The following is a 254,678-nucleotide window of genomic DNA, read 5'->3' as shown; positions in this document are numbered from 1 at the left end:
ATTTTTAATAGTGGAATGCAAGGTGTTATTAGTATCAAATTTCCTCAAGTCTCAGATCACACAAACCTCAAAATGATTAAAAATTAGGAAACATCAATAAAGTGCCATAGATTTGGCTGTCAAGCCAGGAATAAGAAGCCCAAGAAGGTTATGCAATTATTGTCAAAAGACCATTGTGTAAAGATGAAAAGAAGAATAATAAATATGCAACTCTGCCAAGCTACACACATAACAGCACTCTAGGAAAGTAAGATTGGGTGTCAGGGTGGTTGTGACATCCTTTCTGAAGCTCAGATGATGATTTCAAAGGTTTCTTTATCTCAGACACTTTATATCACAAAATGCCCTGTAACACAATGCAGCATAAACTCTCCACATTTAATTAACTCAAACTTGATCAGAAAAGGGGATTTGTAGAATGTCACTGAAGCAGGAGGAAATAGCTCATTGAGATTCACTGACCGCACAGAAGAGAGTGTTGGGTAAGTTTAAGGAGAAAAGCCAGCTCGCAGAAAGAAGGTGTCTTCCCCCTTTCTGGCCACCACTGTCCAGACGCTGGGCATGTCTAGATGCCGGATGTCGTCCACCAGCTTGCCAGGTGGGAGGCGAGCAAACGTGCTCAGAGGGGAAGCTTGTCCTCAGAAACCCCTCACCTCCCTTTTCTCTGCCCTACTCAGCCACCTCTGCACCCAGACACACGGGCCCTCAGTGGGCATAAAACAAGTAATCCCAGACACGATGATCTTGGCACTGGAGGAAGGCGGGAAGCAAGACTCCTGCTGTTTTGCCTTCTTCTTGCTGGAGAAAGAATCAGTTTGATTAACTAACATACCAAAGTGTGTCTGAGGACCCATTACTCCTTAGAGGACTCATTTTAAAGGAGGGTTACAAAGGTTGTGAAAGCTTAACCCACAGAAACATATCTACTTTGAAGTGTAGGTGAGAGCAATTCAAAAGGAAGGCCTTCCCAGCCCTGACTGATGGTCTAAAGGGACAGAAAGGCAGAGCAGAAAAGGGTGACTTCCTTCACTGAGCAGCTCAGGGTTTTGGGGAAACAAAGCCACCAGGCCCAGGTGTATTTCAGTCCTCTGAAGCCCTGGAGTCACTGAGTTTGCTTTCCCTACTCTCCTAACCCACCCCCACTCCTACTCCAGGCCCCTGTGGCTCTGAGGGGATTTCAGGGTATTGTTTCCTCTGGAGGAAAAGCTGTCCGTGGGGCAGAAAGAGCAGACAACGAGGGTGTGTGAGCCAGAGTGAGCAAGGAGAGAGGGGGCAGAGCCGGGCGTCTCCAGTGCGCCCCAGCTGGGGGCTCTGGGCAGCCCCAGTCCCCTGACCCTCGCTGGGATCAAAGTCCCTGGCAGGGTGATGAGGTTCTACCTGAATCAGCGATAGGAGAGGCAGGTAGGCAGCATGGATGGGAATTAGGCGTCTAATCCGGGCTCTGATGCAAGCTTCTGGTGTGAGTCTGGGCAACCCACTTACTCTTAGGGCCTCTCTCTCCTCAACTGAAAAATGAGGAGCTAAGTTTCAAGAGCTCGTAAGACCCAGCCTTTGCACTTTCAAAAGTCTTGTGATTCTGTGAACAGGGACAAGACGCCCATCCACCGGAGTGCCTGGCATAGTCCTAGAGCTAAACTCTTCTCAGGTCTAGATAAGTGAAATGGAGACCAAGAAGGACTTGCCTTCTAGATTTGGGGCTCTTTTATTTCTGGTCCCTCCACTGAGGCAGAGGGGATGTGCTAGGAAAGGGTGCCAAGCACAGAGTGTAAATCCAGATGTAGGTCATGGGGGGACGATGCTTGGTGGGACCTTTCGGTCATGAGCAGGGACAACATCTTTCTCTCTGGCAGCCGGCAGTGGTCTCTGTAGGACCAGAGAGAGAAAGCTGGCCACTGCACAACTCCAGAGGGCACTCTTCCCTGAACCTCCCAGGCAGAAAGACGAAATAATAGCCCTGAATAACAATACCAGCATCGGGAGCTAAGGTTTATTGAGTACTTGAATCAAGTCAGTACTGGGCCAAATGCTTCACATGCCTTATTTTACTTCGTCCTCCGCAACACCTCTTTGAGCTAAATACTATTTCCCTGTTTAACAGATGAGCCTTTTGAGGTAAAATGACCTGCTCAAGGTCACCTAACAGTAAATGCTGGAGGTAAGCCTTTCATTCCGGAACCTGTAATTTACTCATTATGTGAGTCCAAACTCTAAAGCCAGGTTCAAATCCTGGCTGCATTTGGGCCTCAGGTTACGTAAATGGATGAGCGTAATCCCGGAATGAACTCCTACATCCATCACTCTTTATACCTCGAGCACTTCTGACATGGGGCTGCAAAACTGCTTCAGATTGTTATCTAAATATTGGGGAGCTGGTCTGTGTTTTTGCTCAGATAACTAATGTCATGAGGGTTTAAAAAAAGTGCTCCATCCTATAACAAACAAATTTAGTGAGTCCAGATCTAATATACCAATACTGACCTGCCTTGGGGGAAAACTTTCAGGACATGCCACCTAGATAATCCAGGATGATCTCTTCATTTCAATAAATCCTTAAGTTTGCCACATCTGCAAAGTCCCTTTTGCCATGTAAGGTAACTTTCCCAGGTTCCAGGGACTAGAAAGATATCTGGGTATCTTCGCACCCCGTAATTCAGCCTATGACAGTGCCTCTCAGTGTCCCCCCTTGAACAAAAAGACGCTGCTTTCTCAAGGGATGGCCTAGGAGCACCAAGCTCGGCTCAAAGGTTTCTTCTGCCCTTTCTGCCAGCAGCACTAATGTATGCTTCCAGAAACTCTCTTGCCCCTTGACCTCATGCGTACTGTGCCACGGTTTCCAAGTTATTTTGAGCTTTCCTAGCAAACTATATTTCAGCAGTGAAATAATACTCAAGGAAATAGAGGAAGCGCCCCCTTGATTAGAAAAAATGTAATAAAGTAAAATTAAAAAGCTTGTACTTTGGAGCCAAATTGATCTAGATTTGAGTTCTGGTTTTATCACCTATCATCTGTGGATTCTTTGGGGGTTTTTTTTGGCTGTGTTGGGTCTTCGCTGCTGCGCACAGGCTTTCTCTAGTTGCGGCGAGTCGAGGCTACTCTTCGTTGCAGTGCACGGGCTTCTCATTGCAGTGGCTTCTCTTGTTGTGGAGCACGGGCTCTAGGTCCGTGGGCTTCAGTAGTTGCAGCATGCAGGCTCAGAAGTTGCGGCACGCAGGCCCTAGAGCACGCAGGCTTCAGTAGTTGTGGTGCGCGGGCTCAGCAGTTGTGGCTTGTGGGCTTAGTTGCTCTGCGGCATGTGGGATCTTCCGGGCCCAGGGATTGAACCCATGTCCCCTGCATTGGCAGGCGGATTCTTAATCACTGCACCACCAGGGAAGTCCACATCTGTGGATTCTTGGTTAAGTTTCTTAATGGTCCTAAGCCTCTTGGTTTTTTGGTTTTTTTTTTTTGGGTTTGTTGTTTTCTTTTGTCTGTTTGTTTTGTTGTGTTTGTTTTGTTCGTTTTTTGAACAGTGGTAGCAACCCATTAAGGGCTGTACACTTTAAATGAGATAATTCATGTAAAGCCCATAGCATAGTGCTTGTTAGATATTATTTTTAGCAAAACCAACTGTTTCATTTCTCTATTCTAGCATTTTCTTCTTATTAATAGTTTCAGTTTTTAAAATGTGAGATCCACAAGCTTATGAAATTATTTTACTGATCTTGAGAAGAACTTTTTCCAGCTTTATGGAGATGTAATTGACATATAACACTGTGTAAGTGTAAGGGGTACATGTAATAATTTGATATATGCATATATTGTGAAACGTTTACCACAATAAGGTGAGTTAACACATCCATCACCTCACATAGTTACAACTTTGTGTACGTGTGTGTGGTGAGAATATTTAAAATTTACTCTTCCAGCAACTTTCAAGTACGCAACACAGTATTGTTAACTCTAGTCACCAAGCTGTATATTAAGTCCCCAGAACTTATTCATCTTATAATTGGAAGTTTGCACCTTTTGACCACCTTCACTCATTTACAGCCCTGCCCATGACAATCACTAATCTGTTCTCTGTTTCTATGAGTCTGGTTTTGTTAGATTCCACATATGAGTGAGATCATATGTGATCATATGTGGTATTTGTCTTTCTCTGATCTATTTCACTATGAGCATAATATCCTCACCGTCCATCCACGTTGTTGCAAATGGCAGGATTTCCTTCTTTTTTTTCTGAATAATATTCCATTTGTTGACCTGAAACAAATAGACTGCCAGATATTTCTCCAGCAAAGATGGGTTTATTTGGGATCAGCAAAGCATTGCAGTTTGGGGTCTCCAGCCATGGCAAGCCACTGGGCAAAGGAAGGAACAGGCTTTAAGAGAGGGAAACAGAAGCAGGGAGGGCTACAGTAAACAAAGAGTCCATGGCTTTTCATTGGCTGAGTCCTTGCCAGGAATGAGGAGGAGTCATTATTCCTGCGGGGCTCTGCTATAGGTGCAGGAGGTGAGAGCCCCCCCTCTGGTCTCCCAGCTGTATTTGATTGAGGTTTCTGTGTATTAATTTTACACACACACAAAATATATATACATATATATATATATATATATATATATATATATATATATATATGCGCCACATTTTTATCCATTCATCTGTTAATGGACACTTTTATGTTTTGGCTATTGGAAACAATGCTGCAATGAACATGAGAGTGCAGAAACCACCATCTCTGAGATTTCATTTTGAGAAAGTTTTATTTTTTTAAGAGTCAAGAGTAAATCATTAAAAAAATTACTTGGACTTTGCTACACAGACCAAAGAGGGTTTGAATAAGCATTTTATATATTTAATTTCTTGACAAAAATTAAAGTAAAGCACATAGAGCAAAATCCATCTTTTCAAGTGTACAGTACTATGAATTTTGACAGAAACACGCTGTCATGTAACCACCACCACAATCAAGATAGAAGATATTTCCATCACTCAGAAAAGTTTCCGGGTGCCCCTTTGCAGTCAATCCTCTTCCCCCAGCCCTGGCCCCTGGCAACCACTGATCTACTTTCAGTCTTTTGTATTTTGTTGACTTGAGACATGGAAACAAAGTAAGTTGCTGGGTATCTTCTGGAGAGTTCCACTTCGGTTCTGCCACTTAGTAAAACTCTTCCTATGCCCTGCTGTTGATGCTGTCAAGGTCTAAAGCTGAAAAGATTCAGAGGCGGACCTTACTAGGATTTACCTCAACTTTTCCAGGAATCCTGGGAGGTCCTGAGCGTGACCACAGTTGGGGCTGAAGCAGGGACAGCAGGTGCCGTTCTGGAGCCCTCATGACACTGTTTACAGTTATGTAGACAGGACAGTGTCGAGACTGATGCCCCAGATGTTGGAGGCATCAGTGTAAAAGGAAGACCATAAGATAGAGAGAGACAGTAGTCAAGGTGCTGCCCCTTTTACCTGCACTTGTCCCACCGGGGCCCACACCCTCTGAATTAGAACCTTTCTGTCTCTGCACTGTCTGTGCCATCTCATTTTATACTTCATTTCTCTAATGTAACTGGAAGGGACTAGATTTGTATATCTTCCTTCTTTATTAAAACTTTTGTTCATCTTAAACAAATACGTCTTGGGAGAAACTTACTGTTCTGCTTGCTGTGAGAGGTCTTTAGTATTAGACAAGGCAAGCACAGTGAAAATGTGATTTCAGGTCAAGGATAATACCAACTACCCGTCTGTTGTGTAACTGTACTTAAGGGCACTAATCTGTGAGCTTCTGGAAAATGAAAACTGCATGGTATTTATTTTTGTATTCAAAAACCTATCACAGACCATGGTGACGTCTAAGAAGAGTTCACTGTGTACCTGATGTACTTCATTTCTAATCCTCAGAACAAATCTGTGGGGTAGGTCTTATCCTCTCAAACATCAGCAGAAGCTTCAGGAAGTGCCTTTCTCATTGGGATTGGAAGCAATATGACTCTTTGCTGTATTATATTTTCACATTGCAAGGATGTGGAGAAATTGAAACCCTCATACATTGCTGGTAGGAATGAAATGTACAGTTACAGTGGGAAGTGGTTTGGCAGTGCCTCAAAAGTTAAATAGAGTTACCCAATGACCCAGAAATTCTACTCCTAGGTATATACCCAAAAACTTGTACATGAATGTTTATAGTAGCATTATTCTTAATAGTCAGAAAGGAGAAATAACTCAAAAAAACCTCATTTGATAAATGGGTAAACAAAGTGTGATATATCTAGTACTGTGGTTGGTTCTCAGGAAGTACTCTAAACATGGATGCTTATTTTCATTCCAAATCTAGGAAAAGGTTACGAAGAATTGCTTTGTGCACTTGGCTAACATCTCTAATGGCAACTCATGAGCTAGAGAAATGGAAATTATGTTGTATGGTGAAATCTCCATCGAAAACAGCAATAATGTAAGTTCCAACCCAAGGAAAGTAATAAGAACCCAGTGAAGTTGAAATTTACACAATGCACAATAACAAAGTCTATATTTAAGGTAAGTAAAAACTAAATCTAAAAGCCAAATTAGATAAGGAATTTCTATGCTCCTTGAAATCAGAGCTCAGCAGATGAGAGAAGTATAAATATTCAAGTGAAATTTGATACTGTAGTGAAATTGAGAAAAGTGTTTTTAATATTGTTTGTTACTATAATGTTTTAATAGAAATCACTTCTCTGTATGTCTTTTATTTATACTAGCTCAACGTATGTTACGAAGTCCATAGCTTGTAGCCACATCTTTCTTGGTCTGGGGCTCTATGGAAGTCCACCATTTTGGCCTTTTTATAATAAAATAAAGACGTCTGTGCCAAGATGCCACTCTGCCTTTGTTTAGTGAATCTACTTTTCATTGAGATACAGCCATAAGTTGCCCTGTAATCAAGAAAACAGGAGAATGATTACTGTAAGAAATATGCTCTTAAAGAAAGCTCTACTAATATACAAAATGCATAACACTCAGTGGAGGGGAGCTCGAAAAAAAGGTCATTTTTCTTTGAAAATGAGTCTGTAATAATCACAATTAAAATTTACTTCAACCTCTTATTTCTTTCTTTAGTTTAATCCTTACAGTAACCCTCAAGCCTGGATGTTAGCCCATTTTTCAGATGACACAACAAGGCTTACTGAGATCAAGTGATTTATTCAGTTATAAAACTCCTAAAGTAGCAGAGCCAGGAGTCAAACTGTTATGTGTCTGACTTCAGAGTCCATGCTTTCCCACCACACTCTATTATTTCTCCTTAGTAAAGCTTACATATCCCTTTTTTGGAGGATCTTAAGCTTCCTTGGGCTTTAGCCTCCCTCCAGCACGTGGGAAAATCCACTCCAATTGACATCTCAGTATCGTTACTTGAAATCACTCTGTAAATTCTTTTCAAGGCACTTCATGATCAGTAAACCATATGTGCCCTAGATTAGCATACGGCAACTTAGTCTTGTCATGTTCTAGCACTGGTTTCTAAATTTTATTAACTCTCAAAACCCTTTGTTCAAATGAAATCTTATAGGAAAGCCCAAGACATAAACAGAGTTGCTGCTGGAAGAGAGCAGGGTGAGCAGTGCATTGATAACCTGACCATCATCAACTGTAGCCACATTGATCGTTTACCGAGCACTCACCTGACACTATTTTAACTCACTAATCCTCATTAACTCTCATTTAATCCCCCCAACCACTGCTGTTATTCCCAGCTTAAGAACCCGCCCATGAGCTAGGCGTGTCTTGCTCCGCGGGGGACGGAGAAGCCTACCCCCCTTGCTGCATGGAACCGGGAAGCTGAGGGAGCCAGGCCAAGGCTGTGCAGTTGCTCAGAGACATCAGGCTTCTTTTATCCTTTCCCCAAACCCTTAAAATGAGGCTTCTCTCCCTCTGGATGTGGAGGATGCACATTTGCTACAATGGAAGAACTAAGTGGTCTAAAAATTACCAGGTTCTAGGAGACCTGTGAAGACTTTTCTCCAGATTCAGTCACTGTGGTAATTTCCTCAGGCCCCAAGCACAGCACGATCCTGTTTCCTGGGTCTTGGAGCTCCCTTCAACTCATCACAAGCGGGCTGCTACTGCTTTCTTCCCCCCCTTTTCTTGCTCCCCTTTTGACTTTGAGCTGCCGGTTCACTTCCACGATGATCCCAGGGGAAGCGGCTGCATTCAGAAGCACCTGGGAAGCACATCTTCACGACCTTTGGAAACCACGGATCATTTCGGACTTTTCACGTACAAGATCTGATTTAATTCAAGCTTCAGAGATGTTCTCTGTTTAACATTCAGACAATGACAATAATAGCAAAGATGTAGTCCTTACAATGAGCCAGGCACTGCTCCAAGAGCTTTACATACCTTAATTTAATCTTCCAACAGCCCTGTTATCCCCATTTACAGATGAAGAACTTAAGTACAGAGCGATTAAGGGACTTGCTGCAGATTGCACGATAGGAAGGAGCGGGACAGGCAATGTGGCGCCATTGTTTTCATCCACGATGTTGCCTCTAATAAATTTAAAAATATTTTACAGGTTATGATAACATGTTGAAATAAACTTAGCTGAAAAATAACTAATTGTTAACATTCATCAAATGCCTAAACATGCTTATCTAAATTTGCATCAATGCTATGATTTCTCATTCGAATATGCTAAAGCAAATTGTTACACTACTGTATTTCTAATCAACTAAGATATGCACAATTCATGTACGTGACGTGACAGAGGAGCTAATTTGATAACCTTTTGGCAAATGAGCTTCTTACTGGGACTGTAGCACTGTTTTTCTGCTTAAAATATGAATTCTGGCAACTTGGTGTTTCTTACGTATCAGGCACTGTCCTGGGGTCGATTACAGACGTCACAAATTCTTTGTTACATCTGCTATGGAGAGTGGAGTCTCTCTTTCTATGGAACCTGGGTTGGCCTTAGCGATTCGTTTGACCAACAGAATGTGGCGTAAGTGACATTTTGGGCCTTCGGAGACTAGCTCATAAGAAGTTTCTGCAGAGATGTCTATCAATTTTTAAACAAGGGCCCACTTGAGTAAAATGAGTCCGATCAAGTTGCTGTCATCTTCTGCCTGGAATTCAGCAGGGTGAGAGGGAATGGCCAAGCAGCTTGAATGGAGAGCAGCAGCAGGCAGGTCACCGCTGTCAGCATTACTGGGTCTGTGGTAGGGACTCGACAAACACCTTGTGGAGTCAATCTGCTCGTTCTTCCTTTATTCTTTTAACCTGTCGTATGCATTTATTTCCAGCTTAACGGTGGATGCCGGTGGTAAGCAGTAGTAGCAGCCAAACCCCCAACAGCTTGTTGGAAGACTGCCCTCATCAAGTGCTTATATTCTCAGTCCTAGTAAGTGACATGACCTGAGGCGGGGATCTTGCCCCGGGAGCTCGTCTGACACAGCCCCTTGGTTCCCCCTCTCTTCCTTTATACCAACACTGGAGCTCTGACAGACAGATGGATAAGACAAGACAAAGTACAGGAGGGAAGATCTAACTGATACATGATAAACCTGAGTAATATCTATTAAAATCTATATCCTGTAAACCGAGAATATACTTTTTTAAAGTGATCCTGGAATATTTTAAAATTAAGAAAAGACAATAAACTCTCCACAGTAAATATAATACCCATAACATTCTCTGATCCTGATGCCAAAACATGACAACTAATAAAAGAGTCAGAAAACAAAACCACTACCCACACCAAACTGCCATTATCTGGGGGAAAAAAACAGCAAAGAAAAAGGGAAAAAGCCTTCTTTTATACAACTTGTCGGTTAAGGAGGAAATAAAAACTGAAACTTCAGAACACCTAGAATATAATAGTAATGACAACACTAGTTCACCTAAGTGATTCAGCTTAAGCAGTACTCAAGTCCACACCTTAAATCTCATATTAATAATTAAGAAAAAATAAAAATGATTAAACTGAATGCTAACTCAAGGAGTTAGAAAAAAAACAACAAAATAAACTAAGGAAAGCAAAAAGTAGGACATTTAAGGAAATCAATTAATTGGAAAACAGAAAAATAACAGAAGAGACGTTCAAAGCATACCACTTGGGGGAAACAAGCAAACAAAAACAACAACAAAATAGGTCAACCATTAGCCATCTTAATTAAGAAAACAAGGGAGCAAGCATAATACATAGTAAGGGGGAAAGAGCCATATGCAGAAAAGAGGAGGGAAACTTTGCTCACCTCTAGGCAAATGAACTTGAAAACATGGACAAAATGGATGGTTGATGATCCTAGCTAAGACATAAAAACTACACAGACCAATTACTGTAACAGATACTAAAAGAGCTGTCAAAGAGCTATTGCCGAACATCCACCAGCACCAGATAAATTCACTGAAATTTTAAGGAAGAGAAAATTCCAATGCTGTGCAAACTGTTCCAGAACTCAGGAAAAGGAAAAACATTTCCAATTTACCAGCATAAAATTAATAACAAAACTTATTAAAGATAGCGTGCAACACACACACACACACACACACACACACACACACACACAGGACTAACTGCACTGATGAATACAGATGCAAATATATTCAATAAAATATGAAACATAATCTGGAAATATATTAAAAGAATAATACATATGGTCAAGTAGTTTATTTCAGGAACGCAAGGATGGTTCAAAATGACAAAATATATTAAAAGGTCAAAGGAGAAAAATCGTACGATCATCTCCATAGAAAATGAAAAGGCATGTGATAAAATTCAACATGCATTCTTGACTAATTTAGTTTAAAACAGGGATCAATGGATACTCCTTAACATGATTAAATGTATATATCTCAACCCAGTTCATTATAGCCAATATATTTTAACATTATTCTAGAAGTACTAGACAATGCAATCAAGACATAAAGAGGTAGGCAAACTGGAAGACATGACTGTATAACTGGAAAACACAAAAGAATTAACTGAAGTACTATTACAAACCATAAGAAAATGAGAGTCTGGTAGCTGGGCAGAAAATTAACATAAATAAGTCATTAGCTTTCATATATACTAAAATCAGACTAAATTATAAACAGAAAGGACTTCCTTAATAATGGTAACAAAAATAATAAAATTTCTAAGAACTCTTGAAAAACATGTACAAGATCTCTGTAAAGTAAAATGCGAAGCATCTGTGGAGGAAACACCAAAAAACTTGAACAAATTGGGAACCATTTTTGGATAGGGCACCATGGTTTAGATAGAAGCTTTAACATGATAATGATGTCAAATTTCCCCAAGTTGACCTATAAAAGTAAAACTGTCCAAAAAAATAAATGTACAATGGATTTGTTTTGTGGAACACAAAGGGTTGATTCTAAAGTTCAAATGGAGAAATAAGCAAGAATATTTGAACATTTAAAAATTACTGTTATTAAAACAGTGTAGGACTGGTACAAAAAAAAAAGGCAAGTCAATTGAAGAGAATGGAATTAGAGTCTAGAAATACATCCACATAATATGAGAATCTGCAATATGATAAAAGGGCCATTTCCAACAGCAAGGAAAGGACAGATTTAATAAACAGCCTTGCAGTAACTAGGTAGTTACCTAGGAAGAAAAACTGGAGCCTTAAATTCAGGATAGATCAAATTTTTAAATGTGAAAAGTCAAATAACAGAAATACCCAACTGTACTTTTAACATTCAACCAGTAGCAGATACACTTTTTCCCTTGAAAAAAGGTGCAGAAAAAGAATGCATAGTATGTTACAATTTGTATTCCATCATATAGCATTTATACATATAGATACATTTATGTATCTATATGGTATTTCTGGAGGGTATACAAGAATTTGGTCTTGGTACCTATTTCTTTGAAAGGGAACTAGAAGATGCCTGTCAGGGATAGGAGAGAGACTTAATTTTTTTACTGTTTGAATCAAGAAGATGTATTAGTTAATTAAACAAAGAAATTAAAATATATGTCAGAAAACAAAAACAAAAAACCTATACATAATAGTATATAATTAGTAGGACCTAAACAAGGTTAATTTGGTAACCCAAATTCTGCCAGTAAAATATTGTATAGGGGTCTAAAATGTATCTGAAAATAATATAAAAAGAGAACTGATATAGTTACTGACTCTTATAAGACACATCAATTAAAGGCAAAATAATGTCCAGGTCCTTAGGGATTTTTTTACCCTTGAGAACTGGTGTAAGCTACTACTTTACTATAAGGGAGTTAAGAAAGACATCCCCTCTTTAATTTTTCTTCTAGACACACTGCATATTTCATGGCCTGAAATTGTATATGCACCAAATGAACAAAAATAAATAGAAACTTTGATTTAAAAAGTACCTCAAGGCAATACAAAAAAAAGAAGTCATTTTAATTTTTGATACATATTAAAACATTTCAGTCAGTTCTTCCTGACAGCATAACACGACAAATACACAAGACCTCAAACATGCTTTAAAATGACATTCAGCAAAGTATTTAAAATTTAATAAATAGCAATAATCATACACAAATACATTTTTCATACTCAAACATTAAGCTACTAAAACAGACAGCTAAAGAATAAATAAATGGGAATTGACAATAAAAAAATATGCGGGGTTTTGCAATTCATTTTACTTAAAAAAGGGAGGTGATCTGAATGATTTCTTAATTTGCTTTTCAACATGTAGCATGATCCTCCCCTTATGAATCAAATATATTGAAAAAATCACTGTCTTACTATAAAGCAGTTTTTAAATACAACAAATAAATATGAAACTAGCAAAGCAACCTCAAGTTGTAATAAAAATGCCCCCTCACGCCCCCCCCCCCATAAGCTATGGAAATATATAGTCATTATGATAGCAAATAATAGTATTTAAAGTCATAGTGCTTCTGCACGAAACTCATCTGAGACCTTGATATGATTTTAGTGCAAATCCCTAGGGTCCAATACAAGCATAACCCTGTATCAGGGAAAGACATTACCAGTTGGAACTTATCTTGTACAATTTTTGTACATATTTTATAAAGTTCAAGATTTAATGCATAGTAGAATATCTTCATCCGCTTAATTCTGTCCTTAAATAGAGATAAAAAAAGAAATGATTTGGGCTTTTTACCATTTGGTTTGTACCATATTAGAGTATTAAAGTCAACATTAGAAAATTTATAAAAGAGTTTTGTTTTTGCCATTAATTTATCTAACTCTATCTAAATTTCACATCACTGCATGTTAAACATGAGAAAAAATTTTAGACAGTTTTTTTCCCTTTGACAAGCTCATATTATGAAATCTAATAATGTTTAGACAGATGTTATACAAATAAAAACAGGTGAGAATAAGGACTTTTTCTCTTTTTATATTAACAACCTTAACATCTAGTATATTAAGTTACAAGATGTATTGGCAAAAGCATAAAGGGTTCAATTAAAAGAAGGTATTATTTTGAACAAAGAAACGTTTTAACATAGGATAGATAGAAACTGACAGTCAAATGAGTTTCTGCAGCCATATCTCTACTGCGAACTATAGTACCAGGATGAAAACAATTAGAAACAAATGGAAGAACATTATTGAACAATCTGAATACATAATGCATTTTTAGCTGCTAAAATAGTAAACTCTAAAGTTTATAGAGTTACAGGTGTTTAATTTAAGCATGCAGGCTAACATATGATAGTAAGAAATCACCCTGCATCTTTTTTCTTTTTAAATTAAAACTAGTTTAATTGTAAAGTTCCAAAACAATGAATGGATATTGCTCCAACTTGTATCCAATCTCCCTGACGGGATTCTTGTACCTAACAAAGTAACAAAGCTTCATCATCACCCGTTTCATTTTTCAGCATTGCTTCTAAGCAAGAGTCTGGTATCTGGGCAGTGTGGACAATACCGCAGCGCTCACAGGGGCCATCGCGATTACTTGGTCTTACTCCAGGGTCTGCTGCACTATATGGTTGTCTGAACCTTTGCCCTTGATCGGAGGCAAGATCAAGAAGAGGTCTGGAACAGTCATTCGCGTCAAAGTCTGAAGCTCCTTCAGAAACTGGAATCAGCATTTCGACATCATCATCTTCTTCTCTTCCATTTACCCCATTATCAAGTTGTCTCAAAGGGCTCTGGTTCTGACTTACGGAGCGTGATTGCCCTAATGTAAAACGTACCCAACGTAGCCCCTGAGTCATACGACTTAGCGCACTTGTGAGCTGGTGACGCGCCGGACTCACACTTGGGGGTTCCGCACTTGTCACATCCCGTCCGGTTTCTGTGTGACCACCTCGGGTATTCTGAGTGGAGGAACTTCCACTTGCTCCCACTGTTGCTTCTACCGCTGTTGTGGCAGGGATTTTTTGAGGCAAAGGAGCTGCAACCCCGCCAGATGCTCCTACCGTATCTCTTCTCTCATTTTCTGTGTCTGTGTCGTCAGATTCCACAGAAAACAAACTTCTGTGAGTATGATTTCTTTCAGGTTCTCTGTTGGTACTCTGACTAGGGGCAACCTCATCCCCATCTGCTGAGACCAGAGCCAATGACCCTGAATGGCGTGATCTTGCGAAATTAAAAATACGATTCCAGATGTTGCTCGATCTGCCTGCCATAGGAAGTCTGATTGAAGTAAATCCAGGCTGAGACCGTACAGCTAGCCTCAGGTTTTCCAAAACAGAAGCCTGCGGAAAAAAACAAAGAAAGAAAGAAAGAAAAGATCTTAAAACAGCTAACAACGAGGTATTAAGATGGAAAACACCCTTCTATTCAGCATGTGTTGTGGATGAAAGTTCTATTACTCATTTTACGGTCTATGGAGGATGAATTAAATTCTCTCATCGATACAGGTTCACCTCACTCCAGAATCTAACCTATAACTTGAACCACTGTTCACTGTGTTTAAGATTTTCTCGATACTTCATTTTATATATGAACTTTAAAATGATGTTTAATGCCAATTACAACAGCAATTTTATTTCAAAACTTCACATAGTAATCCAATCCTAGAAATGCACCAAAGATGGAAAATAAAAGTATTTGATACTTCTTTAGCTACGAAGATAGAAGAATCTCTACAATAATTCTCTAAATGACCTAAAGGAGTGTGAAAACTAGGCTGTTTGTTTTTTTTGTTTTAACACAGCACAAGTTAGACTTGATTTACAAGGATGAAACCTTCCAAAACCTGTAAAAATTATATCTCACAGTTGGTTCTCAAGGATTTGTTGAATGAGTGGATATTGAGGATATCCATAAATTGAGGATATCCATAAATAAATATCCATAAATATTTATTATAAATAAATACAAATTTATTTATATTGTCATAAACAAAGGAATTACTGTATTTGTAATGCAGCACAGGAAACAAAAAGCCAAAGAAATTAACTTGTTTATAGCCCTATTCAATGGTATCTGAGACATTTGGGTTCCTTCTCAATCTTAAAGATTTAAGTCTTGGGCTTCCCTGGTGGCGCAGTGGTTGAGAATCTGCCTGCTAATGCAGGGGACACGGGCTCGAGCCCTGGTCTGGGAAGATCCCACATGCCAAGGAGCAACTGGGCCCGTGAGCCACAACTACTGAGCCTGCGCATCTGGAGCTTGTGCTCCGCAACAAGAGAGGCCGCGATAGTGAGAGGCCCGCGCACCGCGATGAAGAGTGGCCCCCGCTTGCCGCAGCTAGAGAAAGCCCTTGCACAGAAACGAAGACCGAACACAGCCAAAAATGAATAAATAAATAAATAAATAATAAAAATAAAGGAATTCCTTTAAAAAAAAGTCTTTAAAAAAAAAAGATTTATGTCTTATTTTCTACAGCTTCATGTTAAACATAAATTATAACCTTATTCTTTGAAAATTGGTGATTTTTAATTAGTGCATATGGGAGGTGACCATATTGCCCAACTGAAAGAAAAATCATCTAGATTTTCTTTTTTCTAGATGAATGAATATCGGAATTAAAAAAAAAAAAAAACTACAGTATTTACAAAAACAGTCTTTAAGCTCCAGCTAGTGGTTACAAAAAGGAGTAATCAAACTTGGAACAAACACAGCTTTCATCAATCTGGCATTTAGTATTTAAAATACAGTATTTCCAAGAAACAATGGTGAATTGATATACTCCCTTTCAAAAGGTGATACAGTTTCCCTCCGCCAAAATGAATGGCTCTTGCCTATCCCCCCACAGAAAAAAGGAAGGGAAGAGAATAAGAAGATGTGATAACATATGTTTTCCATCTCTGTTTGTGACTGGTATTGAAGTAAATCCAAGCTGATACCGTACAGCTAGCCTCAGGTTTTCCATATAGATTTGTGATTTCCATATACACCCTTTGAACATAATCCCTGGAATATAATTCACAGAAAGCTAAGAAGCTACTATCACAGGAATATTTCATAGTCTAGCCTTAGTAAATAACAGATTGCCAATAAGAAATCTGAATATCAGCACATAAAATTTACTATATAAATAAGTAAGAGTTTTCACCAATTGGGAATGTAACTATAAACTAACTGAAACAAAAAAAAAAAGTGGCTCACATCCCTATGAACTCCATAGAGTTGGTCCTCCTCATTTGGCATTCACATTCTAAGGCTTTGTGTGAGCACTGTCATTAAATCCAGCAATGAATACAAGGCTCTTCAGATATCCTCCACTTTTATGCAGCTGCCACCCACAATGCCTTCAGCACACTTCAAAGCCAACTTTAACAGTATAATCTGTCAGTGAGATGAAGCTCTCTACTGGCTTCAAAGTCTGTTTAATTAAATGATTGCCAATTTAACATTAGATTCTACAAGGGGATCTCATGATTGTTTTAGGAATAATTTTATATACTTCTTCCATTTATGAAGCAGAAGAAAAGGATTCTTCAGAAAGGATCGCTATTTTGAATGAGTTGGTAATCAGAAGATTATTTTTCTTTTTAAAAACAAATAAGGAAATTTGATAATTTATTACCAAAAGTTTCAAACATAAGAGTGTAATCTCATTAACTGAATAAAATCTAGTTTACCATTTGCAAACATATTTTATTTTAAAACTTTGTTGAAGCAGAATTCCCTCACAAGGGTAAATTATAACCCTACAAAAATGCTGTAGTAGGTAGTAAAGAATTGAAACCTTACCCAAAGTGAGGTCTGACCTTTGCCCTTTACTTCTGGGATGAGACCTCAGACCTTGGAGTGTCAGCTTTGACAGGAGTGTCATTGCATGGAGACTTGGGCCAGCCAGAGAGTAGCACCGCGTTTTCGGTGGAGGCTCTGAGCCACACCAATGTGATGTAGCGTGGGAGAGTTGAGTCAGCAGAATCAGTCAACCTCTGGAGAGGCTAGAGACTGGGATCAGCCACGTGTGCAATTAATCATGCCTATGTGATGGAGCTCCAGTAAAAACCCTGGACACCGAGTTTGGGTGAGCTCCCCTAGTTGGCAATGTTTCGTGCATACTGTCACACACCTGTGTCGAGAGAATAACACTGTCCTGACTTTATGGGGAAAAGACAATTGGAAGGGTCGTGTTTGGTACCCTCCTGAACCCTGTCCTACGTGTCTCTTCCTTTGGCTGATTTAATCTGGATCCTTTCCCAGCAATAATAGTTACACCAGCTTATACTATTAAGTAAAACAGCTTTCAATGAGTTCTCAGTCCTTCTAGTGAATTATCAAACCTGAGGATGGTTTGGGAGCCCCGGAACTTAAAATTGGTTTTAGAAGTAAGGGCTGTCTTGTGTGGACTGTGCCCCCTCTAACTTCACAGTTGACTAACCTCTTGAAGGTAGCCTCAGGATATAGGGGTGCGGTGATACATGGTGGAGTGGGTGGATGGAATTAACCATCCTCTGAATTCCTACCTAAAAAGAACCCTTCCCCATGGCAGGGACAACAATATATAAAAGCCACAATGTAGGTTTTTCCTATGTTGCACACAAAATTCCAACCAGTGGAAGTTCTGAATTTCTTACTTAGCAAATTACATCAAATTCTCACAAAGATTTCCTAAAAGACTCAAATAAGATGACCCACTGTAATTGGAAACCTATTTAACAAAAAGGAAACGGTCTTTCATTTTGAACAGAATTAAATTACTGGGAAAACAATGTTCATCAATTTTTCTTAATTCTGATACTGGGAACAACTTTTAGAAATGATTCTGGATGAATTTACATTTTAAATGTAGAAACCTTAATGCCCTTAAGAACCCTGGGCACAATTGTAAGCATTGAAAAAGAAATTAAAAAAGAAATTGCAGGGAACTATATTTGATATCTTATAATAATCTATTATGGAAAAGAATCTGAAAAAGAATATATATATATATATGTATAACTGGATCACTTTAATGTACACCCGAAGTAAAAAATCACTCACAAAAATTTAAAGAATTCAGAAACATTAATAAAGAATGAGTTACTATTTAAAGAAAATGATATGAATTTTTAAGCACTGTAAAATCCAGCTGTGAAGAAGTTTTCTCTCAAGTCAGGTAGAAATGTTAACTTAATTTCAACAACTTTTATTTTAATCTAGCATGTTACTAATCTATTACTAAGCATATCAACTTTAGTATTTCTTTGTAAATCTTTGAAATAGTTCAAGTAGAAAATAAGCTGTCAAACTTTACTTTTGAATTTTAACCCACTAAATTATCCTAAACAGTAAAATGCTTAAGAATCACCTAACCAAATCAGAAGTAAAGAATGAAAAGTAGACTTCTGAATGTGTTAAAATACAATGAAACAATTAGAGTTGACCCTTGAACAACATGGGCTTGAAAAGCACGGGTCCACTTATATGTGGATTTTTTTCAATAGCAAATACTATAGTACTACATGATACATGGTTGGTTGAATTTATGGATGTTGAGCCCCAGACACAGAGGTCTGACTAGAAAGTTACATGTGAATTTTCACCTGCACGGAGGGTGGGTGTCCCTAGCCCCCTCGTTGTTCAGGGGTCAACTGTATAATTTCAAATCCTCCATATATTTAATTCTTTTTTTTTTTTTTTCTTTTTTTTTTTTTTTTTTTAAAGATTTATTTTTTTATTGATTAATTGATTGATTGATTGATTGCTATGTTGGGTCTTCGTTTCTGTGCTAGGGCCTTCTCTAGTTGTGGCAAGCGGGGGCCACTCCTCATCACGGTGCGCGGGCCTCTCACCATCGCGGCCCCTCCTGCTGCGGAGCACAGCTCCAGACGCGCAGGCTCAGTAATTGTGGCCCACGGGCCCAGCCGCTCCGCGGCACGTGGGATCCTCCCAGACCAGGGCTCGAACCCGCGTCCCCCGCATTAGCAGGCAGACTCCCAACCACTGCGCCACCAGGGAAGCCCCATATATTTAATTCTTAACTTGACTGCAAAAATTCTGACACAGTCAAGGATACTTTACCATTATATACAAGTATAGATTTCATTTTAAGAGGTACAGAAAGAGAAATAATAAGTTGCAACATACCTGATTAGGTGGACAAACAGGAAAATCTTCAACTGGTGGAATTAAACCCTGAGCAATCAATTGTCCATAAGAGGGAGGAGCTTCTCTTCTTAACAATTCTGCTTCCACTCTGGACAACTGTGTTTCAAATGATCTTTGAGAGAAACAGGGGGATGAAAAGGATTTTAAAAAAAGGCAAGCCAAAACAGTAATTTTTAAATTATCAACAATTAAAACAATCTGAATTTTAATATACTTGTTCATTTGTAAAGCTTACTTAGCCAACATTTGATGAGTATCTATACTACCCTACACTGAGAACACAAAGATGAAGCAGACAGTTTAGTCTCATGCGGTTTTACACTAGGGGTCTGGATCACTAAGTTTTAATAAATTAGATATCCCTGTAAAAGATAAAAGTACTAGATCTTTAAACCCCTAAGAACATAGGGGCTTGAGACTTGAGGTGAAAGTATTTGAAAATTCTTAGAAGACACTTTATTCATCAAGTCCAACACATTTACTTTTCAGATAAGGAAAAGAGTGAAATGAGTCACCAAAACCCTTTCTGGAATAACTTGTTCTTAAACTCAAGACCTCTGGTCTTCATTGTACTCTTATGTTGCAATGTAGTAAAACATTTTCTGGCCATTTATACTGAACCAAAGATAAGATGCACTTGGTTATTGTGATACTGTGCATCTATTCTTAGCTGTCTGGTATGTGACTTCTTTGTTGTATCTATCATTTGTAATTCTCCTGGGACTGACGGTCATGGTCTCCACAGGAGCTTTCTAGAAGGCCCCTCTGCCATCAGCTTCTCCCAGGTCCAGTCTCTCCTCTACCACACAAAAGACAGCTCTCCCTGAAGGCCACCCTTTAACGCTGAACCACTTCTTAACTGAGATCTTCGACTTTTATACCACTTTATTTTATAGCTCTTACAACATTTATATTTTTTGTCATCTAATTCTACCCAACAGTTCCTTCCTTCTAACTGTAAACTGCCCATGAGATTACTCCTACGCATTTCTCTATTCACCTGTATAATGCTTTCAACACAGAAGGTTCTCAAATATCTGGAATTGTTGAATTAATATTTATAAAAACCGAGGTTAAAGAGCAACCACCGAGAATTACAGCTTGCAAAATTCCTGTAAGACAGATTAACCTGAAAACAGGAACTGATAAATACTGATTGGCTTTTCTCACCTCATAACTCTTAGTATTTATTTGTTTTTTAATGTTCTTATTAGGTTTTTGAGTCATAGGCTTTTCATAGTCATTTTATAAATCATAAGAAGTATTTATTTCTCAACAATATAACAAAAATATATTGCTAATCTCATTTAAAAAAATGTGTTGTAAATATTTGGGCCACGCTTTTACTGTAGAGAGCATAAGCACTATAGTTTTGTCTTGATACTGACCTTCGTTCAAACATTCTCAGAGAATAAAGCTTACAAGTACATCCCAAGGCAATGACCAGTAACAGGCCACAGATAAGGCTGCCTATGACGGCTGCAGTTATGACTCGGGTAGGCACGATTACCGGGCAATTCTCCTCGTCGCTGCCATCGCCACAGTCGTCCTGAGAGTCACACACCCAGCTTTCAAACACGCAACGATTGTTTTTACAATGAAAATTTCCTGGCTGGCAAAAAAAGCAGTTTTTTTCATCGGAGCCATTTGGGCAATGATTCTGGTAGTTGCAGCGATCAGAACGAGGGTAACAGACGCCGTTCCGGGAACATGGGAACTCTTCCTTTTGGCACATGGTACAATTGATTTCATCCCTTCCGTTTGGGCAATGCCAATACCCATCACAGCGCTGCTGCCCCGTATAACACCCCCAGTTCCCTCCGCAGGGTATTTCCCATGGCAAACAGAAGCCGTCTACTTGGTAAGTAGCATTAAATCCCCTGGCAGCGTTGACTTTATCGGCACAGAAATGTACCCTTATCTGTCCAGAAGAAGACACGACAGTGAGAGGCGCATGAGAATCAAAAGCAGTTAACACACGCAAAAGCTTGTGTGGATTCTCCTCTAATCCATCGTATATTTTGACATCATCACCATAACCAGTACCATCCAGTTTAAAGTCAGTGAAGCGTAAGATGACTTTGCGATGATCACCAGTGTCTATTAACCAGGTGCAATTGCTTCCAGGAGGATAAAAGTCTGGATAATTGGGAGAATTAAAAGTACCATAAAAATATTTTAACCACTGCCCACAAGTTGGCACATCACAGTCTATCTCGTCTCCAAGGTCAAGGCAGTCAATGTTCCCATCACATTGTAAAGATTCGGGGAGGCAAGTGTAAACTTTGGTAAACCGAGATAGACACTGGAACTGGTTGTAAGCACAGGGTTGGAAAGCGGCCGATGTTGGAGGATTCACTTCTTTGGCACAGATCTCTTCATCAGAACTATCTCCACATTCGTCCATGTTATTGCATTTCCAGGCTGCTGGTATACACTTTCCATTACCACAACGAAACTGGTCACAAGCACAGTTTGGTTCCTCAGATTTCCCTGGGAGGACATTGGGAGGAGGGAGATGGAGAGATAAGGAGGAAAAAACATACTCTTTAAGGGGTATGTAACAGCAAGTGGCATTTTTATCATAAATGTTGATTAGCCCAAATGATAGTTGGGCTTGATCAAAAAGAGGTTAAACTCTAATGACAAATTAATATTGGCTTACTGATTACTCAACAATTTATTAAACACTTATGATTTGTTCCATGAAGATCTCTACAGCTGATCTAAAGAGAAAAGACCAATCCTGTTTTTGCAGAAGCTATTTTACTGCAGAACATTTAGTAAAGTGATGTAAGATATATAAGTTAGTAGGATGTATTGCCTAAGAATTTCAAATACTCTATTGTATAAACATTTTGCAATGAAGAAAAACTCCTCTATAATAATCACCTTTTCAAATCCAGTTTTAATATTCTTTTTGAGTTGTTCATATATATATTATATATATATATATATATATATACACACACACATACACACAATATTTTGCTTTGTGTATCATAGCATATTTTGCAAGCCCATTATTTAGACTCAAATTTTTGCTAAGATTATCATAAGTTAACTTTATTCTATTTCTAACATTTCATGTAACCACAACATGGTACTTCCATTTTATAATTTCTATTGTTTTAATACAACTGCAAAATATTTTATGAATCTGAGCTAAAGGTATAAATTTACTCAACAAAACAGTAGGGGGAAGAAGAGAGAAAAGAATTGAAATGTTTATAGAATTCTGATTATCTTAGTGGACTACCTTAAATATATAACAATAATGAGGTAGGGAAGGAAAACCAAACATTAGATTCCTACAGTCCACACTGATGATGTCGGCCAATGCTTACCTCTCCATTAACAACTTTTATTTACTGGCAAATAGGTGACAGAAAATGTGCTTCAGCACCTAAGTAAATATTACAAAGACTGTGCTTTTAATAAAAAAGAGAAAAAGCAGCATATGTTGCTAAAGGAGACCATGTAATTTCAGAAAATGTAAAATGATTTTCAGCAAAAATTTACATAACTCTAATGCTCTGAGTTCTTCATATTTATATGATCTGCTCACTCTGTTTGGATAAAGTTTAAGAATTAGCATAAGAAGACTTCTGATACTACAAACTACGAAAGTGAAATTGATTGTCTTTTCTTTGAAGGTGTAAAGACAAGGGTAATGCACACACAAAAATACATTCTGAAGTAACTTGCAGGATACTGGTAAACACTTGAGGGGAAAAAGTTCCTTTTAAAATAAACGTATTCAAAATATTTAAAAAGAAAACTGGGGCTTCCCTGGTGGTGCAGTGGTTGAGGGTCCGCCTGTCAATGCAGGGGACACGGGTTCGAGCCCTGGTCTGGGAAGATCCCACATGCCACGGAGCAACTGGGCCCGTGAGCCACAATTGCTGAGCCTGCGCATCTGGAGCCTGTGCTCCGCAACAAGAGAGGCCACGATGGTGAGAGACCTGCGCACCGCGATGAAGAGTGGCCCCCGCTCGCCGCGACTAGGGAGAGCCCTCGCACAGAAATGAAGACCCAACACAGCCAAAAATAAATAAATAAATAAATAAATTTATTAAAAAATTAAAAAAAAAAAAAGAAAGAAAACTGACCTTAATTTGTAAAATTAATCATTTTATTAGGATTATACAAAATGCCTTTTGGAGACCCGGATCTATGGCACCTGAACCTTTAGCTTCTAATTCCTCAATCTCAGCTGCCTTGAGGATTGAGTCACAATTAAATGGACATTGTTTAGAAGGCGAGTCCCAAAGTGACTGAGCAGTAAATACTATAGAATTCTGTTCCATATCTTTCTTCTTATTTAAAAACACACCTGAAAAGTATGCCAGTCTGAAACCCTTCCTAGAGATACTGTCATCGGAATGGAACCTGATCCAGACGTGGTCTTGTGAAGAAATATATGGTGGTGGGATTGTAGAACCACAGGCTCTGTAACTTTCAATATTCTTGTATGTTTCTATCGTCAACCAGTCCAAACTGCATCTTCTGGACCCTTGAATATCAAAATCCTGAAAACTACAAATAAAAAGTCAGAAAAGGCTACTGAAAAGGAAATTTTGGAAAAAAAATTTCATTAATAATACAAAGTAACTGAGGACTTTATTATAAGCCTCCATATATACACTGATTATCCTAGCTCTTCTAGGCCCACGACTATATCATCAGCAAATAATAATACTGCTTCTGTGTTCCTAACATTTACATCTCTTTCCCAGATTCCAGAACAATACCTCTTCATAAGTAACACGAAATTCCAAAAAAACGCTAAAAAACAGGAGACAGTTGGCACGATGTTTCTTTTTCTTCTCCCTGTGTGTGTTTAGGAAGGACCACTTCTAATTCTTAGCACCCTAAATTGTTCTCTGTTTGAACCACTCCATAATTCGATGAACTCAAAGACATAGAGGAAGTCTGCCTTCTCTAGATTAGACTGGTTCATCTGCTTGCTTAATGAGTTTACAGCTTACATTTTCAGGAGAGCAAATAGCAAACCTGATCCAAGTAAAAAAGTTAAAAATGAACAAACAAAAAACTTCTTCAGTGAAAAGTCCCTGAGTTTGGGAATACTTTTCTACATAAATGATTTATAACCAAACGTTATCTTGTAGTTCATAAAATATGGGCATGAATAAACGGCAGAAAAGTCAAATAAGAAGCACATACAAAATTAGCCAGTGCTATGAGAAAAGAAAAAACAAAATAGCATTTTCTACTAACATGTCTCACCGAAAAGTGAGATTCCTGCCTTAAGCCAAGTGATGATAAAGTTAATTATCCAAGGATTATTGTACCAGGATATTTCCTCTTTAAATATTCTGGGGGCTTCCCTGGTGGTGCAGTGGTTGAGAATCTGCCTGCCAATGCAGGGGACACGGGTTCGAGCCCTGGTCTGGGAGGATCCCACATGCTGCGGAGCAACTAGGCCCGTGAGCCACAATTACTGAGCCTGCGCGTCTGGAGCCTGTGCTCCGCAACAAGAGAGGCCACGATAGTGAGAGGCCCACGCACCGTGATGAAGAGTGGCCCCCGCTTGCCACAACTAGAGAAAGCCCTCGCGCAGAAATGAAGACCCAACACAGTCATAAATAAATAAATAAACAAATACTTTAAATATTCTGAGTAACTATAACAATTTGACTGCTTCCAGTTTTTCACTATTATGAACAATGCTGGAATCCTTATACATGTTCTCTCCACACACACATAAGCAAGTATTTCTCTAGGACAAATTTTTCTAGAAGTAGAATTGCTAGGTCAAAAGACACAATTCCACTTTAAATTTGATAGCAACACTGAGAAAAATGTTTATACCAACTCACAATTCCACCAAGTGCTATGAAAAAGCACCTTATACCCCACAACTCTGGCAAAATGCAACATTTTATTTCTAAAGATTTGTTGCCAGTTAGGTGGATAAAAGAGATTTATCATTGTTCTAGTTTGCATTTCCTTATTTACTGAAATTGAAACACTTTTTCCTATGTTTATTAGCTATTTCTATTTCTTTTTCTGTGAATCACCTTGTTATATCCTTCGTACCTTACAATTTGTTCTTATTTAAGAGCTCTTTATATAGTATAAACGTGTATCTATTTGGGGCATGTATGTTATGCTAGATATATGTAGATCCACTCAAACCCTCATTCTCTCCAATAGTTGGTGCTGTCAGTCTTTCTTAATGGTATCTTTTACTGAGAAGTTTTTTTTTTTTTTTTTTAAGTATAGTTGACTTACAATAGTATATTAGTTTCAGGTGTACAACACACTGATTCGATGTTTTTACAGCTTATACACCATATAAAGTTATTATTGCATATTGGCTATATTCCCCTGTGCTGCATATTACATCCTTGTAACTTATTTATTTATTTTATACATAGTAGTCTGTACCTCTTAATACCCCTCACCTATCTTGTCCCTCTCCTTGATCTCTGTATCTGTGAGTCTGTTTCTGTTTTGTTATATTCGTTAATGTGTTTTATTTTTCAGATTCCATATAAACTGAAAACATACAGTATTTGTCTTTCTCTGTCTTACTTATTTCACGAAGCGTAATACCCTGTAGGGCCATCCATGTTGTTGCAAATGGCAAAATTTCACTCTTTTTTTATAGCTGAGAAATATTCCATTATATCACATCTTCTTTATCCACTTATCTGTTGATGGATACTTAGGTTGCTTCCATGTCTTGGCTACTATAAGTAATGCTGCTATGAACACTGGGATGCATATACCTTTTCAAATTTCTTTTTTCATTTTCTTTGGATATGAAGAGTGGAACTGCTGGATCGTCTGGTAATTCTATTTTTAATTTTTTGAGGAACCTGCGTACTGCTTTCCATAGTGGCTGTGCTGAATGGGAGAAGATATTTACAAATGTTATGTCCAATAAGGGGTTAATAATCCAAAGTATACAAAGAACTCATACAACTCAATATCAAAAAAAACAAACATCCCAATTAAAATATGCACAGAGGATCTGAACACACATTTTTCCAAAGAAGACACACAGATGCCAATAGGCACATGAAAAGATGCTCAACATTGCTAATCATCAGGGAAATACAACTCAAAACCACAATGAGATATCACCTCACATCTGTCAGAATGGTTACTATCAAAGCCATGTTGGCAAGGATGTGGAGAAAAGGGAACCTTTGTGCACTGTTGGTGGAGACGTAAACTGGTGTAGCCACTATGGAAAACACTACGGAGATTCCTCAAAAAATGAAAAATAGAACTACCATATGATCCAGCAATTCCACTCCTAGGTATTTACTGGAAGAAAAAAACACTAATTAGAAAACATATATGCACCCCAATTTTCATTGCAGCATTATTTACAACAGACAAAATATGGAAGTAATCAAAGTGTCCTTTAATATACTTTTTTTTCACACACACACACTGTATTTTATTTTTACAAGAGATAAATAGACTGACACCAAGCATTGTACATGGATGACCACAACAAAAGCAACAATGATTGCAATTACCAAACATGAAACACACTCATACTATGTCATAATATTGACATTCAGTCCAGTAATCCTCCACTGTAACAGCTCCTTTGCTTTGCAGTGAAAATTGATTTGTATATTCTTTGCCTCTGAGTCCTTGTGGGATTTTTTTTTTTTTTTAATTCAGACAGAAAGTCACAAAAATTATACTCATCCTCATCAGTTCACTCAGTCCCATGTAATTAATTTTTTTTTCATCTTGATCTTTTGTTAGCACTTTTATGAGTTCATCAGTTTTTCATTAGAGTTCTGAAAATGCTTATTCATTCAGTTCAGCAGTACAGTCAGTTACCAGAAACCTGTACTTGTCAGAGTCTTTTCCATGAATTTCTTGAAGATGAAACCCTTTTATAGGAACATATTTGCAAAATCATCAGAGTACACCCAGAACTGTCTGTAAATGACAAAAGACTTAAAAATGACCACGGTTAAAGATTTGATGAAAGTTCATAATAATGCAGTTGACAAGAAAATTAGTTATTTCTGAGATATACATTTTAAAGTAATAACTAGGATTATTACTTATAACATTATACCAGAACATATAAGATTTTTAGAAATTTCATGTAATGTCTGAAACATTTATATTAACATATTTCCATACATATTTCCATACAAATACAAATATAAGATTTTTAGAAATTTCATGTAATGTCTGAAACATTTATATTAACATATTTCCATACAAATAACCCAATGAAAGTTTAGTATTAGTTGTTTTGTTTTTTTTTTTATACTGCACGTTCTTATTAGGCATCAATTTTATACACATCAGTGTATACATGTCAATCCCAATCGCCCAATTCAGCACACCACCATCCCTACCTCACCGCAGTTTCCCCCCCTTGGTGTCCATATGTCCATTCTCTACATCTGTGTCTCAACTTCTGCCCTGCAAACTGGCTCATCTGTACCATTTTTCTAGGTTCCACATACATGCATTAATATACGATATTTGTTTTTCTCTTTCTGACTTACTTCACTCTGTATGACAGTCTCTAGATCCATCCACGTCTCAACAAATGACTCAATTTCGTTCCTTTTTATGGCTGAGTAATATTCCATTGTATATATGTACCACATCTTCTTTATCCATTCGTCTCTTGATGGGCATTTAGGTTGCTTCCATGACCTGGCTATTGTAAATAGTGCTGCAATGAACATTCAGGTGCATGTGTCTTTTTGAATTACGGTTTTCTCTGGGTATATGCCCAGTAGTGGGATTGCTGGGTCATATGGTAATTCTATTTTTAGCTTTTTAAGGAACCTCCATATTGTTCTCCATAGTGGCTGTATCAATTTACATTCCCACCAACAGTGCGAGAGGGTTCCCTTTTCTCCACACCCTCTCCAGCATTTGTTGTTTGTAGATTTTCTGATGATGCCCATTCTAACAGGGGTGAGGTGATACCTCATTGTAGTTTTGATTTGCATTTCTCTAATAATTAGTGATGTTGAGCATCTTTTCATGTGCTTCGTGGCCGTCTGTACGTCTTCTTTGGAGAAATGTCTATTTAGGTCTTCTGCCCATTTTTGGATTGGGGTGTTTGTTTCTTTGATATTGAGCTGAATGAGCTGTTTATATATTTTGGAGATTAATCCTTTGTCCGTTGATTCGTTTGCAAATATTTTCTCCCATTCTGAGGGTTGTCTTTTCGTCTTGTTTATGGTTTCCTTTGCTGTGCAAAAGCTTTGAAGTTTCATTAGGTCCCACTTGTTTATTTTTGTTTTTATTTCCAATACTCTAGGAGGTGGATCAAAAAAGATCTTGCTGTGATTTATGTCAAAGAGTGTTCTTCCTATGTTTTCCTCTAAGAGTTTTATAGTGTCCAGTCTTATATTTAGGTCTCTAATCCATTTTGAGTTTATTTTTGTGTATGGTGTTAGGGAGTATTCTAATTTCATTCTTTTACATGTAGCTGTCCAGTTTTCCCAGCACCACTTATTGAAGAGACTGTCTTTTCTCCATTGTCTATCTTTGCCTCCTTTGTCATAGATTAGTTGACCATAGGTGCGTGGGTTAATCTCTGGGCTTTCTATCTTGTTCCATTAATCTATGTTTCTGTTTTTGTGCCAGTACCATATTGTCTTGATTACTGTAGCTTTGTAGTATAGTCTGAAGTCAGGGAGTCTGATTCCTCCAGCTCCATTTTTTTGCCTCAAGACTGCTTTGGCTATTCGGGGTCTTTTGTGTCTCCATACAAATTTTAAGATGATTTGTTCTAGCTCCGTAAAAACCGCCATTGGTAATTTGATAGGGATTGCATTGAATCTGTAGATTGCTTTGGGTAGTATACTCATTTTCACAATGTTGATTCTTCCAATCCAAGAACATGGTATATCTCTCCATCTGTTGGTATCATCTTTAATTTCTTTCATCAGTATCTTATAGTTTTCTGCATACAGGTCTTTTGTCTCCCTAGGTAGGTTTATTCCTAGGTATTTTATTCTTTTTGTTGCAATGGTAAATGGGAGTGTTTCCATAACTTCTCTTTCAGATTTTTCATCATTAGTGTATAGGAATGCAAGAGATTTCTGTGCATTAATTTTGTATCCTGCAACTTTACCATATTCATTAATTAGCTCTAGCAGTTTTCTGGTGGCAGTTTTAGGATTCTCTATGTATAGTATCATGTCATCCGCAAACAGTGACAGTTTTACTTCTTCTTTTCCAATTTGTATTCCTTTTATTTCTTTTTCTTCTCTGATTGCCGTGACTAGGACTTCCAGAACTATGTTGAATAATAGTGGTGAGAGTGGACATCCTTGTCTTGTTCCTGATCTTAGAGGAAATGCTTTCAGTTTTTCACCATTGAGAATGATGTTTGCTGTGGGTTTGTCATATATGGCCTTTATTATGTTGAGGTAGGTTCTCTCTATGCCCACTTTCGGGAGAGTTTTTATCAGAAATAGGTGTTGAATTTTGTCAAAAGCTTTTTCTGCATCTGTTGAGATGATCATATGGTTTTTATTCTTCAATTTGTTAATATGGTGTATCACATTGATTGATTTGCATATATTGAAGAATCCTTGCATCCCTGGGATAAATCCCACTTGATCGTGGTGTATGATCCTTTTAATGTGTTGTTGGATTCTGTTTGCTAGTATTTTGTTGAGGATTTTTGCATCTATATTCATCAGTGATATTGGTCTGTAATTTTCTTTTTTTGTAGTGTCTTTGTCTGGTTTTGGTATCAGGGCGATGGTGGCCTCATAGAACGAGTTTGGGAGTGTTCCTTCCTCTGCAATTTTTTGGAAGAGTTTGAGAAGGATGGGTGTTAGCTCTTCTCTAAATGTTTGATAGAATTCACCTGTGAAGCCATCTGGTCCTGGACTTTTGTTTGTTGGAAGATTTTTAATCACAGTTTCAATTTCATTACTTGTGATTGGTCTGTTCATATTTTCTGTTTCTTCCTGGTTCAGTCTTGGAAGGTTATACCTTTCTAAAAATGTGTCCATTTCTTCCAGGTTGTCCATTTTATTGGCATAAAGTTGCTTGTAGTAGTCTCTTAGGATGCTTTGTATTTCTGCGGTGTCTGATGTAACCTCTCCTTTTTCATTTCTGATTTTATTGATTTGAGTCCTCTCCCTCTTTTTCTTGATGAGTCTGGCTAATGGCTTATCAATTTTGTTTATCTTCTCAAAGAACCAACTTTTAGTTTTATTGATCTTTGCTATTGTTTTCTTTGTTTCTATTTCATTTATTTCTGCTCTGATCTTTATGATTTCTTTCCTTCTGCTAACTTTGGGTTTTGTTTGTTCTTCTTTCTCTAGTTTCTTTAGGTGTAAGGTTAGATTGCTTACTTGAGATTTTCCTTCTTTCTTTAGGTAGGCTTGTATAGCTATAAACTTCCCTCTTAGAGCTGCTTTTGCTGCATCCCATAGGTTTTGGGTCGTCGTGTTTTCATTGTCATTTGTCTCTAGGTATTTTTTTATTTCCTCTCTGATTTCTTCAGTAATCTCTTGGTTATTTAGTAACGTATTGTTTAGCCTCCATGGGTTTGTCTGTTTTACGTTTTTTTCCCTGTAATTCATTTCTAATCTCATAGCGTTGTGATCCGAAAAGATGCTTGATATGATTTCAATTTTCTTAAATTTACTGAGGCTTGATTTGTGACCCAAGATGTGATCTATCCTGGAGAATGTTCCGTGCGCACTTGAGAAGAACGTGTAATCTGCTGTTTTTGGATGGAATGTCCTATATATATCAATTAAATCTAACTGGTCTATTGTGTCATTTAAAGCTTCTGTTTCCTTATTCATTTTCATTTTGGATGATCTGTCCATTGGTGTAAGTGAGGTGTTAAAGTCCCCCACTATTATTGTGTTACTGTCGATTTCCTCTTTTATAGCTGTTAGCAGTTGCCTTATGTATTGAGGTGTTCCTATGTTGGGTGCATATATATTTATAATTTTTATATCTTCTTCTTGGATTGATCCCTGGATCATTATGTAGTGTCCTTCCTTGTCTCTTGTAACATTCTTTATTTTAAAGTCTATTTTATCTGATATGAGTATAGCTACTCCAGCTTTCTTTTGATTTCCATTTGCATGGAATATCTTTTTCCATCCCCTCACTTTCAGTCTGTATGTGTCCCTAAGTCTAAAGTGGGTCTCTTGTAGACAGCATATATATGGGTCTTGTTTTTGTATCCATTCAGCCAGTCTATGTCTTTTGGTTGGGGCATTTAATCCATTCAGGTTTAAGGTAATTATCGATATGTATGTTCCTATGACCATTTTCTTAATTGTTTTGGGTTTGTGTTTGTAGGTCCTTTTCTTCTCTTGTGTTTCCCACTTAGAGAAGTTCCTTTAGCATTTGTTGTAGAGCTGGTTTGGTGGGGCTGAATTCTCGTACCTTTTGCTTGTCTGTAAAGCTTTTGATTTCTCCATCAAATCTAAGTGAGACCCTTGCCGGGTAGAGTAATCTTGGTTGTAGGTTCTTCCCTTTCATCACTTTAAGTATATTATGCCACTCCCTTCTGGCTTGTAGAGTTTCTGCTGAGAAATCAGCTGTTAACCTTATGGGAGTTCCCTTGTATGTTATTTGTCGTTTTTCCCTTGCTGCTTTCAATAATTTTTCTTTGTCTTTAATTTTTGCCACTTTGATTACTATGTGTCTCGGTGTGTTTCTCCTTGGGTTTATCCTGTATGGGACTCTCTGCGCTTCCTGAACTTGGGTGGCTATTTCCTTTCCCATGTTAGGGAAGTTTTCGACTATAATCTCTTCAAATATTTTCTCTGGTCCTTTCTCTCTCTCTTCTCCTTCTGGGACCCCTATAATGCGAATGTTGTTGCGTTTAATGTTGTCCCAGAGGACTCTTAGGCTGTCTTCATTTCTTTTCATTCTTTTTTCTTTATTCTGTTCCGCAGCACTGAATTCCACCATTCTGTCTTCCAGGTCACTTATCCGTTCTTCTGCCTCAGTTATTCTGCTATTGATTCCTTCTAGTGTAGTTTTCATTTCAGTTATTGTATTGGTCATCTCTGTTTGTTTGTTCTTTAATTCTCCTAGGTCTTTGTTAATCATTTCTTGCATCTTCTCAATCTTTGCCTCCATTCTTATTCCGAGGTCCTGGACCATCTTCACTATCATTATTCTGAATTCTTTTTCTGGAAGGTTGCCTATCTCCACTTCATTTAGTTGTTTTTCTGGGGTTTTTTCTTGTTCCTTCATCTGGTACATAGCCCTCTGCCTTTTCATTTTGTCTATCTTTCTGTAACTGTGGTTTTTGGTCTACAGGCTGCAGGATTGTAGTTTTTCTTGCTTCTGCTGTCTGCCCTCTGGTGGTTGAGCCCCAATTCCTCTCTCTTTAAACATAAAGTGATTGGACTTAAAGCAGTGCTTAAAGTTTACTGGTACTATACTCCTTGTTCAAAATTGCTCTGTGGCATAAGCCACAATGCAGTGAATTGTTGACACCTCCAAATCCCAGGTAGGCCCCAGAGTGCTCTCTCAGGAGGAAATTGAGGTCAGGTGTATCTGATGGCCTGTGTGCTTTCTGTGCTCCTGGTGATATGTGGGGGCTTTCAGGTGAGTGCAGTGGGTAGACTCATGGACTCTTAGTCTTGGCTGGGGGAGACAGCACTGTCGGGTTTATGTTTCCACATTTGCCTCCTTTTGTGTTGCCTTTCTCCCAGTTGCATTTAGCCTGATGAGAGGGAAGGAGGAGATGTCGGTAGCTGGGCAGGTGGTTCTCCAGGAGCAAATGTCAGGGACGGTTGTGTGGGCAAGATCCCTAGGCCCCATCCTGGCAATCTTGCTGTGCACTGAGCAGTCCAGATGAATCGGGTCCTTGACCAGAAGTCCATGAAACTTTTGGCAATCTAGGCAAAATTTGGGATCTGAGGATGGGCTCAGAAATTTCAGCAAGGATTTGGTGGTATCTTACCCTCGGGCTGTTTAAGAGCCCCTGGTTTTGAATGGCATGAAGCACCAGAGAGCCTTTGATCACATTCTATACAGCTGTCCTGTGTGTGGCCCTCCAGCAGCAAACCTTCTCTGCTGTGACCTCAGGGCAGGCCCCATTCCCCCCCCGCCCCGAGGCTCCTGCCCTGTGAAACACGAGGGTGTAACGCAGGCTGCTTGTCAGTGCTTGGCTCCTGGCTTGCCTGACGCAAAGTGTGGAGCATCTGCTCACCTTGTGCTGGTGCCCTTCCCAGAATCAATGGGCTCACAGCCCAGACATTTATGCTGAGTCTGGGGGCAGCTGTGCCCTGAGAAGCCATGTCTTGTCACTTGGCCCAGGGAGCACCTCCTCAACGGACCACACTTATCATATGGGCCTCCTGCTCTTGTGCCCTCTTGTTTTGTTCTGAGGCAGGTGGTTGTGATGGCCAGTACTGTGGGGTCTTGTGATCTCAGAGCAGACACTGGAGGCTGACTGACCCCACAGAGGTGGACAAGGACGTGGGCTCAGGCGATGGGTCCTTTCTTGGGTTTCTGCCTCTCCTCCCTGACTCCTGACCCTTGCTCTCAAAAGCTCACCTTTCTGTTGTAGTTGCCTCACCAGGGGGCAGTGACGGGCTTTGCCCCGCTGAACTATACCCTCGGGGTAGGTGGCCACAGCCTGGCTTGTCACACACTGGGGAAATCCTACACTGGGGAAGTCAGGATTGTGCCTTGCTGGGCTTGGAACCCAGGTAGAAAGGTAGATGGTGTGGGGCTGAGGGACTGATGCCCCAGCCCCAGGGCAGGTGACTTCTCCTGGGAGAGGCTGCCCATGGCCCCCTTTGGCCCCTCGACCCTGCAGAGGTGCTGATACACGCCCCCTGCAGGCCACAGCCTCTGTGCAGAGGATCTGCCCCAGTATCACATGAGAAGCCGGGCCCAGGAGCCTCGCTCTCTCTGAGAGCAGCTGGTCATCCCACACTGAGGGGCGTCTTCTCGGACACAGGGCACATAGCTGACCTGCAACTGACATATGGACTCTTCCCTGGGCTTTACCCCTGAATTTACCTCCATTCTTGTCTCCTGTCTCATGGCCCCTGCCTTTTCCCCCAGACACCGGAGATCTCCAGGCTTGGGTGGAGTATGGCATGTTGTCAAGCTCAGTGGTGTCCACCTCACCAGCCCACTGGAATCAAGCCCCAGGGAGCCTTTGAGAGAGCAAGACCAAGGACTTTAAGAAGACTACGGTTAATGTTAAGGAGCAGAGATTGTAAGATGAGGAACTTCACTAGTGTTTTTCAATCCGTAAGAAGAAGGAAATAGAAATTGCAGAATTGAAACTTGCACAGACATCAATAAATAATAGTTTACAGGCCTCAAGAAATAATAGTTTAACAAATGCCCCAGTCACCGAATCAAGGAAATGAGCACCATCCACAGGGTGTGCAAAGGAGGTGCCTGATCCCAGGAGCAGCATGGCCACGGCTCGGCTGAGAGCGAGGCATGTGCTGGGTAAGCTTTTGTATGTAATGTTCACCAAAGGGAACCTTGGCCAGTGATACCAGGGAAAGGCTATCATGGTGAAGGCCCACTCATGTCCACCACCCTCAACTTGAATCAAAGTATTGGCTGAAGAAACAGACTTGACAGAGACTTTGGCCACCTGGCCTGGGTTCTCCCTACAAAATGTCATGTTCCTCCAGGAACAGGGCAAGGAGTCACAGTTGTCCGAATCACAGACGGCATATCTTAACGGTACAGCTATTACAAATCTGCACCTTTGTTTGAAGGGAATTGTTAAGTGGTGGGTAGGGAGTGATGTGTTCCAGGGAGGATTTGGGCCCTCTGGCTTGCAGGTGACCCTCTTATCAGACAGGGCAATTCTGCCAATAACTCATCACTGCCTTCATTCCTCAGGTGGTAGGGATACAAAGGGATTAAAAGGGGTGCGGGCAGAGGACAGCCCTCACTGACAGCACAGAGCCATCACCTACTGTCTCCGCAACTCCTCTGCCCATATAGCCACGGAGGGTGCCAGCTGCTTGCTTTCACAGCAGCTGTTGATAGCACACCATCATCCAAGGAGTTCTTGAGCACCAACTTTGCACTACTCAGCAGCATAATGGAGAAATCAAGGATGGTCCATGGAAATAGCTAAGGGTCTTGTTTTAGGGCAAACGAGCTTATTCTGCAATATGTGCTTCTTAGTTAATTGGGGTTCGAATGTCCTTTCTTGTATGAAATGATGTTGATAATGTTTGAAAAATAAAAGGTTGGCCACCCCATGAGAAACTATGCTTTTATCTGAGTGGGGTTGGGGAGCAAGAGGGAGTAATGAAAATTTTGGTTGTTGAAGTAGTGACAGGGCAGGGCTAACTTGTTCAAGACTGCCTCCCTGCAGGAGGAAGGCCGGCCTTCCTCAAGACTTCATGGACACTACCCATAGCCAGGGCTTACGGCTGTCATAGCTGGTGACTCAGCCATGGGCCTACTGAGCAATATAGCTGCAACCGCAGCGTGGCTCAGCCCTGACCAGCAGGAGAGAGGCTGGGCCTCCCTCAGCCTGACTGCTCGTTCCATGGAGAGGGACTGGACCTGGGTCCTGTGTGTCCCAGTGCTGGTCCTAGTTCCTGCCCACACGGGACCTGGGCTTCCCTGATTCTGCAATATAAACACCAGAGCCCAAAGTTTGGGTCCCTCTCCTGGACCCTGGATCCCTCCCTACTGGATTCCTGTGTGCTGGCCCAGAACAAAGTGTGCAGTGGGGACCCACAAACTCCCCACTATTCCTGTGACTGTGAACTGCCCCTGATAAACATGGCTCCAGCAGCCAGGGTTACATATTTTTAGGGAACTCTCTTATGGTTACAAGTGCAAAAGACTGAGAACTACTATGTAAAACTAATATTTGAAAACTTCACTCCAGTGATATTTGAAGAACCTCTATAAAATAACTAAACAAACATAATCGCATTTTATTCCACTGTGTCCAAAGTCTAAGCTTTAAATTGTATAAAAATGAGAACGAGAAGTAGAATGCCTCCAAACATTTGGAAATTAAGATGCACACTTCTAAATAATCCATGGTTAAAGAGGAATTTCAAGGAAAATTTTTAAGATAAATAGAACTGAGTGAAAATGAAAATACAACACATAAAATGTGGAAGGATCCAGATAAAACATTATTAAGAGGGAAACGAATGGCACTAAATGCTTATAATAGAAAAGAGGGAAGGTCTCAGATCAATAATCTAAGCTTTCACACACGGAAACGGGAAAAAAATTGCACAATAAAATCAACACATGAAGAAGGAAGCAAATAACAATACACTCTGATCAACTGGAGTCTATTCTCGGAACACAAGTTTGGTTTACTATTCAAAAATCATCAGCGTAATTTGCCATATTAATAGATTGAAGAAGAAAATCTACATGGCCACCTCAATTAATGAAGAAAAAGCATTTGATGAACTTCAACACACATTCATGTCAGAAACTCTCAGGAATAGAAGGGCTCTACTTCAACCCAGTAAAGAATATCTACAAAAAACCGACAGTGAACATCATACTTAATGGTGAGAGAATGAATGTTTTCCTCCTAAATTCAAAAGAAGGCCAGAATGTCCTCTTTCATCTCTCCTTTTCAACTTAGTACTGTAGGTACTAGCCAGTGCAACATGGCAAGAAAAAGAAAGAAAGACACACAGATTAGAAAGGAAGAAATATTACTGTCCATACTCATGGATAGCATGACTGTCTGCATAGAAAATCCCAAGAAATCTCTAAGAAGCAATTAATAAGTGGCAATTACTTTAACAAAGTCTCAGGATACAAGATCAACACAAAAACATTAGTCATATTTCCAAATATTAACAATGAACAACTGGAAACCAAAACTAAAAACACAATGCCGGGGCTTCCCTGGTGGCGCAGTGGTTGAGAATCTGCCTGCCAATGCAGGGGACACAGGTTTGAGCCCTGGTCTGGGAAGATCCCACATGCCGTGGAGCGACTAGGCCCGTGAGCCACAACTACTGAGCCTGTGCGTCTGGAGCCTGTGCTCTGCAACAAGAGAGGCCGCGGCAGTGAGAGGCACGCGCACCGCGATGAAGAGTGGCCCCCACTCGCCACAACTAGAGAAAGCCCTCGCACAGAAACGAAGACCCAACAGAGACAAAATTAAAAAAGAAAAATTAAAAAAAAAAACAACACAATGCCATACACAATGCTTCCAAAACATAAAATATTTGATTATAAATATTTTAATAGGGGCTCTGTATGATACAACCAAACAAGACCTAAATCAATGGAGAGACATATCGCATTCATGGATTGGAAGACTCAACATAATAAAAGGTCAACTTCCAACAGAATTTTTTTGTCAACATGGACAAGCTTATTCTAAAATGTATGAACAAAAGGTAAAGGCAAAGGAACCAGAATAAGTAAAACAATTTTGAGAAAGCAGAATATAGTTAGAGGATATTAAGACCTACTGTAAAGCTATAAGTAAGACAGTGTGGTATTGGTGGAAGGATAGATACATGGTTCAATGAATAGGATAGAGAATACAGAAATAGACACATGCCAATACAACAAACTGTTTTTATTTTACATAAGTTAAAAAGCGATATAAAAAGCAAAATCTCTAGTCCTTATAATAACCCGAAAAGGAACACAAATCTCTTAAATGACTAAGCAAGACCATACAGTTAGTGGCAGCACCAGAATCAGAACACAGGTCTACCTACTCTTGCTATGACTGAGCCTCTTCCTCTACATCTCCTAAATGTCACTCTGAGTTGAAGAGGGGAAAGAAATGGGAGACCACCGTGATGCCACATCCCTGTGCTTTAACCAGTATGTTTCCTTTATATACTGGACCATCTAGTTCAGATTTTATTTGAAGCAAGTTTTGGCTTGCTTCAGTATGTATTTCATTTTCTATTTATTACCCTCTTTCATTCATGGCAGACAGGCTCTAGAGGTCCTGAGAATGTCTGAAACAAAGAATGCTAGAAAACACCTTAGTAACTCTCGAAAATGCTAAGTGGACCCTGAATCAAAACTTCAAGTTTCAGAGAACTTACAGCCACTAACGATCTGCAAAACAAACAAATAAACAAACAAACAACCCCACACCCTAGCAACTCTCAACCTTGGATCAAACTACAATATGTTGGAAGAGGTATTACTGAAAAGAGCTTGAAAGGGCAGCCTAAAAGGCAGAGGGTACAGAACATGGGCCATGGCCCTGTAAAGGGGACATGGTTCATAATATTGTGGATCAAGGGGCTGGTTCACAATACTGGTTATGATGTTCAAAACTGTCAGTCAAAGAGAGGTGCGTTATTATATATTTGCTTGTTGCTATTGCTTTTCTGATTAGAAGATACAGAGTCACTTTAGGTAACTTCCACTTAATTTAATATTTATTTTCATTTTATATCCAGGTCACATTTTCTACATTAAAATATAATCATGCTGACTCCCCCCACCCCCTGTACCCTCAGAGAAAAAAAGTGAAGAACTTTAAACAACTTGAAAGAAAGATGGAATGCACAGAGAAGTTGCTACTGCACCCAAGTAACAAAGAACACAGAGAGACCAAACAGTAGACATGTCAGAACTGCACAGAAGACAGCTCAGGGCTCGCAGCAGGAAGGAGGAGGAATTAAAAGACTAAAGCTTTTAAATGCTATCACTTGTGCCACAAGATTACCCTGAAAAGGCAGATAGGTCAGAAAGCAGGACCAATTAGGGGATTTTCCAAAGGCTGCTATCTAACAGAGTTTAAAATATCCATAGATTATATATATATATAAAAGATTCCATACACAGAAGAGCTTTCTCTTCCCCACCTTGCCTTTAGCATCCGGTCAACACTTTAGAAACTTAAAACCACTGTTAGCATGTCCGAATGTAGAACCGATATAGGTTTTTTCTTTCTTCAAAAATTGTATCCCAACTCTTTCCAACCAACAATTCTATTAATTATTTTCATTATGATTCCTCTGCATGGAAACCCAGTAAGGGATCATCAAGACAGGGCATCTCACTACTATCAGATCAATGCCAGTTGGGCAAAAGCTGCATGATTCTGTGTTACTCAGAGGGAGGGAGAACAGTAAGACACAGGAGTTGAAACTGATCCGCACCAAAGAGGAAAAGGAAACTCCTTTTCTAACCTATTCATTCAATAGGAAACAGCAGGTGGACAGGAAAAGCCATCTGCTTAGAGCAGACCCAGAGGCACACCAAAGTCTAAAAACAAGCGCTCAGGAAAGCGTCTCGGCTCGGAGAGGAAGCGTCTTTCAGACCCTATCTTGTCCCTAGTTTGGAGATCAAAGCATTGTAACTTCAGATAGTGATACTCTGGAGGGGGTGGACAGGGAAGGTCTGAGAGACCCAAATAATGAGGACACTAGGCAGCTAACTACACCACTACGTACAAATACACACATCAGTAAGAAAACCTCACCTCCAACCCTCAGCTACTTTAAACAAAGCACTGCAGTTCCAGGTTTTCGGAACAGGGGATATTTTAAAGTCTGTTAGCAGTTTAAAACATTGCAACACTGGCACAATATGTTACCTATTCTTTGTTTTTAATTACAGGGTAACACAGTAAACTCCAACACAAAGGTGGGGATGGGGGACTGCAAAAGGAATAAAGAAAACAGAACCAGTATTTCACAAGAGCATCGAGCCAGCGATGAAGTAGCAGCTAATGCTTTGCAGAGTCTCGAGGGTAGAATTCGCTCAAGGTGCTCTGAGGGATTCTCTTCAGCATTTCTTTGGGGAAGATTCGGAGCAGTTGCCAGCCAATGTTCAAAGTCTCATAGACAGTGCGGTTTTCGTAAGGACCTTACAAAAAATTGAGATTAGATGAATAAAGGCCAAGTACTTCCAACTTATCAGCGTTATTCAAAATTTATTGTTATGGGTCTAGCACTGTGAGCATGAAGTATAAAAAAGAAACACAAAGCAGTTAGGTCTCCCAGGACTGGATGTGACCAAATGTGGAAATGAGGGTCTAGACAGTAAGTACCCCTGGGAATCAGAGAAAAGCGAGAAAGCCCGCAGGCGAGACGTTGGGCGCGTGCGTGCGTGCGTGCGTGTGTTTAACAACGGGTGGGATCTAAAAACACTCCACGGAATAATGGAAACTAGACCCAGAGTTTTGTCCAGAGAGTAGTGAGAAAAGCAGTTTCCCAGCAACACAGGCTGACCTGAAGGAGGCTAGTACAGATACTTAGAAGGCCTTAAATGCCAATGAAGCACCTGAATAGGTCCACGTGAAAGTTTTCAAACTTGTTATTGCTATTATTATTTTTAATAGCATCATCATTCTTATCCTGCAAATAAATCTCATTTTTTAACTAAGGAGTTAGAGTGGCTAGAGTTCTGCATTCTTTTCTCTACCAGAATAATTTTTATCTTTTTAAGATATTAAGGTTCTGCATAAATTTTTTTTTTTTTTTTTTTTACAAAACCCAACAATCATATGTTCTGGGGATTTTAATGTTACTTAAAAAATGTATCACACAAATAGAAAAGTGCACAAATCCTAAGTGTGCAGCTGATGCATTATTCCAAAATAAACACATCGTTTGTAAGTATCACTGAGGTCAAAAATAGAGTTTACCAGCATTAGCAGGGGTGGCAGGGAAGAGACCAAACAAAACAGCTTGAAAGCCCTACACATGCTATGTAATAAAAACCATTATAGACTTTTTAACAGAAGGACAATCAATAAAATTAATACTAAATTTACCCCGGCAATGGCACATTAGAGAGTCAGGGAGACTGGTGAAGATGCTGGCACTAACGGCCAAGGATGATGGGACAAAGGCCTGGACTAGGTCTTGGGACACAAAGAGTGGTCAGAGATCAGCAGCTTCAACATCGCCCAGGAACTTGTCAAAATACAGGCTCTCTGGCCCCACCCACACCTACCGAATCACAATCTGCACTTCAACAAGATCCCTGGTAGATTCAAAAGCATATTCAACTTTGAGAAACACTGGCCGAAGTTTTTTTAATAGGAATGAAAAGAGAACAGGATAAGATGTTTCAAAGGAGAACAATGCAAATTAGCAAATATTTGATGACTGGAGAATAAATGAAGAGGCTTAAGAATGCCCAATTCCTGAGCTTGGGCTAACTAGGGTAATGGTCATGCCAGAGGTGGACAGAAATTGAAAAGGGAATTGCTAGGCAGGTGGTCAGTTGGGAAAAGACTTTGGTTCTCACCACGCTGAGCCAGAGAGGATGGCGCATAAACACAGGCTTCCTAGCTGGAGATGTGGGATTAGAGCTTCAGAAAGAGGGTAAAGGCTCATACATAGCAAGCTAGTCATCAGCATAGGGGGAAAAAAGCACAGAAAGAACAGGTAATTAAGCCTTTGGGAACATTAACAATTAAGAAGCAGGAAGATAAGAAATCAGGAGGATGAAAACAGAGGGACTGGGAAAGTCCAAAACCCCCAAAGCCAGAGGAGAGCATTGCAGAGAGGTTAAGAGCGAGGAGAAGTGGCAATGGAGGTAGGAGAGCAGAAGGCCGGTTGTAAGGAAGATATAAAATAAGACAGGAGCTAAATAAATGGATAAAGAAATTGAAGGTAGAGGGGAAGGAACCAGAGGGCTAAGAACAAAGACATGGCAGGCGGCTGGAAGAACCTCTTCTCTAATCAGAAGGAAAATTGTATGGAGACCAATGTAAATTCTCTCAGACTAGGAAAGAAGTCCTCAAAACTACATATGATGCTGTTTCTATTCATAGGAAAATAGTAATCTTACCCTGAGCAGTGAAGTTCCTCTCAAACTTCTGCAGAAATTCCAAGTAAAGCACATCATCTGAGGTAAGGGCTTCTTCTCCAACTACGGCTTTCATGGCCTGCACATCCTTACCAATAGCATAGCATGCATACTAAAGAGAAAAAAAGGTTTACATGAACCTTTATAAATGGTAACTGTACTCTGGGCATTATAAGTGTATTGCTGTAGCTATCTTCACAGTATTTCACATTATTTCCAAACATAATTCACATATGCAAGTATTGGAAAGACTTTATTATACGGCAGTCTCACTAAGGAAGGAGTCTTCAGGCATGCAATACATAGACATTACTAACACTCTACAAAAAATACACTCCCTCAATATATCAATGAGCTTCCATTTTGCAGAGCATTTAAAAATCACAACTTACACAATAGGAGAAATCCATCTCTAAATTCTATTCAAAAAAAAATATCTGGGTTATCAGTAGGTTTATTTATCATTTCTACTTTAAGGTCAAATGTATTTTTCTTTAATTATGCTTGGTATACAATCTCAGGACTATAGAAACCAAGGATTTCATAGAATATACACAGCTGTATCCCTTAGCGTTCTGGTGATTGCCTAATATGTTAAACAAAAAATTAGTTGGAATAGTCTTTCAGAAATACTCTATAATAAAGGTTACTAATAAAAACTTAATCGTCTTATGCCTTTTTTATTTAAAAACTACCTCATACAGCATTAGAGGTGGGTTTCAAGCATGTGATCTTTAATCTTTGTCATGAGCAGTTATCCTTATGAAAAAGACTCTTTGGCTCTAATCAATGTTTCTGTATTCCAGTATTCTGTATTATATATTCTATATTAAAATTCTACTTTGATGGGGGGAGAAGAAAAGTGATATGGAAGAAAGACAAGAGGTATAAGACAGCAGCATGAACTGAGAAAGTATGCATTTCTTTAAACACAATCCTGGAGAAAACATACGTACCAGCTGGTTAGATACATCGGCGTGATTCTTTCTGGTCATACCTTCTCCAGTAGCAGACTTCATTCACCGAGACAACGAGGGCAGCACATTAATAGGCGGGTAAATCTTGGGTAAAAGGGGAAGGGGGAAAATATTATATTTAAGTACAAAACTCAAGCTTCACTGGTAGTAAAGGAGGATTTTGAAACTCATTTTTATTGCTTAAATTGCATAAAACTGCTACATTTGTTTCCTAGATGATTCCTAATATCTCTTCTGGTAAGAAAAGGAAGTAAGAAACATTTTACAGGTTAAGATTTCTTTTTGAGAATCAAATCCAAAAAGTAAAATCTACAAAACAGTACAAGATTCTATTAAAAAACTGAATTTTCAACATCTGCCTACAACATCAAATCCAAATGGTCTTCTGAACTCTGACTCATAAAATCACACATAAAAAGATTAACAATAATTTCACCTAAAAGCTGATATCAGAAGCTGGCATCTACTAAAGAACCAATAAAAAATCTGTTTTTGATTATGCAGTCATAAAAAAGAATGAAATCTTGCTGTTTGCAACATCATGGATGGACCTTTAGGGCACTATGCTAAGTGAAATAAGCCAGACAGAAAAAGATAAATACCATATCATCTCACATATATGGGACCTTAAAAAACAAACAAAAAAATGTCAAGCTCACAGATAGAGAACAGACTGGTGGCTGCCTGAGGCAGGGGATGAGTGAGCCAAATGGGTGAGGGAGGTTAAAAGGTACAAACTTCCAGTTATAAAATGAGTAAGTCATGGGGATGGAACTTTCACAGCATGGTGACTATGTACGTTAATAATACTGTATTGCATATTTAAAGGTAGCTAGAAGAGTGGCTCTTCAAAATTCTCATCACAAGAAAAAAAGTGTTGTAACTATGTGAGGTGGTGGATGTTAAGTGGACTTACTGTGGTGATCACTCTGCAACATATACAAACATCAAATCCTGACATTGTACACCTGCGACCAATGTAATGTTACGTCAATTATACCTCAATTAAAAAAATGTTAACAATAAAAGACAAAGAAAAAACTCTGAAAAATCTGTTCTTGTATTAATAACAAAAGTGTGTGTGTTTAACAACGGGTGGGATCTAAAAACACTCCACGGAATAATGGAAACTAGACCCAGAGTTTTGTCCAGAGAGTAGTGAGAAAAGCAGTTTCCCAGCAACACAGGCTGACCTGAAGGAGGCTAGTACAGATGCTTAGAAGGCCTTAAATGCCAATGAAGCACCTGAATAGGTCCACGTGAAAGTTTTCAAACTTGCTATTGCTATTATTATTTTTAATAGCAGCATCATTCTTATCCTGCAAATAAATCTCATTTTTTAACTAAGGAGTTAGAGTGGCTAGAGTTCTGCATTCTTTTCTCTACCAGAATAATTTTTATTATTATATATATTATTATTATATGTGACCTGGAGGGAGTCACTCACTCTTTCAGACCTTGTTACAGGGAAGAACCAAATCTGACTACACGGTGGATCTGTTTCTTTGACTTTAACCTTTGCCTTCCGCTGCTTTTGTTCACTAAAAGGATACTGTCTGTACATAATGACATGCCTCGGGGGAACCCTGTTCCTCTGCCTGAATGTTAAACCAAAGTGCCTTTGTTCAGGGAAACATACGGACTCTGTCCACCTGTGGATGGCTGCAATTAAAAAGAAATTAACACATCCCCTCCCTGAGGCTGGCCATTCCAGGGGATATTCGCAAAACTAATGGCCCTTTTACTTTATCTCCTCATCTCCTCCCCATCTCTGTGCTATAAAAGAAACTGGCATCCAAACCCCGATAAGATGGTTATTTTGAGACTTTAGTCTGCCATCTTCTCAGTCTGCTGGCTTTCCGAATAAAGTCGTATTCTTCCCTCAATGCGTCATGTCTGATTTATTGGCCTGTCGTGCGGCAAGCACAGCAAGCTTGGACTCGGTAACAACCTTAGTTTATCCGGATGCGGGTGCTTTGTACCAGGTGAACTCTAAAGTTTTCCCTTCTCTAGGTAAGTTTACCTCAACACGTTCCAGAAGGTAAAAGAATAATCTCTCCTTATGCTTGATTAAAGTAAGCAAACATCTACCTAAAGTGCACTTAAAATATTGGCTTTCCAGACATTTATGTAATATATTCCGCCATGAAAATCTCAAGTTGTGGTCAATGTGTTGGAAAAAGTATGCACTTAATCAGTATTTCCAGTTTGGGTTTATGGCCTCTTGGTGGAAGCAAGTCAGGAGAGTCAAAAGCAGAAAGAGATAACCATCTCCGTGTGTCCCACCACCTTCTCCTACAGCAAGAGGGAACCCACCTGCCCCATGGCTGAGCACAACTACACCACACAGGAACTCACAGCGCCTGGCCCTGAAATAATCCGAAACCCAGGGCCAATGCAGATCTGTGAAACTGGGTCCTAAATGCTGCTTTTAATTGACATGCTTTTGTTATCTGTATTGTTTAGACAGCTGCAACGTAAGCATGATAGAAACATTATTGAAATCAAGTATTTTTCAAACACATTGCTAAAGTTATAGGCTTTTACTTTTTTTTTTCCCTCCTGCTTGAAATATTAATCTAGGATGGAACACAGCTCACCCTTCCTGTGCAGCAAAGGTACAGCTCAAGTTTCTCAATACTCTTTCTTTCCCAATCTTTCTAAATGATCAGGAAGAAAACATTTTAGAAGACATCTGGGAACGTATCTTTTGCTGGCAAAGATGTTGAAAACAGAGAAAAAGTCAGAAAAAAATTACTTCTGATAACATCAAGACCATATTTTGAAATTGTTACCGACCAGGGTTCTTGGCGTCCTTAAACAATAAAAATTGATCAAAGGCCAGACAAGAAATTCAGGCAGGCTTTATTGGGGCCCCTGCTGCAGCACGGGGGAGCGAGAACAAACAACAGGCTCCTTTGCTTGCGTGCTCCCTAAGCAGGGGCGAGCTTGCTGCTTATATGGCAGTGGTCCCCAAACCTTTTTGGCACCAGGGACCGGTTTCATGGAAGACCATTTTTCCACGGACCGGCAGGGGGTGGGGGTGGGGGGATGTTTCAGGCAGTAATGTGAGTGATGGGGAGCAGGAGATGAAGCTTTACTCGCTCCCCTGCCACTCACCTCTTGCTGTGCAGCCTGATTCCTACCAGGCTGTGGCCTGGGGGTTGGGGACCCCTGTTATATGGCGTGAGGGCAGGGGTGTGTCCAGGGGTCGGGCCAGAAGGGTGGCTTAGGTGGTTTGCCCACCGCTTAGGTGGTGTTGTGTGCAGGGGGCACGTGCAGTACCCTTCTTTTGCTCTGGGATCTTCAAAAGTGGCAGTTGGGTTTTTTGGTCTCTTTGTATCTTTTGTCCAGAATTTGCCCCAACTGGGCGTGCACGTCGTTATTTTTAGTCCCATACAGTTTCTTTGTTATTTTGTTGCTCGAGGAGAGGTGTGTCGAGGTGCAAGCACTGCAACACTGCAGCAAAGGGCCCCAGGTCCCAGCCTGTCTCAAAATCAATATATGGCTGTTGAAAACAATACTAGAACACTGCAAATAAAAGTATGTTATTTGATACATGGCACAAATTTAGTTCTGACAAATGAATTGGCTTCTAAACTTCAAGAGTAACACAAAAGAAGAAAATGAAGTATGGTTAGTGTTATTAAGGAATGCCTCAAAGGAGTGCTGGGTAGTGGGCATATTCTATTAGCAGCTTCAAGGAATTAAATAAAGTAATGAAATTAAAGGAATTAAAGTATTTAACTGTGAGTCTAGACTGTTTTAGGACTACTGGGAGAATAGCACTAACCCAGTGGCCTCCTGTCTATGTTGAAAATAGTAATATGCAAAATTGGGTCATTTGTACAAAATTTAGGAAGATTTCTCATTAAGAAGTTCCATTGACTTAAAGTGATACCAGTATGTGTTTAGTTCAACATTAAACTACTTCAAATGGTAGGGAATTCCTTTAACCTACTGTTATGTTGAAGCCCTAACCCCCAGTACCTCAGAATGTGACTGTATTTGGAGAAAGGGTCTTTAAAGAGGTGATTAAGGTAAAAGGAGGCCATTAGGGTGGGTCCTAATCCAATCTGACTGGTGTCCTTACTAGAAGAGGACATCTGGACACAGAGAAGCACCAGGGAAGTGTGCACACGGAGGAAAGACCATGTGAGGACACAGCAAGAAGACAGTCATTTGTCAGCCAGGGAGAGAGGCCTCAGAAGAAACCAACCCTGCCAACACCTCGATCTGGGACTTCTAGCTACCAGAACTGTGAGAAAATAAATTTCTGTTGTTTAACCGTCTGAATGTGGCATTTTGTTACTGCAGCCCGAGGAAAATAATACTCTTAGCTTCTGGATTGGCCTGTGGTGGCCTTGCTGAGTGACTTGGATCGGTGAGTCCCTTACGGCTCAGCCACAAGCCGTTATACTCATGACCCTCAGGGTCTCACAAGGTTTTTATGCTGGGTGGGTGCCGTGTTCGCTACCACTCTCTAAGTCTGCCTTATTTCCAAAGTAGTTGAAGTTTCTCCTCAGACCATCACTGACCAGTCTAGTTCTGGCAAGCAGAAGGCACTCGGTGGCATTGTTGAAATTCAGGAAGTTTTCACGTTTAATTGTGTCTGCCAGTTGAATTCCCGGAAGAGTATGTGTCTGAGAAGGACCACGATGGTACCTCCTGGCTAACTCAGACCATCCTTAACCACATTCCACACCGTCCGTGCCTAACAGACACTTGTTCACTGACTCAGTTTTCAGGGCCAATTGGTCATTTCTAGGCCTTTCCATTCTTTCTAGTGCAGGCTCCTTGTTTTCTCCTATAGAGAGGGCCAGTTCAGAGGCGTCCTCTATGAGTCATCGCTCTTAAGGACTCAGGGAAATTACCCTGAGTCCTTATTTTTGAAATGTGGCATCACTTATTTTTGAAATGTGACAGATTAAGCGCCTTACTAGGGAATGACCATTTCTTAGGTAATGAATGAAGGGCCTTGGTCGTGTCCTCCTCGGGAGCAGAGCCTCCAGAGCTTCAGAAGGACTTGGTGTGTTCTGTCCAACTTAGCGCAGGACCATGCTGGTATTTTCATGTAAGAAACTAAGGGTGTTAAATCAGATCATCTTATTAAAATAATAGAATATAAGATGGAAGGTAAGAAAGACTGAAGGAAAGGAAGAAAAAAAATCAGAACCAAAAGAGAGAACAGTGATAACATCGCAGGCCTGAGTCACCATCCTGAGAAAGGCTTGCTGGTGTCTAGGCACCTGAATTTTGGGAGGGCTTTCACCACTCCCAGAACTGAGAAGAGTGGCTCACTGCTGCCTAAGATGTTTATGCAAACAATGTGGTTGGTGCTGAACACTTGCTTTCCTTCTGGAATCTGGGATTTTGATATGTACCAGGGAGAGGGTGCCTACATGACCATCCCCCATAAAAGCCTGGGCTCCTAGGCTGAGGCTAAGCTCCCCTGGTTGGCAACATTTCACACATGTTGTCCTCATGGCTGGAGGACTTACGCGTGTCCTGTGTGGTTCCACTGGCAGAGGACTCGAGGGAGCTTGCCTCTGGTTCCCTCCAGACTTTGGTCCACTTGCCTTTTCCTTTGTTGACTGTACTTTGTGTCCTGCTGCTGTAAGAAATCACAGCTGTGAATATAACCCTAGGCTGATTCCTATGAGTCCTTCCAGTGAATCATGGAGCCTGGGAGTGGCGTGGGGGACCCCAATACAGGAGTGATCACGGAGAACTGCCAGAGGCAAAGAACCCAGAGTGGAATGCAGCCTGGAGACATTCCCCATAGGACACAAGTCACCTCCATGAGAACTGCACAGAACAAGCTCTTAACATAGCGTCCTCCTTTCCACCTGTCACAGATGGGCCTTTCATAATAACAGCAGATCTGTTCTGCATTTCCACACTTTCAAGTAACAATCACAGGTCACAGGAAGACGCGTGACACAACATACTTATCTAGTCCAAGCGCTTTATCTAGTAACAGGGCAACTCTACGAGGCTTTCTCAAGATTTGGCTCTTTCGGTGATTTCATTGCTTCTGAGAATGAGATTATTATCTTGTGCTCAATAAAACATACAAACAGATAAATGTGTTAATGTCTTTACTAACTGTTAGATTTGGGTAGACTAGTATAGGCTATGTGTGGTAGGATTAATTCTTAGATTTGCCAAAGTCCAAAAGAAGAGAACCAGGTAAGCATCAAACTTCACACTTGTCATCACAAGAAGAAGAATGTGTAACAATGTGAAGTGATGTTTGTTAACTAAACTTATTGTGGTAATCCTTTCACAATATATACATACATCAGATCATTATGTTGTACACTTTAAACTTACACAATGTCACGTGTCAATTACGTCTCAATAAAACTGGAAAATAAATTTCACGCTAATGGTAGAATCTTGAACAAAAATTCCATTTTTAAATAATTTGTGAGGAAGAGTGAAAGCCACTGAACAACTAAACCCTTCTGAGACATTCCGTATGGATTTTTAACCTCTTTCAAGAGGCTAACTGTCCATTTTAATATTAGGGAAAAGTAGACAATCCTACAACAGTGGAATGAAAAATTCCTCCATTCAAAATTTTCTTCTCAAATCAGAATATTTAGATTTATCCTACACTATGTTTGTAAGGGAAACATACTTACTACCACAAGATTTTGCTCTCATTTATGCAAAAAATAGTAGCTCTCTTACAGTGTTTGTCACAATTCCGATTTCAGAGGAAGTGTTAACTTAAATAGGATTTAGCCAAATATGTTTAAAAATATGTCAAGATCGGGACTTCCCCGGTGGTCCAGTGATTAAGAGTTTGCCTTCCAATGAAGGGGGTGCAGGTTCAATCCCTGGTCAGGGAGCTAAGATCCCATATGCCTCAGGGACAGAAAAGCAAAACATAAAACAGAAGCAATATTGTAACAAGTTCAATAAAGACTTTAAAAATGGTCCACATCAAAAAGCTCTTTAAAAAAAATATGTCAAGATCAAAGAGCTGTTTTTAAACTAATTGTGTATTTAAAGCTGTTTTGGTAGTTTTAGTGACAAAATAGAGATGCTTTTTTCTCAGCATTTTAAATTTGAGTTAGCGATACTGTTAAACCAAAATGATTAGGGTCATACGGTTCACACTGTAATTTCAAAATTAACTCTTACACAAGAGAAGTTAATCTTAGAATAGGACAAAGAAATATATACTTGAAAACTAAGTTTAAGTAAATGTGAAATAAGTCCTTTGCAACATATAATTGCCATTTCCTAAGAAAAGTAAAAGGCTGTGTGTTAGAGCAGAGGTAAGACAATTCTCCATGGGTTTCTCACATTTCTGCACAACTTACAAACAGAAGCACCGACAGCCCTTTATTCTCAGCTATCTTGCCAAGGATGTTTAGATAGAAAACAGCCTTGTAAGATAATGTCTTCTTCCAGAGGTAAGGGCAAGCATGCTTACCTCCCAAAAGATTCTGGTTCCCTGAACTCTTGTCTTATAACCCACTGTGCGTGCAGGCATCCATCTGTGCCTATCCACACAGCCCCTGTGTGACTCAGGGTCAAGGAGAACCAAGGCAAATATTCGGATGCCCATGCTGGCTGCAGTGGTTTATGAGTAACCAAGTAAGTAATAGAGTCCTTTGTTTCTGACCCATAAGTCTTCTGTCTTCTACCTGCATCCATGGAAAACGGCAGCTTAACTTGTTGCAAATAGGGCAAAATCTCAGATACTCCAAAGTTCTGCATGGAAAGATTAAAGTTCATCTCTCAGAAGACTTACTATAGAATGCATATGAAAAGGTCTATGACTAAATAATCTATTTATTTCAGGTCACTATGCAAACATTTATATATTTTAACATATTGATCTGCTCAATATGTTAAAATATATATGTATGTTTGTGCTCTTTTGTTTTTTACTGATGCATGATTAGAAATTCTTCTTTGTTTCCTTTTTAAAAATGGTATGTATTGCATTGTTTTTTGATAGAAAATAACAATGAAAAAAAATGTAGTCTGTGGTCTCACTAGTCAGAAAATCCCTGGTGACATAAAAAATAAATAATAGACATAGGCACACTTGGCTAGAAAATTCAAATAGTACAGAAAACTTTAAAGAACACAGAAGCCACTCTTTCCCCCAGCACCAACTTAACCATTTTTATGGTTTATTAAAATTGTCTGGGCTTCCCTGGTGGCGCAGTGGTTGAGAGTCTGCCTGCCGATGTAGGGGACACGGGTTCCAGCCCTGGTCTGGGAAGATCCCACATGCCGCGGAGAAACTAGGCCCGTGAGCCACAACTACTGAGCCTGAGCGTCTGGAGCCTGTGCTCCGCAACAAGGGAGGCCGCGATAGTGAGAGGCCCACGCACCGCGATGAAGAGTGGCCCCGGCTCGCCGCAACTGGAGAAAGCCCTCGCACAGAAACGAAGACCCAACACAGCCAAAAATAAATAAATAATTAATTAATTAAAAATGAATATCTGCTTAAAAAAAAATTGTCTTTTACTTCTGCATTTACTGCTTCCCATAAATCCTTTCTTTTCAGATTTTCTGGTAGGAAACTCCACAATCTAAGACAGGGAAGGCATCAGGTTCCTGGTTTAGGCACGGCGGCCACCATCCCTCTGCCATGAGATCCTTCTCATCATTAACAATGTTCTAGGGAAGCTGCAGCTTAGGTTCCAGGCACTGGGGGAAATGTAAGCAAATACTTCCTCCTTCCTCTTCCCAACAGGGAAGTGTGCTGGGCCCACAAGACTCCAGTCCCTGTCACCTGGGGACACCCTCCCCTTTTCTCTTCCAAAAGGGAAAGAGAAAAAGATCTACCATGGCCATAGTTCATCTTCTGAAGAGCAGATCAGGAGCTTATTTTTGCTTTAACCATTTTAGAAGCAGGATCAACTGAAGTCACTATTGTGAACTGATTACCATTCATTTTTAATTAAAATGTGACATAATAAAAAGCATGCATCTCGTTAACTATATGTCACATTTGCTCAGCTCTAAATTTTGCTACACCATATTCTATTCATGTAATTTCAGTCTTTGAGTTTGTTTCTGCAGTAAAATTTCCACCTACATAAAATTTTACAGAATTGAAGAAACATGTTATGTGTACAGCCAGATCTTTATCATTTCAAAATGTTTATATCCATACTTCAGTATGCTTTGATGATCTCATTTTTAACCTCAGAGTACAGGTTGGACTCTTTAGATATGCAGATTAATCTATGATCTTGTGATTTCAGAGTCACAGGCAATGATGGTATCATTCACCAACCAATTGCTAGTGTCAGGAAGCAGACTTTTCTTCTGCCCTATTAGGTTTAGTAATTAGGGGCCTGCAAATTAAAATGACAAAAGATAGTTTAACAGGAGAAGAAGTTTATTCATATATATGGGAGCTAACAAGAGAAGTAACTATCTCACTAAATGTTTAAAGTTAGAGGTTTATATATCTAACTTAGCAGAGAAAAGGAAAGTGGAAGAAAGGACTTCGATTCTTTTAGAAGAATAAATGAAAGATAAGTAATTTTGTGATTATTTTGTGTCTGCACGTTCAAGGGGTCTTTCCTTCTTCTATGCGAATCTCCCCAGAGAGGGGATTTGTGGTAGGTTTACTCTTGATTTCTCTCCTGGGAGTAGACCTGTCTTGAAGAGGGAATCATAGAAGTCTCATTTCTCAGAAATGTCTGCTTTTAGTCAAATAAGGAAAGCTCTTTCTGCATCTGTTGATTCCCAAATGTTTTGAGATTAAAATAATCTCCATACCAACTCTGAGGGTCCAACTGGGTCTCTAGGCATTCCTCCCTATATGTCCTCACTTGTAATGCTGTGAGGCAGTGCCTACTCTACCTTTTACAGATAAGGAAACTGGCTCAGAAGGACTCAGTTACCTGCCCCCGGTGAACAACTAGCCAGTTTCAGAGCTGGATTATAACAAGGGACATCTGAATCCATAGCCCAGCCTCTTAGCCCTTTGAGACATGATCACTCAAGAGATCTTAGAGGGCTTCCCTGGTGGTGCAGTGGTTAAGAATCCACCTGTCAAGGCAGGGGACACGGGTTCGAGCCCTGGTCCGGGAAGATCCCACATGCCGCAGAGCAACTAAGCCCGTGGGCCACAGCTACTGAGCCTGTGGGCCACAACTACTGAAGCCCACATGCCTAGAGCCCGTGCTCCGCAACAAGAGAAGCCACTGCAATGAGAAGCCCGTGCATTGCAACGAGGAGTAGTCCCCGCTGGGTGCAACTAAAGAAAGCCCATGAGTGGCAACAAAGACCCAACACAGCCAAAAATAAAATAGAACAACAACAACAAACGTTTAAAAAAAATAAGAGAGATCTTAGAGCTCATGTGATCCAACCCTCTTTATGCTATTGAAGAAATTTGTTTACCTCACCGTCAATCACTAAATGGGGGGTCTTGGACAATTTTCTCAGCCCATTTGTGTCCCGGTTTTTCCATCTGTAAAATGATTACAGTATTCACTTCAGAAGCATGCTTTGAGGAACAGTGCCAGGCACATAGTAAGTGCTAAGTATCTGCTCTTATTATTATTTACTTTATAGACATCAACACATTCTTATAAAATATTCCAAGACTAAGTGTACAGAGTAAAACATGTAAATCATCTCTTACCCACCTGCCCACCGTCTTCCCAGGGGTCACCATCAGTGGATGTGTTTCTAGTCCTTTACCATCATAGTCATACATATTTTAAATCTGTGCACTCATGAGCTGTCTTCATGCATTTTAACAGAAATGGAATCATATTTTGCAAATTATTCTCCAACCTCCTGTTTCCATTTAAACCACTCAAGTCTTATAGATCTTTCCATGTCAGAACATCTCAGTGTTGCTCATTCTTTTTTAACAGCTGCATGGTGTTATACTGAATGGACTTAAAATGATGTACCCTTCTGATACTGATAAGCTTCTAGGCAGTTGTGGGGCTTTTGGTTTTGTTATTCTCATGTAGCTAGACAAGCTCTTAGTGATTAGACATGTGGAAAAGCTAAAGAGAGCATGTTGTTCCAGAAAAGTTCACATTAATATACAGCAGAGACTCTTCTCTCATGATCGGCTTCGTGTCTCTCCAGCTCTGATAGATAGTATCATCTAAACAAACATTTGGGTTTTTTTTTTTACCCATTTCTAGTGGGGCTGCACTTTTGGTTCCCTAACAACTTGCAGCTTCTGATCTGGGCAGAGTGAAGAACAAAAATAAAGGTGATGGTGGAGCTTGTGCCTAGGATGACACCCACTGGACTGAGATAATGAAACAGCCACTGAATGAGGCACGTTTGACCCTGGGGATGTCAGAGGTTTCTAAGGGAGCTTTTAATGGGCTAGTATCACAGGGTCACTTTTTAAAAACAGGTTCTACTTAAGTTGGACTGCATCTTTCTGCATATTTCTTTCTACCATCCTAGTTTCCTTCCAAACCAACGGGATGACAAACCATGCTACAGTAACATGAACATGTCGGTTTACATGAGGGAGTAGGGAGTTGACCCTTATCTGGGGAATTCTGAAATAGAGACTCCTGGAGGCACTATTTCTACCTGAATGTTTTGCACACTGCTAACTAATCACTTCTTAACTGCATGAGAGAGGAGTTTTTCTATGTACCATTTCAAATCAGAATCCGATGGTATTTTACCATTAGGCAACAAAAGATCATCAGTTTCCAAAATTTAGTGAAATTTACAATAATTGGAAAAAAAATTTTGTGCTAGCAAAAGTATCCAAGAGAGAAGAATCCAAGCCAGGAGCAAATATATTATCAAATTATTCATGAAATAATAATGATAATGATGTTGTGTGTTTGTGGAGAGCTTCCCATAAATGACGCCCTGAGCCAAGCACTTGGCTTAGATCACCTCACTTAATTGTCTCGACAGCGTAATCACTTTCACCTAAATATGAATTCAATCAGTCTGACTGGTTGAAATGCAAGGAAGAGTTCACTGATGTTCCCTGGTGTATAAAGAAAACTGCTTGTTATTACTTCTCTTCTGGATTATTTCACAGACATTAGATCGAAGTTTTAGAAGAAAATTCCCCATTTTAGTTTAGCAGATCTTCCCATGTTTTTATCATGTCTTAGCTATAAAAATTTCAGAAATGCAAATATATAATATAATATAATATACTCTTTATAAATAAGTAAAAGCAAAGATTTATCTCATTCACAAAAATGCTAAAAAAGCAAGATAGCAGAATTAATGCTTTAAACTTAACACCTGACTACTACAGGCTAGTACAGATGAATAAAGGTCTATAGAAGACAAACTATAGGGACTTCCCTGGTGGGGCAGTGGTTAGGAGTCCGCCTGCCAATGCAGGGGACACGGGTTTGAGCCCTGATCCACGAAGATCCCATGTGCTGCAGAGCAACTAAGCCCGTGCGCCACAACTACTGAGCCTGTGCTCTAGAGCCCGCGAGCTCTGCAACATGAGAAAGCCACCGCAATGAGAAGCCCGCGCACTGCAACGAAGAGCAGCCCCCGCTCGCCTCACTATAAAGAAGGACTATATGATGAACAGCATCAAATTTATAATCACTGGGCAAACCATGAGGTACGATTTGAAATACACTAGAAATGGTCAGTGTCTTTCAAAATATCCCTTCTAGTCTTCCCCATAGTGTCTAAGGGACCACCATGGCATTGAAATATTGATTTACTGTGAATCTCAAAGACTTTTCAATCTTAAGAAGGGTCTTTCTGAAATGGAACTACCCTTTGTGGCATTCTTTTTTAAAAAAAATTAATTAGTTAATTACTTTTTAAAATAGATCTTTATTGGAGTATAATTGCTTCACAATACTGTGTTAGTTTCTGTTGTACAACAAAGTGACTCTTCTAAGTCAGGGTCTCTCATCCGTTTATTCATCCAACAATATTACTTGAACCACAATTGCCAGCAGGCGCCCTGTAAGGCTCTGAAGAGGATGGGAGACAGAGGCAGAGCTTTCCTAGGAAAGCTCACATTTTCACCTCCTTTATTCTCACCTGAGAGCAGCTGACACAGAAAGAGCAGGAGAAAATGTTGATGTCTGAGTAGGTAAGAGAGAAAGGACAGAACACTCTCTTTGACCGCCTTACTATGAGCTGCCATGGGCTGGCTCTGTGGACAGAACATAAAACATGTGGCAAGATTGTGCTGGGGTAAGTGGTTTCTACATGGACTATTTCTAAGACACTGTTATGCTCTTACAATTTCTCACTTTCATTGTATAACTGTCTCTGCTCTGAGTACATTTCAGAGAAAAATCTTAGGTGAGCATTCAAGTAAAGCAATGAAAATGTACTACAGTGTGATCAAGCGGGTATTTTAGCGATTTATAATTATGCCTCTAACATATAAAATGCTCTACACTTCACAAGTTGGACTTGTTAGGAGGCAGATAAATTCATGAATGTGTGCAGTCTCTATTATATTTCTATCCTGGACTATTTTTCTTAAAGAATTTTATAGCTGCATAGGAGGTGATTTTAAGAAAAATACTTTGACTACTTTTTTCATGTTAAATACTCACTACAAATATTGTAGGAATATTCAAAGATAGAATTCTCCTGTTCACCTCCTGTCTTGAAGAAGCTTTTACTTTGTGTTTTTGAGTGACATAAAGTCTCTTTGACTTTGTGTTTGAAAGTGACATAAGTGTGGTAGGTGTCCTGATACAAGGATGGCATTTTCGGTTCCGTGCCTGTCTCTCAAAGGTTCAATGAAGCACAGAGGAGCAGGTGACTTCCTTACTGTTTCTGTGTGGGCTCTGCCTGTCCCATCACTGAGTCTGCCTGTCGTCCTCGTGCAGATGGGCAGGCAGTTTACAGGCCCCATGGGGTCTGTGTCCTGGCTTCAATGTTGGACCCATTAGGAGAGCCCTGGGGGACCACATGAGTTGCCCGCAGGGTCCTACCTGAGCTCAGGGCAGCAAAGGGGGAGATTGAGGGCAGTGAGAGCTCTCAGCACCGCTGCCCCTGGGCTCCCTCCCTGGAGGTAGTGATGAATGCCCAGACCTAAGAGCCTTCTGTCCATGTTTGCTGCACATATAAACTTAGTGAGGCAGTGATGAATTTGTGGAGAAAACAATATTTTTTTAAGTCCAAAGAACTAAATGAGAGTTCCTGACCTGTTGTGATTCCAACTTTGTATACATCTCTTAATCTCCATGAACCTCCATTTTTCTGCGCAAAAGAGAGGTAACAGTGATTGCCCTGACTACCTCCACGATGAAACATGTATTGGTGTTTTACGTACAATGAAAAACTATACAGGAGTTCCATGGCCGATGGTTTGTAGAATGAGGCAAGGTAAAATAAAAACAGTGACAGAAGGAACAAAAACAGAAAGACGGGGTGTTCTTTTCTTTTAAACAATAATGAATTCACTGAGGAGTCTGAAAAGTTCCAGGAGCTGGGTGCTGCAGAGCCCAGCGGACACCATGGAAACCTCAGCAGGATGTCCAGTGTTTCAATGTTGCATCACCGTTAACTAATAGGAAGCCAGTTTCCTCTCCTTAACTTTCGGAGAACTAAGGATTGTATATTTTGGAAAATAAGGTTGAAAATGAGAATAAAGAGTGAAGATGATTGGATTGTAAATGTTTTTTAAAATTTCCTATTTTCCTGCTGTCTCAACACCCAGGGGACCAGGTGCGTGGGTGTGCCCAGGCTGGTTCCTGCCGCAAGATTCCCTTTTTTTTTTTTTTTTTGGCTGTGTTGGGTCTTCGTTTCTGTGCAAGGGCTTTCTCTAGTTGCGGCGAGCGGGGGCCACTCTTCATCGCGGTGCGCGGGCCTCTCACTATCGTGGCCTCTCCCGTTGCGGAGCACAAGCTCCAGGCGCACAGGCTCAGTAGTTGTGACACACAGGCCCAGCCACTCCGCGGCATGTGGGATCTTCCCGGACCGGGGCACTAACCCGTGTCCCCTGCATTGGCAGGCGGATTCCTAACCACTGCGCCACCAGGGAAGCCCAAGATTCCCTTTTTGCCCTCCCCGACTGTGACTTAGACATTCCAAGAAACAATGAAATCTCCTCAAGCCTTGTTTCTGCTCCACCCAGACTTGCCCAAGGTCCTCACTCTCTCTCGACTCCCCACCTGCTAGGTGGCTGCTGAATGGTGAGGTGCGCCCTGTCTTCTCCTCTAGGACCTGTGAGTATAATAAACCCTGTAAGTTCTTCTGCAGAAATATTGCAGTGGCCCTTAAAGACCCTACAAGGGGGACTTACTCCCCCATTTACAATGATACTGGCAGCAAATGGAATTTTAATTCCAAATGTATGTAGTTTGGGAAAGCTAGATGATTTCCTATACAGACTATTTAGAAGGTTCTGTTGGCTCCTAGACACCCAATAAGCTATTAGAGAGTCTGCTTCCTGGACCTTGGCTCACAATAGCTCAGTTTCTCAGGCCCCATCTTTATTTTCATTCTCCCCATTTACACTGGCGCTTATGACTGTCAGCCATGGTTTATGACTAATAAAACCCTATTGTGTAAAATGCACTAGAGTGAGGACCTTGCACAACACGTGATTTAGGCATAAGAAGCTATCCTTCTGCTATATTCTTTTAAAATACTGAATCATTTTTTAAAACATGAATTACAAGCTGTCAGGGATGTCAGTCATGTACACGCAGATATGCAACTAAAACTGTGCAGGTGTATCCCTCAGATTGTTTAGTGCTTACAATTTATTTTTGAAAGACATTTTGTGCTAAGTGAATGTAATCTAACATATAATTTTGGTATGTTTTACGAAAGGGACAATCATACTTCTCATTATTATCATTTAATTAATACGAAAAGAGTTAGTTTGGCTTTTGCTCAATTTTGAATGTGATTTTTAAATTTCATTTTATTAATTTAGATGAACTATAGAACTATGGGGGCTTCCCTGGTGGCGCAGTGGTTGAGAATCTGCCTGCCAATGCAGGGGACACGGGTTCAAGCCCTGGTCCGGGAAGATCCCACATGCGGCGGAGCAACTGGGCCCGTGAGCCACAACTACTGAGCCTGCGCGTCTGGAGCCTGTGCTCCGCAACAAGAGAGGCCGTGATAGTGAAGGCCCACGCACCGTGATGAAGAGTGGCCCCCGCTTGCCGCAACTAGAGAAAGCCCTTGCACAGAAATGAAGACCCAACACAGCCATAAATAAATAAATAAATAAATAAATAATAAATAAATTAAAAAAAAAAAAGAACTATGGTATATCATAGTATCAGCAATTCAGAAATCCTCAATGCAGTTTAACTTTCAACCTGTTCCAAGAGGATTTAAGGGCATCATAATGTCCCAGGGCTGTAAAAATTTGCTTGTGGATGTAGTAACCATACGCTTATCTCACATACAACTTTTCAGTCTTAGAATTAATGGTTTTTGTGAATTAAAAATTATTCTGCAAAAATTAGTGTAACTGTCCTTGCCTTTAAGCATCACTCTGGTGAGCTGGTATTAGGAATAATGAGAAGAAACTTGTATCAACCCTGCCCCCCACCACTGGTTAAACTACAATATGCTCTATACACCGTGAATCACTTCTTTTAAGAAAGTTATCTTATGAGATGGCAGCTGCTTATACCTGGAAATGTAGAAAATACTTCACTCACAACGTTTACGGAGACTAACTGATGAGGAAACACCCAAGGCAGAGACAAATGAGACGGAGCTGTGCGCTCAGGGATGCACGGGCTGGCATGCAGGAACCGAAAGTAGCACCAAGTGGCCCCTGACCTGACGTGATTCTGCAGGGAATTGCAGCAGATACGTTTGCTGGGAAATCAGGCAATGCTCAAGGAGGAGGAGGCTGCAGATTTGTAATTTAATAACAAGGAATTTAAACTGTTGCCACAAGAGGAGGGCCATTTCTGGTAGAGCAAACCTCCATGCAGAGGCCTGGACTTGGAAGAAGGCGGTACACTCTCCGGACAAGCAGGATGCTGGGCGGAACTTGGCTGAAGTTTAGGAAACAGGATGGTGAGAAGAGTCTGGGGAGTCAGGTCAGGGCCACTCTGTGAGGGGCCCTGAGTGTGAGAGTAAGGAAGGGAGACCTCAGTCCCCAGGCAAGGGGGTGCCCAGGGAGGCACGGGGGAGAGGGGGGAATATGCCCACCTTCTCTGGGGGAAGATGCCTCCCCCTCCCCAGGCCCCACAGGGGTGGGAGGCGAGGCTGGGGGATTTGCTTCAGAACACAGACAGGAATCTATTGTTATAGACTGTATCTGAAATGAAGATAATTAGGAATCAGTAATGAGTTAAAATAGAGATCATTTCATTTGGAATTAGACAAATCCTTAAAAGGTGCTACATACACATGGAAGTTCATTTATCTTCTGGTGCAGAGTCAGGTTTTGGTTTTAGTTTTGTTTGTTTTCCCTTTTTTCTAACCAGCCACAATGAAATCAGGGCTGGGGTAGAGTTCTCAGTAGCAGTGACTGCATTCCGGAGGGAGGGGCAGTGAGCAGGGTCTCACCTCCTCGCCTGGATGCAGCTCACCAAGCTCTCAGGGAGGAGGGCGAGCTCCCTGCCGTCTTCCGCGGTCCCGAGCCCTCGTCCTTCTCCAGCCCGAGGTCAGAGAGGTGAGCGGTCCCTCCTTCCTTAAGGGCACAGCCCTGCCTTCCCCTCCTCAGGAGTGTCTCCTGGGATAAGCCCTGGGTGTGGGGCCCTGAGAGGCTGCCCCCCGCATCTCCCTGCAGTACTAAGGGCTCCTCCCAGCGTTTGCCAGCAGCTTCCGTGCTGGTGCTTGTTAGGGCCGCTGGGCTGGGAGGACGTGACCCACAGAAATGTGTCATTTAGTGAATCCACAAAGTGGCATCACTCAGCCCGGGTTCTTAGGATCACATCCAGATGGCCCTCAGGAAACATCTGATAGAAATTGGTTAAGTGTAGGTCACCTGAAATGCACCTAGAGAGAGGAGATCCTGGGGGCAGGGAAGGGCTTAGGGGACCGGCAGAGCCAATGATAGCCAGACACAGGATAAGATAAGGCCTGGGTGGGTCAACAGGGAGACATTAGATGAAGTCATTAAGGGAGCTCAGGGTCAGGTCTGGTTTCTAACTGTGATACTAATTTTTTATCAAATCAAATCCTGGCCATGTACTTCCTATGTGGAGTGAAGGCTGCCTTAGAAACTGGCATGTTTTTATATCTACAGTACTTCTCTCACTTCCTGAACAAGTATTGGCCTGGGAGCACGTCAGTACCCTTTATTTTTGTGGGGTGTCCAGGCATGCAGTGTTCCATTTCCAGCAGCATCGGGAGAGACTGACACCACCCTCAGCAGAGGGAGCAGAGCTGTGTTTGAGGGGAAGCATCTCCAGTTATACAAGGTCAATTGGTTCTCTGTAAAAAGTGACAGTGTCCACGTGCAGTCCTAAGGGCCCTTTTATCCATCACACGTGACAGGCTGGCAGAGTAAAGACTCTTTTCTTCCAGCAGTGACGAGAATATGTTCCTGTTTTGATTTAAGTACATAACCAGAAACAGACTAAAAAGGCATTATAGAAACTAGAGAAATGAGTCAAAGATCTACAACAATCAAGCAAACGCACCATCAAAAAATGTCACATTTAAAAGGGTAGGAAACCTGTGGCATTTTTTAGTCACTTTTTAGTGCAGCTTGAGGAAAGTGGCAGCCAGATCCCCAGCCCCCTTTTGCAAACCTGAGAGAGAGCAGACTGATCTGCAATGTTCTAACCTGTCTGTGGGCTGCCTAAGGATTGGTCTTTTGACACCTAACTCAGAGTTCAGACAAACAAAAATGGCTCAGATCTCAGAATAAGGGAGCCATGGGAAGCAGTGGGTATGATTTGTAAAAACGGTTGCAAAGGTAACTATAGACCCACAGACATCAAGGACAAGAGATTACTGATTGAGGAGTACAATAGGACAGCTAAGGCCCCAAGAGTAAGCAAGAGTGAGACTCTTAGAAAAGCAAGACATTTAAAAGCAGATGTATAAATAGGAGAACCGGGGAAAAAAAACACACGCACTGGTCCAGAGACAACACAGGTCTGAAAAGACCCTAAGACATCACATTAGGCTGATTACAAAGGTCTTCCCCTGTGTAGAGCAAGTATAAGAAGACTGGGAGAGGTGGCTGTTTTTTAAAATGCCCAGTTTTCAACAAAAGATCACCAGGCATACAAAGAAACAGTAAAACTAGGCTCATTCAAAGGAACAAAATAAATATCCAGACACCATACCTCAAGAAACAGGTTTTGGACTTACTGGAAAAAGATTTTAGAACAACTATCTCATGTATGCTCAAAACGTTAAAGGAATACACCAACAAAGAACTAAAGGAAATCAAGAAAACAATGAAATGAAAATGAAAATCAAAGCACAACTTACCAAAACTCATGGGATGCAGGGAAAGCAGTACTTAGAGGAAAATGTAATGTAAAAGCTTGCATTGAAAAAGAAGAAACATATCACAATTAGCCACCTACCCTTACACCTTAAGGGACTAGAAAAAGAAGAACAAATTAAATTGAAAGCTCAAAGAAGGAAGGAAACAATAAAGATTAGAGCAGAGATAAACAAAGAGAGACTAGAAAAACAATAGAAAAAATCCATGAAACCAAGAGTCGGTTCTCTGAAAATCAACAAAATTGACAAATCTTTAGCTAGATTGACTAAGGAAAATAAAAAAAAAGAAGACCGAAATAATTGAAATCAGAAATAAAGACAAAGACATGGCTACATATTTAACAGAAATAAAAGGATTATAAGAGATTACTATGAACTGTACACTAAAAAACTGGATAATCCAGGTGAAATGGATGAATTCCTAGAAACACATAATTTACCAAAACTAAATCAAAAAGAAACAGAAAATTTGAATAGACCTAGTAAGGAGGTTTAATTGGTAACCAAAAGTTTCCTGGCAAAGAAAAGCCTTGGACCAGATGACTTCATGGATGAATTCTACCAAATATTTCGAAGAACTAAGAAGAACCAACACCAATCCTCTCAAACTCTTACAAAACTTAAAGGAGAAGGAACACTCTCTAACTCATTCTGAGGCCAGCATTTCTCTGATACCAAAGCCACATAGACACTACAAGAAAAGACAACTGTAGACCAACATGCCTTATAAACAATGATGCAAAAATCCTCAACAAAATACTGGTAAATCAAATTTAGCAGCATATTAAAAGGATTATGCACCATGACCAAGTGGGATTTATTTCTGGAATGCAAGGGTGGTTCAATATATAGAAAACCAGCAATGTCATATACAGTATTCATGAAATGAAGAGGAAAAGCACAGGATCATCTCAACTGATACAGAAAGAGCACTTGACAAAAGTCAGCACACTTACATGATAAAAGCACTCAAGAGACTAAGAATAGAAGAAACTACCTCCACATAATAAAAAGCCATATATGAAAAACCCATGCTGAACATGATAATTTTTGGTGAAGGTTGAAAGCTTTTCCTCTAAGATCAGGAACAAGACAAGGATGCTAGATTTTGTCACTTCTGTTCAACATAATACTGGAAGTCCTAGCCAGAGAAATTAGGCATGAAAGACATCCAAATTGTAAAGTAAGAAGTAAAATTATCTCTGCAGACAACATGATTTTATATGTAGAAAACCCTAAAGATCCACCCCCCCCCAAAATTGTTAGAACTAATCAGGGAACAATGTTTCGGGATACAAAATCAATACACAAAAATCAGTTGCAATTCAATACACTAGTAAGGAACAATCCAAAAATAAAATTAAGAAAGCAATTCCATTTACAACATTATCAAAAAGAATAAAATACTTTGGAATAAGCTTAGGCAAGGAGGCAAAAGACTTGTACTCTGAAAACTACAAAACATTGCTAAAAGAAATTAAGGACACAAATAAATGGAAAACCATTCTGTGTTCATGGATTAGAAAACTTAATATTTTTAAGATGTCTATGTTTCACAAAGTGATCTACAAATCATTTTCAACAAGGGTACCATGTATTCAGAAAGGACAGTCTTTTCAACAATTGGTGCTGGGAAAATTGGATATTCACATGTAAAGGAATAAAATTGGACCCTTACCTTACACCATATACAAAAATGAACTCAAAATGGATCAAAGTCCTAAACGTAAGACCTAAAACTATAAAACACTTAGAAGAAAACATAGTATAAAAATTTCATCACGAGGGCTTCCCTGGTGGCGCTAGTGGTTGAGAATCCGCCTGCCAATGCAGCAGACACGGGTTCGAGCCCTGGTCTGGGAAGATCCCACATGCTGCGGAGCAACTGGGCCCGTGAGCCACAACTACTGAGCCTGCGCGTCTGGAGCCTGTGCTCCGCAACAAGAGAGGCCGCGATAGTGAGAGGCCCGCGCACCGCGATGGGGAGTGGCCCCCGCTTGCCACAACTGGAGAAAGCCCTCGCACAGAAACGAAAGCCCTCGCACAGAAACGAAGACCCAACACAGCCAAAAATAAATAAATAAAAGATTAAGCTAAATTGTTACATTAAAAAAAAAAAAATTTCATCACATTGGATTTGGCAATGATTTCTTGGATATGAAACCAAAAGTACAGACAACATAAGCCAAAATAGATAACAACATAACATATAGCTATAAATGCTTACATTGAAAAAGAAGAAATATCAAAACATAACAACAGAATTTAAAACTTGGATACATCAAAGAACATTATCAACAGAGTGAAAAAGGCAACCAATGGAACAACAGAAAATATTTGCAAATCATATATATGATAAGGGGTTCATATCCAGAATATATAAAGAACTTTGTACATCTCAACAACAAAAAAATCAATCTGATTTTAAAATGCACAAAGTACTGCAATAAACATTTATCTAAAGAAGATACACAAATGCCCAATAAGCACAGAAAAAGATGTTTGTTAGGGAAATACAAATCAAAACCATAGTAAGATACTACTTCACTCCCTTTAGATTGGCTATTTTTTTTTTTAATGGAAAATAAGATGTGTCGGCAAGGATATATAGGAAACTTCGTGCACTGCTGGTAGGAATGTAAAACAGTGCAGCCACTTGCAAGACCATTATGGCAGTTCTTCAAAAAATTAAAAATAGAATTACCATATGATCCAGCAATTTCACTTCTGGGTATATATCCAAAAAAGTTGAAAGAAGGGTCTCAAGGAGATATCTGTACACTCATGTTCACAGCAACATTATCCACCATAGCCAAAAGGTGGAAACAATCCAAATATCTACCAACAGATGAATGGATTAAAAAAATCTGGGCTATACATACAGTGGAATATTATTCAGCCTTAAAATGAAGGAAATTCTGACACATGCCACAGAATGGATGACCCTTGAAAACATTAAGTGAAATAAGCTAGTTACAAAAGAACAAAAATTATATGATTCCACTTATATGAGGTATCTATTCAAATTTATAAAGCCAGTAAAATGGTGATTGCCAGCACCTGGAGAAAGAAAGGAAATGGGGAGTTAGTTTTTAATGGGTAGCAAGTTTCAGTTTGGGACGATGAAAGAAGTTCTGATGGATGCACTTGGAGGGCATTGTGCTGAATGAAAGAAGTCAGACAGAGAAAGACAAACACTGTATGATATTACTTACACGTGGAATCGAAAACCTATAACAAACTAGTGAATATAACAAAAAAGAAGCAGACTCACAGATATAGAGAACAAACTAGTGGTTACCGGGGGGAGGGGGGCAAAAAAAGGGTGGGGAGTGGGAGGTACAAGCTACTGGGTGTAAGAGAGGTTGCAAGGACGCATTGTACGACACGAAGAATATAGCCAATATTTTGTAATCACTGAAAATGGAGTGTAACCTTTAAAAATTGTATAAAAAATATACACAGTAAATATTAGTTGTTTTACCTCTCAAAAAAATTCTGAAGATGAATAGTGGGGTGATAGTGACACAACAATGTGAGTGTACTTAATGCCACTTAAAATACTTCAAAGGGTAAATTATATGTTATGTATATTTTACCACAAGAAAAATTTAAACAAAGTAAAAGTGCATTTTCATTTAGGTGAAATGTTAGCAATGAGACCCAGACTGATACAATGAGAAACAGAAAGTTTCCTGCCTATGAACTCCCTGTGGTAATGGGAAACTCTACTCGTCCCAGCCACTGCTGCAGATTTCCTGGGCACTCTGGGTGGGTGCCACCACGCCCACCCTCAATTTCATGTCAGTGACACAAAGCCCATTGCGACTGTACCTTGTTTGGTGTCACGCGGTGGCAGGACAGCACAGAATTTCTCAGTTCTTACCAGGGAATATAGTCATCATCAACTTCACACAGTGAGAGTCTCAAATTGCCCACAATCTAATCTAGCTCTTGCCAGCAGGAACACCTTTTTTATCTTAAGGTAATGAACTCTGAATCATTAATACAAATCCAGAGCTGAACGACGGAAAGTTACACACCCATGATTCAATCAAGATAAACGCCGAGAGGCCACGTGCTCCCACCCCCTGTGATTTGGATGCTTATATTACCCAGCTATGATGAGCGAGCCAGTTCTGACTGAAACTGCTTCCCACTGAAAACGGGTAGCGGAAAGTCTCCCAGGAGATTGTCTGTTAGGCAGCTTCCCCACTGTTTCTTGGGGAACACAGTGCGGTAAACAGATCATCTCAGGGGGCTGTCAAATAGACAAAACAGGAGTGAAGGTAACAAAATCAGCCCTTAGCAAACAACGTAAACTGGCATTAAGAAGAAGAAAATGGTGATTGAAAGAAAAGTGTTACTTGAAAGTAATAAAGCCAAAATCAGGAGAAAAAAGCAGAAAGCAAAACCAAAGTAAGTGAAAATGAGAAAATAAATTAAAATGAAATTTGAAAATGACCTAACAACTTTCTAATAGAGAGAAGTGAATCCAGTCAAGCTCTTCAGGCTCCAATCTGGAGGCAGGTAAAGTGAGGTGTGAACAATCAAGGCCACTTGCTTCTGTTCTGCAGGTGACAGCTGAGCTAGGACCCTTACCTGTGCACCTCTCCCCTGCATCCTCCTTTCATCCTTCCTCCCCTTCCCTGGTTGATTCTTGGCCTAAGGTAGTTCTTGAGGACCAAGCATTGGGTTCAGATTGATTTAGGGAATAATATACATCTTGATGCATCTTGAGGGCTTCCTATGACTGAGGAAAGGACCAGTAAAGGACAAAGACTCAGGAAAAACTGATGCTCAGAGAGGTTGTGTCCAGATAAGAGGGCAGAAAAGCAAAGCCTGGCCTGGAACTGCTCTGTCTCTCATTTCCCTGAACCAAGACGCCCCAGGTCCTGAGCTGAGCAAGTCCACACCCCTTTATGAAGCAGGGAATGCGTTTTGTCCAACGCTGAACTCCTCATCGCTGGCTTCCAAACCTGGCAGGAACATCTGTGTCTATTCTACATCTCACTCCCAGTAGGGAGACAGAATTCACAAAGGCACCAAACAATCCAGCATCTTTGTTTCTATGTGGAACCTTGAGCAAAGATGGCAGATCCCTAAGAACAGAGCCACAGCCTGGGCTGGGACAACAGCAAAACCACAGCACATAGGTGTCCATTCAGGATCCTGAGGTCAGCAGTTCTCCAGGTCTTTTCTGACCACTGCCCTTGGGTGCACCCTCACCTCCTAAACCCAGCCCTAAGGTGACCCAGACTTGCCTCTGCCCCACCAAGAACACGACTGCGTTGTAAAGTCTTCCTCCCTCTCATCCTCTCTTTCTTCTGTGTGCTCTGGGAATCTATCTCACTGCACGTAATTAATCATAATAATAAACAGGAAAATAAAGGGCTACTTCAATCATACCTTAGAATATTCCAGAGTAACACAGAAATTGACCATTGTGTAACTCTGAGCCTCAGTTTCTTCGTCTGTAAAATGAAGACACTCATGGAGAAAGATTAAATGATATGATGCACCTGAAATGCTTAAAGCCATGCCTGGCTCACAATAAACACTCAGTAAATGTCAGACACCAACCACGGTTCTTCACCTTGACACAAACTCCAGCCTCCCTTTCTAGATGCCACTCCTTGTAGTACTCAGGGGTGTTGTTTGCTCATTTTCTCACATTCCATTTGCCATGGTGTCCAGAGCATTTCTTATCAATTTCTCATCAATTCCAGATTAATCTTCTTCTTCCCTTACAAAAAGTGGGCACAACAAACAAAATGAGAAAGTGCCTCTTTTCCTTTACGATAAGCATCGTTTGACTATAGCCACCTCTGTCCTTCCAGGCCACTGTCATGTTCACGTTGAGATATATTGGAGTTCTTACTCCGGAACCTGTGAATGTGAACTTATTTGGAAATCTGGTCTTTGCAGAAGTCATCAAGTTAAGATGAGGTCATGACAGTGGACCCTAATCCAATATGACCTGGGTCCTTACAAGAAGAGAAGAGACATGCACAGAGGGAAGATGAAATAAAGACACAGAGGGAGAACACCCCATGACAGTGGAGGCAGAGATTGGAGTGATGATCTACAAGCCAAAGAACTCCAAGAATTACTGACAACATCATAAACTAAGAGAATGACCTGGAAGAGATTCTCCCGAGACCCTTGCCCTGCCCATGCCCTGCCAAGACACTGATTTTGGACTTTCAGCCTCCAGAATTATGAGAGAATAAATTTCTGTTGTTTTAAGCCCCTCAATTTCCAGTACTTTGTTACAGCAGCCCTAGGAAACTAATACAGGGAGAGATTTAATTCCTTTCAGTTTAAAGGTGCCCTGTACTGTTTGACAGGGGAGGGTTTTCAAAAGACCCTAGATATCACAGTCAGGTTCCTGTAATAAGTGACTCATGTATTTATTATTTATTTCATCTAAGGATAGAAAACTTATTGGCGATGTAATTCACTGACCATTTCACTTATTATTACTTGGGTATATATGGATGAAAAAGTGTTGCCACAGTCATTTTGCATTCCATTCTGACGATATTTTTTGGTAACTCTCAAATTTTCTTCCAATATGTAGGAGCTTTTCCTATGTCTGAATTTTCCATCAGTGGGAACTTTAGCTAATAAAGCATTTGCTGCAGCATACACAAGAGCTCCCCAGGGATCTCTTTCCACTGCTCAAGTGATTTTTCTCTTCTCTCTCTTCTAAAAAAGGATACTGAATCATTAAAATATTCAAAGCTCTGAGAGGAAGATAAGCCATTCAGGTTGAATGATTAAGAACATTAAAAAACACAAAAGAGAAGGCAGGAGTTCAAATCCAAATAAACTTCATTTGTCTAATGCACATCAAACATTATTTATTTTGAACTTCTCTCCCTTGGCCATAGCTGTAGTGTGAGGCTAAGTTCTGGTATTTCCACCACCTGCCCTTCTTCTTTCTTATGCACAGCTCCCTCCCTCTAGAAAAATGCCCTGACCTTTGACTCTTCTTCAAAACTGCTCTTCCTTAGCTCTTAACTGATCCCTCCTCAAGGACAAAGTGAAAGGTAGAGTATGCCAATAAAATAAGCAGAGGTTTTCAAGCATACCACAGGGTAATTGGGAAAATGACTGGAAGATGAGTCATGTGCTTCAGGTCCGGAGCTCACCCTATAGGTATTTAGGGTGCATGGCAGACAGATGCACTCCTGTCCATGCATCCAAACCAATGTAATATAATCTCAGAGACAGCTTATCCTTTTATTTTATTTTATTTTATTTTTTTTAAATTGAACTGATTGATTTTATCCTTTTTTTAAAAAAATAAATTTATTTATTTATTTTTGGCTGTGTTGGGTCTTTGTTTCTGTGCGAGGGCTCTCTCCAGTTGCGGTGAGCTGGGGCCACTCTTCATCGCGGTGCGTGGGCCTCTCACCATCGCGGAGCACAGGCTCCAGACGCACAGGCTCAGTAGTTGTGGCTCACGGGCCCAGTTGCTCCGCAGCATGTGGGATCCTCCGAGACCAGGGCTCGAACCCGTGTCCCCTGCATTGGCAGGCAGATTCTCAACCACTGCACCACCAGGGAAGCCCTAGCTTACCCTTATATATGCCAGAAGAAAGCCACCTCACCATAAAACTCTTAGAAGAGAACATAGGCAAAACAATCTCTGACGTAAATAGTACCAATGTTTTCTTAGGTCAGTGTCCCAAGGCAATAGAAATAAAAGCAAAAATAAACAAATGGGACCTAATCAAACATACAAGCTTTTGTACAGTAAAGGAAACTATAAACAAAATGAAGACAACATACGGACTGGGAGAAAATATTTGCAAATGATGCAACCAACAAGGGCTTGATTTCCCAAATATACAAACAGCTCATACAACTCAATAACAACAACAACAACAAAACCCACTTGAAAAATGGGCAGAAAACCTAAATAGACATTTCTCCAAAGAAGACAAACAAATGGCCAACATGCACATGAAAAGATGTTCAACACTGCTAATTGTTAGAGAAATGCAAATCAAAACTACAATGAGGTACCACCTCACACCAGTCAGAATGGCCATCATTAAAAAGTCGACAAATAACAAATTCTGGGGAGGGTATGGAGAAAAGGGAACCCTCCTACACTGTTGCTGGGAATGTAAACTGGTGCAGCCACTCTGGAAAACAGTATGGAGGTTCCTCAAAAAACTAAAAATAGAGTTGCCATATGATCCTGCAATCCCCCTCCTGGGCATATATCAAGAGAAAACTATAATTAGAAAAGATACATGCACCCCAATGTTCATTACAGCACTATTTACAATAGTCAAGACATGGAAACAACCTAAATGTCTATCGACAGATGAATGGATAAAGAAGATGTGGTACACATATGCAATGGAATACTACTCAGCCATAAAAAGCATGAAATAATGCCATTTGCAGCAACACAGATGGACCTAGAGATTATCATATTAAGTGAAGTAAGTCAGATAGAGAAAAAGAAATATCAGATGCTATCACTTCTATGTGGAATCTAAAATACAACACAAATGAATTTATCTAGGAAACAGAAACAGACTCACAGACATAGAGAACAGACTTGAAGTTGCCAAGAGTGAGGAGGGCTGGGGGAGAGATGGATTGGGAGTTTGGGATTAGCAGATGCAAACTGTTATATATAGAATGGATAGACAACAAGGTCCTACTGTATAACACAGGGAACTATATTCAATATCCTGTGATAAAACATAATGGAAAAGAATATGAAAAAGAATGTGTATATATACATAACTGAATCACTTTGCTGCATGGCAGAAATGAACACAACATTGTAAATCAACTCGATTTCAATAAAAGTAATTTTTAAAAAAGAAGAAAGTCACCCAAAAAGGTTTTTCTTAAGTTGAAATAGTACTTACTCTTATCTATATCATCTAAAAGCCTGTATTAGGAATATATTCACTGTGGAAATGACTTAGAATCTACTTACATGAAGGAAACTTAAGTCTAAATCCCAATGTGAGCTGAAAATCTCAAGTAAGTAATGAGCATATTTTTATATTTTTTATGTTTCATAAAAAGGCCATATAAATGGTTGGACTTCTAACAGTTAGTACACAGATCTTATATTTGAAATAATTTAGGTCGAGTGTATAATCTGGGAAACAAGATCAGCACAAAAGCACCATGAAAGAGAAAAGACGATAACTGAAAGCATTCCAAACACCAGCAGAGACTGAGCGTCGTAGAGTTCATGGTCATCTAGAAAGACATCTGAGAAATGGCACCATTTTGGAAGCTGTTCACGTGGCAGAGACACGGCTTAGTGAACACTGCCTCGGTTTCCCATGAACCTCCCTATGCGCTACAGGTAATGCAAAGGGTCCAGGACGGATGATGCTGCAGGCAGTGGGCTGCCTTAGAGGATCAAGCACCACGCTCGGGGGATTCACTGCTCTTGTAATGAGAAGATGCAGACCTGCTCCTTGCCTGGGGGAGGCTGGCCTCTCATCTCTCAGGACTGCTGTTTCTCTAGCACACTCTGAGAATGGCCTGGATAAAATGCAGCTAGAGCCTTCACTCTTAGCCTATCTAGAAAGAGCACACAAGCACTCAGGGTCCATGTGGATTGCACCTCCCCACATATCTTGAGGCTATTTCAGTGGGTAAGGGAACCAAATAAAAACACTATTTAGGGGAGGATGCAGAGAAATTGGAACCCTTGTGGAAATGCAAAATGGTGCAGCCACTATAAAAAACAATATGAAGGTTCCTCAAAAAAAGTAAAAATAGAATTAGCATAATAAGCTCCAGCAATTCCTCTGCCGGGTATATGTCCAAAACAACTGAAATCTGGATCTTGAAGGGATATTTGTATACCCATGTTTATCACAGCATTATTCGCAATAGCCAACAGGTGCAAACAACCCAATTGCCCGTAGATGGATGAATAGATCTCTTAGTCCATTCAAGTTGATATAAAAAAATACCACAGACTGGGTGGTTTACAAACAATAGAAATTTATTGCTCACAGTTCTAGAGGCTGACAGTCTGAGGTCAGGGTGCCAGTAAGTTTGGGTGAGGGCCCTCTTCTGGGTCTCAGACTTTTTTTTTTTTTTTTTTAATTAATTAATTTATTTATGGCTGTGTTGGGTCTTCGTTTCTGTGCGAGGGCTTTCTCTAGCTGCGGCAATTGGGGCCACTCTTCATCACGGTGCGCGGGCCTCTCACTATCGCGGCCTCTCTTGTTGCGGAGCACAGGCTCCAGACGCCCAGGCTCAGCAATTGTGGCTTACGGGCCTAGTCGCTCCGCGGCATGTGGGATCTTCCCAGAAGGGCTCGAACCCGTGTCTCCTGCATTGCCAGGCAGACTCTCATCCACTGCGCCACCAGGGGAGCCCTGGGTCTCAGACTTTTGTTGCATTCTCTCATGTTGGAATCAGGTAGGGATCTCTCTGGAGCCTCTTTATGAGTCACTAAGCCCTTTCTTAGTGGAAGACTTAGTCACTTCCCAAAACCCCCTACCTACTAATACTATCACCTTAAGGGGTTAGGATTTCAACGTATGAATTCTGGTGGGATACAAACATTCAGACCATAGCAACTGATAAACAAAATCTGGGATATACATACAATAGAATATTATGCAGCCCTAAAAAGAAGGAAATTCTGTCATGTGCTATAATATGGATACTCAAGGACATTATGCTACTTGAAATAAACCATCACGAAAGGACAAATACTGTATGATTTCACTAATATGAAGTATCTAATGTAGTCAAAATCATTGAAACAGATAGTAGAGAGATGCTTGCCAAGGGCTGAGGGGATGGGGAGGGAAATTTGTGTTTACTGGGTTTAAGTTTGCTTTACAAGATGAGAAAGATCTAGAGATCTATTCCACAACAATGTGAATATACTTAACACCACTGAACCGTACACTTAAAAATGGTAAGGATGGTAAATTTAATGTTATGTTTTTTTTTTTACCACAATTAAAAAACTATTTTGTATTTCCTTTGCTTTTTTTCCTCTAATCCTTTCAAAACCTGGTATTGAATTGAACAGCAATATACGCATGTAGTTTAAAAATACCATTCATCGCGTACTCATGGCATATCTTTACCCAGAATGAGAAATGCTATTAATAATTTATCCTGTATGCTTCCAGAAATAGTCTAATTATATTTACATGCACATATACGTATATGTTCATGTTGGAAATTTCTAATGGAAGCACAATAAATACATCCCTTTTCCTAGCTGTAAAAAAAAAATGTTTCTTAAATCTCATTATGAATAAATGCATTTGATAATCTTGTACACATGAAACTTACTCTTCTCATTAGTTTTCTATGCCTCAACCACAACAATTAGGGGAAATTTCAAGAAATACACTGTACAAAACTCATTTTTTTTCATTTTGATATAAAAACAAGCATGTATAGAATACCTACTTTATGAAAAATACTTATAATATTTCCAAAATTAGCCAAAATTGAATGCCTGACAGTTGTATACTCTAATTTTTTTTTCTTTTTAGAGATCTGTAGCTTTTTACTTTCTGTCTTCAAAGAGATATTCAGAGATAAAATTCTATGTAATGTCTTCAGTAGAGCAAGGTTATTAATTGACAATACTATTCCATATTTATGAAATCACTTTGAATTTTCCAACAAATCTTTAAAATTGGTATGGAATACAGACGGAAGTGTGCTCATACAGCCTCTCTGAAAACAGCAAGGACAACAATAACCACAAAAGTACCCAGATTTGTAGCATGCATCACTTTCCATGTTGTACAAATTCCCACCAAGGTCGATCAAGCTACCATAAACATCAAGTCACCAAGTGTGGAGCTGGAGGAGATGCTCACAATCAGCTCTGTCTTAAGAGCAGGCTGCATCACACCATGGCGGTAGAGACGGGAAGATCGGAGAGCCTAAGTGACTTGTGCAAAGTCACACAACTAGTGACAGGTCAGGATTCAAACCCATGTTTTCTTGATTCAAGTTCAGGAACCCTAGCAAATTGACCTCAGGTGTCTTAATTCTTCCACTGTCATACAAGTGCATAGAGTAAGATTTTAAAATGAAGGTACATATTTCCCTAAGCTATCAGATAGCGATGCTCTGCCCAGCTAAGTCTATCTAATCTCAACATCAACTTTCTACCTTTTTTTCTAAACCAAGATTATAATTTTCTTTAAAAGTTGAAACTTTAGCATGGTTTCAAAGATAATTTTAGAATACCTTGGAAAATAAAAAATGACTAAGATATACTTTGAGACACATGCCTCACTTATTATTAACAACTTTCTGTTATCCAATTCCGAATCCTGCTCACTTATTCTCACACTTCAGGATTCTGATTGTCAAATTGTCTTAGTCTGCTCATTTCTTACTGATTAGCTGCTTTCTCTCTCAGGGGGGTTTATTTCTTCTTAATAAGAATTATCGGAACTAATCTCAGATTAGTCATGGTTAGCCTTTGGAAAATCTTACTGTTGCCCGAGATCCTCCTTTCCCTAAACTTCAGCAAAGACAAGGAAATGGTAAAAGAGAAAGAAAAAAAGAAGAAGAAGAAAGAAAGGAAAAAAATCAGACAAAGTCAATCTTATAGAAGCATAAATAAAATGTTCATTCTATGAGAGGTATTCAAACACTTGAAGAAATCTTTCATATTCTGAAAAAAGATACTAATGAGCAAAAATATGCCTTATAAAATGGTGAAATATAAAGGTACATGAATTAAAAGATTGTGGCACTGGCTTATACATAGATCAATAAAAAGAACAGATCAAGTTTTCCAAATTATGTGCAACTGAAGTGCTTCTCAAAAAGTTTTCATTGGACAAATATTCATCAACAATGCGACCTTCTTTATTCACCTCTTAGAGATTTACAATGAATTTCAGCATATTAAAGAATCTGAGGAGTATTGTTCTATAGAAACCTATTTAAATTTACATAACCTAAATTTGCCAAATTTACATGATCATGAAATCATTCTAAAGAGAATTCCTAAAATTATCTTCCAAAGAACATTATTTGGAATATGCTGGAATAAGGAATATACTAATAGACCCAAGTAGGCATGGGAATATAGAATGTGAAAAAAAATGAGTGAAAAATTTATCAGTAAAAGACGGTGGGAAGAAAACTGATACTGGAAAAACTGACTTTGTTTTTAATTTTTTAAAATAAAAGAAGCCAATTCTCTACTTTACTTTTTATACCAAAATAAATTTCAGGCAAATAAAAATTTTAAACATAAAAACTATACCTTTAAAATAAATAAAACAAAATTTTTGTTGCTATGTTTAAAGCATTGGGAAAAGCTTTCTAAACCAAACACTAAGGCAAAAAATTAAATAAAACTTTGTAAATATCATTACATAAAAATTAAAACTTCTATATAGCACAAAAGCAACATTAATAAGGGTAAAATCAAAATTAAAAGCAGTTAAAACTTTAAATTTGCAATACATATAAGGGCTCTTACACAGCAATAGTAAAAAGAAACATAGAAAAACAGGTATCATAATATGACAGGAAATTCATAACAGTAGAAAAGTTAATGGCATTTAAATTCTAAAATGATGTTCAATTTAACTACTAATGAAATAAATGCAAATTTATACAATACTAAAATGCCATTTTTTACCTTTCAGATTAGCACAAATTGGAAAAAAAAATTAACAGTACCAAAGGTTGATGAGAGAACAGAGCGATGGAAAGACTCGCCCACTGTTGGTAAGCACTCATAAAAATTTCTGAGGAACAATCCTTAAATACCTACCAAAACTTAAAATACGGTTACCTTTTGCTTCAATTCCACATCTAAAAGTATATTTGCAAGAAAATACGCAGAGATGTGTACAGTTCACAATAGGGCATATTGACTAAATGACTGGATTTTAGAATGTGATGACATAAATTTTTTCTGTTTGGATGTGTGTGTCTGTTAAAATATTCATTAAGTACATATGGCTGCAGATATAACCAAGATGAGAGGCTCATGACTCATGGAAGCTCTATTACACTGAGCAAAAAAACAAAAAAAAAGCAAATGCATAAGAAAAATTATCAGGAAATGTAGTCATTTGCAAGTAACAGTCTTACTACTTTTATCCTGAATGGTCAGGAACAGTATTCCCGAGTGTCATTTAAGCTAAGATCTGAATGATAACAAGAGTAATTCAGACCAGAAGGTCATGAATACGAATTTTTATTTTATCATAATGGTAATGAAAATTCACTGCAGAGATGTTTAATAATGTAATTTCCGTACTAGAATCATCACTGTAACTGATTAATTGAAAATAATAGATATATTAGGGGGCAGTAGTAGAATCAGGAGACCTATGTGAGGACTCTTGCTCTAGGCCGGGTGAAACACAATGAAATCTTGGACTAAAGTGGCAATACCAAATCTGGAGAAAGTAAGGGGATTTGGAATATATTGGAATAAAATTGATAGTGCTGGCTGATTTATTAAATATGGGGATGAGAAAAAGACAGGGATAAAAAAATTACCAATCATTTTGATCTGAGCAAGTGGAAGGAAGACTGTGACTTAGATGGGAAAGACAGAAGTTCTTTGTGGGATATAGGGAACTAGTAAAAAATACTTCTGCTTTGACTAGTTATGTGTAGCTGCCTAATCCATATCCAAGTAAGTTATCAACCAGGCAAGTGCATGTATGATGTTAGAACTCCAGGAGAAGATAGCTCTGGCAAAAACGTATTTTGGAATAACATAATTAATTTTAGACCAAGAACCAGAATGTGATTACCAAGGAAGCAAGGAGAGGAGGACAGAGTGAATGTTAGGCCAACATTAAGCATTGACCAGGTGAGGAGAAGAAGAGTCTGAATCCTACTTCTGCAATCTTCCAAGCTTTAAAATTTTATCCACATTATCCACTCTGCTCCTCAGTTTCATCATCTGTAAAATGGGGATAATCATAATAAAAATTCCCAAGGTCTCTTGGAGGATTAATGGAGATAACTGTAAGAGAAGTGCATAGCATCATCTCCAACACACAGTAAGTGCTCAATAATTGCTTATTCTTTGTTTCAAGGCAAAGATGCCCATAGATTTAACAGCAAAGGAGTAGAAGCAACCTAAATTATTTATAAGAAATAAATTTTTTTAATAATCAGTGAAAACAAAGTTATATGCAAATTGAGAAAAAGAAAAAAAATAGAAATAATTCTAAGTTGGTATGAAATTACTACTTAGCAACTGAAAGCTACTAGAAGAAATAAAATCATATTGGTTTGGTTCCAACTAAAGAATTAAAGAAAATTGTAAGGGAGAAAATCCAAAAGCAGTTCAGTGGAAAAGGACCTCAGAATGTAACTAGATGGTATCTTAAAGGCTTGGACAACAGAGAAGTTAGGCTCTCTGCCCCAGAGCAGCACTCTACATTAATTATTATACCTCCATGTAGCACTTAGCCCATGATATATGCTTGCCATGTAGCTCTAAAATTCAGATATGAGGCTTATTTTACAATTTCCATTGTACTTTCTTAATAAAGCATCCCTTCACTACATCTCAATTTTTAAAACTGTGCGGACTGCAAGAAATAAAGCACTGACTACCTTAAATAAAAGAAAAAAATTCTTACTACATTTTCATTTTTTTTCACTAGGTCACTGGAGGGAAAAATAACCACTTACAACTGAATATTTCCTTCAAAATGTACATGGCTTAAGGCAATTAAAAAATCAAGACTTGGAATATTCTAAGTGGTGTTAATGAGACAGGTATAGTTAATCGCATTCTGAATAAACATTTCAACAAAATGAAGTCAAGAAGGAGTTCAATTCTCTTGCTCCTTTGATTTATCTAAATCTCTTTCACAGAACATCGTTCTTCCTCCGTCCATTCTGGGGTAAGATAATATCACGCACTACCCAGAGTCACATAAGAAAAGACAAAAAAACTCCATATCTGTGTAGTCACTTATGTGCAGCTGCTGAACTCTCCAACAGCTGGGCAATTATGACTATCACCCTTGTATTCTAGAACAGGCTGAAAATCATTTGTATTTAAGTTAAAGCTTCAATGCTTCTGCTATGTGTTAATTCTCTCTTCTCTTTATCATGCCCCTTCCCACTTTGCATTCTGCCCACCCACTTCCCTGCTTTCTCATTTCTCAATACACAATTATATCAAACCCACTAAGCATCATTTTCCCTCAGAGGAAACAATGCTAAACTTTAGTGCCTGTACAGTTATTTTGGCAACTTAACTTCCAGCTTGGATTTTTCTGTCAAAAATGAATTTTGAAGCTAATTAATACAAGTCTTAATGTGTATCTAGAAATACTGGGGACTTAATCTCACTCTTAATTTCCAAACTTCTTCCATACATATTTCTTATAAAAATTAATGTGAATGAACATAGGATTCTGAATTGTGTATAACCAGAGAAATTGTAAACTTCAAGAATTATTTGAAAACTATATATGACTGTCTATGAATTTATTCATATGAATTTTATACTCCTCACTTGAAATACATTTTTAGCCTGTGCCACCATGTTCTTTGATCTTGAAGTTATGCCCTTACAAATTAAATGAGACAGAACTCCTCTTTCTGTACACCTCTACAATCATTACACTTCGTCAAAGAAAGAAAACCATAAAGCTCCTGACTCCAGTCAAGGCATGGAAATTTTTGTGACTGGGGCCCATCAAGTGTAGACAATTGACTCTCATAGTGTAATGGTATTCTCACTGCCCTCCCGGCATCCCCCAACTCATTTCATTTATACATATACCCAAGCACCTTTCTATTTCTACTTCCCAACAACAGATGAAATAGAGAGAGAGAGAGAGAGAAGGAAAGAAGGGAGGGAGGGAAAAGAAAGAAAGGAAAAGGGAAAGAAAGGAAAAATGAGGAGAGGAGAGAAGAAAAAAAGACAAGAAAAACTTAGGTTGCACACCTTTTTGTAGAATGAACAAGGAGATGGAAGAAGTAAACTACAGACATCGTAATGGAATTAGAATACTATGTATCCTTTAATCCTTATACCAACCCTCTGGCCTTTCTTATTTACTTGTTACAGTTGAGGAATTTAGGAAATTGATTACCATAGTGTTTGTGCAATATGCCAGAGGTCACATCCCTAGAAAGTAGGAAGTGGAAGGACCAAGGCTGAGGGTCAGATCTGATAGATTCCAAGCCCCAAACATTTTCAGTCTATCTTCCTTGGGATGTTTCCATTTGCAAATGAAAGTGTGAAGAATTCTGTCTAATTTGCAGAACCACATAGGCACGTCTCTGCAAGTTTGTGTGACATTGCTATCAAGCAGAGGAGCAGCCAGCACTATTATTTGGGGGTAACACTGATCAAGAAACACCAAAGAAGTTATCTGCTAGTGTCTCCTCAACACCTTCCCTTCCAACCCCACGAAGAGTCTTGTCTACCAGGCAAGGGAATCCCAGTAGCCAAAAACTTTCAACAGTCAGCTATTGGTAGGAGCTGAAAGGGAAGGAAGGAAGTTGAAATGCAGTTAGAGAAACTGTGCAGTGGGAAAATCTGCAGACATAGTCAGAACGGTGAATGAGTACCCAGTGAGGAAGCGAGTGTGTGAATTACTGTCACAATGAAGGCATTGATGGCGGTCAACCAGTTTTAGCCAGAGAAAGAGCATGAGAAGACTATTTCAAAGCCAAGCTAAGTAAAATGACTTGTGTTCTTTGCCCTAGTCCTTTCTCCTTGCTCCCAGACTAGATTAGTGGAAATGTAGAACATTCCCCATCATTGGCAAGCCTGAACTTGGGCGGAAAAAGTAGACTGAAGTTTTCAACTGAACTATATGGACATTTCAATAGCTAAAAATAACCACAGAGGAGTTAAAACTGCCTCATATATTGAAAAGAAATAAAGAAAGATTCAGCCTAGCATAGCTGGGAATAGAGAATGGGGAAAAATTAAACCTTATATTTGTACTCAGAAAACCTGCTTCTACAGGACCCTTTATAATTATTGAATCCTCAGAAAAAAAGTGAAGTGGGTACAGTGTTTTTGCCACTTTTCAGGCTGGATAGGTGGCATTCAGAGATGTAGAAGAACTTGGCAAATTAACAATAAGTGACAGAACCTAGATTCAAACTTGGGACTTTCTAACTACACGCTCTGCTGCAAACCATTATGCTATACTGTTTGGCAGGTTAACACCACACACCTCAAACTGTTTTCCATTTTAGCTGTGTTCACAGTATTTGAGCTCAATTATGCACTACTTTGCAAACACCAGAGAATATTTACAAAGAATTTTTTATCTGATTTGAAAATATATATGTTGCAAAAAAGAAAAGAAATATATACCATAATATCAAGCATTAAAAAAACACACAATTGAAGGAACTACACCATTATGTCCAAATGTTTGACAATGGGAAGTGGAGTAGGAAATGAGTTATGGTTCAGTTTTTTCTGCTTGTTTACATTATATGTTTTACAAATTCCCTGAAATGATCTTGTCTTTATAATTACAAAAAAAATCTCAGAGATTTGGGGGGGAAAAGTTCTGCTATTCTACTATACATTTTATACAAATTGTATAGGAATTTTACTGATTTAGCTGATTTTGAAATTACTAAAAATAGCCCAAAAGTTTTAAAAGTTAGATGTTTATAAAACAAGAAACTTAATCTAATAAGGAAGATTTTAAAGGGCAGCTGAGTGATTTTCAATTGTTTGAGAGTTTATAACTTCCATTCCACCTCTTAAAACTTGATGCCATTTTAAAATATTGCCATGATGCCAAACTGTGGTTACAGATGTTTATTTCAGTTAGTAATAAAGAATGTTCAGTAAATAACCTTACGGTACAGAGTTCTGTAAGAATGCAAACTCTCCCAAAAGGCGTAAACTCTATTAGCAGTTTTTTCTAAAGTTACAAAACATGAAGCCAAACTTACAAAATCACCGATATTATACGAGAAGTGTAGCTTTCCATGGGCACAGAGCAAACACAAATTTCATGCACAGAACGACATGAAATCCATTCACACACGTCGCAGCCACACAGTAAAGCTACTGGGGCCTCTTGCAGCTGTCTGGAAGCCACAGAAAAGCGATTACAAGTCAGAAAGCAGTGAGAGTCACTGAAAGTCCTTTTGTTTTAATGCCACATTCCTTTCCAGTGCCTCTCGGTTTCATTCAACCTCACACAGTATTTTTGGTAAAGATTCCTCTGTGTATAATACCCCTCTGAGGTCAGAAAAGCAATATTGTAATGACCATTTGGGCAATTGTCTTATTACAAATTCCCCCTGTAATTTTGCCGACAGACCAGAACGTCTGGCAAAATCATTTGAATTAGAATGAATCTAACCTGCAAAGCATACCTCAGGAAAGCAACAGGGCTTGAGGCACATGCGTGTTCAGACACTGCCAGGAAGGGGAGCCCTCATCTCACTGGCTTCCCCTTTCAGCTCCTTTTCATCTTATTGTGCCTTGATTTCCCTATTTGTAAAATGAGAAAATTAAGAGAAACATCCCCTTCTGGGAATGTGTATGGATCTGCACTGTATTTTCCTGAGCATTCTTGAAAGACTTGATATCACAGGATTAATAGATACAGAAGATACTGAAATTTTTGATTCTGTAAAATGGAGATAATAGCATTATTGTTATTATTACTATTATTATTATTATTATGTGCTGCAGCCTTCTCAATACTGGCTCTTGTACGAAATCGTAAGTAGAGGTAAACTTTAAGCATGTGCCCAGAAGTGGTTTTATTCAAACAGCAGTTGTCTGAAATATGATCCTTTGGGGAATTTTCTCTCCATGACCCACGCTCCATTTCCCTTGACCTCTATATAGTCTTTGCTCCTTGCAGTTTTATGGTTTCACTGATGACAGTATTTAGGTTTTTCTCCCTTCCTCTAAAGAATTTGTAATTTAATTATTCTACTTTTTATATAACCTGTGTATTTAAAGACAGGAAATATAAATGCTAGCTACAGAAATTTGTTGGGCTATGTTTAAGATGATCCAATATAATTTAGATTTGGTGGACTCAGTTTACTAATGGATAACACATCATATATTTGCTCCTCTCTTTAATATAGCTTTTGTTGAATTTCTGGTTTAAAAAAGTGGTAATGAAAAGCAAAAGTTAGAGAATAGTGCTTATTTAAAGGAAGATTAAAAAAATAAAAGATTTTGGGAAGAGGAAAGAAAGGTAGCCCACAGTTTGTAAATGGAGAAAATAAGAGCATCATGGCATCTTTGTTCTACAGAGTATGATAGCAAATGCTAGTTCATCCTAAGGGTGAGAAAAAAAAACGGATTAATATTTTGTATCTTGGAATTTACAGGAAAAAATGTGAAGCGGCCCACAAAAGGAAAAGTTGGTAGTAAAATTGTTGCAACGGGATATGTTAAAGCTATATGACTATACTTTTTAGACACTCAACTCGAGTATTGCTCACCAAATAATAAAAATAAATACTCATGCATCTTACACTCTTCAACAGGTCAGTAGTCAGTCATAAGAAAGACAAAGGAAAGTTGGTTGACCACGATGATGTCAACTTTTTCTACATGATTAAAGAAACAAATATCCACTCAACAGGAAGCATTTCTCAGAACAGCTGGGTAACTTTATAGCCCTCTGTAATTCACATCTTTTAACACCAACACTTAGTGTCTGAAGACTTACAAAAAACGATAAGCAGGCAAAATATACAATAGTGAATATGGCCTCATCTCGCAGCAGATCAGACCATTCATCCATAAAACACTTTATGATCCATGTAAACAGTTTAGGCTCATCCAGGCTCTTAGATACTAGCTGAAAGCAACTAGCTGAAAGCTCTAAAATACTCCAATATTCTGGCCTTGAAGCTTCAAAGATTCAGTTAAGGTCCATGTAGTATTTAAACCTCAAAATAAATCTTAAATTGTTACTACCTGTTGAATAATTTCATCCTCCAAATACTGTTTAGTTCCTTGAAATTCTTTGTTTTCTAGCCATCTTTTCACCAATGAAGTAAACGCCACTAAAGACTTTGCTTTTCATTCTTTCCCTTTGAAGATAATTCTGACTGGGTCATAGTACATTTCCTGATGGACGATTTCTGAAGTTTGTGTGCTCCTCCCTGCTCTATTTTAGAGCCATCTGCTTTGCTCACAAATATTTTCTTTCCTCTGTAGGACAGACTGTTTGGCATGAGATTCTGCATAATAAAGGGAGCACTCCAGAGCTTATAATAAAGAAATTAAATCAGGTCAGCTAACAGCCCAATGTTTATCTACGAATCTTAGAATTACCAACACTGAAACGCCCAGAGAAAAAAGGAGACGACATCTGGCATGAAAGCTCCAAGGTAGAAACATCAATGGCAGAAGATGGCTTAGCATTTAGTTTACAAAGGATTAGCTAATTCTTCCATAAAAGGATATTTTTAATGTACACCTGAAAAATAAGATACTGAGGAAAGAGGAAGGTGAGTGATGACAGAGTTACTGCCTGAACACTGGAAAGTATGGGGATGGGAATTTAACTCCCAAATACCCCTGGACCTCCCACCACCCACTCCATCCACCAAGAATAAAGCACCCTCTGAGGGTGACACAAAGCCCATGGACGATTAGGAGCTAAGAAGAGATTTCTGTTGCAGTGACCCAGACTTGAACTTAGAGGAGATAAAAAGAGAGCTGTGATAGATACTTTCAATCCATTCAATAACAATTCAAGCGAACATAGTTAAAAGAAAGCATCCTCAAGGTCAGGTTTCCTGAATAGTTTTTATAACCATATCCCTATGAACACAGACTGATCTTCAGAATGAATGGTGGTCTCTAGCTGATTAGCTGGTTAGTGCCATATGCTTAAGTAAACTGAAAGAGAAGACAAAATTGATGAAGGAACACATGGAAAGAGTGCCTAGGTGAGGAAGAAAAGGAAAGTATGAAGCAAGAGGGGAAGTATAAGAAATAGTAAAGAAAAAAGAACGAAGAGAGAAATAAGGATGAAAGATGGAGTATAATACAGTCCAAATTTAGTTTCAAAGAGAAACTAAAAATATGAGAAAATTTAAAACTTTTTCTTAAAATAAAGCAAGTTAAAAAGAAATGTCATCTTTAGTCAATTGTAACATTAATCTAATTTAGTCTAATCTCAAATATTTAATGAAAAGAAATGTCTAAAACCACTTCTCCTATTCTCACCTGATCCCATTACTATTTCATAGTCTTCTCCTGGGTTGGGGAATTACTCAATTTTTATCTATACTGCTTTAGAGCTTAAGGAAAAGCACAATGGAAATCCAAGCTTCATTTACACATAGGTTTTTTTTAAAAATAAATTTATTTATTTATAATTTTTGGCTGCGTTGGGTCTTCATTGGCGCGTGCGGGCTTTCTCTAGTTGCGGTGAGCGGGGGCTAATATTCTTGTGGTGCGCGAGCTTCTCATTGCAGTGGCTTCTCTTGTTGTGGAGCATGGGCTCTAGGCACGTAAGCTTCAGTGGTTGTAGCACGTGGGCTCAGTAGTTGTGGCTCGCAGGCTCTAGAGTGCAGGCTCTATAGTTACAGTGCACAGGCTTAGTTGATCCGCGGCATGCGGGATCTTCCCAGACCAGGGCTCAAACCCATGTCCCCTGCATTGGCAGGTGGATTCTTAACCACTGTGCCACCAGGAAAGTCCCTACACATAGGTATTTTTAAAAAGAAAAAGTGAGTATTTCCTAGTGCAACCAAAAAGTCCATACATTTTTTAAAGTAATTGTTTCAGAGTCTGTTGGTTTTCTTACTCAGACAAAAACAAAGAATGAGGTGCTAAACATGCTGGTGTCACTTTCCTTAAGCTTTGTAGTTACAGGATGGTTTTTAACTCTGTCATCATCCCCAAAAGCAATGTGAGCAGGGCTGAGCTCAGGAGATCAGTGGTATGTTTTCTGATCTGAAAAAGTGACTAACTTTCATCAGCTATCCACCTTCCGGACCTCCTTGCCTGCCAATTGAAGATACGGCTCAAACTTGTCCAACCAAAGGAATCCCTGGGCTTCTTGTTAAAAGTTCAGATTCTTAGTGCTGTTCAAGAATTAATCATTTTGAATCTAGGGTGAAGGGAAATTTGACTTTTTACTAAAGGTCCCAGATGATTCTAAATTCAGTTATGTTTAAGAACCAGTGCAATAAGGAGCAATCCTTACAGAATAAATCATGTGTGATTTTGTTTTCCCATTTTGAGTGATATATGACAAAGAAATATTGTGCCATGGGATCTATTGCAATACACATGTAAAACGTTCACTAAGAGATTTTTTAAATTGTGTATCAAACTGTCGTTTGATCACCTTTAAGAAATCTGTATAGAAGCCAGATAGTATCCTATGGGAACAAGTAGACTTAAGAAAAAAACTGCACCCCTGATTGCTTATAAATGTAACCAAGAGCCAAATGTTCGCTCCAGCCACCTGTGAACAATCCATGTTTGACATGTGACATGGAGAGTGGTCATTTGTTTTAGACTCTGTGGCCAGCACCTCTGTAGATTTATGGTGATAGAGATAGAAATTCATTTCCTTACCTTTTAGTCCAATAGAAGTTAAATTCTCAATTTATTACTATTTGACCTTTGCCACAAAAACCAGTTGAACACTATAAACAGAAAATTATTTCTTTGGTCGTATAATATGCAGCCACAGAAGATGAAGGACTTAAAGAAACCAGAAGTGACCAGCGTGGTGTCTCATGTGGCATAAGGAAATTAAAAAAAAAAAAACAAAAAAAAAAACTTGGATAATCTAAGAATTGATTACAGTGTTTTCTAAATTCTTCCAGAGCTGTCAGCTACTCTCTTAAGCTTTTTAGACTGGCACCTTAAAAACTAACTGGCTTAATTCTTTTTAAAGTTCATCACCTATAATTAATGAACTAAAAGACAGGGAGCATGAAGATTTTCAGGTCTGCAGTTTATAATCCCTCGGATTTTAAATTTACTTCACCTCTAGCCTCTCCTTCCCTTTAAACATCACATTCCGGCAAAAAATGGAAGAGAACTTGCTACTCATTGTACTGATTAGCTCTGAATCCTAGTAAATAGTTGAAATGTGGTATCCTTAGATATTTTTAGCCTCTTTGTCCCAGGTTTTGTTAATTCCTCCCTAGCACTAGCATCATTCTCTTCAACAAAACATTAATTCTCATCTTTATTTTGCTCTGACCCCCACCCCTGACAGCAAAGATTGACTAAAGCCCTCCATCTTAATATCCTCATAAAAATTATTTGCTACATCCAACACTGAAGTAGACACTGTAAGACAGTCTTAGGTTAAAAGATTTCTCCTTAGCTTTACAATATAAATAATCTGATGTTATACATTTAAATTATAATAGAAAATAAAATCTGAGCCTAAGTAGTAATTCTTAGAACACCGTGATAATCCTAACAAATATTATGTAAAATACATTATATGAATATTAATATCTGGCTACAATAATATTTATGTAAACTAGTTTGAGATTACTCTTTTAAGAGTAAATAAAACATCAAATTAAAATAATGAATTTAATATAAAAATAAGATTGTTTATTGAGCACATGTGGTGTACCAAACACTATTCTAGAACTTTATATACATAATCTCATTTTACACTCATTTTACTGATGGAACACTTGTTTTGAGAGGTTCAGTAGTTTGCCCAAGGTTGTCATGCTGCTTGATAATGAAATTTAAACTTAGGTCTGTCTGATCACAAAGGTCTCTCATCTTCTTAAATATTACATAAACTCCTCTCTCCCATCCTTACATTTGAATAATTTTTTTAAACATGTCTTACTGGATTAGAATGAACTTTCTCAAGAATTAAGAAATGCTAGCTTGTCTCTATCTGTGGTAAAACAAAAAGATGCTGTTTTTAAAGTTAGAAGGCCTACTTTGTTGGACACTGCCATTTACTCGTTTCTTATGATCTGAAAAGTCACTTGAGGTCTCTCAGCTCAGGTTTCTTCTTTCATAAGGTAATGAGGGTGGGCAGGAGATGGTACTGTCTCACCTGAACTGCCTGGTCCATCCAGACAAATGTCCATCCAAAGGCAAACTCAGTAGTTATAACCACCACTACCCCACATGAAGTACACGGCAGAACAAGTTTAACTGCTGACTTCATATTTTATAGAAAAGGAGATGCATCTGAGTGTACTATCCCCCAGAATGTGAGCTGTTGTCATGGTGTAGAATGATTTCTGATACCACGGAAACTAGCACACAATGAATTTTCACAGTGAGAAGAAACCAGTCTCAACATTTCTGAAATTTAAGAAATTTTGTATTACTCAGCCTTAGAATACAAACCATAAATATGAACACAACTTTTGGTCATCATTAGGAATAAAACTTAAGCAATTCTTAAAGTGTTTGGCAAAATTTTGCCTGTGTCGGCACAGATCCACTCAATCACATTTGTCTGTTGGTCCCATGCAATTGAGGTGTTATGGGTCTATTTTGAAATAGTGGTATTATAGTTATATTAAATTTAGCTTGGGCTACCATTTTGAACTTAAAACATATTCTCAGTATACAACATACATGCACACCCTAATCTGACACATGAAACCTTAAAATCTGGCCAGCTGAATTTGCTATCAAGATGTCTCCAAAGTGAGAGATTGCTATTATTCTGAAAGGCAGTATGACTTAGTAGGGACAGAAATTTGAATAAAATAATAATAAAGTAATGTCAATATAATAACAATTATCTACCAAAAGAGGAATTTGGCAAACAGTAAATGCTCTAAGTCTTTTGTGATTTTGTTTTCTTGTCTTGCTTTGGTTTGGTGTTATGTGACTATGACAGGACACCCAGAACAAATGTTAATAAATACAAGGGTAGCACAGATATTGTCATTAAAGTCAAAAGCAAATAAAAAGAAAAAGATGTTTTTTTTCTTAAACTAGTTAGGCACCAGTACGAGAGACCTTTTCCATCTATATGTTAAGAGGCTAGACATAAGATAAAAAGGGTTTGGCCCATTGCTTGGGGTAAATGAGTTAAAGGCTAATAGTAAGCAGATTACTTTTTTCCAGGTAGGCTATCAAAGAGGATAATCTTTGCCCTGGAAAGGGTAAAACAGATGGGGGTAAAATAAAATTGGAGCCCACAATAAGGAAAATGATAGTAGGTAAACACCCAACTGTTTAATGAATCTGAGTCTCTAGCCCCATACAAATTACTTCTAAGCATATGGAGAAAATTTTGAAGTTGTAATCGGCTGTTCTACTCTTGATTATCTTTGAGGAATCAAGTGAGTGAGTGTCCATGGGTGAGTGTTCCACAGTTCAAAGGACAGATTTCAGACTTACAAACAGACTTGATACAGATACTTGCAAAGTTCCAAAATTATTCTTGAGCATTTAGAAAAGGGTGTAGTAAGCACTAAAGGACTGCACAGGTATGCTATGAATAAGGAATGAGACTTTAAAAATAAAAATAATATACTGACATAGCAAGGCAAAGCTGCAGACACAGTGAATTATAATTCAAAACAGAAATCTGATAATATCTCCAACAATATTCTTGTTCACAGGATGAGGAGACATTGCTGAGATGAAAGCAGGGTCAGTTGTACCCTCAGTCTTACTCAAGGAGTCACTGTAAAGCAGAACGCCAGGGACGTGCCATGGAATTCTGCTACTGACCATCTCTTGCTCAACATTTCTGTTAAATGGCATAAAAGGAACCTTGGAAAGTCAGCTCATTGAGTTAATACATGACAGAACTCTTGGTGGGATGCCCAGTTTATTCAATTATAGAAGACTCATTTCAATAAGATAATCAGGCTGGAATAATGAGACTATATTTTTAAATGGAAACACATATATATGTATATATAGGTGTATATTTATACAAACATACACATATATATACAAATATTTATAAAATTATTTGCTTAATAGACGAAAGGGAAAAAGCTAGGGTAACTTGGTTTGAGAGCAGTTAGGATAAAAAATAACTAGAGGACTTAGTTAACTATTAGCTTACCATCTAGACAAGTGAAGGAAGTACTAGGAAGCCCATTTAGGGTCAGCACCATCTGTGCTCTCTAGTTCAGCTTCGTCAGCAGTAAAGCTGATATTTTTGTTCCTGGTTTATACCTGCATCAATTTCTCAATTGCATCAAAAATCACGGGGGAGAGAGGTATTTTCAAACTCAAATGAGTGGTTTATATACCTGATTACCTTTTTCCCCTCTCATTCTCATTTTACAGATGAGAACACTGAGGCTTAGAAAACGTGCCTACTTACCTCAAGTCAGCCCCTAAGTAAAAGAAGGACTTGAGCCTGGATCTGATCTACTCCAAAGCCCTTACCATTAACCACATTTCTCCAGCCTTCCAGGAGGAGGGAGATTAGGGTCCTTCCCACACTTGATAGAACTCTTTTTAAGAGAAACATGGACCAGCTGAAGTGTAGCCAAAGAAGGAAGTGGGGAGAGGTGGGGCGAGGGTGTTGGGGATTTGAGAACTATGCAATATGAGCACCAGCAAAAGGAGGTAAAAAAGGTTTACTCTGAAAGGAGGAGACACAGAAAGGACAAGGACACTTTACCCATCATTTCAGGGGATGGAAAGCCAAAGGAGATTCAACGTTTTCATGCTGTAAACAGAAAGTGTATTCTCCCACTGGGAGAATAAATGGAAACTATGGGAGGCTGATTTTCATTAATATTTAAACAAACATCGTAATTTAAACTATTCAAACATATTCCTGGCTTCTTTGAATTCCATCTCAAACAGTGGCTGGATTGTCAACTTTTGGGAATCTGTAGAAGAAATATGTGTCATGGATTAATTTGTTTCTTTAAGAGAGATGAACTGAGCATCTACTATGACCCAGGCACTCTTCTAAATGCTGAGGATGCAATGTTGAACAAGAGATATGGAATTATAAAATTAAAAACACAGTGTTGAACAAGAGGCAGGACCCTTCTCTCATAAAGTTCCATTCTGGAGAGAGGGTGAAAAAATAAACAATTAAGCAAATAATGAATAACTTAATTTATGATACTGATAAATGCCATGAGACAACCCTACAAATGGTGATTTGACAGAGTATGACCAAGGGTAGGGAACTACCTTAGACAGTTGTTCAAGAAAGTCTTCTCTGAATGACACTTGACAACCAAACTGAGTGTTTCATGACAAAACAGAGCTCACAAAATCTAGAGGAAGAGAATTTCAGTTGAGTTAATAGCAGGGACAAAGGTCCTTAGGCTTGAGTGAGCTTGTTGTACAGCAGGAAATTCACTATGAATAATGAGTCACAAGCTTAACTAAGAGGGTAAGTTTACATCTTGTTCTAATATTCTTGACTTGAAAATATGTCCTTGTCCAGTCTAAATTTCTAGATCATAGATGCAGCAGAATTCACTGGTATAAATGTGAAAAATTCATGACATCAGCTGTCAGTGGGAGAGTAATATATTTTGTGACAAGTTTTTAAGCTCTACTGATCAACACTTTGTCACTTGTAAACCTCTGGAGAGTATTAAACTCATTGTCCATTGACTTTGACACTGAAATCTTTGTCCAAAGTGTATTTTCAAAATAGATTAGAATGGTATATTCTATGACCACTCCCAGCCTAGGCTCATGTGCTGAACATCACACAGAGAGTTGGGAGGTCCCAGCTCTTGTCTTCATGCTGTCACTGACTAAGTGTATGATCTTAAATCAGGTCCTAATGTCTCAGAGCCCCAAGTTTCTCTACTTATGAAGAGATAGGATTACAACATCCGCCTAACAAATTGATGTAACTGAGGATGATAATTTAGACAATGTTGTAAAGATGATTTGAACATTTTAAATTATTAAACAAGACAAAGATCTTAATAGAAACTTCAGCATTATTTTTCCTTGAAAGGAAGATAAATCCTTGTACTTTTTCTATGATTTGCAGAGAACTGGAAGCCCAAAGCATGCTTCTAATAAAGAAGACATAGGAAAAGAAGCAAATTGAAACGTAAGGGAAACACTGAAAGAAAAGAGACAACTGAATGACAGTTATCCAGAGGAGTAGGGAAGAGAGAGATGTGTCGCTTAGAGAAAACATCGTGGCATAGAAATTGTGATTTAGAACTTCGTAAAATGAAGAAGAGGAAAACTGGGGTAAAACTGCGGTAAAATATGAGAGAGGAATGTACCACAGCAGTAGATCCCTTAAAATTTTCTCTCTTTTTATTAAAAGGCAAAAACTATCTTGACACCTATACTTTGCGTACGACTCTGCCACAGTTCGGTTTTATCTGTAGAAACAGAAAATATATGATTTTTTTATAGGTTTCACCATATTTATTCCCTGTATTCTCTGCTAGAATGGTATTATTATTAAACTTCTTTTCCCTAAAGAAGTTAGTATTGTTAATGTTGCAAATATGGACTTGGAACCCTCACTGCCTCACTAAAATAAATCAATAGTTTTATTTCACAGAGAACATGATGGCTATCCAGTTTACGCAGGTAGTTTATCACTTTTCAGGTTCTCTATGTACAGAAAAAAATGAAAATGATAAATTGAAGACTGCCAGGAGACAGACAAATGCATAAACCAATAAAAGATCAATACTTTAGAGGGTAACAGAGGATTAAGAAGGTTGAATGCAAACAAGACTTTAAAATGCAACAAGTTTCCAAAGGCTGGTTAGGGAAAATTTATGACCAACTTTACGTAACTCACGTTTATCTGATATTCCTAGTATTCATACACTTCATGACCCCTAAACATGTCTCCCAAAGCCTAGGCAGAAAATGAGATCAGAAAAGATGTCTCTACACCAGATTTTCTACCCTTCCCTCATTCTCATCACCTCCATCCCTGAAACTGTCTGAATTTCTATCATTTAAGAGTCCTTTTGTTACAGACTTTGTAGACTTTTAAGAATGTACTATCACAGGACAAATACCATGTTCTGAAAAGTCTAACTCCTAAAATACTTTATCAACTCAGTTTCTTGCAAAATGAATAAGAATGAGGTACAGGGCAGTTTTCTGGGCGGGGGAGGTGGGGGACAGTATTAGAAGACAAAGACAAAGATTGGTTTGGCAGAGTCAAGGTTCCAGGAAAAGCAAGTCTGAGTAAATCGGCATTTAGACTTCATGAGTTTCATGAAGATCTAAATGAGAGTGAGCAAGCAAAAAGAAAGGATGCTGAGGGGGGTACAAGTGTCAAAGCATGACTTATTCAATGTCACATTTATCCTCCAGGAAAGGTTATCGTAGCCTCATACCATAAAGAATAATCATTAAACTCTCATCATACAGTATTGACAATAGATATGAAATGGATGCTTGAATTTGAATGAAGAGAGTCAGATAAGAAAAATGTATGATAAATCATGTGTCTTTAAAGGTCAGAGGTGGAGTCAAGATGGCAGCCTAGGAAGACATGGAGTTCGAGTCTCCCCACAACTAGGGCACCTGCTGGATGCTGGTGGGGGAACTTGAAGACCAGGGAGATGGGAGGAACCCCCAAATGACAGGGTAGGACATGGCGGGGGGGAGTGAGGGGGGAGGAGAAGTGGAGGCTAGACAGGACTGGCACACCTGAGGGGTGGCTGGGAGAGGGGTGGGGTTCCCACACCTGGAGGGACCCTGGGGGCTCAGAGGATCAGAGGGGAGTGCACCCAGTATTTCCCCAGCCCACTTGGGCCCCAGGAAGGCTGCTGGGCTCCTGGGCCTGGTCTTCCATTCTCTGGGGCCCCCTCTGGCCTCGTGCATCCTAGGGGCATGGGAGGGAGGAGGAGAGGTGGATGGCGGAGACCCTCCGGGACCAGGGAATCAGGGGAAGCACTCTGGGCATTTCCCCCATGCACTCGGCTCCAGGAAGCCTGTTGGGCTTCCAGGTCTGGTCCCATGCCCTCCGGGGCCCCCTCTGGCCACATGAGTCCTAGGGCCATAGGAGGGATTTGGGGAGAAGAAAAAGAGAGGCCAATGGGAAGGGACCCTCCAGGAATGGATGATTGGAGGGAAACCTGCCTAGCGTTTCCCCCACCCACTCAGACCCAGGGAGCCTGACTGGGCACCGGACCTGATCCTCCACCCTCCAAGGCCAGAGGCACTCCTGGGCCCCACCTGCTGCATTGAGCCTAAGCCCCACCCCCCACTCCCCCAGGGCCTTTTCCAGCCCTGTGGGTCCTAAGCATAGTCCCCACCCAAGGCCTAAACCCAGCCCCTGCCTAAGACCCGGCCCCCACAGCCAAGGCCTTTTCTGGCCTTTTTTTTTTTTTTCCTCTTTTTTTGCTATTATAGCTCTGTTTTACCCTCTGATTGTTTCATCTATATTATTATTTTTTTAATTTTTTCTAATATATCTGTTAGTTTTCTAATCTTATTTATTTTTTACTCTTTGCTATTGTTCTGCTAATTTTGTTCTTTCTTGCCGCCCTATGCAGGATCTTGGTTCATGAGTCAGGGGTCAGGCCTGAGCTCCTGTGGTGGGAGCTCCAAGTCCAAACCACTGGACTAACAGAGAACCTCAGAACCCAGGGAATATTCATAGGAGTGGGGTCTCCCAGAGGTCCTCATCTCAGCAACAAGACCCAGCTCTACCCAACAACCTACAAACTCCAGTGCTGGAGGCCTCAGGCCAAACAACCAGTAAGACAGGAACAGAATCCCACCGATGAAAAAAAAAAATGAGATGACAAAAAATTATGTCACAGATGAAGAAGCAAGGTAAAAACCTACAAGACCAAATAAATGAAGAGGAAATAGGCAACCTACCTGAAAAAGAATTCAGAGTAAGGATAGTAAAGATGATCCACAATTGCGAGAATAGAATGGAAGCATGGATGGAGAAAATACAACAAATGTTCAACATAGACCTAGAAGAACTAAGGAACAAACAAACAGAGACGAACAACACAATAAATGAAATGAAAAATACACTAGAAGGAATCAATAATAGAATAACTGAGGCAGAAGAATGAACAAATGTGTTGAAAGACAGAATGGTGGGAATAGCTGCCAAGGAGCAGAATGAAGAACAAAGAATGAAAAGAATTGAAGACAATCTCAGAGACCACTGGGACAACACTAAAAGCACCAACATTCAAATTATAGGGGTCCCAGAAGAGAAAAAGAAAGGGTCTGAGAAAATATTTGAAGAGATTATAGTGGAAAACTTCCCTAACATGGGAAAGGAAATAGTCACCCAAGTCCAGGAAGCACAGAGAGTCCCATATAGGATAAATCCTAGGAGAAACACAACAAGACTCATACTAATCAAACTAACAAAAATTAAATTCAAGGAAAAAATATTAAAAGCAGCAAGGGAAAAGCAAACTAAAACATACAAAGGAATCCCCATAAGGTTATCAGCTGATTTTTCAGCAGAAACTCTGCATGCCAGAAGGGAATGGCAGGATATACTTAAAGTGATGAAAGAGCAAAACCCACAACCAAGATTACTCTACCCATCAAGGATCTCATTCAGATTCGATGGAGAAATCAAAAGCTTTACAGACAAGCAAAAGTTAAGACAATTCAGCAGCACCAAACCAGCTTTACAACAAATGCTAAAGGAACTTCTCTAAGTGGAAACACAAGAGAAGAAAAACACCTACAAAAACAAACCCAAAACAATTAAGAAAATGGTAACAGGAACATACATATCAATAATAACCTTGAATGTAAATGAATTAAATGCTCCAACCTAAAGACACAGCCTCACTGAATGGATACAAAAACAAGACCCATATATATGCTGTCTACAAGAGACCCACTTCAGACCTAGGGACACATACAGACTAAAAGTGAAGGGATAGAAAAAGATATTCCATGCAAATGGAAAGCAAAAGAAAGCTGGAGTAGCAATACTTGTATCAGATAAAATAGACTTTAAAATAAAGACTGTTACAAGACACAAAGAAGCACACTACATAATGATCAACGGATCAATCCAAGAAGAAGATATAACAACTATAAATATATATGCACCCAACATAGGAGCACCTCAATATATAAGGCAAATGCTAACAACCATAAAAGGGGAAAGTGACAGTAACACAACAATAGTAGGGGACTGTAACACCCCACCTACACGAATGGACAGATCAGCCAAACAGAAAATAAACAAGGAAACACAAGCTTTAAATGACACAACAGACCAGATAAATTTAATTGATATTTACAAGACATTCCACCAGAAAGTGGCAGAATACACTGTCTTCTCAACTGCACATGGAACATTCTCCAGGATAGATCACATCTTGGGTCACAAATCAAGGCTCAGAAAATTTAAGAAAACTGAAATCATATCAAGCATCTTTTCTGACCACAACACTATGAGATTGGAAATCAATTACATGAAAAAAACTGTAAAAAACCCAAATATATGGAGGCTAAACAGTTCACTACTAAATAACCAGGAGATCACTGGAGAAATTAAAGAAGAAATAAAAAAATACATAGAAACAATGACAACAAAAACACGACAACCCAAAACCTATGGGACACAGCAAAAGCAGTTCTTAGAGGGAAGTTTATAGCAATTCAATCTCACCTCAAGAAACAAGAAAGATCACAAATAAAAAATCTAACGTTACACCTAAAGCAACTAGAGAAAGAAGAACAAAGAAAACCCAAAGTCAATAGAAGGAAAGAAATTATAAAGATCAGAGCAGAAATAAATGAAATAAAAATGAAGAAAACAATCGCAAAGATCAATAAAGCTAAAAGTTGGTTCTTTAAGATGATAAACAAAATCGATAAACCTTTAGCCAGACGCATCAAGACAAAAAAGGGGGAGGACGTAAATCAATAAAATTAGAAATGAAAAAGGAGAAATCACAACTGAGGCCGCAGAAATACAAAAGATTATAAGAGATTACCAACAACAACTATATGCCAATCAAATGGACAACTATCAACAAATGGACAAATTCTTAGAACGGTACAATTTTCCAAGACTGAACCAGGAAGAATTAGAAAATATAAACAGACCTATCACAAGTAATGAAATTGAAACTGAATTAAAAATCTTCCAACAAACAAAAGGCCCGGACCAGATGGCTTCACAGGTGAATTTTATCAAACATTTAGAGACGAGCTAACACCCGTCCTCTCAAACTCTTCCAAAATTGCAGAGGGAGGAACACTCCCAAATTTGTTCTATGAGGCCACCATCACCCTGATACCAAAACCAGACAAAGATATCACGGAAAAAGAAAATTACAGACCAATATCGCTAATGAACACAGATGCAAAAATCCTCAACAAAATACTAGCAAACAGAATTCAACAACACATTAAAAGGATCATACACCATGATCAACTGGGATTCATACCAGGAATGCAAGGATTCTTCAATATATGCAAATCAATCAATGTGATACACTATATTAACAAATTAAGGAATAAAAACCATATAATCATCTCAATAGATGCAGAAAAAGCTTTTGACAAAATTCAACACCGATTTATGATAAAAACTCTCCAGAAAATGGGCACAGAGGGAACCTACCTCAGCATAATAAAGCCATATATGACAAACCCACAGCAACCATCAATCTCAATGGTGACAAACTGAAAGCATTTCCACTATGATCAGGAACAAGACAAGGATGTCCACTCTCACCACTCTTATTCAACATAGTTTTGGAAGTCCTAGCCATGGCAATCAGAGAAGAAAAAGAAATAACAGGAATACAAATTGGAGAAGAAGAAGTAAAACTGTCACTGTTTGCAGATGACACAATACTATTCAGAGATAATCCTAAAGATGGCACCAGAAAACTACTAGAACTAATCAAGGAATTTGGTAAGGTTGCGGGATACAAAATTAATGCACAGAAATCTCCTGCATTCCTATACACTAACAATAAAAAATCAAAAAGAGAAATTAAGGAAACAATCCCATTTACCACTGCAACAAAAAGAATAAAATACCTAGGAATAAACCTACTGAAGGAGGCAAAATACTTGTACTCAGAAAACTATAAGACACTGATGAAAGAAATCAAAGATGACACAAACAGATGTAGAGATATACCCTGTTCTTCGATTGGAAGAATCAATATTGTCAAAATGACTCTACTACCCAAAGCAATCTACAGATTCAATGCAATCCCTGTCAAACTACCAATGTCATTCTTCACAGAATTAGAACAAAAAATTTTACAATTTGTATGGAAACACAAAAGACCTCGAATAGCCAAAGCAACCTTGAGAAAGAAAAACAGAGCTGGAGGAATCAGGCTCCCTGACTTCAAACTATACTACAAAGCTGTAGTAATCAAGACAATATGGTACTGGTACAAAAACAGAAATAAAGATCAATGATATAGGATAGAAAACCCAAAGATAAACCCACACACATATCGTCACCTACTTTATGACAAAGGAGGCAGGAACATACAATGGAGAAAAGACAGCCTCTTCAATAAGTGGTGCTGGGAAAACTGGACAGCTACATGTAAAAGAATGAAATTAAAACACTCCCTAACACCATACACAAAAACAAACTTGAAATGGATTAAAGACCTAAATGAAACTCTTAGAGGAAAACATAGGGAAAACACTCTTTGACATAAACCACAGCAAGATCTTTTTTGACCCACCTCCTAAAGTAATGAAAATAAAAACAAAAAGAAACAAATGGCATGAAACAAATGAAACTTAAAAGCTTTTGCACAGCAATGGAAACCATAAACAAGACGAAATGACAACCCTCAGAATGGGAGAAAATATTTGCAAATGAAGCAACTGACAAAGGATTAATCTCCAAAATATTCAAACAGCTCATGCGGCTCAATATCAAAAAAACAAACAACCCAATTTCAAAATGGGCAGAAGACCTAAATAGACATTTCACCAAAGAAGACATGCAGATGGCCAAGAGGCACATGAAAAGATGCTCAACATCACTAATTATTAGAGAAATGCAAATCAAAACTACAATGAGTTATCATCTCACACCAGTCAGAATGGCCATCATCAAAAAATCGGCAAACAATAAATGCTGGAGAGGGTGTGTAGAAAAGGGAACCCTTTTGCACTGTTGGTGGCAATGTAAATTGATACAGCCACTATGGAGAACAGTATGGAGGTTCCTTAAAAAACTAAAAACAGAACAACCATATGACCCAGCAATCCCACTACTGGGGGATATAGTCTGAGAAAACCATAATTCAAAAGGACACATATACCCCAATGTTCATTTCAGCACTATTTACAACAGCCAGAACATGAAAACAACCTAAGTGTCCAATGATAGATGAATGGATAAAGAAGATGTGGTACATGTATACAATGGAATATTACTCAGCCATAAAAAGGAATAAATTGGGTCATTTGTAGAGATGTGGATGGACCTAGAGTCTGTCTTACAGAGTGATGTAAGCCAGAAAGAGAAAAACAAATATCGTATATTAACACATATATGTGGAATCTAGAAAAATGGTACAAATGAACCTATTTGTAGGGCAGGAATAGAGACACAGATGTAGAGAATGGACATGTGGACACAGGGCAGGAAGGGGAGGGTGGGACGAGTTGGGAGATTAGGTTTGACATAAATATACTACCATGTGTAAAATAGATAACTAGTGGGAACCTGCTGTATAGCACAGGGAGCTCAGCTCGTTGCTCTGTGACGACCTAGATGGGTGGGATGGCAGGGGGGAGGGATGTCCAAGAGGGAGGCATATAGGTATACATATAGCTGATTCACTTCATTGTATAGCAGAAACTAACGCAACATTGTAAAGCAATTATACTCCAATAAAAATAAATAAATGAATAAAGGTCAGAAAAAGATGTTCCTATATGCTACCTCATTAACTTACAAGTCATGATTTAGGGGTGGTATGGGGGAGAGAGTATTAATGCAGTTATTTCTTTAGTCTCGAGTCAATTTTCTTTTTTTTTAATTATTACTTTTAAGATGTAAGAGGGGAAAGAAAAAGAAAGAACAAACAGAATGCCAAGTTGAAGGGGATGGGTTGAGAGGGGAGGCACCAGGAAGAGGGAGACTAAATATAATGTCAGAAGCAGCAGAGTCTCAGATTATACATAAGTTGCCAAGGGTGGCTTAATGATTCTGGCAACTTCCATTGTAGCATTTGAAACTCCTCTCTGAATATCTGTGCTTTCCCCCACCTCCACCTTCATTAACCTGATTTCACATTTTTTTCCCTAAGCAAAAGAATATGGGTTCTGAACAGTGATGGAATGAGAAAGAATAAACACAGGCCAAATTTTTAAAAATTAGATAGCAAAGTAATTAACCTTGAAAAATCTATGTAGGATGAGGGTGAGATTTGCGAGTAGAGCCTCAGTTTCTCCGTAGGGCTGTTGACATTCATAATGTAGGAAGCCTGAGAGCATTATTACCTTTGTACAGGGGATTCAATTCCCAATTCTCGATTTCTGTGAAAAATTTGATAAGCGTATTTTTAAACGGTTTTCCTGCTTTCTCAGCCTACTTTCTTTAAAAATGATTACCATATTCTTAATTTGAATGTGCAAGTTCATTTTCTGCAAATCTTAGAAAGAAACATGTGTGTATGAAAATGCCTTTTCATCCCCAGATATTCAAGTGTTGAAATAACTTTCCAGGCCCAAGATGAAGCCGCTCCTGCCTGGGGGGCCACTTCAGCAAACCCAGACTCAGATAACCCTCAGGTCTCTGTAAATGCTCTGCTTGACCGGAAGCAGCATATCCAGTCAGCCAATCCCCAAGCCAAACGACCTGTGGGCCTTCTCACCTCAAACAAGGCTGACTACGTGGCCCCAGCCAATCCGTTTCTATTTTTCTCTTCCTTGTTCTTTATTCTTCATCCTGTAAGACCTTCCTGCCTACTGCCCCACTGTACAGTGCTCCAAAATGAGATTGTCCACTTCATGAAGTGTTAAATCAAGTTTGTTTGTATCACCTAAATTGTCTTATTTAATCGTGTTTTAAACAAAAGTTTGGAACACTAGTTGCTGCATTTTTTTTATATAATCCTTATCACATTACTATATTTTAAAAATTGAAAGTAGTATTAAATAATGATGCTTCTATTACTTTGCACATTCTAAGTACGGCATTTTATGTTCCTAGCCTCATTTTCTTAGCCCATGCTAACAAATACTTAAAAAAATAAATCATGTTAGCTTCTTACTTTGGTTTATAAAATAACATTCCCTTTACTCAATTCAAATAGGGAAATGAACTTCTAACGGCATCCATTTACACTGCTGCTAATGACAACTCCCAAACTTTTAAGGATATACAGTATTATTGTATATTTAGACAAACTTAATATGCTCCAGAGAATTCCTAATGTTTAGAGATCTCCATTACTTCCACACCACATATTTATTTATTTATTTATTTATTTATTTTTTTTTTAAATATTTTATTTATTTATTTATTTATGGCTGTGTTGGGTCTTCGTTTCTGTGTGAGGGCTTTCTCCAGTTGCGGTGAGCGGGGGCCACTCTTCATCGCGGTGCGCAGGCCTCTCACTATCGCGGCCTCTCTTGTTGCGGAGCACAGGCTCCAGATGCGCAGGCTCAGTAGTTGTGGCTCACGGGCCCAGTCACTCCGCGGCATGTGGGATCTTCCCAGACAAGGGCTGGAACCCGTGTCCCTTGCATTGGCAGGCAGACTCTCAACCACTGCGCCACCAGGGAAGCCCCACACCACATATTTATGATTTCTCTTTTTATTTCTTTCCTCTCTCTCAAGTTGTTTTCCCACAGCATTTTTTTTGTCAGAACATCTCTGTTAGCTATAAACTTTTAGAACTCTATTTTTAACCCTTGCATTTGTACCCCAGTTCATTTATAGAACAGAAATCTGTCTTATATAAAAAAGCCCCTCTTTTAACTTCTATACTGTCGTTTCAGACTGACCAGTTGGACAGACACTTCATTCAGTCACAGACAGTTTATTCTGGCCCCAAGAGTGCAGCTGGGGGATTAGAACATTTTCTGTCATTGAGTAATTTTTATTTGAGAAAGGTTTGCAGTCTTCAAAAGTGGGCTAATTTATTCCATATATCCTTAAAATGCCATAAGCAATCTAAGGATTGCCCAATCAGTACTTTGTTCCTGCTATGTAGAAAAAAAGTTAGTGGGAAGAACAAAGTGTAAGGAAAAGAAAAGAAAAGAAAAAAAAAAAGCCTTGGGGAAAAATATCCACAGTGGTTTATGTTTACCATATTTTTTTGAAGACACTTTCAAAACTTTTACTCTGGGACAACTGCTTTAAGACAAGTCAAATATGCTTTATTTGGCTAGAATTCACATAACTTCAGCAATGATTTATACTGGAACTAATCGATACAAATAGAAAAAGATAATGTTTCCATTCTCAATATTCTCGTGAGAAAACCGGTGACAACAGATAATTCTAACTGTAGTTTCCACTGTGTGCTACAGAGGCACAGAAAAGGACTTATTCCAATCTGGGCTATGTGCAGTGAGAGGGCAGGTCAGTGAACTCTCTTCTGAAATAACTCCTGACCTGAGCACTAAAGAATGAATAGATTTTATCAAGGTAAAGAAAACTCTTCCTTTTATCAAGGAAAGAGTATCCCAGAGAAAAATAATTGGCACAAAACTCTGAAACAGCATAATATTTATAGAAAACTCTATGCTGGTCAGCATTTCTGGAATTCAGAGTTGTGGGGTATAAATTTCAGGCAGGCAATGGAACTGAAGACATGAGCAAGGTCTGGTAGCAAAGGTCCAAGGACATCATGCTAAGGAATTGGAACCTTAAGCTGTAGATGAAGGGAAGTCATCGTATAAACAAATATGCAGGGACTTCCCTGGTGATCCAATGGTAAAGAATCCACCTTAAAATGCAGGGGACACGGGTTCAATCCCTGGTCAAGGAACTAAGATCCCACATGCCACGAGGCAACTAAGCCCGCACGCCACAACTACTGAGCTCGTGCGCCTCAACTAGAGAGCCAGCTTGTGGCAAACTACAGAGCCCATGTGCCACAGCTACAGAGCCCATCTGCCCTGGAGCCTGTGTGCCACCACTAGAGAAGAGAAAACCCACATGCCACAACTAGAGAGAAGCCTGCGTGCCGCAACGAAAGATCCCGCGTACCTCAGCGAAGATCCTGCATGCCACAACTAAGAACCGATGCAGCCAAAAATAAATAAAAATAAATAAATCTTTTAAAAAAATATGCATTTTGGATAGATCATATCAGTGACAAAGACAAATTTTGGGGGGTAAGATCTAAGGCAAAGATATGTAGGGGAGAAAAATTATATTTTTCTCTACTCCTCTTAGTTTTATTGGCTGGGGCCTTGCAAATTAGATTGACAAAAGACAGATTAACAAAAGGGAAACAGAAGTTTATTAATTGCATTGTTCCTATATGTGGGAGTATTCAGTGATGGGTAACTCAAAGGGGTGGTTGGAACTTGGGTTTATACAGCATCTTAGCAAAGAAAAAAAGATTTATAGGGAAGTGACAAGACAACTGAGAGGACTTTGAGCCTTCAAGAGTGTAAACTGGAAGAGGCAAATATATGGGGGAAAATAATGGTAAATAAGGGCTGGTTGCAAGGTTTTGTTGAAGCAGACTCTTTCCTGGTGCCATCTGTGGGCTGAGAAGGCTCTGGAGTTGTCCCTGTGATTAACTGCTGCCCTTCCTGGTAGAGAGAGGAGGAGGGCCGCCTTTACAAATTTATATTCTGCTTTTAGACAAATAGGAGAAGCGTAGACAACTTTTCTTGTATCTCCTTCTTCTCAATTGCCTTCAGCTCAAAAGAATCCTTATACCAAAGAGACATATTTTAGAGTTGCATATTCTGCTACGCTTCAGGTGCTAGTGTGAAGGAGATGGTAAATAACATGTCAAACAGGATAGGGTTCTAAAGAAGGTATGAACAGAGGAGGACACAGTCAATGTAAATTTAGAAGACAAAAAAAATATATCAGTACTGACTACTTCTAGAGCAAAGAGAGTGTGTAAGATTGTATGCATGGCAGTCCTATCAACTAAGGGGAATATTAAAAAAATACTACATAGCCTTGAAGAAGATGACTCCATCTTTATATTAGAGATGCCCAGGAGGAAGTTGGATTTCTCAATACAAATCTCACGGAATGAAGCAAGTCTAAATTAGGAGTCTGTTATGAAAGATAGTTAAAATGAAAAGTGTGACTGAGATCAAAGAGGGGGTGCTGAGTAGAAGTGAAACCAGAAATGGTCACAGAAAAGAGACTTACAGGGTAGCAAGGCTAAAAAATACCACGGAAGACTGTCAATGATGAGGAGGGACACTAGAAAGGAGAGAGTTATTGGAGCCAAAGGAAAGTGGGAGTTTCAAGAACAGAGTAGGCAAAATTGTTACTGGAGTGGCTGTCTCCTGTGAAATAAAAACTGGAACTTTTTCCTTTACTGATTTAGAGGTGCATGGGGATCTTTGGGGGTGGATGGAGGAGGCACTTTTGTTGCACTGTAATGTGTAAGTACAAGTAGAGACAAACAGAGACTCATTACTCATTTTTAAAATATATATGATATCTAAAATATATATTCCACAGTCAGACTATATAATCAAAAAATTCCACTCCCACCTACCCTTCCCATGAAGGGACACACGTTTTTTGTTTTGTTATGTTTTTGAATGGGAGGAATGGAGTATGTTCACAAGGTGAGGAGAAAAAGCCTGTAGAGAAATCACATTGATGATACAGAGGAACAAGGATAATTAAGAAGGAGCGGCAACCAATTCAAGAGCCCATGTAGAGGAATTTTGCCTTACACAGGAGGAAGGCCACCCAGCCTTAAAACTGCAGGAAAGGAAAGATGGATACGTGCTTAGGTGGATGCATTCATTGGATTAACCTATTCAGATTTAGTTTGCAACTGTTGCTAGGCACGGTCAAATGAATCAAAGCTACAAATCTTTATTTTACCATTTTGCAGGCTGCTCTCAAGAGCTTAAGCACAGATAAGTGAAATGCCAAGGTCAAAGTGTGCTAACAAAGCAGAACTGGAAAGAGAAAGCTAAAACTTCACACTTAGACACAGCATTAAGAGAAAGCAGCCTAGTAATAAATACTAAGTACCTACTATGTCCAAGGCACTGTGATAAGCATTTTGCAGGCATAAAGTATCCTCATTTATTATTCACAATAATCAAATTAATTAGTCCTATTATTGTTCCCATATCACAGATGAGGCAACTGAGTCTTACAGAAATTAAGTGACTTGCCCACCCAATGTTTCACAACCAATAAAAGCATAAAATGACAATTATTGTTTAGGTCTGTCTGACTCCAAACATATTTTCTTAACCACTCTATCATATCCCCACATCAAAGGCTCAACTCAACTTTCATTCCCGTCCCTCTCAACACGCAATCTCTCGGCAATGGACCTAATGTTGTGTCCCCTCAAAATGCATATGTTAAATTCCTAACCTCAGATGTGATGATATTAGGAGGTGGGGCCTTTGGGAGCTAATTAGGTCATGAGGGTGGAGACCTCACGAATAGGATTAATGCCTTTATAAAAGGAACCCAGAGAGCTCTCTAACCCTCCCTCTGCCCAGTGAGGATACAATGAGAAGACGGCCGTCTGCAGCCCAGAAGAGGGCTCTTTCCAGAACCCAACCATCCTCATCCTTGGACTTCTAGCCTCCAGAACTGTGAGAAGTAATCTTCTGTTTATAAGCTACCCAAGTCCATAGTACTTTGTTATGACAGCCTTAACTGACTAAGGCACTCTCCTTGTGGATATCAGGTGCAAATACCTTAAACGTGCCGACTTTCCTTCCTTTGGATGTTATTCTCTCCTTCAATCCAAAGTTGGCCTCTCATCTACTCCCTGCCACAGTGACGTGAGGAGTAAGGGAAGTCAACTTGATCTAATGGTCATCACAGCTTTCAATGACTTACTAGCTACCAATAATGAGAAAAGACTTAGACACAACTGAATCGAATAAAGAGCTATGAAGCCTATACAAATTAAAATCTAAGGAGCTCAAATAAAAAGAGGAAAATGTGTGTTAAAAGTATTCATATATTAGAAAAGAGAAAGTGGTGCCTTCTGTCCAGTGCATCTGCATATTGCCCAGGTATACAGAAAAATAAAAGAAAAAATAATCAATTTAGTACCTAAAACCAAAATTACATTTTACACTCCTTAATTTAGTTTCAAAGTAGTAAATTAATACATAATCTAGTTTTTAAATCCCCATGTTATAGAGCTGCCATTGAATTAAATATTCTTTTAAGAATCAGAGGATTTTATTCCATAAAACTTCAAGACGCATTTGTTGTTTTAATTCTGAAAAACAGAGCAGTTAATTCATTGATTTTTAAAAATTCCTCAAAGTATTTTTTTCTCTACATTTACTGGTTCTATGAGCTGCTTCTGTGTTGGTCTAATTACAGAGAGGTCATTTCATCATTTAGATTTATGTACACACACACACAATTTCTTCATATAGAACCATAATGTAATAACGTGTATAGATTCACGTCATGGAAAAAATATAGGATTGAAACCTAATTATTAGCTGAGAATGGTAACAGAGAGGGATAAAACGATGTTTACAACTGGTCCTTCAAGCCATGCTGCCTAGAAAGAGCTTCACAGAGAAGATACCTGATAGAGAAAGAAGGAAAGGGGACCTGTGCATAAGGAAACACTTTTCTGTTTCAGAACCTGCGGGCCTGGACTTAAAAAGAAAAATCTTCACCAGTACATTTCTTTTTTATTCACTATTACTGCTGGAATTTTTTTTTTTAATTTTCTTCATCTACATGGTTAACTTGACACTGCTAAATTTCTAGCAAGTCGAATTTGAGAGGCCTCTTTCAAAACCTCTCTCCTTCCATATCCTGAGTAAGTAAGAGTTTTCTGTCTTCAACAGTATGAGGTGTTAGATGCTTCAGTTGGTTCTGAAGGGCTCTGTGACATCTCCTTCTCAGCTTTAATTTGAAAGGACAGATTCTTTTCCTGGTTTAACTTGAATCTTCCCTGATGAGAAAGAATTAGAAAAAAATGAGCTCTCAAGATCTTTTGATTTTTATAAATGTAAGTAGTCATTCAAGTTGAAGAGTTTGTTATTCTCAACATCTTGAAAATAATTTTCCAGTGAGCATCATGTCTCTGCCACTTTCAGCTTGTTAATAAACTCTACCCTGTCTTTAATTACAGCCTTTTTATTAACTCTCTAAATTAAGGAAAGGGGAACAACTACATCTTTTCAAGTTGTTGAAACTTCCTCCCTCTTCCATTTTCACCATTAGTTTTTAAATCACAACTCCACCGAACCACTTTTGAGAGTAAGTATTAACGGTTTAATAGGTAACTTTTGGAAGTTACCTTTAATCCAAATACCTACACATTTTGTTCATCACTGGGAGGGGTGTGGTTCTGACAAAGTGAAGGATTGCAATCTCTTATCTGATGAACTCAATTTGAAACTTGCCCAGTGCTGGAATTTTGTTAAGTTAAACTATGTAATTCCAATAAAAATCTTGATCACACGTTTGAAGAGACGGCAAACATTTATCAAATTTTAAATCACCATGTCAACTACATACACTTATTTATATACCAGGAAAGGGTCATTGTACCTATGATATATCCATGGGTAATAATTCTCCTTGGAATTGGATGCTAAATGAGCCCTATTTTATTCATTTTCAGACACAATCACAATTAGAGTCATGTGTACTCTTTCGCAGTGCATGGACATTAAAAAATAATGAAAGTAAATTTATTGGTTCTTATTACAGTTATGTGAGGCAATACTGTGGTTTATGAAGGGATTTCTAGGACAGCTGCACCTTTGGTTATATTTATTTTCTTGATAATTGTCCTACATAGACTGATATTTGCTATCTATTCACTTATTTCTTTCCTTTCATGCTTTTAATAAAACAAATTTCAAAAACTTGCCTCAATCCTAAAAGATAATACTACAGGAAAAGGAAGAAAAGAAACTAATAAAAGTCAGAAATTATTCATTTAAGATATCTGATTAAAAGAATTAAACTTCTCCCACCTGACTACATAAGTAAGCTACTCTCTGCATTCAAAGTGAAATAAAGGATTGAGGCAAATTTATTTGCATAATAAAAGCCCAAAATGTCACTTTTACCTAAAATATTCAGATTATTAATGGTAAAATGTTTCTATATCGAATTATGCAAACAATTACTCAAAGTCTGTCATTTATAACAAATCTCTAAATTGTCTTCCAGCTCCACACCTCCATGACATTATTTGAAAACTGACATTGAGGCTGTTTTTGCGAGGGTAAACATGGTAGCCCCTAGTTGTCTAAATATGAACATAAAAGTTAGTTTGTAAGATAAGATGTTGCAACATTATAAATAATGTTAGCTAATAAAAACTTTAGTAAATTGGTTTCTAAGGGACGAGGTAAGAGCCAAGTAAGATAATCCACCCATCTTTACTATGAATGAAATAGAAACGATGCTGATTACTAGAATTATAATTAATGATCTTTTTCTCAGGCTCTGAGACAAATGGACTTGAGGGTACCTCCTATCCTGAAAAGAGGCCCTAAAGGTCCTTAGCCTGGGCTGGTACAAGCCATGGTCTTCTTTCTTCTGTTACCTTGCTTCTCTACACCTAATTCTTCCACTCCTGCTGCCCTCCTGGATCCAAAATTGTCACTGTATCTTGGACTATTAAGATTATTCATGCCTTACAGGAAAGAGCTCTATCTTCAACCTCTTGGTCTCCTCCACCTTGATTACCTAACTCAATAGATAGGGGCCACTGTGTGTTATTTGTCAAGTGTTTATTATCTTTGAGCAATAGCTCCAAAGGACTAACAACAGAACTTTATGTGCTGACTATCACCTAGATACATCTTCGTAGTAGTTACAACAGGGCTTGCCAATAGCTTCATTTGGCATATTTTCTTTTCCCAGTTGTCAATGAAAACAGCATTGTTTTAAATACTTATACCTGACTTCAATAAGCTATCTTTGAGAGGTTTTCATACTCATTGAAAAACTTGGTGTCCTGTGCCCAAAACTGTTCAAATATATTTATCAGAATTCATGAACCAGCATTTGCATGACTTTGAGGTGTTAGATGCTCAGGCCAGAGAATGCTTATTTAATGATGCTTAACAACTAAAATTGTAACTAATGGGAGTTTAAATAGGTGGCATAGTGATTGTACACCTCATCGCGCTAGTAATACTTATTGATCTCACCACGTACAAAAGCTTGGGTTTGAATCCGTGAGCTTCTAGAAAGGTCAAGAGAAAAAGAAAACCATTCAAGATTCCAAACACTCATGTGAATAAGCAAAACAGGAGAAAATATTGATCGTCTCCCCCTCTCATAGAATATGGAACCAATACCAAAACAAAACAGAGGTAGAAAAAAGACTATAGAAAGTTTTAGAGATTTGAACATGTTCCATTAGTAGTTCTTCATATCACATCGTAAACAGTCTGTCCTGATTCCTGCCAGTGGCAGAGGGACTTTGCAGAGGGCCATGATGCTTGTATAGGAATTGAGAGATGTTACCTTAACTAGGTCCCACACTTAGAGCCAGAAGATAATCTAACTCTGAAGCATTATTTCTTAAAAAAAAAAAAAATTTTTTTGAAGGAGAATCACTTTCCTAATGAAGGAATCCTGATAAATGGTATGAATGTTTTTCTTAGAGTTTTTAGACCATGAAAACATAAGAAAATCACACAACAAGCAGGTTAACGCTATCGGCTTTTTCAGTCTTGAAACACAATCAATGGTTTCCCTACGAACAATGTCCATTTTTGAAGCTTTCTTTTGTTTTATAATGTGTTTCCTAGATAACGAGGAAACACCATTATCACATATATAACTGACTTAATTCAATATACTATATAATACATATTAAAAGTGAACATATAGGGCTTCCCTGGTGGCGCAGTGGTTGAGAATCTGCCTGCCAATGCAGGGGACACGGGTTCGAGCCCCGGTCTGGGAAGATCCCACATGCCACGGAGCAACTAAGCCCGTGAGCCACAACTACTGAGCCTGCGCGTCTGGAGCCTGTGCTCCGCAACAAGAGAGGCTGCGACAGTGAGAGGCCCGCGCACCGCGATGAAGAGTGGCCCGCACTCGCCACAACTAGAGAAAGCCCTTGCACAGAAACGAAGACCCAACACAGCCAAAAATAAATAAATAAAGTTATTTTAAAAAAAAGTGAACATATAGAAGGATTTGATTACATATAAATGTATGTGTGTGTATATATATAAACTTTTAATTAACTTTATGTTTTACTATCTCATCAACTTTAGTACCAACATCCACATCTGTAGCATTATGCATAATGAGAGGCTTACAGCACTTCTATGAAATGAGCAGGGGGACTTAATGGGACAAGCTTGTTGTAGCCTGAGTAGCCACTCTATTCTGACATTTTCCACGGCTCCAGTTACTCCAGTCATTAAACCCTTCCAATTCTACGTGTGAGTGCCCTATCGAGCTGGCCACTTGCAGACCAGATGAAAAGGTACAGGGAGGAGTCACTTTGTATGACCTTTGTATAGTCTATTATGTACCATACTCCTGCCTCTGTCCCCGCCAACACCCAGCATCATTCCTGCATAGCACAGACTGGGGTTGAGGTGAACCATTCTAAGGACCACATCCTCAAATGGAAAGGAGCAGATGTAGCAGCATTTCTCAAGTGGCTGCATTCCACAATGAACATCTTCTAATCCAACCAGAATCTGTGTAGGCAGTTTCACATATGTATTTATAAGCTATATGAATGAATGATCTAGTCCAAACGGCTTGTTCTTTTAAGTATTTCTCTTTCTCCCTGAGCAGGAAGGGTTGTTTGGGACTAAGAGTTGACCAGATGGACCACACAATGGTGTGCTGATACCATGTGTGCTGTGAATGGAAGAGATGATTTCAGAGCTCACCCTATTCTCAAAGGATCCAGGCCTCCATCTGTTGGGAATGGCCAAATTCAATCCTAATAGCCCAGTTGAGATACTAAATTCAGTCAGTTATTTAGAGAACTCCCTCATCAGTGCCAGTTTCTCACTAGCTTCCAGTTTTAGGTCACAATTTAGAGCCCATATTTGCAAGGCAGTTAAGGTCACAAGAGGAAACATAGGACACAAGTGTCCAAGTAAGGACAACATGTTTGCCCTCTTAGAGAAGAAAAGGAAAAGAGGCACACAGTGGAAAAAACAAAAGCTTCTGTGATAAATCAAGGGCAGAGCCGGGAAGAGGACACAAGCTTTCTAGTTCTCACCTATGACAATGCCAAGCAGTCACACAAAAGAAAAGTTTTATGGCTTATGACAGCAGCCAAGTAAAATAAGAGACCAAGAACCAGCGGCTTATGTTTTTACCATTACCAAGACCCTTCCCACCATTGTTTTGAACAATAACATTTGGTGTTAATCAACTCCTTAAAGGCACCCATCATTTTTAGTAGAGGTGACTGTCTATTATTCTCTGCAAAAAAGTCCCCGCACAGTCTGTCTAGGTTGGAATTAAGGAGGAGCAGTCGATCTTGCCAAAATCTCAATTGTGCAAGTTGTCATTGAGAAAAGCCAGCAGTGGATTCAGGGCCCTGCCAGCTCATTCGAAAGAGAATCTTTGTGTTGGCTGGTGCACTCATAAGGAAATGAGGCTGAGGATGGAAAAAAGACCAGCTGGGATACACACTCACAGGAAGGTTAGAATCCAGAGTAAAAGAGGTTGACTCCCTGACAGCCGGGATTTACCCACTTCAGTAACTAGGGTGGGGTACTTAGCGTTGCTTCCTCACTTCTCAAATTTACAGGAGCATGCTGGAAAGGCAGGAAATTAGCCTTCGAGGGGGGCTGCTCTGTGTTTCTGCTAAACACAGAACCTTTTTTGAAACGGAATCAGGTGGAGAGTAATTCTCCTAGCTGGAGTTAATACCACCATGATTCATAATCTTAATGAGAATGAAGCCAGCATGGCAGGGTAGAGGTGACCTATACACAGAGAGCGACAGAGAAAGGAGTACTTCCTCTGAGTCTACCTGAGCTGCAGGGAACTTACTTTTATGCCCCTCCAAACAAAGATATATAGACTTTCTTATTTAATAGTTCCAGTTGACTACTAACTAGGGCAACTCATCTATTGATTTAGTGCCCCTCAGTCAAATGGAACTATGTGTCTCCAGGACAGAATATATATGACATCGTCTAGAGCACAGATTCTAGAGCCAGGCTGCCTGGTCTACCACTTCAAGTTCTATAACCTTGGCACATTACTCCATCCCTCTGTATCAACCACCACATAGGACTCTCCTGAGGCATAAATGAGTTAATATGTACAAAGAGCTAATAGCTGTGACTTTGTGCCTCTCTCCCCCATTCCCCTATTACCGGCAGTAAAATGTTTGGTGTAAAAGAGGCCTTCAACATACTTTTCATACAACTCTATTCACATTTATTGAGAACTTACTGAATTCAAAATTCTAGAAATTAGGATGATAGCGTGGCTTTGGAGTCTGACAGTCCGGATTCAAATCCTGACTTGGCCACTTGCTATACATAATTTTTGCAAGTTTCAATCCTTATACATGTAAAATAGGGAAAATAATGCCTAACTCTTTATTGTTTGTGTTAAATGAAATATCAGCTATTGCATATTCTCCCTAACCCTCAGGAACTAAGTAAGATGACCTCAATAGCCCATTTCCATACCCTCAGAGTTGAAAACAATTTCCAAGATGACAGGAAACTGATAAGAAAATTTTCTTTCTCGTGGTCTCTTCTACCTCTTGAACAACCGTTTCTAAATATGAGTGGTTACAGTTGCATTAAAAATGAGCAGAACTCTGTGCAGTGTTTGAATCTTAGAATTTGCAAAAAGCTGCTGGTTTTCAGATGGGGCCTACGAGGCATACCTCGAAGCAAGCAAATTCAAATTCCACATCATACACCCTTGTCCTCTCAATTCCTTGTTTGTTTGGGTTTTGGCTTGTTGGTTTCTTGGTTGGTTGGTTTTCACTCCCATTGGTCCTCTCCTGACACTTCTTGCCCCAACCAGATTTCAGTCTCACAGTGCACAGTTGATGACTCTTTCCTTCCAGATTACCCTCCAAACACCAAATTCAGCAGAAACTTAGCACTGTGACTCCCAAACTCACATAACCTAATTTATCATATACTAAACATATAAATGTTTTCCCATGCAACGAGAGCCTTCTTCTTCAGAAAACAAACATCATTACAAGGAGCATTTTCAGATAATTTTTAGTAAAATGTTTGTCACACATTGAACACATACTTTATGGTAGCTATATAGAAAATGGTAAGGTTGGATATCGAAAGCTGAATAGTCTACTGCCCACAAACAGGTCCCAGCTAGTGAGGCACAGTATGTTAGCTCCATATTCAAGAGTTTATGAAATTGTGCACCCATGTAGATAAACAGGTTGTCATGTGTGACAAGTAATCCTCTTTAATTCTATTGATGCCATATGCTATTACTTCTTCGCAGAGAGTGAGGACGTAAAAGAAAATGTTCTACATTTTTTAGTGCACACTTTTCATCCTTAACTGAGGTGGACTGTATTCCAAAAATGCAATAAAAAGCACATCAGGCTTTAACTTAACTTTTCATAATATATGCAGTATTAATTGATGCTACTATTCCATTCTTAATCAGCTTCATGAAAGGGATGCAATAGGTTTACAAACAATCCCCTGTCCTTCATCAAGTTATTGCTGGTATATGCATATTCACAAATTGAACCTAAAATAAAGTTGGCAAAAGCTGTTCACAAATGCATTTACTCAAACATTTAGATGAGAATTGGCTCTCTTTGGTTTAATCCTCCAGCAAACATTTATCCAGATGCACTTACTCCACCCTGTCGCAGGAAGGAACTAGGAATTGTTTCTGTGTACTGATATGCTCTTAATATGAAGGCTTTGGGGATGTGGGTAAAAAGCTGCTTGGTGTATTTTATTAAAATTAGTAGAAAATTTAAAACCAAGCAAGCATTGTCAGTAGTACTTAGTATTTAATGCAAAGAAACCCAGGTGTTTAGAAATGTACACCAGAAGAAAGAAGAGACTTGCTATATTCAGAAAGAAACAACATGCTCTCAGTTTTCAAATTTCTTAAGAAGAACTATAGAATCTTGAATTTTGAGTGAATAGAACTATAATTTTGTAAATCAACAGACTAATCAACCAAGCTGGAATCATTTGAGTAACTACTATGGGCTTAATCCTGAGATTCAGTGTTTAATCTTGAAAGTAAGGAGAAATTGAAGAAATACAAGAAGTTATTTCTTACTGGGAGATGATACTAAAGAATAAAAAATAGTTAAGTGAAAGTAAAAGTATTAAAACTAGTGCTATAATGTGCTACTAACTTCAAAGTACAATAAGAATTCAGAAGGGACAAGAAACTTAGGAGCAGAGTCATCAAGAAAAAGTTTCATCAATCAGCACACGGCAAGGCTTCAAGAATGGGAGCCAAGATGAAGGGGCCCCAGGGACCAAATCTTGGACACTTTGAGCAAAAATAATAATGATGATAATAATGGATTTTAACCCCTAGAACAAAATGGGAATCCATGAGTTCATGATAATATAAATAATGTTTAAAAACTGTGTAAGAGAGCAAGGACAAATTTTTTATGGCAGAATTTTTTTTTTTTTTTTATAGCTACTTTATTTATTTATTTATTTATTTATTTTTGGCTGTGTGAGTCTTTGGTTCGTGCGAGGGCTTTCTCTAGTTGCGGCAAGTGGGGGCCACTCTTCATCGCGGTGTGGGGACCGCTCTTCATCGCGGTGCGCGGGCCTTTCACTATCGCGGCCCCTCCCGTTGCGGGGCACAGGCTCCAGATGCACAGGCTCAGTAGTTGTGGCTCACGGGCCCAGCTGCTCCGTGGCATGTGGGATCTTCCCAGACCAGGGCTCGAACCCGTGTCCCCTGCATTAGCAGGCAGATTCTCAACCACTGCGCCACCAGGGAAGCCACAGACTTTTTTTTATATAAATTTATTTTATTTATTTATTTTTGGCTGCATTGGATCTTCACTGCTGCGCGGGAGCTTTCTCTAGTTGTGGCGAGCGAGGGCTACACTTACGTTGCGGTGCGCGGGCTTCTCATTGCAGTGGTTTCTCTTGTTGCGGAGCATAGGCTCTAGGCGTGCGGGCTTCGGTAGCTATGGCACGTGGGCTCCAGTAGTTGTGGTGCACGGGCTCAGTAGTTACGGCGCACGGGCTTAGTTGCTCCGCGGCATGTAGGATCTTCCTGGACCAGGGATCGAAACCATGTCCCCTCCATTGGCAGGCAGATTCTTAACCACTGCACTACCAGGGAAGTCCTTTATGGCAGACTTCCAATTGACAAATGCAGGAGAAATGGTGGAAATTGAATCTCATCATTTTGCTGCCCCACAGGAGTAATTGTGGCAGGTGAGAATCATTTTCGGATCCTAAAATTAGTGGGCAAAAGTGTAAGGAGAAACAAGATATTTTGCGTAATCTCAAAGTAACTCCCCCGAAAGTAGCAAAGATACAAAAAGAAAAATAGTAACTCCATTGAACTGGATAGTATCCCTCCCCAAAATCTATGTCCTTCCTGACCTCAGAAGGCAGCCTGATTTAGGGTCAGTGTAGATCCAGTTAGTGAAATCACAATGAGGTTACCCTAGAGTAGGATGGGCCCTTAATCCAATTTGACTGGTATTTTAGAAGAAGAGAAAGACACAGAGACAGACACAAGGATGCCACATGTCCATGGAGGCAGAGATTGGACTTATACTGCCAAAAGCCAAAAAATGCCTGTGGCTACCAGAATCTAGAAGAGGCAAGGAAGGATCCTCCCCAAGAGGCTTCCATGGGGCATGTCCCTAAGCAAAACTTGGTTTCAGATATCTAGCCTCTAGAACTGTGAGAGAATAAATATTTGCTGTTTTAAGGCACCCAGCCTATGGCACTTTGTTATGGCAGCCCTAGGAAAACAATAGTAACTTTAGAGTAGAAAGACCTGGCAGACACCACCTTAAGTGATTGAAAGGAACATCACTAGTAAAAAGACATGTCAACAGCATGTACCTCCTGACACAATGTACTGAGAAGGGCACAATTACACTTTTGCAGTACTCTTGACAAAAATATATAACATCAATCTAGTAAGAAGAAAATCAGACAAATTGAAGTTGAGAAGCATTCTATGAAATAACTGGCCAGTACCTTTTGAAGTGTCAAGGTTGTCAAAGACAAAAAATGACTAAAATGAGGGAACTGTCCCAGATTTGAGGAGACTAAAAAGATGTGACAACTGAATAGAATGTGGTATCCTGGACTCTGAACTGGCGGGAAAAGACATCAGTAAGGACGATTTGCAAAATTTAAAGGATGTCTTTAGATTAGTTTATGCCCTGGTTTGGATGGTTGTACTATAGCTACATAAGATGTTATCATTAGGGGAAGCTGGGGAAGGGTATTCAGGGATTCAGTGTACTATTTTTCCAATTTTTCAAGTCTAAAAGTATTTCAAAATAAAATAATTGTGAATAAAATTCAAGGGCAAAAATGGTCGGGTCAGACAAGATGGATAAGGAAAGGGTTTCCTTGCCACATAAAGGACAGGTGTGAACAAAGGCGAGATGGAGGGAGCAGAACCCAGCTGACAGGTCTGTGCTGCAAGTAGCAGGAGGGCACACAGGAGCATATATACGTGCTGCTGGAATAGGGAAGCCAGCCAGGAATCTCACGCTGATACAGAACAGAACCTGCATAGGGTTTTGAGCTGAAGAGTGATGTTATGAAAGCACTGTTGAATGACCATTTGTCTGGCAGGAAAATGCAGGATTGAATCCACTTATATAGACTCTTCCTGTCAAATGAATCTAATCCCCTTTAGGACAGTAGCCGACTGAGGAATTTGAAGGCAGCCCTTGTCAATATTTCTGTTGCTACTTCTGGGATGCTTTCTCTCTGGGGTCCTCCTTCCTCCTTCCTTAGAGGCAGAGTGGAGGTTTGTAATGAGGGGTGATATAGACATCAGAAATATTGTCAGAAAAGCACTAACAGGAGAATACAAGTGACAAAACAGTACTTAGGAAACAAAAATTAAAAATCCAAATACAAAAAATATTTAGGAAATATTGTAATATTTAGTGTTTAGGAAACAACAAAAATAATCCAGATACAAAAATAATAGAAATTGTGTGGGTTAAACCAAAGGAAGAACTTAAGACAAGAGCAATCACACTGTAGGTAGCATAATGATCCATATTCTTGGAGAATTAGTGGAATAAGAAGAAGAAACTCAAACCACCCTCTTCCTGTGTTTAGGACTGGTGTGATTTTTTCTAGATTACATTTCAAGATCTAGGCCACAGAGTAAAGACAGATATAAAGAACCAAAAAAGGCTTGAAAGAGGCAAGTGACCAAGAATTTAGAGGTTTCAGAAATAACTGTAAGTAACAAAAGGTCCTAAAATAATGAAGTTTGAAAAGATTAGGGAGAAAAGGGATTAAAAATGGACTCTATCATCATAAAAGCTCATTAATTTCAGCTCAAGTAGTGGAATTGGCGATCATTTACCATAGATTAGGTTGAAGTTTACCTTTACACTAACTCAAAGAAATATTTTGTTAAGCAGATTCATATAAACTAAATAAAGAACTATTTAAAAAGCTTTTTTGGAGACTAAGTATGACCCAAAAGGGAAGGTAATAATGTTACAGAGTAAGACTCAAACTTTGCTGCTGACCTATTAAAAGCTAAGCTTTCATTTATTTTTAAAGGTGTTTAAATCTCACTGATGAAGTTTAAATCTCACTGTTTAAAATCTCAGTTTTTTCTTTTATTGTCCCTATTGCCAGTCCTTAGAGAGCTCAAAGTCACAAAGCAATAAAATCTTTGTGAACCAACTGGAACTTCTTTCTCTTGCCCATCTGCCTCTAAGGAGTCTACCTGCCCCAGGTTAAGCGTAGGCAACTCAACATGCAAATATCCATGGGGATTTGTGGGATGGTGGGAGGGTAGCCAACAGTGTGGGGATCTGTATGAGGAAAAGCTGGGCCCCGTCCTTTCTAAATAATAGGAGAAAATGTTTCTCATACACAAGTAATAACCGAGGTCTGAGGGAAGTTTTCTAGAAATGAGAGAGGGACACTGAAAAAAGAAAACCTTGAACAGTAAAGACAAATGGCCTCCATCCAAGATTTTACACCAAACTAGAAAAGAAGTATCCCACTGGAAAAAAAATTTCAAAGTTACCAAAGGGTTGTTTTGTCCTTTTTCCCCTCCAGTTTCCTAATTTAGCAAAACCATTCCCTCCTCTCTCCAAAAATGAGCCCTTGCCCACAGCCAGCTCTTTTAGGTGTCCAGACTCCCCTGAGCCTTCCCACTTCATATACTTCCTTGGGGGAGAGAGTAAGTCGTTCCAGCTGGGCCCGGCCTTATGTTCCTGTGGCCCAGTTCCCTGGCAGTCCCCTAACAAGGACTTGCAACTGTGGAGCTTGCACTGATGCGTGAGAGTCCCCGCAAATCCCAACAGCCCACCCCCTACACTATGCTCCCAAGGCTTCAGAACCACAGGCAAGTACAACACACAAAATCAAGATGCCTTAAAATAATTCCATTGTATGGGCTTCCCTGGTGGCGCAGTGGTTGAGAGTCTGCCTGCTGATGCAGGGGACGCGGGTTCGAGCCCTGGCCTGGGGGGATCCCACATGCCGCGGAGCGGCTGGGCCCGTGAGCCACAGCTGCTGGGCCTGCGCGTCTGGAGCCTGTGCTCCGCAACGAGAGGGGCCCGCGCATCGCGATGAGGAGTGGCCCCCGCTTGCCACAACTGGAGAAAGCCCTCGCACAGAAACGAAGACCCAACACAGCCAAAATCAATCAATCAATCAATCAATCAAACATACGCATCTGATTCAAGATCCTCATTAAAAAAAAAAAAAAAAAAGATTTAAAATAATTCCATTGTAGCCTCTAAGCCTGCAGTTTGTCTCATTTTCCCAGTGATCCCTTATAGGAATAACTCTGGAGCTTGTTCAAAAATATGCTCACGCTCTGTGTGAGTTCTGACTCAGTTCCTTTCTTTCTGTTCCCTCAGGTATACACGTTTGGAGTTCTTGGTGATAATGAAGGCTCAAGAGAAGGCTTAGGTTATTCTTGGCTTTCGCTGTTATAGGGCAACAGACTTGTTGACAAAGGGTCTTTGTAATTGGGTGTCCCTAGGAATTCCCTAAGTACCTAGTTTTATGAAGTGCATGCTTTCCCTGCCTGAGTATGAATCTGAGGGGTTCTGCCTGGAAGAACTAGATACTATCAAAAAAAATACACACACACGTAATCATTGGCCTCTAAATACTGGTGAAGCTAACATCACATCCTACTCTTCTCAAATTCCTAATTCAACAATCTCTAAAGCTCTCAGGAAAACTAGTAACTGATAGTTTTAAGAGGTCAAAGGCAGCTAGATCCACTTGTAACCAATTTTATTGCCTAATGCCTAAGTTGTATGAGACATATGACTTAGTTTTGGAAAATTAATATTAATGCATGTATTTCCCAGAAACTTTTTAGTTGCAAATGATAGAAGTTCAACCCAAACTGGATGAGTTGCAAGAGAAGAAGAGCCATGTGGAGAGGAGTGGGCTGGAAATGGGGAGAAATGTATGACCTCATGTAAATGATAGACCCACACTTTTGCTGTTATTAGACATTGCCCTGTCATATCAAATGGTGTTATCTAGAATCTTCTCTATCTCTTAGGTCCACCTTGTTCTTGGTTGACTTTATTCTCACACAGATATTTCCTCAAATAATAGGAAAATGTCCTCTCAAATTTCCAGATTTACATCCTCTTACCTGAGCAATCATGAAAGCAAAAGAGCATCTCTTCTCACATAGTTCCAACAAAAATACCCAAGTTTAGATCTCAGGGGTGAACACACATGTGCCTGCACACACACACACAGACACACACGGGTAAACCACAAAGCACCACCACCAACAATAACAACAGTCACCGTCCACATATGACGGTGACAGTCATATGCCTGTCACTGTGCCAAGGGTGGCATGCTCTAATTGGCTTATCTGGTTCATGTGCCAACATCTAGTACTTGAAGTAGAAGAGAGAGAAGGCCACTTGTACCACATGACCATAGAATGGGGGTGGAGTCACTTCCCAAAGGAAAATCAAGGTGCAATTACCTGAAGAAAGGAGAATGGATATTGGGGATGCAAAAACTAAGATCTCTCGCAACTCAGATTTCAAGCTTCTGATCATCACAGCATACTTCAGGGATGTTCCCCCCTAATACCATTATAAAATCCTATCTATAATGAAACACCTTACTCCATTTTTAAAAGTTTCTTCTGTAAGATGTTTGTATGAACCACTATGATAAAATAACACCAATTTTTACAACCAGAAGTTGTAATAACATATCTGGAGATGAATAAATGAATAGCCATTCAGGTCTAATAACCATTTACTGGGGACTCTTTTATATCAATTTGGGTTTGCATGACTCTGAGGTTTTATAAAATTATAGAATTCCAGTTCCCCAGATGTAACAGAGAACATAAACTGAAAACTCATCTGCTAAAAACATCCTGATGTACTAGATTAAGAAGACGTATTGATGTGCTTCTGTAATGGCAGGGGGAGGAGATCTGCAGACCTATTCCTCAGAAACAATTGTAATTAAAATTATTAGTGTAAAAATTACTAAAAGTATAAAACCATCCGAAGTCGCTGGAAGCTGTCCTAAGAGCATACAGCATGTGGTAGGCTGGATAATGGCTACCAAAAGAGATCAGGTCCTAAATCCTGGAACCTGTAACTATTACCTCATAAGGAAAAAGTGTCCTTCCAGATGTGACTGTGTTAAAATGGGGAGTTTAACTGGATTATCCAGGTGGGAATATTTAATATTTAAATACTTAATATTTAATATCCAGAAGGATATTTCCAGAGGATATATCCAGAAGGATATAAATATTTAATATTTAATATCCAGAAGGATATTTAATAATGACAAAGGCAGAGAAGATAATATGACCATTGGCACAGAGATTAAAGTGACGTGGCCACAAACCAAGGAAAGCTGGTAACCACCTGAAGCTGGAAAATCCAATGAATGGATTCTTCCCTAGAGAACTCAGAAACACCAAAACTGCCGATGCCTTGATTTCAGCCCAATGACACTAGTTTAAGACTTTTGGCCTCCATAACTGTAACAAAATTAATTTCTGTTGCTTTAAGCCACCGGGTTTGTGGTAATTTGTTACATCTGCAACGGGAAACAAATATACAGCAAATAAGAAAATTTAGTTAATCTTAGAACAGGCAGCATCTGTGATACTTGAGCCAAGATCCAGTGTTATTTTGATATTCAAACCAGACAAAGTCAGCACAAGGAAAGAAAGTTTTAGAAAGGTTAATTTAGTGTCTGAACTGACAGCTTTTTGTGAAGAAACTGAATTTTGTGGGAAGATGTGGGTCAGAGAGGGTGGTCATAAAAAATAAAAAAAAAAGAATGTGCTGTGTAATAAAAGTAGATCAAAAAAGAACAATGATTTTTATCCAAGCAAGAAGGAAATGAATCCAGGAAAAAAGAAAAAGGAAGAGAGAGAAAGCAACAGCAGCAGGCTGGAGTAGGAGTTTTCTTAAAGCAATGCTAGGTGCAGTTCACAAATGACCAACACTTGCTTAGAGTCTGGCGTCTGCAAGAGAACAAAGTTTTCATCTGATATCACAAGGTTACACCTGGAAGACAGAGAGAAAAGGATAGGGTTCCACAGAGATGGAAGATAACACAGATGATGAATGTAGGGAACCAGACTGATATGTAAGATTTATCAAATCAGAGTCAATGGAAAATTTCTGAACTTATACATTATCTACCTGGACATATTTCAACACCCATTCTTCCTACATTTAAAAACAGTGCTTTTGCTCCCTAAGTGGGTAACTAGGAGTGAAATGTGTTCAGGATCCGTGACAAAGAAGGCAAACACTCTTAGAAAGGGGAAAAGACTTCAATGTTATATCTAAATTCTGATTGAAAAATGAAAGAAGAGGAAAAATCTGCCATACCACTGCTATGAATTTCAAAATGCTTATATTTGTACATCACCCTGCAGTATAAAAATTTCATTAACAGGATGAGCCTCACAAAATCTCTTGAATAGAGAGGGCGAATACCCACAGATTTTTATCTGTTTGTTTGCTTTCAACAAAGGAAGAAGGCACATGAGTTGACTAATGACTGTGTTATTGAGGACTCCAGACTAGATTATCTGACACTAAATAAGGAAATCAAGTTCCTGATCACATGTGTCATGGCTACCGAAACATACTGGAGATAAACCCTTAAACCCTCCTGTTTGTTGCTCTTACCATCTTAATATTTATGACAGCTACTCTACTGAACATTGACAATCTGAAAATTACTATAACAAGACCTTCATTTACCCTCACATAATTCAATGAGTCAACTATCAGTGTTCTCCCTTTACTTAAGAGAAAACTCACAGAGTGTCTTGTTCAAGTTCTCACTACTAATAAGCATCAAATCTAAAATTTGAATCTAGGTAGCTTTGGTTTCAAAGCTGGTATCCTTAACTACTATGTTATACTGTGGTTAACCAGTTCATTTCACTTTCAACCCAATATGGCTCGTACCCTGTACTGTCATTCATGACAATATAGGTCATTGTACTTTACAACTGAAGAGGTTTTACTATCGTACTATGACTGTTAAAATTGTGATATTTTGATCAATCTCCAAGTTATACTCAACTAAGACCAAAAAGAGCACAGTCATAAAGCCACAGCATAACACAGAGTCAATCCAGAAAAAATACTGAGACAATGCTCCGCCCATATCACCTGTGCATTCATCATTATTCATTATTTTCACTGCAATCACTTGGTACTCCTTGTGCCGAGTCAAAAGGCAGGCCAGAAGAACTCCCAGGGTGGTTCATGCCCCTCGGAGCAGCCCTTAGCAAATGAGACAGGACTTCGTGTCTAAATACCCAGCTTCCTCATCGCTGGTGCAAGAGAATTCTGGGGCATATTCTAAGCTGTGCCCCCAGGGTCCCAGTGGGAACAAGCTCCAGCTGCCCACAGCAGAACCTGCCCATCAATGCTCCTTGAATTGGTTGCTTCCTCTTCTTCACTTCCTTACTAGCATTTCTGGGGCTCACCTTTCTCCCAAAAAATACTTAGGTTTAGCTGCTCCACAAGATGAAGTCATCTATTTGGGAATCAGACATAGTTTTACACATCAAAAAGAGGCAGCAACTGCATTTTCATATTCCACAAAAATATATTCTTTGCCTCTCCTCCCTTAGAGTAAATATATCCCCCAAAGATAATGAAGTAAACTAGACTGTTACTTATTATTGTAAGCCAACATTATGGGCTGAATTGTGTCCCCCCTGCTTCCCTCCCCACACCAAAATTCCTATGTTGAAGTCCTAAGCCCCAGTACCTCTGAATGTGACCATATTTGAAGACAGGATCTTTAAAGAGGTCATTAAGTTGAAATGAAGTCATTAGGGTGGGTCCTAACACTATATGACTGATGTCCTTCTAAGAAGAAAGTTGGATACAAACGTGTGGAGGCAAGGTCATATGAAGGTCTCCTCCTTCAAGGTCATATGAAGGAGAGGATGGCCATTCACAAGCCAAGGAGCAGAAGTCCTGAGCCAACACCTTGATCTCGAATTTCTAGCCTCCAGAATTGTGAGAAAGTAAGCGTCTGTTTAAAACACTAAGTCTGTGATACTTTGTTATGGCAGCCCTAAGCAAACTAATATAGTCAGAAACTGATTATATTCAGATATTATCATTGTATTAGAAGCACCAGTTAAATATACACAATAATAATAACAATAAAGAAACTATCATATATAAAGTAACTATTGTGTGTCAGCAGTGAGGCTGGGCAAGTTACATGTATTATTTATAGTCATGGTAGCAAATTTATATTTCAGAGAGGTGTGACTGTCCCCATTTTACTAATGAGAAAACAAGAACTTTAGGAGGACAGATAACTTGCCAGAGTCCCACTGCTTCTATAAAAGAGCAAGGCAATGAGATTGCAACTTAGACTGCAATCCTTATACTATTACTGATGTACAATCAAAGGTTAATAGCTTCATTTCTCCATGATGTAGTCTCTTCTTTTGTAAAAATAAAAAACTCATATCTATCAGGACAGGAATAAACCATAGGAATAAAAGAGGGTAAATTTCAGAACACATTTAAAAGACACTTGGATGAAACTGAAAAAAAAAAATTAGGTGAACTGAAAAAACTATTATTATTCAAGCCACTGTTATAATTTCACAGCAATGACAAAGCAGCCTTTCCATGTTCAGTTGTGTCAGTGTTCTCGGCATTACATTCTCCTCTTTCACTCTGAGCAATAAGTCATCTGCGTTCAATCTCTTCACGCAAAGTCAGCCTAATCAGCCCACAACAGGGAGTTCACAAGTGTACAGGGGCTCATTATTCATCACTTCTGAGGAGCAGCTACTGTAGTCCTAGTTCGTGATTAAATATTTCGTGTCAGTAATATAGGCAGCAGAGAAAAGAAAATACTGCACTTCTTAAATGCCTTGGAAAGCATTTTGAAGGCAGCCAGTCAATCACATGAGTGACAGACTGACTACCTCATTAAAAGTGCTAAAACACAAAATACGCTCCAGATCCCTCCCACTTGCTCTCTCCCCATTAGGCACTATTTGGGACACTCTTGTTTGGATTTTATAACTAGTGTGAAGTGAAACTCACCACCAAGGACAAAGTAGAGGTATTATAAGTGATTTTCTTTGCCACCAACTCTAGGTGAACTTGATATATTGCCTGAGGTATCACAATGCTGGGGAAACTGAGAGCCGTCCCCCTTTCAGAGCAAAAGACAGCAGACTCAAGGCAAGACAAAGTAGAATAACCTGCCTCCACTCCACTGCCCTCCTCCCAAAATAACCTAACATATTAATGCGCTGGCCTCTAGCTGTCTCTAAACTAGACACATGCATAACTGCAACAAGATATAGGGGAAATATTTGCGTCTTTATTCCTTGAAGCCAGTGCAGGCCATGTCCAGCTTGGGGATGAAATCATGGGTTCACATATCCAAATTAGACCTCTTCAGATTCCAGAAAGGGCAGAAATGATCCAGACACCCAGAAACTCAGGACATGTTGGATCTGTAGATTTTAAATCAGGCGCATGTGCTCAAGTTGGGTTACTAGACATCGGTCAGGTCCTTCATATTTGGGGTTTAGGCCCCATTAGGTGGGCTTACTTTGTAGTTGTGAGGGTCCACTGATTGTGCCACAGGCTAGAACTCTCTTCTATGTGTACTCAGGCTATACAAGGAATTTAGCTTTAACTGCTGTGTCCATCTGCTACGCTGTCTCAAACCTTCGTATTTGAACTCTGGGCCATTTCCCTCTGCTTCACTAGGGAAGCAGTGGTCTGTGCTCCTCTCTTGGCTATCACAGTTATTCTTTGCCTTGTACTGCCTGTCCCTACAAGTCTCAGGCATCCTGGTCCAACAAGGAGACCCCACAGAAGAGCATGATCACATGAGCATGTGACTTGAGGTCAAGGACCCACCGCTGACTATTCCTGGAACACATTCCCCTTGAGCAGCCATGCTCAGTCAGGGCCCATTACCAGCACTGGCTTATACTCAACTATCCCATTTGCCACACCTTTCTGTTCACAGGGCTTAATGTTTCCTCCGGATTTCATTTATTATCTACTCCCGCCGAAGGGATTCTTTCTTTTTCCCTGACCTCAACAATCATTCCCATATTTTTAGAGGCAAAGGAACAGCTTTAGGTCACCTAAGACGATTGTACTCTTAAAAATTAATGGATGCTCCTTCTACAACCTTTCCCAAGACTTTGAACCACTGTTCCATCATTTCCCTGAAGGTCACATTGGGAGTGGTCCTGAGTTCACACACTGTCCTCTGGGTCTGAAGGTCTTTGTTCCTGCTACACAAAGTCCCAGTGGAGGAGGCAGCGATTTGAAATATGGTTCCACTAACTACGTAGTCACATGTTTTTATCACATATACAGTTCATTCTGAAACAAAAATTCTAGCCCTGCACATTGACCGTGATAAACAATCAGCATCAGGCAAAGAGTTTTATAATTTTTGTGTACATGAAAAGAACAGTTGAATGAATCAGTTTATGGCCACATCATTAAATGTGCCTTTGTTAAATACTGCCTAGAAATCCACCTTTTAAAAAAAAATGAAGACTGCAGGGAAAGATGCTTTTTTACTGAAGGATCACTAACACATTTACATTTTAAAATTACATCCCTGAGGGAGCTGAAGAAACTAGTTATTTTTTATTTTGAGTGCCATTTGGTATTCCCTTTATTGTTATCCCTTTGTAGGTCAGGACACCATAAAGAACTTGAGATGCAAACCACCTGATGACAAAGATATAAAAGTCAAAAAGTTCCAGGAAGGACAGAGATATTTAACTTGGGTGAGAAGTAAATTACCCACAAGCAAGCTTCAGATTCTCTTTTCTGTGCTGTGAAACAAAGGTGTTTAAGTATAAATAATACACTATACTCAAAAGGAAAATCCCTCACCCCTTCAAGGAAGAAGTTTCTCTAATGGTTTTTTTTAATTGCGCTGAGTTGCTTTTGCAAATGGAGTCTGCTTTGTCCCACTGAAACAGAAGCCCTGTTTCAGAAACAGACAGTTAAAAAAAAAAAAAAAAAAAAAGTATTTAATATGACCACAGCTTGGGTTGACTTGCTTTAGCCCCAGGGTCCAACTCTGGACTTGAATAGAGTCTGTGTGGTTGGTTTCCATGGTCTGCTGCATCATCATATAGCAAAACTGAATTGTTTTGACGAGAGTTGGTGAATAGGCTATGTTTGGACAGACTGGGTCTGTTTTTAGCCATTAAAAAGGGCTATTAAAACTGCTGAGCTGTCATTAGAGCACATTGTGAGGTGCCCAAGACAAAGCAGCAAGAAGTAAATTGGCTTCCTGCATCCAGAGGCCCTAAGTCTGGGAGGACATTGCACTGTCAGGCGACTTCTACTTAATGCAGAGCAGAAACCAACACTTACACCAGGTGTGAGTGAAAGGAGCTCAGCTTGAATTCTCTCTGGAAAAGTGCTTTGGGTTAAAATAAAGAAAGAAAAAGAAAAAAAACAGCTTAAAGTTTCAAGTCCTGGTCAGCAAATTGGGCAATGTTCTCTGGGTTCACTCTCTGCATTACAGCAAAACCTCATTCATTTGGAATAATTGGGAGAAGGAAAGTACTAGGCTCTCCAAGTTAAAATAAGGAATTATATAATATTTTTGGACCACTGCCATTGTATTACTTGATAGAGTCAGGCTAACAATTGTTACTAACCAAAGAGCCTATTTAATATCCATAGTCCAAAAGAGCAAGTTGTAATTAGCACATCACTGCTAGTATTCAAATAGAATGCTTTTCTTTTATCTTTTAAGACTTCTTCAGTGGGATAAACATCCCTCTCTAATTCTCTTTACACTATTGATTTCATTGGGAAAACCAATTAAAATATAATAATAAGACCTGTCAAAGATAAACTTTAACTCTGTCCCTATTTGAATAATCCCAAATTCTGATGAAGTCTAATTATAAATTAGTAAATCCAAATAAGCAAAATCTTATTGCATATTGAAACAGATGAGACTTTTGACTCTGCTGAAAAATCAGAAAAGCAATATATCCCTCTTCCTGGGTCCTGAGCATATAGCATTGTTTTCCTGGCTTTTTCTTATCCATATTTGAACATATTTTAGTCTTTCCTACCTTAATGTTTAAATCTCCGTAAACTCCATGCCCATCTCAAGGCAGGCCCTTCTTTCTTCATCAAAGCCAGATTTCTTGAAAGAGTCATCTACACTCTTGACTTTCCACTCTGACACTCCACACCCTTAGGCCACTGAAATTTCACTTCCTTCCCCATCATTCTGCTGAAACCACCCCATCTCACAGGAATTCCTGACATTTACTCCTTATCTCATTTGACTTTTCTTCCTGTGCTAGAGAGGACCTATAAGACAATGTTGAATAGGAATTGGAAGAGCAGGCATTCTTAGAGTGTTTCCAACTGAAAAGAGAATACTTCTATTTTTTTTTTTTTTTTTACCATTCAAATGATGTTAACTAGACATTGTTGGTAGATATCTTACCTCAGGCTAAAGAAGTTCTATTCTGTTTTTACTTACTCAAGACTCTTTTTGAATAATGGATAAAGAGGAGGAGATGAAGATGCTGAACTAGGAGGATGCTGGGCTCACCTCCCCTTGTGAACACATCAAACCACAGCTACATATAGAGTAACTCTCACTCAAATTGACTGGGAACTAGCAGAACAACTCCTCTACAACCAAGGCTGTAAAAATGATCCACATGGAGTCTGGTAGGAAGGGATGGAAAGCAATCTGGTTGGAACCCACATCCTTAGCAGGGGACACAGAAGAGGAGGGGGCTAGCACAGGCTCAGAGATCCTCCCTGAGGAGTGAGGGGTTCAAGCTACATATTAGTTACCCCAGCCCTGGGGTCTGACACCAGGAAGATGAGCCCCTTTAGCTGGTTTGAAAACAAGTGGAGTTTACCTGAGGGCCATAAGAAACTGAGACTCTGCTTTCAAAGAGCAAGCACCCAGAATTGCTTACTCCTGGTCACAGCAGAGACATCAGATTTAAAAGTGCCTGAGGCTCTGGGCGACTTGCCAGGACCACCATAGCACAGCCCCCAGCCCACACCATGTTTCTGCTCCAACCCCTCTTGCTCTGTCACTGCTCCCCACAAAGGCAGAGTCTGTCATTGCCAATAAGAGTGTGCACACACAGAGGGAGTGGAGCAGGCTCAGACCCCAGCCTCTGGCCAGTGTGTAGGCACACACTTAGAAGGGAGTGAGGCTAGATCCAGGGTGGAGATGACCACTGCCTGAGCATGCATCCTGGTGCACACTTGGGGGGGAATGAGGCCAGCTCAGTGATATGTCACCAACACTTCAGCCCTGAAGCAACCTTTAATCAAGGTACACACATCGGGGGAAAAGTGAAATCACCATAGAAATGTAGTCCCAAGCCCTCAGGACCTGGCCATGTCCCAAACCAGTCTCCAAGGTGGAGACCGCCATCACACCCAGGAAAACCCAATTCCCTCAGGGCTTCTGCTCTAGCCCTTTGGCCCCCCACCACTTGCAGTTGGGCAGTGATGGACATTAAACATAGGAGAAACCCTATGCACCTAGTTCTGGTTCTAGTCCCTCCAACTCTAGCCCTACTTCCCACCAAGGCAGTTAATGCCAGCACTCCCTGGAGGAAGAAACAGCCCATGCTCACTTCAGATCCAGCTCTCCTACCAAAGGCACTGGGCACACACAGACTGCACAGGGATGCTCCCACACAAGGACATGCCTTCAAGACAAAGATAGGTAACTTTTTCACCTAATTTCATAGAGAGAAAGAAGGATAAAATAAGAAGACAGAGATATGTCAGGGGGATGGAATAAAAAATGTAGAGCTTTAAGACTGAGTCAGAAGTAAAATGAATACAGTTTAAAATAAGTAGATATAGTTAAATCAACATGTATGAACTCAATGGTAACCACAAATCAAAAACCTACAATAGATATACAAAAACTAGAGAGTAAGGAACACAAACATAACACCAAGGAAAATCATCAAACTACACAGGAAAAAACTAAAACATGAAGAACAGAGACAAACTACAAAACAACCAGAAAACCAACAATAAAATGGCAATACCTATCAATAATCACTTCAAATGCCAATGGAATAATGTTCCGATCAAAATACATAGGTAGCTGATTGGATAAGAAAAGAAGACCCATCTGTATGTTGCCTGCAAGATATTCACTTCAGAGCTAAATATACAGACAGACTGAAAGTAAAGGGATGGCAAAAGATATTCCACACAAAAGGAAATGAAAAGAAAGCAGGGGTAGAAATACTCATATCAGACACAGTGGGCTTTAAAACAGAGTATATAATAAAAGACAAAGAAGGACATCATATAATGATAAAGGGATCAATAGAAGAAGAGGATATAACATTTGTAAACATATATGCACCTAATATATGATTGCCTAAATATATAAAGCAAATACTAACAGACATAAAGGGAACAATTGACAGAATTACAATAATAGTACAGGATAGTAGTACAATAATAATAGTACATCCCACTTACATCAACAGACAGATCATCTAGACAGAAAATCAGTACGGAAACAGTAATCTTAAATGACACATTAGATCAGTTGGACTTATTAGATATCTACAGGACTTTCCATCCCAAAAGAGTAGAATGAACAATCTTTTCAAGTGCACATGGAACATTCTCCAGTATAGATCACGTGCTAGGACACAAAACAAGTCTCAGCATATTCAAGAGGACAGGAATTATATCAAGAATTTTTTCTGACCAGGACAGTACAAAACTAGACATCAATTACAGGAAGAAAAATGGGAAAAACCCAAACAAGGGGAGATTAAACAACATGCTACTAAAAAACCAATGGGTCAACAAAGAAATCAAAGAAGAAATCAGAAAATAACTCAAGACAAATGAAAATAAAAACACACCTTTCCAAAATGTATGGGATGAAGCAAAAGCAGTTCTAAGAGGGACGTTAATAGCAATACAGGCCTACCTCAAGAAATAAGAAAAATCTCAAACAGCCTAACTTACATCTATAGGAAGTAGAAAAAGAAGAAAAAAAGAAGTCCAGGGCTTCCCTGGTGGCGCAGTGGTTGAGAATCTGCCTGCTAATGCAGGGGACACGGGTTCGAGCCCTGGTCTGGGAAGATCCCACATGCCACGGAGCAGCTGGGCCCGTGAGCCACAATTGCTGAGCCTGCGCATCTGGAGCCTGTGCCCCGCGACGGGAGGGGCCGCGATAGAGAAAGGCCCGCGCACCGCGATGAAGAGCGGTCCCCGCACCGCGATGAAGAGTGGCCCCCGCTTGCCGCAACTGGAGAAAGCCCTCGCACGAACCGAAGACCCAACACAGCCAAAAATAAATAAATAAATAAATAAATAAATAAATAAATAAGAAAATCCTTAAAAAAAAAAAAAAAAAAAAAAAAAAAAAAAAAAAAAGAAGTCCAAAATCAGGAAAAGGAAGGCAAAAATAAAGATCAGAGAGGAAAAAATAAAACAGAGTCAAAAAAAAAAAAAAACAACTATAGAAAAGATCAACAAAACCAAGAGCTGGTTTTTTGAAAAGATACACAAAATTTCTAAGCCTTTAGCCAACCTCGTCAAGAAAACAAGAGACAGGACCCAAATAAACCAACTAAGAAATGAAAAAGGAAAATTACAATCAATATCACAAAAGTACAAACAATGATAAGAGAATACTATGAACAGTTATATGAAAACAAATTGGACAAGCTAGAAAAAAATGGATAAATTCCTAGAAAGATACCATCTTCCAAAATGGAATCGGGAAGAAATAAATTGAACAGACTGATTATTACTATTGAAATTGAATCAGTAATCAAGGAACTTCCAATAAACCAAAGTTCAGTACCAGATGGCTTCATGGGGGAATTCTACCAAATATATAAAGAAGAGTTAATACCTATGCTTCTCAAACTATTCCAAAAAATTTAAGAGGAGGGAACATTGCCATATTCATGGTATGAGGTCACCATTAGTCTGATAACAAAACCAGACAAAGACACTACAGAAAAAAACAAATCTAATGAATACAGACACAAAGTCCTGATAAAATATTATCAAACTGAATTCAATAATACATCTAAAGGATCAGACACCATGATAAAGTGGGATTTATTCCAGGGTGCAAAGATGGTTCAGTATATGCAAATCAATCAATGTGATATACCATATTAATAAAATGAAGGATAAAAATCACATGATCATTTCAATAGACACAAGAAAAAGCATTTGACAAAATTCAACACCCATTCATGTTAATAACTCTCAACAATGTGGTATAGCACAACATAACAAAGGCCATTTATGACAAACCAACAGCCAACATAATATTCAGTGGTGAAAAACTTAGTTTGTCCTCTAAAATCAAGAACAAGACAAGGAGGCACTCTCGTCATTTCTATTTAACATAGTATTCAAAGTCCTAGCCACAGCAATCTGACAAGAAATAGAAATAAAAGACATCCAAATTAGAAGGGAAGAAGTAAAACTGTCACTGTTTGCAGGTGATATATTCTATATAGTAAACCCCACAGTCTCCATAAAAAAATTATTAGAATAACTTAATTCAGTAAAGTTGCAGTGAACAAGAATAATATATAGAAATCTGTTGCTTTTCTATATATTAATAATGAACTATCACAAAGGGAAAGAAAAAAATCCCATTTACAATCATATCAGAAAGTATAAAATATCTAGGAATAAGCTTAACCAAGGAAGTAAAAGACCTATACTCTGAAAACTATAGACATTGATGAAGGAAACTGAAAATAATACAAAGAAATGGAAAGATATCTCATGTTCATGAATTGGAAGAATTAATACTGTTAAAATGGCCATACTTCCCAAAGCAATGTACAGATTTAATGGAAGCCCTATCAACTACCCATGACATTTTCCAGGAACTAGAACAAGTAATCCTAAAATCTGTATGAACCAAAAAAGATTCTGAATAGCCAAAGAAATACTAAGAAAAAAAGAAGAAAGCTGGAGGCATTATGCTCCCTGACATCAGACTATACTACAGTCATCAAAACACTAGCGTACTGGCACAAAAATAGACACATAGATCAACAGAACAGAATGGAGAACCCAGAAATAAACCTAGGCACAAATGGTCAAGTAATCTAAGATAACAGGGCAAAAAAATACAATGGGGAAAAGACAGTCTCCTCAATAAGTAGTGGTGGGAAAAGTGGACAGCTACATGTAAGGGAATGAAATTAGAACATTTTTTACACCATATTTTAAAAAAACTCAAATTGGATTACAGACTTACATATAAGACCTGAAACCACAAAATTTCTAGATGAAAACATAAGCAGTACACTCTTTGACTTAAATCTTAGCAATATATTTTTTTTATCTATCTCCTCAGGCAATGAAAACAAAAGGAAAAATAAACAAATGGGACTTAATTAAACTTAAAAGCTTTTACACAGCAACGGAAAACACAGACAAAACGAAAAGTCAACCTACTGAATGGAAGAAGACATTTGAAAATGATAAAGCATTAATATCCAAAATATATACAGAGCTGATACAAGTCAATATAGAAAAAAACCAACAACATGATTAAAAAATGGAGAAAAAATCTGAATAGACGTTTTTCCAAAGAAGACATACAGATGACCAACAGGCCTAAGAAAAATGCTATCCATCACTAATCATCAGGGAAATGCAAATCAAAACTGCAATGAGATAGCCATTCTGACAGGTGTAAGGTGCTATCATCAAAAGACAACAAATAATAAATGGTGGCCAGGATGTGGAGAAATGAAAATCCTAGTATACTGTTCTTATGAATACAAATTTTTATACCCTACTATGGAAAACAATATGGAGGTTTCTCAAAAAAGTTAAAATAAAACTACCATATGATCCAGCAAGTCTACTACTGGGTACATATCTAAAAAAAATGAAAACAGTAATTTGAAAAGATATATGCATTCCAATGTGCATAGCAGCATTATTTACAATAGTCAAGGTATGGAAGCAACCTAAGTCCCCGTGAATAGATGAATGAATAAAGAAGCTGTGGTAAGATGGCAAAAGAGTAAGACGTGGAGATCACCTTCCTCCCCACAAATACATCAGAAATACATCTACATGTGGAACAACCCCTACAGAACACCTACTGAATGCTAGCAGAAGAACTCAGACCGCCCAAAAGGCAAGAAACTCCCCACATACCTGAGTAGGGCAAAAGAAAATAGAAAAAACAGAGACAAAAGAATAGGGACAGGACCTGCACCACTGGGAGGGAGCTGTGAAGGAGGAAAGGTTTCCACACATTAGGAAGGCCCTTCGTGGGCGGAGACTGCGGGTGGCGGAGGGGGGAAGCTTCAGAGCCACAGAGGAGAGCGCAGCAACAGGGGTGCAGAGGGCAAAGCGGAGAGATTCCCACATGGAGGATCGGTGCCGAACAGCACTCACCAGCCTGAGAGGCTTGTCTGCTCACCCGCCAGGGCAGGTGGGGGCTTGGAGCTGAGGCTTGGGCTTCAGAGGTCAGAACCCAGGGAGAGGACTGGGGTTGGCTGTGTGAGCACAGCCTGAAGGGGGCTAGTGCGCCACAGCTAGCCGCGAGGGAGTCCGGGAAAAGGTCTGGGGCTGCCGAAGAGGGAAGAGACTTTTCCTTGCCTCTTTGTTTCACGGTACGTGAGGAGAGGGGATTTAGAGCGCTGCCTAAATGAGCTCCAGAGATGGGCATGAGCTGTGGCTATCAGCGCGGACCCCAGAGATGGGCATGAGATGCTAAGGCTGCTGCTGCCGCCACCAAGAAGCCTGTGTGCAACCACAGGTCACTAGCCACACCTCCCCTCCTGGGAGCCTGTGCAGCCCACCACTGCCAGGGTCCCCTGATCCAGGGACAACTTCCCCAGGAGAACACAGCGCACCTCAGGCTGGTGCAACGTCACGCCAGCCTCTACAGGCTCACCCCTCATTCTGTACCCCTCCCTCTCCATAGCCTGAGTGAGCCAGAGCCCCTGAATCAGCTGCTACTTTAACCCCGTCCTGTCTGGGTGAAGAATAGATGCCCTCAGGCAACCTACATGCAGAGGTGGGGCCAAATCCAAAGCTGAACCCCAGGAGCTGTGCAAACAAAGAAGAGAAGGGGAAATCTCTCCCAGCAGCCTCAGGAGCAGCAGATTAAATCTCCACAATCAACTTGATGTACCCTGCATCTGTGGAATACCTGAATAGACAATGAATCATCCCAAACTGAGGCAGTGGACTTTGGGAGCAACAATATATATATATTTTTCTCCTTTTTCTCTTTTTGTGAGTGTGTATGTATATGCTTCTGTGTGTGATTTTGTCTGTATAGCTTTGCTTTTACCATTTGTCCTAGGGTCCTCTCCGTCTGGTTTTGTTTTGTTTTCTTTTGTTTTTAGTATAGTTTTTGGTTCTTGTTATCATTGGTGGATTTGTTTTTTGGTTTGGTTGCTCTCTTCTTTCTTTCTTTCGTTGTTTTTTTTTAATACTTTTTAAATTTTTAAAATTTTAATAGTTATTTTTTATTTTTTATTTTAATAACTTGATTCTATTTCATTTTTTTCTTTCTTTTTCTCTCCCTTTCATTCTGAGCCATGTGGATGAAAGGGTCTTGGTGCTCCACCCAGGTGTCAGGCCTGTACCTCTGAGGTGGGAGAGCCAAGTTCAGGACATTGGTCCACCAGAGACCTCCCAGGTCCACATAATATCAAATGGTGAAAATCTCCCAGAGATCTCCATCCCAATACCAAGACCCAGCTCCACTCAACTACCAGCAAGCTACAGTGCTGGACACCCTATGCCAAACAACTAGCAAGACAGGAACACAACCCCACCCATTAGCAGAGAGGCTGCCTAAAATCATAATAAGGTCACAGACACCCCAAAACACACCACTGGACATGGTCCTGCCCAACAGAAAGACAAGATCCAGCTTAATCCACCAGAACACAGGCACTAGTCCCCACCACCAGGAAGCCTACACAACCCACTGAGCCAACCTTAGCCACTGGGGGAAGTCACCAAAAACAATGGGAAGTACAAACCTGCAGCCTGTGGAAAGGAGACCTCAAACACAGTAAGTTAAGCAAAATAAGAGGACAGAGAAACACACAGCAGATGAAGGAGCAAAGTAAAAACCCACCAGACCAAAGAAATGAAGAGGAAACAGGAAGTCGACCTGAAAAAGAATTCAGAATAATGTTAGTAAAGATGATCCAAAATCTTGGCGACAGAATGGAGAAAACACAAGAAACGTCTAACAAGGACCTAGAAGAACTAAAGAGCAAACAAACAATGATGAACAACACAATAAATGAAATTAAAAATTCTCTACAAGGAATCAATAGCAGGATAACTGAGGCAGAAGAACGGATAAGTGACCCAGAAGATAAAAGAGTGGAAATAAATACCATAGAGCAGAATAAAGGAAAAAGAATTTAAAGAATTGAGGACAGTCTCAGAGACCTCTGGGACAACATTAAACACACCAACACTTGAAATATATGGGTCCCCGAAGAAGAAGAGAAAAAGAAAGGGACTGAGAAAATATTTGAAGAGATTATAGTTGAAAACTTCCCTAATATGGGAAAGGATATAGATAATCAAGTCCAGGAAGTGCAGCGAGTCCCATACAGGATAAATCAAAGGAGAAACATGCCAAGACACATATTAATCAAAATATCAAAAATTAAATACAAACAAAATATATTAAAAGCAGCAAGAGAAAAACAACAAAAAATATACAAGGGAATCCCCATAAGGTTAACAGCTGATCTTTCAGCAGAAACTCTGCAAGCCAGAAGGGAGGGACATGACATATTTAAAGTGAAGAAAGGGAAACACCTACAACCAACATTACTTTACCCAGCAAGGATCTCATTCAGATTTGACAGAGAAATTAAAAGTTTTACAGACAAGCAAAAGCTAAGAGAATTCAGCACCACCAAACCAGCTTTACAACAAATGCTAAAGGAATTTCTCTAGGCAGGAAACACAAGAGAAGGAAAAGACCTACAATAACAAACCAAAAACAATTAAGAAAATGGTCATAGGAACATACATATCAATAATTACCTTAAATGTAAATGGATTCAATGCTTCAACCAAAAGACATAGACTGGCTGAATGGATACAAAAACAAGACCTGTATATATGCTGTCTACAAGACACCCACTTCAGACCTAGGGACACAAACAGACTGAAAGTGAGGGGATGGAAAAGATATTCCATGCAAATGGAAATCAAAAGAAAGCTGGAGCAATTCTCCATAACAGACAAAACAGACTTTAAAACAAAGACTATTACAAGAGACAAAGAAGGACACTACATAATGATCACGGGATCAATCCAAGAAAAAGATATAACAACTGTAAATATTTATGCACCCAACATAGGAGCACCTCACTACATAAGGCAAATATTAACAGCCATCAAAGGGGAAATCGACAGTAACACAATCATTGTAGGGGACTTTAACACCCCACTTTCACCAATGGACAGGTCATCCAGAATGAAAATAAGTAAGGAAACAGAAGCTTTAAATGATACATTAAACCAGATGGATTTAATTGATATTTATAGGACATGCCATCCAAAAACAACAGAATATACTTTCTTCTCAAGTGCTCATGGAACATTCTCCAGCATTGATCATATCTTGGGCCACAAATCAAGCCTTGGTAAATTTAAGAAAACTGAAATCATATCGAGCATCTCTTCCGACCACAATGCTATGAGACTAGATATCAATTACAGGAAAAACTCTGTAAAAAATACAAACACATGGAGGCTAAACAATACACTACTTAATAACCAAGAGATCACTGAAGAAATCAAAGAGGAAATGAAAAAATACCTAGAAACAAATGACAATGAAAACATGACACCCCAAAACCTATGGGATGCAGCAAAAGCAGTTCTAAGAGGGAAGTTTATAGCAATACAATCCTACCTCATGAAACAAGAAACATCTCAAATAAACAATGTAACCTTACACTTAAAGCAATTAGAGAAAGAAGAACAAAAAACCCCCAAAGTTAGCAAAAGGAAAGAAATCATAAAGATCAGATCAGAAATAAATGAAAAAGAAACGAAGGAAATGATAGCAAAGATCAATAAAACTAAAAGCTGGTTCTTTGAGAAGAGAAACAAAATTGATAAACCATTAGCCAGACTCATCAAGAAAAAAAGAGAAGACTCAAATCAACAGAATTAGAAATGAAAAAGAAGTAACAACTGACACTGCAGAAATACAAAGGATCATGAGACATTATTACAAGCAACTCTATGCCAATAAAATGGACAACCTGGAAGAAATGGACAAATTAATAGAAAAGCACAACCTTCCGAGACTGAACCAGGAAGAAATAGAAAATATAAACAGAACAATCACAAGCAGTGAAATTGACACTGATTAAAAATCTTCCAACAAACAAAAGCCCAGGACCAGATGGCTTCTCAGCCGAATTCTATCAAACATTTAGAGAAGAGTTAACACGTATCCTTTTCAAACTCTTCCAAAATATAGCAGAGGGAGGAAGACTCCCAAATTCATTTTACGAGGCCACCATCACCCTGATACCAAAACCAGACAAAGATGTCACAAAGAAAGAAAACTACAGGCAATATCACTGATGAACATAGGCGCAAAAATCCTCAACAAAATACTAGCAAACAGAATCCAAAAGCACATTAAAAGGATCATACACCACGGTTAAGTGGGGTTTATCCCAGGAACGCAGGGATTCTTCAATATACGCAAATCAATCAATGTGATACACCATAATAACAAACTGAAGCATAAAAACCGTATGATCATCTCAACAGATGCAGAAAATCTTTCGACAAAATTCAACAACCATTTATGATAAATACCCTCCAGAAAGTAGGCATAGAGGGAACTTATCTCAACATAACAAAGGCCATATGACAAACCCACAGCCAGCATCACCCTCAATTGTGAAACACTGAAACCATTCCCACTAAGATCAGGAACAAGACAAGGTTGCCCATTCTCACAATTATTATTCAACATAGTTTTGGAAGTTTTAGCCCCAGCAATCAGAGAAGAAAAAGAAATAAAAGGAATCCTAATTGGAAAAGAAGAAGTAAAGCTGTCACTGTTTGCAGATGACACGATACTATACATAGATAATCCTAAAGATGCTACCAGAAAACTATGAGAGCTAATCAGTGGATTTGGTAAAGTAGCAAGATACAAAATTAATGCACAGAAATCTCTTGCATTCCTATACACTAATGATGAAAAATCTGAAAAAGAAATTAAGGAAACACTCCCATTTACCACAGCAACAAAAAGAATATAATACCTAGGAATAAACCTACCTAAGGAGACAAAAGACCTGTATGCAGAAAACTATAAGACACTGATGAAAGAAATTAAAGATGATATATATAGATGGAGAGATATACCATGTTCTTGGATTGGAAGAATCAACACTGTGAAAATGACTCTACTACCCAAAGCAATCTACAGATTCAATGCAATCCCTATCAAACTACCACAGGCATTTTTCACAGAACTAGAAAAAAAAACTTCACAATTTGTACGGAAACACAAAAGACCCCAAATAGCCAAAGCAATCTTGAGAAAGAAAAACGGAGGTGGAGGAATCAGGCTCCCTGACTTCAGATTATACTACAAAGCTACAGTAAACAAGAAAGTATGGTAGTGGCACAAAAACAGAAATATAGATCAATGGAACAGGAATCAAAGCCCAGAGATAAACCCACGCACATATGGTCACCTTATTTTTGATAAAGGAAGCAAGAATATACAGTGGAGAAAAGGCAGCCTCTTCAATAAGTGGTGCTGGGAAAACTGGACAGCTACATGTAAAAGAATGAAATTAGAATACTCCCTAACACCATACACAAAAATAAACCCAAAATGGATTAAAGACCTAAATGTAAGGCCAGACACTATCAAACTCTAAGAGGAAAACATATGCAGAACCCTCTATGACATAAATCACAGCAAGATCCTTTTTGACCCACCTCCTAGAGTAACGGAAATAAAAACAAAAATAAATAGGACCTAATGAAACTTAAAAGCTTTTGCACAGCAAAGGAAACCATAAAGAAGATGAAAAGACGACTCTCAGAATGGGAGAAAATATTTGCAAATGAAGCAGCTGACAAAGGATTAATCTCCAAAATTTACAAGGAGCTCATGCAGCTCAATATTAAAAAAACAAACCCAATCCAAAAATGGGCAGAAGACCTAAATAGACATTTTTCCAAAGAAGGTATACAGATTGCCAATAAACACAAGAAGGATGCTCAACATCATTAATCATTAGAGAAATGCAAATCAAAACTACAATGAAGGGCTTCCCTGGTGGCGCAGTGGTTGAGAATCTGCCTGCTAATGCAGGGGACGCGGGTTCGAGCCCTGGTCTGGGAAGATCCCACATGCCACGGAGCAGCTGGGCCCGTGAGCCACAATTGCTGAGCCTGCGCGTCTGGAGCCTGTGCCCCGCGACGGGAGGGGCCGCGATAGAGAAAGGCCCGTGCACCGCGATGAAGAGCGGTCCCCGCAACGCGATGAAGAGTGGCCCCCGCTTGCCACAACTGGAGAAAGCCCTCGCATGAACCGAAGACCCAACACAGCCAAAAATAAATAAATAAATAAATAAATAAGAAAATCCTTTAAAAAAAAAAAAAACTACAATGAAATATCCTCTCACACTAGTCAGAATGGCCATCATCAAAAACTCTACAAACAATAAATGCTGGAGAGCATGTGGAGAAAAGGGAACCCTCTTGCACTGTTTGCGGGAATGTAAATTGATACAGCCACTATGGAGAACAGTATGGAGGTTCCTTAAAAAACTACAAATAGAACTACCATACGACCCGGCAATCCCACTACTGGTCATATACCCTGAGAAAATCATAATTCAAAAAGAGTCATGTACCACAATGTTCACTGCAGCTGTATTTACAATAGCCAGGACATGGAAACAACCTAAGTGTCCACTGATAGATGAATGGATAAAGAAGATGTGGCACATATATACAATGGAATATTACTCAGCCATAAAAAGAAATGAAATTGAGTTATTTGTAGTGAGGTGGATGGACCTAGAGTCTGTCATACAGAGTGAAGTAAGTCAGAAAGAGAAAAACAAATACCGTATGCTAACACATATATATGGAATAAAAAAAAAAAAAGATCATGAAGAACCTAGGGACAGAAAGGGAATAAAGACACAGACCTACTAGAGAATGGACTTGGACACAGGGAGGGGGAAGGGTAAGCTGGGACAAAGTGAGAGAGTTGCATGGACATATATACACTACCAAATGTAAAAGAGATAGCTAGTGGGAAGCAGCCGCATAGCACTAGGAGATCAGCTTGGTGCCTTGTGACCACCTAGAGTGGTGGGATAGGGAGGGTGGAAGGGATAGAGATGCAAGAGGGAGGAGATATGGGGATATATGTATATGTACAGCTGATTCACTTTGTTATAAAGCAGAAAGTAACACACCATTGTAAAGCTATTATAAAAAATTAAACTTTAAAAATTAAAAAAAAATTTTTTTAAATGGGAGTTAACAAGAGTTACCAAACTCTTTTTTTTTAATTAATTAATTAATTTATTTATTTATGGCTGTGTTGGGTCTTCGTTTCTGTGCGAGGGCTTTCTCTAGTTGTGGCAAGTGGGGGCCAGTCTTCATCGCGGTGCGCGGGCCTCTCATTATTGCGGCCTCTCTTGTTGCGGAGCACACGCTCCAGACGCGCAGGCTCAGTAATTGTGGCTCACGGGCCTAGTTGCTCCATGGCACGTGGGATCTTCCCAGACCAGGGCTCGAACCCGTGTGCCCTTCATTGGCAGGCAGACTCCCAACCACTGCGCCACCAGGGAAGCCCCCAAAAAATTTTAAAAAGCTGTGGTGTGTGTGTGTATGTATATGTATATACACACACACACACACACACACACACACAATGAAATATTACCCAGTCACAAAAAGGAATAAAATTTTGTCACTTGCAACAACATGGATAGACTTGAAGGGTATCATGCTTAGTGAAATAAGTCAGACAGAGAAAGACATACCATATGCTTTCATTTATATGTGGAATCTGAGAAATAAAAGAAATGAATAAATAAATAGAAATAGTCTCATACATAGAACAAACTAGTGGTTACACTGAGGAGAGGAGAGGAGGAAGGGGCAAGATAGGGCAAAGGGATTAAGAGGTACAAACTACAAGGTAGAAAATAAATAAGATACAAGGATAATATGTACAGCACAGAGAATATAACCAATATTTTATAATAACTTTAAATGGAGTACAACCTAAAAAATATCAAATCACTATGTTGTACACCTGAAACTAATATAACATTGTAAATCAACTATACTTAAAATTTTTAATATAAAAGTAAATCAATAAGTAATAAATGGAATTTAGTAGAAAAAAGAAAGGAAGGAAGGAAGGGAGGGAGGGAGGGAGGGAGGGAAGAGAGATGAAATTTTATTAAATAATTTTTTTCCCACAGCTAAGATGGCAGGTTTAATGAATATCCAAATTCTGACAAGACAGGGCCTCAACTCTCCAGATTATTATTACCCAACTAGTACCTTAGATAAGATATTAATAAGCCATTCTATTAGTCTGGCTGCTTACTGGAGATAGAGTACAGATAAGGCCAGTGTATCCCATAGTTATTCTCATACCTCCTCTGCTATAAAATGTGTTTATCAATCCAAGACAATATTGTGTGGGATACCTGCTGATAAATGAGGTATTCTGTACACACTCTTTGCAGGAAAATCCAACTAATATCCAGAACAGATACTGATTCCAGTAAAGCCATTCTTTGTTTTCCCTCTTGCTTGTAAATGGAAGGAATCTGGTTTAATTGATTAGCCTCTTGGTTAGGTTTGCCAGATAAAATAAGACCCCAATTTAAATGGAAATATCAGATAAACATGAATAATTTTTGGTATAAGTATGTCCCAAAATGCTTATACTAAAAAATAACATTATTTATCTGAAATTCAAATTTAACTAGGCATCCTGTATTTTTATTTGCTATCTCTGGCAACCCTACTCCAGGTAGCTGTCTGGTCTACCCAAAGATTGGTGACAGATGAAGGATACAGTATATATCTGCTGTTGGCCACTAGGACATTTAGCAGTGGCAATAGCTACATCAACCTCGGTGAGAGGAAACCCTTATTGTTCAGTACATGAATAGTCTCCATTCCTACCATCATGGCCACTGTCTCTGTGCCCACTGTGGTACAGGAGTGAATGAAGAGAGAAGATGTTTGACATCCATAGAATGAGCCATCCTGCACACTTGTTCTCTGAGAGTATCCTCTAAGATGAAACACAAAGATTCATATATTTCATGCCAATCCAATCAGCCCAACCTCAGGCTGCTTTTCTAGAATTCCTTAACCAGCTGGACAAACTATTTGCCATTTCCCAGGATTTCAGTATATGTTTACATCTCCAGTCAATTCTCTCTCCAAATAAAGTGAATGACCAAGTGTTTGTTCACATCTCTGCCTGATACGAAGGTTTTCATTTACACTGTCCTACGGCACTGGCCTTAAGGGGGAACTGTGGTGCAGCAGTGGTTCATTCCAGGCTGGCACCAGTCCTGAGTTTTCCCCTTTATGAGTTGGTTATAGAAAAACCCTTATAAAGCCATACTGTGGGCTGATAAAGAGGGGTTGGTCTAATAGAAGTGGGGAACATACAGCTCTGGCTCAGCTATTTATGTGATTTGTTAGTGTCTTCTGATTCTACCCAGGCTTGATCCCAAGTATGCCATTTTCATCATTCATTGGATTGCCATTGCCTTGCCTGATCTCATGACTTGGTGCATCTGATAATACACAGTTCCTGATGGGTAGTTCTGGTTGCACAGACAATGGGTAGCCTCTAGTCAGGCCCTCAGTCTCTACTAGGGTGAAGCATACCAGGAACAGTGTTTTTAACCCAGAGTACTTATTTTCTGCAGAAGGCACGAACTTGCTCCAGAATTTTCCTTTAGACATTTTCCAGAGACGTGTCATGGCATTTTTATGCATAGCGCATACCTTGAACTTCAATGCCATTAGATCTGCTGGGTGATACAAACTGAGCAGCAGAGCAACAACTTGCACCTGCTGCAGAAACCTCTTGATCCAGCCCTACTCTAATCTGTTAGCCTTGAGAGTCACACAGGAATGGATTAGAGCAGCAATCTCAAGTATGGCATAGGCTGACTCCATCACCCAAAGAGGTCCAAAAGGTAGAAGATCTAACAACTTGTTGTTTACTTGAGAGGGGATGTCCCACTGTGCCCATATGGCTGGCATAAACACTATCAATTAGAGTGTATTAGTTTACCACTGTTGTGTAACACACTGTCACAAGTTTAGTGGCTTAAAACAGCCAATTTTTATTATCTTACAGTTTCTCTGGTTCAGGAGTCCAGGCATGGCTTTATTGGGTTCTCTGTTCCAGGTTCTTTCCAGGCTGCAATCCAGGTGTGACTGACTCAGGTCTCCTTAAAGGCTTGATGGGAAGATCTACTCCCAAGCTCCCTCAGTTGGTTGCTGGAATTCCTCTCCATACAGCTACAGAGCTGAGTCCTCATTTTCTTACTAGCTTTCAGCTGGAGTCCACCCGTAGGTCCCAAGGCTGTTCATAGCTCCGTGACAAATGGAGAGAGTTCACAACTTAGCCATTTGCCTCTAGCAGGAAAATTTCTCGCTCTTCAGGAAGGGCACTGTTCCTCTTTTATGGGCTTTCACTTAATTAAGTCTAGCCCAACCAGGATAAACTCTTTTTTCATTAACTCAAAAGCAACTGATTTAGGGCCCAATTACAACTGCAAAAGCCCTTCACCTTTGTTATATAACATAATTTAATCACACGAGTAAAGTTCCAAGATACTCACTATGTTCTGTAATCATTAGTCAAGAGTATGTCTACTGTATTTGTTTTTCTCTTTCTCTAAGGAAAAAAAAAAAAAAAAAAAAAAGGTCATGAAGAACCTAGGGGCAAGACGGGAATAAAGACACAGAACTACTAGAGAATGGACTTGAGGATATGGGGAGGGGGAAGGGTAAGATGTGACAAAGTGAGAGAGTGGCATGGACATATATACACTACCAAACGTAAAATAGATAGCCAGTGGGAAGCAACTGCATAGCACAGGGAGATCAGCTCTGTGCTTTGTGACCACCTAGAGGGGTGGGATAGGGAGGGTGGGAGGGAGGGAGATGCTAGAGGGAAGAGATATGGGAACATATGTATAGCTGATTCACTTTGTTATAAAGCAGAAACTAACACACCATTGTAAAGCAATTATACTCCAATAAAGATGTTAAAAAAAAAAAAAAGAGTATGTCTATGTGTTGTTTATAAAATGTCTGAAGCACTGAAGGGAACGTGACATATTTCATTTGTGAATTTTTTTTAAGGTTTGGAAAATTTGATTGAAACGGATGTTTGCACACCTAAGAATTTTTCAAATGCCCCCATTTCAATCATTAGCAGAGTCTAAATATTTAGGTTTCTGTGCTTGATCGATTTAAAATCTTCATATTTTGAACATTAGACAACAAAAAAGTAGTAGTAAATACCCCCACTCTACACAGGAAAACCGCTGGAACATTAAAATCTTGGCAACTTTTAATTATCCACTAATTTTTAAAATTTTAATGCCCCTTTTTAGTTTCTGGGAGTTCTTTACATATCTTTCACAAACCTGTTTTCCCCCCAACAGTCTATAGTTCTTTCATTGTGGTTTGTATTCCTACTTTTATCTCTTTAATCAATTTAACTTATTTTGAAGTGTTAGATTGCTTTACTCAAGCTCTTGGGATGTTTCGTCTTCTGAATCTTCTTCATAGCATGCATTCCTCACATGGTTTGTATGTACCTTTTGTTCCCATTGTGAGGTCATCTTCACTGTTATGTGCTCCTGGACTCACACTCCCCCCAGAAAATCCCTGTGTGCCCTGTGTTGTGAAAGTGTCCTTCCAGAGCAGTTCTGTGTTTGCTTTCACCATGTTCCACATTTCATCAATGTGGGACCAGATTTGACACTGGTCATATCGAGTAAAAAACATACGTTTGAATTCCATGCTATGTGTAACAAAAAGCTTGAATTTTGATTTCCCATGGGAGATTTTTTCCTCCATCTTTTTTTCCTCCAGCCTTCTTGTTCCTTCCCTTAGCCTGTTGGAGACCTTTTTCTTATACTAAATGGGCAGCTCTTCTAGGATTCCATCTTTAGAAAAGGGTCTCAGTCAAGCTTTCTGCCTCCTGCCAATCCAAAACCACATCTGCTATCCCTCTAAGGATAAGTCCTCAGTCTCTTGCTCTTAGAACTCATATTTAGAGTTAATATACTCTGAACTTCCCCAGCATCAAGTCACATGCTTGATGCTCAGGCCATGAAACCCTTTGTTTCTTTCAAATCTGGTTATTTTTCAATGTAATTTTGGGCTTTTTTAGTGAGATGATGTTCAACAATACCTCAATCTGCCATGTTGCCCAAACTGGAAAAACAGATAATGTATTTGGAAATAAACAGTAATGGCATGTAGACTTTTAAAAATCATGACGATTAGACAAAGGTGACTAAAGTCTGAGAAACATCTCCTGTTTCATGGTTTTACCTGTTGCCATGACCTATACCTCTGGCCACTAAGAAGCCAGTAACCCCACCACTGTGCATAGGTTGGAATTCTCTGAACAAATGGGCAGGGGTACTTACATGTGAATGAGTTCAACTACAGAAAGAGAACCATAATCACCATTTAGCAAAAGGAAAGGTGTCCTTACTCTATATCAGAGTATTTTAGTTTCTCCCCATAGGCAGATAAGTGACTTGACACATTAGATTACAGAAACTTAGCAAAAAGTTGTATGTATCATGTGATTGCCAGTTTTCTGTGTCAGCCTGGTGAGACAATAGTATCCCAGTTATTCAAACACTAATCTGGGTGCTGCTGTGAAGGTATTTTGTAAATATGATTCAAATTTATAATCAGTTGACTGTAGGTAAGGAAGATTACTTTAGATCATCTGCCTGGACCTGATCCAATTGGTGAAAAGCTTTAAGAGTAGAACTGAGGCTTCCCTGTAGAAGAAATTCCACCTGTGAACTGTAGTCTCAGTTCATGCCTAAGAGTTTTCAAACTGCCCTTCCAGACATCCTGACCTATAGATTCCAGACTTGCCGAGCCAGCCATCACAATCATGTAAGCCAACTGCTTGCCAAAAATGTCCTTACATGTATCTCCTACTAGTTCTGTTTCTCTAGTTGACCCTTGACTAATATATATGACATTTCGTACTAGGTTTTATCTTATATATGTACAAGTAAAGGACATACAAACATTGAAACTTGTGTTTACTTCTTATTCAAAATAGGCTGAGAGAGATTTTAAGGTCCTAAAGAATCTTAGTGGAAAAGTAGTCAATAAAATAGATGTCTTTATGTACAAAGAGTCAACTGCATGCTTTCTGGGAATGTGGACAGTCAATGTGGTACTCAATGTGGGTAGTACTTTGTGTAGCTAGGCTACACAAAGACAGAGCTCTCTCTGCTCAATTACTGCTTCATTTCCCACCATGCCTCAGTTCCCTGAGGAAAAGTCCTTCCAAGGACTACATCGGCACAGTTTCAATTACACACAACATTCTCTTCACTTTTCCCACTCCCCAGTTAGGGAGGAAACAGGGAACTGGTATAAAAATACAAAAAGGACTGAAAACATGTAACAAGGACTCGGAGGATAAAGCAGGAGAGGGGACTGCAGCTCAATCTTTACATGGCCTAGAAAAGAGGAGACCCAGCAGGCAACATGATTGCATGCTGTCCAAGGTTTTCAAGTAACCATATACATGAAACAGGGACTTCCTTACCCTGGGAGAAAATGCTAAGGCAAGGCAAAATGGCCTGAAGTTTTGGAATGAACAGTTCAAAACAACAACGAAAAACATTTTTGAAGGTAAGAAATTAGAGAATGTGAGTCACATGCCGCTTAAGACATTCATAGAAATGGTGAGATGAGCTGTCAGCTGATTTGGTGTATAACAAGTATAAATACTACAAACACATCTTGATTGAAGTTATGCATTATTACAATACACATGCAAACAAAACAAAACCTCTTGAGAGGACTTCATGTTCAAACATTTACTTAAAAGAGATGGTAAATTTCCACATGTAACGTGAGAGAGCGTGCCTCCAAAGTTATTAGCCTGCCCTAGAAAGCTATGACACTCTGTCATTCCTGGCATGGTCTTTCCAGTGGCAGCAGTAGCAATACCCAGAGGCTTATTACAAATGAAGCCTCTCAAAAGGGAACCCTCCTATATGTTGGTGGTAATGTAAATTGGTACAACCACTATGGAGAACAGTATGGAGGTTCATCAAAAAACTAAAAAAGAGCTAATATATGACCCAGCAATCGCACTCCTGAGCATATATCCAGAGAAAACCATACTACGAAAAGACACATGTATCCCAATGTTCATTGTATCATGATTTACGACAGCCAAGGCATGGAAGCAACCTAAATGTCTACCGACAGAGGAATGGATAAAGAAGATGCAGTACGTATATACAATGGAATATTAGTCAGCCATAAAAAAGAATGAAATAATGCCATTTGCGGCAACATGGATGGACCTAGAGATTATCATGCTGAGTGAAGTAAGTCAGACAGAGAAAGACAAATATCATATGATATCACTTATATGTGGAATCTAAAAAAAAAAAAATGGTACAAATGAACGTATTTACAAAACAGAAATAGAATCATAGACTTTGAAAACGAACTTATGGTTACCAAAGGGGAAAGCTGGGGGGGAGAAATAAATTACGAGCTTGGGATTAACTTATACACACTACTATATGTAAAATAGATAAACAAGGACCTACTGTATAGCACAAGGAACTCTACTCAATATTCTGTAATAACCTCTATGGGAAAAAATCTGAAAAAGAATAGATATATGTATATATATAAATAACTGAATCACTTTGCTGTACACCTGAAACTAACACAATATTGTAAATCAACTATACTCCAATATAAAATAAAAATTAAATCTAAAATAATGTTTTAAATTAAAATTTAAAAAAGAAAGAAATGTAGCCTCTCAGGTCCCACCTCAGATCTACTCATCAGATTCTGTATTTCAACAAGATCCCTTGTTGATATACATGCACATTAAGGTTTGAAAACAGCTAGAAGAAAATGGTAATGCTAATATGCCTTTGCAGCCTTGAAGAAACTTAAAAGATATAAAGTAAGAAATTTCTCTAGTAGAAGCTCTTACCATTTAATTACCTTTTTGCCAAAATGATATATTGACTTAACTATGAAATGGCTCCCTAATCAATGATGATATTAATATCAGTGTTTATATTAGTGTAATTTCAACATCATATATTCTGTGAAATATTAGTAAAATTAGGGTCTGTCATTGACTGACTTTGCTTTTTATTAATAATCTAACTTTTAATTTTATACTCTGCCAGTGGACACATATGGTAATAGTTGTCAAAAATAGTAATTTGGCTAGGAGAAATACTCATGTTTCATAAGTCAGGGTCTCTGGAGCTATGTCACTGCATGGTTTTCCTTTGCAATACCTAGCAGGGATTTGGCAGAAGAGAACTGAACCACGTAAGTATGGCCCTGCAGGAAGAGGTTGGTTGCTTTGATGGAAAGCCCCTTGGCTTTCCAGGTCATTACTTACCAGCCATATCAACTTACTTCATCACTTCACTTTTGTGAGCTTCAGTTTACTTATTTGTAGTAAAGAAAAAACGTTTACCCTTGTAGATGAGAAACTAATAAAATGATGCATATGGAAGGATTTTATGAACTATTAAGGCCATGCATGGGTAGGTGGTTAACTGGCATCTCAGTGGAAGACTGGCAATCTACAGTCACCTGTAATCTGCCAAGCTCAGGTTCAGACAATTGGTTCCATCACAGAGTTCCGTGATCCCCAATTTCTCAGAGATTAAAAAGATTTCATGTTAAATTCTATTATATTTTTGGAATCTAATGTAGCTTTACTTCAAGTAGGATGTGAATCTTTGGCACCAGCATCCAGCTTTCCCTTTGCCCAAGGAAAGCGTGGTCTTTGCCCTTCAGATAATCATTGAGGTCCAGGTACTTGGTTCCATCAAATATATGTTCCCAGAAAACAAAGAGCCAAGACCACTAAGGTCATAAATATATCTGAATTCTTAAACCAAGTTTGCAAGCTGGCATTTCAAATATGTATTTTATTTGTGCCACAACAGTGTGTTTTAAAAAATTATGGCCAACATCTAATAACAGAGATTCACATAAAAATCAGATCTAGCAACCCTAAATCTAGTTGCCAATATGGTGGACAATACTCTACTATAAATGAACATTGGTATCTGGGTCCCAGTTACCACAATACTCACTCTCAGGCTCCACTCACTCATTTGCTATAGCTATAGCCATTTGACTTACCAAGCCCTGACCCTTCTGTGACTTCTGAGTTCGCCTTAAGTTGCTCCAAAGTGATGGGAACTATCTGTAGCAATGTCAGGCCGTTCAACTCTCAGGCTTCCCTGTCTGGCTCGTTGAAATCCATGTGCTCCAGGATGGGAAGCCAGGAGACTGAACCCCTGAGCATCAAAGTATGAAGGGTCCCTGAGCTGTTCTTGGACCTTAACTCATCTCACAGGGCATAATATTCTATCACCTGGATGTGTGCATATATCTTCAGGAATATCTGAAGCACTAAAAATACTTCTCTTACTTGTACATTTACTCCTTTCCCTGAGCCCTTCTCTGCCCAGATGGACTAACAGTTCTCTGATGCACATTGCTCCTCCTGGCTCAGAACTAAAGCCATTTAGGAACAAACTCAAAGAAGGTATATCCAGGAAAATGGAGGCGACTTAGCTAAGGGAATAGGACCTGTGAGTCCTGCCGTCCTGCCAAAGAAGGTGATTTTCATGGCATTGCATCTCTGATAGAACAGATATAACCATATTCACCCATATTACTTATCAGCAATAATCATCAGAAGGGTTTAAACCCAGCATCAAATACAAAATGACTTCTACTTTGACTCTTCACATGATTTTACTTCTTCAGTTCTACCCCACAAAACAAAATCAGACAGCCATCTTTTAGTTGGCCAACAATTCTGATGTCAAAAATAAAATTTACCACAAAGAGAGAACTAATTAGTATGAAATTAATCACACAAATCCAGTGGGGAAAAATGTGCCTAACATGGGGTATTTACACACTTTCCCCCAAATTTAATAAATGCCATGGGAATCAAAATAATTATATGGGGATTTATTCCTAATGTAATTAATTAAAATCTAGGAGTTGACAATAACATCTCAGATTTGTTCCAGTTGCTAAAATGCTGGTGGGAGCACATGATGGTTATATTTGACTCTTTGGGCTCACACAGAAGGGCTTATGAGGAATGAATTCTGAATTAGCCACCAGCTCTGTGGATGTGTGAAGGAGTTGATGGAATGTGACGGGGGAAGTGTGATCTGTGCCAACTACTATAACATTGATTGTCGTATGACTGCTAGCAAGAATCTAAATAAATAGACTTTCCACGCTCCAAATGAAAGGAATAGTACCTACAGATGGCAGTGCTTCAAGTACATCCCAGTCAACACAGTTTTGCTATGCCTACCCCTATGCCAGGCACCGAGGACACATGAACCCTGTCTTCTAAAACGAGGCAATACAGTTAGAGGAGGCAGAGAGATTCAACACTCTCTTGCCCCTAGATCCCTTACCATTAGCATCTGTGATCCATGAAAGCAGGAACTGTTGCACCCCCAATGTATACATAGTGCCTGACACATAGCAACTGCTCCATAACTACGCATTGGTTGACTGAAGGAGTGAATGGAGAGATGGATGTGTGAATGAATACATGAATGACTGTGAAACTACATGCTACCAAAATACAGACGAGGAAGCTTTTTACTTATGAGTAAAGATTGAAACCCAAGGGGATTAATCATGTAATTGGCAGGCCCTGTGACACCCTTTACTCCAAGGCTCAAACAGGTTGTCCTGGACCACACTCCCACTTAGGGCCCTGAGTAAAATCATCCATCCTCTTTTCTTTTGTTCATTGACTTGGATTGTCGGCACCAGAATACCTAATCCCCTGATGGTATTATGAATACAAAGAAAGAAAAATTACGTTCTGTTCTGAAAAAAAATGAGATTCTTAGAGCTAGATTCACAGTGAGTCTAATATTCAAAACTTCTAAAAATCTGCAAAGGGGACAATATTAATCCGTTTATTTTTCACTGCAGTATGCCAGAAGTTTCCTCCCTGCTGTTTTAAATTTCATACTCACCTAGGTGCAGTACTAAAGAGAAAAATCTCAAAAATGAATTCTGATATATGTAAATAGATTAGCCATCCCTGATCTGCCCTCCTCCTTTGGAAGAAGGTATCCTATCTTTCTTTATTGGTATCTGGAAATGGCCAAACTCTGATACAACTGAGTTATACCAGATTATTTCTCAAACATGGTTTTGCACCAAAATATTATCTTGATGAAGCAATCCAGGTGAGTGACATATGGGCATTAGGATCCTCGCTCTGGCCATCAGAGCCAAGCACCCACCCACATGAACTGATTCAGCCTCTCCCAAATGACTGGTCTAACAGTTCAAACAAAGCAAACATGAACCACAATGGTTCAGGATGTTTGTGCTCCTGATGCTACATGGTTAACCCAAACCCCTTAACTGCCTTTCTCTAACATGGTTTAGGAATCAGCTGTTTGGAATATAGTTTTTTCCTCATCCTATTTTCTTTTTAATACTGTAAACTAAATTCAAAAAACATTTTCAACTTTCAAAAATAACTTTGACAGAAAAAGCTTTGCATCTCTTTTTCAAAGTAAACATCTGTTAATCTGGTGCTGGAGCTGAAAAAATTCAGATTGTGTGAAGATTGTTCCAGTTTAATAAAACAGGACTGAAAAGCAGCCAACATGGCAGCACCATTAGACTGATTGTTTTCTGTAGATACACGGAATACATGAATAATAATGCTTCCCTTCTTAACTTGCTGACTTGAAGGCACAATCGAATAGTATATTTCTGATTAATCCAGGGCCCAGTCCACATAGGCACATGTGCAGAGTTCTGATAAGGTGAAGAAAGATGTGTTTCCATGTCAACAATTTAAAGGTTGGAACTATTTTGACTTGTTAATATAAACTTTGATATTAGCTCATTGACTCTGACGGTTTTGCAAAGAATAAATTCTAACACATTTACAATGACTGCTGAAATGTATTAAATCTCTAGAGAAGGTAGAAAAATGTGTACGCATGACAGGTTTGTCAATCATCTTTTGCTCTGGTTATGTGACATTAGCATGTGACTTTTGTTAACTAGAAAAATGACAGTATAATATTTCATAATGGCCCCACACTAAAACATTCTATGACTCTTTATATGTTCTTCCTGTGTCTTTCTGTAATGACCAAAAAAAAAAAAAAAAAAAAAGCCCAGTGGCTACATCTTGAAGCATCATACCATCTCATCAGTTTATTAATACTCAGAACTTACAACATCATTATCATAACTACAGACAAGAATATTTTTGGCAATAATTAAAGAGTCATGATGATTCTTGTCCCTGGATATTATCCCCATCAGCTCTCTCCTGTTTTCTTTTCCTGGGACTCCCTTACTCAGAGACAAAAGGATGATTATCTCATGTCAGGAATCTTACAATATCAGTAGAAAGAACCAAAAAAACAAAAACAGAAGAGATAGTTTGTCAATGATTATGAAAAACCTAATGTTATTCTAAGGGATTTATAGAGCTCAAGGCATTTAAGTGGGAAGAGAGGCCAGAAGAAAAGAGATTCAGGGCATGACTAAGAGCAGACCAAGGGTCAAGTCAGTAAAGATTTAACTGGGAGAGAAATGTGGGGTAGATACGGGAAAGAAGGCATAAAGGATGCTGGAAAATTTTAACTTATAGACTAATTATTCCCAAAATTCTCATTTCAACCTTCCAAGATTAATGAGTAACACATTACACTGATTAATGTCTGATATTCACAAGTGGTGGCTATAAGAAGGTGCCTCTCTGATCTCTGAGTGGAAGGCCCCAGGGGCTGCCCTCTGAAAATCCCACCTTCCCAGGTGCTAAGGCTCTGCTTCCCACATTACTCCCAGCCAACAATCAAGCTTGGCAGGGAGACTCAGGCAGACCAGCTCCTAGGAGACATGGGACTCCTCAAATGGGCAACCTTGGCTCCACAGCTCTTGATAGCCCTGACAAACTTTCCTCAGAACTGCAAGATGGTCTAAAACTCTTCCATCCAGCCTTCCTTCCTTTCTTCCTTCTCTCCTTCTTTGAGGTCAGACCTCCATCATGGTCTGATGGTTCCACCAGCCTGTCCCCACTCCATCTTCTCTGAGAAGCACTTTCCTTAAGAAGTCTCTTATGTATTTATTCCATCGTGGCATCTACTTCTTGAAAGACCCCCATTCACTCACCCACCAAGCGTATTCTGTATTCCCAATGAAGATTTTAGGATAAGCAGTTAACATTTGTTGAATATCAACTATATGCCAACTAATTTACAAATATTATCTAATTTAAATTAATTCCCACATCAACTCTGCTAGAGAGTATTATCCTACATTTAATACCTGAAAAAGCTATACTCGAAGAGTTTAGGAATTCGATTGAACCATATGAAATTGCCAGTCTTGTAAGTCAAAAAAGGTCAAATGTTGGCAGTTTCATGATGTTTAACCTATATAATTTTGCCAAGGTTGCACAGCCACTAAGTGAACAAAGTAAAATTTGAACAATTTCTGTCTGCTTCCAAAACTCAAGTCTTTTCACTCTACCATAATGCTTCACAGTACTCAATGAAGACGGACTCTATGTGTAAATCTCCCCCATGAGATTATTCAACGTCATATTTGACATAATATATATTGAAGATATCTGAGAACATCAAACATACTAGGTACACTGATAATTTAAGAATTTTCTAGTTCTAAGTCTTTCCTCAATGTTCCTAATAATATGAGTTACAAAACAATGTGAATAATATATATGTGTAAATATGCATAGAAAAAGCCTAGAAGCCACTGGTGGTAGGAATTGGATAATTTTTGTTACTGTTTTCATTCATCTATAGTTTATCTTTTCCACAGTGAGCACATATTCTTGTATAATAAACAGTTATTAAAATAAAACATAAAGGTGTATTGCTGGCAAATCTTTCTCAAAATGCATCCATGATCCTAGTGCTATTAGTCATAGACTCTAGGCAGAAAGTAGACTAGTCAACAGGGAAGAAAACATCCTCAGGACTGCTCTGCCTCCAATATCTTCTGGCCATGGACCTTTCTGGCTGCACCACTCTGTGCTCGGTGTGAGGACCTTGTCCTCCCCCTGGCAGAGACAGTGTGCCTCAGTGTGAACAGGTCGGGAGAAGGCAGGGCACCAAGTCACACAGAGCTCTGATTCACACAGCTCCCTTTGGGGCAGAGGAAACCTGAGCTTTACAAAGATTCCTGTATGAACTCCCAACTTTGTGCTACAAGTAATGGAGTCTACTTACTACCCTTCAACGAATTCCAAAGAGAGAATTCAAGTTTCTCTAACAGCTGTTTGTTAACGTGAGGTTAAAAACAGACATTTTTGTGATGACAGCCATGAAACAGAGTTGCACTGGGTAAATATTGACCCAAGTAAAGCCTAAACCAATATTTTACCTTAGGTAATAAATCTTGATATTGAGAAAACCTAGATTTTGTTTCCTGCTGTAAACATTATTATAATTTTAGAGAGTGATAATAATCTCTTTATCCTGACCTTGACATTTAATTGGAGTAAAGTTTAGATTTAGGATCAATTATTCTGAAAGAAGGAAAAGGCATTTTAGCAATAAAATCATTTGTCATTCTCTTCTATTTCCATACTGCTTTGTACATTCCTGCAGGGCAGCACAACAGACTACAAAACTGTGTCCTTGTCTGTAATCTGTCACTAGAATTGGTGTTGCATGATGGCAAAACCCATGACTAGACCATTAAATAACCATTCCAGTCCTTAACTGAATACGTGATACCTCATCCATACTTAATAGATATATACTAAATGGGCAAACAAATGGGTGAACATGTAATAACTCATTACACCTTATGAAGAACTCTTCCAATAGCTTATCTCATTTAATTACAATGGGAAATGATGGAGAAAGGTGGAAGTAGCAAAATGTCTTCTAAATTCAGTTACACCTTTCAACATGCTAATAGCAAATAATTTATTGCCCTATTACTTAAGGAAAGAACTTGATTTCTCTAACATTCAAAGCTTAAGGAAAGCACTTATTCAAAGAACAAAAATGACATCAATATGCAGATAGGCTTCTAAAAGTCCCTTACAGGGACTTCCTGGGTGGTGCAGTGGTTAAGAATCTGCCTGCCAGAGGGCAAACAGCACAAGCAAAAAGAACTACAATCCTGCAGCCTATGGAACAAAAACCACATTCACAGAAAGATAGGCAAAATGAAAAGGCAGAGGACTATGTACCAGATGAAGGAACAAGATAAAACCCCAGAAAAACAACTAAATAAAGTGGAGATAGGCAACCTTCCAGAAAAAGAATTCAGAATAATGATAGTGAAGAGGATCCAGGACCTTGGAAAAAGAATGGAGGCAAAGACTGAAAAGATGCAAGAAATGTTTAACAAAGACCTAGAAGAATTAAAGAACAAACAAACAGAGATGAACAAAACAATAACTGAAATGAAAAATACACCAGAAGGAATCAATAGTAGAATAACTGAGGCAGAAGAATGAACAAATAAGTTGAAAGAATGTTGGGAATAGCTGCCAAGGAGCAGAATGAAGAACAAAGGATGAAAAGAATTGAAAACAATCTCAGAGACCACTGGGACAACACGAAAAGCACCAACATTCAAATTACAGGGGTCCCAAAAGAAGAAGAGGAAAAGAAAGGGTCTGAGAAAATATTTGAAGAGATTATAGTGGAAAACTTCCCTAACATGGGAAAGGAAATAATCACCCAAGTCCAGGAAGCACAGGGAGTCCCATATAGGATAAACCCTAGGAGAAACATGCCAAGACACATATTAATCAAACTAACAAAAATTAAATTCAAAGGAATTAAAAGCAGCAAGGGAAAAGCAAAACATAACATACAAAGGAATCCCCATAAGGTTATCAGATGACCCTTCAGTAGAAACTCTGCAGGCCAGAGGGAGTGGCAGGATATACTTAAAGTGATGAAAGAGAAAAACCTACAACCAAGATTACCCAGCAAGGATCTCATTCAGATTCCACAGAGATATTAAACCCTTTACAGACAAGCAAAAACTAAGAGAATACAGCACCACCAAACCAGCTCTACAACAAATGCTAAAGGAACTTCTCTAAGTGGAAAACACAAGAGAAGAAAAGGACCTACAAAAACAAACCCAAAACAATTAAGAAAATGGTCATAGGAACATACATATCAATAATAACCTTGAATGTAAATGGATTAAATGCTCCAACCAAAACACACAGGCTCGCTGCATGGATACAAAAACAAGACCCATACATATGTGTCTACAAGAGACCCACTTCAGACCACGGGACACAAACAGACTGAAAGTGAGGGAATGGAAAAAGATATTCCATGTAAATGGAAATCAAAAGAAACCTGGAGTAGCAATACTCTTATCAGATAAAATAGACTTTAAAATAAAGAATGTTACAAGAGACAAGGAAGGACACTACATAATGACCAAGGGATCAATCCAAGAAGAAGATATAACAATTATAAATATATATGCACCCAACTTAGGGGCACCTCAATACATAAGGCAAATGCTAACAGCTATAAAAGAGGAAATCAACAGGAATACAATAATAGTGGGGGAATTTAACACCTCACTTACACCAATGGACAGATCATCCAGACAGAAAATTAATAAGGAAACACAAGACTTAAATGACACAATAGACCAGATAGAGTTAATTGATATTTATAGGACATTCCACATGAAAACAGCAGATGACACTTTCTTCTCAAGTGCACAGGGAACATTCTTCAGGATAGATCACATATTGGGTCATAAATCAAGCCTGGGTAAATTTAAGAAAATTGAAATCATATCAAGCCTCTTTTCCGACCACAGGCTGTGAGATTAGAAATCAATTACAGGGAAAAAACCGTAAAAACATAAACACATGGAGGCTAAACAATACACTACTAAATAACCAAGAAATCACTGAAGAAATCAAAGAGGAAATCAAAAAATACCTAGAGACAAATGACAATGAAAACACAATGATCCAAAACCTATGGGATGCAGCAAAAGCAGTTCTAAGAAGCAAGTTATAGCAATACAATGCTACCTCAAGAAATAAGAAAAACCTCAAATAAACAATCTAAACTTACACCTAAAGGAACTAGAGAAAGAAGAGCAAACAAAACCCAAAGTTAGAAGCAAAAAAATCATAAAGATCAGAGCAGAAACAAATGAAATAGAAACAAAGCCAACAATAGCAAAGATCAATAAAACTAAAAGCTGGTTCTTGAGAGGATAAACAGAATTGATAAACTTTTAGCCAGACTCATCAAGACAAAGAGGGAGAGAACTCAAATCAATAAAATTAGAAATGAAAAAGAAGCTACAATGGACACCTCAGGAACACAAAGCATCTTAAGAGACTACTACAAGCAACTCTATGCCAATAAAATGGATAACCTGGAATTAATGGACAAACTGTTGGACAGATATAACCTTCCAAGACTGAACCAGGAAGAAATAGAAAATATGAACAGACCAATCACAAGTAATGAAATTGAAACTGTGATTAAAAATCTTCCAACAAACAAAAGCCCAGGACCAGATGGCTTCACAGGTGAATTTTATCAAACATTTAGAGAAGAGCTGACAACCATTCTTCTCGAACTCCTCCAAAAAATTGCAGAAAAAGGGACACTCACAAACTCATTATACGAAACCAGCATCAGTCTGATACCAAAACCAGACAAAGATACTTCAAAAAAAGAAAATTACAGACCAACATCACTGATGAATATAGATGCAAAAATCCTCAACAAAATACTAGCAAACAGAATCCAACAACACATTAAAAGGATCATACACCATGATGAAGTGGGATTTATCCCAGGGATGCAAGGATTCTTCAATATACACAAATCAATCAATGTGATACACCATATTAACAAACTGAAGAAGAAAAACCATATGATCATCTCAGTAGATGCAGAAAAAAAGCTTTTGACAAAATTCAACACCCATTTATGATAAAAACTCTCCAGAAAGTGGGCATAGAGGGAACCTACCTCAACATAATAAAGGCCATATACGACAAAACCACAGCAAACATCATTCTCAATGGTGAAAAACTGAAAGCATTTCCTCTAAGATCAGGAACAAGACAAGGATGTCCACTCTCGCCACTATTATTCAACATAGTTTTGGAAGTCCTAGCCGCAGCAATCAGAGAAGAAAAAGACATAAAAGGAATACAAATTGGAAAAGAAGTAAAACTGTCACTGACTGCAGATGACATGATATTATACATAGAGAATCCTTAAGATGCCACCGGAATACTACTAGAGCTAATCAATGAACTTGGTAAAATTACAGGATACAAAATTACTACACAGAAATCTCTTGCATTCCTATACACTAATGATGAAAAATCTGAAAGAAAATTAAGGAAACACGCCCATTTACCATTGCAACAAAAAGAATAAAATATCTAGGAATAAACCTAAGGACGTAAAAGATCTGTACTCAGAAAACTAGAAGACACTGATGAAAGAAATCAAAGATGACACATACAGATGTAGAGATATACCATGTTCTTGGATTGGAAGAATCAGTATTGTGAAAATGACTATACTATCCAAAGTCATCTACAGATTAAATGCAATCCCTATCAAATTATCAATGGCATTTTTTACAGAACTAGGACAAAAAAAAAATCTTAAAATTTGTATGGAGACACAAAAGACCCCAAATAGCCAAAGCAATCTTGAGGGGAAAAAACAGAGCTGGAGGAATCAGACTCCCTGACTTCAGACTATACTACAAAGCTACAGTAATATGGTACTGCACAAAAACAGAAATATAGATCACTGGAACAGGATAGAAAGCCCAGAGATAAACCCACACACCTATGGTCAACTAATATATGACAAAGGAGGCAAGGGTATACAATGGAGAAAAGACAGTCTCTTCAATAAGTGGTGCTGGGAAAACTGGGCAGCCACATGTAAAAGAATGAAATTAGAACACTCCTTAACACCATACACAAAAATAAACTCAAAATAGATTAAGGACCTTAATGTAAGACTGGACACCATAAAACTTTAGAGGAAAACATAGGAAGAACACTCTTTGATATAAATCACAGCAAGGTCTTTTTGACCCACCTCCTAGAGAAATGGAAATAAAAACAAAAATAAACAAATGGGACCTAATGAAACTTCAAAGCTTTTGCACAGCAAAGAAACTATAAATAAGACGAAAAGACAACCTTCAGAATTGGAGAAAATATTTGCAAATGAATCAATGGACAAAGGATTAATCTCCAAAATATATAAATAGCTCATGAAGCTCAATAGTAAAAAAACAAACAACCCAATCCAAAATTGGGCAGAAGACCTAAATAGACATTTCTCCAAAGAAGGCAGAAATGGCCTCATGGCCAAGAGGCATATGAAAAGCTGCTCAACATCATTAATTATTAGAGAAATGCAAATCAAAAGTACCATGAGGTATCACCTCACACCAGTTAGAATGGGCATCATCAGAAAATCTGCAAACAACAAATGCTGGAGAGGGTGTGGAGAAAAGGGAATCCTCTTGCACTGTTGGTGGGAATGTAAATTGATACAGCCACTATGGAGAACAGTATGGAGGTTCCTTAAAAATCTAAAAATAGAATTAGCACATGACCCAGATATCCCACTACTGGGCATATACCCAGAGAAAACCACAATTCAAAAAGACACATGCACCCCAATGTTCACTGAAGCACTATTTAGAAGAGCCAGGTCATGGAAGCAACCTAAATGCCCATCGACAGAGGAACGGATAAAGAAGATGTGGTACATATATACAATGGAATATTTCTCAGCCATAAAAAGGAACGAAATTGGGTCATTTGTAGAGACGTGGATGGACCTAGAGATAATCATACAGAGTAAAGCCAGAAAGAGAAAAACAAATATCGTATATTAACACATATATGTGGAATCCGGAAAAATGGTACAGATGAACCAGTTTGTAAGGCAGAAATAGACACAGATGTAAAGAACAAGTTTATGGACACCAAGCATGGAAAGTGGGGTGGGAGGTGGTAGTGGGATGAATTGGGAGACTGGGATTGACATATATACAGTAATATGTATAAAATAGATAACTAAAGGAAAAAAAAAAAAGAGAATCCTCCTGCCAATGCAGGGAACATGGGTCTGATCCCTGGTCTGGGAAGATCCCACATGTCATGGAGCAACTAAGCCCGTGAGCCACAACTACTGAGCCTGCCCTCTAGAGCCCGCAAGCCACAACTACTGAAGCCTGCACACCCTAGAGCCTGAATGTTCTAGGGCCCATGTCCCACAAATACTGAGCCCTCGTGCTGCAACTACTGAAGCCTGCGTGCCTAGAGCCTGTGCTCTAAAACAAGAGAAGCCATCACAATGAGAAGCCCATGTGCCGCAACAGGAGTAGCCCCCACTCACTACAACTAGAGAAAGCCTGTGCGCAGCAGCAAAGACCCAACACAGCCAAAAAGATAAATAAATTTTTTTTAATGTGAAAAGCAATTTAAAAATAAATCTATAAAAGCCTTATATAGCTTCTCTAACAATTCTAGTTTTGGTTTTGGTTTGTTTGTTTTAGTATTGGATAACTTTACATACCTCATTAATTCAACAGTACATTCTCTTCCACCACAAAAGAGTATCTATTGAGTATGTTTCTGTGTTGGGTAATTTATAGATATTACTTTATATCATCCTCCTAATAATTCTATAAAATATGGACCATCAATGTCTCATTTTACAGATAAGGAAACTGAGGACATAGAACAGATATGTGATATTCCCAAGGTCACAGAGCTAGTGTTATCATCAGGATTTAGCCCCAGACCATCTAGTTCCAGAGCTCTTAAGTTTATGTGCTTAGCCATTAGGCTCTACTAAAATTTTCTTTAGCTCTGCCTTGCTTCTCATTCTGTCTAGGGTAGATATACAAATAGATGGCAATAACAACCATGCCAAAGAAATGCAAATACATACCATAATACTCGTGAAAATTTCCCCTAAACCTTGGTTCTTATAGGAGAAGAAAGAGCACACAGTGAGGTTCAATTATTAACCTAATTATTTAGGAGCTCACATGCAATTTACTCTTTATCCTGACGCTGTTCCATTTCTTAATATCTTTCTTGAAGTGTTTATCTTTTCTTGAAGTACTTATCTCTAAAAGCTTGTCTAAAAATAAGGTGTGGTTCACATGGGCCAATGGCATGTTTCCTATTCAGGCATAAGGAGGGAAAAAAACAGCAGCCCACATCATACAGGAAAATTATTGAAAACAAAATCTGGGACTTAGTTCTATGTCATTAAGGTAAAGCTAATTACTCTAACAAAGAAACTCTACCTTAACACAGAAGAAATACCTATCTAGCTCAGAAAGATCAGTTATTGGAAAAGAAAGGACAGGGTAGAGAGAGTGAAAGGCTTGCTTCACACAGTCATCCAGAAATCCAAAGATAGCACCGCCATCTTCAAATATGGCTTCCAAAGCTATCTGTGGCATTGAAACCCAGTCAGCACACAAGGGAAGGAAGATAGGCACACTTGCTTCTTAACCTCTTGTCTCTCCAATGACTGACATCATTTCCACTCACATTTCATTGGTGAGATCTGGCCAAATGGCCCCATCTTGCTAACAGAGTGGACAAACATCTCTTGCTGTGCACTCACTTTCTGGCAATCACACTCCTTGTGTAAGGGAAGCTGGTATCTTTGATTTACAACCAGCCTTCTCTACTGTGCCTTGTAACTGAAGTCTCTAGGCCACCTCGCCTTATTTCTCCTTTTGTAAATTGTGGATGTTGAACTAGATGATCTCTATAGTCTCTCCCAGGTCATAGAAAGTTCTATGGCTCAAAGTCTTCAGGTCATATACGTTTTTATTTTAGGATTTAATTTGAATCCCTAAGTATATTTTAAGATTTCTTGTGTACTACTATTTTACAACATATTCTTTGGATCATTAATGTCTCTTTATTGTCACTGACATTACGTGACTGAGCGCTAATTGTTCATAGCCTTCAATTCCGCTTTGATTTCATCATTTACCCGTTGATTTTTTAATAGCATGTTTAGAACTCATAGACTTCACCGCCAGATGGAGAGCACTGTTCTTAGGGTACATCCATGTAGAGGGCTCCATCCTAAGAAAAATACGGCTTCAATGGCATATCACAGTGTAATTCTAAGAAAAATGAGGGGCTGCTAGCTGAAATATCAAAGTGAGATTGGATCTCACTCTATAAAAACGAAGATCTATCTGGTACCTTATAGTTAACATATTTAATCTTCACTAACCAGCTGGTGAGGTAACAGTGCCAGTCCCCATTTTAGGGATGAGGAAAAGGAGACTCTAGGAGGAAAAAATGGTCTGTAAGAATCACAGCTGGTACATAAACCCAGGACTCCTGGCTCTCGATGCCATTTTCTAATAAATCAAGATTCCTCTTACTGTGCTGAACTTCCATGTTTCATAAGCTTCTTTCCCATTTTATCTCCTCTGACTTGGTGAGCTGTTCCCTGATGCCTGTTTGCTGCATGCTTTGCAGCTGCCTCCCAATACACGGTTAATTTCCAGCATTTTCTGTGAGCAGATGTTCCTGAGAAGCAGAGCTGCTTTCCCATCCCTGGCACTATCTCCCGCAGATTACTGGATTGAACACAGTAGCCGCTGGCCATCCTTTTGATCTGAAAAGAAAAGATTTCCCCACTGGGATATTCCTCATGATGATGTAATTAGTTTTCTAGACATACCTAACAAATTTCTTTCTAATCACAAGGGATGAGGGGAGAGGAGACAGAACCATTCATCTTGGATCGTGTGCAATTGCTGCCATTAACATGCATGCCCCTTGTGCAATGTCTTCTTTGGTGACTGTTCAAAGGTTCGGGGGCAATAGGCTGCTCTTCAAAAGCAGTGGGGAACTTCACATTCATAAAGGGGCTCGGGCACTATTAAATTCCTTTTGCAAACCTGGCAAAGACATTAGAGCTGCAAGTCCTTTCAACTCCCCACTGTCCCCAGCATTAAGAACAGGTGAAGCTCTTAATAACTTCTGGAGATTTTGTTTGATTCAAAGACACAACATGGAACATTTGGTACAAACAAACCCAACTGTTCAAAATTTCCAGTCCTGGGCTTAGCAGTAGTATATTTTTGCCCACAATTATGTCTTGAGGTATTGTCAGGGATATTGTCTTTTTAAAATCATGTACCACACATGAAAAAAAAAAAAAAAACCTTTCACTAACATACATACTACATCATTTTAATAATGAATCACATGAATAATCTGAGGTCTGCCTTTTACCATTAAATGTTTAAGCAAAGAATGGAGATCAGGAATGGCTGTGACAGTTGGTTCTGTGGATTGCCAGAGAAGAATACTGCAGAGTAGAAGAGGGGAAAAGTTGGTTAAAGCCAGTCTAGCTGTTAGCCAATCAACCCTTCATTTGAGACCTAAATAGCATGCACCACCAATTCCTTTTAAAGGCATGCTTAAAACAAACGTTTCACAGGAAGAGAAGCAAAACGCTATCAGTTACTCCTGTTATAAATGAAGGCAATGAGAAAGAACATGGCCTGTAGCCAATTTCCACATCTCTTTGAATATAACACTTAGCCTTTTATCAGAAATAAGAACTCACTGTGTGCAGAGGGCAGTTCAAGAGGGGTGAAGAGGTTGGAGAGAGGATTAAGAAGCGTCAACTGAGGAAGAAACACCAGAAGACATTTAAAATCGCTATGTCAACAAATAATACTTACATTCTGGGTTTTGTTCTTGAAGTTTTGGATTAGTCTTCTGGTTGAGATAAATTTTAAAAAATGAAAAGTGTGATCAGCTATATGGACAGTGGAGCACCCATGGGACAACAGGATCAGGAAAAAATAATTCATAAAACCAAATGCTAAATTTTCCAGGCTACACAAAGTTTGTCATGCTCCTCCCCTGTCCTAGAGACACTTAATCTAGGAGGCAGGGACTAATTTATGTGTCTATTTTTCTCCTCCTAAATGACCACCACGAGTTTTTAAGACTTGCAATAACCATGCCTGCTACTGCCCCCAAAAAGTCACATTGCATTTCTTCTCACAGTACTTTTTAGAGTCTCCAAATAGGCGTCCTTTGGTTCTTTGTTTGATAATGGAGTTATAGATAAAATTAAATGAGATAACATACATAAGATCACTCAGTAGTTTGACATATAATACAAGCTCCATATATAGAATATATAGATGTAACATAGACAGATATAATAGAAGCTTTCTTTCTTTTTTCTTTGTCATTATACACATTCATATACACCCTAAATAGTCAAGGCCAGTTGTCAAGCTAATATGGCAAGATACCAATAAGAATCAAAACCGGAAATGGTCTCCAAGGCAGTGCTGAAGATTTCCTGAAAAGGAAATGACTGTTGCATCCTCTTTGGCTGTTAAGTCCCCAATTTGTCTTTCTCCTCTTTCTTATTGTTGTTCTTTAACTCAAAGAATCCCCCATATTGCATGTGTTTTGGGCCCTTCAAGGATCTCTCTGCCTTCTATGGTGCTTTGTTATTATTTTATTTAATACTATAGTATTATTGAATTTATAACCCATTTTTAGCATAGTTTAATAATTACTTCTAGATGAAAATGTTCCTTTGGTGTGATGAACCATACATTAATTTGATTAACAAAACTTGTCAGTGTGAGCGGAGGCCCTGGGACTCAGTTGTCTAGTCAGAAGACACCATTCTCCTGACAGTCAGAGGACACAGAGGACAGTCTGGAGATGTTCACAAGGACTCCAGGGCAGGGATATGGAGGTCAACGTGTTTGATTCTGTTTAATTCATAATCTTGTTTCCAAAATAACAAGTTTAGCCACTGAAATATCACTGCTGTGATTGCTCAGTCAGTTTTCTTCCGGACATTCAAAGAATAAATTGAATGAAAATGTATGAGATTGTTGCCACAGAGTTTTCTCTGGAAAACAGACATTTTCAATTTGGATTGTTATAAAATTGTCTAGAAAAATTGGCATGTTTCCAACTTTGTGGATGTGTGTGGATGAAAAAAAGGAAGAAATGGTAATAAAGGAATGGAAACAAATTAAAATCGAGTTAATATCTGCCTTCCAGACATTTCTCCGAATTGCATTTGTCACCAAATGCAAGGTTTTTCCTCTTCCGGAGAAATTAGTGATTTAAAAATAAGTTCTCTGTGCAAATATACTAGTCTATACCTACACAAAATAAAATGAATTGTCAAGCAATATCTGAATAATTTGATCCAATAATCTCCTACTCCCCTTTGATATTTAGAGTAGGTCCAAAATGCTGGAGTGTTATACTATAAATCTGGGCAGAACCCACAATGTGAAGTCAATGGATGGGTTTGGGGACATCAAAACCTTAGACTATGAAGCAAAATTCATTCAATCATAAGAGCATTTCAGCTTTCTGTAGACAAGAAGAGGTTATCCTTTCCAACAGTAATTATTTTAACACAAAGGTAAGTCCTGTCTTATCTTGTCACTATCTGCATTTGTATGAGATGATTTTCACGTCGGCATGGAGCATTCTGAAAGTCCCCTGAGTCTTTGGTGACTTAGAAGAAATCCCTAGTATCTCTACCTCAAATTCTGTAATACACTTCTCTACAATAAATTACCTCTACAATGAATTCCTTATTAAGTAAATCCCATTTGAACTGAGGCCGGGGAGCTAAGACACAGACTATCAATCTAACATTCATTATAGAAGATAAAAATAGTTTTCATTCTAAATACTGTGCCCAGATGCCTGCTGTGACCATGTACCTGTGACTTTCCACTGTGAAGAGAAAATCAGATCATCTTCAAGGAAAATGAAATAAACATTGAAAAGATTCTCCAAAGTCTGTGTGTCCTTGGCATGATTGTGGTGAACAGCTAAGTAGTAATAGCATGACATAACATCCCAAACCCAGCTAAAGACACATTCAGGACAATTTGGACCCAACTGTCCATTGTTATGGGTTATCTCGATTTCCCCATAAGTTACTACTAACTTCATAAGCAATTTCATTCTATTCAGTTTCTACTCTTAATTAAATGCAAAGTGATCAGAAGCATAACTGAGAAGTGCCTTTTGAGTAATGTTTATCACAGCACTACTGTTTAAGAGTCATTCCTGTACTATCCTAGTTCAGAACCTCCTTACTCCCTACCATATTCACCACCTGAAGGAGCTATGGAATATTCGCCTAACATCCAGTCTTTTAGACCACTGAAAGAGTCTAAAAGATCTAACCCACACAATCCCTCTGTGATTTATCTTCTGGGTTGGGAGCAAGGAAGTAAGGTCCAGAAGCTATGGTAGCTGGTAGACAGGCACACAAAGTAAATGACCAGTGAAGGAAGTAAGACACCCAAAGCTGGAGAGGGGATTCCTTCCCAGTGTTCCCACAGAAGGCAGAGCACTGCCTAAGTGACCTCCAGAGAAGGGCATGAACGACAGCTATCAGCTCAGACCCCAGAGATGGGCATGAAACACTATGGCTGCTGCCGCTGCCACCAAGAATCCTGTGTGCAAGCGCAGGTCACTATCCACACCCCCCCCCAGGAGCCTGTGCACCACACCACTGCCAGAGTCCCAAGATCGAGGGACAAGTTCCCCAAGAGAACACACGGTGCGCCTAAGGCTGTTGCAACGTCACGCTGGCCTCTGCTGCCTCAGGCTCGCCCCGCATTCCAATTTGACTACCGTATCCCTCACTCTCCCCAGCCTGAGTGAGCAAGAGCCCCCTAATAAGCCGCTGCTTTAACCCCCTCCTGTCTGGGCGGGGAACAGATGCCTGAGGGCGACCTACACACAGAGGCAGGGCCAAAACCTAAGCTGAAACACAAGAGCTCTGTGAACAAAGAGGAGAAAGAAAAGTTTCTCCATGCAGCCTCCGGAGCAGCAGATTAAATGCCCACAATCAACTTGATAAACCCTGCATCTGAAGAATACCTGAATAGACAACGACTTTTCCCAAAATTGAGGCAGTGGACTTGGGGAGCAAATGTAGGCTTAGGGTTTGCCTTCTGTGTCTAATTTGTTTCTGGTTTTATGTTTATCTTAGTATAGTATTTACTGCTTATTATCACTGATTGATTTGTTTACTGGTTTGGTTGCTTTCTTCCTTTTTCTTCGTTTTTATATACATATATATATATATTTTTCCTTTTTCTCCTTTTGTGAATGTGTATGCATATGCTTCTTTGTGTGACTTTGTCTGTATAGGTATGCTTTTACCATTTGTCCTAGGGTTCAGTCTGTTAGTTTTTTTGGTTTTTTGGTTGTTTTTGTTGGTGGTGGTGGTGTTGTTTTCTCTCTTCCTTTTCTTCTGAGCCGTGCGGCTGACAGGGTTTTGGTGCGCCAGTTAGGTGTCAGGCCTGAGCCTTCGAGGTGGGAAGGCTGAGTCCAGGACATTGGACAACAAGAAACCTCCCAGCCCAACACAATATCAATCAACAAGAGCTCTCCCAGAGATCTTCATCTCAACACTACGACCCAGCTCCACCCACAGCCAGCAAGCTCCAGTGCTGGATGCCCCATGCCAAACAACTAGCAAGACAGGAACAGAACCCCACCCATAAGCAGAGAGGCTGCCTAAAGTCACACTAAGTTCAGAGACACCCCAAAACACACCACCGGATGCGGCCCTGCCCAGCAGAAGGACAAGATATAGCCCACCCACCAGAACACAGGCATCAGTCCCCTCCACCAGGAAACCTACACAAGCTATTGAACCAACTTCACCTACAGGTGGCAGACACCAAGAATAACGGGAACTACGAACCTGCAGCCTGCGAAAAGGAGACACCAAACAGAGTAACTTAAACAAAATGAGAAAACAGAGGAATACGCAGCAGATGAAGGGGCAAGGTAAAAACCCACCACACCAAACAAATGAAGAGGAAATAGGCAGTCTACCTGAAAAAGAATTCAGAGTAATGATAGTAAAGCTGAGCCAAAATCTCAGAAATAGAATGGACAAAATACAAGAAACATTTAACAAGGACCTAGAAGAACTAAAGAGCAAACAAACAATGATGAGGAACATACTAAATGAAGTTAAAAATTCTCTAGAAGGAATCAATAGCAGAATAATTGAGGCAGAAGAATGGATAAGTGACCTGGAAGATAAAATAGTGGAAATAACTATCACAGAGCAGAATAAACAAAAAAGAATAGAGGACAGTCTCAGAGACCTCTGGGACAACATTAAATGCACCAACATTCGAATTATAGGGGTATGGGAAAGGAAACAGTCAATCAAGTCCAGGAACCGCAGAGAGACCTATACAGGATAAATTCAAGGAGAAACACGCCAAGACACATATTAATCAAACTGCCAAAAATTAAATAAAAGAAAAAATATTAAAAGAAGCAAGGGAAAAACAGCAAATTACATACAAGGGAATCCCCATAAGGTTAACAGCTGATCTTTCAGCAGAAACTCTGCAAGCCAGAAGGGAGTGGCAGGACATATTTAAAGTGATGAAAGGGAAAAACCTACAACCAAGATTACTCTACCCAGCAAGAATCTCATTCAGATTCGATGGAGAAATTAAAGCATTTACAGACAAGCAAAAGTTAAGAGAATTCAGCACCACTAAACCAGCTTTACAACAAATGCTAAAGGAACTTCTCTAGGCAGGAAACACAAGAGAAGGAAAAGACCTACAATAACAAACCCAAAACAATTAAGAAAATGGTCATAGGAAAATACATATAATTACCTTAAACATAAATGGATTAAATGCTCTAACCAAAAGACACAGGGTCGCTGAATGGATTCAAAAACAAGACCTATATATATGCTGTCTAAAAGAGACCCACTTCAGACCTAGGGACACATACAGACTGAAAGTGAGGGGATGGAAAAAGATATTCCATGCAAATGGAAATCAAAAGAAAGCTGGAGTAGCAATACTCTTATCAGATAAAATAGACTTTAAAATAAAGAATGTTACAAGAGACAAGGAAGGACACTACATAATGACCAAGGGATCAATCCAAGAAGAAGATATAACAATTATAAATATATATGCACCCAACTTAGGGGCACCTCAATACATAAGGCAAATGCTAACAGCTATAAAAGAGGAAATCAACAGTAACACAATAATAGTAGGGGAATTTAACACCTCACTTACACCAATGGACAGATCATCCAGACAGAAAATTAATAAGGACACACAAGCCTTAAATGACACAATAGACCAGATAGAGTTAATCGATATTTATAGGACATTCCACCTGAAAACAGCAGATGACACTTTCTTCTCAAGTGCACAGGGAACATTCGTCAAGACAGATCACATCTTGGGTCATAAATCAAGCCTGGGTAAATTTAAGAAAACTGAAATCATATCAAGCCTCTTTTCCGACCACAGGCTGTGAGATTAGAAATCACTTACAGGGAAAAAAACGTAAAAACACAAGCACATGGAGGCTAAACAATACACTACTAAATAACCAAGAAATCACTGAAGAAATCAAAGAGGAAATCAAAAAATACCTAGAGACAAATGACAATGAAAACACAATGATCCAAAACCTATGGGATGCAGCAAAAGCAGTTCTAAGAAGCAAGTTTATAGCAATACAATCCTACCTCAAGACACAAGAAAAACCTCAAATAAACAATCTAACCTTACACCTAAAGAAACTAGAGACAGAAGAACGAAGAAAACCCAAAGTGAGTAGAAGGAAAGAAATCATAAAGATCAGAGAAGAAATACATGAAATAGAAACAAAGCAAACAATAGCAAAGATCAATAAAACTAAAAGCTGGTTCTTGAGAAGATAAATAAAATTGATAAACCTTTAGCCAGACTCATCAAGAAAAAAATGGAGAAGACTCAAATCTACAGAATTAGAAATGAAAAAGGAGAAGTAAGAACAGACACTGCAGAAATACAAAGAATCACGAGAGATTACTACAAGCAACTCTATGCCAATAAAATGGACAACCTGGAAGAAATGGACAAATTCTTAGAAAAGCACAACCTTCCAAGACTGAACCAGGAAGAAATAGAAAATATAAACAGATCAATCACAAGCAATGAAACGGAAACTGTGAATAAAAATCTTCCAACAAACAAAAGCCCAGGACCAGATGGCTTCACAGGAGAATTCTATCAAACATTTAGAGAAGAGATAACACCTATCCTTCACAAACTCTTCCAAAATATAACAGAGGAAGGAACACTCCCAAACTCATTCTATGAGGCCACCATCACCCTGATGCCAAAACCAGACAAAGATGTCACAAAAAAAGAAAACTACAGGCCAATATCACTGATGAACATAGATGCAAAAATCCTCAACAAAATACTAGCAAACAGAATCCAACAGCACATTAAAAGGATCACACCCCATGACCAAGTGGGGATTATCCAGGAATGCAAGGATTCTTCAGTATATGCAAATCAATCAATGTGATACACCGTATTTAACAAACTGAAGGATTAAAACCATACAATAATCTCAATAGATTCAGAAAAAGCTTTAGACAAAATTCAACACCAATTTATGATAAAAACTCTTCAGAAAGTAGGCATAGGGGAAACTTACCTCAACATAATAAAGGTCATATATGAAAAACCCACAGCCAACATCATTCTCAATGGTGAAAAACTGAAACCATTTCCCCTAAAATCAGGAACAAGACAAGGATGCCCACTCTTGCCATTATTATTCAACACAGTTTTGGAAGTTCTAGCCACAGCAATCAGAGAAGAAAAAGAAATAAAAGGAATCCAAATCGGAAAAGAAGTAGTAAAGCTGTCACTGTTTGCACATGATACTATACATAGAGCATCCTGATGATGCTACCAGAAAACTACTAGAGCTAATCAATGAATTTGGTAAAGTAACAGGATACAAAATTAATGCACAGAAACCTCTTGCATTCCTATACACTAATGATGAAAAACCTGAAAGAATAATTAAGGAAACACTCCCATTTACCATTGTAAGAAAAAGAATAAAATACCTAGGAATAAATCTACCTAAGGAGACAAAAGACCTGTATGCAGAAAACTATAAGACACTGATGAAAGAAATTAAAGATGATACAAAAAGATGGAGAGACATACCATGTTCCTGGATTGGAAGAATCAACATTGTGAAAATCACTATACTACCCAAAGCAATCTACAGATTCAATGCAATCCCTATCAAACTACCACTAGCATTTTTCACAGAACTAGAACAAAAAATTGCACAATTTGTATGGAAACACAAAAGACCCCGAATAGCCACAGCAATCTTGAGAAAGAAAAACGGAGCTGGAGGAATCAGGCTCCCTGACTACAGACTATACTACAAAGCTACAGTAATCAAGACAGTACGGTATTGGCACAAAAACAGAAATATAGATCAATGGAACAAGATAGAAAGCCCAGAGATAAACCCACACACATATGGTCACCTTACTTTTGATAAAGGAGGGAAGAATATACAATGGAGAAAAGACAGCCTCTTCAATAAGTGGTGTTGGGAAAACTGGACAGCTACATGTAAAAGAATGAAATTAGAACACTTCCTAACACCATACACAAAAATAAACTCAAAACAGGTTAAAGACCTAAATGTAAGGCCAGACACTATCAAACTCTTAGAGGAAAACATAGGCAGAGCACTCTATGACATAAATCACAGCAAGATCGTTTTTTGACCCACCTCCTAGAGAAAGGGAAATAAAAACAAAAATAAACAAATTCGACCTAATGAAACTTAAAAGCTTTTGCACAGCAAAGGAAATCATAAACAAGACGAAAAGACAACCCTCAGTATGGAAGAAAATATTTGCAAATGAAGCAACTGACGAAGGATTCATCTTCAAAATATACAAGCAGCTCATGCAGCTCAATATCAAATAAACAAACAACTCAATCCAAAAATGGGCAGAAGACCTAAACAGACATTTCTCTAAAGAAGATATACAGATTGCCAACAAACACATTAAAGGATGCTCAACATCACTAATCATTAGAGAAATGCAAAGCAAAACTACAATGAGGTATCACCTCACACTGGTCAGAATGGCCATCATCAAAAAATCTACAAACAGTAAATGCTGGAGAGGACGTGGAGAAAAGGGAACCCTGTTGCACTGTTGGTGGGAATGTAAATTGATACAGGCACTATGGAGAACAGTATGGAGGTTCCTTAAAAAACTAAAAATAGAACTACCATATGACCCAGCAATCCCACTACTGGGCATATACCGTGAGAAAACCTTAATTCAAAAAGAGTCATGTACCACAATGTTCATCGCAGCTCTATTTACAATAGCCAGGACATGGAACCAACCTGTGTCCATTGACAGATGAATGGATAAAGAAGATATGGCATGCATATACAATGGAATATTAGTTGGCCATAAAGAGAAATGAAATTGAGTTATTTGTAGTGAGTGAATACAGAGTGAAGTAAGAGTGAAGTCATACAGAGTGAAGTAAGTCAGAAAGAGAAAAACAAATACCGTACGCTAACACATACATATCGAGTCTTAAAAAAAAAAAAAAAGGTTCTGAGAACCTGGGGCCAGGACAGGAATAAAGATGTAGAAGGTAGAGAATGGAATTCAGGACAGGGGAGTGGGAAGGGTAAGCTGGGATGATGTGAAAGAGTAGCATTGACATGTATACACTACCCAATGTAAAATAGATAGTTAGTGGGAAGCAGCTGCATAGCACAGGGAGATCAGCTCAGTGCTTTGTGACCACCTAGAGGGGTTTGATAGGAGGGTGGGATGGAGGCACAGGAGGGAGGGGATAAGGGGATATATGTATACATATAGCCGATTTGCTTTGTTGTACAGCAGAGCCTAACACAACATTGTAAGGTGATTATACTCTAATAAAAATGTTAAAAAATAATAATAATAAAAAACTTATTCTGTACTGAAACAGAAAATTATCAAGTATTAAATTTATTCATGCAATAAAGTTGACTTTACATGTCAACACTTAGATAGGAAAAAAAACTAGTCATTTTGTCCTCCCTATGACTTTCTCAGTTCTTTTAAAATCATCTCACTGTGCTCCTGACATCATACTGTTTTACAGATGAATCTGGGAAACTTATCTCATGGTTCGACAGCCTCCACAGATGAGCAACATGATCTAATAAATCTCAAAACCTGTGGATTACATCAGACATAGAATTATTCGTCAGTCATAAAGTAAGCAGGGTGGGCTTCTTCATTCTCAGAGACATTTTACTACATGGATTTTACCCAGCTGGATTAATCAGAAAGGGGAAAAGAGAACCTCAGAAATGCAACCATTATATAAAATCAAGTTCAGTAACAAAACCTTAGAAAAATGAAGCAGGAAAGTAACTTGCATAGCCATATCCAGATACCTGTTGTTTGTTTAGTTTTTGTTTTGTTTTCAGATGAGCAAATTAAGGTTCAGAGAGGTGGAATAACGTACGTGAAGTCACATAGCTAACTATCAAAAGTGGATTCCATAGGAGTTTTAGGAAGCAATTCCCTGTGCTTAAACTTACAAACCCTCAGTTGGTCTTTACTAGCTTTCTTTTTTCTGTTTTGGTAGAGATCCATATTGCTATGTTTAAGCAGCTCCCCTGCACATTTTTATTACCAACTTTCTTCAAACAAACAAAAATGCTCTATACGCTTTTGTGCAGTTTATTATAGTTGGCACATGGGGAAATGTAATTGGTCATAGGAGAACGTACTAGTAAATGAGTGAATATGAGGTTTACTTAAAGATTAAAAATAAATATTCTGACTCTGGAATTTGCCCTAAATCCTGGGAACTGCCTGAAAAATTGGAACCAGGGACACTGGAGTCTGTGCAGCTGTGTAACTACAGGGTATGTGTTTAGGTAGGGGGAGTTGGCTCTTATTTTCCTAGGAGTTCTTCTTTCCCTGGTTGCTAGTACCACCTCGTATTCTATGTATTACCTCAGAAGTGAGGTTAGCTGACCTTGTACCTTCTGAAAAAGCTGAGCCAGTGACAAAGCCTTTGTAAGCAGAAGCTCCACTTCAGCTGGCCTGGGGCACCTGCTGTTCCTGCCTACAGGGTATGACCTCTGACCTCTCCTGCAAAGACTTCGTGGCCAATGCGGTGCTTACCAATTAGCCTTGCCTAGAATCTCTGTCTGACCTTTTGCCAGGCAAACCTCCACTCTTTTCCTGGATAGTGTACTGGGAAATATTATACAATACTTGATATCAGTCATTTGCATTTAATTATAAACATATCCCTGCATGTTCTTAGAGCTGAATTTAAAGCAGAAATCACAGGGAGGTCAGGAGGTCTTCAGTGACCCAGCAAGGTATCACTCTCAGAAGGGAAAAAAATATTAAGGTCGGAGGGCACAATAGGTATAGAGTGAAATTAAATTAAATTAAAAACAGAATACACAGACATGAGTTGTTCTATGAAACTAATGTCTCAGTTATACACATTGAATCCCAGGGATTCTTTATCTGTGTATATAATATATATTTCTTTTTGTGGTACACAATTTAAAATTTTGCAATGTCTAAGAGAAATATATAAATTCAATTTTTTTTTTTTTTTTTTTTTTACTTTTTTATTCTTTAAGAGTTGACCACTCTTACCTTAGTGATATTCTAGATTAAATTATCAAAATTTCCTGACAATTGTAGTCAGGTATTAAAATTGTTAGAAGCCCTGCAGATTAAGTGTTCTTAAATCAGTTATGGACTAGGGGAATCAGGGTTAAGGTTTACACTGATGTGATTCAGGCATTTGGTATCATTGATTTTCTTAAAGACAGATGCATCTGTACACTGCATTAGATTTTATATATATGTTCTAAATAGTTTAACCTCAGAAACTTACCCCTATTTAAGAATTACCATTTCAACTTCTTTTAGCACTGAGTTGAAATAGCGTCCTGTTTAATTCAGTTGACTGCAATAGCTTCCCAGTTAACTCGAAGTAAAAGCCGAAATCTTTCCTGTGGCTTAAAAATCCTGCATAAACTGGTTCCTGTTACCTTTCTTACATCCTTTCTCACTACTGCCCTGTATCACTCTGGTCTAGGCACACTGGCCATCTTGTTGTCCCTTGAATACACCAAGTATGCTCCCACCCTAGAGCCTTTATTCTAACCGTACCTCCTTCAGGGACTCTATTCCTACAAATGCCCTCTTGAACCAAAACCAAACGAGGATACTTCAAGAAAATTACAGGCCAATAGCCCTAATGAATATAGATGCAAAAATCCTCAACAACAACATTTTATTTTCATAGACAAAAGAATGACAGAATCAATTTTTTGTATTATTTATGGTATTGCTTGACTTTTTATAATGAATGTGTATTTTTGTAATTTTTCCCGAAGTCAATAAAAAGTACATAGTAAAAGGGAAGAGGCATAGACAAGGTAAGCATATCTGTGTACACGTGTAGGGGCAGTAGATAATGATTCACTGAAACCTTTAAACCATTTTAATAACCTTTAACACCTTTGTTTGGTTTTATAGCACTGAATTCATTGTGTTAAAATGAGAGTCTGATAACATTTGGATGATTTCCCATTTTCCACTTGAATAAATACTTGGAACAAACTTCCTACTTTCAGGGAATTTTCATACTAGTGAAGGGAAGCAGACAATAAACAGGAAAATAAATATTAAAAAATGATGCATATTATAAAGAAAATAAACAGTTAAGAGGTAAAGAGAGTGATAGGCAGAGATAGAGAGAGTGATGGATGGAAAGGTGCAATTTTATACAGGATGGTTAGGATACAGATGGTCAAGGAGGACCTCTTTTAAAGTGACATCAAAGCAGAGACCTGAAGGGAGTGATGAATCAAGACATGCAGATAGCTGTGGGAAGAGCATTCCAGGCAAGTGGAAAAGAAAATCCTAACGCATCAGGATTGCATCGGGTGCCTATTTCTTCACAAGTCTGCTAACACTGAGTTTTTTCATTTTGACCAGTTTATTAGCTATATCTAAGTTTTAATATGGTCTTATTCTGCCTTCCTTTTTCATTTTCAATTAAAGTGTTGAGCCAAAACCTAGAAAATTTTCTAGATTTTTTTCTTTAGTGGATAAGGTAATAAATTCACTAAATGATCAAACATGCACACAACAAAATAGAAAAAGGTTATGAACAACTTTCCTAGATATGTTCTGTTCAACTCTTTAAAAAGTAGTCATATGTACTTGCAGTGCTAAGAAACATTTGTGTGGCACATTTTGTCCTGAGCAGAAGCTGAAAATACTATTTACTGATTATTTATCACATGCCAAGGATTGTTCTAAACCTGTGCAGTCAGGTAAGGTAGCCACTAGCTATATGTGACTATTTAAATATAACTTAAATTAACTTAATTTAAATTATAAATTCAGTTACACAGATAGATTAGCCACATCTTAAGTGCTCAATAGCTACATGTAGCGAGTGGCTAAATTATAGAGCAATTTCATCATCACAGAAAGGGCTAGAGTAAGCATTTTAATTCTTTCAATAACTGTGAAGCATAGTTATTAGTATTACTTATAGATGAGAAAAGTGAGACAGAGAGATTAAGCAACTCGCCCAATATCTATTATACACCCAGTGGAATTTAGACAATTAATCTACCTATATTTTTCCAGAAATAAAATAAGCCAATACTCAAATATTCTAACTTACTTAATTTTACATGGATATAGGAATTTTACCACTATGAAAGACAGTAGTTAAGAGTTTCTCAGACATGATACAAAATCACCTTCTAACATTGCTTCATGCTGTTTCAACTCCAGAATAAATGTCTGCCTTGAAAAGTGCAAATATTCAGTGGAATGTTGTCCTAATAAATGAAAGAGGTGAGGATGCTTTATTAGTTTATTATACTGTGGCATTAACTGGAGGTAACAATGTATTTTATAGGATATATGTTTTCTTATCTACATACTTGCAGATTCTTGAGTTATCAACTGGTAATGTCTTCTCTTTGGATTTTCTGGTGACATGAGATTTATAGCCAGAAACAGGTTTTCCATGTTCTTAACGGCTGTGAAGGAGTTAGGGGTACTGGAGTACTGCTAAATTCTCTCTTCATAGGAGATATCAGATCCTTTGTTATTAGACATAGGGATGAGCCCATAATCTTTGCAATTAAATTAATGACTTTCCTCGCTAGAAATTCATGCCAATTTTTAATTCTCAACCAGCCAAACTCTAGAATTCTCATTCATGATAATGTTTAGCTTCTTTCAAACCAATCTCTCACAAACTCAAATTCACTCTTTAAAGATTGACTTAACATGCTTTTTGTCTTCCAAGTACAAATGTACTATTACCCTATAGAGAAAAATGGGTTGTAATATATGAAATCTAAATCCAGACAAGATATGGTAATTCGAGGCACTTCCAACATATCACCATAGACTATTTAATTTTTTCCTAGATTATATTTACTGAGAGAATCTGATCATCCCCCCAACCTTTTTTTTGGTTGCGGGAAACCTATTTCTATAGATTATTCTGCTTATTCTGCTTAGACGCAGTTCTTCTGTGGTAGGATTATAGAAAAGGAAGCTGGAAAAAACAGAAACACTACCAGGAGGCTGCCCAAATTGAAAACCCTATGGTTTAAGTCCCAGAAGAAAACATAGGTGGAATGCTCAAAAACAGAATTTTTTTTTTTTTGGATCTGTCTCCCAAGGCAAAAGAAACAAAAGCAAAAATAAACAAATGGGACCTAATTAAACTTAAAAGCTTTTGCACACCAACAGAAACCATCTACAAAAAATAAAGACAACCTACTGAATGGGAGAAAATGTCTACAAATAATAGAACTGATAAGGGGTTAATATCCAAAATATATAAACAGCTCATATAGCTCAAAACCCAAAAAACAAGCAACCCAATTAAAAAATGGGCAGAAGACATGAATAGACATTTTTTCAAAGAGGACATGTAGGTGGCCAACAAGCACATGAAAAGATGCTCAACATCATGAATCATTAGAAAAATGCAAATTAAAACCACAATGAGATATCACCTCACACCTGTCAGAATGGCTATCATCAAAAAGACTACAAATAACACATGTTGGTGTGGATGTGAAGAATAGGAATCCTTGTACACTGTTGGCTGGGATGTAAATTGGTGCAGCCACTGTGAAAAACGGTATGGATATTCCTAGAAAAAAAAAAAAGCAAAAATAAAACAAAAAACAAACAAAACCATATTCCACTCCTGGGTATTTATCCAAAAAACAAGGAGACTGATACGAAAAGATACATGCACCCTAATGTTCATAGCATTATTTACAATTGCCAAGATACTAAAGCAACCTAAGTGTCCATCAACAGATGAATGGATAAAGAAGATGTGGTATAAATATACAATGGAATACTACTCAGTCATAAAAAAGAATCAAATTTTGCCATTTGCAACAACATAGATGGACTCAGGGTATTATGCTAATTGAAGTAAGTCAGAAAGAGAAAGACAAATACTATGTGATATCATTTATATGTGGAATCTAAAAAAGAAAACAAGCTAGTGAATTTAACAAAAAAGAAAAAGACTTGAGATATAGAGAACAAACCAGTGGTTACCAGTGAGGAGAGGGATGGGGGAGGGACAAGATAGAGGTAGGGGATTAAGAGATACAACCTACTAGGTATAAAATAAATAAGCTACAAGAATATGCAGTACAACACAGGGAAAATAGCCAATATTTTATAATAACTGTAAATGAAATATAACCTTTAATATTGTGAATCACTATGTTGTACACCTAAAACTTAAATAATATTATACATCAACTATACCTCAATAAAAATAAATTAAATCAAAGTAAGAGAAACCAACTTTGGGGGCAAATCATCATCATCTGTCAGCTCAAAAAAGCTATCAATACCACTGATAACTGAAAGAAATGCTACTGTGCTTCAATCAGTTGAAACCAAACTGTCAAACCAAACTATCTACCAGGTATTGTTAACTTTCATAGCAAAATTGCCTTACAGCCAATTAGTTATGCAATGAAAATGTTTGTGGCGAAGATGTCTATGGCAAAGAAGCTTAGAGTGAAGGTACCCAGAAATGGTAACTTTATTCACAGTAACGTGAATTATGATCACATATTCTAATGTTCTATCATTCTGATAATGATATATTGCAGGATGGGTAATTTTATTACTTCTCCCAGAAATATTTGCATGTTTTTCCATTTAACGCAAAAAAATATAGCAACTGTAGACTTGTAGGCTTAATAGGTAGTGGAAGGAAAGAATCTGGGGATGAGCAAGGATCCAGCTGCCATATTCCCCAAAATAACACCAAGGAGTCCATCTCCTACCCTGCCTTCACATTCTACACTACTCACTTTATTGCCTTCTCTGAATGGCAAAGACCTAACTGACTGTTTTTACGAAAGAACTACCATACAGAAGACTGATATAAGGAGGATGGATATTTTCACTCTGCCCTAAGGATTGTTCATATGAGAAAGAGGGAAATGAAGTGATTAACCCACTACCATGTAATTATCCTTTTTGTTAACAGAACCTTTCTCAGGAGCTTCTTCCTTCCCGTCTCTACTTCTCTTGTGGGCCCCAAGGATCAGAAAGTCATTACAGGGAGCCAAGCTAATGTGAGGTTAGAATCTGGGCAAGGGGCCTCAGATGAGCAGGGGGCACCAGCAGACCATAAAGAAAGAGTTGGGTTTGATAAAAAGCCAACAGTCTGTTAAGCCAGAGGCTCCCTATGGACCTCTTAAGTCATGGAACATTCAACATTTATGAAGTCCTTACAGACTGAGGAATGGGGACTCAAAAATAAGAAGATAAAATATCTTCCTGTTTCTCAAAGCTTAGTGGAATAGCTCATCAGCCCAAGGCCAAAACCAGAGAGAAGAATGGTTGGGCCCTGATAATAGATGAAGAGGAGTACTGATTGGTACTACAAGGGCATGGGGGAAAATAGCACCTGAAAGCTTTTGCTTTTTATTGGACCTTACTCTTAGTGACATGGTCTTTGATACTGCTTACGATTTGTTTATCCAGTTTTACTTACAACCTCCCAGGTGTATTCAGGAAATTCCATGGGGGTATTTAAAGCTCAGAATGGTACTCTCTCTAGTATTCTTTGGAATAGCCATCTCTGCCACTGATTTTTTTTTTTTTTTTAAGTCAAATGTGTTCTACTTTTTAAAGGATAATATATTTTCCTCCTTTTATCCTGCAGCCTCCAACTCATTTCACAAAATGTGAAGCTTTCCTCATTATGTTGCATACAGGCTGCAAGAAATGTCATCAGAATTGCAAAGTTATCCAGTGTCTTGTGACTGTTTTGCAGTATTTACCCAAGTCTCCTTGCATATCTATCCATGAATAAATTTTGCATGCTCTATAAAGCTAACTGCATTCTCAGATACTGCCATTCACAGTTTCATGAGATATTGTAAGAAGTGGATGTTTTCCCTGTCATATATATGCCCTTGTTGATTCTATTTTACTGCAGAAAACAGCTAAATGGGAATAAAAACAGCACGTAGACCAAGCAGTTGCCAGCAGGGAATGACAGGCTTAATTACTGTTGGCTGTGGTCCTTTCAACAAAAGAGATAACCTTTGTATCATTAAGAACACACCTACACATATTAATTCTTTCCAACACCAATCACGTCTAAAATACAAAACAGTTAACCATCCTTCCCAGTTCTATCAAATCTACGGTCCTTTTACTTCCAGTCTCGCTCTGGGAGACAGCTCAGGTTTTATGTTTAAGCTCAGCGCTAATGCCTCTCTCATCAGCACTCTTGACCCATAGAAATGACCAGGAGCCGTTGCTATGTTAGTACAGGGCCCATCAGTGCGCCGAAACTGGCTTGCTTCCCAGATGCTCCTGCCATCTGTTGGAAACATCACCCAGTAGAAACAGAAGGTAGTCTAAAACATGCACTTCTCCTCATATCTTTGAAAAAGTATGCTTCTCATGCTTTAATAATTAGCCATGTAAACAGGTTTTAAATCATGGCCTCAGATACGAAAATAAACATTGCTTGTTGTTCTGTTTGTTTCTTCCCTGCTGTAGGGAAGCTCTGCCTCATGATGTATTTAAAGAGAGCTTCAATCTCTGTCTCCCAGCTCCATAAAATACAACATTATCCATTAAAAGAATAAGTCATAGGAAGGAAAATGCAAAATGAGAGAATATTTTTTGCAGAAGGAAGAGGTCAATTAAGAGAGAAGGAATGAAAGGAAAAGCAGTTTGTGAGCAAGACAGGAACTATTTTATTTCTCTTACCCCATGGTACAGAGCTCTTGGAAAAAGTCACTTTCAGAATTTAGATGTGTATCATAAGTAATAGTCGATTCAGTATCATGCAGATACACTTAATAAACAGAGCTTTTTCAGCACTCATATTCTGAACCATAGAAGATATAAATTGTATTAGGCTTCACCCCTGCCCCAAATATGTTAAAAGTATGCAAATGATCAGAGCCCTAGACCAGTTGTTCTCAAATTTTAGTGTGTATCAGAATCAACAGAGATTGCTGGGTCCACTGCAGAGTTTTTTCATTCAGTAGGGGTCCCAAGAGTTTAGATTTCTGACAAGTTCCCAGGTGAAGCCAAAGTTGCTCTTCTATACTATAAAGCATGAAAAGAAACATAGTGAAAATTCAGAGATGAGAAAGACATAAGCAGGCAGAAAGAGAAGGTCTCTGAGGATTAGTGTCTTACAGCTGAATGGGATGTTAGTGTTAGTTGTCTCTAAATGCAACTCCCCCTAATTAACAAGTTATAAAACTGAAGCCCTTGGGATCCCCTGACTTGCTTAGAGTCACTTAGTGGGTCAGTCCAAAACAGGGGCAGGTAAAAACCTTGGCTGCTTTTACCATGACTCTGAGAAACAAAAACATACCAAAATGTATATGCTAGTTGCACTATCTCCGGATGTTTTTCCCATTAGAAAAATTCAGGACAATGCACAAAGCATGGGGGGGGGGGCGGGGAAAGAGCCTGACCCCTGACCCCTGGAAGGTCATGTCCCTTTACACAAGGGAAGAATAAGTGTCCTAAGTAGGTCCATTCACCTGGTGAGGAGAGTGATGCAGAGGGGGGTTTGGCAGAGGGCGATGCTAATGGACTGGATTCATCCACCATTTTCAGTGTCTCTCTCAATTTGGTCTGCCTTTTCACAGCAAACTGCAAAAAGGGCAAAACCCTGTTTCTGCTGTAAATCGCACAGAGCCTGGTGCTCTGACTGTCCCAAAGAGCTGCAATAATCTTCCCAACAGCAATCAATTCCCATCTCAGTGGAAGATGCTGATGCTGAATGAGATGGCCGGGGTAGCACCCATGTCAGCCTGCAGAAGTGCCCAGGGCGTCTTTATAAACGTCATTTCTCTAAAACACAGAATACCAAGATGTTGCTGCTTTTAATAGGAAAATGCTTGCTGCCTATAAACCCTGCAGGTGTGGTATGTGGATTAGTAAAACCTTGTTGAATGCCTCTAGCATTGCAAAGTAAGTAATCCCCTCTTGTTACTAACACAGGGATTCATTTACATGGGAGGAATACCTTCACAGTCAAGGCTCATTTTTCCACTAATCAACCATTACTTAAATTTTGGTTCTACCTGAACCACACGCCCCTCGTGTAACTTTGAACAGCAAAGGTTGAGTAAATGCAGTCATAAAATTTCACCTCACTGCGCAGCTCTCAGGCGGGCCGAGCAAACCCAATGACAAGAAACGGGCAGAAGACTGTGGCAGAGGCTACCGTAGTTCAGCCAGATCCTAACTTGTTTCCATTTGAAAGCACTTAAACGTTGGCGACATAATGAGCGCTGGTCGCCGCTTGCTATTTCTGGGGAGTTCTGAGAGGCCAGGCTCTGCCAGGGCACATCGCGCTCACGCTCATGGCTCTCAGAGGCAGGGTATTGCCCTGTGTGGCAGGGCCTGTGGAGAAAACGGCAGGGCGCCTCTTGCCCCCCCAGGGTGCCCAGATCATCACAAAACCGTCTGTGGTCCTGGCCATTTGCCTAGGCAGAGAAGGGCACTGGAGCAGAGGCCAGGTGCTGGGGGTCAGCCCAAGGCATGGGTTTAACGAAAGGCAGCTGGAAGCCGCATCAAACAGCAGCTTGAGCCCACAAAGCCGCTCAGCAAGGTAACTTGGAGGGCATCTGTCTCAATCCTTTCCCCTGATGCCTAGCCCTCGATACGCCCAGAGAAAACTCCTTGCAGCATTTAAAAATATTTACTGTCTACCTCTCACGTTGCCTCCAAACAACTCTGAAACTGGAACACAGGGCTCATCTCTCTCCTCTCCTGGGTGTCCACATGGCAGGTGTCCAAGCCACCCCACACACTGGGGAAGGCAGAGCATGCCTTCCGAAGCTCTGGTTGAGCGGAGACGAAACTGTTCACGTGTCACCCCTGTGCTGAAGTCAAGCTCTGGAGCCAAATGGTGCACTCGCCTGCGGCTGCTTTTCAGAGTCTACGGCCTGAACTGCTCAGGAGGTGGAGCATTTAAACATGGGTCTTACATACACTGCCGAATTCCCAAATATAAGAGTTTGTGTCACATTTCATGGACGAATTGCAAGCCATTATGTACTTTTAAAAATACATTAAATTTGTGTTTTTATTTCCATTTCTCTAGGAGCTGGGTCAAAAAGGATCTTGCTGTGATTTATGTCATAGAGTGTTCTGCCTATGTTTTCCTCTAAGAGTTTGATAGTGTCTGGCCTTACACTTAGGTCTTTAATCCATTTGGAGTTTATTTTTGTGTATGGTGTCAGGGAGTGTTCTAATTTCATACTTTTACATGTACCTGTCCAATTTTCCCAGCACCACATATATACACTACCAAATGTAAAATAGATAGCTAGTGGGAAGCAGCCGCATAGCACAGGGAGATCAGCTCGGTGCTTTGTGACCACCTAGATGGGTGGGATAGGGAGGGTGGGAGGGAGGGAGATGCAAGAGGGAAGAGATGTGGGAATAGATGTATATGTATAACCGATTCACTTTGTTATAGAGCAGAAACTGACACACCATTGTAAAGCAATTATACTCCAATAAAGATGTTTAAAAAAAATAATACATTAAATTAATTGTTTCCTCTATCTGCCCAATTCTATAATTAAGTCTTTTAAAGGGAAACATTTTTTAAGTGATTTTTAGACCACTGAGTAAAGCATATTTTATGCGTGGGCACATTTCCAGTTTGCCACCAAGGGAAGGAAGCAAAATAAAATATACTCAAAAACAATATACAAGGCACTCTCAAGACCAAAATTATAGTAACTCAGATGTAGCCAGATACTGCTTCTCATATGTGGAATGGGTTAGATGTTAAACTAGTATCAAGATGAGCTAAAACCAGACTTTCAGGCTTAAACAGCTCTCCCCTACCGTATTGTTCCCAAGGAGAAGAGAACAATTAACTTACGCCAAGGATTCATCAAGCCCCATATCCAAGCTACCCAGGCCCTGAAGAAGATTCATTCAGTGTACCGAGAAACTCCTTCTCATGTATCAAGCAGAATTTATTCGCAGCTTATTTGACTGATTTGCATTCATATTTATATGTTCTCAGTGTGCCTCTACGTGATTCATCTATTCCTGAAGTGAACATTAATTAAGCACCCCTAATGTGCAGATGAGTGGACTACAGGCCGTGAGAGATGCAAAGAATCATCACATTATTATTAGTTCCAAGAGTAGGAATGTGCCTTATCACATAGCTAGATGAGGATATATGTGCCCACCATCTCCTGGCCAGGTCCTGCTGGCTGGGGTCATCCTGTACCTCCCATCTCCCTGCCTCCAGTGGTCCTGTGATGTCCTCCTCCTCTGCCTCTTCTTCTCAGAGTACTGTTTCTGGGGTTTTCCCTTCTCTCCCTCCAAGTTCCTTAGCCCCTGCTGTTTTGAGAAACCAGATGTTATCAAGTAAATAAAGGATATACTAAGGCCAGGGACTCGGTGTCAGCTCACTAAATATTTGGTGGATGAATGAATGAATAGGCTAATGAGGGAAACAGAGGCTCTATTATGAGTGATTTCATGGTCTAAATGAGATACGTAATATCAATGCATATATTTAAGAAGACTCGAAAAAAGTGATGCATCATAAGGAATTATTAAGCACAAGCGAATCAGGGAGAAAACCGTAAGATCAAATTCAATTTAATACTGCAGTCTGGAATTACTGCAGGCAGCACTCAATTTGAGACGTGACACACACTGTCACCATCTAGCACTTCAAACCACCAAGACATGATTTAGATCAAGAACAGCAGAGAAGTTTAGGCACTCAAGCGCTCAAGTTGGAATGGCTGGATTCATACTGCTTTCGATGCTTGCTGGCTGTAGGAACTTGGGCAAAGTAGTAACTCCAGTTTTCTGTTCCTCAGGTTCACAGTTGTAAATAATGGCACCTACTCCATAAAGACATGGTGAGGATGAAGTAAGATGATCCATGCCAAGCATTTAGATCAACAATTTCTCAATAAATATTAGCCATTATTGTTACTGCAAAATACTCTACATGGGTAATATCTCACACAGGGAAACAAAGAGACTCTTCCAGTGCCTTGTTAAAAGTGTACATTCATCTTCCTTGGTTTCCTGCAGTTTTATGCTTCTCTCCAAGTCCTTCCTGAGCAAAGGTTGTCTGGTTAATGAACACAAATTTACAGAGCTATGTACTAAACCTGACGCAGGTACAGTGAACCAGCCAGCAACACAAAGATCCTGAGGGAAGTGTTCTTTGTACAGAGGAAGAGAATTTGGGGAACATATTACACAGTGGAATATGGAAGAAAACCCCCAGAGATCCTGTGTGAATATGAAACAATTAGATTTAGCACTTACTGAAATTGCTTTCAATCACCCAGATAAGCCGCCATGGCAAAGTTTAAAGTGAGAAAGTTAAAAATGTAAGATTTATGTGTTAACTTTTGAGCTAAGGTCTCATACTCTGGAGGGAAACCTCACCTCTCTTTTTGGGAGAAGAAATTAATGTATGTTTGTTAAGTACTGTGATAATGTAAATTACAATCATGCCTCTCAACCAAAAGAGTATTCATTCCAAGTGGTGATGGTGAGTAAAATCTCTGTAGAGGGCTGTCATTTTCAACTCAGTGGGTTTCACTAAGGCTAAAAGCTTTGCATTAAAGTAAGCCAAAGGCAAATTCAGAAAATGATTTTAAAGAATTTATTTTAAAATGGATGAAATAACAATAGATGAAGTAATAATAATTTCATAAATCTGTCTTGATAGAGAACTAGCTAACTTATCACTTTTCAAATGGGAAAAAAATTGGAAACTGTCCAGCGCACATATAGCATTTTTTGCTTCTAAAAATTAAAAATGGGTGAAGCTACTTTTCATAAAAGCAGAAGAAGAAAAATTTCAGACTGAGATCAAAGCCTTCAAGCTTGAGTTTAGAAGGAATTTTAATCCCAAAACAATTGAGAATGATTTTAAAATATTTTAATCATGCCTACTTTCAACAATGGGAACGTGCTCCAATGCCAAAAGGAAAAAAGTAGCTAATATTATTTTGTTCCTGTCTCCAAAGTGATAATTTTTCAAGCACTCTAGAAGAGTTAAATGAGGGCTGTTACAGAATCTCACACAGGATGATCAACAATATAAACGCAGAAAAGAATCTCATAATTACTGAAGGAAACTTCCAGCTGTGGGCAATTAAAGATTTTTACATATTAACAATGCAACTCTTCCAAACGTGGGAAAAAAACAAGCAATTCACAGAACTTACAACTTCAGTGAAAACAATAGTGTAATCAAACTTCTGACCCAGAGACTTCATGAAGTAGCTGTGTTGAATTCTCAGATGCCCTTGACTCTGGATCAAATGCCACATAAACTCAAACATCATTCTGAGTACGAGAATGGTTAAGTTTTCATAAGCACAGAACATTTAAAAATGTTGACTCCTTACAGGAGTCCAAAAGTAGTGGTGGGAGATTTTCCACTCTCCTCCCCCCAATTCACAAGTAGGTGAGGAAACAGAATTCCCTAGGTAAACTATTCTTGCCCTATGTGCCTCAGGCTAAAAATTTCATTTCCCTTCTTTTCTTTATGGCAGTACTACCCATTTAAGTGACTAATAAAGCAAGCACTTTTTCTGAGTTCTTTTATTTTTTTTACGCAGTTACTCTTGAACACTGTAAAATAAAAGCTATAATAATTCTAAACATTTGCAGGCTTGAGCTGCAAATAATAAAAGTCCAAAATTCATGATCTGGGAACAGTTATTTTGAAGGCATATCCATGTATATTATGAGTAGCTTTCAATGGACAATTTCTCTGTATATATAAGTGTAATGGGGTCCCAAATCCACTCACACCACAATTTATATAGGTCCCTTAATTAGTCAATGAACAACCTACCTTTCTTACTGAGCCCCTACTGGCTGGCTCGAAAATTTAGTTCAGAGAGCTATTCAATTTAAAATACATTTTGTCCATTCTTTAAAAAAACCCTTTAAAATAATATTGTTTCATCTATTTTAAAGTGTTCTAGATTTCGCCCACTCATCAGCGCTGCTGGGCATGTCTGAGGTACAGGGGATAGATGAGGGCTATGGCTTAAAACCTTCTTGTGAAGAGAAGAGGATGCTTCCTCAGGCAGTCCTTTGTTCCTCTCAAATCTGGGGCAATGGTAGGTAGTGGTATTGCTTCCTTCTCTTGGCTTGGTTGGGGCCTAGTTTTGGTCAAGGGGACCTAACCTGGGCTCTCATGTGTACACAGACTCACAAAGTCTTGGACAAACCTCCATTTCATCTCCCAACTGAGTGTTCAACTCGCTACCTTGGCTATATGATCGCATTGCTCTTAACCAAGGCAGGCTCCATGACAGTCCTGTTGCTTTCAACTCAGCTGTATTCCTGGACACACTCGGGGAGAAAGAACACATGGGTCCCTGCCACAGCCTACAGAAACAGAAAGGCCTTGGAGATTCCCTCTCCAGAGCCACCTCAGTTACCTGTCATGAGGCAGTCTAGACTCTCCCTCCCACCATCCCATGTGAGTGGAAAGAGACTTCCTCTATCCTGCTTCTCCTGGACTTCAGCTCCATGGTTAGGCCTTAAGGGCAATGATAAGGAGGGGTATTCTCTCTACACCTTGGGAGATGTCTACCATCTGTCACTTAACTTTAAGATAAGTCACTTAACCTCTTCTAATCCTTTGTCTCTCTTTGTAGAAGGAACAGGGTAATACACGTTCTTTCTACACCATACTGTCCTTGTGAGAAAAGAATGATTTCCGGGGGCTGAAAGCAATTTGTAGATGACAAATACAGGAAATGTAAGTGTCTCTCCTCTCAAAATACAAAACTGGTCATTCTACGCTGGAAACATATAAAGCCAGTCGTGTGACAACACAAGCACTTAATATCTCATTCTATTTGCAGAGTTTTGTCTCCAGAATCTGTATCTTTACTTAGAGAGTCTTAAACAGAGTCCTCTGATCAGAGATGATCTCACACCAGGGTGTTCTAGCAACTACCATTTTACTAGAAAGTCAACTTCCTACAATACATTAAAACAATTCTCCTGTGCCTTCAAATCACCATGAAAAGAGAACTGGATACCAGTGAGCATCCACAGGTTTCGTTGGTTCACTGCTAAGTAACTGACTTCAAATCAGGTCCTTGTCCCTGATGACTTTGTTCCGGTAGTGATGGTCATGTGGGGTTAAAGAAAGTTAAGAGTAAATAATTAAAGGAATGTTACTTTAGGATACCTATGTTTTACATAGTGGAGGAAATCACAGCTCTGATCTGGAAGATTCCCTGTCTGCAAAGACAACCAAGTCCTGAAACTAACCACTCTCTCTGGTCTGTTCTAAATTGTTACAAAAATAAAGAACACAAATTATTCAATTCTTTATTTTCCTTCTCGTTAAGCTTCATAGCACTGAATAGTACTAAATATAATATTACTGAATATTACTAAATGTAACACAGACATGAGGGACATTTTTCTAATTTTTAATGCAAAAGAAGTCTTTAGTTGTTCTAATGTTTCTCGTGTCAAAATGATTATATGACAACCAACCATAATATATAATTCACTAGGACAATTACTACCTACTAGAGTTTAAAAAATATATCAAGGGCTTCCCTGGTGGCGCAGTGGTTGGGAATCTGCCTGCCAATGCAGGGGACACGGGTTCGAGCCCTGGTCTGGGAAGATCCCACATGCCGCAGAGCAACTAGGCCCGTGAGCCACAATTACTGGGCCTGCGCGTCTGGAGCCTGTGCTCCGCAACAAGAGAGGCCGCGATAGTAAGAGGCCCGCGTGCCGCCATGAAGAGTGGCCTCCACTTGCCACAACTAGAGAAAGCCCTCGCACAGAAAAGAAGACCCAACACAGCCATAAATAAATAAATTAATAAATTTAAAAAAAAATCAAGATGAACACATATACCATATATTTGCTTGTCAGAGATGCAAAAGAGAAAAGAAAAAATATTGCTTATTTCATTATCTAAGCCAATATCTTATTTTCTAACAAAAACAAAAGTGAATTTTAGGGACGAATCACTACCTGTCTTAAGGTGATACAGCCATCTTGTTTTATTGAAAACAGTACTTTTGTCACACATACCTACATTCTAAAATTTATTCAATGATTACTTAAAACCCATGATCACATTTCTTCAAGGCCCACAAGAAGTTATAACTAATTCCATCCAATTATTCCAAGTAAGTTTTCCCAGGTGGTTCTAATTATCAGTCAAGTTCAAGAACCTCTCCTCTTATCTGGCTATTCCTGGTTATGTTCAAATCTCTTTTTCCTTAGCCTGCATCCCCTTCCCATGGCCTTGGGAGTGTAATGAAGTATTGAATAATCCACCTCCCACTCCTCACTATTAGTTTGTGCTTTTAATTTTAACTTTCCCTGAGTATTTGTGTTTTAATAGAAGACTCAGTAAGGATAAAAAGGTTTTTATAATCAAAGTAACGAATCCCTGCTATAAGCTGAGACACCTCAGTCAGTTAATTCTGGTCTTGTCCTTATGGCCATGTAACATTCTGCTCATAAGACTCTGTATTTTTATTCTGAATGTAAGGGAAGTACAACACCATCACCGACAACACTGAGAATCTCCAGACTGACATTTCAGAAATTAATATTCTTTCCCAGAAAACAATCCTCAGTCAGGAGACAAACATCTGGAATAACAGAATTTGTAGTTTAATTTACAATGGAATGCAAAATATTTTTTGGTCCATTTTTACTGAGAGGGCCAGATGTAATGCATTACAAATTGTTTGCCTAATTCAAACCATAAAGAAAAATTCTCTCTTCCCATAAGACATCAAATTGAGAAGAAGGAGGTTGGGTGTGGAGCAGTAATAATTCCCACCTTTAAAGATTGTGGGACCGCACTCAGCAATTCCTTCAATGTTACATGAACATTCTGGAGGTGGTTCTCAAGATAAGCTTTTGCTTTTTCACTCCTCTAAAGTAAGTTATTACACACGTCACAGATTTTACTCATACGAAGGCTACATTATACATGTAGCATAAATAGGTGCTCTAAAATGAGAAGCTACTTCCATAAATTTGATTAGTAGAACTTATTAGAGAAATGAGAAAGATTTTATAATTCCAACCTGATATCATTTTTTCCAAGGTGAATTATATTATGCATTCCAAAAAGATACTTTAAGATACTTTTTATATCTTTAGTTAAAATGGTTTGAATACATAAAAGAGAATAGAGAAAATTCTTCTGTGAAGTTTTAGTTAATAGGCTCATCCTCTCTACCAAGTTCTTCACTGACTTGTAAATTCCTCCTCTGGCTGACTTAACCATCTATGAAAAAACTAAGCCCACATCAGTTGTAAAGTTTCAGTGGAACAAGGCAGCAACTGATAAGTTCACACATTGGGTTTATAGTTTCCTTTAAATGTAACTAAGGAATGAATCAGATGCTGAATTCTCCTTTACCAGATCTAGTACTTAGTCTCTTCCTGCTAGACTAGCAAAAGAAGCCATTATTTCATTAAAACAACACTATTATATTAATGTTTTACACATCTTAACACGTTTTGCTCTATCTGGCACTGTGTTATAATTGTTACAAGAGTATAAAGAAGCATATAAAACCCAAGCTCCATCACTCTCTCAATAGGGACAACTTAAAACATCAAAATTAATACGATGTAATACTGATTTGGTATATGTTACTGAAATTCACAAGAAGAGTAATAGGTGTGGACAAGAGATGACAGAATATTTTATGAAATATGAGTATGATTGTTGAATTGCTAATAAATAGACCAATTTGGGGAGCCTACTTTGACATAGTCGAATTATTCTAGGACTGTGATCTATTATATTAAGTGTCTTAATTGGAAACTTAATAAGAGCTGATCTGAAAAATGGTGGTTCAACTATTCAAGATGAGGTAGCACTCAAAAACTATCCCCAGTGAAAGCAAGAGTTATGGTTAAAGAGGATCAATAGTTTATAATCCTGGCTAACATAAAATTTGGTAAGTTTAGCTAGAGATTACAATTATTTTACATGGTAAGGTCCACATGAAAACAACTTTATCCAGCACAGCTCAAGTTGCATTTAACTCTCCCAGGACAAGCAGACAGGTTATCTTCACCTGAATGAAACTGCCTACAGAGGCTGAAGTTCAAATACCAGTGTAGCCTTCAGTGTGCACACCCTGTGAAGCCCTGCCCCAGGTCCCAGTCTGGGCTGCCGTTCTAAGCTCCCCTCAGCTTGAGGCTTACACTGGTCCATCCAGATCCCGGAAGCTACTCCCAGCTTCATGGCCTTCAGAACACCTCCACAGCCATCTGGCCAATGCAACAGCTGCAGCTTGGGAAGCAAAGAACTGCCTGAGTCAGGATGAAAAGTACTGCTTTGTTCCTTCCTGAGCCCTTACCTAACTGACAAATACAAATACGCAGCCACTAATACTCCATTTCAGACACTTAGAAAGTGTGATACCATCACTCCTGCTGTGTGGTACCCAAGCAAGAGCCTGACAGTCAATAACAGAATTCTTTCCAGCTGAACCCAGATACAGCCTGGCTTATAGGCCTCCCTCCATGGTTGCAGGCAGGCACTCTTGCTTATTGACAGTTGGCATATTACACAGAGTCTGTTTGCCATTTCTGGCCTAAGTACCACTCAGGGATGACCCAGGGACAGCCCTAGCACAAACAGACTTGGGGACAGTCACATGGCAATCCAAGATTTTTGAGGTGCTACATTTACTGAATGTGGATCAAACTGCATAAGCTGTTAGAGACAGCAGTTGCTATGGAGATAATTATAAAGTTCGAAAGACTAACAATCTGAGAAGAGAAAAACCAAGCGTTGGGCTTGGGGTTATCATTTGTCAACTGCAGAGTACAGGAAAGGCCAATTTTTTCTTTTAATCCTAAGGAACCTACACATTGACTTGACCATCAAAATTCTGGAAGCACGCTTAGCTGTCATGGGGAGGAATGTCTTGTCAAAGTCATCTAGAGACTCGAGAGTTGGACCTTGAACTTACCATCCAGAACCACAAAACAACTGAGCTTGTTGCAGTGAGTGTTACCTCCACAGACAAAGTCAGCTCCTGTCTCAGCTTCCTCTCCCTTTGGAGAATTCATCCTTTAAAGACCTCTTTCCGGAACATCATGGTTAACACAAAAACCTTCTACTTAGTAAGAAATGCCTTTAAGGAAAGTAGAGTTGAGTACACTGTGAAAATTCAACTGTTTTGCCTTTAAGTCAATTACAGATAGCTAAATCTCCAGCTGCAGCTGACCATAGCTAAATGTGGTTTCCATTCTCATTGATCTCCGGCAGTCTTGTCACTGTTGATGCCATGAGCAGTATAAGCCCCAAGGAACAGAGATACAGAGAGCCCATTGCTGCAGGTGTAAATAAAATCAATCTGCTCCTTTGGGCAAATGTCTTATTGATTTGAGCTGTTAAATATACGCTTCCACTTCTGTCTTCATCCAGAATGTGGATACTTTTATGCTTGCAACATTACGTATCAAGCAAGCAGTATGTCTGCACTCTTGTCAGAATGGTTACAAGCACCCGTAATAATATGGCAGCAAATAAACTGAAACTTAGATGTGTTAAAGTGAGAAATCAATGGGAAATATGGGGACAAAAATAAGCACAACATGAAGCATGATTAGTCAAAGGCTAGAAATGCAGGCATTAGGAATTGCATCACCATTCCCACATGCAGCTTCCTCTGTCACCTCACGTAAGATTGAAGCCAAATGAGAGATTCAAGTTTAGGAAATCCCCCAGTGTCCCTGAACCTCAACTTCCACTGCCTTAAATCTAGGCAGCATAATTCTTACCTCTGAGGATTGCCTGAGGAGTAGATGAGGTGATATATGCAATGTTCCCCATAGCACAAGGCACTTAATGAACATTTGTTTCCCTTCTGGTCTGAAGCGTCTTTATCTGCAGAGGAGCGAGGGCATTCCCTCCAGGGCAAATGGTGCTATGATCTAGGATCTTCTATCAGTCAGAACTTTGTCAGTTTCAAGGGAGAGAAAACCCAGTGCAAGCAGACTTAAATAATAAATACATTTATGGCTCCTGTAATCACAAACTCCAGAAGCAATATTGGTTTCAGGCAAGGTTTGAACAAATGATGTCATCAGGAAACTGCTTTTTCTCTGTCTCTCCCCCTCTGCTCATGAGTGGTCTCCCAGCAGCTCCAGGCTCATCCCTCAGGCAGCAGAAGAATGAACACATCTTCCAGGCACATGCTATGTCATCCCCCCACTGTCTGGAGGAAGAGAGGGCACCTCTTCTGCTTCATTACCCATGAGACCTAATATCCATTATATTGTATGCGCAGCCATCCCTGAACTAATCCCCATAGTCAGGGGTTGGGAAATATCAAACCCAAACAAACTGCAGATCTGAGAAGTAGACAGGTATAAAAACCCAGGAGAATGGCAAAAAATGAAACGAACGTACAGCGTGACTGTCAATTATCTGTTAGAACTGATAGGTCCTAAATGCTGACCTAACAACCCATACTCATATGAAAAAATGTTTGTTGTTGTAATACACTGTGTTTTGAGAATGGTATGTTGCACAGCATTACTGGGGTAATAGCTAGCCAAGACAGTCAACAATAGGCGACTAGTACACGGGAAATATGACAGTGGATTAGATGTGAGTGAAAGCCATGGAAGAGACAAGATATTATCAGATTTGGGTTATGTCTTAAAAGTAGAACCCACAGAATAGAATTGAATTGATTGAATATGCTACGTGAGAGAAAGAGAAGAAACAAAAAAGTTCCTATGTTTTTGGCATTAGCAATTCAGTGAGTAGTGGTGCCACTTATTAAGATAGAGAACCCTGGGGCTTCCCTGGTGGCGCAGTGGTTGAGAACCTGCCTGCCAATGCAGGGGACACGGGTTCCGTCCCTGGCCCGGGAAGATCCCACATGCCACGGAGCAACTAAGCCCATGCGCCACAACTACTAAGCCTGCGCTCTAGAGCCCGTGCTCCACAACAGAAAGAGAAGCCACCACAATGAGAAGCCCGTGCACCGCAACAAAGAGTAGCCCCCGCTCACCGCAACTAGAGAAAGCCCGTGCACAGCAACGAAGACCCAACGCAGCCAAAAATAAATAAATAAATAAATTTATTTTAAAAAAAGATAGAGAACCCTGAAGATGGGACAGATTACTGGGGAAAGTAATAGTAATTAGAGATCCAGTTTTAGCCATGTTCATTTTAATTCTGAAACGCCTTCAGACTTCCAAATGGAGATACACTAGAGGGTATTGGATATATGCTCTATCTATAAAATGGCAGGTTAGACATTCTCTAAATTCATTTCTAGTTTTAACATTTTGAGAATTTTTACCACATTTACAATCTTTAGATTTTGCAAGGTTTAGCACAGATGATTTCTATTTCCAATTTTTTTTGCTGAGGATATTGTTTTTACCTGAACCAGAGAGCAAGAGTAGGAATCATCACAGAATACAATGTCTCCTGGACAACAAATCGCCCAGTCTACCATATCCATAGGTTATGGATTAGCCCTCCCCACGTGGCATCCAGAGGTAAAATTCATTTTCACCCAGTGGGCTGCCTACTTCCCTAACAGAGGATAAAATACTTACCTTTGGATTGGCATAAGAAATAGAGGCACCTTTCTAAACATTGACCCTTCAGAAGTGCCTATCCTTTCTTACTTCAAAACCTAAACCTGTATGATATAAAGGGCTAGGTTGCCATTCAAGCTCAGCCAGTATGCAAGCTGAGTCCTGGATGATGGTGAGTTCTCCATGGGCTTCAAGTCCAATGGTCTTAAAGCTCTTGACAGCCGGCAGCTGGAAGCCCTTTTGTTCCACTACTAAGTGCCACCAGCCCACACGATCCTAACCAAAGGAGACGCCATCTAACAATTGTGGCGTGCATGACAAATAGATCTATGGGGTCATGCTAAGTAGCACCCTTCACACATCCCCAATTAAGAGGGAAGAGAGAAAGAACTAAGCAACAGAGAAACAAAGTCTGAGGCCATAACAGCAAGTTGCAGGTGAAAAGAGCCTTACAGTAAAGAAGATGCTACATTTTTCACAATATAATTAGGCCTTTTAGAACTGTGAGAGACCTGAGAGAGTTTCCTGGAGAGGTCTAAAGGTGGGAGTGTCTTAGATTTCACTCTTCTGCCCTCTTCTCTTCTCCATCTCCACTCTTTCTCCCTAGGTGATCTCAGCCCATTTCATTCTCTTAAATATCATCTGTATGTCAGTCACTCCCAAATTTATATCACTCTGACCTTTCCCCAATTTATATGTCAAATTTCCTACTTGACAACTCCACCTGTATGTCTAAAACAAACCTCTCTTTCTATCACCCCAGCCTCTTTCTTCCCCAACCCCAGTTAATTCAATAAAACTATCCCATTTATCCAGTGGCTCAAATATAAAACTAGGCTTCATCCTCGATTCTTCCTTTTCCATCACCCCACTTATTTACTCCATCAGCAAGTCTTGTTGAATTTATCCACAAAATGTATCTTTTTTCCTATCTCTTTGCATCTATACTGTCATCACCGTTATCTCACTGGATCCTTAGAAAACCCTCTCAACTCGTCTCCCTGTTTCTATCCTCCTCCAACAGCTAAAGGAACCATTTAATGCATATAGGATATTACAATTCCCTGATTGAAATAAAGTGCTTTCTCATTTGCTTTTATGATAGAGTCCAACTTGAACATGGCATAAAGCCTACCGCTGACCTGGTGTCTGTGTATCCTATCTCAGATTTTAGCTCCACCTCATCCCCCCTCTCATTCACACTCTGGCCACATTGGCCTTCTTTCTCTTCCTGAAACAAACTAAGCTTATTCCTCCCTCAAGGTCTTTCAGACCCAGCTTAAAAAGTCACCTCTTCAGGGACACCTACACGTCTACCCGCACTGAATGGTGATATCCACAGGCCTGCCAAGGGCTACCATGGTACCCTACTTATGTTCTTCTTATCATTCATCCATCCTCAAAGTTACCTTGTTTATTTATTTACTTGCCTTTTCTTCTCTCTCTACTAGAATAGAAGCTTCAGGAGAGCAGTGACTTTGTTTTGCTTTATTATCTCACTATTTTGTCCCCAGTGAGTGGCACATAGTAGATGTTCAATGACTATTTTTTAGAAGACTCATCTATTTCAGTGGTTTTTTAAGATACCCTCTTTGGAGTCCTGGGGCTTGCTAAAGTTCTTCAGTGGCAGAGGGAAGGTGAGGAAAGAGGCAGAGGGAAGGTGAGGAAAGATGCAGAGGGCAAAACCATGCTGGCTAAGTTTGGAGCCTTCCACTGATTCAACTGGACTACTTCTGCTTTTATCTGTTTATACAGTGGGCTCCATATAAGATCTTATTGTTTAAAAATGTATGCTATCAAAGCATGTTATAATGATTAGTCCTTTGCCATCATCTTGATACATGAGCTTCTTGTCTGTGGCCTCAAATTATGTTGGTTCAAACTCCAACCAAAATCCCCTGACAAGGATGCAGTCTGCACTCCATCAAGTGTGTTCCAAGTATCTAAGGCCAAAATGCAGCTGTTGTTTCTCCCTGCTATTAAATAATAAAATCACACTTTCCTTGTTACTGTGAAAAACAACACACTGTCCAGTCTGCTGGATTTTCTCCTAAACCCACTAAGAAAACTTAATTTTAAATGACAGAACTGGTGATCTAAACCAAATCCTAGTTAGCTATTTACGCATGGTTTTCTAAGCAATAGTTAAGACTAAAGGAAGAAACCAAGTGAGATTTTCTTCACATGTAATGTCTTCCTCTGCAAATCAAGCTGTCAAGTGATATAATATACCTCATAGCTACAATGTAGAATAAATGTCAAACAGATTGTAAATTATGATAATCGTTTTTACAAACCAATATACAAGGATTAATTCAAAAGTATTAACTTTAGCTTAATTCATAAAGGCATTTATGAATATAAGATAATAAAATATATGTCCCCTGCTCTATAATACTCAGTCTTGAAAGGGTTTATAACAGTAGGGACTGTTAAACTATCAATCTCTCCCAGCCTATTAAGGATTAAAATTTACTACATTTCCTAAAATACAACAAATTGCGTGAATGCCACAAAGCACATTCTGCATGAGGCAGATTTGAAATAATGCTTAAATCTGGAAAACTCAATTTACGGTCGGTCAAACTCAGCTGTAGGAAAATATATGCAATATTCAAATATGGTAGCCTCCAATAGAAATGTTAATAAAAATGTTATAAGTAAATAAATAAACTATAAGAAGAGATAATATTGAAGAATAAAAAGAGAAATTGTGATGTACTGGAAGGATCATCTTGGAAGTTAGAAGTCTTGCATTCTGGTACAGTTGGTAATCAATGGACAGGCCATTCTGATGTCTCTGTCTCAATTTCCTTATCTGTAACTTAACTACATATTGAACATTTCATGGCTGCCTTCATGTCATCCATTTTCCTCTTCTTTTCATTGAGGAACCATCCAATGCCATCCTCCTCACTGAGGTCTAGATGTGGCAGATTCTGCCTACATTCCAGGGGTGGACCCTTGATGACTTAGGCCAATCAGCACATTCCATCCCCTAGTCACAGCTATCGGTCGAAAAATGGGTCCAAACCCCAGTTAGAGCCAATGAGCCATGGGGAGATGTTTGCCAGAGTTTCCGGTATCTTAACTCCCTCTCTGTTCTATGGTGACCAGAACGGAAGCCCTCTCTTCTTCTAGATGGCATGGTATTAAAATATAAAATTGAAACTGTGACAGTCAATGTTGCTACAAAGAAGCCAGCCTGAAGACAAAGATGAAGGTGGCCTTCAAAACTGAGGAGAGTCCAGAGACTCAGAGACATGAGGTTGAAACCTCGTGATAATGATATACTATATATATTATCATGATATACTATATCATGATAATATCTTGAGCCTCTTCATATACATATGCCTGATACCAGTCTACACCTGGTATTTTCAGTTACTGAGCCAATAAATTCTTTTGCTGATTAAGCAAAACAAAATCCAACCTAAAATGGCTTAAAGTATAACATATACAGAACTGCTCATATCTGAGGCCATTTTTTTAGCAGCAACTGCTGGGTGCTATGTAAGAGTCAGTACCCCCTTCTGCCTTGCTCAGTCTGTGTCTCAGTACTGCTAGACATGATCATGTGGTTCAGACAAGGCTGACCCCCATCCCCAGTTGGGGCTGGGGGTGGGGACTGGTTAATCTAAACCAATCGTTCCATCCAATGCTTCTTGCCAGTGGTTTACAAAAAGGGAAATACATAAGGAGAATCTTATTAGGGATGAGATTAAGATTTTAGGGAATGGCTTTTTAGACCTTAAAAAGAGACAGGAGGACACTTCTGTATAAGGCATCTACTATGGACTGAAGGTTTTTTCTCCTCTCCCAAAATTCGTATGTTGAGTTTATATTTGTATGTGATTGTATTTGGAAGTAGGGCCTCTGGGAGGTGATAAGACCATGAGGGTGGAGCTTTCACAAGGGAGTCTAGGATCTTCATAAAGGAGCCCTGAGAGAGATCCCCTGCTCCTTCCACCATGTGAGGACACAACAAGATATCTGCAGTCTGCAACCCACAAGAGGGCTCTCACCAGACACAGAATCTGTTGGCATCTTAATCTTGGACTTCCCAGCCTTCAGAATTATGGTAAATAAATTTTGTTGTTTATAAACCACCCAGTTTGTGGTATCTTGTTATAGCAGCCAGCACAGAATAAGACAGCATCAAACTCCTGGAGAGATGCAGCCATATTTGAGCATGAGGGGAGCTAGCTGGCAAGCTAAAGGTGGGAAGATTTTACATAAGGGAAGTGCCAGGATCCATGATCATGCCACTGAACTACTGAGTTAGCTAATCCTGTAGCTACCCTACTCCTCGACTTCTTGTTAATTAAGATGATACATCTCCTCATCTTAAAGCCACTTGGAACTGGGGTTTCTATTACCTGCAGATGAAAGCATCTGAATTGACATACCATGCTAGTACTCACATATTTAAAATAATCAAACCTCACAATAGTATAGCGCATTGCACTTTAAAAAAAATTGATTTTAGAAACATTACCTCATTACTCTCAAACATTTTCTATCAGGATAGGGACCTTCAATCGTTTTCTACAGATCAGGAAAACAAAGACTTGAAAGTTTCCCTAATATTCCAAAGCTTTCTAACCCCTAATTTAGTGTTGTTTCCACCTCAAGTTATGAAATTATAAGCACATTTTACCATAAAATCAAACATTTAAATATACTTATTTCTCACCAATCACAAATAAATGGTGGGATAGTTGTCACAAAATTCTGAAACACAAACAGTGATAAATGTCAACTAGAAATTTAATTGAGTAATTCTAAGAACGCCTAAGTACTATTGATCACTGCCTGAGGTAAATTCATGCTGGGCTTGCTAAGAAATTAAAATTTACAGTTACAAAGAGAAAATTTAGTTGAATACAGCTGTATTTAGAAGAAAGCAAAATGGATGAGCTTATCATTAATTTTATGGAATGCAAACTTATTCCGATTGTTCAATGTACTTTTATAATATTAAACTGGACTTCCTTTCCTTCTTCAAACAACAACTAGTCAGCTGGTACGGCAATGATTCCCCACAGTATAACAGCACACAGTATGGACTCTGGTACAAGTGGGTGCTTACACCTCTCCTCCAGTTACATGTTCATGTGATTGTCTGCTTTGCAGGCAAATGTTGCATCAAATTTTCTTTCTGCCCCCCACTCATACGCATGCAGAAATGAAAACACTGCATCGTACAGGGTGGTGTGAGGAAGGTGATGAACTTGTTTGTCTCTGTGCTTTTAATATAGGATAAAAAATGTTTCCTAGTGTTCATCAGTTGCCACAATATCAAAATGTATCCCATGGCTTGGTAGTATGTCCACCTATGTTGTATACATGTATTACATCATTCTTATCCTTCTTGCAACAAACTCATCTGTTTTGTGGACGTTGTTAAGTTTTACCCTCCTTCAAACTCCTCGTTTAGGACTTTCTAAGTGATTCTACGTCCTTACGTCCTTCCTTTCTAGGATCCATGGGCTGAATGTGACTCTGGCCTTAGTATAGCCATAATATCAAACTTCGGAACTCCCAGGTTTGGGGCAACAGGGACTGCAAAAACATTAAATTTTTGTAAAAGAGCTTTTTGGCCACAGTAGTTAATCTATAACTTTTTACTTTTAAGCTACTTCTGTTCAGATTTAGTTTGAAATAAAAAATTTTAAAGAAACAGCTGCAAAAAAGAAAAGTGTAATATTTATCATTTACAAAAGCTGGGCCCTAAATTATCAAAGAATATCTTCTGAATAAATTTCCATGAATTCATTGCCTCAAATCCCACGAGAAAACTGAAAGGCATTTTTGTTTCTCTCCTTAAAAATCCCCCCTTTTTTTTTTTGTTTGGATTCTCCTTTGGGACGAGCAGGAAGCGTTATTTCATAGGAAGGTGAGACGACTGGCGCAAACCCACAGGAGCATATAATTCAGACAAGAGGGCTGAAGCCCAGTGAAAATCACTAAAAAACCTCACTGAATTCTGAGCACATTGCATTTCTTTCCTTTATTTTTGATCTGTATCTTCTACTTGCACATCACCTAGACTTTATCTCAAAATTTATTCTGTCTCTCGTAATTATTTTATGACATACAGTCTGAACCCAGATTACTGTCTCCCAGAAACTAACCAAATTTCAGAATGCCTGATTGAGATTCTCTATTTCAGAATGCAATAGTTATCACCAGAAAGATGGTGAGTGTTTTAAAGGATAAATAATATGAGATGTAGCTTCTATATTCTAAAAACAAAAACTAGAAATATAAAAATATTTTAATATAAAATATGGTTAATAACATATGCTCTACATATACAAAAATGAACATGCAAACATAATTAACTACCATATGTACAGTTATCCACAGATTAACTGTATTGTCTATTACTATAGACTGTATACATGTTTATACATAAATATATACATAAAGATATACATGTATGCTTTAAAAATGGCAAATTCCAAATCCCAGCTAATGGTATGATTCACCAAATATTATTGTCATCAGGCATTTATACAAAGGAGAGAAAAACTGACTGAATCTTTTCCATCAGTTTGGAAGCTGTTTCCTGAAAGTAACAGTAAACTCAAACTCCAAGTAATTTAGGCAGTAAAGAAATTTATCTCGCAACAAAGAGCCCTGACTTTGTTGATTTCGTGACTCAGTGGTGTCATAAAAAGCCCAGGTTGTCTTCCTGTCTCTGGTCTGCCTTTAATAGCATCATGTAGGTCCACTTTTGATTGGGGGATGGAGGCCAGTAGCAACTATAGCAGCATTCAGTGAAGAGAAGGAAAGATTTCCACAGTTATGAAATTAAAGTTTTTCCCTTCAAACTGATTAGGCCAATTTATACTAGTACCCATGCCTGGACTAAAAATAGTTCCAATTAGCTGATTAGCTCTTGCCTAGGTTCTGAAAGAGGTTTGAATTTAGCATCCCTCAAGTCAAATGGGTTGACTGAAAGGTCAAACCTAAAAAAAATTGAGGTTCTGTTAGAAAGGAAAAGGTAACTGAATGGTTACTGAGTAGGGAACAAAGAGGGCTCTCTACAATTCCATAAATTAAAAAAAAAAAAGACCAAAAAAATGTTAAATGTCATGTATTTAAGTAGTATCATCATCATAAATGGTCACAATGACTGACCTGTCCACAATCAGTATTTAAACCATCATTTTCTGAACCATGACCTGGGAATTAAAAGAGACTAAGTTCCCTTCCCCATTGCTGGCTGTACCAGCCTGCTCTGTCTCCAAACGGATCTGAAGCAGTGGAACTCAATTCTCTGAGTTACCGTGATGAGATGGCAGACCCAGCCCATCACAGAGGGGAGAGGATTGCCTTTGGAGGCACTTTGAGCTGAGTTCAAATCACAGATCTCAGGCTCTATGGCCAATGCCTACCAGATTGCCTTTCAGTCTGAGGTCAACCAAATCTGCCTTCCACCACCGTCACCACACACACAGAAGCACACATCTAAGACCGTGCGGCAATACTACACGAGGCAGGACTGCAGCACTAGTAAAACTGCTGGCACTAGGATTAAGAAAGATGGGCGCCCCCAGTGCCCAATTTAATGAGGCACTTGGGCAACCCTGAGAGTTGTCCTAGGCACCTCTTCCACCTCACCCCCATTCCAGCCCTGGTACACACGCCTGTTTTCCCCAAATTCACATTCAACCACTTGCTTATCACTCGGTCCCATAAGCTTTCAATCCAGTTAAGTCATCCCTGTATTTTCATCTATTCCTTATCTAAGAATATTTTAATTTTATACGTTTTAATTTCTTTTCCTGAACAAAGTAGAACACGTCACTGCTGCACGTCACCTCACCCTCACCTCCAGCCCCAGCAAGAGGGGGTTGGATGATTATGTGAATGTGTGACTTATTCTTTTTGAAGTGTTTTGCGCTTTGTGGATGAAAGGTGTTTCATGAGTTCAAAGCATTCCCATTATTATTTGTCCATTATTCAGGACAATCAGGGTAATTTGGCAACAGCTTTTCTCTCTGGCAGAAGAAAAGGCTGATTGCAGGGGTTGGGGTGGGAGTTTATGTTCAGTTGATGCGAGGTTAAGGTCACAGGCATTGCACAATAAAAAAGCTCTTTGTTTTATGAATAAATAAAAGATTTCTGATTTATCCCCTTATTTCAGAACACCAGCATACACTCAGTTTTTAAATGTTTGAAATACTTTTTTTCCCACAGCATTATAAGGAAACTTCCTTAAGTTATAAATTTATTATCTGCAATTTATATTTTGCAGCCATGAATCTTTACTGTCCAAGCAAATTTTGATATTCATTATAAATTATGTCATCCTCAGTGATTCATTGCATTAAGCTGTATTTGTTGTTTAGAATAATATCATGACTGATATCCACAAGTTAACGCAGGGACACTGGACATCACTAAAAAGAGTAATCAGAATCTCAGGACTATTTGCTTCTAGTAGAAAATTAAATAGAAATCAGTCACTGGGGAACCTGATTTACTTTACTCACATCCTAGATGTATGTCCAGTAATTCTTCAGCTTGTGCTGACAACTGAAATTCACTGCCACTGCTGGAAATTCAGCTCTCATTTTCCCCAGAAAAAGTTTTCAGGAAGATAAATTTCACTCACACATATCACAAGGAGCTTTTTTGGTGGTGGTGGTGATTTTAAGGTATTTTACTATGCATCTCTGTTATAATTAATTTTTGTATAGATACCTTTCTCTTTGAACAGCCTTCTACTTTCTAGAAGGCAAGTCTTTTCTGTTAAACATGGTGGCCACGTCACACTTGGAAAAACGCATTGACTTCACTAACATCTGGTCTAAACACTAGGAGGTGTGATAATAGATATTCACACATTGGTCTGCAAGTTGTCAGTGTGTTATCTACTGCTCTGTCTACTCATGCACGAACAGGGATAATTAGAAGATGAGGGCGTTTCTAACAAAGCTAAAACAAATTGAATTTCTACTTTGTCTAAAGGAGATCAAGTAAACACGTTTTCAAACAATGTTACACGACTTTAAGTGCTATTCATGTTATTAAATGAACAGTTTGCCATGCTTATATAACTAGTCTTTGGATAATAATATAGCAATGTATTCCTTTTATAACATTTATTTCTACAGAAAATAATATATAATAATTTGGCATAATCATAGAGGATAGTATTCCCTCATTCTCAGCCTCACACACACTCAAAGAGACATGATATCCTGATCTATCACATTCATGCTTAACCATGTGTTTACATTCTATCCCAGGCCCATAGGTATGTAAGATTCTTCCCAAAGAGTAAACCATACTTCATCTGAGTTCAAAGTAGGACTCTGTGTCCACGTCTTTTTAATTCTAGCCTCTTGGATGCTAAAAGCCTTTGTGTTCTGTGACCTTCAGCAAGTCTCTTCAAATTATTGTCTCACTGTAGAACACAGCGTTCAACTTCACAGGAGACTACTGATGACAATATGATTCATAACAGATCTGGAGTTTCAAGATGAAGGATAACAGTGGTGTTTCATTTTTACAACTCCCTGCACCCATTATGTCATATTCCTTCTGATGTCATTACAGAGCTGAATTACTCTGTGTCTAGAAACTAGGTGTGTGCATAATAAAACCTATATTAAAGGAAAAAAAAACTATCTCCAAGTTCATTGCCATATAATATTTTACTTCTTTAGTGCAAGACCTGAGAAAACGACAACACAACCACCAAACAACAGTTATCCAAAGCTGCCCTCCACTCTCAACTACCCTGCAGCTGTGAGAGATGGGCTCCTGATTTGAGATTCCAGAGAGACTCATGTGAAACCCAAATCTTGCAGTGCCCATTCCTTTAAACTTATACGTTATTTGATACCAATTATGGATGTCCTGTTTCTATCGAAAATACAAACTTTTTTTCTTTTTAAATTCACAAATGCTGGTTTCATGGTTACAATCAAGAGCAGCCTTGTTTGGCCACTGGTCTTGCCATCTTGCGGCAGCCAGGAAGAAGACCAAGATGAATTACGTTCAAACCAAAGTCACCACAGTTGAAGGTCATGGCCCAACCTTTCCTTGTAATGGCTAATAGTTTAACCATAGCAAATTACTCATTAGTAAAATGAACAATAGACTTTTAAGTTGGGCTTTGTCAATAATTTATTTCACTTTCATTGTTTAATAAAAGTGGAGGCGGCTATTTTTTTACAGCTAATTTGGTTTTTTTCCCCCCAGGACAAAATGGATGCATTCTTCCTTTGTGTTATAAAATTTGAGGCCATGATTATCCTATGTCTTTGCATCGTAGTAAATGCAAACTCTCTTTTAAAGAAAGGTTTGACTATGCCTGCTTGGATTGATTGCCTCTCTTCCCAGCAGAAGTACCTGGCCTTCTATTCATATACCTATCTTTCTAGGAATCCTGGATTTTCGCAGAAAGATGTCAACTCTACCCCAGGTTTGATGATGATTAAAGTTCATGATTCTATATTTACCTCGCAAAGTTAGGTATACTTGGTTATATGTTTGAATATGTAGTTTTTTTACACAACAAAAAGACTGATCAGAAGTTTAGTTTTGGTTTAACAATTATTATTAAATTTATTAAAACTAAAAAGTTTAAATCTTCATTCTTCCTTAGGATTGTAAATTTACATAACCAATCATACCATCTATTTTTACATGTAGCAGATTTTATCAATTATTTCTAAAAGGGTCTTTAAATATTTTGTTGTATTAACAAACCTAGCTAAAAACGTTTAAGCACGTTAAACAGCATTTATTAAATTTGTGACTTTTCCTTCTGTCTTCAAGTATTTTTTTCTCTGACTTAATAAAAATGGCCAGTATTTAAATAACTTGTGAACATAATTAAGCTTGTAAATATAGTGACTCTCATATTATTAATAACCCAACATTGTTTATTCTCTTGGTAAAATTTCTTAAAATCCTAAGACTGAATCAACTACACAGTTACACATTTTCCATTAGAGTTGCAGGTGCTGCCAGGTTTATGCCATTTTCTCTTACGTATTTATAACTACTAAAAACATCAAATATACAAAATTTTTGAACACAAGATTAGTACTATGATTCTTATTTTTCTTAACCTGATAAAAACACCTTCATTATTATTTTAAATCTAATATTTTAAATTATTTATTTATTCATTTATTTATTTGGCTGCACCAGGCCTTAGTTGCAGCATGCGGGATCTTTAGTTGCTGCACATGGGATCTAGTTCCCTGACCAGGGATCGAACCTGGGCCCCCTGCATTGGGAGCATGGAGTCTTAGCCACTGAACCACCAGGGAAGTCCCTAAATCCAATGTTGAACATTTTAACTGAATAGATGTAACAAATATATTAGTTGTAAAGCATAGTTGCAAAAATGAATACCTATGAACCTACCACTCAAGTCGCAGGTACAACACAGTGATCTCTACACTGAAATCTACCTAGGAGTTCCACCCCCATCCCATCACCCTACTTCAGCCCAAACAAACTAAAAAATATTTGAATAGTGATGGTGGCTATCATCCCTTTGCCTATCTTTATGTATATAATATTTTACCACATACGTATATATTTCTAAACAAGATATTTCATTTTTCTCTTTTGGGGTCATACAATTTTTTAAATTATTTGTACATAATTCTAAATCATCCCATGGTTATAAGATGCATATTCATGGAAGACTCCAGTAAACTATGGCTACGCAATTCTTATTATTTTCAAACCTAGAGAGTCTTATTTCCACCAACTGCTATACTGCAATCCTTTTTATATTCCCTGTATCATGGGTTTCAAAACTTTAAGAGGGGTTTGTATCTTAGAGCACATAATGGAATTATGTGAGAATGAGAGAATTCTCTGCTCAGAGAAGTTTGTGACTCTCACCAACACTAATCATTTGATTAGATTTTATATTTTATTTCCTAAAATATGAAAACTTTTGTTTAACTTTAAAGATTCTTGAAATTTATAAGATCATGCTTTATTTCATGTCTAGGGGTATTTGAAATGATATTAGACTGATACTGCAAGATCTCAATTTGCTTTGCTCATTTGGGATCATGTTCCCACACCAAAAATTCTCATTATAGAAGCTTTTAACTTACTCTTACTTTCAATCATAAACAACTTCTACTATCCATCAATCCAAAATAGACTCCACTATTTTACTTAATCCTTACAAGAACAAAATAATTTATTTACATGCATTTAATGTTCTAGATGTTTACTCTTAAAATGAGGTAAGCAGAACCCTGTACCTCCAGGCCCACATTAGTAATTTCCACCTTTACCCTACTTAACCTAGGAATTGGACAGTTTAAACAGGACCATTTTAGAAACCCAAACATAGACCTTCCTTTCATTCCTTTTAAACTCAAGGGTTCTCAAATTTTAGTATGTTTGAGAATTACGGAATAGGCTTGTATATACAAACATGGATATTTTACTTTATAGGAGATTTAAGAGATTTTCAGAAGTCTATGTAACTGTACATGATTTTAGCTATAGACACTGACTGTAGAACCCAGCCCCTTGCTTAAAGATGCTATGTTAAGCATCTACTCTTAATTTTTAATTCACTCCTACCAAGTACTTTTCAAGTGCTCAGCTGAGCGAAACAATTTTTGTGAAAAATTACCTGAAGCCTTTCCATTCACTAAAGCAGAGACTTAACTGGGGGAGTTCATGAGTAGTTTTCAGGAGACCTAAAAATGCCCCCAAAGTATATGTAACATTGGATTTCTGTGAATATTTTTCAGGAGAAACAGCTCAATGCTTTAATCAGATTTTATAAGTCAGCACTTCCCAACATTTTTTCATGTCGTGGTACAAATAGAAAATTAGATTTTTTGTATAGGACGCTGAGGGATTTGGGGGAATCTAAGCTGCAAATGATTTTAAAATTCATCGTATTTTCTTATATTATGTAATTATAAGCATGAAATGCAAAGCATTAGAGAAGATAATAATTATTAGATGTGCATAAAATGTCTAAATAAAAAACTTTCAAATATTTAATGAGACTCTTTAGCTTGCTTTTGTGAACACAACTTTTTAATATTCTTAAAATGGCTAGATGCAATTCTCAATTAAATTTTTTAATAGTGATGTATTCAGAATCCCGAGAGTCACCATCCATCAGAAAATTTGTACAAATCAGTAACAAAAAGTGTAAAGCCAGTCCAAGATGAAGTAACAGCGACCAGATTTACTTTCCCACTTGAAAGAAACAATCGTTACACACAAAATATATTAAGGAATAATATCCAAGAAACCGGAAGTCAGGCAACAAGGACAGTGATGTCTGAGAGACAGGCTTAGCTAAGCCTACACAGCCTTGAAAGAATTTCAGGGGGAGGTGTAGAGAGAGGAAACCCAAGTAGTATGCAGACAACTCCCTGAGTTGAGAAGATGAAGATAAGAACTGAGGGAGATTCAAGGCAGCTGGAGTTCGTGGACAGGCCACCAGAGATAAAACTGTACACAGAGAACCCTGGCGATCTGCAGATGGCCTCACACAGCTACTGAGTAAAGTACCGATCAGTGTATGCATGTGAGGAAAACTGTCCTAAGCCAGGAGAAAACCATCTGAAAGAATAAAAGAAAACTAATAATTCACAGGGAATTGGGTAGAATCGTGAAACAAACTCTGACCCCATAATAGGGGACAGTTAGCCCTAGGGTGACCACTATTCTGGACCCACCTAACAAATCATAAAATCATGACTCAAAAGGATCAAATGTTTCCCAGAAAAAAAGTGCAACAAAATTTATAAGAATATAAAAATATTCAGCATCTGAAAAATAAAATTAACAAGGTTTGGCATCTAATCCAAGATTACCAGTTACTGAAAGAGGACGAAAAACACAACCTAAAATGAGAAGATTAATTAATCAGCCAAAATAGACCCAGTACTGACACATATGTTAAAATTCATTGGCAAGAACTTTAGAATGGCTATAATTGTATTTATATATTTTTTAAAAGTTAAATAGAGACACAGAAGATGTACAAAGCATTCAAATAAAACCACTAGAGACAAAAACTACAGTGTCTGAGAAGAAAAATACACTGGATGGGATTAATGGCAGATTAGCCATTACAGAATAAAAGATTGGTGAACTGTAAAACACAGCAATAGAAATTATTCAAAACAAAACACAGACAAAAAACTAATTTAAAAAGTGAAAAGAACATCAGTGAAAAATGGGGAAATTTTAAGTAACTCAATATATAGGTAACTGGAATCCCTGAATGAGAGCAGAGAGGTGTTAGACAGAAAAAATATTTGAAAAAATAATGGCCTAATATTTCTAAATTTGGCAAAAACTATGAACCTACAGATGCAAGAACCTCAACTATCTCCAAACACATAAATCATGAAGAAAAAAAATACACCAACAAAACCAAATGGCTCAAAACCAGTTTTAAAAAGATAATCTTAAAAGCAGCCAGGAAAAACAGATATGTTTACTACAGTAGAAAAAATTAGCATGATGTCAGGCATCTTGTGAGAAACAATGCAAGTGAAAACACAATGGAACAACATCCTTTAGTACTGAAAGAAAAAACAAGCTGTCAACATGGAGTCCAGCAACAATGTCGTTATAAACAAAGGCTAATTAAGGACATTTTCAGACAGAAAGTTGAAAGAAATCATCACCCTCATCTCACTTAATATAAATGGAAATCCTTTAGGCAGAATGAAAATGATACCAACTGAACTATGAATCTACACTAAGAGTTGAAGAACACCAGAAGTGGTAAATACATGGGTAAACATATAAAATTGTTTCCTATCATTTTGATCTATCTAAAAGATAATTGACTGTTTAAATATAAAAACCACAATGGGAGATGGAATTATTCTATTACAAAGTTCTTATACATGAAGTAGTATAATATTGCTTAATAGTAAACTGAAATAAGATAAATATATATACTATAAACCCCAAAGGAATGATTAAAATGTCCAAACAAATGCTTGTAACTAATAACCCTCAAAAAGACACAAATGGAATTATAAAATATATTTGATTAATCACAAATAAGATAGAACAGGAAAAAAGTGAAGGAAAAACAGATAGGATGAATAAAAAGCCAATACCAAGATGATACAGTTAAATCTTAGCATATCAATAATCATATTAAAAGTAGATGATCTAAACACCCAATTAGAAGTTAGAGACCGTTAGATTAAATAAAAAAGTAAGACCACTATATTCTGCCTACAAGAAATGCACTTTAAAGACACAAACAGATTAAAAGTAAAAGGATGGAAATACATATATCACATTCATACTAATAAAAAGAAATGTAAAGTAGATATACTAATACTAATAGACCATATTCTAGACCAAAAATCAAATCTCAATGTATGTAAAAGACCTCAAGTCATGTGAAATATGTTCTCTAACCATAATGAAATAACAGAAATTAATAGCAAAAAGATCTCTAGAAATCCCTAAATATTTGGAAACTAAATAACACTCCAAAAAAAAAAAAAATCCAGGAGTCAAAGAACAGATTAAAAGGCAATACAGAAAATATTTTGAACGGAATAAAAGTGAAAGAAAAACACATATGAATTTGTGAGATGAACCAAAATACTACTGGGGGGAAATTATAGCACTAGCCTACATTAGAAAAGAAGAAATCTGTCATAGTAATGACCTTAAGTAACTAGAAAAAGGAGAGCAAATTAAACCCCAAGTAAGCAGAAGAAAGTAATAAAAATTACCATGGAAAGCAATGGAATATAAAACAGAAAGCAACAGAAATAATCAATGGAACCAATTTTACTGAGAAGATCAATAAAATAAACCTCTAACCAGACTGACCAGGAAAAAAAGAAAGGGGACACAAATTACCAATATCAGAAATGAAAAAGATAATTTCATTACACATTATACAAATGATAAAAAGATGGTAAGTGAATGTTATCAACAATTTTATGCCAGTAAACTGAAAAACGTAAATGAAATGGACAAATTTCTGGAAATACACACACTATCAAATTTCATTCAAGAAGAAATAACATAGATAGACCTGTATCTAATTAAGAATGTAGTAAAAACATTTCCACAAAGAGAAATCTAAGACAAGATGGCTTCACTGGTGATTCTACCATATATTTAAGAGAGAAATACAGTTGACCCTGGAACAATGTGAGTTTAAACTCCAAGGAAGTGTCCACTTAAAACTGGGTATTTTTCAATAGTAAATATTATAGTACTACACAGTCTGTGGTTGGTTGAATCCACAGATGTGGAGAAACCACGGATACAGTGGGCTGACTCTAAGTAATACGTGGATTAACGCTTGCTTTGTTCAAAGGTCAACTCTAATACCAATTTTACACATTCTTTCAGAAAACTGACAAGTTGAAAACATACCATAAGTCACTCTATGAGGACAGCATGAACCAGATACCAATATCAGACAAAGATATTACAACAAAGGAAAACCACAGACCAATATACCCCATGAACACAGATGTAAACATTCTGAACAAAATTTCAGCAAATCAAATCCAACTCCCTATAAATAGTATAATACATCATGACAAAGTGAGATTTATCCTGAGAATGCAGAATTGCTTTAACATTAAGAAGTCAATCAATGTATTTCAACCTATTAACAAACTAGAAAAAAAAAACTATACAATCATCAATATATACAGAAAAGTCATTTGACAAAATCCAGCACTCGTTTCTGCTAAAAAAAATACATAAAAGCTGATCCAACTATGAATAGAAGAAAATTTTCTCAACCTGTTAAAGGGCATCTACCAAAAAACAAAAACAAACAAAATCTACAGCTAACATCATGCTTAATGATGAAAAGCCCAAAGATTCCCCCCTAAAATCAGGATAAAGGCAAATGATACAAATGATCTTATTTACAAAACAGAAGCAGACTCACAGACTTAGAAAACAAACTTATGGTTACCAGGGGTGGAAGGGGTGGGGGAAGGATAGAGAATTTGGAATTGACATGCACACACTGCTATATTTAAAATAAAATGGCTTTCCATTAAAAAAAAAAAAAAAAGGCAAGGATGACTGCTCTTACAGTGCTTTCTTCAACACTGTACTCCAAGTTCTGGCCAGTGCAGTCAGGCAAGAAAAATAAATTAAAAACACCCAGATTGGAGACACAGAAATAAAAGCTAGTTGGACGTTGTCATCTACATGGAAAGTCAGTTGAAATCTATAAAAAGCTACCAGAACTAAAGAATGAACTTAGCAAGATACAAGAGCAATCTATAAAAGTCAATTGTATTTCTATATATTAGTAACAAACAGAAACTGAAATTATAATATGAAGTATAGCATCAGGAAATATGAAATACTTAGGAACAAATCTGACAAGAAGATGTGCAAGACCTGTATGTTGAAAACTACAAAACATTGCTGAGAAAAATTAAAGATGACCTAAATAAATGGAGTTACAGGTCGAAAGAGTCAATATTGACAAGATGTCACTTCTCCACAAATTGATCTATCGATTCAATGAAATCCCAATCAAAATTTGGCAGGCTTTTTTTGAAAAAAAAATAAGTTAATTTTAAAATTCATATGGAAATACAAAGAACATAGGATACCAAAACAATTTTGAAAATTTTTGAAAAAGAGTAAAGATGGAAGATTAGGGTTATCTGATTTTAATACTTATAAATCTAGAGTAATCAAAAGAGTGTGGTATCTTTGTAAATACAAATAGATAAACAAAAAGAACAGTGTCCAGAAATAGTCACATGAATATGCAGACAACTGATTTTTAACAAAGGTTGAAAAGTCATTTCAGTGGATAGTCTTTTCAACCAATGATATGGGAAAAAGCTTCACTGAGCCTTCGTTACAGATCGACAATAGTGCGTTCTACACTGGATGCTAACGTAGATGGCAAGGTAGTAGCACTTCCTTGGACAGGCTCGGGGAGTTTCTGAAGAGCAATTACAGCAGATATTCTCAGTTTCTGCCATCTGTTTAGGTCACCATCCATGTACGTGAGCCCTGAAGCAAACAGCCCGGGGTTGTGGTTACCCCAGACACACTAGCTATCCTGAGCACTTAGGTGTCAACCATTCACAGGGTAAGCAAATGCCCAGCAAACTGAAACTCTGTTCTAAAGCGTTGGTCCAAGAAGAGTTCAGCACAAAAAATACATTTTTTGACTCTTGCTACAATGGTGGCCATTAGGATTGCTTTTGCATAATTCTGCCTGACTTGATTTTATTGTACTCTAATTGAGGGGATGTGTAAGAAGCAGAAAGCTCCCTTTTGAATGTATTCCAGCACTTACTATATGAAAGTTCTCAAGAATGTGTGTGATTTGGTAGTCAAAAGGGCTGGCTGGAGGCCCAGAATAGATCTGGGTTGAAATCCCAGTTCTGCTACCTACCAGCTATGTAACCTTCAACAATTCACTTTACTCTCTCTCCCTCAATTTTCCCATATTCAAAATTAGAATAATTCCCAATTGCCTCTGAAGATTAAACGGGATAATAGAAGTATTGAATTAAATGTTAGTGATTAATGCTAGTATTATTTATGAGTTCCCCTTGGAAAAATTCACCTCTCATTATCAGCAGCACTTGAGTTTTTCCATAAGTTACTTTTTTTTTTTTTTTTTTTTTTACTTTATGGACTCTATGAACCTTGTAATTTGTTTTAGTTCCTCCTTCATATTGGTTGCTAATTTGCCCCATTTTTAACAAATGTGCCTATTTGTTTACTTTCGTTTTGTTCATTCTCCTTTCTCTGGCTTCTCCTATTTTCCTAATATATGCTCACTTTCCCTCATTTTCTTTCTTTTAAATTTGTTTTATTATGCTGTATTTTATCTACCTTTGCAAGCAATCTTCTATGTGTTTTGTTTTGCTGCTGTTATTATTCTTTGGCATAGGCTGAGGTATATGTGAAGAAACTAAAATAGTGAAAGAGTGGTTTTTGGAATCAAACGTAAGAGCAACAGTTTACCCTTTCTTTATCTTTAAAATGTTTTCTCTTCTGTAAAACTGAAACAATGACATTACCTACATCATATGACAACTACAAGGATTAAATAATACACTTGGAGCACTATACAGCCCGGCGTGTAACTAGTAGTCAATTAATGTCAGCTGTTATCATCCTGAAGTACATCCTATATTTTTCTAACTCTGTTGTTTATTTTTCCTATTGAGTTGTCTATGCCACACACCTCCAAATAGTCTACGATCCTCAGTACAGTGTCCAATATCTTAATCTGTGATACCCTTCTTCTATCCACTCTTGTCCCTGTATAAGTTATATATTTCATTTAAAGCAAATGCAGATCAGACTGATTACAAGCATAAATTCATCAGAGTCAAACAAATATACTTCATGGTGAAAACCACCAACCTCTCACACATCCCAGGCATACTTTTGCATTCAGAGAGTAGAACACAATACTAAATAGTATACATTTGTCCCTGGTCAACAGGGACAGATTGTGTTCAAAAGTCTAACCATATAAGGGGTATTTGGGCATAAGGAGATGGGCAATGTATCACTATAATGAACGGGAAAGAAAGAAACAATGGAAAAACTCAGATCGTACCTCTCATTTCCCATCCCTTAACTTTGTGCATTTAATTGAGGTATCTAACCTGTCTCAAGACTTGGTTTCTTTGTATGTAAAATGCAAGTTGGCCTACATCTAAGGTTGCCTTCACAACTTGAAAAATCTCTGGCTCTCCTAGAGCAGTGCTTCTAAACCTTTAGTATGTAGAGGAATACACAAAGAGCTTGTTAAAACGGATTCCTGGGCATCAGACCATATATTCCCATTTAGTAGGTGTGAAAAAAGTGCCTGAAAATTTGTCTTTATAACAAGTTCTCCAGTGATGCCAACGTTGCCTCTCCAAGAACTGCACTTTGAGCAGCTCCGTCCTACAGTAGATCTCTTCTACTGCTCAGTCTTTCCTTGCTGGACTTTCTCTTCTCTCCACATTGGCTTTCAGAGGGTTATCACCAATACAATTCTCCCTTCTTAATTATCATCTTCTTTTTTTTAAATTTTTTTTTAATTATCATCTTCTTATCTAGGCAATAACACAAGTAATCTATGCAGTGGATTAAAAAAAAACTCTCCTAATGCCATTTTTATCACATTTAAAATAAAAGTTTATATGTCCTCTTTCTCAGTGTCTAGCAAGCATATTTTACTTTACGATGGATGTGTCAGGAATAGTTCTCAGATTACCCACGGTTCTGGTTTATGCCCGGTATTGTAGTGCAATTATGAATAGTTTCTGCTTTCATTCTCAGAACTTCCCTGGCTTGGATGATAAATTACTTGGTCACCCTAACCAGAAAGGACCACAGAAAGTTGTTTTGATAATAGCTCACCATTTCTTATGCATTTAGAAACTGGACTGAAACGCTTTTCACAAATCGTATGTCTTAATACTTCCCAATGAAACCCTAAAAGCTAGGCATCATTATGACCATTTTTACACTAGGAAACATTTTGAGAGTTGACAGTAATTGCAAAGCTAGGTCTCTCTGACACCAAAGTCCATCATGTATCTCATTGATTAGAGTCAAAATGTGATAAATGAATATTTCCAACTATTAACTGACTTGACTTTAGGGCAATATCGCGGTTCACAACGGGCAATAAGAAGAGGTCTCTGATTTAGCTGAATGTGGAAACGGAAAATGAAATTCCTTATGACATTTTTAAAGTTTATTACAGACATTGAACTTTAGATGCCATCAATTTCAGCATTCTTCTGTTTATTTTTCAATTCTAAACACTGGAGCAGATCCTGAAGAATGGTTCCTAAGCTTCTGATTTCCTTGAGTTTATCATATTGGCTGAACAATAATTTTCCCAATACATTTCATTTGTTACGATGAAACAAAAGATTAAATAATGTAACCATCAGGAGATGAAAATATAATGCCATTGGGTAAAAAGCCTCCCTATTCATTACCAGGATCCAGTCTGGTTTTCCATTGCTTTTATTGTGCATTTTTCCTTCTGTGCCTTCTCTCATTCCAAAACCATTGAGTGTCTACTACATGCCAGGTAAAGCACTTTGTAAAGTGCTTAACAGGGTATAAAGCCTTTTCATTAAAATTGTCGCTACTATTAAAATCTATCCAGTTCTAGGTCAGAGAAACCTCTCCTTCACAATGGAGAAATCTCAAGTAATTGTGAATGTAAAAAAGCCTGTTTCCAAATTTCTTCAGAAACATTGGTATCATCCTTAATAAAATGTCGGCTAAGACAACAGATGGCCCAATATTCTCAAATTTTAAGTGTTTCCTATCTAATCAGAAGTATTTTGGAGAAGGACCATGTTTCTTACTGTGTAACAAAGACACAAAATGTCACCAAAAGAGAAAATGGCATTGGCGAGTGTGAATTTAGAGTCTAGGTAAAAAGGTATTTATGTGAGCATGCTTCTGCTAACATTGATTCCCTTAAAACATCTAGCTATTTCTTTTTAATTGAAAGTTGTAGCAGAAAATTATATCTGATTTACATTTCAAATTTCTAAGTATCTATAAGCTTTTATAGTGGTGAACAGATGTTGATGTGAATTTCACAAAGCTGAGAAATACTTCTCAAATTCATGTCAGAACAATGTCAAATTGAAACAAGGAAAAGATGAGCAAAATTGCAATGTTTACTAGGATTTGCTTAGTGTGGCATGTCTTTTTTCAACTAAGATCCTAAGTGACTAATAATTCAAAGAAGTCTTCATGAATGTAATGCAACTTTACACATCCAAGCTTGAAACCAAGCTTAGAGCTATAAAACTGGTAAGCACACACATAAACCTATACACACACACACACACACACACACACACACACACATCAAGATTACAGGCACTTGTGCACACGTTTTTGGATTTCAAAAACAATTTTTAATGTTAATCACAAAGTTGTCAAGGATTAAGCTTTAATAAATCTTGACATCCATGACAGCAATCTTTTCAAAAAGAAACTAGCAGCAACTGGCCAGTCTCAGAAGAAACACTGCCCGATCTTGCCTCTGATACGTCTGATCAAGTTTAAAAAAATGTGGACATGATAGAGCTGGTGTGAGCTCAGAACTGACCCCTTAGACTCTTCCCTCCCCCAGTCTGCATTCATTTGAATTAATTCTAAATTCATAAGGAACAACTCTTAACAAGATCGGAGACAGGCAAAGAGATAAACAAAGGAGTTTATCTGAAGAACATTCTATGAATAGAAAAATAGTCAGTGCTAAAAATTCAAAATATTTAAAGTCATTTTATAGGCCATGTGGAAAACACCAAAAGGAAATTTAGGACAAAAGCAGCATCCAGTTTCCTGAACTTCCTTTAAGATGATGAATATATTAGCCCTTGGCCTCTTAAGTCTGAGAACTGTTGCTTGGATAACAGACCAAATTCAGGATTTTCTTACTTCACTCTGCTTCTTCCAAAGCTCAGATTTATTCTGATGTATTATTGAAGAGTATGCTGCTGATATTTAAAGAAATAGATAAGGGTAACGGATATTGCCTGCAGAGTATCATCTGCTAATTCATAGATCAGTAAGATCTAGTAACAGGCTAGACTCTTAATTATGTTCGTCACAGTCTGGTAAGACCTGTTTTGCACCAAACAATTTTCTATAGCTGAGCAAAAACATTCACAGGGGTCCTTGTTGAGGGTTTGATCTTCCACCTAAGATCCCCACATAAAATTCCTAATAACCAAAGTCATTAAGTCAGTTGTGAACCTACTTCACACTTTAATACCATTTTATTGAGTCTTCTATTTTACTTCCACTCATAGTTTAATCATTTCCTGTTTTCTCCACTCCCATCCAAGGAAGCATCTCACGGTATTTACCAGGCATTCACTGGTCCTGAAGGGTTGCCATAGTCCTGACACCCAAGTCATAAAGCATCTATGTGGAAGCAAATGGTACTCCAACTGCTGCTATTTTACATACAGCAAGAATCACCCAAGGGGCTTAGAACAAATACAGCATTGTGCAACACAGGGCAGCTGGGTGGCTAAATGTGGCCCCCAGCTGTCAGTGAGACAACTTATGATAATTAATTACTAGAGATTCAGAAAGATGCTGCCTGTGTTTAAGTCCCTGGTCATATGACAGGCTCTCTAGCAAGGTCTGTTTTCATTTTTTTCAGACCAGTAGGGGAAGTGTGGGGCATGAAGGCAGAACAGCAGATGAATCAGCAATTCAGATTTATCTCAAATCTGCTGGTAAAAATAAATCTGTACAATGTGAATTATAGATCTCTTCACATGTAAGAGGAGTTTTTAAAATGGTGACCCGACTGAACTCATTTGTTGAAGGTGATGTCTAACTATGTTCATTTTCCATGCATATACTTACTTTTTTTTCTTATAAAAGTTTCTTAGTACATGAAGGTACCCATGGAATGCGGGGAAAATTTTGATTCATTTCTAAAGCAGTTGTGTAATAATGAACAATTACTGGAAAGAAATTTAGAAAGTTTCCAATGGTAGGTAAAAATTTACACCACTCTCAGCAGAAACCTAGAATAGTGTGTCTCTGAAGAATGACTCATTCTTCGTGAGAGAGAGCTCTGCCCTGTGTTCTTTGAGGCTCTCCATGCACTTTTCAATCCTGTAGCCAATGTTGTTGATCTCTTGTGACCTGTCCAGAAATCTATGACACCTCTGGGCATTTTTAGACTGGGCTGCATGACCACTGAGATTGTCACTGGGATTTTAGGTCATCATTTGTAAATGCTTGAAGCAAGAAAGTATTCTTTCCAGTGATCTCTTTATGTGATACGTGTGTGTGTGTGTGTGTGTGTGTGTGTGTGTGTGTGTGTTCTGGGCACCTTTCATATGTGAATTACTCCTGATCTCAGCACAGATAATGCAAGACCACTTTTCAGTTTATAAGAAATATGCTTGCTCCTATTGTTTTGACATATGATTATGTATCACCTTGTAGGCCACATTACATTGTATCTTTTTATCACCAGTCTCAACTATAAGAAAGAAGATCTTTGCAAATAAATGAATCTTAATTAGAATATAACAATATTAAGAGAAAAAGAAGAAAATAACTTTTAAAATACTCATTTTTTTCAACCAAGTAACAGAAATGGGATAGAGTTTTCTTCTATTTTGCTTTGCTTTTTATCTTAGCTAGCTTGGATTTTGTCAAGGCAGAGCAGAAAAAAAAAATCATAAAGAAAAAGTCTTTATAGCTCCCACACAATGATAAACTTTGTTTAGCACATGTTCTGTTTCCCATTCTCATCTTTCTCATTATGCCCTGCATAGACATGGCACTCAGTGATATTAGGTATGAAATATCAGAGACTAAGTACAGGAAAATCTCTTTATGAAGCATTCTATAATGTCAGGAAAGGCTAAATATCCTGTCTACAAAATGAATGCCTTCAATTCACCACCAAAAGCATTACCATGGGTATTGCCACACCATCACAGCAGTGTTATTTAGTTCAGTTCCTACTTCCCTTCCTTATTGTAGAAAGAATAGGAAAAAACATTTCTATTTGCATTTTGTTCTCAACCTTGCCTTGCCTTATAATATATTCATTTTGTTCATTTTTCTTTTAACATAGATTTGTCTTTACCATACTTTGCAGAGAGATGCGTTAAAATATGGAAACATTTAGGAATAAAAAGCCAAATGGGTTTTGTTGGCAACTAAGGTACTACTTACAGATAAAATAGCTTTCTCATTTCTCTTTATTAAATAAATAAATAAATAAATAAATAAATAAATAAATAAATAGGCCCAGTGCTAATCAAAGAAGAGTGTTAGGACATAGACTTTACCAGATTAACAAACATTCACATGAGGTAGAAAAAAACCTAAGCCATTCAATTTTATTTAGATTTGCTGTAACACCAGCAATTTTAGTTTTTCAGGCCAATTTTGTTGGCATTAACAAATAAAGAAGTCATACTCATTATGACTTCCAACAAATTACATTAAAATCCATGACATTTTGGAATTATTTGAGGGAAATTTTTTCTGGAGTGAAGATTTCATAAGAAAGATTTTTTTTAACAATATTTAAAAAATTACCCCTGGAAATGTCCTGTTGGAAGCATTTTTTTCATATTTACCCTGAGATAGAGAACCATCAAGTAGGTGCTCTTGAGAATTTCTACACTAATTCACTTGTTTTCTTTGGATTCTCTTTCTAGAAAAAGCCTTAGCAATACTTATTATCTACTTACTCTCAGTGATCACAATATATCCTGGACAAAGAAAGAACGTAGGGATTCTAATAATTTTCATTCCAATCTGTGGTTAGGGACTGGTTAAAACCTGTGTAGTCCAATAGGATTCAATTATAATACTATTTGGCACAAGAAATGGAGAAGGAATGCTACAAAGGGAGAAGAGTGATGAGGTAAGAACAAAAAGAAAGAGACACGAAATTTAAAAAAGAAGAATGATAATTCATGGGAGAAAGGTAGAGGAGGAAAGAGGAGAGACAAGTCAGGAGAAGTTGGGAGTCAAGCTCAAAACATGTGGAATTGTACTTCATCAACTAGGGAGATGAAACATCCCAAGGAGTGGTCCAAAGTATCTTTAGCAAAACATAGCATAAATACAGGCATACACACACATACATACATAAAGACCTTAATGGAATCAGGATGAAAACATGGCAGTAGGGGTATGCTGTACTCATCTCCCCACAGGGAACCAGTATTCATGTCTTCCTACTGGGCTTGAAATATTTTCTTTCTATGTAACCACAAAGAATTTTACTAAGGGACTTCCCTAAATTCAGCCTTTCACTTTCATTGGATGGCCTGGTGGAAGGATAATAGTTTTCCAGTTAGATTTTAACCCATTTTGTCCATAGATTCCTATCCCTATCCCTAGGCTCTGAATTGTTACATAAATGAAGTAAGATACACCCTCCACAAGGATATATGGCAAAAATTATATATATTAAAAAAACTAAGATTTACCAACATATACTTCAGGGAAATGAGCAGATCTCTTAATGCTTCCAGAATGCAGGGAGCACTTCTGAGAGAAAGTCTTTGAAAGGACAGAAGGATTGGCGGGATGGAATAGCAAGGGCAAAGGAAACAGCAGGTAGGCAAGTGCAAATGAGAAAATCATCTCATAATCATGTCTGCATTACTGACTAGAGCAGAAGGCCCAAGTAGGATAATAATGTGAAAATGATAGTGGACATCTGTTGTTTGTGACTGTCCAGGATTCCAATTTTCTTTTCTAATAGCTTCCTGATTTTCCCGTGGACGAACACCCTTCCTCCACTTGTAACTGACATGGTTTGGGTAAGGCTAAGCCTCAAAAAGTTAGCATGTGACTCAGGCCTGGCCAGTGGGAATGACACACCCCCAAAATCCCAGAGATTAGTTCAGGGATGAGCATGGGACTGAAACCAACCCATAAGAATAATACCAGGAAGAAGTGGAAAGTTTGGGGATACACACACTATTTCATCTTGTTATGCATAAACCTGGAGCTACTAGTGTTGACCTGTGCACTACAAGGGGACAGCCTGCCCAAGAAGGAGGCCAATACAAATTAAAATAATAACCATGCATAGAAAGAGGCAGTTTCCTGACAGCTTTCCTCAAACACCTTGGATTCGACTATGCCTGTATTCCAGTATCCCCCAGATCTTTTGATTATGTGAGCCGATAAACTGCCTTTTCTTTTTAAGCCAATTTGAATTGAGTTTCTGTTACTACCAACCCAAAGAATCCTGACTGATACAATGAAATATATACATGACATGGGGGAAACCTGATGATAGAGGACTTTGAGCTCTAATCTGAGGCACTGGGCCATAAAATCTAGGAATGTAGGAAAGACTCGCATGTTGGTAGAAAGAGGATAAGCTCTGGGATTTGAAAGGTTAAGGGTTTGGGGAAAGTTTTTATATATATATATTTCTGGCACTTTAGTTAGCAATGTAACCTTGAGCAAACAATTCAACCGTTTAGGTCCTCAATGTTCCCATCTGTAAGTAGGGAGAATAGTACCTACCCTAAAGGGTATTGATGAATATAAAATGAGATAAAATGTATGTAAGCACATTGCTCAGTGCTTATCATAAACTATTTCTCTTCCTCATTCCCTTCCACAAGTGCCGTTGCCAATATCCTTACACAGCCTCTGGAAATTCAAGTTATATTCTATTCCCAGCATAGCCCATCTTCCCATGATCATGCTCAAAAATGATATCCTTCACCATTACAACTGTCCCTATTCCTACTCAATGTAGTTTTATTCACAAGGTGTTACATCTACCGAGGCAGTTTCTATTTTAAGGAGGGTCACTTAAAATAGAAACATTTAAACCTATAAGAATAATTTCCTAAAGTTGACATTTTAAGCACAATTGGGGCAAATGTTTTGAGACAGGCAATGAAACTCACCTAGATGTTAAGAGAGACTGTGAAGAGAAATAGGTCACCAAACAAGTCACAAACACATAAGAACTTTAGGTTTAGAGAAAAATATTTAGCAGGAAATAATTTGGCTAAATTAAAGAACTAAAGCCACAAGTCTTAAAATTATAAAGTATGTTGTACATTTAGAAATGAAAAGACTGCCAAAGAAACGAACGTATACTAAAACACTGAGGTAAATATTGAAGGCAACTAATCATTTAGAAATTGTTTGTCCTGCCTCATCTTTCCCTCACCCATTTAACCCAAGACTGACTACCTGAAACTGATGTAACTACACTGCAATGATCTAACTTGCCTAACCAATCTGGAGCTTCTACACAGCTTACATCCACCTTGCAACTTTGTCCATCCCCAGTTCCTCTGTTTCACTTTTACCTGGTTCTCTTCTCCCAAGTCTTTATTGCTCAGTCTTCTTGAATATCTTAAGAGCTAATTGAGCTCATGCATTCCATTGCTACTTAGTTGCTGGTCTGCTTAGTCCCAAATCATTACATCCGGTTTAAGATTTTTGAATGGAGTCAAGGGCACCTCCCCCCTGGATTTCCCATAGATGTTTTAAACACAGATTCCTCTAATACTGCTCCTTCTGCTTCATTCCTTTCTTTGTGACTAGCACTTCCATCCACTATGTGTCTTAGCCAGACACTTAGGAGTCATTCTTAACTTCCTTTTTCTCGGCCTAACACCCAAGCAGTCAGTGAGCAGATCTTGTAAATTCTACCTTCTAAGCCTTTTGCATATCTAACCTCACATCTCTATTCCTGTGCATGCCTTTTAGTTTTAATATAGGCCATTAGCTCTCACCAAGAAATGGATTCTAATATAATCTGCTGCTCTAATCTCAAATTCCTCCAATTCATTCTCCACATCACTGCCATGGTATTTTGTTTTTCTAAAATGCAAAGCTGTTCATGTCCCCTACGTCCATCTGTTTCATGTCACCATGGCTTCTTTCCCTCTATCTCAAATACCCTGCCACACTTTAACCCTTGGATAATCTCACTTATTTCCATGCCTCATCTCTTGTCATTTCTACTGTTAACATTTTGGTGACCACACCCCGTCCTTGCTTTTGTACCAAACCACCCAGAAATGACTTGTTCTTTCATGGTGTCTTTACACTCCACTATGTATGTTTGGATATCTGTCCTCCCTACCCCATTTGTTAAATTGTAATCATTCTAAGGACATGAAATATGTTATATTCACCTCTGTAGACCCAAGGGCTAGATGCATGGTAGGTGTTTAAAAAATATTTATTGAAAAATATGTTACATTTATACAGCTTGGATACATGATGTAGAAGGAGAAACTGTCGAGCAACTTGAGCATGAACAATACAGTGACAGAGTAAGCAACGGTGTCGAGTTCATTTTGTAGCCATAGCACAACAGGGTGACGTCTTAACAGAGGGTGGGGTAGAACCTTCACTCCCAAAAGATAACACATGTAACATACTATGGCAGACAGTATTTTCCAAAAATGTTACTAAATATCTCTCCCATCCGGCATGGCCTTCTGCGTTGTGACCTTGTCACTCCTCCGTCAAGAACTGGAACGTCTAAGTCTTTAAACCTGGGTGGGCCCCATGACTGGTTTGACCCAAAAAATATGACAGATTTAATGCTGTGCCAATTCTGAGTATAGCCCTTAACTGGTCTGGAAATTTCTGTTTCTTGCTTCTTAGAAGCTAGCTACCTTACATGAAGTATAACCGCTAGACCACCATTCTTTAAGAAGCCCAATCCACATGATGAGGAAATAAATAGTGTGAGGGCCAGGAGCACTGAGGCGCTTGATAAGTGAATGAAGGAGTCATCTTACATGGTATATATATATATATATATATATATATATATATATATACACACACACACACACACACACACACACACACACACACACACACACACAATGGAATACTACTCAGCCATAAAAAAGAATGAAATAATGCCATTTGCTGAAACATGGATAGAACTAGAGATTATCATACTAAGTAAAGTAAGTCAGACAGAGAAAGACAAATATCATATGATTATCACTTATATGTGGAATCTAAAATATGACACAAACGAACTTATCTATGAAACAGAAACAGACTCACAGACATAGAGAACAGACTTGTGGTTGCCGGTGGGGTCAGGGGGAGGAATGGAGTGGGAGTTTGGGGTTAGCAGATGCAAACTATTATATATAGGATGGATAAACAAGGTGCTAGTGTATAGCAAAGGGAACTATATTCAATATCCTGTGATAAACCATAATGCAAGAGAATATTAAAAAAGAATGTATATAGAGGAATCACTTTCCTGTACAGCAGAAATTAACACACGATTGTAAATCAACTATACTTCAATTTTTTAAAAAAACTCATCTTAGACACCAGCCCAGGTGAGCTTTCAGATGACTGCAGCCACGGGTACCATCTGCCCACAGGGCATGAAGGATCCCAAGTGAGACTCACCCACCAGTGCCCAGTCAACCCACAGAACCAGAGAAAGAGTAACAGATTGCTATTCAAGGCCCAGAATTTGGGGGGTAGGGGTGGTATACCACAATAGATAACTGAAACACATAATTTCATTTTCAGTCTTCTCCAGCATTGTTAGAACTTCTAAACTGGATAAATAATAATAGAGGCTACCTTTCAAGTACTAAGTCATCTAGCAACTTCACGAAAACAAAATGAGAATGCAAAGACAACAGCAATAAAAGTAGAGCAATAGCTAAAGATCTCTTTAATTGAAAATATTCATTGCCTTTAAATAACAAAAACAGAAAAAAAATCAGTATCCACTTATGCTGAACTGGTCAAAATAAAATTACGATATCCCCCCAGTGGAACACTATTTACTATAAAAGGAATGTTTTAGCTTATAAAAATTGATATGGAATGATGCCAATATAATAAATTAAATTGCAAAACAGTATGCACAGTGTGGATCTCATTTTTTAAAGGAATATATATTTATAAATTCAGAGAAAAAAAATCTAAACATGTGCCTACAAGGACATGGTTACCCTGTGAAACTAATACATTTACAATAAATATGTATCACAACTTTAGTAAGAAATATGCAAATCTGGAAAAAAAGTGTTTATTAAATGTCTGATTTTGTCTCTTTCCTACCCTTCCTTCAAGATGGCCTTATCTAGTTCTATCTTTAATTTCTGTACATTTTTTCATCTTTAGCTTAAAAATACCATAGAATTCCAGAGTGTACATAATTTTATTATTACTAGGAGTCAAATTATTTGACAAATTCAAATCCAAACTCCTTAACCTGGAGATAGAGCCGGCCACAGTTTTATTCCAAACTATCAACACATTTTTTCCAGTTCCTTATATGCTTGATTCCAATTGAGCAAAACTACATCTGTTCCCAAAACTGTAGCCTTTTTTTTTTTTTCAGCATCTGGACAGCTCATACTGTTCTCTTCACAAAATGCATTTCCTCTGGCATCACCCCACATCCACACATACACCACCCATCCTTCAAAGCCAATGACAATGCCATGACTCTGAGTAGAAGAAAACAACACTTTATGTGCTTTTTTTCTTTACATGTGTCACTTTTTGCCCAGTGTTTTCTGGAATTATTTTCATTTTAACTAACGTTTTAAACAACGAATTCCCATAGTTCAAAGTCAAAACGTAGTTTTCAAGATACAGTGAACAAGCTCTCCCTCCAGCCAGCCTGTTCATTCCTCCATCAACCCGTGATTTTTTTCCTTATGATCCCTTTCAGGGAGGTTTTATGTATGTACAAGGAGACACATGTTTACTTTCCCCACCTTTCACACAACTAGTGTCGTACTGTATACTGTGCTCTGCATTTGCGTTTTTCACTTAATACATTTACCCTTGAACCACACACACTGACAAAGCACATACTGTTTATCAAGAACTGTTCTGGGCACTGGAAAAACTGAAATAAATGAAAAGAATTCCACTCTCATGGAGCTAGTATTCTAATGAGGGAGACAGACAAGGAACAAGACACATATGATATACAGTACGTTAGATGTTAAGTGCTAAATTTAACATAACAGTAATAATAAAGCAGATAAGGGAAAATAAGTATTACAGGGGTCACATTTTAGATAAGGTGACAAATAAAGGCCTCACTGAAAAGGTACTTTTTAAATACCATCCTAAAGGCAGTTAGGGTACTAAGCATGTGCTCTCTGGGGAAACAGCAATTCAGACAGAGGGAACAAAGGCAAAGGGCTGAAGCAGGATTGTGCCTGGTGGGTTCTAGGAATAGTACAGAGCTTACTGTGGCTGTAGCAGAGGAAACAAGTGACCTACTAGTATTTTTATTCACATGTTGCTTATTTTCAAGCCTAAAAGCTTGTATACTTTAGTACAATTAGTATCCATGGTTCACCTTAGTTTCCTTTAGAACATAACTCAAAGCTTTATAAATATTAAGTGCTCAAGATGTGCCTAAAGATAAGTGGATATATGAATGAATGAACTAATGAATGAATGAATGATGCATAATCTAACACCAGTGATATTTACTAGATTTAGGGCCTTTGCACTTGCCACTTTCCCAGCCTGGAATGCTGTTCTCCCACATAACTATGAGACCACTGCCCTGAGTTCTTTCAGGTTCTTGCTCATCTATTGCTTCTCAGTGGGGCCTCACTGGATATTTTATCGATAATTAACCAAACAACAGAAATAAGCAAAGAAAGACCAAAAGGCTGACTAATAGCTCTGCTGATGCTTCTGAACCAGACAACCTTGGCATCGCTACACAATTTTCTAGCAAGCTGATCTGGAAGCAGAAGGTACACTACAAAACAGACACAGCACAAACAACTCCCTATCCTTCCACCATGAAGGTCATGTAGATGTGTCTCATCAGTTATGAGGAACTTTAGAATATTGATTAGGTGGTGAGTTTATGTCTGTAATATACTGACAGGCATGATCCAGTTTTCTCAAACACAAACCTGCCATCCCATGACAAATCAATGAGCTTGGGGTATTTTTCAGTGTGACTTCAGGAGATCTAAATACAAAATGTTTCATTTGTCTCTTACATGCCATATACATATATTTTCAGCCCCTCTAATGAGACTTGTATCTATTAAACTGATATCAACTAGGTCTCTCCCTCAAAAAAATTTCAGAAAGAGAAACAACTGTTGGATTTAACAACCAAAAAGGTGATAGGCAAAGAATGTAAGTCTTAATAAAACCTCAATTCCAGGGTTCTTGCGCTAGGTCCCCACTGAAAGCAAAGTTAGCTCTCATTTGCTGAATCACTGCCAAATCTGACTCTGTTTTTATCTTATTGAAATGGAGGCTTCATGAAAGAAAGCTTTAAATTCTGAAAGTTGTTTTCCCTGCAATGTGCATTAAGCAAACTTGTACAATAAGCACATCTGGTCCCATTCAGCATGCTGTGAGGAGAATCTATACCTTATCTCAATGTCCCAACATTAAAACTTTTGAGATGCTCCTGTTTCACTAAACACATCCAAGGACAGCTCATGTCAATATTTCCAAACCCTTTAAACCATCATGTTATCCTAGGATGCACATTGTATTGTTTTTCTTGTGGTTTCTCATCAGGGCATACAAGAGGCCTGAAAACGCTGTTCCACTTTCTTCAGTATGTCTCAAGTAGAGCACACCATTATTCAACAGATGCTACAAAAGCATGCACTGATCTCCAAGGTATTTAGTACATAGAAGAAAGCCAAAATTTCGCCTGTAGTCATACGCTTTTAAATCCTTAGTTTACATAGCTGTTTACAGGCTCCTCCATTTGACTGCCCTGAAAAGTGTATTTCTCAACAGTAAATCTACTACAAGAAAAATCATGGGCTAGAAATGTACATGGAATAGTTCTCTATACACGCTAATATTACAGCATATTCGTACCTTTTTGAGATCTAATTTGTGACTAAAAGTTATTTTCTTTTTTTAATTACTTTTTATTGGAGTATAATTGATTTACAACGTTGTGCTAGTTTCTGCTGTACAGCAAAGTGAATCAGTAATAAATATACATATATCCACTCTTTTTTAGATTCTATTCCCATATAGGTCATTACAGAATATTCAGTATAGTTCCCTGTGCTATACAGTAGGTTCTTATTAGTTATCTATTCTATTTATAGTAGTGTGTATATGTCGATCCCAATCTCCCAATTTATCCCTCCCCCTACCTTTCCCCCTTGGTAACCATAAGTTTGTTTCTTACATCTGTGACTCTATTTCTGTTTTGTAAGTAGGTTCATTTATACCATTTTTTAAGAATTAGATCTAAAAAATAGATTTAGATATTTTCAATATCTTCTGTATTTATATTGTCAAATATACAGCATGTGCTAAAATTACTTACCTTTATTTGATTTTTATTCATTGCAAGTTCTTAGTCCTAAAAGAGTGAAATAAGTGTTGTAAATTTGAAAGAAATGTTTTAAGTGACTATACAGGTGTACAAGTTATTTAAAACAGGAAGATAATTTCATTTGGAAAGAAAGTTGAAACAATCAGACATATAAGGAAACAAAATCTATGCCTTTATGAAGGGATAAATTAAAATTTTTGAGAAGAGTAAAATAGATTTTGATTCGATGGATAATTCAGTTATAATAGCAAGAAACATTAAAATAAATTTTGAATTTTTATCTACATTTTCATTTTTCTACATTTCTTTTAAAATATTTCTACATATTTTCTCCTTATTCTTCAAACATTAGAAAGAAGTTTCAGTAACAAAATTCATTTTGTCAAAAATGAATTATGTAATTACCAAATATTCATTCAGAATGCAGAAATAATCATTGAATCGTGTGGAAGTCTTCATAAAATTTCTCCTAACACATCCAGTTATAGAATGTGGTTTTCTGATATACTCTGTTTTCATAAAACAGAGTTAAAAGGTTAATTACTAAATGAAATACAACTAAATAAACTGAGGGTAAGTATTTTATGTTCAATTTCTACAAAATAAGGTAAGCACATTTTTCCAAGGCCAATACAAGGGCATACACTCATGAAGATTCAGGTTGAAGTAACCTTTTCTATATTTACAACCTAAAGCCATTTCAGGTGAGCTGCTCTGTAGCACATTAGCCAGTATCATTTAATAGATAGGTGTTTAACCCAGGGTTGAAGGACCTTAGCAACTTCCTTCCCTTTTTATTCATTTAAGCAATATTGTTTAAGTACCCCTCAGCGCTAGTCGCTGTGCTAGCCAAGTATAGGGGCAAACCACACTGAGAGGCTCACATCTCTCAAGGAGTTGAACTTCTAGTGAGAACAGGGAGACAATGAATAAACAAATGAGATCATTGCAGGTGGTAATGAAGGCCATGAAGAAATAAAACAGTGTACTGAAATAGAGAGTTACTAGAGGGTCTCCTAGTACTTTAGATCCAGTGATCACAGAAGGTGACATCTGAAAGGAGATCTGAATAATGATAAGGAACACCACACTCCCCGCCCCCCAGAAAAAGGATACAGAGGCAAAAGCATTCTAGAAATAATAAATACTTAGTAGAAAGGGACTTGATACAAATTTAGCATGTTTGAAAAGATTAAATAAGCAACCTCCAATTTTGGCTATAAAGTTCGAATGGGTATCAGACTTAAAACTCCCATTGTAAGTAACTATAAAACTTGACAAAACTATGTAAAACAACTTTGCAGTCATTGCACAATGGACGGCACTTGTGTGTGATCCTTGAGGGCATGTGGGTTGAGCTCCATCTTCGTCCTGTTTCTCGGCCAGGGACACTCTCCAAATCATAACACAGAGAAGGAGACAGGAGCGGTCTGGCTAGGCAGAGGACTTAGAGCTCTGAGTTCAGTGCTACTGAGCAGGCTGGAGTTTGTGGACCGGAAGTTGAAGCGAAAAAAGCTGCACAAAAATCTGCCTAAGAGTCCGCTTGAGTTTTAGGCTGAAATACTAAGCTATGTATGCACATGTAGGCAATACTCCATAAGGCATGGCAGCCAAAATAAAACAACCACTACTGGGGTTGAGGAGCTTAAAAGAGATTCCGGAGGTTTCATAGCACTAAGACGTGGGAGTTCTGACCAGCCATGGTGGAAAATCCTTGCTGAACACATCAAACATGTAATTCAGACTCCAAAGAGGATGCACTTTTTGAATAGAGTTGCCCTCATCCTAGAGTAAATGCTATTCTAGAACTGCCATAAAATGAGCCTAAAATCAAGTCTTGACAAGTTCAAGTTAAGCCTCCAATAAATTTACTGCTATCCAGAGTAAGACCCAACAACCGTTAAACAAAGATCACACAATCAAGATTCTCAATAACATAGTATCTATAACAAAGAGCAAATGATAATAAAAAATGAAATTATTAGACAAATGAGGCCAAAAATATAACCTAAAACTAGGGAGAAAATATCAATCCACAGAAACAATTCTAGAGATGACACAGATGTTGAAATTAGCAGATAAAGGCAATTTTAAAAATTATTATGACTATGTTCAAAGATTTAAGGGAAAAGATGAACATGCCAAGAGAAAAGATAACGGACCTCAAAAGAGAAACAGAAATTATTTTTTTAAAAAAAGAAACAAACAAATGTAAATTCTACAACTGAAAAATATCTCAAGGGGAAAATTCACTTGAGTGCAGATGGAAGACGCCAGAAGAAAAAATCAGTGAACTTGAAGGCAGATCAATAAAAACTATCCAAACTTAAGTACAGAAAGAAAAAATGAGCAGAGTGTCAGTGACATGAAAAACAATGCCAAGTAATAGTTTAACATACATGCAATTGGCATTCAGGAGCAAGAAAAAAAAATGAGATAGAAAAAAAATTTAAAGAAAAAAGTCAAAATAGTCTCACACATGATTTTTAAAAATAACAATGCAGAGACATAAGCAGCCCAGTAAATCCACAACACACACACACATACACACACACACACACACAACACATGGAAATGTTGAATTTGATGTTGTACAGTTTCAGTTTTTTATTTTTGGTTGCTGGATTTTCTTGTATTACTTTAAATAGTGTTAGAATTTTTCTGAGATGCAGTTACTTGAAATAAGCTGACTCCTTTCTAGGCTTCCTTTTATTCTTTGTTTTGAGAGTATCTGGGGTTGTCTTTAGTCTAGGGCTAATGTACTCCTACTTCTTAGAATTTGTCTCTGGCACATGTTTAAATAATAAATGTTAACTGCTGTTATATTATTACTTACCTCCTTCAAATTAAAATAGTATGTTACTCAGATATTCCCTATTCAAATTCCAAAAAGTTCATTATCTGCCTCTGACACTCAGAGATGATAGGCTATATAGTTACTATATTTTCACGACAGGTAAGAAAAATGTTGAAGTCCTAAGGAGGATGTGAGAAGACTTTAAAAGCACATAATAACTTTAGCTGCAATTTTTAAACCCATATTCAGATAAAGTGTCCTTTAAATGTTTATTCTGCTTGCATTCTGTATTGTTAATTGGTTTATAATTTAAACCCCAATTCCAAAAATATATAGCGACTTACTTACAATTTCAGAATGCATAATAAACAGGACAGCAAAAGCAAAACTATGTGAATAAAATCTGTCGACTTTTATAAAAAGCCCTTAAACCATATCCTTGTCTTGGGTTTAGTTTATTTTTTTTTTGGTGGTTATGAAATAGATTTAAATTGTTTTGAATATAAAATTAATATATGCTGATTACATTCCAAAAATTCAGAGAAGAATTTTGAAATACAGCTAATCCTTGAACAGCACAGGTTTGAACTGTGTGAATCCACTTATGTGCATTTTTGTCAGTAGTAAATACTACAGTGCTACATGATCCGCAGTTGGTCGAATCCACAGATGCAGGGGAACCATGGATGCTGTTTGACTATGTTGCACGTGGTTTGTTGACAACACAGAGAGCTGGTGACCCTAAGTCCCCACGATGTTCAAGGCTCAACTGTAGATCTATCCAAGTGTGTTTCTTCTTTCTGTTTCTCCCTCACCTCCCTCTCTCTCTCATTCCCTCTTTTTCCTCTGTGTACGTACTTTTTTAAAGAATTGGATTATACTGCACAGAATCTTTTTTAAAGTTAAGCCAACCTATATAGAATTAATAAAGCCTCAGCAGTGAAACAGTGTCGTAAGCAGATGAATGGATAAACAAATGGTGATATATATATGAAATGGAGTATTATTCAGCCATGAAAAATATCAAAGTACTGATATATGCTATGCATGGATGAGCCTCGAAAACATTATACTAAGTGAAAGAAGCCAGACACAAGTGTCACATATTATATGATTTCTTTTATACAAAATATCTAGAATAGGCAAATGCATGGAGACAGAAGGCAAATTAGTGCTGTCAGGTGCTGGGGTAGAAGGACATGGGGATTGATTTCTCAAAGGGGATGGGGTGGGTTGTTCTGAGGCGATGGAAAAGTTTTGAAACTAGAGAGCAGCGGTGGTTACACAAATTGCAATTGTACTAAATGTCACTGAATCATGCACGTTAAAATGGTTAATTGTATGTTATTTGAATTTCACCTCGATTAAAGAAAATCCATCTATCACATCAATGGTTCTTACTTTCATTATAGTACAACACATTACTGAACAAAGATGTATTTTTAAAAATAATGGAGTTATACACAGTCACTGAGGATTATGTCACTGACAATTAAATCCATAATCCTGGTGTTGTCACTGGGCAAAGGCTTTTCTGGTGACCCAGAGTTTACTGTACCACCTGCAGCTGCCTCTGATGAGCTATAGATCCACCAAAAAGGAATGTTGCCACTCAAGAGGTCTGCAGACCAGTTTGAAGTTTTTAATACAACAAATGCAAATGTCTAAGATGTTTACCTGAAATACCTACTGTTAATGGTGGGGATTTTTTATTGTCAGATTTATTTGAAAATCACTTTTGATGTGATAACTTTCCTTTACCGCTATTTGACTCTTGAGAAACTAACTCAATCCAGGTGAGTCCGATCTTTTTCACATCCTTAGTATTCCAGCGCCAGACCTCCCAGAGCTGGTCAATACCTGCGACATACCTGTGAATCTTAATACTCCATGTCATACGTAGTGTGAGGTTAGTGGGTATGTTGGTTTATTAAATCTGAAGCAATCTTTAATGTTAGGCCTGCCCATGGAAACAGTCTGTTTTTGGTTTTCTCTTCCACTATTTACACAAATTCTGACCCATTCGAGAATTTTCAAAGCAAAAGATGAGCCTTTTATTTCCATTAGCACCTTGCACAGTGCTAACCACCTAATAGTTTCTTAATAAAAAAATAACAAATTAATTGTTGACAATATTGGTTCCATGTGCAGAAAAAATCAAGTTCATGTTACACATCTAATTTTTAGTTCCTTCAAATATATGATTCCATGGTTTTTTCTCAGAGAAAATGTTCAGAGCAGCACCAAAAAATATGAAGAGAGTAAAATTACAAATACAGACATCTTAGATTTGGTATCTTTTGTAGTAATTTTTATCCAGATATAAAATTAGACCACAATTCTGAAAAGAATCAGATAATTTCCGAAGAAAAATCTCTGCATTGTGTCAAACTATGAACATAGAAAAACCCTACTGACTTTCTACTAGATGTATACAGCAAAAGGACTCATCTCCGGGGTATAGTTAATTATTCTTTAGAAAAGGAAAAATCCATAGAAATGTAGCAAAGACCACTGTTTCCTGCTTCCATTTTAGTAGGAGTATGTCTGGGGCACATTGCCAGCCTACATTTCCCAGTCTCTCTTACAGTAAGACAAATGCCTTTGTTTGCTCAAAGGGAATGAAAGTATAAATGGTGAGCACCACTTCAGGGTAGGGGCTTTAAGAGGGAAGGTACTTTTCAACTAGTTACAAATTTTAGTCAGGCTCTAGTAGAGGGCAGTGATGCAAGTTGGAAGAAACTTAGATTCCTAAATCACTGAGTGGAGAAAAGCCACCTTGTAACCATCAACAGCTGCCTTGGACACAAGCAAGAATTAAACTCCTATTCTGTTGAGCCATTATAGAGTTGGGGATATATTTGTTATAGCAGTTTAGTTTATAAGATGTTTTTTAAATAGCTAAGAAATAGTAACAGCAGGGATGAAAGAGAGTAACTGGGACAGACCTAAAAACTTGGGTCAAAATGCAAGCCGTTACAAAATACCATCCCATAATAAAAATGACGACTCAACAGTTTCCTCAAGCACTAACAATGAACTTACAGTTCACAAAGGCAGATTCATCATTCTGTTAGCAATACCGATAAGGATCTGGTTTCTGCAGGCTTAGCTCACACATCATGCTAAAGCACATATGACCGCAGTGTCTCATTGCAGAGAGCTGAAGAGTTCTTGACTTTGACAAAGTAAACATTGTAAAATAAAGCACGTTGTTATTGGTAACTAAGTGTAGTTATTTTCTTTCCAAACTGCTTTGCAAAACACCTAAATGTTATTCTCTGTTAACCTTCTAGGAAAAGATATGCAAAACAAATCCGCTTTCAGCAAGCGCCCATTCAGAGGTCAAGTTATTCATTCTGATGAAAACTGCATTTATCTGAAATGTTCTTCATGAGAAGAGAAAATTCTAAGAAGACCTTTCTGAGTAGTCAAAGCTTCCTCTCAAGTAGTGCCACTTTAGTTAAGTTATGTGCCATGGCAATTCACTAGTCCTAATTTCCTTCTTTGCCCTTTTCCTTCTCATGTCTCTCCTTGCAGCTATCAGTTCTTCCTTTTTTTCCCCCTTGTGTTTGCTTGCTAAGCACTTAATTGGGTGCAAATGTTAAGTACTAAGAGACAGCAAAACACTCAGACCTGGCATATTTTCCAGAGACAAGGACCGGAGATACTAAAACTACAGTCTGCCAAAACATGGGAAAGGCAGAGAGAAAGCATTGCTTCTATAATATTCGATGCCATTTGTCAAGGCTACTGTATATGGAGTTAGCGAACTGGGGGGATACTGGGCAGGAAGCCCATTAGGACACTCTCAATTCTAGGCTCCTGGCTCTGCAACAAACTCAGAGAAGCAGAATTGCTGTGTCCATCCAAGAAAAATGATTTTCAATTGTAAAGAAATACATTTTTATGAAGTTGAAAGAAGAGCTAGAGATGCTGGTATTAAGAAGAAAACATGTATTTTAAAAAACTGTTCTGGGAGAGGTACTGATTTGCAGAGACACCAAAAGTACAATGTGCAGGATTAAGAGAATTGATAAGAAATACATGTAAGTAGGTATGACAGAGCAAGCTAATTAGAATAAAGGGCCACTGTCACCGGACAGTGGACCCTGGTTTATGATAACAAAGGATAGCAGAAAAGAGAGAGATGGACGTTGATGGGCAAATCTTGAAGGAAAGGGTGGGGTTGGAGGGAGTCATACAGGGCTTAAGTTACCTTCAGCAAAAAGCAACCCAGAGACCAGAAACGTCAGTATTTCTGCTTCAGATCTTATAGGAATATGTAAGTAATCACTTTCAGAATAATTCACAGGCTAAGTACGTGCTTGAGGACCACCTAGAGCAGATGATGATGCCCACATGTGCTATCTGGGAAGAGATAAGAAAAGCAGGAAAATTGCAACAGAAAGCACAGGGAAAAAAAAAAACTCGGAGGAAGTCATAATAGAATCACTTGTTGCCTACCCTTAGTCACTAGAAGGTTGTTTGAATGATTGGAATGTTGCCAGCAAGAAGGGGCATTTTTACCTTCCATATGCCACAATCTGACTTAAATTGCCTGTTATTTTTATGTTGATTTTTTTTCCATTTAATCATCTGGCAAGAGATCTAAAAAGAAAATTTCATAGACCTTGTCTTCTCCATGTATTAGATTGTCCCAAGATTGCTTGGGTGTAGCAGACATAGGCTGAGGGTTTAGAGGTTTTGAAAAGGTATGTCACCCAAAATAATGCCTGGTACACATCACTATTACTGTGGTTATTGCCTTGTTGTAATCCCGTTTTGTTTTGCTTTTTGTTTTTGTTTTTTTTTAAGTATTTCTTGTTCTCCTACTCAACTCTGAGCTCCATGAGGTCTGGAAGGCATCTTATTATTCCCTCAGGTAGCCTGGTACCTGGTACAGACTTGCAATTCAATAAATGCTTGTTAATTGGGTGAATGAAGGTATCAATCTAGTTACCCAAGGATCTTATAGAAAATTGAACAAACATTTGTGTTAAAAACGTATGAGGATTTTCACTTCCAGGGAAATGGAGGAGATGTATTTTTCCTTATGCCTCTCACCAAGTACAACTAAAATACCTTTATCTTTGTTAGAGAACAAACATAGTAAAATTCTGAAAAGTAGGAAGAAGACAGACAGCCCAGAGAACTCAGAGACCCAAGGAAAGTTGTGGTGGTGATTTCCAAGGTGTTTTTCCCGCTTCATATATCCCAGACTTGGAGCTGAAGAAGCCAGATGGCTGGAAATGCCAACAAGCACAGACAAATCAAGTCCCAACATAAAGCTTGCTTTTTCAAGCCAAAGGACCAGGAAGGGACAGCCTAACAATGTAGGAAACTTTTAGACAGTAACGGTTTTACTCTAGTCAAACACCACAGGAAACTATGTCCTGATCCACACCCAGGCTGGAAAAGGCTGAGTAGGGCACTGAGATTACACTCTGGCCAGGTCATAATTGAAACCGTGCCCCACAGAGTTAACAAAGCTGATCGCTAACACAAATTCTTCAGTTTGTCTTGCAGAGCAACAGAGAGAGGAACAGCTTGTTAGAACCCCTCTGCTTGTAAACTGCCTTGTATGCTTCCTTTAGTTTCGTTTTGTTTTCTCCTCTCTTTAATTGTATACCTTCCTGGCTTCACATAGCACAGTTATTTTACAGGAACGTAGAGTCAGCTCTTGTTCAGAGTGAGCTGGCTAAAGCTCCTTGGGACCACCAACCATAAAAGTGGGCCAATGCAGGTGTCCAGTGAATGGCCTTCTGATGTTGAAGGGCCGGAAAACTCCACCCTCAGATCATGCTAAGTGCCTCCATTTTCGCTTATGCATGTCACCTAGATACACTTGCACAGAACTCCAATTACCTTACCTTTCCCCTTGCCTCCCATAACCTTTCCCCACGCCTAAGACCACCCTCCCTTCTTATCCTATAAACATTCCAACAGCCTCACCTTCAGGGAGGCAGATCAAAGACGTGTTCACCCATCTCCTCGCTTGGCTGCCTTGTGAATAAACTTTTCTGGGATGCAGGCTTTGGCATCTCAGCACGTGGCTTTCTGCACATGGGATAAATGGACCTGGTTCGGAAACATAACGAAGCACCGCAATTCCCCTGCCAGAGTGGCATTAAGTAAGGTTGAATAGAGAGCCTGGACTTAACATCCCCACCTAGCAGCAATAAAGTGGCCATCCCTTTCCCCGATTGGGTGGTATCAGACAAATCGAAGAAGGAGTAAGGATTTTCACCGCTGCCTAGTAGTAATGAGGCCACTCGCACCTCATCATATGCCCCTTTTGGTCAGTGGAGGCCATGTGGGGAGCAGTAACAAGACACTCCTGTCCCTACCAAGCGGCAGGGGGGTATCAGTGGAGCCTAGTGGAGAGTCTGCACTCCCAACCCCACCCAGAAGTAAAGAAGGTGGGAATGTAGAAGTGTGCAGCCACTATAGAAAACAGTCTGACCATTTCTTTATAACTCAACACACAACTACCATACGATGAAGCAATGGCACTCCTGGTCATTTATCTCATAGAAAGGGGAATTTATGTGCACATGAAATTTTTACTTTTTGCCTATTTTAGCAGCTTTATTCGTCACAACTAAAAAACTTGAAATGATCCAGACACCCCTCAGTGAGTGAATTCAACATTCTGGTTTATATCCATACCATAGAATATTACTCAATAATAAAAGGGAATGAACTACTGATACACAAAACAACGTGGGTGAATTTCCCAAAAATTATGCTTAGTGAAAAAAGCCCATTCCAAAAAGGTACATACCACATGATTCCATTCACAAAGCATTCTTGAAATGACAAACTTATGGAAATAGGCAAAGATTAGTGATTTCCATTAGTTAAGGCGTGGGGGAGGGCAGAGAGAAAATTGTTGTGTCTACAAAAGGGCAGTGTAAGGGATCTTTGTGGTGATAAAAATGTTCTGTATTTTAAATGTATCAAAGTTACTATCTGGTCATGATACTGTACTATAGGTTTGCAAGATGTCTCACTGTGGGAAATTGAGAAAAGGACACATAGGATCTCTCTATGTTATTTCTTTGACCAGCATGTGAATCTATGATTATCCCTAAATAAAAAGTTTAATGGAGAAATTGTACTTTCTTACAGAGCAGAAACAATACATAAGGCCAAGTTAACTAGAAATGTAAGGGTCAATTTTTCATGGAGCCATTTATTCATTGTGACTTCCACAAATCTAGGTATTTCTTTTAGTACTATTTTGTCCTTCACCACACAGGATATGTCATTATGATTACTTTTGATATTTTTGCTTTACAAACACTTTAAGATTAGTTTTAATATGTTCTCACTTTTCACAAGAAAAAAAGATGAAGATTACATGTATAAAGTCTATATTAACTGGAAGTGGAGCTATAATCAAGATTTACAGCTGTGTCAGTACAGAAGCGTGACAAACAGTACAGAAGCGTGACAAACAGTACGACATAAAATGCCAAAATTCTCTTGCCGTGAGCATTAAAATCTACTGTAAATCAATTTTTCAATCCAAGATACAACAGTTTTCAACTATTAAAATCTCTAGTTTATACCACTGTCAAGTGGTCTTCTGAATGAGAACCAGTTTCTATTGAATTTTCTCATTAAGTTCATAGGGTCATGTGATTTTTTCGACAGCTCCAGTCCTGGTTTGGGAAGCAAAAGTTATTGAAATTTTTACTCCAAATCTGACTCAGACCCAATGGCTAACTTTGAACAAGATATAGTACATCTTTAGGATTTGCTTTTCCTGTCAGGTTTATAAGAATCACATGTTCAAAGTTTCTTTAGTGTCTCTTTTAACCCTTTTATCCTTCTCTTGGCCAGGCTGATGAAGAATAAACTGAAGAACTCCAGCCAGAATCATGGTCATGGTTGATGCAGAAACAACACAACAGGCATCCAGTGGGAAAATTAAGACACAGCCATCATTCAAATGGAAGATACATGCCTCCCTTTTGTAAAATCAATTTCTGTAAGGTCCCATAGAACCTGCTCACACAAAGGGACAGATAGTGCCCATTTCTTCTGGGACTTTAGGAGGACATACAAGATATTCCTGGACTAATTTTTTCATCTGTTCACTTCTTCTTCTATGGGGGGAATGGAGAGATACAGGGGAGGGTTGGGTCTATAAAATATTACATTTTAACCCACTGTTAGGCCTCTGACAAGAACATCTCTAAGATCATCAAAACAGGGGAATTGCCTTAGTGAAGAAATGTTTCACCTTACAAAGACTCTATAAGAAGTCTCAGATGATTGCCTACTGGGACTGTTAGGAAACAGTTTAGCAGATCCCTGGAATCTACAGATGTAGACTTAGGACTTCCCATGTTTGAGCCACACTTGACTGAAGAATATTTCTGACCATGAACTACCCAAGGCTCCCATAATCATGGTCTCCACTCTGCTCTCCTTTCCCAAGGAAAGGAAAATAAGCAGAACTATTAAATGTTGGGAGCTCAAGATACTATCGGATGCCTAACAAGGGTAATCTTTTTTAAAACTAGAAGACTTGAATTAGAATCATCATTTCAAAGAACCAAACTAGACTTGGTAAGAAAAAGCTTGTAAGGATATGTGTCTTCAGAAGGTAACTATGCATCAACATCTAGGGGATGGAAGGAAGTAACTCCACATCATGTGTTCTAATCTTGGGATAGAGACCAGGGGTATATTTATTGAGACTATAAAAGGTGCTAAACTTCTTTAATTTCTTCATTTGTTTTTATAAGGGGTATATACATATATGAGCGGTTGGGTGGGGAGCGCACATGTTTCTACCACATTTAGTCAGGAAAATTGAAGTACAAATTATCATTATCTTAGAATGGTGTTTCCAAAGAGTATTTGAGGAATCATCTCATCACAATCACCTGGGGGACAAATTAGAAATCTGAGTTCCTAGGCTCTAGTCCAGATTCACTGAACAGAGCCTCTGAGGCCCAGAACCCGGGAATCTGCATTTTAAATAAGCTACTGTAGTGATTGCTCTGTACACTAAAGCTTGACAATGTCTTTGAGGTTATAACTTTTTTTAAATTTGAATTTTATTTTTACACAGTAGGTTCTTATTAGTTATCTATTTTATACATGTCAGTGTATATGTGTCAATCCCAGTCCCCCAATTCATCCCACCACCCACCCCCTCCTTTCCTCCCTTGGTGTCCATACATTTGTTCTCTACATCTGTGTCTCTATTTCTGCCTTGCAAACCGGTCATCTGTACCATTTTTCTGGATTCCACATATATGTGTAAATATACGGTATTTGTTTTCCTGTTTCTTACTTTACTCTGTATGACAGTCTCTAGGTCCATCCACATCTCTACAAATGACCCAATTTCGTTGCTTTTTATGGCTGAGTAATATTCCATTGTATATATGTACCACATCTTCTTTATCCATTCCTCTGTCGATGGGCATTTAGGTTGCTTCCATGACCTGGTTATTGTAAATAGTGCTGCAATGAACATTGGGGTGCATGTGTCTTTTTGAATTGTGGTTTTCTCTGGGTATATGCCCAGTAGTGGGATTGCTGGGTCACATAGAAATTCTATTTTTAGTTTTTTAAGGAACCTCCATACTGTTCTCCATAGTGGCTGTATCAATTTACATTCCCACCAACAGTGCAGGAGGGTTCCCTTTTCTCCACACCCTCTCCAGCATTTGTTGTTTGCAGATTTTCTGATGATGCCCATTCTAACTGGTGTGAGGTGATACCTCATTGTAGTTTTGATTTGCATTTCTCTAATAATTAGTGATATTGAGCAGCTTTTCATGTGCCTCTTGGTCATCTGTATATCTTCTTTGAAGAAATGTCTATTTAGTTCCTTGCCCATCCTTTGATTGGGTTGTTTGTGAGGTTACACCTTTTTTACTGATTGCACTCAAGTTTCAACCAACAACCTTTGATGGTAAATATAGTCTTTGCCTTCTAGGGAGACAGAGCTCTCGACTGATATTCTCCTACTAATACCGATTTCAAGAATATTTAAAATAAGTAGAACTACATTAAAATGTATTAAATTTACAGCCTTCACACTCAAATCTTCCATAATTCTCTGCATGATTATTGAGTAAACGTCAGTGAAAATCTAGCAGAAGATGCCACTTTCTAGGGAGACATTTGTCTATAAACATTCTTTAAAGAAAACTTGGTTTTTCTTTAGCCTTTGCTTTGTGACTATACTAACTGACGTGTCTAGTTCACGTTGCAAAATGATACACAAATTTCTTTCCTTCAATCGCATGATTTCTCAGACAACCTGACCATGTATAGCTAGCAAAAGTCTTCATAAATGGGATAAGGAAACTCATTTGGATCAGGACATATTTGAAGACCCAGGTTTGAAGGAAAAAAAAATCAGGTTTGTGAACATCATGCTGTTCCTTCCACTGCTTATAGTAAGACAGGTGTGAATGCCCCAGAAACATGACATGCAGGTCAAATTTCTCTTTATATAAATGGGATTTCAAATTACAGAAAGGCAATGCGGCTGTTGCAGAACATCATGTGTCCTACACAACCTACAATAGTTTAAGTTGTTTCTATTTACACTATAAATTGCAGTGGTATTAAAAATTCAGACTGTCAAAAATTCAGTCTCAAATCAGTCAACTTCGAGGTCTGTTAGGGGAGAAAGGAGGGACTCTTGAAAAGTTCTCACCAGTAGTAAAGACTGAAAAGGGACAACACTTGACACGAGAAAATCTGCCAAGATACAAATCATCAGTGAATCCATAAGGACTGCCTCCAAAGGATTTGAATCCAAAGATTTCCATCTCGGAAATGTTTCCCATCTAACGTGTTAGTAGGGGTATGGTACGTTCCTGTAAAGTAAGAAATATTTAAAATTCAAAAAAAAATGCACACAGTAAGTAAGCATAGTTGAGAACACAGGTAAGTAAGATGGCACTTTGGAAACATGAAGGTCTTCTCTTTGTTCTTGGAATATAAAGGCACGTAGGCATGTGTCACATTTCTGATCAACAATACAGAAGTTAAATCTTCCCCTGAACGATATCACTTTACCATAAAGAGTAAATAACTGAGTTTTGAAAACAAGTTGAACTTATAGACTAGCCAGGCTGTCTTTATGAGTGTAAGAAAGTTTAAGTTTGAGAGATTAATGGAAGACTGAACTGTAGCTTCTGTAAACACTAAAATGCCTTTTTCATGAGTGACATCACAAATGCAGTTGCTACGTATAGATGAGGTGGTTTGATTTACACATGTAATATTCTACAAAAGAGTTATGCAGATTTTTGCTTTTTGGCTTTATCTGTTAGGAACAGGGCAACTAAACCTCAGTCACTGAGTCTTGAGGAAGTGAGAATTTCTCCCATGAACACTAAAAATTATTTCAATAATTATATTCAGACAAGAAAAGACATGAATTTAAATGCCAAAGTGATTACCTTATTAACCACATCTAGTCAAATAAAGCTGCCAATCCTTGTATGTAATGTCTTTTATCGCATCACTTAAAATGATGAACATAGGATTTCATCTTTATAAACAAACAGTGACATCGTGAGAAGGATCCATGTCATTCCAGGGCCCTAGATAGTAAAAAACCTTCCAGGGATAAGTGCTTTAAAAGCAGGCCAGAGGCTGAGTGAAGTCTGACCCACTTACTAGGGTAGTAGAAATGTTACTGACCAACATTTAATGAGAAAGTGATTGTGGTTACACCAGTGGTCAAGTCCACTGCACAGACAAGTTTTAGCTCTGAGAATCTGTTATGTTTTTCAATACGCCAAAATGCACTCTCATTGGTTTCTTATTTCACTTCTCCCCAGGGGACAGGGAAGCTTACAAGAAAAGCAATATTTATGCAGAATTCAGGAGTGAAAATTCCAGGGAATGAACTATGTATGTTGGCCAGTGAAAAGGAAACTGTCTTCCCAAGATTCATGAATAATCCATGTTTACCCCATAATAGCTATGAATTTATCAAATGCACACACACACACACAAATCTGCAGGGATCATGACTGAGGAACCAAGTGCTGCCATCTTGCTGGAAAAATTAAATAATATGATTTGTGTTTCAAAACATTCTTTGATAGCCTAGAATTACCAAAATTAAGGATGGTAATAATCTGGTAATTAACAGCAATTTCTTTCATCACCACAGAAATGGCATGATACAAACAGCAGTGACCTATAATTTCTCTCACATGAGATTTGCATATACTATCACCATATTTGTAATTACCCCAGCAGTCACCCAAAATATCACTCCCTGTTTGCTCATAAGATGCCAGGGATGTTAAAGTAGACTGGATCCCCTTATTTTCCAGAGCTATTGAACAAAAGGTCATTGCAAAAGGGAAAGCTAAACACAATGTGACATGAACAGTAAAAAGGTAATTAGCACCATTATCTCTTTCTTGCCAACTCTTGGGTAATAGAAAAGTGTGTGTGTGTACATACTTATGTATATAAATATAATTTTTAAAAGCTAATTTATGTTGCCTTTTGTTGTTTCTACTGGAATTAAAACTGGAATTAAATAGCAGAGGGTTATGAAGTTAAACAAAATAAACAGTAACTGGGGCTTCCCTGGTGGCGCAGTGGTCGAGAATCTGGCTGCCAATGCAGGGGACACGGGTTCGAGCCCTGGTCTGGGAAGATCCCACATGCCGCGGAGCAACTGGGCCCGTGAGCCCCAACTACTGAGCCTGCGCGTCTGGAGCCTGTGCTCCGCAACAGGAGAGGCTGCGATAGTGAGAGGCCCGTGCACCGTCATGAAGAGTGGCCCCCACTTGCCACAACTAGAGAAAGCCCTCGCGCAGAAACGAAGACCCAACACAGCCAAAAATAATAAATAAATAAAATAAACAGTAACTGAATTCTAATGGAGAGTGATTCCTCTCTGGATCTATGCCTGGACCTTCCATTGGTGTGGAGCCGACCTATGAATGAACACCTTGCTGTCAAGGAACTTTTTATCTCAGCCTCTAGCAGTCAGATTTCTAACTTCTCTAAGGACGCTCTACTCCCTGGCTTCTTATGAAGTAGCCATTCAATCTCTCTTCCTGTAGAATAACAGAGTACAGGACTACCGTATCTTGAGTCACAACTTACAGCCTAATGTTACACATCCATGTTCTATGCACATTTCTAGAGCATCCATCCTACTACCATTAAAAGAAGATCAGTACCACCTCATTACATTGAAACTGAACACTGTAATAGGGAATAACATATCTGACTCCATATTAGATCTGTTTAACTTTTGTATTCTGTTGCAAAACTTCTTCTCCTCAAGATTGAGGAGTATCAAAGAAAAGGGGGGAATTGCAACCGAGCAGGGCCCTATGGGGCCTTCCCTGGACAGGCCTTCCCCCATATGCTCTGCTTTAGCTCCTCTCTGAAGTACCGAGAAAAGAGTATCTGATGCACATTTCCTGAGTTGTTTTACAGATGTGAACCACCATCCACCCACCACCACCAAATGGAAGATGTTAACTATTTGATGACCATGAGCACATAGCCCCAGGCTTCCTGGAGCCTAAGGACTGATAATGTTAACCCTTGTGACACTGACACTGCCCTGTTACCTGACCATCAACCAATCAGAGAATTGTGCAGGAGCTGATCACACACCCTGAGGAACCACCACCCACCCCAACCTGACTTTTAAAAACGCCTGGCCAAAACCTTTCGGGGAGCTTGGGTGTTTTAGAGCATGAGCCACCCCTCTCTTTGCATGGGCCTGCAATAAAGCTTTCTCTGCTCCAAATTCCCATGTTTGGTTTCTTTGGCCTCACTGTGCATCGGGCACATGAACTTACACTAACAACATCATGTTATGTGAAGCCCCTTCACGTAGGTTTCTATCACATTTGACAGATAGCACGCCTGAATCCAACAGGGCAGCATGGGAGTTACATGCCCACTTCAGAGGCAAGACAGCCTGAATCTCAACCTACATGGTCTGCCTAACCCAAGAGAGTCAGCGAGGGGTGGACCTTGGATATTTCATGGTTTTTATTTGTCCACCATATTTATGTCATCGAAAATTGAGTTTAAAGAAAAAGAAATTTGACTGGATAAAATCCTTTATCATGATGACGATAATGACTTCCCACACGATAAAAACATAGATGTCACTACTTACAGAAAGTTAATGAAAGACAAGATTTCAAAAACTAAGGTGTTATTTACCTTAATTTTGTTTACTCATATGCCTATGGTAATAAACATAGAACATAATGTGTTTCTTTGATTGCCTGATTGGTTAACTTTTTTAAAAAGAAATAGTTTAGATGGCAAAACAAACCAAACAATATAAAAAAGCTAAACAAAGGAAAATAAGTCTTCTATCCTCATTCCCACTCTCATCAGAGCAACACGTCTTATAGTTACATATCCCAACAGAATAAGATCATACACACACACACACACACACACACACACACACACACACACAACCTGAATGTATGGAGGGCATCATTTCAAACAAAAGGTAGCACACTATACACTGTTTTCTTCACCTTGTTTTTCACAAAGCAATAGAGCCTAGATAGTTTTCACTTTAGTATATAACCTGCTTCTTTCTCTTAAGCTCTACAAGGTTTCTATTTTATGGCTGTACCATGTTTTATTGAACCTGTACCTAACAAAGGAACATTTGTGATATTTCTGCCACTGTGCTATTACAAATAATGCACCAATAAATATCTTTATGTAGACATTTTTGTGTAAGTATGCAGATACCCTGGTATTACAGTAGTAAATTATATATATATATTTTAAAAATCAGTGTTCATAAGTATGCAAACCCAAAGAATTTTGACCTTGCAATACAGCCTTTATTTATTGAGACTTCTTGAAATTGATAAGAAATGTAGTGTAAAAGAAAATAAGTCAAATTCATATAAACAGAGAGAATAGTGATTGCCAGGGACTGGAGGTGAGGGAAGGGAGAGATACTGATCAAAGAGTACAAGTTCCCAGTTACAAGATAAAGTTCTGGGGATCTCAGGTACAGCATGGTGACTACAGTTAATAATAGCATATTGTACACTTGAAATCAAAGAGAGTAGACCTTAAGTGTTCATACCACACACACCAAAAAAATGGTAACTATGTGAGGTGATGGACGTGTTTACTTCATAGTAGTAATCATTTCACTTGTATGATATGTATGACAGACCAACACATTGTACACTTGAAATATACACAATTTTATTTGTCAATTAGTTACCAATAGAGCTGGAGAATAAAAGAAAGGAAAAGAAAGAAAAAATTCTCAGGGAGAAATGAGATTCAAGATTTTAATAGTTTAATCTAAATGTAACCTATCATTTTCTAATTTCACTTTTTACTTTCTTCCTATTTCCGTTTAATATTTGAAAAACCATGATGTTGGAGAAAAAGTTTATCATTTGTTTCATATACATACATATAAAATTTCTAATTGTGTCTATTAAACATTAAGAAATAAAAACCCCACAAAATTACCATATAAACTGTTTTGATGTAAAAAATATGTATATATGATTAGTAAATTCATTTTTTAAAAAAGTAAAACCTTCCTCTCTCATAGACACAGCTCTGATAGGACCTTCTCCAAAAAATAACCACTGTAAGATTCTTATAAATCCTTCTAGGTAAAATCTAGGGGGTGGGGGGGGAGTAAACACAGATAAATAATCTATATATGTGTATATGTATAAATGTATGTATTTTCACACACAATATAAAAGTATGTATATTATTCATAATTTTCTGTATCTTATGTTTCCATTTAACGATGTACTTTGAAGATATTTACATACCAGCACGTACAGATCTACTTCCTTTTTAAAAGAAGTATCTGGTACACCTTTACATGAATAGTGAAGCGTAATTCATTCATCCAGTTCCCTCTGAAGGACACTTTAATTGTATCAGTCTTACTGATACTCTAAACAATTCTTCAGTGAACATTGTTCACTGGGATAATTTTTGCAAATATATCCATAGGGTAAATTTTGTATCAATGTACATTTTTATTTTTAATATATATGTTTTTATCTACATATACTCCTGACAATGAAACATGAACCTGCGCATTTCTCCAAATCCTCACTAGTACTTGGTATCATCAAATTTCGCATTTTTTTAAAAATTATTTATTTATTTATTTATTTATTTATTTATTTATTTTTGGCTGTGCTGGGTCTTCGGTTCGTGCGAGGGCTTTCTCTAGTTGCGGCAAGTGGGGGCCACTCTTCATCGCGGTGCGGGGACCGCTCTTCATCGCGGTGCGCGGGCCTCTCACTATCGGGGCCCCTCCCGCTGCGGGGCACAGGCTCCAGACGCGCAGGCTCAGCAGCCGTGGCTCACGGGCCCAGCTGCTCCGTGGCATGTGGGATCTTCCCAGACCAGGGCTCGAACCCGTGTCTCCTGCATTAGCAGGCAGATTCTCAACCACTGCGCCACCAGGGAAGCCCCCAAAATTTCGCATTTTTTTGGAAAGGAGAAGAATGACATTTTATTCTTGTTTAGATTTGCGATTAATCCTGAATGAGTTTGAGATTCACCTTTCCCCCCCGCCCCCGACACCAAATTGCCAGTTCAAACCTCTCACCATTTTCTAGTGGGTTGAATTTGATGTCCTGCTTAGCAAGTTCTTTGGCCCTTCTTCCTTCCAGAGTCATTTCCTTTCTAACTTCTTTCCATTTGGAATTTATGTTGGTATGGGAGTGAGGAAGGAATGTTGCTCGATTCTATCTACACAAGCACTGAATGCTTTCCAACCAAACCGCTGAGTAATATCCTTTTTCCCTGAAGATCTGAAGTGGCACCTGTATTGCAAACTATACTCCCATACATATTTGGAACTACATCTGACCTCTCCATCATAGACATTCCTAGTATCTACGCCATTCCTAACCAGTGCTTCTCAACTCCCTGAGGTTAGGCCTAAGGACTTCATTTCCAGGCTGAGACAGGGAGAATAACTATGTGCCATTCCTCAGACTTGCTCATCCTGCTGTGGAGACAGAAGAAAAGCTCTATGTTGCAACTAATGCTGCTAGAACCTACAGGAGTCCACATGAGACAGGGTCCCTGAGAGAAGCCACCTTACTGCTCCGCTGACCGACAACAAACTTAGAGCACGAGCAAAGAAAGAAATCTCACTGTGTATGTGCCTAGGATTACAGGTTGTTTTTTTATTTGTTTGTTTTGTTTTTTAACCTAGCCTATTCCCAGTTAATGCACTCTGATTTTCCGTGATATATTTATCTAGTTCTTCCCTATGGTCAAATATATAGTTGTAGTCATTTTTTTTGAAGTATCGTTCAGGTTATTCTCCTCTATTTTCTTCTCAGAATTTTTCTAGCTGGTCTTCTTATTATACTTCTCAAGATAAATTTTAGCATTGTTTCAGGTTCTGAAAAATCACTATCGATATTTTCATAGGGATTAGATGGATGTATAAATTCATCTAGACAAAGTTGACACTTTTTTTTTCTGTGCTTTTTTTAATTTTATTTTATTTTTTTTAATTTTATTTTTATTTATTTATTTATGGCTGTGTTGGGTCTTCGTTTCTGTGCGAGGGCTTCCTCCAATTGTGGCAAGCGGGGGCCACTCTTCATCGCGGTGCGCGGGCCTCTCACTATCGCGGCCTCTCTTGTTGCGGAGCACAGGCTCCAGACGCGCAGGCTCAGTAATTGTGGCTCATGGGCCCAGCTGCTCTGCGGCATGTGGGATCTTCCCAGACCAGGGCTCGAACCCATGTCCCCTGCATTGGCAGGCAGATTCTCAACCACTGCGCCACCAGGGAAGCCCCTTTTTTTTTATTTTTTATTTTTTTTATTTATGGCTGTGTTGGGTCTTGGTTTCTGTATGAGGGCTTTCTCTAGTTATGGCAAGTGGGGGCCACTCTTCATCGCGGTGTGCTGGCCTCTTCACTATCGCGGCCTCTCTTGTTGCGGAGCACAGGCTCCAGACGCGCAGGCTCAGTAGTTGTGGCTCACGGGCCCAGTTGCTCCGTGGCATGTGCGATCTTCCCAGACCAGGGCTCGAACCCGTGTCCCCTGCATTGGCAGGCAGATTCTCAACCACTGCGCCACCAGGGAAGCCCAGCTGACACTCTTAATAGAGGTTCAAAGCAGTTTTCCACATAGCTCTTCACAATTTTTGTTATGTTTACATCGTAATATTTTAACTTTTAGGTTGCTTTTAGAAATGAGATCTTTCAGCTATATTTTCTAACTAATTATTGTTTATATATCAGAAAGCAACTGATTTTTAGATTGATTTTTAGAACTGTTAATTTACGAATTTCTCAATCTTATAAATAGTTCCCCACTCAATTATTCCGATGTGTTCCATGTAAATAATATCTCTGCAAATAATTATTTCTTTTCTCTTCATTTCAAATATTTTACACCCTATTTCTCTTATCTAACAATATTAGCTACTATTTTTTAGAACAGTGGTGGAAAATAGTGTCACTAGAAACAAACTCAAAGGAAAGACAGACAAAATTGGAAAACACAGGGAAAGAAGAAGCAAAGGAAATCCACATATGAAACAAAAAAATGTGAGCTTGGGAATTCATAGAAAAGACAAGGACTTGATTTAAAACTAGAGGAAACAGGCTTCATACTCATGAATTCTTCAGGTAATGGTTTATTTGTAATTGACACACACTGAAAAAGAAGAGGTAAAAAGGTGCCAAAAGCTAGAGTCAATATAAAGCAAATGATATACTCAGTGCTGTTACTGTTAAAGCATATCTAATAAACTGTCTTTTAAAAAATTCCGTTTAACTCATGTGACCCACATTATTTAACAATGTGTTTTGATTTCTCTCCTTAGTTCCTGACTCTCCTGATCTGTGTCTCCTTCCTTCTTTGCCCATCTCTCTCTCCTTTTACTTTCTCTATGAATTTTGGTGCTATTTCTACTTGCCTCCAATTAGCAGCTGTTTCTTTTAACATTATGCCTTTTTGGGGAAAAAAAAGAGTCCTGCTTTTATTTTTTTCCCTAATGCTTCCATTTTGAAACTTTCAATAATGTGGTTTTAGGCAGACTATACTCCCAGATTTGCCCTTGCATCGTGATAGAGAGCATTTCAGCCCTAGCCAGTGGTGTGCCCATGGAAACTGGGAGTCATTGTATCCTAGGAAACTACGGCAACCAACAGAGACAAACTGAAAACAGGCCCACTGTCATTATTTTTTTAACAAGTAAAAGATGTGAGTATTCTCTACAATGAATCCAACTGCCATTTGCCAAAAAGAAGATGCAATTTAAGTCAGCCCCAATGATTAGAACAATGAAGTATTTGAAAGTGTACATATATGATTTTATCCCTAATGCTTTATAGCAATCAACACTTATTAAGTTGGTTCCTAAAATAACCAAGATTATTAAACAGATATGATCAGCTGTTATGAGCAACTTCTAACACAGTTATTAAATACACTGCACCCTCCAATGTTTTAGCTGTTTATCGATATACACAGATAAGTGGTTGTTAATGTAGCACAAAGATGTCCAGAGATAATTCTGATTTCTTCTGTGGCTCTATATATCTGAAATTATTTGAACAGTGAATTTACATTCCTACCACTCAGTTTTGGCCTCTCCGCATGCATTCAACATTTAGCCCCCAATTTTATTTACAATCTTCCTCAGACTCAACTCAATAGTTTAGCTGCCTAATCAAACCAAGTTAATGAGAAGCCATATAGGTCATCCATGTAGACATAGCATCTATTATTTTGACAAATGAGTTTACAGCATGAAAGCAGAACTCCCACTGCATTGCAGTTTGTCTGAGTTCATTTATTTTGCATATCACAGGAAGTTGGCCTCTAAAACTTCTCTCCCCAAGAAAATCTGGGTCATACCTTTCCTTTTCCCTTACAGAGCTGGGAAATGCTTACAAGGGTCTCCCTGTGTGTGTGTGTGTATGTGTACACATGTATATTAATGCTTTTAACCTTACCTTTTTTCTTTACATGTCATGTGACATTTATTAAGCTCTAGTGGCTCCCAGAAAACAAAGACAAGAGAAGAGTGTAGAGTATCAGTGGTGGCGCTTTGTAAACTGAAGGGTGTACCCCCATAAGTAGTGCTACACAAAGGGAAAAATCAGTAAGATCCTTAGTAGAAGCCAATGATAGTAAACAGCTACTACGTGTAGAAGCTCATGCATTTGATAAAATCAGGTCTATTCCTTGGTTAGAGCAGAAAATCAGAAAAGTTGAACATATGAGCATTTTTAACTTAAACGTATTTTTAAAAAGTAATTCACAAATATTAATATGAGACCAAAGCCTTTCCTTTGATAACGAGCCCACTGATTAGAGTTCCCTATCTTCTACCTTGGAATAATTACATTACTTATAATCTCAAGTTTTAGTTCGTTAAGGAACATTGAAAAACTTAATACCCTTGTAAAACCGTGTTAAGTATAAAATCTTCATAGATTTTTACTAGTTTCAAACTTTCACAATTTTCTTGCCAATATCTATTTTGGCATCATTATTTATTGGCAATTTTCCTTTCCAAAATTATATTTCATAGAAAATATTGTCTTTATTTCCAAACATATGTATTGGTTTATATAAAATTCTATTAAATTACATAAGTTTAATCACAAACAACTAGAATAAACAGGTTTGGGAGCAAGCACAATTGATTATTAATAAGTATAATCAGGAGTGAGCAGAATTATGCAGACACACTAGGGAGTAGCCTACTGTCCATGAACACTCAGAGTAGAATGAAAAATAGTGTATGTTTTAGAGTGGAAATCAAAAGGTGTGAGTTGTGCTGACACTAGTAAAAAAAAAAATTCTATTGCACACACTCAATTTGGGGGTGGGAGGCTGTATAAGTGGTACCTCAGTGGTGCACAGGTTCCCATGTGAATGCAGGGACTGGGCCAGAAGTTTTGCACATCAACCTGTTCTCCAGTTAATGCTTAATAAGCTTAGGAGACCATCATAAACACAAAGTTGGTAGTCCACAGATGTTGTGTGTTCCCAAACACCAAAATATGTTTTACTCAGGTGTAGCTCAATAAGGACAAAATAAAGAATTGGGTCTATTCAAATAAAGTACAAGCCATGAAAGAAGAAATAATATTCTGAAGATTCAAAAGGAAAAAAGTGTCTTTGAAAAAATGGTCTGTATCATGGAGATTAAAATTTCTAAAAACTAGCTGGCTCACAATAATGCAAAATAAAGCTGAGGATAAAACTTTAAGAGATATAACAGATACATGAAAAAAGAATGCTTTGAGTATGTGGTGGGCTGGGCTCTGGGGCTGTCTGCGCAGCCCTTGGTGCGGGGGCAGAGAGCTGGGCACAGGCAATATGGTCCTGGCGCCCTATGAGGAGACGGTAGGAATGGGGCTAAAAAAATTTTTTTTAACAAATGCTTTTAATTAAAAATTTTTAAAGTTTTTTTTTTTAAAAAGAATGTTTTCCTAAGGAACTAATGTCTTAAAAGAAAAACATTGAAGTTCACTTCGGAGTCAACAAATAGAAAAAGAGCTTGTGAAAATTCAAATCTGAGACATAAAAGGAAAACTCCAATTATGTTTCCCAAATTCAGAAGAAAATAATGGGAAAAAAGTTTATACACATAAAAGACAGAGAAATAAAAATAACTGGATAATTTGGGTCCCTAGAGAATAGAAGGGAATGAGTGGAACAAAAACAATATTCACAGATATAATAGAAGAAAATTTCCTGAGCTAACTAAAAGATCTGTGTAGGCAAAGTGAATGGCTCACTGCATCTCTGGGGAAAATTGTGTTCATACATATGGGTTTTGCCCTTCTCCACCTTATCTTATTCCTTTTTTATTTATCTAAAAAGAAGAAACAAAGCAACACTGCCTATCATGTCTAGTATTATCTCATATAATGCTAAAAGTACTAGCCAATGAAATTAGAAACTAAGGTAAAGGAAATTATAGCCTTTATAATAATAATATAAAATTAGTAGTATACTCAGATATGATGTATCCTTGAAAAACTCATAGAATTAACCACCATCATCATAGTAAAATATTAGAACAAGTGACTGATTAAAAATACAACACTAAAGCCATACTGCTTTTTCAAATCCAAAGTCTGTTATATACTTATCTCTAACATCAGACAATTTAATCTTTTCAAACTTTAGTTTCTTTATATGCAAAATAGATCTAAATTTGTACCCAACTCAAGAGTG

At 38.5% G+C, this 254,678-nt stretch overlaps 1 protein-coding gene across 5 annotated transcripts; it reads right to left on the bottom strand.

Moving 5' to 3' along the window:
* Window positions 1-12,823: 12,823 nt before the first annotated feature.
* Window positions 12,824-183,966, bottom strand: LOC130706599 (low-density lipoprotein receptor-related protein 12-like). 5 transcript variants are annotated; one of them, XM_057539259.1, is made up of 6 exons: window positions 183,911-183,966; window positions 43,131-43,235; window positions 42,157-42,286; window positions 20,808-21,912; window positions 19,399-19,531; window positions 12,824-14,624 (listed from the first exon to the last, which is right to left on the bottom strand). In XM_057539259.1, the coding sequence occupies exons 2-6, from the start codon at window positions 43,191-43,193 to the stop codon at window positions 13,758-13,760; spliced, it is 2,298 nt and encodes a 765-aa protein (XP_057395242.1). In that variant the 5' UTR covers window positions 43,194-43,235; window positions 183,911-183,966; the 3' UTR covers window positions 12,824-13,757. The 5 variants fall into 5 exon arrangements, with proteins under 5 accessions (XP_057395242.1, XP_057395243.1, XP_057395240.1 ...); XM_057539260.1 differs by lacking the exon at window positions 183,911-183,966 and adding an exon at window positions 56,166-56,192; XM_057539257.1 differs by lacking the exon at window positions 183,911-183,966 and adding an exon at window positions 48,653-49,360.
* Between the last annotated feature and the right edge of the window lie 70,712 nt (window positions 183,967-254,678).

This window comes from Balaenoptera acutorostrata (genome assembly GCF_949987535.1).
Source record: "Balaenoptera acutorostrata chromosome 6 unlocalized genomic scaffold, mBalAcu1.1 SUPER_6_unloc_3, whole genome shotgun sequence".
NCBI classification, from domain to species: domain Eukaryota; kingdom Metazoa; phylum Chordata; class Mammalia; order Artiodactyla; family Balaenopteridae; genus Balaenoptera; species Balaenoptera acutorostrata.
Note: the sequence above shows the minus strand (reverse complement) of the source record. Positions and strands in the feature narration are given on the sequence as shown.

Excerpts from the sequence above, each read along its gene's own strand:
- LOC130706599 (XM_057539256.1), bottom strand. Across the intron at positions 21,913-23,755 it reads CAGACTGGCATACTTTTCAG|GGAAATCTGAGGAACCAAAC; the intron begins GTGTGTTTTTAA and ends ATGTCCTCCCAG. Across the intron at positions 14,625-19,398 it reads CTGTTTGTCCACCTAATCAG|GCTTCTGTTTTGGAAAACCT; the intron begins GTATGTTGCAAC and ends TTTTTTCCGCAG.